The sequence below is a fragment of the Oncorhynchus kisutch genome, linkage group LG8, assembly GCF_002021735.2.
Source record: "Oncorhynchus kisutch isolate 150728-3 linkage group LG8, Okis_V2, whole genome shotgun sequence".
Lineage (NCBI taxonomy): Eukaryota > Metazoa > Chordata > Actinopteri > Salmoniformes > Salmonidae > Oncorhynchus > Oncorhynchus kisutch.
The window spans coordinates 23,467,177-23,733,673 of NC_034181.2; the positions used below are offsets into that span (position 1 = coordinate 23,467,177).

The 266,497-nt window shown below is 42.2% G+C and overlaps 2 protein-coding genes across 2 annotated transcripts; both read left to right on the top strand.

Annotated features, from left to right (window-relative positions):
* Positions 1-19,194: 19,194 nt before the first annotated feature.
* LOC109895137 (polypeptide N-acetylgalactosaminyltransferase 9-like) lies at positions 19,195-150,124 on the top strand. The gene is made up of 11 exons (XM_020488796.2): positions 19,195-20,281; positions 36,949-37,132; positions 58,672-58,838; positions 64,262-64,436; positions 73,097-73,294; positions 92,741-92,858; positions 137,050-137,235; positions 140,561-140,698; positions 143,893-143,988; positions 147,055-147,222; positions 147,690-150,124. Exons 1-11 carry the CDS (start codon positions 20,041-20,043, stop codon positions 147,834-147,836), a joined length of 1,818 nt encoding a protein of 605 aa, XP_020344385.1. The 5' UTR covers positions 19,195-20,040; the 3' UTR covers positions 147,837-150,124.
* Positions 150,125-213,276: 63,152 nt separating this feature from the next.
* On the top strand, positions 213,277-219,091 carry atad1a (ATPase family AAA domain containing 1a). Its single transcript, XM_020490263.2, has 10 exons — positions 213,277-213,406; positions 214,047-214,294; positions 214,415-214,513; positions 214,687-214,807; positions 214,935-215,135; positions 215,318-215,424; positions 215,549-215,638; positions 215,733-215,783; positions 215,991-216,163; positions 217,676-219,091. The coding sequence occupies exons 2-10, from the start codon at positions 214,121-214,123 to the stop codon at positions 217,803-217,805; spliced, it is 1,146 nt and encodes a 381-aa protein (XP_020345852.1). The 5' UTR covers positions 213,277-213,406; positions 214,047-214,120; the 3' UTR covers positions 217,806-219,091.
* The last annotated feature ends 47,406 nt before the right edge of the window (positions 219,092-266,497 follow it).

Consider the following 266,497-nt stretch of genomic DNA (forward strand, 5'->3'; position numbering starts at 1 on the left):
ATTGTAATTTATAGGAATCCACGAATTACAATTTTATGCTCCATTCGAATAAATCAGGATGAGCATATGGTAGCTAGGCTGCTTAAAAGTGAACTATCACGTTGTAGGCCTACACAAGCCACAAGAGATTATCTGTTGATGACCACATACTGTATGGTAACTGATTGGTTGGCAGTGTCGCACCATTATTACTTACCTTGATCAACATTGTTATCATGTTCATGTTACTTGAAACGTTTTCTGTTCCTTTCTGTTCCTCTCATTTCAAACCACATCCATTCACTTTATGAAATGTGAAATCTTTCAGCTCCAAGCTCTAGTCTAGAGGTCACTAAAATGTGAATGGAGATTTCTTCAAACACAGAATTTTAGGAAAGCTTCCTTTCAGAGACAAATATTTCTTTATGGGAAATAGATATAATATAACTTCCACACAGCGAGACATTTCTCTCACAAGGCCAACTGACAAAAGGGCTGTACTTCAAAGAATACATAATTTAACATCCTGCTTTTAAAGTGTATTATTTGCCAGAGGCGGAAGGAATTTTGCACAATCATCATCAAAATGCTCTGGGAGTCATGAAAACGTAATTTTACACAGACAACAAAGCATTGGCTGTGATTTCCTTCTGTTGTTCCATCTCAGGAGCTTTTATGTTATTTAAGGATGTTATGATGTCTTATTCTGTAGACATAGAGGATTGGATTCACTCTCATGTCATTATTGATGGAAAAGCACATGGACAATGGGTGCAATATCTGCTGTCCATCCAAGAGCAGCCAAACTATTCCACTGACAAACAAGCAGCCAAACTGTTACCATACATAATTATTGTGAAATGCTAGACCCAATTACATTGTGCAGTACATTATTGAACTCCAAACATACAATATTGGCTTAGCCTATCACACCAATTCACCACCAGCGTTTTAGAAAAATGCCTTAAATCAAAACAACTCGAAACAGAGGGGCGAAAGGTGGAACACCGACATTTACTCTGGGAGAGTTCTCTGAATAATTACCTGTGTGTGTGTGTGTGTGTGTGTGTGTGAGTTTGGTTTCAAATGAAACAGTTGAATAGTGCACAGATTAAAGGAGTTCATCCTCCAGCAACCATTAATCAAACACATTGGAATTAACTTTCAATTGACTTTCTTACCCTTGGGGATAAAATAGATGCCACACTGAAAAATGGGGTAAGCAAGCAATCTGTAGTTCAAACTTGGTTTGTTTCTGTGGTCGGTCTGCTGGTAAGCCATAACAAAAAAAAGTAACCTTTCATTTTCATTAGAGGCAGAGAAATGCATTATCTAAAAGCCTGATGGCTATTATATGCCAAGTAGTTAGCATAATAGACTATAAGGACAAGCTGCTCTGTTTTTCTTGCCAATATTTGTATTTATGCAGGCATTTTCAATTTAAAAAAATAACTCCATAATGGGTAGATTGCTGATAGCAATGTTAATAATGAAATCACTGTACCGGGGGATATGCTAATAATTCAAACCTGTTAACTAAAAGACCTTTTGGCAACACATGGTAACACATTACATTACGTTGCTCCTACTGTATGTACCTGTTTAGTAGCACTATGCTATAGGTACTACGATAAGATACCTTTATTGGTCAATTCGAAACAAGGTCCAACTGAAATTTGACTTAAATTTTTATCCCATCCCCTCCAAAAGACACAAGTACTGTACATACACATATACAGGTTTTGGAGAGATGTGGGGGGAAGCCCCACTGGACGCCCGGGGAAGTACTGTACTACAGTAATAGCATTATGAATATAGAGTGGTACTTATGCATTGACCTTAGCTATCTACATAGCACTTGTATTGTATAGTATGCTTTACAATTGGCTCATTAATCCCCCTCCTCTCCCCTGTAACTATTCCCCAGGTCGTTGCTGCAAATGAGAACGTGTTCTCAGTCAACTTACCTGGTAAAATAAATATGCAGTTGGCTCCAAAATTGGCTCCAAAATTACTGGCACTGGCAATACACAAACAAAACTTTAAAAAATATAAACAATAGAATTATAGAGATAGACCCAAAATACGAACGTGAGAAATACTGTACTGTAAATCAAGGTTTCACAATTAATGGCACATTTAAAGATTATTGTAAATAACATTTACCAAAATTAAACCAGAAATTAATTTCCACTTACTTAAGTTTATATAAGCCTTAAGGAACTATGTTGAGCCAGTGTCACGGATCCCTCCAGAACTTTCATCACGCACACCTGTCCCCTATTCCCACTGATTAGTATTTGTATATATGTGCCCTTTGGTTTCCATTGGGGGGTCGATTATTTTTACAATGTGCGTTGGTGCGTGTGAGTACCTGTGCTGTGTGTTTTGGGCTTTCGTGCTCTTGTGGATTGAGCAGATGATTACAGGTCTGTGTTAATCATTGTGCGCGTGTTATTTCTTCGAGGTACTCCTCGTTCTTTTGTTTGGGTTTCAACCCTGTGTTTTGTTACGCGTTTGTTTGATCTTCGTCCCCGTGCCCTTACACGGCACGCCGTAATTTGAGGGATGTATAAACCCATATTACGCATTCCTGCGTCTGTCTCCCGAATCATTCATACCAACGTGACAGCCAGTACATCACTTCCTGTTTCACGAGGGTATAAAAAATGAGGTAACACGCATGTAATATCCCTGAGTCATCAAACACCATGAAGAAAACAAAAGAACTAGCAGTTCAAAAGAGACAGATGGTCGTAGACCTTCATAATCCTGATAATAGCTACAGGAAGATCCACAAACGATTGAATATACCACTGAGCACTGTCAGGGCAATTATTAAAACATTAAAAAGATATGGAACAGTTGAAATCCTCACAGGTAGAGGGACGTGAGGATAGGGAGGAGGATGGTGAGAGAAGCAACAAAATCCCCAAGAATCACTGTGAAAGAATTGCAGACCTTGGTGGCATCTTGAGGTCGCCAGGTTTCAAAAAGCACCATCAGACGCCACCTCCACAACCACAGGCTCTTTGGGAGGGTTGCCAGAAGAAAGCCCTTTCTCACGCCTAGACACAAACGCAAGAGCATTGGAGTTTGCCAAGCGTCATTTAAATTATGACTGGAAGAAGGTGCTCTGGTCAGATGAGACCAAAATTGAACGTTTTCTTCAGATACAGCTTCGGCATGTTTGGCGTCGAAACAGAGATGCATGCAAGGCAAGGTACCTCATACCCATGATGAAATATGGTGGTGGGTCAGTGATGTGTTGGGTCTGTTTTAATTGCAGAGGTCCAGGGGCACTGGTTAAGATTGATGGCATAATGAATTCCATCAAGTATCAGGCAATTTTGGCTGACTATCTGGTTGCCTCTGCCAGAAGTCTGGGACTTGGCCGTAGTTGGACTTTCCAACAAGACAATGACCCAAAACATACCTCAAGATCCACATGTTCTCACATGTTAGTATTTTGAGTTAATCTCTATAATTATATTGTTTATAATGTGGCAATCATTTCTGAGCCCACTGTATTTATTTTGCTGCCACACTTTTTTATTCTCATTCCAACCTTCCAGACATGACAGTGTCACCAGGAATACGACATTCCCGAAGCGGATCCTCTGTTCGGACTACCACCCAGGACAATGTAGCTATTTCCTGTAGGAGATCCAAAACAACAACGGCGCAGAAGGGGCAGACTTAGCGTCCACCTGGCCAGGCTCTGTAGACCTGCACATCACACACGAGACGAAATTCGAGCAAGGGTTGCCTTTCCATAGAGACATCAAAGGTCGTAAGATTCTCTGTTTCACGGAAACATGGCTCTCTCGGGATATATTGTCGGAATCGGTTCAGCCACCGGGCTTCTCCATGCATCGCGCCGACATAGATAAAAACCTCTCTGGGAAAAGGAAGGGCGAGGGTGCACGCTTTATGATTAACAATGGTGTAATCACAACAGCATACAGGAACTCAACTCCTTCTGCTCACCCGATCTAGAATTCTTTACAATCAAGTGCCGACCAAGAGAATTCTCGTCAGTTATATTCACAGCTGTGTACATTCCCCCTCAAGCAGACACCAAGACAGCCATCAAGGAACTTCACTGGACTATATGCAAACTGGAAACCATACATCCTGAGGCTGCATTTCTTGTAGCTGGGGATTTTAACAAAGCAAATTTGAGAACAAGTCTACCAAAATTCTTCCAGCATATTGATTGCGTTAAGCGCAACAACCTCGACCACTGATACTCTAATTTTTGCGATGCATACAAAGCCCTCCCCGACCCTCCCTTCGGCAATTCCAACCACGATGCCATCTTTCTCCTTCCGTCTTATTGGCAAAAACTCAAACCAGTGACGAGAACCATTCAACGCTGGTCTGACCAATTGGAAGCCATGCTTCAAGATTGTTTTGATCACGTGACTGGAATATGTTCCGGTCAGCCTCAGAGAACAACATCGACCTATTCGCTGACTCGGTGAGTGGGTTTATAAAGAAGTGCATTGGAGATATTGTACCCACTGTGACTATATAAACCTACCCTAACCAGAAACCGTGGATGGATGGCGGCATTCACGCAAAACTGAAAACCTGATCCACCGCACTTAACCATGGAAAGAGGTCTGGGAATATGTCTGAATATAAACAGTGTAGCTATTCCCTCCGCAAGGCAATCAAACAAGTGAAATGCCAGTACAGGGACAAGGTGGAGTCACAATTCAACGGTTCAGACACGAGACGTGGCAGGGTCTACAAGAAATCACAGACTACAAAAAGAAATCCAGCCACGTCACGGACACCGACGTCACGCTTCCAGACAAACTAAACACCTTCTTTGCCCGCTGTGCCCGACAGTGCCACCATCGCGGCCCCCCCCCCTCCTCTCCTTCTCAGTGGCTGATGTCAGTAAAACATTTAAATGTGTTAACCATCGCAAGGCTGCTGGCCCCCAGATGGCATCCCTAGCCGCGTTCCTTAAAGCATGTGCAGACCAGCTGGCTGGTGTGTTTACGGACATATTCAATTGCTCCCTATCCCAGTCTGTTGTCCCCACATGCTTTAAGATGGCCACCATTGTTCCTGTACCCAAGAAGGCAAAGATAACTGAACTAAATGACTACCGCTCCGTAGCATTCACTTCATCATGAAGTGCTTCGAGAGACTAGACAAGGATCATATCAGCTCCACCTTACCGGCCAACCTAGACCCACTTCAGTTTCCATACCGCCACCAACAGGTCCACAGATGATGCAACCACCATCAATCACACTGCACACTGCCCTATCCCATCTGGACAAAAGGAATACCTATGTAAGAATGCTGTTCATTGACTACAGCTCAGCATTTAACACCATAGTACCCTCCAAGCTCATCATCAAGCTGGAGGTCCTGGGTCACAACCCCGCCCTGTGTAATTGGGTCCTGGACTTTCTGAAGGGCCGCCCCCAGGTGATGAAGGTAGGAAACAACATCTCCACTTCGCTGACCCTCAACACTGGTGTCCCACAAGGGTGCGTGCTCACCCCACTCCTGTACTCCCTGTTTACCCACGACTGCGTGGCCATGCATGCTTCCAACTCAATCATCAAGTTTGCAGACAACACAACAGTAGTGGGCTTGATTACCAACCATGAGGAGACAGCCTAACGGGAGAGGGTGAGGGCACTCGGAGTGTGGTGTCAGGAAAACAACCTCTCACTCAACGTCAACAAAACAAAGGAGATGATCGTGGACTTCAGGGAACAGCAGAGGGAGTACCCCCCTATCCACATCGAAGGGACAGAAGTGGAGAAGGTGGAAAGTTTTAAGTTCCTTGGCATACACATCACAGACAAACTGAAATGGTCCACTCACACAGACAGCGAGGTGAAGTACCTCAGAAGGCTGAAGAAATTTGGCTTGCCACCGAAAACCCTGACGTAAACGTATATAGATGCACAATCGAGAGCATCCTGTCGGGCTGTATCACAGCCGGGTACGGCAACTGCACCACCATCAACCACAAAGCTCTCCAGAGGGTGGTGAGGTCTGCACAAAGCATCACCTGGGGCAAACTACCTGCCCTCCATGACACCTACAGCACCCGATGTCACAGGAAGGCCAAAAAGATCATCAAGGACATCAACCACCCGAGCCACTGCCTGTTCACACCTCTATCCAGAAGGCGAGGTCAATACAGATGCATCAAAGCAGATGCATCAAAGCTGTGACCGAGAGACTGAAAAACAGCTTCTACCTCGTGGCCATCAGACTGCTAAACAGCAATCACTAACTTAGAGAGGCTGCTGCCTACATTGAGACCCAATCGCTGGCCACTTTAATACATGGATCACTAGTCACTTTATACAATGCACTCTAAATAATGCCACTTTAATAAAGGCCTGATTTACATATCTTACATTACTCATATTACATGTATATACTGTATTTTATACCATCTATTGCACCTTGCCTATGCCGCTAGGCCATCGCTCATCCATATACTTACATGTACATATTCACCCCTTTACATTCATTCATATTCACCCCTTTAGATTTGTGTGTATTAGGTAGTTGTTGGGGAATTGTTAGATTACTTGTTGATATTACTGCACTGTCGGAACTATGTGACAAAAAAACATTTTATTTTATTTGAGTGTCCTCCCAGCAGGGGAGCTGGTCAAATGTCCATTCTCTGTCTGTCTGCCTGCCTGCCTGCCTGCCTGCCTGCCTGTCTGTCTGTCTGTCTTTCTGTCTGCCACTCTCTCTCTGTCTTTCTGTCTGCCTGTCTTTCTGTCGCTCTTTCTGTCTGTCTATCTCTCTCACTGTCTTTCTGTTGCTCTCTCTTGCTCTCAATCTCAATCTCTCTCTTCTGTCTGTCTGTCTGTCTGTCTGTCTGTCTGTCTGTCTGTCTGTCTGTCTGTCTGTCTGTCTGTCTGTCTGTCTGTCTCTCTATCTGTCTGTTGCTCTCTCTCTCTTTCTTTCTGTCTGTCTGTCTGTCTGTCTGTCTGTCTGTCTGTCTGTCTGTCTGTCTGTCTGTCTGTCTGTCTGTCTGTCTGTCTGTCTGTCTGTCTGTCTGTCTGTCTGTCTGTCTGTCTGTCTGTCTGTCTGTCTGTCTGTCTGTCTGTCTGTCTGTCTCTCTCTCTCTCTCTCTCTCTGTCTGTCTGTTGCTCTCTCTCGCTCTCGCTCTCTCTGTCTGTATGTAACTCTCTGTCTGTCTGTAACTGTCTGTCTGTCTGTCTGTAACTGTCTAACTGTTTGTGTCTGTCTGTCTGTCTGTCGCTCTCTCTCTCGCTCGCTCTTTCTCTCTCTCCATCGCCACATAATTATCTTCTCTGGAAGAACTGCACACGCCTCTATCTTTAATTACAATCACACAGATGGGGGCTTTAGCAAGGGGTGAAAGAGAGGGCTGTAGGCTGGCTCCTGTGCTGTGCCTCCAGTTTATTTTCATTTTTTTCTCTCCAAATGGCATGAATGTTGTCGGACTAACTCCCACAGCATACAGTTGATTCTCTGTTAAGTAAAGAAGAACACATTCTTGCTATTGCAGAAGTAGTTTACAAAGGCTTTTGATAGGAGAAATGGGGATGTGTTTTGACCTGACACAGTGGCTCCCCAATGTAATGCTCTAAATGTGGATTTCAGTCTGACCATCTGGGCTGCTCTGATCCCTGCTGCCAATACACACTTTGCAGCACAGGATTGTGGGTTTGATTCCCATGGGGGGGCATTGCTAAAAAGTATGAAAAATGTATGCACTCACAACTGTAATTCATTCTGGATAAGAGCGTCTTCTGAATGACTCAAATGTAAATGTAAAAATGTGTTTACATGCTTGTGTGCATACATACATAATGTGTGTGTTAACATCATTTACGCTAAACATATGAGAGACAATGGCAGCTGGCATGGTCTTTGGTCCTTGAACATCAACCAACCTGAGCCTGCCACCCCTGTTTGAATGGGGTCATTGATCATATACCGCACATGTTCTCAGCTTTCACTATTTGTTATTTACTGTAACATTCATCCCCTGAAGCAAACAACATAGGCAGGCAGCATGGCAGTACATCACCTTCCTCCTGGCATCATATAGCAGTACCCCTATACAGTACATCACCTTCCGCCTGGCATCATATAGTAGTACCACTATACAGTACATCGCCTGACATCATACAGGAGTACCACTATACAGTACATCACCTTCCGCCTGGCATCATAGTACCACTATACAGTACATCAGGCCTCTGTAGAGCATCTGTTTGTGTGCATCGGATTCCACATGACAGTAGTTCTATGTTATCTTTTAAATTAAAGATGTAAAGACCTTATCCATAAGCACACACTCCCCCGAACATGTACACACACACACACAAACACACGCGCACGGGCACCCGCACCCGCACATGCGCCCGCACACAGACACACACACACACACTCACAAAGGTAAACACTGTACAATAGGCCTACATGTGGAATGCTCACAGGTCATATGATATGACTGTACATTCCAGCAGCCTGGCTAGGATGTCTACAGTAAATTGTAAAGAAACAATGATCTTCCTATTTTAGCATTCAGCCAGTAAATCACAAACCATAAGCTTTGGGAACGTTTTCTGTCTCCAGCGACGAACCTACGGAACCTATGGAACCCAATCATCCAGCATACATACAGGAACAGAGCCAGCACATCCATATAGAATAATAACTAGTGCATAGAGATCCTATTAAATTACAATTCTAATTCCTAATTCTATGGACAAGTATTTGACAGTTCACAGACAGTGCACACAGGGATTTAAAACAACAATATAACTGGCATAATGATGAGGTAATATGGATAGTCCATTTGTCTTTGATTAGATTTTTGATGCAGTGATTCATTCCCTTGGCTAGCTATTTCATTATTCTTTCTAATTACCTGTACCGATTCACCCATCAACGCTCGCTACACTGGCAAAACATAATTGCTTCTGCCATAAATCAAGAAACATTTCAGGGTAGTCTGGAGAGTTCCCACCCTGGTCCATTAATATATACGATACACACTGAAAAAATCTGGTTTATGTTCGTATTGATAAACCCACTCATTAATTTTGATATTAATTCCGATTTGTTCAATTACAAACAACAATCACACTCGCTGTCATCTTCTCCGGATGGAATATCAGATCAGCAGTGCTTGTTAATTCAGTCAATTCAGTTTTACATCGTGTCCATACATTTGAGCAGCTGTCCGTACAGTTTTACATCGTGTCCATACATTTGAGCAGCTGTCCGTACAGTTTTACATCGTGTCCATACATTTGAGCAGCCGTCCGTACAGTTTTACATCGTGTCCATACATTTGAGCAGCCGTCTGTACAGTTTTACATTGTGTGCCATACATTTGAGCAGCCGATCCTTACAGCCAGCTCAACTCAGGGCCAATGTGTTGGGTTGATGTTCAACAGACAAACTCCTTCAAGAGTGTCTGTTTGGTCCAACTTGCTTCTGAGACCAGAGTGGTTCAGAATGATGAATTATAGGGAGAGAAAGACTTGTGTATGAAGGTCAGGAAGCACATGGTCTTTTAATGAGGCTTGTTGCTAATAAACACTCCATTCCATCGGCTGGCTTAGCTGCCTCCCTTCAGCGAGACTGTTTTAGTCTGGGAAAACAAAACAAAAACGCCAACAAGCCATTTGAAACTTAACAGCATAGATTCCAGTCCACTGGGTTATTAATATTGCAATTGACTTCAAGGCATTAGGCAAATCAACGGCCCCGGTTGTACTGCAGGAGAAGTGAGCGAATCAAAATGAGCTAAGGTAGACAGCACTGGGTCTTAGTTGTTTGACTGAGGTAAAAAGTGATAATGTATGAACTTACTGGCACATTCTCAGGGCAGGCAGCACTGTATTAGAAGTCAGTATAATATGTTGCTGCTACCGTCTCTTATGACCAAAAAGAGCTTCTGGACATCAGAACTGGGACTACTCACCTCAAATTGGACGAGTTCTTCCTCAATGAGTCAGATGCGAGGGATATACTACGACACCCGACCAGGCCCAGATCCTCGTGATTCGCTGGAAAAGGAAACGTAGGTTTCGCAGAAAGAGATCAGGATGCCTTGTGAGGATCAAGCGACGAGTGGCTAATCTGCCCTTGCCTTCCCTTCTGCTAGTTAACGTTCAATCGCTGGAAAATAAATGGGATGAACTGAAAGCACGTATATCCTACCAACGGGACATTAAAAACTGTAATATCTTATGTTTCACCGAGTCGGGGCTGAACGATGACATGAAAGACATACAGCTGGCGGATTATACACTCTATCGGCAGGACAGAACAGCAGCCTCTGCTAAGACACGGGGCGGGGGCCTATGCATATTTGTAAATAATAGCTGGTGCACGATATCTAAGGAAGTCTCAGGGTTTTGCTCACCCGAGGAAGAGTATCTCATGATAACCGTAGACCACTCTCCCTAGAAAGTTTTCATCTGTATTTTTCGTAGCTTTCTACATACCACCACAGACAGAGGCTGGCACTAAAACCGCACTCAATGAGCTGTATTCTGCCATAAGCAAACAGGAAAATGCTCATCCAGAGGCGGCGCTCCTAGTGACCGGGGACTTTAATGCAGGGAAACTAAAATCAGTTATATCTCATTTCTATCAGCATGTTAAATGTGCAACCAGAGGGGAAAACATTCTAGACCAACTTTACTCCACACACAAAGATGTGTACAAAGCTCTACATCGCCCTCCATTTGGCAAATCTGACCTTAACTCTATCCTCCTGATTCCTGCTTACAAGCTAAAATTAAAGCAGGGAGCACCAGTGACTCGGTCTATAAAAAAGTGGTCAGAAGAAGCAGACGCTAAACTACAGGACTGTTTTTCTAGCACAGACTGGGATATTTTTCCATGATTCTTCCGATGGCATTGAGGAGTACACCAAACCAGTCACTGGCTTTATCAATAAGTGCATCGAGGACGTCGTCCCCACAGTGACTGTACGTACATACCCCCAACCAGAAGCCATGGATTTCAGGCAACATTCGCACTGGGCTAAAGGGTAGAGCTGCCGCTTCAAGGAGCGGGACTCTAACCTTGAAGCTTATAAGAAATCTGCCCTCCTTGATGAACCATCAAACAGGCAAAGCATCTATACAGGACTAAGATCAAAATTGTACTACACCGGGTCCAACGCTCGTCAGATGTGGCAGTGCTTGCAAACTTTTACAGACTACAAAGGGAAGCACATCCGAGAGCTGCCCAGTGACACGAGCCTACCAGATGAGCTAAATAACTTATATGCTGAAAAGATTTGGCATGGGTCCTCAGATCCTCAAAAGGTTTTACAGCTGCACCATCGAGAGCATCCTGGCAGGTTGCATCACTGCCAGGTATGGCTCGGCCTCAGACCGCAAGGCACTACAGAGGATAGCGCGTACGGCCCAGTACATCACCGGGGCCAAGCTTCCTTCCATCTAGGACCTCTATACCAGAGGAAGGCCCTAAAAATGGTCAAAGACTCCAGTCATCTTAGTCATAGACTGTTCTCTCTGCTACGGCACAGCAAGCGTTACTGGAGCGCCAAGTCGAGATACAAGAGACTACTAAACGGCTTGTACCCCCAAGCCATAACACTCCTGAACAGCTAATAAAATGGCTACCCCCCCCCCTCCCACGCTGCTGCTACTCTCTGTTGTTATCTATGCATAGCCACTTTAAAAACTCTACCTACATGTACATAATTACGTAATTTACCTCGACACCGGTGCTCCCCGCACATTGACACATTGACTCTGTACCAGTACCCTCTGTATATAGCCCTGCTATTGTTATTTACTGCTGCTCTTTAAAACTTCTTAGGGATAGGAGTCCAGCTCACTTCCAGTGAAACTGTAGGGCATGCAATTCAAATCAATAATCATAAGTATTATGGATTTTAAACATTTTAAACATGTACATATAATTGTCTTATATCGGCTCAAAGCTTAAATTCTTGTTAATCTAACTGCACTGTCCGATTTACAGTAGCTATTACAGCGAAAACATGCCATGCGTTTGTTTGAGAATGGCGCCCAACATCAAAATATTTTTCCACCGGCACAGGTTTCATAAATTCACATATAACGATTAAATATTCATGCACTTTTTGAAACTCTTCCCCTGATTTGTCATTTAAAGGCTCCCAGCTATAACATGTAGTTTTGTTTTGTTAAATAAAATCCTTCTTTATATCCCAAAACGTCTGTTTAGTTGGCACCATCGATTTGAGTAATCCACCTTCAACTTGCAGAGAAAGGAATCCGAAAATCTACCACTAAACTTTGTTTTAACAAGTCAAAATATGTTTCTATTTACTCCTCAGATACCCTAAAATGTAATCAAACTATAATATTTATTACAGAAAGAAGTATGTTCAATGGGAAACCGATTTGAGCAGGTGTGTAATGTCTTCATCTAAAATGGATATTTCTTATTCGTTAAGTCTGAAACCTTGAAGTCTGAAACCTTGAACCTTTAAGTCTGAAACCTTGAACATAGACTGCTGACACCCTGTGGAAGCCATAGGAATTGCATACAGGGAGCTAATTTTCAATATGACCTTTGTTCTTGCATTTCTAAGAGGACGGTCTTTCCAAAAAAAACATTCTGGTTGTTTTTTCTTTGCATTTTCTCCTACCATATATATTGTGTTATATTCTCCTACATTATTTTAACATTTATACAACCCTCAAAGTGTTTTCCTTCCAATGGTACCAATTATATGCATATCCTGGCTTCAGGGTCTGAGCTACAGGTAGTTTACTTTGGGCACATCATTCAGACAGGAAGTGTAGAAAAAAGGGTCCTAGCCCTAAGAACTTAACCATATGCTAAAAACTACTGTAGGCACAACATTGCCTAGTGCAGGTATTCCAAAACTGGGGTATGCTTATCATGCCGTTGGGGGTACTCCAAATAATTGGAGTACCCCCATTTTCGAACAGTCCATTTATATTTTCCAACGGGGCTATACATTCGGGCGAGTTTTTTTTCTCAGCCTGAGTAGCCTCGTTTCACTGCATAAAACAAAATTAAACCATTTAGTGTACAGAGAAATAACAACACAAATGTCAAGTACAGGTAGCCTAGTCAAAGAATTAACATCCAATCACATTAACCATTACTCTCTCTCGGGAATTCAACGAACAGTCCGTATGTAGCCAAAAGTATCTGCTGCTCATATTGGTAGTACTGGCGCAAAAGCCATTACAGGAAGACATAGTGGAGTGGTAACGCGCACAAGCAGTTGCTCCCGACACATTTGGGTGCACTGCAGCATCCACTGGGAGGCTCTTGCTGCCAAGGGAATGCCTGACAGCTTGAAAGACATTTTGGACACTACAGTGAAAATGGTTAACTTTGTTAAAGCAAACCCCTGAACTTTTGTGTATTTTCTGCATTATGCAATGATATGGGCAGCGACCATGTAACGCTTTTACAACATACAGAAGTGCGCTGGTTATGAAGGGGCAAAGTATTGACGTGTGAGAGTTTCTCACACGACTGACCTATCTGGGTGATGTTTTTTCTCGCCTGAATGATCTGAATCTACGATTACAGGGACTCTCCGCAACTATATTCAATGTGCGGGACAGAATTGAGGCTATGATTAAGAAGTTGGAGTTCTTCTCTGTCTACATTAATAAACAAGGACAACACACAGGTCTTTCCATCATTGTATGAATGTTTGTGTGCAAATGAACTCAAGTTTACAGACAATGTCAAATGTGATATAGCAAAGCACCTGAGTGAGTTTGGTGCGCAATTATGCAGGTACTTTTCTGAAACGGATGACACAAACAACTGGATTCGTTATCCCTTTCATGCCCTGCCTCTAGTCCACGTACCGATATCTGAACAAGAGAGCGTCGTCGAAATTGCAAGGTTCTGTGGTTCTGTGAAAATTGTATTTAATCAGAAGCCACTGCCAGATTTTTGGACTGGGCTGCTCTCAGATTATCCTGCCTTGGAAAATCACGCTTTTAAGACACTGATGCCCTTTGCAACCACGCACCTATATGAGAGTGGATTCTCACAATACAGGCACAGACTGTGTGTGGAAAATGATTTAAGACTGAGACTCTTCAATACAACCCAACATTGCAGAGTTATGAACATCCTTTCAAGCACACCCTTCTCATTAACCTGTGGTGAGTTATTCACAATTTTCGATTAAAAAATAGGGTTAATATGTAAGATGGTTAAATAAAGAGCAAAATTATTGATTATTACTATATGATTATTTGTGCCCTGGTCCTATAAGAGCTCTTTGTCACTTTCCACGAGCCAGGTTGTGACAAAAACTCACACTAATTCTTATGTTTAATAAATGTATCGTTTTGTGTTTGTGTGGCAGGCTTACAAAATTTGAGAGTGCGCTGTACCCTGATGCTAGAGGGGGTACGCAGCTGGAGGTTGAATGTTTGAAGGAGTACAGGACTATAAAAGTTTGGGAACCACTGGCCTAGTGGATGAGAAAAAGTAAGATCAGGACTACCTGGATCAGGACTACCTGGCCTGGTGACTCCTTGTTGTCCCCAGTCCACCTGGTCATGCTGCTGCTCCAGTTTCAACTGTCCCCCCCCCCCCCCTTGGGTTGTGCCGTGGCGGAGATCTTTGTGGGCTATACTCAGCCTTGTCTCAGGATGGTAAGTTGGTGGTTGAAGATATCCCTCTAGTGGTGTGGGGGCTGTGCTTTGGCAAAGTGGGTGGGGTTATATCCTTCCTGTTTGGCCCTGTCCGGGGGTGTCCTCGGATGGGGCCACAGTGTTTCCTGACCCCTCCTGTCTCAGCCTCCAGTATTTATGCTGCAGTAGTTTATGTGTCGGGGGGCTAGGGTCAGTTTGTTATATCTGGAGCACTTCTCCTGTCCTATTCGGTGTCCTGTGTGAATTTAAGTGTGCTCTCTCTAATTCTCTCTTTCTCTCTTTCTTTCTCTCTCTCGGAGGACCTGAGCCCTAGGACCATGCCTCAGGACTACCTGACATGATGACTCCTTGCTGTCCCCAGTCCACCTGGCCGTGCTGCTGCTCCAGTTTCAACTGTTCTGCCTTATTATTATTGGACCATGCTGGTCATTTATGAACATTTGAACATCTTGGCCATGTTCTGTTATAATCTCCACCCGGCACAGCCAGAAGATGACTGGCCACCCCACATAGCCTGGTTCCTCTCTAGGTTTCTTCCTAGGTTTTGGCCTTTCTAGGGAGTTTTTCCTAGCCACCGTGCTTCTACACCTGCATTGCTTGCTGTTTGGGGTTTTAGGCTGGGTTTCTGTACAGCACTTTGAGATATCAGCTGATGTACGAAGGGCTATAGAAATACATTTGATTTGATTTGAACATCTTGGCCATGTTCTGTTATAATCTCCACCCGGCACAGCCAGAAGAGGACTGGCCACCCCACATAGCCTGGTTTCTCTCTAGGTTTCTTCCTAGGTTCTGGCCTTTCTAGGGAGTTTTTCCTAGCCACCATGCTTCTACATCTGCATTGCTTGCTGTTTGGGTTTCTGTACAGCACTTTGTGACATCAGCTAATGTAAGAAGGGCTTTAAAAATACATTTGATTGATTTGATTGAAGATATCATGAAAGAACCTCCATTATAAGTGGACACAAGGCTGAACAGATAAAACCCCAGACCTTCTCTAACACCTCCTACCTGCTCAAATAGCGCAGTGAACTCTACATTTGGCCCCTGGCGACTGCTGCCTTGGAGTGGGTGTCTATTTGCACTCTCTCTACCATTTCCTTTGGTCTGGGTATTTTTACAGTAGATACACCGCCATTGATGTCCATGATCTGTCTGACCTCTGGGTTTTCTTGCGTAATAGCGTCTCTTCTGACCGCAGTACATCTCTAAAGGACTCAGCAGACCATGTCTGTGCCACAAATGACACCCTATTCCTTACATGGTGCACGACTTTTGATCAGGGCAGATGGGGCTCTGGTCTAAAGGAGTGCACTATGCAGGGAATAGGGTGCCATTTGGGAGGCAGTCCATGGCTGACTCCTGTGAACCACATCCAGCCTGAGAGCAGCTTCAGAGGATGAGAATGTTCTGTACACTCATCTAAAAGCTTCCGTTCAAGGGTGGGAAAACAGGTGGTGGAGATTCAATGGCTCATGTGTTTTGCTGTTCAGACTAGGCACCACATGTGCTATGGGTAACACAGTTCAGGAGCTTTTCCTGACTATGTGACTGAGCCGTCACTTGAAAAACTCCAGTCCCATGTTTTCTACTGTTTTATTAAGTTCTTAACATTGTAGGTGTCCACTGAATAAGGTAAATCCGCTTTTAGTTTTCACCCTCCACATTTTTGGAATCACTTACAAAATTCATTACATTTGGATTCCCTGGTGCCACTAGGGCATTTTAAAACCCTGATGATGAGTTCACAGAAGTGTGCAATTGTTTTGAGTGATTGATTTAGTAACTTGTTTATAAAGGCTGTGATGTTAGTGATGTTCTGATGTAGTGTACTTCTTATTTGATCTTGTTAGATTTTTTTATGCATTGCTTTGTGGTCTCAGGGCACCATTGAAAAAGAGACCATGGTCTCAATTGGGCTCCTCTGATTAAATAAAAGTTAATAAAAGGATATCGCACACAGTACGGTGTACATTTATGTAGCATACTGGACAATGGGATGAATGCTCAATTACAGTCTGTTAAAAACATCCAACTTGTGGCATTTCTTGTCAAATGTCAATTTGATTTGGTGCTCAACATGGAAAACGAAGCTTATTAGTCGCTCCTCTCCATCCGGTCACTTTCACAGGTTTGAGAGAGTCATGCAGAGACACTGTGAGCTGGATGTGTACGGTGTGTCTGGCAGCCTGCCAGGCTAATACGACTAAAAGGCCTCAGAGCTAGATTGTGTCTGGCTTAGCTGTCCTCATTCTGAATACACAAAACAGGAACAGGTCACAGGGAATGTTTGGTAGAGGAGGAGAAAGAAGGCAGAGAAATGGAGGTAATACAATGATATACCATACACATTTTATACAGATATGTTTTTTCGCTGCTGTAATATTAGGAGCTGTATTAGTAATAGTAATATTCGTAGTTGTAGGAGTTGCAGTATTCCTAGTAGCTGCAGCAGCAGTAGCAGCAGCAGTAATAGTAGTAGTAGTAGTAATAGTAGTTGTAGTAGTAGTAGTTGTAGTGGTTTCATAGTTGTAGTCATAATAGTAGTAGTAATAGTAGAAGTATTGGTATCATAGTTGTTGTTATAATGGTAGTAGTAGTAGTAGTAGTAGTAGTAGTAGTAGTAGTAGTAGTAGTAGTAGTAGTATGAACAGCAATGGGTCACCAGAGGTGGCTACTGAATAATTTCCTAAGCCTGTCTGTTTCAGCAGCAGACTTCTCTCTCCACAAACCAAATCAGCACCTTTTGTAATGTGATTCATATTCAGCAGGAAACCTCATTACGTTCCGCAGATAAAGCCAATTATTTCAAAGCTGCTTGTCATGCAGATCATGAGAACAAAAGGGATAGATTCAAGTGTATGAATAACAACCGAGGAGCCAATGTGTTACCTAGCGTGTTACCTACTCTGAGCCTAGCAGGATAGACACATGGCCTATTATCATGCAGTTGTGAAGTTCAATAGAGCAATGTGTTTGTTTCTCATTCATTAACATTGCATGTTAAACAGTAGTCCACGTGTCTTGTTTTATCTCATCTTACATTTGAATGAAATGGAAAATTCATTTAGATTTCTCATTTACACGTTCCCATTCTGTTGGAATGGTTTGAATTAGAATGGCTTCAATTAAGATCCTTCACTAAAACATCTGATTGGTTCTGGGGGAAAGGCTCCATGTACAAAGGATGTTGCCATTTTTGATTTGGAGATTTGAGGAAGTCATGGTGGGACTAATGAGTGCTACAATCAATGTAGAAATGTGTTTTGTGGGTATTACCAATGGGGATAACAGCATTAAAATATCGTTACCAATGTGGGCAAGTTTGAAACGAGAGTGATGCCCCTGATAAATAAATGTAAAGCTGGTGACTAGGTAATCTCACCCCTGCCAGCTCGTAGCAATTTAGCCTGACGAGGTTAGCGACCTCACTGGCCTGATAAAGCACATAAACCATATATGTAAAATGAAGAATGCACTATGCTACTACTTGAAGGCCTTGGTTTCAGAACAGTTGCCTGAAGAAATAACATGGATTGAAAAATGAAAAGGTGTACTGGGACTATCAACCTCTATCTGTAAAATATATATCTGACTCAGCCTTAAAATATCTCATCAAGGAATTGACTTTAGTGCCAGAAAACATTTACAAGCCTTTTGCTCTTCATACCCCTACCATTTTCCAAGCGAGAATTTTGCAGTCAATAAATATTTGACAGTTTTAGCCCACATCTGATTGTATTGGAAAGTCAAACAAATAAAAGAGTATAAATCTGCGCTTGGCTCCTCTGAGGAGAGAGACCAGGGATTTTTTTTTTTTGGAAGGCCTAATTCTGGGTTACTCTAATCAAGAGAAAGTGCTCAGGGATTGGCTCTGTTTGGCTGTAATTTACTAGAATCGTGATTTATTTGGAATCACTGATCAGGCAGCATTTGGTCTCTAGTAGGAAGGGCTGAAAAGTTTGCCATTGCTCTTTTATATTGTAAAGGGTACAACATTATTACAATATATACACAATATTTGCATAGGCAGGTACAGTACATACACATTTAACATAGTAGGCTACGTACACCTGTGATACCGGTTTGCATTTTGTGTAATTACACTGAGGTTAGTCTAAGACATCTCTGAGGAGGTTGGACATGAAATCAATTGGCACTCAATCAAGTCATATGCCAATAATAATTGATAAACCCTTTTCTGGCTGTTGTTGTGATTAGTAGAGGGAAGTGTATCGGTTATTTCAATTTCAATAAATGCTTATTGGGAGTATGGTAGCTCAACCAACATGACTATTTATTCTATGTATGATTTATTCTGTTGGGATTAGGATAATACAATCAATCTAGAATCTGACCAGATGCAGTGCACCATATGAATTCAAATAACATTATTTTTATATTCATGTTTATTTTATCCCTGAGACAGATCATGAATATGCCTCTAAACGTCACAACACAGTAGCACTCTTGCTTTGAGAGAGAGGCTGAAAGAGAGAGGGAGAGGGTGGGATGCAAGACAGCATGCGAGAGCTAGCAAAAGAGAAGGGTTGGCTCACTCACCATGCAGTCAGACAGCGCGAGCATCGGAACCGTTTGGCAGCATTTGATGACAAAACCCGTTCTGAACTTCTATCTATCGGCACCTCAACGTTCTATTGCGACCAATCGTGGATTGATGGGAGAAACTCGCTGCATATTTGAGGGTGGCATATGCACATTTCAAGACACATGCAAATCTATTTCAGGATCAGGACGAATCCAGTGACCACAACGCCTTTGAAAGAGGAAATGTCAAAGCAGTAATAGAGTATGCTGCTTCGCAAATACGGAATAATGCACTGTTCAGGGTGGACGAGCTGATGTTGTCCTCGTGTCTGAGATTTTGACGACTTTCCACGTTGCAGTGCACGCATAGATGTTTTTCTACAGTAAATACTCGCTCCTATTTAAGACTATGGTTCGTGTCTGACGTTATTTATTTCTAGTTGACACGACAGAATACGTTCTATGTATCTTCAACAGCAGCGCTTCTGTAAAGGTACAGGCGTGCGGCGTTGCATATGATCCAAAGAGAAAGCATTGTTTTGTCCAGCGTCCTTACCAACCTTGAACTTCCTCAATACAGCATCTGCATACCACAGTCTGGGAGACTCGACGCTTGGATGTCAACAGTAGCCCCCCCACATCAGCGCTAGAGAAGCGTTCCTCCGGCATCTCAGTGGTGCTGAAAGGACAGCTCCTTGTTTCAGGGCTCCCAAAGTTGACTTCCACTGAAAGCATCTGCTTTTCACTGCAATACAGCCGACAGCCGAAGTAGCTAAAGTACTCCAAATGCATTATTATTTGGCTTAACGGCTTCTGCCCAACTGCTCTATTAGGGTTCATGGCTGTGGCACGCAAAATAAAAACTTTGCTCACGGTTAACATTTTTGTTTTTGTGGGGATCATATTGTTCTCGGTATATTGTAGAATACAGGACCGTTCTGAGGAACTCATTCAGATCGGCAGGATATCAGACCAGAGACTGAGGGCCAGGAATGGCAAAGTTTCCAACTTGGTGGACAGGCAGTCCATACTTCAGAGACTGGAGCGGCTGGAGGACGTTGTCTACAACCAATTAAATGGTATGTATTATTATAACTTTAACAACATATTCAGCATATAACTTTTACTCAAGTATGAGTTATTTCTCATTTTCAGCATTGTTAACTGTGGAGTCATATCTCTGTATAGTTATATACATCCTGAATTACTGTCATTTTACTACAGAACAACTATAAACAGCCCATTTAAAACTATAAACAGCCTAATTTTCCAAATACATTGAATTTGATCAGACAATGGACAATAAGATAAATATGCAACTGGTATATCAGCCATTCAGACAGTATCAGTCATTATGGTACAGTTATTATGTTCAGAGTGAGTCATCCAGTGATGAATGCTGGCTCTTCATGGAGCCACAAATTATTGCCAACAAGTGAATAGGTTTTACTCAAGTAAAATCAATGCAACTGTTCCTAATCTGTGCACTTAACCTGGTCTAATCCCCATCAAAAACACCAGCCAATGGTAGTTAGTATTGGACTCATGGAAGTGAATATGATTGAGAGTCCCATAGGGGTGAAAACCCTGGCTCTGGCTACAGAGTTCTGCTTTGTCATTCCCTTGGCCCAAATACAATAGTTCTGTCTGAAATGTTTTTAAAAAATGGTCAATTTAAATGGTTCTCTAATCGAATGAAAAAACAGACTTATTTCTTTATGTTACCTTTAGTCATTGAAATGTGTTGCAGGATGTTTAGTCTGTCTGGCAAAACAGCATCCTTTAAATCTGGTTAATGTTATCTCATCTCTCATTATGCTCCATGGTCCCACTCTTTCATGAAACATGAGACATTCAGACACTGAAAAGTCCAACATTTATTTTGAGACAGTTAATGCATGCATCACTATTTAGCATTCAGTCAATTCCACAATTACATTAAGAATCATCCATATGTTTACATTTTAACATTTTATGTTATCAATAGTATATAGAAATCCTATACAAATTGTGAGACAAGCAGCAGCTTGTGCCATCACTGATTTGTTTGAAATAGTGTATGCATCTAATGACAAAGTATAATTCCCTCAATCTCCTTGTTTAGTCGATGTCAACAAAAGCCAGCTTCTGCCGCTGACAACTCGGTAAACCTCAAGGTAAAAAGGTTAACATAAAATCCTTTCCATAGAGGCAGGTTCAAAAAGGATAAGTCTTGTATCCACTGTATTTGTGCTTGGTGCTCAGCAAACTGCCTGTTCATGTCAGAACAATTGTATTATAAACAGGATTTTGGTGAAAGTGTTGTGAAGTCAGTTTCAAGGATAGTCTCAAATCAAATCAAATCAAATCAAATCAAATTGTATTTGTGACATACACATGGTTAGCAGATGTTAATGCGAGTGTAGCGAAATGCTTGTGCTTCTAGTTCCGACAATGCAGTAATAACCAGCAAGTAATCTAACTAACAATTCCAAAACTACTGTCTTATACACAGTGTAAGGGGATAAAGAATATGTACATAAGGATATATGAATGAGTGATGGTACAGAGCAGCATAGGCAAGATACAGTAGATGGTATCGAGTACAGTATATACATATGAGATGAGTATGTAAACAAAGTGGCATAGTTAAAGTGGCTAGTGATACATGTATTACATAAGGATGCAGTCGATGATATAGAGTACAGTATATACATATGAGATGAGTATGTAAACAAAGTGGCATAGTTGAAGTGGCTAGTGATACATGTATTACATAAGGATGCAGTCGATGATATAGAGTACAGTATATACGTATGCATATGAGATGAATAATGTAGGGTAAGTAACATTATATAAGGTAGCATTGTTTAAAGTGGCTAGTGATATATTTACATAATTTCCCATCAATTCCCATTATTAAAGTGGCTGGAGTTGAGTCAGTGTCAGTGTCAGTGTGTTGGCAGCAGCCACTCAATGTTAGTGGTGGCTGTTTAACAGTCTGATGGCCTTGAGATAGAAGCTGTTTTTCAGTCTCTCGGTCCCAGCTTTGATGCACCTGTACTGACCTCGCCTTCTGGATGATAGCGGGGTGAACAGGCAGTGGCTCGGGTGGTTGATGTCCTTGATGATCTTTATGGCCTTCCTGTAACATCGGGTGGTGTAGGTGTCCTGGAGGGTAGGTAGTTTGCCCCCGGTGATGCGTTGTGCAGACCTCACTACCCTCTGGAGAGCCTTACGGTTGAGGGCGGAGCAGTTGCCGTACCAGGCAGTGATACAGCCCGCCAGGATGCTCTCGATTGTGCATCTGTAGAAGTTTGTGAGTGCTTTTGGTGACAAGCCGAATTTCTTCAGCCTCCTGAGGTTGAAGAGGCGCTGCTGCGCCTTCTTCACGATGCTGTCTGTGTGAGTGGACCAATTCAGTTTGTCTGTGATGTGTATGCCGAGGAACTTAAAACTTGCTACCCTCTCCACTACTGTTCCATCGATGTGGATAGGGGGGTGTTCCCTCTGCTGTTTCCTGAAGTCCACAATCATCTCCTTAGTTTTGTTGACGTTGAGTGTGAGGTTATTTTCCTGACACCACACTCCGAGGGCCCTCACCTCCTCCCTGTAGGCCGTCTCGTCGTTGTTGGTAATCAAGCCTACCACTGTTGTGTCGTCCGCAAACTTGATGATTGAGTTGGAGGCGTGCGTGGCCACGCAGTCGTGGGTGAACAGGGAGTACAGGAGAGGGCTCAGAACGCACCCTTGTGGGGCCCCAGTGTTGAGGATCAGCGGGGAGGAGATGTTGTTGCCTACCCTCACCACCTGGGGGCGGCCCGTCAGGAAGTGCAGTACCCAGTTGGACAGGGCGGGGTCGAGACCCAGGGTCTCGAGCTTGATGACGAGCTTGGAGGGTACTATGGTGTTGAATGCCGAGCTGTAGTCGATGAACAGCATTCTCACATAGGTATTCCTCTTGTCCAGATGGGTTAGGGCAGTGTGCAGTGTGGTTGAGATTGCATCGTCTGTGGACCTATTTGGGCGGTAAGCAAATTGGAGTGGGTCTAGGGTGTCAGGTAGGGTGGAGGTGATATGGTCCTTGACTAGTCCCTCAAAGCACTTCATGATGACGGAAGTGAGTGCTACGGGGCGGTAGTCGTTTAGCTCAGTTACCTTAGCTTTCTTGGGAACAGGAACAATGGTGGCCCTCTTGAAGCATGTGGGAACAGCAGACTGGTATAGGGATTGATTGAATATATCCGTAAACACACCGGCCAGCTGGTCTGCGCATGCTCTGAGGGCGCGGCTGGGGATGCCGTCTGGGCCTGCAGCCTTGCGAGGGTTAACACGTTTAAATGTCTTACTCACCTCGGCTGCAGTGAAGGAGAGACCTAACAGTAGTCTGTATCTACTTTTAATGCTATATAGCATGGCCACAAAACACTCCTAGTTTGAGGGTTTTTATTTGATCTTATTACTATGCTTTGGTGGTGGCTGGCATCATTTTTGTACAAAAGAGGTCCCTCTGTCAGTTTGAGTTATGCTTTGCCTTTGGAGCCAGGAGGCACTGGCTCACCAAAAGTATAATGCATCCTCTCATTCAGGGGACTTTGTCTGGAGCGAGGGGCCGGGGAGCCACCATGTATTTGCCCTGGAGTGTACAGAGTCAGACAGAGTCAAACAGAGAGACAGAGTCAGACAGAGTCAGGAGGAATCCTTCCCTTCTGTCAGCATCTCTTCATGTTTAGCATCCAGATATTTATTGACACATTTAATCATACATTTATATCCTGATTTATTTCTCGATTTTTAAATGGGGAACAGATCACTGATTGTATTCTATTGCCATTGGGATTGGCGTTACAGAGTGAGAACCTTGTGTGCCAATAACCATTACCATGTCCGACAGTGATTTGAAGTAATAGCCCATTTTTCAGTTGTTTATTGTCCAACAATGACATACCAAGGGATTAAGGCTTAGATTAGATTTAGAAGACATTTACAAACTCTTCATCCATTACATGGCTTTGTAAAGTGATGCCGCTCCTGTGCATTGTGCAAGCATTTATTCCAGTACTCCTCAGTCAGTGATTTGGACGATGTTATCAAATTTTTTCTTTGACTCGGTGTGTGATATTGGTGATATTTAGGTTCCATGTAGAAGTCTTTTGGTTCCAGGGAGAACCCTTTGGGTTCCAGGTTGAACCCTCTTTGGAAAAGGTTCTACATGGAACCCAAAAGGGTTCTACCTGAAACCAAAAAGGGATCTTCTATGGGGACAGCTGAAGAACCCATTGGAACCCCTTTTCTAGTGTATACAGTATAGAGAATAGTGTGTCATTTCGGAAGCAACTACAGGAGCAATCTAATCCAATACTATCTAATATTTCCATGAGGTCATTCCTCACCAGAACACCAGTAAAGTGTGCTATCTGTAACTTTGCAATTCACTATGGAAATAACTGACAAGAGGCTAGGGTCATCAGCAGTTCTCCTCTCCTCTGCTGAAGAGGCACTATCCTCTACTGGATAATCATCTATCTGGGTTTAAGCTTCTTGTTAACAGGCTTATAGGACAGTGTTGTGACCTAAGCAGTGCATTAAAAGTGCCAGATCTCTACTTCCTTTCAGTGCAACTTAAGATTCACCGACAGATCCTCTCTGATCTGTGTATTTATGTTTTAGGCTACAATTTTAAAAACAAGTATGTGTGTTAAACAAGAATCATCAAGACATTCATATGTTATACCTAATTTACATGTTTCAACTTATGTTGCATTAATATGATAAGGTCCCTGTTGTATCTAGATGTAATTAAAATCCTGGATCACGAAGGATTATTATAAAGTTGCCCCAAGACACTGGCCTAAGGTCAGCTCGGAGTCTCACAATGAAGTTAAGCAAAAAATATCATGCAGTTGATACTTTACTTTCTCCCAAGATGAATGCCCTGTCATTCATGCACTGTTCTCCCCAGCTCACCTCTCTGTCCTCTGACTGAGTGACCCTGCAGTGTGTCACAGCCTCTGGCTCATTGTTGTCCTTAAATAGACAGGCTGAGCTGAGCAGGGCTGAGTGTTTGTCATCAGTGATGCATGTCACTGAGTCCTGCTTTCATCCTGAGTGAGCGGAGGTGATTAGATGGCATGGCAGCAGCCTCTGAGGATGGTCCAGCTGCAGCAGTAGATATGACTCGTATTTATAATTTCCAATTATGCTGCAGAAAGACATTTTGTTTATATGTTAAAGTATGGAAAGAGAGAACTCCTGACGAGGAATTCGAAATGAAATGATGTTTCATCACCTCATACCCCATACACACTTGATGCTTCAACCCGTACCTTAATGGTATTCATCACAGTGTGAGTATCATTTTATATTGGAGAGCCACAGACACCTCCCCAGCAGATTGGAGTGGGGGAATGGGGCCTGTGATGGAATATATTTTCCAGTAATGATATGTAGATGAGGAATCATCAACCAAACATTTTCAGTAACTGATGAGAATCTATTCAGTTCCAGCTTTTAGGAATCTGAATCTCTGTAATGTATTCAACGCCTCATCTGACAATCTACATTTGAGCTACAAGATAATTGCACTTTGTGAAGAGCTAGAGATTTCATATGGTGGTCAAAAACTCCAGCAATTTCATTCCTGTGATTATTTAAAGACTTTAATTTCATGATTCCCTACAAAGCGCTGACATTAGTTGTCCTCGCTCTCCTAAATGAGGGGTCAGATCCATGTGAAAATATTTAATTTGCGTTAGGAAACTGGCATATTTCCTGACTTATAGACAGATCTACTGTACTGTATGTTGACTGTATAGTATTTTTGCTAAATGGTGCTGTTTGTGCACTTCTTTTGATACAGTACTTTCTTCTTTCAGTCCTTTGCATATGTTACCATGCAAGCTTGGATTGTTATGATGATTCATTGGGTCTCGAGATACAGTATCATAATGACAATTTACAAATACAAGTAAGCCCTCTAAATCCTGATGACCCATTAGCTTGCCCTTTTCCCATCATGAGCAGCAAATCAAGGCTTTATGCATTATCCTTTATGCGTTATGCATTTCCCTTGTTGCCAATGTTTTATGGATCGCCCACATTTTAGCTTTTAAAACCAACTACTGGTAGTTATTTTCCTCTATTTGAACAACAGATCACTCAACCACATCCAAGACATCAATATTTATCACATCTCAGCATCACTTTTGACACGCATAACTCCACTCTCCCTTTAAATCATTCACAGAATGGAGGTGTCTTTCAGTTTGAAAATCTATCTCATCAGCCCAAATCAAACATTTTTTGAAGGTTGTTACATAATTTATCACTGTTATGACGCTATAATGTATCCTGTTGTGGGCACCTCTATAAAAATGGATTCTGAGGTGAGCGACTGAGCATCGAGATGGATATGCACTTGGACATAGTGCACCCAGATTGATGTTTGATGGTAGCCAGCCTTTCTTGTCCCCATATCCGCACAGAAACAAATCTGTCCATCTCAGGGTGTTGGAACAGTACATACATCATTATGCGTCCCAAATGACAACCTATTTCCTATAAAGTTCACTACTTTTGACAAGGGCCCATAACACTCTGGTCAAAAGTAGTGCACTATAGGGATAGTGTACCATTTGGCACACACCCTTCATCTCCCCATAGTGTGCTGCTAACCTCTTCATACTGGAAATAGTGCCTGTGTGTTTGCAGTGGAACAACCAGATGTTTCCCTGTAATTAATTCATTGTGGGATAATGAAGGTGTTTTGCTAATCTGCAGTTTGAAGAATGAAACTAGAGGAAGTAGAGGATAATGTGTTGAGGATGTATCAGTGATACAACATGAATCATCACAACAGCATAGTACCAAAGACATCTCTAGAGAGGCTTCTGGTTAAGCTAAGAAGCTTGAAGCTCTTTTAGCTGACTTTGCCATAGTGAATAAGCAGTAGCAAAGTAACCTAAAAAGTGTCTTACTGCCGATAAATTACCGGTCAATCTAACAAGTCTGTCGTCAGTGTCCTGGAAAAACCTTCTATCCTTGATTTCTTTCACCCCAGATGTATTGTGATTAATAGTCGCATAACTCGCATAACAATATGTTAGGCCTGTTGTGTGCCTTGACTAAACAAGTGAATGTTTAAGCTCATTACATACAGGTCCAACCCAATGACCCACGGAGTCTGGCCAACATCACAGTACAGTAACATGATGTGGCTTAGAGGCACACTGACATTCAGAGGACTGGCAGAATACTCTGATAGCTGGAGCATTTGCCATTGCCATTTGCCTCAATAGTTTTCCTCGCCTGTGTCACAATTGTCTCTCATTGTTGTAGAAAATGACTTGGCCTACTCATGGGTTTTAGTGAATGCAATCATTCTATGTTAGATTGTGCCTAGAATGTGAATGATATTAAATGGCTTGAGGTATGTCTAATTAAATATTTCAAGTCACTTTAAACACTTAACAATATCTACTTTACCGATCCAGAGTGGTTTGTAATAAAACACAGTTGAATTTAATATTTAAATGTCAATATCTACGAAGCTAACATATGAAATTGTTTTAGTATGGTCATAAGATGGACCATTTAGAAATTTGATTTAAACTTTTAGGACCCCTGTCGATATCCCCCCCAAAAATATTATTTAATGAAACATTGAGTTTGGCCTGCTATTAGCCCATAGAAATGCATTGAATAAAGCGTTCATACATGGCAAGAAATATAGTCCAAAAATAAATCAAAAGGATTATGGTTTGTGGTGTCTGAAATATTGGAAAGCATCAGGAACCAAAATAAAAAATAAATAAAAGGTACATGTGTAACCCTAGTCCCAAAAATACCTTTTTACATCACAGTCACGGGAGACATTCTCACGAGTCACGTGAAGCTTGTGGGCGTTGTAGAGCGAAACGGAGAACACGTTTGTGTTTGTGAGAGTCACATCTTTCCATAGTGGGGTCATATTAGTCCAAACTGTTTGGACTCTACAGACGTTTTCATGAGAAGACCGAAATCTCAGAATGTCTCATGGTCTGACAAACTGTAGCTCTGCCATCTTCCACCGTAGATGCAGAAGGCCGATATCGACGTGGTGGATTGAGACGCAGCCCTTGCAAAAACCCAGAAGTCTCTAGCTTAAAAACACACAGATTTTGATGGCTATTTTTTTACTATACTAATTGGATTTCCCAACGGGTACGTGTATTGAATCTAGGGGGTCAAGAAAGTATACATCAGGCCTCCCAAGTGGTGCCGTGGTCTAAGGCACTGCAACGCAGTGCTAGCTGTGCCACTAGAGATTCTGGGTTCGAGTCCAGGCTTTGTCGCAGCCGAACGCGACAGGGAGACCCATGGGACGGTGCACAATTGGTGCACAATTGGCCCAGCATCATCTGAGTTAGGGGAGGGTTTGGCCTGCAGGGATATCCTTGACACATCGCACACTAGTGACTCCTGTAGCGGACCAGTCACAGTGCACGCTGACACTGTCGCCAGGTGTACGGTGTTTCCTCCAACACGTTGGTGCGGCTGGCTTCCAGGTTAAGTGGGCATTGTGTTAAGAAGCAGCGTTGGGTTGTGTTTCAGAGGACACACGGCTCTCGACCTTCGCCTCTCCTGAGTCCGTACGGGAGTTGCAACGATGAGACTAGACTGTAACTACCAATTGGATACCATGAAATTGGGGAGAAAAAGGGCTAAAAAAATCTTTGTGGTGGAGTTGTTGGTTTTCAGCAAAATCTTAACAACAAAAATGAAAGCTTTCTTTCCCCCATCTATTTTCATTATTAAGTTGTAGCAATGTAAGGATTTCTTGCTTTGCTCCAAGCAACAGAATATTCAGCCTCCATAAAAAGAACATGAGAAACATGAAAAGATGAATCAGCAGCAGACTGAGAAATGGTAGCTACAACAAATTATCCTCTGAGGTATTACCAAAGCACAACTTTATCGGCAGCAGCACAACAAAGGCAGCTCCAAAACCACATAAACTGTCCACTCACCACTTCTATAAATCCCTGAGCTGGTTCTGTTTGCTGTTGCTGCTCAATAAAGTGTCAAAACAATACAGGGTCAAACCAGTCCTCTGAACCGCACTCACACGATGAGTCACATTGCTTGAGGCATAGAGTAGCATTGGGTCCCCGGGCCACTACCTAGGCTTTAGCTTAGTGGGCTAATGTGTTCTTCTGACGTGTAAGAGACCCAGGTTTAAACCTTGTCAGTCGCACAAGGCCTATTTTAAAATACCTCTCCTCCACTCTGTCAGCTGTAGACAGCAGACATCAGCAGTAGCAGACAGACTTCTGTGAGTGCATCCGCTTCTCCTGTAATGGAATTTGCTTCAGCCAGCCAGAAGAAGCGGGGAGTGCGGGGAGCAAAATAACCAGGACCGCGGAAAACAAAACTGCAGGGATGCTAGGCTGTTTCCGAGTCTCACGCAGAGAGAGTGGCACTCCAGATTTCACTTTCAGTTGCTTCTTAGATTGCCTCAATGTCATGAGAGCGTGCAATTGGGATTCAGACTGGGTCCATAATGCTAGTGAGCCCCACCCGGGGTGTCAGATGACACCACTGCATTGCCCCTGATGGGATCCCTCTTGTGGGAGGTGACAGTTTGCAACTGCCAACTGTTCAGCTCCAATGGCAAATCTCCCAGAACCTCCCCAAAAAACATTTCTTGCAATGGCTTGTTGGGGAATGTGTGACCCTAGATCTTCATTAGTATGCGCTGTTAACTTGCTGTTTCTGTCCATCTGTTGAGAAGAGGCAACATGGTTTTCCTGTGGAGACCACTCTAGAAGTCTGACAGGAATATCAAATTAAGTAAGCCCCTACAATGTCACTGTGCAGCAGAGTTTAAAATATCCAATCCATAAAAGCTATGAGACATCATACCTAGGCAACGTGCAGCACAGGCTAAAATATCCAGATGGGAGAAAAAGCAATAAGACTCACTCCATACTTAAACAGACAAGGGGAGCCGAGTTAGGGAAACCCTGACCTAGTGAACGGCTATCGAAATGTAGTGGAAAGGCTGTATTTGTTTGTTGATAGATTTTGTATTATTTACCCAGTTGACCCCTTCCTCTGCAGGGAATTATAGCAGTCTAGAGAACCACTTTAGTGGCCAGTAGTATCCCTGTCAGTTCCAGTTCAAATCAAATCAAATTTGAATCGTCACATGCGCCTTATACAACAGGTGTAGATTACAGTAAAAGGCTTACTTACAAGCCCATTTCCAACAATGCAGAGTTAAAAAGTAAGACAGAGATTTGCTAAATATAAAAGGAATTAGTAACACAATAAAAACAATAACGAGGCTATATACAATGAGTATCAGTACCCAATCAATGTGCTGTAGCTCCATTCAGTTCATTTTTTATCCTGAAAATCTCCCCAGTCCTTAATGATTACAAGCATACCCATGGCATGATGTAGCCACCACTATGCTTGAAAACATAAAGAGTTGTACTCAGTAATGTGTTGTATTGGATTTACACTATATATACAAAATTATGTGGACAGCCATTTAAATGAGTGGATTTGGCTATTTCAGCCACACCCATTGCTGACAGATGTATAAAATCGAGCACACAATCGAGATAGACAAACTTTAGCAGTAGAATGTCTTTACTGAGCTCAGTGACTTTCAAAATGGCACCGTAGTAGGACGGCACCAAATTTCTGCCCTGCTAGAGCTTCCCCGTTCAACTGTAATTGCTGTTATTGTGAAGTGAAAAAATCTTGGAGCAACAACTGCTCAGCCGCGAACTGGTAGGCAACACAATCTCACAGAAAGGGACCGCCGAGTGCTGAAGCGCATAAGAATCATCTGTCCTCGGCTGCAACACTCCCTAACAAGTTCCAAACTGCCTCTGGAAGCAACATCAGTACAAGAACTGTTCGTCGGGAGCTTCGTGAAATGGGTTTCCATGGCCAAGCAGTGGCACACAAGCCTAATATCACCTGTGCAATGCCAATCGTCCCTGGAGTGGTGTAAAGCTCGCCGCCATTGGACTCTGGAGCAGTGGAAACAGATTTTCTGGAGTGATGAGTCCCGCTTCATTATCTGGCAGTCCGACAAACAAATCTCTGTTTGGCAGATGCCAGGAGAACGCTACCTGCCAACTGTAAAGTTTGGTGGAAGAGCAATAATGGTCTGGGCTGTTTTTCATGATTCAGGCTAGGCCCCTTAGTTCCAGTGACCTGAAATGTTAACGCTACAGCATACAATTACATGCAACAACAGTTTGGGGAAGTCCCTTTCCTGTTTCATGCACAAAGCGAGGTCCATTCCGAAATGGTTTGTCGAGATTGGTGTGGAAGAACTGGCCTGCACAGAGCCCTGACCTCAACCCCATCAAACACCTCTGAGATTAATTGGAACGCCGACTGCGAGCCAGGACTAATCGCCCAACATCAGTGGCCAAACTCACTAATGCTCTTGTGGCTGAGTGGAGCAAGTCCCCACAGCAATGTTCCAACATCTAGTGAAAAGCCTTCCCAGAAGAGTGGAGGCTGTTATAGCAGCAAAGGGGGGAGAAACTCCTTATTAATGCCCATGATTTTGGAATGAGATGTTCGATGAGCAGGTGTCCTCATACTTTTGATCATGTAGTTTAACACTTTGTATTCAGGACAAAAAGTTATCAGGGAGGTTTTCCAGTGCAACATTTCTTGCAGTATTACTTTTGTGTCTTGTTGCAAACAGGATGCATGTTTTGGAATATTTTTATTATGTACAGGCTTCATTCTTCATTCTTTTCACTCTGTCAGTTAGGTTAGTATTGTGGAGTAACTACAATGTTGTTGATCCATCCTCAGTTTTCTCCTATCACAGCCATTAACTATTTTAAAGTCACCATTGGCCTCAAGGTGAAATCCCTGAGCGGTTTCCGTCCACTCCAGCAACTGAGTTAGGAAGGACGCATGTATCTCTATAGGGACTGGATGTAATGATACAACATCCAAAGTGTAATTGATAACTTCACCATTCTCAAAGAGATATGCAATGTCTGCTTTTTTATTTTTACTAATAGATGCCCTTCTTTGAGAGGCACTGGAAAACCTCCCTGATCTTTGTGGTTGAATCTGTGTTTGAAATTCACTGCTCGACTGAGTGACCTTACAGATTATTTTATGTGTGGGGTACAGAGATGTTGTAGTCAATCAAAAATCATGTTAAACACTATTATTGCACACAGAGTGAGTCCATGCAACTTATTATGTGAGTTGGTAAGACAATGTTAAATCCTGAACTTATTTAGGCTCGCTGTCATGCCCTGTGATTTGGGTGGGCATTCTATGTTTTCTATTTCTTTGTTTTTGGCCACCTGTGGTTCCCAATCAGAGGCAGCTGTCTATCGTTGTCTCTGATTGGGAATCATACTTAGGAGCCTTTTTCCCACCTAATGTTGTGGGTAATTATTCATTTTCTCTGTGTGTGTGTGTGTGTGTGTGTGTGTGTGTGTGTGTGTGTGTGTGTGTGTGTGTGTGTGTGTGTGTGTGTGTGTGTGTGTGTGTGTGTGTGTGTGTGTGTGTGTGTGTGTGTGTGTGTGCGCGCGCCACGGTTGCATCACGGTCGGTTTCTGTTTACCTGTTTCTTTTGTGAAGGTTTCACTTTATTAAAAGATGTGGAATTACATGCACGCTGCGCCTTGGCTCATTTATGACAGGGAGTTTGAAGACCGTGAATGTGACACTCGCCATAAAAAAATTGTTAAATACATATTGACTCAAGACTTTCAGCTTTTCATTTTTAATTCATTTGTAAACATTTTGGAAAAGATAATTCCTCTGACATTATGGATTATTTTGTGTAGCCCAGTGACAAAAACGGTAAATGTAATCACTTTTAAATTCAGGCTGTAACACAACAAAAGTATGAAAAGTCAAGGGGTGTGAATACTTTCTAGTCACTGTATAATAAACAGAGTAGCGGCGTCAATATGCATGTGTATGTTTTTGTGTGTGAGTGAGTGTATGTAGTATTGTGTGTGTGTGTGTATGTTGGAGTGAGAGTGTAGTATGCGTGTGTGGGTAGAGTCTAGTGAGAGCCAGTGCAAGTGAGTCAGTGCAAAACAATTAAGATCAATAAATAATTACGGGGGTTAATGTAAATTGTCTGGTTAGCCATTTGATTAACTGTTCAGTAGTCTCATGGCTTCTGGGTCGAAGCTGTTCAGGTGCCATTTTGTCCCAGACCTGATTCTCCGGTACCGCTTGGGTGGCTGGAGTCGTTGAACATTTTTAGGGCCTTCCTCTGACACCACCTGGTATAAAGGTCCTCAATGGCGGGGAATTCGCCTCCAGTGATGTACTGGGCTGTACACACTACTCTCTGTAGAGTCTTGCAGTCAGATGCTGAGCAGTTTCCATACAAAGCGGTGATTCAGCCAGTCAAGATGTTCTCAATGGTACAGCTGCAGAACTTTTTGAGGATCTGAGGGCTCATGCCAAATCTTTTCAGCCTCCTAAGAGGGAAGAGGCGTTGCCATGCCCTCTTCATGACTGTGTTTGTGTGTATGGACCATGATAGGTCCTTAGTGATGTGGACACAGAGGAACTTGAAGTTCTCGACCCGCTCCACTACAGCCCCGTAGATGTGAATGGGGGCATGTTCAACCTTGCGTTTCCTGTAGTCCACGATCAGCTCCTTTGTCTTGCTCACGTTGAGGGAGGGGTTGTTGTCCTGGCACCACACTGCCAGGTGTTTGACCTACTCCCTATAGACTGTCTCCTCGTCATCGGTGACCAGGCTTACTGCCGTTGTGTCATCCACAAACTTAATGATGGTGTCGGAGTCGTGCATGGCCATGTAGTTGTGGGTGAACAGAGTGTAGAGGAGGGGACTGAACACGCACTCCTGAGGGACCCCCGTGTTTGCGGACGTGTTGTTGCCTACCCTCACCACGTTCTGATCTGTTGCGTCAACCACATTATGTAAAAAATGTTTTGCTGATGCTAGTGGTTGTATTAATCTGGGATCTATCTATGGGATATTGACATAGGCTAGTGCTTTTGCTGTACGTTAGGCCTTCTCATCTTGTTGGCTGACAAAAATAAACGTGGACAGTTCTTCCAACATCTTCAATATGCACCTCGGAATTGGATAAGGACCCGCACAGTTGCGTCCCCGATGTGTCTGTCTTCACTTGTAGCCTGTGAGAAAGCCCTGATCATGTGATGGAGAGCCATGTGAGTGAGAGCTGATTCGGGGTGCTCAGCACTCAGGGAGAGTGGCTGCAAAAAGCATGGATTTTTTTAGGGTGCATTACGGCCACACAAAGGGTATGTCACCGTGAAATTCTAGGAGTTATCAAGTGCTTGTCAAATTGGGAATGAGGTACTGATGTAGTGTGTACAGCCTGCACAAAAAACTAAGCAGATTTCATGCCTTTCAAACAACTTTTTTCAAATCTTCATAAGATTCGCATCATGCAGCCTTACAATGTATTAAAAATCAAAACATGTAGCCCAACGTTTGTAGAACAATTAAAGTTACATGAATATCTCTAAATTAAGCATATAGAAATACCTATTTCTTTGTTAAACGCTCAACACAGAATAGCCGTATGTGTGCACCCCCTCAAATCGTTTGGAGAAAATGTTGTTTCTATTTGATTCAGCTTTGTTCAGTTGTATTCTTCATACTATAAAATGCCACGGAATTCTAAGCAAACTGGTTGGCTAAATGAACTAGTGTAGTCCACAGCCATTTGGCATAGCCAGATCAGGCTTTTAGGCTATGTGTGGAAGCCAGGAGATGCTAAATGTGTTGATGTTAATTAACTTTTAATTACTGAGAGACCGACAGTTATTTGCTTGACAATCACCAGCTGACAAAATTTTGTGACCGCCACAGCCCTACCAAAAGGACTCTCAGACCATGAGAAACAAGATTCTCTGGTCTGATGAAACCAAGAATGAACTATTTAGCCTGAATGCCAAGTGTCAAGTTTGGAGGAAACCTGGAACCATTCCTATGGTGAAGCATGGTCATGGCAGCATCATGTTGTGGAGATGTTTTTCGGCGGCAGGGACTGGGAGACTGCTCAGGATCGACGCAAAGATGAACGGAGCAAAGTACAGAGAGATCCTTGATGAAAACCTGCACTCAGGACCTCAGATTGGGGCGAATTTTCACCTTCCAACAGGACAACAACCCTAAGCACACAGCCAAGACAACGCAGGAGTGGCTTCGGGACAAGTCTCAATGTCCTTGATTGGCCCCCCACATATAGGTGTGCCAAGCTTGTAGTGTCATACCCAAGAAGACTCAAAGCTGTAATTGCTGCCAAAGGTGCTTGAACACAGTACCGAGGAAAGTGTCTGAATACTCATGTAAATTTGATATATCCGTTTTTTATTCAAAATAAATGTGCAAAAATTTCTAAAAAACAGATTTGCTCTGTCATTACAGGGTATTGTGTGTTGATTGATGAGGGAAACAACTATTTAATCCATTTTAGAATAATGCTGTAACATAACAAAATGTTGAAAAAGTCAAGGGGTCTGAATAGTTTTCGAATGCACTGTTGTAATGTGTACGCTGGGAGTCGGGAAGCAAGTACAGGAGGTGCAATTTTTATCACGATTGTCTAATTAGTTGACAGACCGAGGCCCAGCGTACGTAGAGTTCCACATGTTTATTAAATGAAACTCACAAAAACAATAAAGAGCAACGAAACATGACGTTCTGTAGAGCTCACAGGCATCAACACAAAAACAAGATCCCACAAAAACCAGTGGGGAAATGGCTGCCTAAATATGATCCCCAATCAGAGATAAACAGCTGCCTCTGATTGGGAACCATACCAGGCCAACATAGAAATAAATTCACTAGATCACCCACCCTAGTCACACCCCGACCTAACCAAAATAGAGAATAAAATGGCCCTCTATGGTCAGGGCGTGACAGGAGGAGAGCTTTGTATGCATCTCTGTGTGTTGAGCAAAGGTGATCTAGAGTTTTTTTCCCCTCTTGTTGCACAGGTGACATGCTGGTAGAAATGAGGTAAAATGGATTTCAATTTTCCTGCACTAAAATCACTGGCAGCTAGTTTTAATTGTAATTAGGTTAACCGAAAGATTATCTTCTGTTCTTCTCTAAATAAGGATAGTTCCAACAGTGGTTTTAGTCCTGATATCCTGTAAAATGAACAATACCATGGCAATGTACACATCTGTAATTTAATACTTGTGCCATAAAAATGTTTATCGAAACATTATGCTGTATGTATCTCTGTCTTGCAATACCACTGCTTCTTCTCTGTTCCTTGCTCTGCTCTGTCATCTTGAGAAATCCATGTCCAGGTTGGTATTTGCAGCACCTCCATAGACAGACAGAGTAATGATGTCCTACAGAAGAGCCTTGCCGAATCTAAGGGCTGTCACCCTCTATGATCCTCACAGCCCATGAATGTCAATCAGCTGTCCCTCTACATGGCCTCTTCTCTCACCTATCATTGTCTCTTTCTCTCTCTCTCTCTCTCTCTCTCTCTCTCTCTCTCTCTCTCTCTCTCTCTCTCTCTCTCTCTCTCGCTCTGTCTCTGTCTCCCTGTGTGTGTGTGTGTGTGTGTGTGTGTGTGTGTGTGTGTGTGTGTGTGTGTGTGTGTGTGTGTGTGTGTGTGTGTGTGTGTGTGTGTGTGTGTGTGTGTGTGTGTGTGTGTGTGTGTGTGTGTGTGCGTGTGTATGTGTGTTTGTCTGCATGCGTGTGTGCCTGCATGTGCCTTTGTGTGTGTGTGTGTGTGTTCTGCAGGTTTGGCTAAGCCCATGGGGCTGGTGGAGGGGCCTGGAGGTCTGGGCCAGGGAGGAGCAGCTGCTACTCTGGGGGACGACAGCCATGTTGACGGGGAGGGGAAGTACGAGGACTATGGCTACAACGCCCAGCTCAGTGACCGCATCTCCCTGGACCGCAGCATCCCTGACTACAGACCCAAAAAGTAGGATTCATTTTATTTATTAATCTATGTATTATTTATTTATTTGTGCTAAGAAAAAATAATACTGTTGCTACGTCTCTCTCTAACTAAGGTGCGTGAATAGAGGAGAAAACTGAGTCTATTTATTATTTATTATTTCAGAGAAGTACAAGTGAAACAGACAACAGAGTTTCAATAAAGTAAATAGTGCAGGTTAGGTTTGTCTCCCTAGCTAGGCCACTGCAGGCTGCATCAGCATCCAGGGCAGCTCAAAGCACAAACAGGACCGGCGGCATACAAAGGAAATTGCATAAAACACGAGTAAGCCTTACATGAAATACATTGTGCCAGACAGCAAGAGATGATGTTGATAGTGGGGCGGCAGGCTAGTTCATAATGCAGTAAAAGAAAGAAGTCCAGCAGTATTTCTTATAAAAGAGACCGTGGATACCCCATTCGGAATATTAATGGTCTTTTTCAAATTAATTTCATATTTAGAATGTAGGACTACATCTCCGATACAATGACTGAGAGCGCATAATAAGGCCTGCCACTGGCATTTAGATCAGCCTGTGTCAAAGAACAAAAACAGACAGAGAGAGACTCAGGGAGGATATCTGACAGCCAGAGTCTTCTTTGGGCTTTGCCAGCGATAACAATTCATTCAAATCCACCCCGCTTTGTTCTACCCTATCCCTTTCTTTCACGCTGAAAAATCAACGTAAGTAGAGAGAGAGTAAAAAGAAAAGTTACTCATTAATAATACCAGCTGAAAACTGCTTGGTGGAAAATAGGATTTTAGGAAATGGTTCTTTTTGAAGAGGATAATGTCTACAGGAAGTCAGTGTTAGCGGTTTGATAATGTTTACAAGAAGTCAGTGTTAGCGGTTTGATGTCTACAGAAATTCAGTGTTAGTGGTTTGGCTAAACCGGTTATCTCCATGTTGTTGTTTACTCTCTAGTGATAGATGCAGTCAGTCCTGTGTTTTGACACTCGGCTCTACGTTATGTATACCCTGTGGAAATAATGATACATGCAGGTCCATGCTGTGTGTCTGTGTGTGTGTGTGTGTGTGTGTGTGTGTGTGTGTGTGTGTGTGTGTGCGTGTGCGTGTGCGTGTGTGCGTGTGTGTGTGTGTGTGTGTGCGTGCGTGTGTGTGTGTGTGTGTGTGTGTGTGTGTGTGTATGTGTGTGTGCGTGTGCATGTTTGTGTGTATCTGTCCTGGCATTAGTACTGAACAACCTGCCTCTATTTTAAATTAACACAATTGTTCACTCTTCCGTTAACAAACCTATGCTCAGAAAGGTAGCCCATATTGAGATGTAAACAGATCATTCCAGAATGTGAAACCCTCCCCAAAGCAAAGCAGTTCATAATAGCCATACTGTAGACGCACTGTTTGATGAAGATACAGTGAGCCTCATATGCATAAAGGAAATCAATATGTTTAGCTTAAAGTATTCTTGTCTTATGGTGCTGCATAACATTGGTACAAAAGCTGAAGAACATACGCACATCCAGGTACTTTCTGCAGGAGCTGGAGTTGTAGGAAAACTCATGGAAAACAGAAAGGAAAATGCCGCACACTGCTGCTCATGCTCCCAGGTGATATTTATTGACAATGTTTCGACCCTTAGGTCTTCATCAGGCATCCATATCCCAGGTGGGAGTGGAAGGTCCTATACATAGGGTCATTACTCAGTGACATCACTTCCTGAAACAGGGGGTTAAAAAAATTGTATTGGACCACGGCTGGAATTAAATTAAAACAAATATTGTCCCTGCACCTTGAATGACCTTGTTGGGGTAGTTAATTAGACAAGTAGCAAGATGTCTACTGAGCGAAACAAGACAAGTACTTTAATTGTAATCAAAACCTGGGTTAGGGCTATTTTCATATTATGTGAGTTTATGGCATTGCAGATGGTATTGATTTGAGCTGTGCAGAAACAATGTAAGACACACCTTCAATACACTGACACCATTTCCACCCTACTGATCCAAGCCAAGCTCATCTCTACAGCATTGGCCTGCTTATGCATTCCCCTTGGTTTCTGAAATATTGCTAGAAAGAACAATGGTGAAAAAATACCCCAGCCAACACAGTGTAGGATTGGGGTCGGTAGGATAGTGTGGAAAGGCTAACATAAGACACCTCTGATCTAGTACCGTAATTGCACAGGAGTCATTGAGCAGAGAGGTGTTTGATGACCACAGGGAGGCTGGGTGGGATGATTGAATGATCTCTACATCCTCACTCCTCATCCCCTCTGTCTCTGTATCCATTGGATGTGATCTAGATCTTCTCCTTTTGTAGGATTTTAAGACCTACCAGCCGATCCATTCATATTAATTACATCCCACTAACAGCTCATGGTCAAATTAGGATTTATCAAGAGCGACCATTTCCAGGGACAAACTCTATTATCCCTATTCAGTGGTCTGAGCTTTATGATGGCAATCCTTCCAGCTGTGACATTTTCTAATGGTGATCCAGAGGAAGTTAACTAGAGGCTTTATTATCCCAACCAGGAGCTGCTGGGTGGCCTGCAGACCAATGCTTCAATATTAAGTCTTAAAGAAGGATGGTGAATAATATTTACATCATTTAGTAGACACTCTTATCCAGTGTGACAGTAGTGAGTGCATACATTTTCATCCGTACTGGTCTCCTCGTGGGAATCAAACCCACATCCCTGGCGTTGCAAGTGCCATGCTCTACCAATTGAGTCACAGGGGACCACAATGTACTAGCTAGCACCTGAGCTTTACAGAGGGCAGAAAAGAATAGCGTCTGAATGAGAAGGAAAATTAAAAACATTTCTAGCCTATACCTCACAGTCAATATGAAAATGCAATTTCCTTGCTGTTAGCTCTCTGTTGCTCTCTAGTTTCCCTCTTTACCCCCTGATCATTCCAAATGAGACATTATACAATATTTTCTATTTCAATGAATCTGTATCATTTGTAATCAAGACATGTCACGATATTGATTTTCATACCTGGATTGGGCAATAATGGCGCCGGAGGAGATGGCTGCCGTTTTACGGTCCCTTAACCAATTTTGCTATTGTGTGTGTTTTTTTCACGTTATTTGTAACTTATTTCGTACATAATGTTTCTGCCACCGTCTCTTATGACCAAAAAGAGCTTCTAGATATCAGGACAGCGATTACTCACCCCGTACCGAATAATATTTTTTCTTTAACGTGTCGGACGCTAAGGATTTACTTTAGACCTCTGACAATGCCCTCATCCTAGGCATTTGCTGGAGAAAGAGACGGCGATATCGGCGATGTAGGTCTGGGTGCCTTGTAAGGATCCGAAGGCGAGTGGCTAATCTGCCTTTACTATCGGTCCTATTAGCCAACGTACAATCTTTGGACAATAAAATAGACAAACTTCGAGCACGTACAGTATATCCTACCAACGGGACATTAAAAACTGTTATATCTTATGTTTCACCGAGTCGTGGCTGAACGTCGTCATGAATAACATACAGCTGGCAGGTTTTACACGTTTTTTGGTAGGATAGAACAGCTGCCTCCTAAGACAAGGGGTGGTGGTCTGTGTATATTTGTAAACAACAGCTGGTCTCAAGGTTTTGCTCGCCTGAGGCTTTGTATCTCAAGATAAGCCTAGACCACACTATTTCTCAGGAGAGCTTTTATCTATATTCTTCGTAGCTGTCTATTTACCACCACAAACCGATGATTGCACTAGGACCGCATTCAATGAGCTGTGTATGGCCATAAGCTGACAGGAAAATGCTCATCCAGAGCCGACGTGCCTAGTGCCCGGGGACTTTAATGCAGGGAAGCTTAAATCTGTTTTACTTAATTTCTACCAGCATGTTAAATGTGCAACCAGAGGGGAAAAAAACTCTAGACCAAATCAAATCAAATCAAATCAAATTTATTTATATAGCCCTTCGTACATCAGCTGATATCTCAAAGTGCTGTACAGAAACCCAGCCTAAAACCCCAAACAGCAAGCAATGCAGGTGGAGAAGCACGGTGGCTAGGAAAAACTCCCTAGAAAGGTCAATACCTAGGAAGAAACCTAGAGAGGAACCAGGCTATGTGGGGTGGCCAGTCCTCTTCTGGCTGTGCCGGGTGGAGATTATAACAGAACATGGTCAAGATGTTCAATGTTCATAAATGACCAGCATGGTCGAATAATAATAAGGCAGAACAGTTGAAACTAGAGCAGCAGCACAGTCAGGTGGAAGTTGAAACTGGAGCAGCAGCATGGCCAGGTAGACTGGGGACAGCAAGGAGTCATCATGTCAGGTAGTCCTGGGGCATGGTCCTAGGGCTCAGGTCAGTTGAAACTGGAACAGCAGCATGGCCAGGTGGACTGGGGACAGCAAGGAGTCATCATGTCAGGTAGTCCTGGGGCATGGTCCTAGGGCTCAGGTCCTCCGAGAGAGAGAAAGAAAGAGAGAAGGAGAGAATTAGAGAACGCACACTTAGATTCACACAGGACACCGAATAGGACAGGAGAAGTACTCCAGATATAACAAACTGACCCCAGCCCCCCGACACATAAACTACTGCAGCATAAATACTGGAGGCTGAGACAGGAGGGGTCAGGAGACACTGTGGCCCCATCCGAGGACACCCCCGGACAGGGCCAAACAGGAAGGATATAACCCCACCCACTTTGCCAAAGCACAGCCCCCACACCACTAGAGGGATATCTTCAACCACCAACTTACCATCCTGAGACAAGGCTGAGTATAGCCCACAAAGATCTCCGCCACGGCACAACCCAAGGGGGGGGGGGGGGGGGGGGCGCCAACCCAGACAGGATGACCACAACAGTGAATCAACCCACTCAGGTGACGCACCCCCTCCAGGGACGGCATGAGAGAGCCCCAGCAAGCCAGTGACTCAGCCCCTGTAATAGGGTTAGAGGCAGAGAATCCCAGTGGAAAGAGGGGAACCGGCCAGGCAGAGACAGCAAGGGCGGTTCGTTGCTCCAGAGCCTTTCCGTTCACCTTCCCACTCCTGGGCCAGACTACACTCAATCATATGACCCACTGAAGAGATGAGTCTTCAGTAAAGACTTAAAGGTTGAGACCGAGTTTGCGTCTCTGACATGGGTAGGCAGACCGTTCCATAAAAATGGAGCTCTATAGGAGAAAGCCCTGCCTCCAGCTGTTTGCCTAGAAATTCTAGGGACAATTAGGAGGCCTGCGTCTTGTGACCGTAGCGTACGTATAGGTATGTACGGCAGGACCAAATCAGAGAGATAGGTAGGAGCAAGCCCATGTAATGCTTTGTAGGTTAGCAGTAAAACCTTGAAATCAGCCCTTGCTTTGACAAGAAGCCAGTGTAGAGAGGCTAGCACTGGAGTAATATGATAAAAAAATTTGGTTCTAGTCAGGATTCTAGCAGCCGTATTTAGCACTAACTGAAGTTTATTTAGTGCTTTATCCGGGTAGCCGGAAAATAGAGCATTGCAGTAGTCTAACCTAGAAGTGACAAAAGCATGGATTAATTTTTCTGCATCATTTTTGGACAGAAAGTTTCTGATTTTTGCAATGTTACGTAGATGGAAAAAAGCTGTCCTCGAAATGGTCTTGATATGTTCTTCAAAAGAGAGATCAGGGTCCAGAGTAACGCCGAGGTCCTTCACAGTTTTATTTGAGACGACTGTACGACCATTAAGATTAATTGTCAGATTCAACAGAAGATCTCTTTGTTTCTTGGGACCTAGAACAAGCATCTCTGTTTTGTCCGAGTTTAATAGTAGAAAGTTTGCAGCCATCCACTTCCTTATGTCTGAAACACATGCTTCTAGCGAGGGCAATTTTGTGGCTTCACCATGTTTCATTGAAATGTACAGCTGTGTGTCATCCGCATAGCAGTGAAAGTTTACATTATGTTTTCGAATAACATCCCCAAGAGGTAAAATATATAGTGAAAACAATAGTGGTCCTAAAACGGAACCTTGAGGAACACCGAAATTTACAGTTGATTTGTCAGAGGACAAACCATTCACAGAGACAAACTGATATCTTTCCGACAGATAAGATCTAAACCAGGCCAGAACATGTCCGTGTAGACCAATTTGGGTTTCTAATCTCTCCAAAAGAATGTGGTGATCGATGGTATCAAAAGCAGCACTAAGGTCTAGGAGCACGAGGACAGATGCAGAGCCTCGGTCCGATGCCATTAAAATGTCATTTACCACCTTCACAAGTGCCGTCTCAGTGCTATGATGGGGTCTAAAACCAGACTGAAGCATTTCGTATACATTGTTTGTCTTCAGGAAGGCAGTGAGTTGCTGCGCAACAGCCTTCTCTAACATTTTTGAGAGGAATGGAAGATTCGATATAGGCCGATAGTTTTTTATATTTTCTGGGTCAAGGTTTGGCTTTTTCAAGAGAGGCTTTATTACTGCCACTTTTAGTGAGTTTGGTACACATCCAGTGGATAGAGAGCCGTTTATTATGTTCAACATAGGAGGGCCAAGCACAGGAAGCAGCTCTTTTAGTAGTTTAGTTGGAATAGGGTCCAGTATGCAGCTTGAAGGTTTAGAGGCCATGATTATTTTCATCATTGTGTCAAGAGATATAGTACTAAAACACTTGAGCGTCTCTCTTGATCCTAGGTCCTGGCAGAGTTGTGCAGACTCAGGACAACTGAGGTTTGGAGGAATACGCAGGTTTAAAGAGGAGTCCGTAATTTGCTTTCTAATAATCATAATCTTTTCCTCAAAGAAGTTCATGAATTTATCACTGCTAAAGTGAAAGTCATCCTCTCTTGGGGAATGCTGCTTTTTAGTTAGCTTTGCGACAGTATTAAAAAGGAATTTCAGATTGTTCTTATTTTCCTCAATTAAGTTAGAAAAATAGGATGATCGAGCAGCAGTAAGGGCTCTACGGTACTGCACGGTACCGTCCTTCCAAGCTAGTCGGAAGACTTCCAGTTTGGTGTGGCGCCATTTCCGTTCCAATTTTCTGGAAGCTTGCTTCAGAGCTCGGGTATTTTCTGTGTACCAGGGAGCTAGTTTCTTATGAGACATTTTTTTAGTTTTTAGGGGTGCAACTGCATCTAGGGTATTGCGCAAGGTTAGATTGAGATCCTCAGTTAGGTGGTTAACTGATTTTTGTCCTCTGGCGTCCTTGGGTAGGCAGAGGGAGTCTGGAAGGGCATCAAGGAATCTTTGTGTTGTCTGTGAATTTATAGCACGACTTTTGATGTTCCTTGGTTGGGGTCTAAGCAGATTATTTGTTGCAATTGCAAACGTAATAAAATGGTGGTCTGATAGTCCAAGATTATGAGGAAAAACATTAAGATCCACCACATTTATTCCATGACCACCTTTACCACACACGCAGAGACACGTACAAAGCTTTCCCTCGCCCTCCATTTGGCAGATCTGACCATAATTCTATCCTCTTCCTTCCTGCAAAAACTAAAGCAGGAAGGACCAGTGACTCGGTCTATAAAAAATTGGTCAGATGAAGCAGATGCTAAGCTAAAGGACTGTTTTGCTAGCACAGACTGGAATATGTTCTGGAATTCTTCCGATGGCCTTGAGAAGTACACCACATCACTTCACTCCGAAGATTATATAAGCTTATATAAGAGCGGGACTCGGAAGCTTATAACCCGGAAGCTTATAAGAAATCCCGCAATTCCCCCGACGAACCATCAAACAGGCAAAGCATCAATACAGGACTAAGATTGAATACTACACTGGCTCCAACACTTGTCGGATGTAGCAGGGCTTGCAAACTATTACAGACTACAAAGGGAAGCACAGCCATGAGCTGCCCAGTGACACAAGCCTACCAGACGAGCTAAATATTTCTATGCTCGCTTCAGGGCAAGTAACACTGAAACATGCATGAGCGCATCAGCTGTTCTGGACGACTGTGTGATCACGCTCTCCGTAGTCGATGTGATTGAATGATCTTTACATCCTCACTCCTCATCCCCTCTGTCTCCGTCCGACGTTTAAACAGGTCAACATTCAACAGATTACCAGGACGTGTACTCCGAGCATGTGCTGACCAACTGGCAAGTGTCTTCACTGACATTTTCAACCTGTCTGTGACTGAGTCTGTAATACCAACATGTTTCAAGCAGACCACCATAGCCCCTGTTCCCAAGAACATTAAGGCAACCTGCCTAAATGGCTACCAACCCTTAGTACTCACGTCTGTACCATTATCCCAGAAACCCTAGACCCACTCCAATTTGCATACCAATCCAACAGATCCACAGATGATGCAATCTCTATTGCACTCTACACTGCCCTTTCCCACCTGGACAAAAGGATGCCTATGTGAGAATGCTATTCATTGACTACAGCTCAGCGTTCAACACCATAGGCCCCTTAAAGATCATCTAATGACCCTGGGACTAAACACCTCCATCTGCAACTGGATCCTGGACTTTCTGACATGCCGCTTCCAGGTGGTAAGGGTAGATTTTGCCATGCTGATCCTCAACACGGGGGCCCCTCAGGGGTGTGTGCTCTGTCCCCTCCTGTACTCCCTGTTCACTCATGACTGCATGGCCAGGCACGACTGCAACACCATCATTCAGTTTGCCGATGACACAACAGTGGTAGGCCTGATCACCGACAACGATGAGACAGCCTATAGGGAGGAGGTCAAAGACTTGGCCGTGTGGTGACAGGACAACAACCTCTCCCTCAATGTGATCAAGACAAAGGAGATGATTGTGAACTACGGGGTAATGAGAACCGAGCACACCTGCATTAACATCGACGGGGCTGTAGTGGAGCAGGTTGAGAGATCACCAACAAACTATCATGGCCCAAACACCCTAAGACAGTTGGAAGAGGTCACGTCAAAGCCTATTTAGGAGACTGAAAAGATTTGGCATGGGTCCTCAGATCCTCAAAACGTTCTACAGCTGCACCATCGAGAGCATGTTATGGCAACTGCTTGGCCTCCGATTGCGAAGGCACTGCAGAGGGTAGTGCGTACGGCACAGTACATCACTGGGGCCAAGCTTCCTGCCACCCAGGACCTCTATACCAGGCGGTGTCAGAGGAAGGCCCTAGAAATTGTCAAAGACTCCAGCCACCCTGGTCATAGACTGTTTTCTCTGCAACCGCACGGCAAGCAGTACCAGAGCGCCAAGTCTAAGTCCAAGAGGCTTCTAAACAGCTTCTACCCCCAAGCCACAAGACTGCTGAACAGCTGATCAAATGACTACCCAGACTTTTTGCATTGCCCCTCCCCCTTATTTTACGCTGCTACTACTTTCTGTTTATTGTCTATGCATAGTGACTTTAACTCTACCAACATGTACATATTACCTCAATTACCTCAACTAACCGGTGCCCCCGCACATTGACTCTCTACCGGTACCCCTTGTATATTGTTACTTTAATTTTTTTAAATGTACTTATCTATTTTTTACTTAACACTTATTTTTCTTAAAACTGCATTGTTGGTTAAAGGCTTGTAAGTAAGCATTTCACTGTAACACCTGTTGTATTCAGCGCATGTGACAAATACAATTTGATTTGATTGCTCCAGTATTCATTCAGATCAATGTTGGTACATTTATCAAAGCAATGCAACAGATGTGGTTGATTCCCCAAAGGCATGTCCTTCTTCAGTATCTGTGACTAGGAGACTATAACTAGACTATAAATCAACAGGAAGGGCACGTGGATATGCGCTACCTCATTTCTTAAGCCTCTGATACCTGGGGATGGGATCGCAAGTTCACCGCGGTGGTCAATGGGAAGTAAAAATGCTTTCAGCTATGTTTCTCCCCCGAAAGCTGAGTTTATCTCCTCAACAGGGAAGCGAAATGACAAGGTAAACAATTGTCTTTCTGAGAACAGACTTTCTATAGGGGGAGAGTTGCTTTCACATTTCCTGTGCATCACAGGTTATCTCAGGTTAATGTGAAATTTCATAGCGAATAACATGGCAGTGAAAACCAGACGGACCGGCCGACCGGCACAGTGTCGCAGGCCGAGGAGGGAGTGTGATGGGAATAAGTCTTAATCTGCCGCTCTGTTTCTGTCACAGCTCGTTCCAGGTCAAATTATGAGAGCCTGCAAGTGAGTTTGGTTTCATTACAAACAGATGAGTCGATCGCTCATCCTGTTATGGACCTACAAGCCTCCCCGTTGCTGCAGACAGGTACACATTTAAGGTTGAACGATGGCAGAAATTGGACTCAGTAACTAGGGCATTGGAACTACAATATCACTTAACAACCTCGACACTGAATTTGGCCATAGACACAACTCAATTGAAGTGATCTGGTGCATTGCCCCATTTCCTTCTGTCTGTCATTATTATGGAAACAATTAAACATATGCTTTCAAACAACTAGCCATGAAAAATCAAACTAAGCCCATATAAAACATAACTCATTTCATTTGGTATGGTTGTCAGCTTGTGGTTGTGTCCCCACTAAAGAAAAACCATTGCACAAAGATTCACCTCTATGCATTGCCAGATATGACTTGTGTTTATAATGCCTGTATGGCTGATTGAAAGAGGCAGTAGAAAAGCTGTCACAGAGAATAAAATAAACTTGAAGAGAGAGAAAAGGAAGGACCCCTGATGGGTCGCCTGATTTTAAAAAGGGGTCGCGAGAGAAGCTCTTAAATACATTTTAAAAAATGTGCTTGGTTTATAGAACCGGGGTTAGGTCATTAACCTCCGGCAGCCACTAGATCCAGTTGTAAAAACAGAGGTCTCTGTTTTCTTCCTACAAATGTCGCTCTATCTTTTTAACGTTTTAAGCTACAAAATATTATGACCCCCTCACTGAAAGATAAGACTCTCAAGAGCATGTATGTCTTCTGTTTCCCTCTACAATACCCACAAGCCTCATTAGAACAGAGTGGACAAGACCAGGCACTAAATCAGACTGGGGGAATAAGAACATCATCGATGATGAAGTTCTTTTCTACACAGAAGATCATACAACATTATTGCCTGATGATCTTCTAAACTTCCCAATACCTTCCTGATGCATTTCAGCCACTTCAAACCATACTTACTTCAGATTGAAATACTGTCAACACTACTGTCAGACTGATTTGTAATAGACTGTTATAGCCCCAATTAAAACATTGGCCTTTGATTACATCACTTTTATACATGGTCGGGTCACGCATTTTTTAAAATCAAAATGGGGTCGCCGGGCCAAAAAAGTTTGGAACCCCTGATTTATAGTATGACCTATTTAGACAACAGCTTCAGATTCTAATTTAACGCTATAATATAATGTGATATATCGGATCATTTAATGGTATAATTTACCATGTATTAACACCCTGACAGTCTATCCTCTCCATATCATTGTCAACTTCACTCCAGTCAAACACACACACACACACACACACACACACACACACACACACACACACACACACACACACACACACACACACACACACACACACACACACACACACACACACACACACACACACACACACACACACACACATACACAGGACTCTGGTGCATTGAGACGTCATTGGTAGCACTGACTGACTGCACAATCCCCACAAGCTTCAATCGGTAGAGAGGACAGAACGCAGCCATGCTGAGTTCCATCTGGTGCACACACGCAGCCACACACATACACACATTCCCTCCCGGACAACCCCACTGTCACTAGGCACACAACCCTGACTCAGTGCGCACGGCGCTTTTATGTGTCACTACACCTGAACTCATGATTTTCAACGTCAGCACTTCAAATGCCAGAATGCACAGAGCCAGGATGCCCTGTTAACTCACCAGATAAGCTAACCTGGTCTCAGGGCAATTTGTTGGATTTTATACATATATTGTTCCCTCCATTTTGAATGATATATTATGTTACGTTAGTCGTGCAATAGCATACTGGTCAGACTCAGTAGGCGAGCACACCATCCACCGATTCCAAGCATATTACTCGCCAATGTCCAATCTCTAGATAACAATGTGAATGAAATTAGGGCACGAGTTGCCTTCCCGAGAGACATCAGAGAATGTAACATCTATTTTTCATGGAAACATGGCATGCTTGGGATATATTGTCAGAGTCGGTACAGCCACCTGGTTTCTTCACGCATTTCGCTGACAGAAACAAACATCTCTCTGGTTAAAAGAAGGGTGGAGGTGTATGCCTTATGATTAATGACTCATGGTGTAATCACAACAACATAGAGGAACTCAAGCCCTTTTGTTCACTCGACCCGGAATTCCTTACAATCAAATGCCGACCGCATTATCTTCCAAGAGAATTCTCTTCGATTATAGTCACAGCCGTGTATATCCCCCCCCCCCCCAAGCCGATCCCTCGTCGGCCCTGAAAGAACTTCACGGGACTCTATGTAACCTGGAAACCATACATCCTGAGGCTGCATTTATTATAGCTGGGGATTTTAACAAAGCTAACCTAAGAACCATACTTCCTAAATTCTATCAGCATATCTAATGCGCGATAAGAGCTGGTAGCTTTCTGGATCAATGCTACTCAAACTTCCGCAATGCATATAAAGCCCTCCCCCGGCCTGCATTCCGCAAATCTGACCATGACTCCATTTTGTTGCTCCCAGCCTATAGACAGAAACTAAAACAGGAAACGGCCGCGTCAATACAACGCTGGTCTCACCAATCAGATTCCACACTTCAAGATTGCTTCGATCACATGGACGCGTGGATATGTTCCGGATAGCCTCAGACAATAACATTGACGTATACGCTGACTCGGTGAGCGAGTTTATTAGCAAGTGCATCGGAAATGTCTTTCCCCAGAAATCGTGGATTGATGGCAGCATTCGCGCAAAACTGAAAGCGCGAACCACCACTTTTGATCATGGCAACATGACCGGAAACACGACCGAATATAAACTGTGCAGCTGTTCCCTCCGCAAGGCAATCAAACAAGCAAAGCGTCAGTATAGAGACAATGTAGAGTCACTGACGATGCAATCGCCATCACACTGCCCTATCCCATCTGGACAAGAAGAATACCTATGTAAGAATGCTGATCATTGACTACTTCTCAACATTTAACAACATAGTGCCCTCCGAACTCGTCATTATGCACTGGGTCTCGATAACGCCCTCTGTAACTGGGTCTTGGATTTTCTGACGGGCCGCCCTCAGGTGGTGAAGGTAGGAAACAACATCTCCACCCCGCTGATCCTCAACACTGGGTCCCAACGATTATGCTTTCACAGCCCTCTCCTGTACTCCCTGTTCACCCATGACTGTGTGGCCATGCACGCTTCCAAATCAATCATCAAGTTTGCAGACTAAACTATAGTGGTAGGCCTGATTACCAACAACGACGAGACGGCCTAAAGGGAGGAGGTGAGGGCCCTCGGAGTGTGGTGTCAGGAAAATAATCTCTCACTCAACGTCAACAAAACTAAGGAGATGATTGTGGACTTCAGGAAACAGCCGAGGGAGCAGCCCCCTATCCACATCGACGGGACAGTAGTGGAGAAGGTGGAAAGTTTTAAGTTCATTGGCGTACACATCACAGACAAACTGTAATGGTCCTCTCACACAGACAGTGATGTGAAGAAGGCGCAGGAGGCTGAAGAAATTTGGGTTGGCATCTAAAACACTCCTAAACTTTTACAGACGCACAATCGAGAGCATCCTGTCACGCTGTATCACCGCCTGGCATGGCAATTGTACCACGGTCTGCACAACCCATCACCAGTGGCAAACTACCTGCCCTTCAGGACACCTACAGTACCCGATGTCACAGGAAGGTCAAAAAGATCATCAAGTAGAGTATTATACGTATGTCTCTGAGACCAGGCTGCTTGTTGCGTTGTAACAACAAAGGAGAATTTACAGGGTGAATTTTCATTGGTGGTTAGGAGAACTAACAACAAAGGTTAGGATCAAATCAGAGTGCTTTTGGTGAAAAGCCGAATTTCTTCAGCCTCCTGAATTTATTTATGAATTTATGAATTGATGATTTACATTAAATGTTAGGAGAACTAAAACAACAAAGTTTGGCATAACAGAATTGATGAAAAGTTAGAATAAGGGTTAGGGGTAGAGTTAGCTATAATGTTACAGTTGTCTCTGGCGCGACTCGAACACGTAACCTTTGGATTGCTAGGGAGTCGTGGTATATGCACATCCATCCTCCCCGACCAACATCACTGCTTTTGCTTCTGTCTAAAGTATCTAGACCATTAGTACATATTATATGTCTTGGAGGTGCAGATAAATATGCGTAGTATGCTTCGTATGGCTCTGAGGCCAGGCTGAATGAGCATAATGTGTAGATTGCAGAGTACATGTTATTAAAGGAATATTGTTCTTTGCGAGAGCAAGAGAGAGTGAACATGAAGAAGCCCATTAGAGGGAAAGTATTTAGTAGTCAATTTAAGTTTGGATCAATTTGTTGTGATGCAGTTCTGCCTACACCGCCTCATAAACATTTAATTTCAACTAAACATGAGAAATTTTCAAAAATGTAAACATCTCATTATGGCTAGTACCCTCATTATCACCAGATTACACCAGAAAACACAGCACTGTTGAGCCTAACAAGCATGGGAAGCGTAAAGAGGTTTGCAGTTGAAATATAATTAGGATGCTGGTGGGGGATGGTTTACAAGATGATCATGTGTACCAGTGGTTGCCATAGGAATCAGTTTCAGTGTGACCCGCTTTACCTCTAGATGCCTGGAAAGTATTACGCTACTGTGAAACCCCTAGGTAAATGCAATGGGAGGAGTCCAACCGGCTATGATAATGAACAGCATCTATAATGAAAGTGCTCCTGTCTGGTGCCTGTTTGTGTGCTTGTGTACAGCAGCAACCATGACTGTGGTTGTGTGCTATTCATTTCATTAACTGGGTCATTTAAAACGGCAACATGAAATCGGATTCCAATCACTAGAATCACTGCTCCACAGTTCCAGTTACTATGATGTTGGTGTGAGGCCTAATCAGTGGGAGCAATTGAGCTCCTGGTCTGTAGAGAGAGCGTGGGGAGGAGAGGGAGGGAGTTAGAGAGGAGGGATAGGGAGAGACAGAGAGAGAGAGAGCAAGAGAGAATGAGGGACACTGGAGAGAGTGAGGCAGACTGGAGAGAGAGAGAGAGAGAGAGAGACTGATGGCTGTGGAGACTGGAGGGAGAGAGAATCCACTGCATTATTATTAACAACAGATTCGTACATTTACTCAGTGAAAATGTACTTAGCAAATTACCGTAGAACAGACCAAGTATTCACCCAGCACACCCTAATTGACAAACAATCAAACCAAAACAAAGGCAAAGTCTTCTCACACTTTGTTGATTTAAAAAAAGCTTTTGACTCAATTTGGTATGAGGGTCTGCTATACAAATTGGGAAAAAAGTGGTGTTGGAGTAAAAACAAACAACATTATAGAATCCATGTACACAGACAAGTGTGCGGTTAAAATTGGCAAAAAACACAAACATTTCTTTCCACAGGGCTGTGTGGTAGGACAGGGATGCAGCTTGAGCCCACCCTCATCAACATATGCAGTGCATTCGGAAAGTATTCAGACCCCTTGACTTTTTCCACATTTTGTTACATTACAGCCTTATTCTAAAATGGATCAAATAATTTGTTCAATTGATTGGACATAATTTGGAAAGGCACACACCTGTCTATATAAGGTCCCACAGTTGACAGTGCATGTCAGAGCAAAAACCAAGCCATGAGGTTGAAGGAATTGTCCGTAGAGCTGCGAGACAGGATTGTGTCGAGGCACGGATCTGGGGAAGGGTACCAAAAAATGTCTGCAGCATTTAAGGGCCCCAAGAATACAGTGCCTCCGATATTCTTAAATGGAAGAAGTTTGGAACCACCAAGACTCTTCTAGAGCTGGCCACCTGACCAAACTGAGGGGCTGGAGTCAGGGAGGTGACCAACAACCCAATGGTCACTTTGATAGAGGTCCAGAGTCCCTCTGTGTAGATGGGAAAATCTTCCAGAAGGACAACCATCTCTGCAGCACTCCACCAAACAGGCCTTTATGGTAGAGTGGCCAGACAGAAGCCATTCCTCAGTAAAAAGCACTTGACAGTGCACTTGGAGTTTGCCAAAACGCATCTAAAGGACTCTCAGACCATGAAAAACAAGATTGTCTGGTTTTATGAAACCAAGATTGAACTCTTTGGCCTGAATGCCAAGCGTCACGTCCAGAGGAAACCAGGCACCATCCCTACGGTGAAGCATGGTGGTGGCAGCGTCATGTTGTGGGGATGTTTTTCAGTGGCAGGGACTGGGAGACTAGTCAAGATTGAGGGAAAGATTAATGGAGTACAGAGAGATCCTTGATGAAAACCTGCTCCAGGGCGCTCATGACCTCAGACTGGGGCGTAGGTTCACCTTCCAACAGGACAACGACCCTATGCTCACAGCCTAAGACATCACCTACCCGATCAACAGCCCTCCACCCCCCACAGCAACTCGCCCAAGCCTCCCCCATTTCTCCTTCACCCAAATCCAGATAGTTGATGTTCTGAAAGAGCTGCAAAATCTGGACCCCTACAAATCAGCCTCGCTAAACAATCTGGACCCTCTCTTTCTAAAATTATCTGGTTGCAACCCCTATTACTATCCTGTTCAATCTCTCTTTCGTATCGTCTGAGATTCCCAAAGATTGGAAAGCTGCCGCGGTCATCCCCCTCTTCAAAGGTGGAGACACTCTAGACCAAAACTGCTACACACCTATATCTATCATATCCTGCCTTTCTAAGGTCTTTGAAAGCCAAGTTAACAAACAGATTACCGACCTTTTCGAATCCCACCGTACCATCTCCGCTATGCAATCTGTTTTCAGAGCTGTTCATGGGTGCACCTCAGCCACACAGTAACTTCCATCGACGTTACTGTGCAGCCATATTCATAGACCTGGGCAAGGCTTTCAACTCTGTCAATCACCACATTCTTATTGGCAGACTCAACAGCCTTGGTTTCTCAAATGATTGCCTCGTCTGGTTCACCAACTACTTCTCTGATAGAGTTCAGTGTGTCAAATCGGAGGGCCTGTTGTCCGACCTCTGGTAGTCTCTATGGGGGTGCCACAGGGTTCAATTCTCGGGCCGACTCTTCTCTGTATACATCAATGACGTCGCTCTTGCTGCGGGTGATTCTCTGATCCACCTCTACGCAGACGACACCATTCTGTATACCTCTGGCCCTTCTTTGGACACTGTGTTAAATTACCTCCAGACGAGATTCAATGCCATACAACTCTCCTTCCATGGCCTCCAACTGCTCTTAAATGCAAGTAAAACTAAATGCATGCTCTTCAACCGATCGCTGCCTGCACCTGCCCGCCCGTCCAGCATCACTACTCTGGATGGTTCTGACTTAGAATATGTGGACAATTACAAATACCTAGGTGTCTGGTTAGACTGTACACTCTCCTTCCAGACTCACATTAAGCATCTCTAATCCAAAATTAAATCTAGAATCGTCTTCCTATTTCGCAACAATTATCCTTCACTCATGCTGCCAAACATACCCTTGTAAAACTGACCATCCTACCAATCCTCGACTTCGGCGACGTAATTTACAAAATAGATTCCAGCACAGTGCCATCTGTTTTGTCACCAAAGCCCCATATACAACCCACCACTGTGACCTGTACGCTCTCGTTGGCTGGCCCTCGCTTCAAACTCGTCGCCAAATCCACTGGCTCCAGGTCATCTACAAGTCTCTGCTAGGTCAAGCACCGCCTTATCTCAGCTCACTGGTCACCATAGCAGCACCCACCCGTAGCACACGCTCTAGCAGGTATATCTCACTGGTCACCCCCAAAGCCAATTCTTCCTTTGTCCGCCTTTCCTTCCAGTTCTCTGTTGCCAATGACTGGAATGAACTGCAAAAACCCTGAGGCTGGAGACTCATATCTCCCTCACTAGCTTTAAGCACCAGCTTTCAGAGCAGCTCACAGATCACTGCACCTGTAAATAGCCCACCCAACTACCTCATCCCCATACTGTATTTATTAATTAATCTTGCTCCTTTGCACCCCAGTATCTCTACTCACACATTCATCTTCTGCACATCTACCATTCCAGTGTTTAATTGCTATATTGTAATTACTTCGCCACCATGGCCTATTTATTGCCTTGCCTCCCTTATCCTACCTCATTTGCACATACTGTATATAGACTTTTTCTACTGTATTATTGACTGTATGTTTGTTTATTCCATGTGTAACTCTGTGTTGTTGTATGTGTCGAACTGCTTTGCTTTATCTTGGCCAGGTCGCAGTTGCAAATGAGAACTTGTTCTCAACTAGCCAACCTGGTTAAATAAAGGTGAAATAAAAAAAAAGAATAATAAATAAATAAATCAACATCGCAGGAGTGGCTTCGGGACAAGTCTCTGAATGTCCTTGAGTGGCCCAGCCAGAGCCTTGATTTGAACTCAATCAAACATCTCTGGAGAGACCTGAAAATAGCTGTACAGCGAAGCTTCCCATCCAACCTGACAGAACTTGAGAGGATCTTCAAAGAAGAATGAGAGAAACTCCCCAAATACTGGTGTGCCAAGCTTGTAGCGTCATACTCGAGAAGACTCGAGGCTGTAATCACTGCCAAAGATGTTTCAACAATGTACAGAGTAAAGGGTCTGAATCGATATTTCAGTATTTATTTCTTTATACATTTGCAAAAATTCCTAAAAACCTGTTTTTACTTTGTCATTATGGGGTATTGTGTGTTGATTGATGAGAAGAAAAAAATGGAATCCATTTTAGAATAAGGCTACAACGTAACAAAATGTGGAAAAAATCTATGGTTCTGAATACTTTTCAAATGCACTTTATATGAACGAATTGGCGAGGGCACTGGAACAGTCTGCAGCACCCGGCCTCACCCTACTAGAGTCTGAAGTCAAATGTCTCCTGTTTACTGTTTACTGCACTTCCTAACCTCCTGCCAAACGTATGACCATGTTATATTGGGTGAAATACTGCAGTGTGCCATCCCAGCAGCAAGATCTGTGACCTGTTTCCACAAGAAAAGGGTATCCAGTGAATAACAAACACCATTGTAAATACAACCCATATTTATGTTTATTTATTTTCCTTTTTGTACATTAACTATTTCCACAATGTTTCAACACTGTAACAGAGAGACAGAGAAAGTGAGAGACAGAGAGAGAGACAGAGAGAGAGACAGAGAGAGAGACAGAGAGAGAGACAGAGAGAGAAAGACAGAGAGAGAGAGTGAGAGAGAGAGAGAGCGAGGAAGAGAGAGAGAGAGAGAGAGAGAGAGAGAGAGAGAGAGAGAGAGAGAGAGGGGAAGAGAGAGAGAGAGAGAGAGAGAGAGAGAGAGAGAGAGAGAGAGAGAGAGAGAGAGAGGAAGAGAGAGAGAGAGAGAGAGAGAGAGAGAGAGAGAGAGAGAGAGAGAGAGAGACTGTGTTGGCTGTGGAGACTGGTAGAAAGAGAGAGAGAGGGACTGTTGGCTGTGGAGACTGGAGACAGAGGGAGCAAGAGAGTGAGAGAAAGAGAGAGAGAGGGACTGTTGGCTGTGGAGACTGGAGACAGAGAGAGGAAGAGAGAGAGAGAGAGAGAGAGAGAGAGAGAGAGAGAGAGAGAGAGAGAGAGAGAGAGAGAGTGAGAGAAAGAGAGAGAGAGGGACTGTTGGCTGTGGAGGTTTGAGACAGAGAGAGGAAGAGAGAGAGAGAGTGAGAAAGAGAGAGAGGGGGACTGTTGGCTGTGGAGACTGGAAACAGAGAGAAAGAGCGAGAGAGAGGGAGAGAGAGCGAGAGAAAGAGAGAGAGAGGGACTGTTGGCTGTGGAGACTGGAGACAGAGAGAGCAAGAGAGTGAGAGAAAGAGAGAGAGAGGGACTGTTGGCTGTGGAGACTGGAAAGAGAGAAAGAGACACCAAATAATGCATGCAGAGCCGAATTAGGATGATTCCCGATAATGATCAAAATCCAGAAAAGAGCAATTAAATTCTACAACCAAGTAAAAGGAAGCGATTCTCAAGCCATGAGAAAACAAAAAGATAATAACTTTACACATTGTAATGAATCAACAAAAAAATAGCAAACTAGAATGTTATTTTGCAGTAAACCGAGAATACACTGTAGCAGAATACCTGACCACTGTAACTGACCCAAAATTGAATTAAGAAAAGCTTTGACTATGTACAGACTCATTGAGCATGGCCTTGCTATCGAGAGAGGCTCTGTCATAGGCAGACCTGGCTCTCAAGAGAAGATAGGCTACAGTATGTGCCCACTGCCCACAAAATGAGGTGGAAACTGAGCTGCACTTTCTAACCTCCTGCCAAATGTGTGATCATGTTAGAGACACATATTTCCCTCAGATTACACAGACCCACAAAGAATTTGAAAAAAAAATCCAATCTTGATGGAGTCCTATATCTTTTGGGTGAAACAACACAAACACTACAGTGTGCCATCACAGCAGCAAGATTTGTGACATGTTGTGATGAGAAAAGGGCAACCAGTGGAGCACAAACACCATTATAAATACAACCTATATTTATCTGTTTATTTATTTTTCCTTTCGTATTTCAACTATTGTTACAACACTGTACATAGCCAATAATATAACCTTTGAAATGTCTATATTATTATTTTACTTTTGTGAGTGTAATGTATACTCTTAATTTCTGAAATGGGAGAGAGAGAGGGAGAGGGAGAGAGAGAGAGAGAGAGAGAGAGAGAGAGAGAGAGAGAGAGAGAGAGAGAGAGAGAGAGAGAGAGAGAGAGAGAGAGGGAGAGAGAGAGAGAGAGAGAGAGAGAGAGGGAGAGGGAGAGAGAGAGAGAGAGAGAGAGAGAGGGAGAGAGAGAGAGAGAGAGAGAGAGAGAGAGAGAGAGAGAGAGAGGGAGAGAGAGAGAGAGAGAGAGAGGGAGAGAGAGAGAGAGAGAGAGAGAGAGAGAGAGAGAGAGGGAGAGGGAGAGAGAGAGAGAGAGAGAGAGAGAGAGATATGTTTATTTATTTTCCCTTTTGTACTTTAACTATTTGCACATAATGAAGTATCTTTATTCTTTTGGAACTGTTGTGAGTGTAATGCTTTCTGTTCATTTTTATTGTTTATTTCCCTTTTGATTATTATCTACTTCACTTGCTTTGGCAATGTTTACATATGTTTCCCATGCCAATAAAGCCATTGAATTGAATTGAGACACAGAGAGAGAGACAGAGAGAGTGAGCTAGCCAGGACAGCGCTGCTTCTTCCATTTACAGCCAGGCTGCAGCTTTCCCTTGCCACAACCCTCACAAGAAAGATATGTGTTCCTATTTCCCCTACTTTGCTTTGTCAGAAAATGGTTTGGGACCGTGTTACGCTTCTGGGGACAACAATATAAAACAACATTCATTCACTGAGCATACAGTACCTACACAACTCTTCATACATTTTGCATTTCAACATATTCTGTCTCATACAATTAATGTTTAGAACATCCAAACAAAACTTGGTTTATTCAAATGAAAGAAGGCAGCTCACTTTGACCTTTTCACTCTCCAAATCCTGAATTGTGTTCCATAATAATAATAATAATTCCATAATTCTAAAACAGTCTGATTTGTTTCATTACAGGTGCAAGCAGTTGACCTACCCAGAGGACCTCCCTCAGATCTCAGTGGTGTTCATCTTTGTGAACGAGGCCTTGTCGGTCATCTTGCGGTCCGTCCACAGCGTGGTCAACCACACCCCTGCACACCTTCTCAAGGAGATCATCCTGGTGGACGACAACAGCGACAGTGGTAAGACTTCTAGTCTCGATGCTTCTTCAGTATAACCATCTAACTGTTCATTCCTTGTGGCTGTACTCAATCAATCAATCAATTGAATTTATATAGCCCTTTTATCATCAGCATTTGTCACAGTGCTGCTACTGTCTGCTGACCTAGATCTTAAAGAGCAAGCAAAACCAGAAGATTCTACTAGATTGTTTCCAACATTTCATTAGAAGAACCACAATCCCTGTGTTACTGCATTTTGTTTTGGATTATTCCTCCACAAACATTACTTCTCCAATTCATGTTTGTCTCTTTAAAAGTGGAGGGTGGTGTCACAAACAAAGAATTGCATCTGTTTGTGTGTGGGAAAAGTGCCAGCGGTGTCAATTCCCTTATAAAACAAACTAGTCAAGGTTTCTTAACAATAAATACATGTCCAATTTAAGTGGGATTCTGTCTGTCTGTCTGTCTGTCTGTCTGTCTGTCTGTCTGTCTGCCTGCCTGCCTGCCTGCCTGCCTGCCTGCCTGCCTGCCTGCCTGCCTGCCTGCCTGCCTGCCTGCCTGCCTGCCTGCCTGCCTGCCTGCCTGCCTGCCTGCCTGCCTGCCTGCCTGCCTGCCTGCCTGCCTGCCTGCCTGCCTGCCTGCCTGCCTGCCTGCCTGCCTGCCTGCCTGCCTGCCTGCCTGCCTGCCTGCCTGCCTGCCTGCCTGCCTGCCTGTCTGTCTGTCTGTCTGTCTGTCTGTGTGTTCAGAGAAGAGAGGAGAATGAACGAGGGAAAAGTATAGAGCGGGTGAGAGAGGGATGAAGAACCCTCGGGGGTGTGCTATTGAACACTGTTAGTGAGTTTAAAAATAACCAGAAAAAAATCTCCATTGTGATTTGGTCTGCGTGAGGCTTTGGTTGCTTCCACACACCTGCACGCCCCATGGCAGCCAGCCCCGCACAGCCCCGACTCCCAGAAGCCTGCCTGTTTCAGTGGACAGAGACAATGAACTAGATTCCAACCGACACTTGGCCCTCCATCACTTGGCATGGAGATGGGCTTAGTCCCAGCATCCCCCAGGCTGGCGCAGAGAGGAGGCGCATAAATAACATCTTGATAGAGGACCAAGAGTCAACATTGGCACATGCCTAGTGTCCCCATAGAGGCAATAGGCAACCATTTAAACCAAACGAGGTAGGTACAAATGGCAGCCACTGCGTCAAAATACCAACCCACTTACTCCCCCCTCTCTGAATACCCCATTGTTTAATGGTTGTGATTGGTGAAGGTTATGTGTGTGTGCACATGTAGAAGCTGTTCTCTCCAGTGACATTAGAATATTAACATGCAGGCTTGGCTACTTGAGGCACAGCACAGTGGCATAATGAGTCACACACAGGGAACATGTTTTTCTTGTCTCTCTGACACATATCCTTTAGCTGGGACATTCATTGGTTGCTGAGAGGTTTCTTTTCAGGGTTGCTCCTTAGCCATAGCTGAGCTAAATGCATGTTCTACCTGATCAGGGTTTAGTCTAGCTGTGTATACCATACAGCAACAGTCCCAACCATTCATTCATTGTTCCAGCTCACATAGTATTAGAAGTAAACGGTTTAATGAGCCTGTTGGAATTCAAATCTATAGGAAAGAAAGGGGATACCTAGTCAGTTGCATAACTGAATGCATTCAACCAAAATGTGTCTTCTGCATTTAACCCAACCCCTCTGAATCAGAGAGGTGCAGGGGGCTTCATTAATCAACATCATTGACACTTGGGGAGCAGTTCATGTTGTGTGTTAACTGCCTTGCTCAAGGGCAGAATGGCAGATTTTTCCACCTTGCCAGCTCGGAGATTCAAACCAGTGACCTTTCGGTTACTGGTCCATCACTCTTAACCGCTAGGCTACCTGCCTAACACTAGGCATGTTCTCACTACCTTAACATTACCACCCTGAAATCCTATGGCTACCTGTACGGTACAATATGTGTGGATTTCATGCTTCAAATATTAGATTTTTTATTTCACCTTTATTTAACCAGGTAAGCTAGTTGAGAACAAGTTCTCATTTACAACTGCAACCTGGCCAAGATAAAGCAAAGCAGTGCGAGACAAACAAAACACAGTGTTACACATGGAATAAACAAGCGTACAGTCAATAACACAATAGAATTTTAAAAAGTCAATATACAGTGTGTGCAAATGGCGTGAGGAGGTAGGCAATAAATAGGCCATAGTAGCGAAGTAATTACAATTTTGCAGATTAACACTGGAGTGATAAATGAGCAGATGATGATGTTCAAGTAGAGATACTGGTGTGCAAAAGAGCAGAAAAGTAAATAAAAAACAATATGGGGATGAGGTAGGTAGATTGGGTGGGCTATTTACAGATGGACTATGTAAAGCTGCAGCGATCAGTTAGCTGCTCAGATAGCTGATGTTTAAAGTTAGTGAGGGAAAAAGTCTCCAGCTTCAGTGATTTTTGCAATTCATTCCAGTCACTGGCAGCAGAGAACTGGAAGGAAAGGTGGCTTTGGAGATGACCAGTGAGATATACCTGCTGGAGCGCGTGCTACGGGTGGTTGTTGTTATCGTGACCAGTGAGCTGAGATAAGGCGGAGCTTTACCTAGCATAGACTTATAGATGACCTGGAGCCAGTGGGTCTGGCAACGAATATGTAGCGAGGGCCAGCCAACGAGAACATACAGGTCAGTGGTGGGTGGTATAAGGGGCTTTGGTAAAGAAACGGATGGCACTGTGATAGACTGCATCCAGTTTGCTGAGTAGAGTATTAGAATCTATTTTGTAGATGACATCGACAAAGTTGAGGATCGGTAGGATAGTCAGTTTTACTAGGATAAGTTTGGCGGCGTGAGTGAAGGATGCTTTATTGCGAAATAGAAAGCAGATTCTAGATTTAATTTTGGTTGGAGATGTTTAATATAAGACTGGAAGGAGAGTTTACAGTCTAGCCAGACACCTAGGTATTTGTAGTTGTCCACATATTCTAGGTCAGAACCGTCCAGGGTAGTGATGCTAGTCGGGCAGGCAGGCGGGTGCGGGCAGCGAACGGTTGAAAAGTATGCATTTGGTTTTACTAGCGTTTAAGAGCAGTTGGAGGCCATGGAAGGAGTGTTGTATGGCATCAAAGCTCATTTGGAGGTTGGTTAACACAGTGTCCAAAGAAGGGCCATATGTATACAGAATGGTGTCGTCTGCATAGAGGTGGATCAGGGAATCACCAACAGCAAGAGCGACATCATTGATATATACAGAGAAGAGAGTCAGCCTGAGAATTGAACCCTGTGGTACCTCCATAGAGACTGCCAGAGGTCCGGACAACAGGCCCTCCGATTTGACACACTGGACTCTGTCTTCGAAGTAGTTGGTGAACCAGGCGAGGCAGTCATTTGAGAAACCAAGGCTATTGAGTCTACCGATAAGAATATGGTGATTGACAGAGTCGAAAGCCTTGGCCAGGTCAATGAAGACGGCTGCACAGTACTGTCTTTTATCGATGGCGGTTATGATATCGTTTAGTACCTTCAGCACGGCTGAGGTGCACCCGTGACCAGCTCGGAAACCAGGTTGCACAGCAGAGAAGGCACGGTGGGATTCGAAATGGTCAGTGATCTGTTTATTAATTTGGCTTTTGAAGACTTTAGAGAGGCAGGGCAGGATGGATAGAGGTCTATAACAGTTTGGGTCTAGAGTGTCACCCCCTTTGAAGAGGGGGATGACAGCGGCAGCTTTCCAATCTTTTTTTCCAATCTCGGACGATACGAAAGAGAGGCTGAACAGGCTGGTAATAGGGGTTGCAACAATGGTGGTGGATAATTTTAGAAAGAGAGGGTCCAGATTGTCTAGCCTAGCTGATTTGTTGGGTGAAGGAGAAGCTGGGGAGGCTCGGGCAAGTAGCTGCGGGAGGGGGGGAGGGGTTGGCAGCCGTAGAGAAATGCTTATTGAAATTTTCGATTATCATGGATTTATCAGTGGTGACCGTGTTACCTAGCCTCAGTACACTGGGCAGCTGGGAGGAGGTGCTCTTGTTCTCCATGCACTTTACAGTGTCCCAAAACTTTTTGGAGTTAGCACTACAGGATGCAAATTTCTGTTTGAAAAAGCTAGCCTTTGCTTTCCTGACTGACTACGTGTATTGGTTCTTGACTTCCCTGAACAGTTGCATGTCGCGGGGGCTATTACATTAAAACTCATATTTTCTGTTTTGCACTGTCAATCCCTTTAAAACCTATTCCTTGGTCCATAATTCTCCGGTGCTGCCGATGCATTCCAACTTTCTATTTATTTGCTGTGCACCAGAGGGGATCCTTTAACATTTCTCCCTCCCACCAAAACAGCCATGCAATTATTGCACTCTGTTGGGTTTCATCATCTTTTAGCTGCATCCGTGTAGCCACAGTTTGCACATAGGTCACAAACCATTATAGTAAACAAACATAAATGCGTCCACACACTCACATAAGCCAACATGCAGGCACAGAGACACAGAGACATGCACCACACTCTCACGGTTAGTAACCTTAACCCCTACCATTAACCAAACCATAACCCTGACCTAACCTTAACCCTATTCTTAACCTTAACCAATTTAAATGTCAACTTCAAATCAAATTTTATTTGTCACATACAGATTAGCCCTGGTGTTCATTCAGAGGTTGATTTATGTGCGGAGCAGGCGACAGCTCCAGGCGTCTGCCCCAGGCGTCAGTCCCAGGCGTCTGCCCCAGGCGTCAGTCCCAGGCGTCAGCCCCAGGCGTCTGCCCCAGGCGTCTGCCCCAGGCGTCAGTCCCAGGCGTCAGTCCCAGGCGTTTGCTCCATGCATCAGTTCTAGGCGTCAGCTCCGTTATAAAACTGTCCACGCCAATTGCCCTTATTATTCTTTCTCTCCCTCCCATAGAAAGTCGAGTACTTACCAACCTGATGGGAGAACCTCAAACACTTGTTAATCCTCCACAAACATTACATTGGGCTCATTCATTCAGTTAGTCTGCCATTTGTAGAATTGCTTGTTTACCTCACAGCCTTTTTTCCAGGGATGACAGTGACACAGAAAGAAAGCTAGCCTCATCCCTTGGAGTAGAGTAAGAGGGAGAGAAAGTTTTTACAGTACAGAAAGAATCTGTGTTGTGCTGGGTCGCTCTAGTTTTACTTACTCTATGTAACTCATGATGCTGAGCTTTGTTGTGTGTTGTTCCTGGGGCAATTCATATCCCCATTCATTTCAGAATAACAAATGTATTGTTGTATACCAGATTCAACATTTTCTGCAAGCTATTAATTTCAAATAAAATTTAAAAATAAAATGTTATTTGTCACATACGCAGAATAGAACAGGTGAAGACCTGACCATGAAGTTCTTACTCACAGGCCCATTTGCAGTGAAGTCAATACTTGTCAGTGTTTCTGTTATCCAAAATAACTGATTCTCTTTCTCTTGTTTTTCCAGTGGAGCTGAAGTTCAATCTGGACCAGTATGTGAACAAGCGTTACCCAGGTCTGGTGAAGATCGTCCGCAACAGTAAGAGGGAAGGCCTGATCCGAGCCAGGATACACGGTTGGAATGCTGCAACCGCCCCGGTTGTAGGTTTCTTTGATGCCCATGTAGAGTTCAACACTGCCTGGTAAGAACTGTGCTTCATCTTCATACAGTATCTCCTCATTGTCCTTTTTACTCTTGGGGTTCATGTTAGAGTGCAATGGTTGTAGTCCTACATAATCGTAGATTAAATATGCGGGTCGCCCCTCAAGCATTTTGATTAAGCGTCAGCTAAACTGTGCTTACGCTATGAGGAATTGTTACTGAGGCAGCACATTCAGGGAACATGACCTCCATTTTGAATTAGTTAGAACAGTTAATAAGCTTTTCCTCAGGTTCAAACTCATCACTTCTGAACTGTGACTAATGGCCAATAAAAAATACACTGAGTTTCAATTATGTTACCTGTACTGTACTGTAGTGTAAGTCGCTGAAATAAGCCTACGCCTTGTTTTTACGGTGGTGGGACAATGAAATAAGAGATAACAGATTAAATGTTGTTATTGCCACATTGTTTCATCCTCCCCCAGCCTTAGGCTTTAGTGTTATAAGCATGATGGAAATGACTTAAGGGGGTCTCAACCCAATGTCTGGCTGGCACCTATGCTTACCACCAAACAAGTCACTCAAGCGCCTTGTAATTGGCACCTAATTTGAGCCTGTCATCCTGTCAGGCTTTTCAAGACTTAGAGTGTGTGGTGTGTTCCTGGGGAAGCTGGTGGGAAGCTGGGGGAGGGCTGGAACCAAAGGTTAGGGTAATAAATTGTTTGTCTGCCTCCCTGGCTGTAGCTCAGGCACTTCACCTAACAACATACCACCGCTGCTTCATAACTGAAACATCAGCCAGAAAGGGAAGTGAGACGACAAATATTTGCAGAATATATTTACATATCGCTTCAATAAAATTGTGGTTAAATATCTTGTTCAAGAGTATTGCATTCTATCGTGTTATGAATAAAGCATAGAGTTTGACTGTAACATGAAAATCTAGGGCCTAGATTTACCATGTCAGGTCACGTGGTCTGACTAGATTTACCAAGTCAGGTCACGTGGTCTGACTAGATTTACCAAGTCAGGTCACGTGGTCAGGAAAAAGTCCTGGTCTCCTCGTTCCTACTTATGAATAAACAACTGTATGATTCCAACACAGATTTGACTATAATAAACAGCATCAAAGCTGAAAAAGCCATACACAAATATGAGCACAGATAGTATCATACAAAATCAAACCAAATCACATATTGCCACAGACAGTCCATCTACTGCGATCTGACCCGCCAATCATTCATCACTGTCATCCTTTTGACCTCTGGGCAGAGGAGGATCTCATGTACCTCGATTTTCACCCAGGAGTGCTTTTAGTGAGAACGTAATGGACACTCCAAACCCACAGGGTGTCTCTGCCAGTCAGCCAGCTACATCGGGGAGTTGGTTGGTTTCATCAGGAGTTGGAGTGGGTGATGATAATTGATACCCTGGTGGTTCCCTCATCTGTTTCCCCATCTGCTCCTGTTAAAAAATGGATGTGCTTTTCCGCCCCCTCACCATCCTTTCACCTCCACGGGTCCACCCTCATTGTTTCTGATGTTCGCTCCCCTGTTTTACATGCAGGGATCTATCAAAATGATCCTTTGAGTTAGCTCACTTGCTGCCTTCATGACTCACGCCGCACGCACGCACGCATACCCTCACACTCACACTCTACATTTAAAGCATGGCTTCTGTTCGATACGGCAGCCGTGCATTTGCTTTGCATGAGTCTCTATTTCTGAAAAGTACAGCTGTGCACTTGGACCCCAGTGATTCTATCGAATAACCTGTGATATGTTAAAAAACATAGAGATAATGTATATGAGATGAAAAGCATCAGCCACTACATTCTTGTAAGAAACAGGTTTTGTGTTGCATACAGTCCATTTTTCCCCACTTCAACTGTGAGTGTACTTATACAGTATGTGTGCACAGAGCTGAGCATAATATAATCTATTTCAGTGGGAATAGGGGGAAAAAACATGACACATTTGTTGAATGTATGTGGTGTATTGTTCTGCTAGCCCGCAACCTTAGATGTGTCCAAGCCCCTGTATTCATCATCATATGACTATGCAATATGGCACATACTACAGTAATAAGTGAGATGGATTGTTCCCCTGCCTTTTTGTCATGAGACACAGTGAATGACCTTGTAAAAACTACTAGTGCATACCCAGGCATCCAGTTTGCTGAGCCAAGTGAACCTGCTGGCATTCTGAAGCCAAGAAGCTGTCTAGTTGATATTGTTTACCCTTTGTATTTTAAAATTTTATTTAACTAGGCAAGTCAGTTAAGAACAAATTCTTATTTACAACGACGGCCTACCAAAAGGGAAAAGGCCTACTGCGGGGACAGGGGCCTGGGATAAAAAAAATAAAAAAAATATAGGACAAAACACACATCACGACGAGACAACACAACACTACAAAGACACACAACACACCTAAGACAACAACATAGCAAGGCAGCAACACATGACAACAACATGGTATCAACACAACATGGCAGCAGCACAACATGGTAGCAGCACAAAACATGGTACAAACATTATTGGGCACAGACAACAGCACAAAGGTAGAGACAACAATACATCACGCAAAGCAGCTCCAACTGTCAGTAAGAGTGTCCATGATTGTGTCTAGTATGCAATTGATTACACACATTTTTGGATTTATAGGATAGTTAGATATAATTGCATCATACTTGGTTTATTTAAGTGTGGATAGTTCTCATGTGAATAGTTTTCACAAATGGAATGGATGGTACACATTCAGTTTTACAGGATGTTGTATCATTGCATTATTTTGTGTCATCTAAACATGTGCACAATCCATTTCCTCCCTCTGAAGCCATTCCAGTACAACTATATATCCAAGGCTGAGAAACAGGGTCATTCATTCCGAGGCGAACATTCTAATCCCACTAAGCTAAATTTTTCTGTTCAGTAAATACAATTAATGTGGTGGAAATACAGCAGGGTTGTAATAAGCATCTACGCCTCTTGAACTCTGAACTCACAGGGAGAGCCTCAGATAAATTGATATTGTTTCTTTTTTTATTCTGCACCATTGCAATCTCAGGTTATTAATGAATAGTTCATGCGAGCGCTATGTGTGTATGTGTGCCTGCTGAGTGTGTGGGGGAGATTAGAGGTTGTGGGTGTTGGATGTTGGCTGCATAGCTGTAATGAAATGCACGGCTCACAACCCCACGCTTTGATGGTGTTGTGACGCTGCTGCACCTTGTGATCCCACCGTTTCCCAGGATTCAGATTGAGGTCAGGGAATGGAAAATAGGACCAATAAAAGAGAAAAGAGCAATATGACTGTTCCAACCTCTTCCAACCTCTCAACTGGTTTGGATTGTGTGCTTTGCATTCGTTGGATTCGTAGTTCAGAAATGTTTTATATATTTAAACAGAATTCAATTAGGTGCTTATCTTAGACATATTTGTTACCCACAGACCTTATCCCATGTAGTTAAATGTGCGAAACAATTAAAAAGTAATCTGACATATTTCTCAAAGCTTGGAAATGAATCACTTTTAATCAGTGGCATAGGCAGAAATCTTTTGATGGCAAAGCCAGCAAAAATGTTTGTGGGACAAAATGTAGGCACTCAAATCATTAAATGATCATAAAAGCATTACCTACCCTATACCTTAATGTAATCGATCGCACACAACAAACCATCTAACATGTGATGTTACATTACAGATCAAACACTCTTGTAGGCCTATGTAAATCCATGACTCACAGACCTACACATAATAAACTAGAGGCCTATAGCTTAATTAATAGACTATGAGACTAGAATATAATGCCCTGATATAACAGTAATAATCCTAATAGGCTTGGCAATCTCTCAGATCACTGTCTCAGAGACCAGGAGATAGTAGGGTAGGTAGCCACAAATGTAACAATTTAGTTTTTATTTAACTAGGCAAGTCAGTTAAGAACAAATTCTTATTTACAATAACAGCCTACACTGGCCAAACCCGGACAATGCTGGGCCAATTGTGCGCCGTCCTATGGGACTCCCAATCACGGCCGGTTGTGATACAGACTGGATTCGAATCAGGGTGTCTGGAGTGATGCCTCAAGCACTGAGATGTAGTGCCTTAGACCGCTGCGCAACTCGGGAGCAGGCCAATCAAAGTAGATCAGGTTTAGATTAGGTTACACACTGTATATTAAACACCATCAAAGGAAAGGTCAATTATAACAGTATTCTAATACACATAATAATATTCCATAACCTATATAGACTAGAACAGTGGTCACCAACATTTTCTTAGTCGAGATCACATTGAGTCACAATGCAATTCTCTGCTGGGTGCAGGAGATCAAGTGCTCCTACAATGTATTGTGCGAGATCAATAGGGCCTCCCTATAGTGCATGGGTGGAGAAGCACAGAGCTAAGTTCTATTTCCAATTAAATTACATACCTAAAAATGATAGGCCGTTGACTGGAAATGTTTCATTGATTTGCCTAATTTCATATAAGAGAGGTCTGATTTTCTCCATGTAGGCCTTCCCCTTAATATAAATAACCCTTATGTTTCAAAACTGGAGTGTCAAGCTAGGCTATATGATGACACTGGTAATAGGTCAGTTGTTGTAGCCTACAACTTGCGAGGCACATCAGAGCATAAATTGAAATAACCTTTATCTCACTGGACTGATGGTCAATCGGATGGAGGGAGAGAGTGGGATTTCTACAAGTGTTGAAAAAAACACTGTTGTAGTCCTAAAACAAATAAAACTCCCTAATTTTCTGTACTCTTTGACAATCTCTCTCTAGGCATGGTTTTTAACTCTTACAGTAGCCTTTTCTACAGTCAGTATCAACTTTGCTGTGGGCTCATGGAAGCTGCTGTAGACACAGTGATCTAAGTTATCCAAATAGCCAGCGGTATGACTACAGGTGCACCTGATTTAGCTCTCTATCTTCACACTAATAAAATGGTTTAAAATGGGAATTCAGGGAAGTCAGGGCAGGAGAATCAAGTGGACCATATATTGCATTATTGGTGAATAGGCTACAAAGAAAATATATAAAAACAATAATAGCCACCCTGATTGGCTGGGCCTGGATTCACACTGCCAGTTCCGGTACTCCTGATTTTAATGGATATAATGAAAACAGTGTTGCTGCGCTGTGCAGGTCTATTACTACAAGTATTATTTTGAATTCTGAGCTAAAGTGAAACATGCCTTTTCTTTCCCCCTCGCTCTGACTGACTGGTCTTGGTTCAGTGTTTATCCATCTTGAAAACAGAAGGATGGTATAAACGCTTACACAGTGAGTGCTTCACAGACCACATACCAGGCAGGCATCCAAAAATACAGAATAGACAGAGATTTATACTGCTAATACAACATCGCTATCAAATCAGCCTGAATGAACCCCCAAGCCTATACTGTATACCTACCAGGTAAAATGAAAACGTACAAAGTAATCTCAAGAATCTATCGGGATATTGGCAAAATCTATTTCATTGTAAATTTTAATTCATTGTGAATTACCTTCCCTAACTTTCATCTGGAGCAGTCATTTATACAGGATTAGTATATAATTTTGATATTTATGCTACAGATTCAAGCATTATTTATCCAAAGAAACAACTCTGAAGACTGGATAGTCTAAGATCTGTGCAAGGTGTACAGTCTTAATGTGCTAGGACAGGGATGGACAACTGGCGGCCCGCGGACCCCCTTTTATAGGCCTGCGGACCAATTTCACCCTACATTTTTTTAGGAACTCAGTCGGGATCTCAATTGACTTTTGAGAGTTAGAATAATAGAATATACAAGGTGCAATTTCTAAATCCGATTGCATCGGCAGTCACTCAATTAGCACATGTTTAGATTGGTAAATGAGACTAGTGGCCAGCTATCTAAACTTGCAGCAAGCATGGTCGAATTACTGACCGGGGTGGGGGCCATTGATCATCAGATGTAGATACACAGACCCACGAGCCACTGTGGCTCCTCATGATGAGTTCAGCTTTTTTGTGGCCCCCTCCCCCATCAAAGTTGCCCATCTCTGTGCTAGAACATGACCGGAAGCGATGAAGTCTGAGATCCCCGCACACACACTCTCTTTCTCTCTCTCTCACACACAAACAAACACACACAGAAATGTGAATGCACACACAGCGTTAATGTTCTCATAAATGGAAGCTACCGTATGTCACAATGAAATTGCCTCTACTTTCTGCACAGGCAATTTACATGTTCTGCTGCATTTGGCCTGCAAACAAATTAAACTGATCCTATTTTAGGCACTTGGCGCCTGCAGTTCTGTGGGTGTATGGTTGTGAATGAAGCTAGATCCCATTATCTGATAAATCCGTGCTTGAGAAACTTTTCAAACAGGAATTCCATTAATCTGGAAAAATTTAGTTGTAATCTCACACGGCCTGCGTTCTGGGCTCTGTACAGAGGACAAAGGTAGGACAGATAGGGAGAGGAGCCATCCTCAGAAGGTGGCATGTAGACTCAAGTACACACAGATAGAGATTGAGAAGATTTTTATCCTGCCATATGACGCTCCACGACCCCAGGTATGTGTGACTTTGCTTAGGTTGTGAAAATCAGTGTTGATCGTACTATTAGACAATCTTTTAATTGGTTTTGAGTGTGTTAAAAACACACGCAAGGCTGTTTATTTTGGAGCATGTAGACATTCAATAAATCAAATCATGAAAATAAACAACGGATACAATCATCCGTTTTTCCAAAACGTCTGTACATTTTTTTTTAAAGTCTTGAAACCAGGCAAGGTAGGAATAAAATGAGAGAAGCTCTAGAATAACAACTAATGGCAAGACCTATTGCCACAATGTATTCACAATATTACATGAGTCATCGCTGAGGGAAAAAACACTATTTGAATATGAAACCAGATTGAATCTGGACAGATGTCGGTGAATAACCCTTCCGGTGATGGTGCATATGAAAAGAGAGGAAGAGCAGAGGGGGAAAATGACAAGCATCATCAGTCAAACCTGATCCCTCATTGTTTCTACGCCTTGTCTTCTCCCTCATCAACACTGGGATCCCTGAGGTACCTATTGAGGTAGCTAGTGTTGAGCATGCTGCTAACTACCTCTGGGGTGCTACTGTACCCTAGACTCTGAAGGACAAGGGAAGATGAATGGCTGATGGAGTGTACTGGAAAAGGGGGCTCTGGGTCCTCAAGGCTAGAGAGTGCATACAGGATCTACCATCAGCAACATCTCAGCATGTCAGATTGTATTCATCCTTGCCTATCCATGTTAGGCACATGGCAATGCGAAGATTACAGAAGGTTGTTTATGAAATTAAAACACAGTCTACTCATTCTAAGCAGAATTAAATCTATATTTGGTGGCTAAGGAATGACATATCAATAGATAGCTCAGAAATAACTGGGGGGTTGGGGGGGGGGGCTATACACAAATCCTGGAGTTAATGAATCTTTATGCAGTCATTTTCAATTAATTTCAAAGTGTTCATTGACAATATTAAGTAGCATTGCAATATTCTTTATCACCCTTCAATTATTATGTTTTCATCATTCCAGTTTGACTTCAAAGCACATATGGTAAATAATGTTTGTCAGACAATTTGGTTCATCAACACCTTTCTTTACCTGGATACAAACCAACTTTCCAACAGCAGATGGTGAACTCAACCCCTCTCCCACACAGACTTTTATCATTGCCATTATGACTTAAAGTAAGTAGCGACCCAGGTCTCTCATATGCCAATCTTTCTCAATGAGATGGGAAGCTTTTTACAATCACTCCACTGTTATTAAATGATTGCTTTTACTAAGTAGTGCCTCTGTCAGTCATTTTTACTGGCAAACCCACTTATAGCTCCATTTGGATCCATTCCTCTGCACTCTTTCCACTACCTTGATGTGATGAAGAATAATTCTGCTTTTGGAAGATAAATGGGCTTGGTTTTAAAGAAATGGAGAGAAAGGGGAGGAAGCGAGAGAGAAGAGGAAAGAGAGTTTAAGAAAAGGTGGTGAGAGAGATAGAGGATTAGAATGGAGAGAGATAAGGGAGAGGGTATTTTTAAGAGGTACCTTAAATATGAGTCGTAATTGCAGCCTCCTGTCAGATTGAGAATAATGCTTGTCAGGAATGGATATTTGCTCTAAAACTGTACTGAACCGTCCGACATTAGACAGATGATCAAAATATAGCCAGGGCTGACAGTATGGCTAAATAATTGACAGCGACCCTGGATTATTCCCTTACCATCTATCTAACGCTATCAGCATGCATGCCTTAGGCCAAAGGAGTAGGAAAGAAAGGAAACAAACACATCAACTCTGTAGCCAGCCACTTCAATGACCTGGGGACACCAACACCAAGACTGCTTCTCACTGCTTGATGTACTCTGACACAATGTGCCAAACAACACCCTAGAGCACGACCCATTGTTGAAGACTGGCAGGCTTTTGGAGAAAGGATTTTTATTGAGGATCACTGGCAACCCTGTACATGGGAAATAGTAGCTAAAGATCTCAAGGGAGCCAACACTGCTTTTTATTGCTGGGCATATGTATTCAATTTATTTCCTTACTGTTTTACCCACCTAAAAGGTATGTTGATGGATGTTTGTTTGATGGTTGTGCTTGAGAAAACTATTCTATGACAGTGTCACAGTACAGTAGCTCATCCCTGATGTCTGTCTCTTCTCTTAACTAAGGGCGGAGCCTATCCTGACCAGGGTGAAGGAGGACCACACCCGGATCATCCTCCCGGCCATCGACAACATCAAGTTCAACACATTCGAGGTGCAGCAGTACGCCAATGCGGCCCACGGCTACAACTGGGGCCTCTGGTGCATGTACATCATCCCCCCTCAGGAGTGGCTGGACAAGGGCGATGAGACAGCTCCCATCAGGTAACACCCCTCACCATAGCTGAGCACCCCCTCCATTATAGATGAGGATCTTTGATGAAATACGGATAGCTAGGTCCCGGATACAACTATAGTACATTGTACATCAACTATATTTATTTTTTATTTATTTTACCTTTATTTAACCAGGTAGGCAAGTTGAGAACAAGTTCTCATTTACAATTGTGACCTGGCCAAGATAAAGCAAAGCAGTTCGACAGATAAAACGACAGAGTTACACATGGAGTAAAAACAAACATACAGTCAATAATGCAGTATAAACAAGTCTATATACAATGTGAGCAAATGAGGTGAGAAGGGAGGTAAAGGCAAAAAAGGCCATGATGGCAAAGTAAATACAATATAGCAAGTAAAATACTGGAATGGTAGTTTTGCAATGGAAGAATGTGCAAAGTAGAAATAAAAAAATAATGGGGTGCAAAGGAGCAAAATAAATAAATAAATTAAAATTAAATACAGTTGGGAAAGAGGTAGTTGTTTGGGCTAAATTATAGGTGGGCTATGTACAGGTGCAGTAATCTGTGAGCTGCTCTGACAGTTGGTGCTTAAAGCTAGTGAGGGAGATAAGTGTTTCCAGTTTCAGAGATTTTTGTAGTTCGTTCCAGTCATTGGCAGCAGAGAACTGGAAGGAGAGGCGGCCAAAGAAAGAATTGGTTTTGGGGGTGACTAGAGAGATATACCTGCTGGAGCGTGTGCTACAGGTGGGAGATGCTATGGTGACCAGCGAGCTGAGATAAGGGGGGACTTTACCTAGCAGGGTCTTGTAGATGACATGGAGCCAGTGGGTTTGGCGACGAGTATGAAGCGAGGGCCAGCCAACGAGAGCGTACAGGTCGCAATGGTGGGTAGTATATGGGGCTTTGGTGATAAAACGGATTGCACTGTGATAGACTGCATCCAATTTGTTGAGTAGGGTATTGGAGGCTATTTTGTAAATGACATCGCCAAAGTCGAGGATTGGTAGGATGGTCAGTTTTACAAGGGTATGTTTGGCAGCATGAGTGAAGGATGCTTTGTTGCGAAATAGGAAGCCAATTCTAGATTTAACTTTGGATTGGAGATGTTTGATATGGGCCTGGAAGGAGAGTTTACAGTCTAACCAGACACCTAAGTATTTGTAGTTGTCCACGTATTCTAAGTCAGAGCCGTCCAGAGTAGTGATGTTGGACAGGCGGGTAGGTGCAGGTAGCGATCGGTTGAAGAGCATGCATTTAGTTTTACTTGTATTTAAGAGCAATTGGAGGCCACGGAAGGAGAGTTGTATGGCATTGAAGCTTGCCTGGAGGGTTGTTAACACAGTGTCCAAAGAAGGGCCGGAAGTATACAGAATGGTGTCGTCTGCGTAGAGGTGGATCAGTGACTCACCAGCAGCAAGAGCGACCTCATTGATGTATACAGAGAAGAGAGTCGGTCCAAGAATTGAACCCTGTGGCACCCCCGGACAGCAGACCCTCCGATTTGACACACTGAACTCTATCAGAGAAGTAGTTGGTGAACCAGGCGAGGCAATCATTTGAGAAACCAAGGCTGTCGAGTCTGCCGATGAGGATATGGTGATTGACAGAGTCGAAAGCCTTGGCCAGATCAATGAATACGGCTGCACAGTAATGTTTCTTATCGATGGCGGTTAAGATATCGTTTAGGACCTTGAGCGTGGCTGAGGTGCACCCATGACCAGCTCTGAAACCGGATTGCATAGCAGAGAAGGTATGGTGAGATTCGAAATGGTCGGTAATCTGTTTGTTGACTTGGCTTTCGAAGACCTTAGAAAGGCACGGTAGGATAGATATAGGTCTGTAGCAGTTTGGGTCAAGAGTGTCCCCCCCTTTGAAGAGGGGGATGACCGCAGCTGCTTTCCAATCTTTGGGAATCTCAGACGACACGAAAGAGAGGTTGAACAGGCTAGTAATAGGGGTGGCAACAATTTCGGCAGATAATTTTAGAAAGAAAGGGTCCAGATTGTCTAGCCCGGCTGATTTGTAGGGATCCAGATTTTGCAGCTCTTTCAGAACATCAGCTGAATGGATTTGGGAGAAGGAGAAATGGGGAAGGCTTGGGCGAGTTGCTGTTGGGGGTGCAGTGCTGTTGTCCGGGGTAGGAGTAGCCAGGTGGAAAGCATGGCCAGCCGTAGAAAAATGCTTATTGAAATTCTCAATTATGGTGGATTTATCAGTGGTGACAGTGTTTCCTATCTTCAGTGCAGTGGGCAGCTGGGAGGAGGTGTTCTTATTCTCCATGGACTTTACAGTGTCCCAGAACTTTTTTGAGTTAGTGTTGCAGGAAGCAAATTTCTGCTTGAAAAAGCTAGCCTTGGCTTTTCTAACTGCCTGTGTATAATGATTTCTAGCTTCCCTGAACAGCTGCATATCACGGGGGCTGTTCGATGCTAATGCAGAACGCCATAGGATGTTTTTGTGTTGGTTAAGGGCAGTCAGGTCTGGGGAGAACCAAGGGCTATATCTGTTCCTGGTTCTAAATTTCTTAAATGGGGCATGTTTATTTAAGATGGTTAGGAAGGCATTTAAAAAAAATATCCAGGCATCCTCTACTGACGGGATGAGATCAATATCCTTCCAGGATACCCCGGCCAGGTCGATTAGAAAGGCCTGCTCGCAGAAGTGTTTCAGGGAGCGTTTTACAGTGATGAGTGGAGGTCGTTTGACCGCTGACCCATTACGGATGCAGGCAATGAGGCAGTGATCGCTGAGATCTTGGTTGAAGACAGCAGAGGTGTATTTAGAGGGGAAGTTGGTTAGGATGATATCTATGAGGGTGCCCGTGTTTAAGGTTTTGGGGAGGTACCTGGTAGGTTCATTGATTATTTGTGTGAGATTGAGGGCATCAAGTTTAGATTGTAGGATGGCTGGGGTGTTAAGCATGTTCCAGTTTAGGTCGCCTAGCAGCACGAACTCTGAAGATAGATGGGGGGCAATCAGTTCACATATGGTGTCCAGAGCACAGCTGGGGGCAGAGGGTGGTCTATAGCAGGCGGCAACGGTGAGAGACTTGTTTTTAGAGAGGTGGATTTTTAAAAGTAGAAGTTCAAATTGTTTGGGTACAGACCTGGATAGTAGGACAGAACTCTGCAGGCTATCTTTGCAGTAGATTGCAACACCGCCCCCTTTGGCAGTTCTATCTTGTCTGAAAATGTTGTAGTTTGGAATTAAAATGTCTGAGTTTTTGGTGGTCTTCCTAAGCCAGGATTCAGACACAGCTAGAACATCCGGGTTGGCAGAGTGTGCTAAAGCAGTGAATAGAACAAACTTAGGGAGGAGGCTTCTAATGTTAACATGCATGAAACCAAGGCTATTACGGTTACAGAAGTCGTCAAAAGAGAGCGCCTGGGGAATAGGAGTGGAGCTAGGCACTGCAGGGCCTGGATTCACCTCTACATCGCCAGAGGAACATAGGAGGAGTAGAATAAGGGTACGGCTAAAAGCTATGAGAATTGGTCGTCTAGAACGTCTGGAACATAGAGTAAAAGGAGGTTTCTGGGGGCGATAAAATAGCATCAAGGTATAATGTACAGACAAATGTATGGTAGGATGTGAATACAGTGGAGGTAAACCTAGGTATTGAGTGATGAAGAGAGAGATATTGTCTCTAGAAACATCGTTGAAACCAGGAGATGTCATTGCATGTGTGGGTGGTGGAACTAATAGGTTGGATAAGGTATAGTGAGCAGGACTAGAGGCTCTACAGTGAAATAAGCCAATAAACACTAACCAGAACAGAAATGGACAAGACATATTGACATTAAGGAGAGGCATGCTTAGTCGAGTGATCAAAAGGGTCCGGTGAGTGGAGAGGTTGGTTGGTGATTTAGACAGCTAGCCAGGGCATCGGTAGCAAGCTAGCATAGGATGGAGGTCTGTTGTTAGCCACCTCCTGCGCTCCGTCAGTAGATTAGTGGGGTTCCGTGTGGTAGAGGGGATCAATCCAAATCACACAACAACAACAAAGAAGAAGAAGAAAACATAATAATAATAATAAAAAATAATAATAAAAAATAATAATAATTTTAAAAAAAATTGTCCGATTGTCTATTCAGATAGCAGCCGGTAAGACAGCTAACGGTTAGCAGCCCAGGTGCGATTGATGGAACTCAGGAGTGATTGACGGAGCTTGCTAGCTCCGGAACAATTGATGTTTGCTCCGGAATCGACGAAGGCCGATAGTCACACGGATAGCAGCTAGCTAGCTGTGAGATCCGGGCATGAATGTCCAGAGAGCAGTCGAAATCCAGGGACATGGAGAGAAAAATTGGTCCGGTATGCTCCGCTCCGAGCCGCGCTGCACCGTACAGAACTGGCGATAGACTTTCGAGCCAAAGGATAGCCGATGACCACAAACCGTGGTTAGCTGAACACCAACGACTTGCCAGTAAAGGAGCCAACTAGCTTCTGAACTAGCTTCTGGATTAGCTTCTGGCTAGTTTCAGGCCAGCCTCCTGGAGTTTCTGGCTATCTTCTTGGAGGATTACAGATCTGAGGTAAATAATACTTTTTTATAAATATACATTGGTGAGGCGGGTTGCAGGAGAGTGTTTTGAAGATGAGTTGATGGAAAATAAAAATAAAATGTATGTGAAAAAGTTGTAAATATATATATATATATATATATATACAGGACACGACAAGACGAGGACAAAAGACGTCTGAACTGCTATGCCACCTTGGAGATATCGTGATATGGCTCTATAGGTCTTTGGTACAAGTGTACAGGCCAAACAACCAACAATTAACCTCTCTATTGAAAAAAGTATCTAATAAAAATTATAAATATCTTAATATTGATGTGTGCAGTGCACGAGAGGAAGCCTTGAATATTGGGTCATATGTGTTTTTACATACGGTGGGTGAGCTTTGTACATTACTCTAGTTTACACAACTGTGTTTATTGGGTTAGTTCTCTACTGTATGGAAGCAATAGTTACTGTAATCATAGAATGTATGATTATTACCATAATTATTCACCTAGGGTCCTCAGGTAAATCATGTCTTAGGTATTTTTATACAACGGGTGATTTGGAATTCCCATTGTTAGAGCCTTTTCTGCTCATGATATACTACAGCATTTTAGCAACATGAAATCTTATTAAAATCTGTTCACATACACCCCTAGAAAGAATATGACACCTTTTTTTATTTACATTTTTTACAAAATGACCATACACTTGGATATGGTCATTTTCACATTTTCATAAATTCTCAGAATGTTTGGGAATGACGTATAGTAAGTCATTTGTGAAAATTCTTTAGCAATATAGTGGGAAAGTGGACGTGCATTTGGACAATTAATAGACACTGCAGCAAATAAAACCTAATTAAAACATGTGTCCTGACCAGGACCAGAGTCTACGGAGACCGGTGTGCCATAGCCAATCAGACCTACAGTAGATCTATATGCAAAGAAGCCATGTGCCACATGGGCCTGCCATCACACTGAACTGGACTGTGTGTATACAGGCAGTAGCAACAGTTTGACTTTAGATCATTAGAACACATTTGCCAAAGCCACAAAATACACCTGAATGGTTTTCTGTAAATATGTACACTGAACAAAAATATAAACACAACATAACGTAAAGTGTTGCTCCTATGTTTCATGAGCTGAAATAAAAGATACCCAACATTTTCCATACACACAAAAAGCTTATTTATATCAAATTTTGTGCACAGATTTGTTGGCATCTATGATTGTGAGTATTTCTCGTTTGCCAAGATAATCCACCCACCAGACAGGTGTGGCATATCAAGAAACGGATTAAACAGCATGATCATTACACAGGTGCACCTTGTGCATAGGGACAATACAAGGCCACTAAAATGTGCAGTTTTGTCACACAACACAATGCTACAGATGTCTCAAGTTTTGAAGGAGTGTGCAATTGGGATGACGACTGCCAGAATGTCAACCAGAGCTGTTGCCAGAGAATTGAAAGTTAATTTCTCTACCATAAGCCGGTTCCAATGTCATTTTAGAGAATTTGGCAGTAGGTCGTCACAACCTCAGACCACGTACAGTGGGGCAAAAAAGTATTTAGTCAGCCACCAATTGTGCAAGTTCTCCCACTTAAAAAGATGAGAGAGGCCTGTAATTGTCATCATAGGCACACTTTAACTATGACAGACAAAATTAGAAAAAAAATCCAGAAAATCACATTGTAGGATTTTTAATGAATTTATTTTCAAATTATGGTGGAAAATAAGTATTTGGTCACCTACGAACAAGCAAGATTTCTGGCTCTCACAGACCTGTAAATTCTTCTTTAAGAGGCTCCTCTGTCCTCCACTCGTTACCTGTATTAATGGCACCTGTTTGAACTTGTTATCAGTATAAAAGACACCTGTCCACAACCTCAAACAGTCACACTCCAAACTCCACTATGGCCAAGACCAAAGAGCTGTCAAAGGACACCAGAAACAAAATTGTAGACCTGCACCAGGCTGGGAAGACTGAATCTGCAATAGGTAAGCAGCTTGGTTTGAAGAAGTCAACTGTGGGAGCAATTATTAGGAAATGGAAGACATACAAGACCACTGAAAATCTCCCTCGATCTGGGGCTCCACGCAAGATCTCAACCCGTGGGGTCAAAATGATCACAAGAACAGTGAGCAAAAATCCCAGAACCACACGGGGGGACCTAGTGAATGACCTGCAGAGAGCTGGGACCAAAGTAACAAAGCCTACCATCAGTAACACACTACGCCGCCAGGGACTCAATTCCTGCAGTGCCAGACGTGTCCCCCTGCTTAAGCCCGTACATGTCCAGGCCCGTCTGAAGTTTGCTAGAGAGCATTTGGATGATCCAGAAGAAGATTGGGAGAATGTCATGTGGTCAGATGAAACCAAAATATAACTTTTTGGTAAAAACTCAACTCGTTGTGTTTGGAGGACAAAGAATGCTGAGTTGCATCCAAAGAACACCATACCTACTGTGAAGCATGGGGGTGGAAACATCATGCTTTGGGGCTGTTTTTCTGCAAAGGAACCAGGACAACTGATCCGTGTAAAGGAAATAATGAATGGGGCCATGTATCGTGAGATTTTGAGTGAAAACCTCCATCAATTAGCAAGGGCATTGAAGATGAAACGTGGCTGGGTCTTTCAGCATGACAATGATCCCAAACACACCGCCCGGGCAACGAAGGAGTGGCTTCGTAAGAAGCATTTCAAGGTCCTGGAGTGGCCTAGCCAGTCTCCAGATCTCAACCCCATAGAAAATCTTTGGAGGGAATTGAAAGTCCGTGTTGCCCAGCAACAGCCCTAAAACATCACTGCTCTAGAGGAGATCTGCATGGAGGAATGGGCCAAAATACCAGCAACAGTGTGTGAAAACCTTGTGAGGACTTACAGAAAACGTTTGACATCTGTCATTGCAAACAAAGGGTATATAACAAAGTATTGAGATAAACTTTTGTTATTGACCAACTACTTATTTCCCACCATAATTTGCAAATAAATTCATTAAAAATCCTACAATGTGATTTTCTGGATTTTTTTCTTCTCATTTTGTCTGTCATAGTTGAAGTGTACCTATGATGAAAATTACAGGCCTCTCATCTTTTTAAGTGGGAGAACTTGCACAATTCGTGGCTGACTAAATACTTTTTTGCCCCACTGTATATGGCGTTGTGTGGGCGAGCGGTTTGGTGATGTCAACTTTGTGACCAGAGTGCCCCATGGTGGCGGTGGGGTTATGGTATGGGCAGGCATAAGCGAAGACAATGAAGACAATTGCATTTAATCGATGGCTAGGTAACGTTAGGCTCTGTCTTTTTATCTTGTTAAATAAATAGCTAGCAACTGCGACCCAAACTGGCCATTGTTTTATTAGAAAAAATATGTCTCTTTATAATGTCCACTTACAGTTGAAGTCAGAAGTTTACATACACTTAGGTTGGAGTCATTAAAACTTGTTTTTTAACCACTACACAAATTTCTTGTTAACAAACTATAGTTTTGGCAAGTCGGTTAGGACATCTACTTTGTGCATGTGTAACAGTATAACTTTAGTCCGTCCCCTCGCCCATACCCGGGCGCGAACCAGGGACCCTCTGCACATAGACAACAGTCACCCACAAAGCATCATTACACATCGCTCCACAAAAGCTGAGGCCCTTGCAGTACAAGGGGAACCACTACTTCAAGGTCTCAAAGCGAGTGACGTCACCGATTGAAATGCTATTAGCGCGCACCACCGCTAACTAGTTAGCCATTTCACATCCATTACACATGACACAAGTCATTTTTTAAACAATTGTTCACAGACAGGTTATTTCACTTATAATTCCCTGTATCACAATTCCAGTGGGTCAGAAGTTTACATACACTAAGTTGACGGTGCCTTTAAACAGCTTGGAAAATTCCATGGCTTTAGAAGCTTCTGATAAATGATGTCAATTAGCCTGAGTCAATTGGAGGTGTACCTGTGGATGTATTTTAAGGCCTACCTTCAAACTCAGTGCCTCTTTGCTTGACAACATGGGAAAATCAAAAGAATTCAGCCAAGACCTCAGAAAAAAAATTGTGGACCTCCACAAGTATGGTTCATCCTTGGGAGCAATTTCCAAATGCCTGAAGGTACCACGTTCCTCTGTACAAACAATAGTATGCAAGTGTAAACACCATGGGACCAGGCACCCGTCATACCGCTCAGGAAGGAGATGTGTTCTGTCTGCTAGAAATGAATGTACCTTGGTGTGAAAAGTGCAAATCAATCCCAGAACAACAGCAAAGGACCTTGTGAAGCTGCTGGAGGAAACAGGTACAAAAGTATTTATATCCACAGAAAAACACGTGCTATATCGACATAACCTGAAAGGCCACTTAGCAAGGAAGAAGCCACTGCTCCAAAACCGCCATAAAAAAAGCCAGACTACGGTTTCCAACTGCACATGTGGACAAAGATCGTACTTTTGGAGAAATGTCCTCTGGTCTGATGAAACAAAAATAGAACTGTTTGGCCATAATGACCATCATTATGTTTGGAGGGAAAGGGGAGGCTTGCAAGCCGAAGAACACCATCCCAACCGTGAAGCACGGGGGTGGCAGCATCATGTTGTGGGGGTGCTTTGCTGCAGGAGGGACTGGTGCACTTCACAAAATAGATGGTCTCATGAGGATGGAAAAGTATGTGGATATATTGAAGCAACATCTCAAGACATCAGGCAGGAAGTTAAAGCTTGGAAATGGGTCTTCCAAATGGACAATGACCACAAGTATACTTCCAAAGTTGTGGTAAAATCACTTAAGGCCATCAAAGTCAAGGTATTGGATTGGCCATCACAAAGCCCTCAATCCTATAGAAATGTGTGGGCAGAACTGAAAACGTGTGTGCAAGCAAAGAGGCCTACAAACCTGACTCCGTTACACCAGCTCTGTCAGGAGGAATGGGCAAAAATTCACCCAACTTATAGTTGGAAGCTTGTGGAAGGCTACCCAAAACGTTTGACCCAAGTTAAACAATTTAAAGGCAATGCTACCAAATACTAATTGAGTGTATGTAAACTTCTGACCCACTGGGAATGTGATGAAAGAAAGAAAAGCTGAAATAAATCATTCTCTCTACTATTATTCTGACATTTCACATTCTTAAAATAAAGTGGTGATCCTAACTGACCTAATACAGATAATTTTTTCTAGGATTAAATGTCAGGAATTGTGAAAAACTGAGTTTAAATGTATTTGGCTAGGTGTATGTAAACTTCCGACTTCAATTTAGTATTTTAACATATTAAAACAAAAAGAGAGAAATAATATTTGACCAGCCTTTGCTGCTATACTTGCAGATGTGCATAATATGCTGCCGACCCTAGTCAAAAAGTATTTAATAACTCTAAATAACAAAAACATAGCAACATTTAAACCTCAAACATGTTTTTCTTTTTTTCTTTTTTTTGTTGCACTGCATGGATCACTGGTACGGTTGAATGCAGCATTGCTGTTTGGCGCACTCAAAACATTTTACTAGCTTAGCTAGGACTGTGGCATGTGTCTATACACTTTCCCTCCACTGCACGCTTAAACGGGACCCACGAAATCAGCGCAATTTAAATTGAATTCACTGATGCGAGTGCTGTAATTTTGTGGGTCCCATTGGTGACTCAACTGTTGACTTTATACTCGCGATTGTGTCCTATTTGGCCCACGAGCCCTGTGTTTGACACGTGCGCTAGCCTATTAGCCACGTTATGACTGATCATTGCCCTTGCTGGTTTAATTGTATTGACATTCCCAGCCTTAGTTGGTTGTCCGTTTTTGTTCAAAATATTGAGAAATTGAAACAATGCATCTTGAATGGGTTGTGGCAGCAAACAACGTACCAGGCCAGCTGTGATTTGCAACCTGATCGCAAGAAATGCATTGGTGAATTACATTAATCGTGCATTGAACTGCATTTATCCATTGTGCAAACAATGCATTACTGTACTGTATGTCATGGAATTTTCAGTCAAATATAACCTATTTTTAAAACATCGTATAAAGTTGATTTTGAAGTATAAACTGGGAATTTGATATCTGGGCTGATATGTCTGTTTGTTTCATATCTGCAAAGTAGTTAAAACGCTGTCAGATCCACTTTAAGCAATAAGACACAAGAGGCAGTGGCCATTTACCTGTGACTGTATACATGATATAGCACTGTCTAGTGTGCTTTATTGCTTTTCTGAAACTGTTAACATGTTAAAATGACAATGATTTACATTTTCATTAAAATGTTATTTTGATAAGTCAATTCATACAATGTCATTCATTCACCAGAAGATATCTACCTCATTTTCAAACGCTTTTAAAACACGGGAGACAAACTCGGAAACTATGGATACAACCTCGTCCATGCTCGGTATTATCATAATTTATATGCGAGCCACTAGAAATCTCTACATAGCATGTTTTTGTTAACCCGAAACATCCTGACAAAATACAACATGTTACTACTGGCCTTACACAGTACCCAAACCCCCCCCCCCCCCCACCACCAAACGCAATCACGACATGCAGGTTAAAATATAAAAACAAACTCTGAACCAATTATATTAATTTGGGGACAGGTCGAAAAGCATTAAACATTTGTGGCAATTTAGCTAGCTAGCTTGCAGTTGGTAGCTAATTTGTCCTATTTAGCTAGCTTGCAGTTGGTAGCTAATTTGTCCTATTTAGCTAGTTCGCTGTTGCTAGCTAATTTGTCCTGGGATATAAATGTTGAGTTGTTATTTTACCTAAAATGCACAAGGTCCTCTACTCCGACAATTAATCAACACATAAAACGGTCACCGGAATCGTTTCTAGTCATCTCTCCTCCTTCCAGGCGTTTTCTTCTTTGGCCTTTATATGGCAATTGGCATCTAACTTTCATAGTTGCCACAACACACCGAACTCAGTTCATCTTTCAATCACCCACGTGGGCATAACCAATGAGGAGATGGCATGTGGGTATCTGCTTCTATAAACCAATGAGGACATGGGAGAGGCAGGACTTGCACCATGATCAGCGTCACAAATAGAACTGACTTCTATTTTAGCCCTTGGCAACGCAGAGCAATGTGGGAGCAATAATTGAATAACATGTATGTTTACATTTATTTTGCAAAACTGGCGCATGCGACTGGAGCGGTCTGGACCTAAACTAAACTGCCGAGAAAAAACACGATTCAAATGGTTGCCCAATCAGGCAGGCTACAGTAGATGCAAGGCATTTGAGCGGTTATTCAAATAGCCTACACAGCCAATCGCCAAATGATGCTTTTGGGAACGGGTAGAAAAAGTCAACGTCAATCTAGAGGCAAAAAGGACATTGTGGTGGTTTAATTCCAAATGCCAAAAAGTGCAAAAGGAAAGTTGAAAATATAGAGAAGTGAGGGCCAGAAAAGTAATGTTCGGAAAATATTTGGTGAAGTGGTAAAAAGAGGATGATAGCAGTGCTGGCCATGTTATGTGTGATGATTGTGAGGCTTGATACAAATTCGACAGTCTCAAGATGGGACTTCAAATAGGTCTGTGGCATGTCAAGTGAACTGTAGCCTACTGTTTGCATGGGTTAAATGGAATCTGAAATCTGGACATTGACTAACCAGAATAACCTACTGTTTTTTTGGCAAACTCCAATGTCCTCTGAAAATACTGGTCCCGTGCGAATCAACGTCCCTGTGTTTTGAGTTTGACAGGTGTTCAGCAATAAAAAAGATTTGATTGATAAATTTAACAAAGTGTTGCGCATAGCCTATCGCCAAATACATCATTAAAATATTTTGCGCCTCTGGAATGACGGACATTCTGGGGTAATACAGTACATACCTAACCAACGTTCTCTAGTAATACTAGTCCCGTGCAAATTGAGCTATAACCTTAATAATAACTCCTGCAGAATTAATAATTTCTTGCAGAAAAATTAGACACCAAATGTAGGCTAAATTTGGACTTGGGAACAGGAGTGGAGAAATATGATTTCTTTCTTTCTGCATCTTGAGAGAATGCAATGTTCAGTTAGATACCATCGGTAGAGGTGTTGTCTTCATCATAAAAGCTGATAGTATTTTAACCAAATAAAATATGCATCGAAACCGAACTGAAATCTTATCAGAAACGCATTCGGGTTGTTTTCACAGCTTTCTTTTTCCTTGCAACTGGTCAAACTGATGTAATTTGGACATTTTGTACAGAAAATCGTGTTTTTGTTGTTGCTTTATTATATTTTCTCCCCAGCCCCTAAACGTCTTTGCACCGCGAAAGATGACAGAACACTTCACCGATGTCAACTATTTATTTATTTTTATTTAACCTTTATTTAACTAGGCAAGTCAGTTTAAGAACAAATTCTTATTTACGACGGCCTACCAAAACGTAAAAGGCCTACTGCGGGGACATGGGCCTGGGATAAAAAAATAAATACAATAAAATATACGACAAAATACACATCACAACTTGAGAGACAACACAACACATAAATATAGACCTAAGACAACATAGCAAGGCAGCAACACAATGACAACACAGCATGGTAGCAATACAACATAACAACAACATGGTAGCAACACAACAACTAGACTGAAGCATTCATTTTATAGATATATTACATTGTATCTAATCGATAATCTATCGATACAAACTACATGTATATAATTACAGACAACTCGACTAACATATAGTCTACGAAAATCTCGGAAATTATAAGCAGAAACATATCTAAATCAGGCAACAACAAAAAAACAAACTCATTCTGCAGTCTTTGACTGTAGCCTATAGCGCATTTTCTATATTTGCAGGTTAGGGCTGGGTGCCGGACTCAGATTTTCACTTTATCACATACAGTAAGTGGTTGTGGATGGGTTTTTAGCAATTGTGGACGGGTGCGTGTGAACAAAAAGCTGACCCTTGCACCACTATTACATAGGCTATTCCCTGCACTTTACAGCATAGACTAGAGTTTTGTACCCATTTGAAAACAATAATATCATTCTTCATTATACTGTGTTGTTGTAGACTAAGTAGGATACATTTCTTGTTCCTAGAAACATGGGAGCTTTTCCGGCGCAGCCTCGAGAGCGCACGTACTGTAACTACCTATGATTTCGTTGTCTGATAAACTTCTTTTTTTCTTTCGTTGTGTAAATGTACTGAATATATTCACTGCAGTATTACGCCTATCATTGAGCTTATAAATTATTGTCTAATATGCTTATGCTTTTACTTAGGCTATAGGTTAAATCTCAAGCCGGTCTATGTTCTGTTGCACAATTAAGCACCTGACTTCTCCACTGCCACGGTTATTCCTCTTTAATCTTGTGGAGTCCCAGGAAAAGCCAGATTACAAAAGCTTGTTGGACACTTAATTCAAACTTTTTTCTTTAGCCTACTAAAAGCCTATTGGAGGAGAGATGCACGCTTGCTCTTGCTTGCTGAATGTAATATAGGCTACAGTACTAAGAACGGGAGAAGCCCACATTTTCCTATAGTAGACCTATCTTAACACTGGGATACATCCTGACGAAATAAACCATAAGAATGGCCTGCTAAGGTATCTTGCTTGTTCTTATAAACTGTTGAGAATAAACCCAAACTGATCCAAATGGTTGCATAGTCAGGCCTAGGCTGTAGGTCTATGCAGTTTTTTCGGCATGAAACTAAATAGGACATTTGAGCGGTTAAAATGCGCCTACTTCACTGTAGTTTACAACCTATGGACAATTGTGTATTCCCTTGATAACAATAATACATTCCTTGTTGCACTGTGTTGCGTAGTCCAGGTATAATAATTGTCTGGTTTAAAAACGTAGACCTATGCCTAATCAAAAGTGGAACTTTGCGTGCCCGGGGACCACAGAGCGCAGCCTGGAGGAACGCAGTACAGATTTGCCATTTCTTCATCTGTTCACTTTATTTTCTTGCACTTTGACGGGTAAATATTTACCTTATAGTTCTAATATTTAGCGAATAGCCTAATATCTAGCTTCTTACCTCGGCTACACATCACAAGCCTCTCTCTTCCAGCGGTTCCTGTGCAGTTGTTCCTGTGCACAACAGGAACAACTGCAACAGGCTACAGAGGCTACAAACCCTCTCCGCAATAGGCCATTCCTCTTATTGTGAAATCCCAGGAAAGCTATAGGCTGCAAAAGGTAGAGTCCATTTATTTTTATACTAAGCCTAATAGTCTATTCGGGGAAAGAACCAAGCTTGTTTTTACTAATTGCCGAATGTAAAACAGGCCTACAACATAGAAAATCAATTTCGGGGAGTTCATTGGTGTGATCACTTTTACCGGTTATGATAACATTGATGCACTGATGCATCACAAATAGTTGCACAGGACATAGCCTAGATGAGCACAGTGAAAAATACCCAAAGGAATAGACAACCAGTGGAAAAATGGAAATCACTTGTAAACCACTTGAGCAATGAGGCAATGACATGCCGTAAAACATGTGCAGGCTAAAGGGCGTTTGTTGTTGAATTGCTACATTTAAATACAAGTTACTACATAATTTTTCATTAGGGCTACATGTACATTGAATTATTATTTGCAGCTGTCACTATGACAATGAACACACCCTGAAAACACTGAATGGTCTGAACCAGTATATGTGCCTTAGTGACATCATAAATTGTCTTGTGGTACCACCTTATTTATTAATAGGCAGCGTGCAATAGGATATGTTGATCAGTTGATTGATAGGTGCAGGACTGTAGAACGACAAACTTTCCTGTGGATGCTCAACGTTTTATAGTTATGTAGCCTACTTGATCATTATAGTTATCGTTATAGGCTTGGTGGATGGCCCTTATCTCTTACACAACACAACTAACGTAATTATCACAACATAACTACCTGTTGTAACGAATACTCATGGATAAAAAGGTGTAGATTCACACGCAGAGCGAGGCAGGTGTTAATTTCGCCTTCGCAGAAGGCAGGCAATAGTCATACACAGGTAGGCAAACAGGCAGGTGAATCAAAACTAGGACTGAAGGCTATAACTGGTTCTCACAAACGAGCTAGGAAAATGCTTAGTAGAGTCAAAACTAACAATACCTCACAAAGGCACAAACAGAAAGAACTGAACTAAATAAGGAGCTGATGAGACCAGGCAAGTAACTAACACAGGTGAAATCAATGAACAAAAATGAAAGACAAGGCGTCGTTGAAGAACACAACGAAACAGAACACAAGGTTGACTTAGGAAATGAATACAGAACCTTATACTTGTAGGTCTAGCACCTTTATCGAACTTGAATTAAATACATATACAATTACACTTACACCTTTTTACTTCACTTTTACACTCTATAAATGGAATCGTTCAAATAATTTACTCCAGCAAATTTACCACGTGTGTACTGCAGTACGTAAGTAAAGCGGAAGTCGAATCCATTACATCACACCGTTGTTTTGCTTTGCCCATAGCAGCATTCGAAAATGAGGTGGATAGTCCAGACAAATTTGGTTGTTAGTGATTTTGTTCATGTTGCTACAGACACGACCCTGGGCATTAATTATGTTGGCATAGTTGCTATGCAAAAGGACTGGTCTTCAGATCTAAACAAAATGGTTGCTATGCAAGGCTGGAAAACATGTCTTGTTATTTGCTAGCTAGCTAGGCAACTGCAGCTAACTCATTCACTCACGTCAAACTTTTAACCTGGAATGACATTACACTTGCTGCATTTTCGTTTGTTTGAGCTTCTTTTCTGTTGGTATTTACTTGGATTTGATTTCGACTGGCTCAGAAAAAAAAGTTGTCTGGTCTGGGCACGATTCACTCTATGTATAGTACTCGCTACAGAAATCGAAATTCAAAAGTGAAACATTATTTCCGAGGCAGGCAGACAGCTAGGCTTATATTAACCATGCTGTATCAAACCAAATGCTAAGCTGGAAGCAAGGGGAAATCATGTGAGTGTTGAGATAAATACAAGAGATGATTCGGACAGTAAAATTACCATGATATTTTTTATGGAGGCGCAGTGTTCATTTTCAGATGGAACTGTTAGCAAGCATAGGAGTGTCTGTGGTGATGACCTATACAGCACGCCTTGGAACGCTGATCGTCCAATTCATCCAGGATCCAAACAAGCAGTTTTATAATAGACAATTTACACATGGCTGCTCATTCATAAAACTTGCCATCCTTTAGGTCGTTATCTATCAACGCGCTACTACTACTACTTTTACAAATGCACTGTCCAGTCATGCAATTTATGAACTTGATCTCCACTGTAAAACGCATCTAGACATTATCTCTGACATTTGCAACATTGTTCAAAAGTGAAACATTGTTGGAAGTCGGGAGGAGACAGAGAGCCAGCTTTTCACAGTCAGTCGAAATCGTGAATCAGCATACTTTTTATGGATATATATACAAAGACATTTCAGTAGAAAAAAAGTCCAAACGAAACAAAATGCAGCTAGTTTGCTGTCTTTCCAGCTTTAGTCTGAAGTGATTGTGTTAGCTGTGTTGTTGGCTAGCTAACAGGGGGGAAGTTCATAGCAATCATTTTTTGTTTACCATAGCAACCTGCAAAGTTCTGGAACTATCAACCAGCCTTGGTTAGTTTTGCTTTACATGGCATTCAATATGAATAGAACTAACGACCAGAGAATTACCTACGATTGCACTGGACAACAAGTGTTAGTGAATGTAGAATCACGTTTTGTTGAAAAATGTATCGTTTGAGAAAGAATCTAGCTTTTTAAAGCTGGTAGCCTGTTGTGATAAAAATGCCATAACACATGTCCTCTCATGTATTATTGCTTAATTAATATGTTCACGATTTAAGTGTTATATCATATATTCTACATCACACAGAAACAGTCATATTTCTCCAGACGTGTTTGGCTGGGCAAGGTCGAAACACACACTTGGTAAATCAGGTCATACAGAGATTAAATTCATTATTCATATAACCCCAAATGCTGTGTCTGAACACTGGAGGTGACTGCTGAACTTATGGGCCATTTGTCTTCTTGTTGAGGCATTAAAGCATATTATCATATGATTGTAATTTCACACAATGTCAGGAGCCAACCAAGAGCGACAGCAGAGACAAGATAAGAATCAGCCTTACCCTCTTAAGGAAGATTTCAAACAGGCCGATCTGACAATACGGCTATGCTATTTTGCTTATCACTATTTGAATTGCCTAAAACCAAACTATGCATTGCCAGTTAGACATAAATTGTCTTTCCAAAATGTGCCTTGCAAATGTACCAGCAAAAATTGCAGGTGCTGTTTGCTATTTGTGGTCCTGTTATTGATACTTTGCTATGAATGGACAGTGTGCCTAAAGGGGCAGGTAGTGTGTCAGCCATGTGGATCCATATTGGAAATAATTTCTTTACTTGTTTCCTCAAGCTTTCTGCCCACCAACAATAGACCTATGGCTATTCAGAGCTGAGACCGATTGCCTTCGCACTCATGTATTTGGGCACATTCAATATAAAAGCAAGCATGTCTCTTTTATAAATGTTGTCAGGTTACTAAGAGTGTCTGAAAATGTAATAAGAATTGAAGGTGAAAACCCTACAGAGGATGAGTGTGTAAGCAGTGTGTACATTGGAAAAGTGAGCTTTTTTGCCAGATATCTATAGAGAACTGACTGTGCAGTAGGAAGTGGAGACAAAGCATTTTTGATGTGAGAATTAGACATGCTTAGGTTGTTTTTTGAGTGTGTGTGTGTCTTTCTTTCTTCCACCACAATAATTCCAAAAAGCACACTCCAAGCAGATTATTTTGTGTAAAAGAAACTACTGCAGTTATCATCTAAACACAACTATATGCAAACAAATATATACATGCACAGCATCCTTGATAGCTCTAAAACAACATTATTTTGAATATTATCAATGAAATCATAGTCTCCTCTTCATCCTTCCTCTCCAATAACCTCCTTCCACTACTTTACTGTAGGCCCAGTCGTAGTGGACTGCACTCTCCACTGTGCATGTTCATGTATGGTGTACTAACTGCAGACACAATGTTGCAGTAAATAACGGCTAAACGCTGATCAGATTGATAAGAAGCCTTTTAACGATGCGTGCCATCACACAACATGGACAGCTATATTTCTATATAACGTATGACATCTTTGTCACAGAGCACTTTAAAGTTCCATGGATAAAGCCAGTAAAAGCATGCCTATGGTGACAGTAGTCCCGGAAATAAAACTACTTTAGAGACCTTGAGAGGGAGAGCAGGGTGGAGTGGAAAAGAGTGACCCATTCTATCCTCAGGCCATCACAGACAGCTACCTCATGGCATGTGTGTGTTCCAAGGGGAAACTTCCTGACATTTCTGACAGTGTCATCTATATTTACTAGAGGACATTGTCCCATCATAGCTTCCCCCTCATACCCCTCAAATGTCCCTAAAGCAATCTTTCTTGAAAAGCTTTATTGTATACTTAGTTACATTGTATTATGAGGAGGTCTCTGGAAGTTGGTCCTTTTGATGTTTTAACAGTGACACCCATGGAGAAATGCATATCTAAAGACATGCCAAACCCTGAGCCTGTGCTATTTTTACAGAATGTAGATTTATCAAAACACATTCATGTCTGAGTACACTTGTACCTCACATGCAAATATAAAATTAAGAGAAAACAATGGTGTCCTCTGTTATTTATTTTTATAGCAACACATATAATATGCATTGTTATTCAAAGGGCTTTCCAAGGTTAATTCTGCATAGATTTGGAAACTAAATAAATTCATGTAAATCGTGTATCGGCCTGCAATGTAGCCCGGGGTGCATACTGTCTTGTGTGCAGTGATTATAAACATTATTATGAATCCTGTTGTTTTAGTAAAGGCTCTAATCAACAGAATGCACAGTGGGTGTATAAAGGTTTGTCACTGAAGCTGATCAAGACAATGACAGGGGAATGAACACAGTTTTTGAAAGCCTTTCCCTCTCTCTTTTCATCTAGGACGCCAGCTATGATCGGCTGCTCCTTTGTGGTGGACAGAGAATACTTTAGTGAGATCGGCCTCCTTGATCCTGGCATGGAAGTCTATGGAGGCGAGAACATTGAGCTTGGCATGCGGGTGAGTACAACAACACATTCCTTTCCTATTCTCAAATGGAGACATTTATTTTTGAGAAGTTACAACATGAAGGTATTACATCATAACCACACAAAAAAAGTAGTTAGAAATGCCATTAGAAAAGTTGGGGTTGTTTATGAGTCTATTCTGCTAAAGCTAGTGGGTTTGGGTTCTGATTGCTGGGTGGAAAGGAAAGGCTAGTGTGCTGGAACACAATAGCAGTCATTACAAATCCAATATTAGGTACAGTAGCGCCAGATCACTTAAGTCACTGGTGAAAATATTTATGAAATATATTTTCCCGTCTTTGGAATGGCTCATGATTAAGTTTCCTTATTTTTTTTAGGCTTAAGGGTTACAGCTTAAGATTCAATACCCAGAGGCATCAACAGAGAGATGTTTAAACTCTGCAAAGTCAGAAAGTTTCTCAGATGGGAGGGAAAACCCTTAATGCAAATAAATATTCAGTCAACCCAAAGGCCTTAAAGCCCTATACTGAAAATGTAGAAATCTTTGCAGCTGATTTTAGTTGAATTTAATGCTTCATGTGAGCGGCGGCTTGGTTGAAGAATTGGTAGCGTTTAAATTCAGAAAATGTTTCTCCTCAGCCAAGTGGAAGCACTCTGAATCTAAACTCACTCTCTGCTTATTGAAATGAGAAATGCTTGAAAGATCCTTCTTCGTTTAATGTCATCACTTCCATTTCAAAATCTTCAGAATGCTTGAATGGTGCTTCAGAAGGGTATCTGTAGCATTTGAAAACTGACTCCAGAGGCGAGAGGATAGATCCTGGTTGGTTTATTGATAACTCAACCCCTCAGATGAACCTGAAGGCAATGTTATAGTAGCTAATGACCGTCTCAGAGTCCTCATCATTCCAAGTGGACTAGCATAACATATCCTCATCAATAGCAAGGTTTCCCCCCCAAATAGTAAGACGCATTCAGACAATAATATGTTCTCCATGTCTCATTATGCAGTAACTGTTTGTTTTAGGTTAAATTCCAGTGAACAGTCACCTTCCTCATTGCTCCTAATGGTTATTTCAGTATTCGGTGTGCCATCCCGAATTTCAGTCTTCAAGGTTAACTATGTTGTGTTATTCACCGGACCTGTCTTTACGCAGCAATCCATGCCACTGGGTGGGTTCATAGGGTAGGAGATTCATTCAGACAAGGCCACTAAGTAGAGTGTTATAACAAACCCACTAGAGTGTGTGTTCTATACTGATGTACCCCACTTTCTTATTCTGCTCAGTTGGATGACTTGTGTCAGGTCTGACATTTGCACTGTGCTAACATAAAGTAATTGCACTCTCCTTGAGTCATGTAATAATAACTTAACACCAATGTCACAAACATCGGCATAACAGTCTCTCTTTGTCTTTCACCATAAAACTTACACAAACAGTATTTTTATTTCAAACCTTTCCTTTAGTTCTGGTATTGTGTGAAGAAAAGAAAATACATTATCATTAAACAAACATGATATTGAGATAATATACAGTTGACGTCAGAAGATTACATATACCTTAGCCAAATACATTTAAACTCAGCTTTTCACAATTCCTGACATTTAATCCAAGTAAAAAGACCCTGTTTTAGGTCAGTTAGGATCACCACTTTATTTTAAGAATGTGAAATGTCAGAATAATAGTAGAGAGAATGATTTATTTAAGCTTTTATTTCTTACATCACATTCCCAGTGGGTCAGAAGTTTACATACACTCAATTAGTATTTGGTAGCATTGCCTTTAAATTGTTTAACTTGGGACAAACGTTTTGGGTAGCCTTCCACAGCCTTTCCACAATAAGTTGGGTGAATTTTGGCCCATTACACCTGACAGAGCTGGTGTAACTGAGTCAGGTTTGTAGGCCTCCTTGCTCGCACATGCTTTTCAGTTCTGCCCACAAATGTTCTATAAGATTGAGGTCAGGGCTTTGTGGTGGTCATTAAAATACCTTGACTTTGTTGTCTTTAAGACATTTTGCCACAACTTTGGAAGTATGCTTGGGGTCATTGTCCATTTGGAAGACCCATTTGCGACCAAGCTTTAACTTCCTGCCTGATGTCTAGAAATGTTGCTTCAATATATCCACATAACTCTCCTTCCTCATGATGCCATCTGTTTTGTGAAGTGCACCAGTCCCTCCTGCAGCAAAACATCCCCACAACATAAGCCTGCTACCCCCGTGCTTCATGGTTGGGATGGTGTTCTTCAGCTTGCAAGCCTCCCCCTTTTTCCTCCAAACATAACAATGGTCATTATGACCAAACAGTTCTATTTTTGTTTCATCAGACCAGAGGACTTTTCTCCAAAAAGTACGATCTTTGTCCCCATATGCAGTTGCAAACCGTAGTCTGGCTTTTTTATGGCGGTTTTGGAGCAGTGGCTTCTTCCTTGCTGAGCGGCCTTTCAGATTATGTCAATATAGGACTTGATTTACTGTGGATATAGATACTTTTGTACCGGTTTCCTCCAGCATCTTCACAAGGTCCTTTGCTGTTGTTCTGGGAAGGATTTGCACTTTTCGCACCAAAGTACGTTCATCTCTAGGAGACAGAGGGTCTCCATCCTGAACAGTATGATGGCTACGTGGTCCCATGGTGTTTATACTTGCGTACTATTGTTTGTACAGATGAACGTGGTACCCTCAGGCGTTTGGAAATTGCTCCCAAGGATGAAACAGACTTGTGGAGGTCTACAATTCTTTTCCTGAGGTCTTGGCTGATTGCTTTTGATTTTCCCCATGATGTCAAGCAAAGAGGCACTGAGTTTGAAGGTAGGCCTTGAAATATATCCACAGGTACACCTCCAATTGACTCAGATGATGTCAATTAGCTTATCAGAAGCTTCTAAAGCCATGACATAATTTTCTGTAAATTTCGAAAGCTGTTTAAAGGCACAGTCAATTTAGTGTATGTCAACATCTGACCTACTGGAATTGTGATACAGTGAATTGTAAGTGAAATAATCTGTCTGTAAACAATTGTTGGAAAAGTTACTTGTGTCATGCACAAAGTATCTTTCCTAACCGACTTGCCAAAACTTTAGTATGTTAACAAGAAATTTGTGGAGTTGTTGAAAAACAAGTTTTAATAACCTTTAGTGGGATCATTTTCGTCTACATCCGGTGATTTGCAGAGCACCAAATTCAAATTAAATGACTAAAAATATTTAATTTTCATGAAATCACAAGTGCAATACACCAAAACACAGCTTAACTTGTTGTTAATCCAGTTGGCATGTCAGATTTTAAAAAAGCTTTACGGTGAAAGCAAACCATGTGATTATGTGAGGACAGCTCTCAGCAGACAAAACATTAAAACAGCTAGCAGCAAAGTAGATTGCTTTTCTGACTTTCGTGACCAATCAAATTAATCACTTACCTTTGATGATCTTCATATGTTTGCACTCACGAGACTCCCAGTTACACAATAAATGTTTGTTTTGTTCGATAAAGATTCTCTTTATATCCAAAAACCTCCATTTGGTTGGCGCGTTTTGTTCAGTAATCCACAGGCTCGTGCGGTCACGACAGGCAGACGAAAACTCCAAATAGTATCAGTAAAGTTCGTAGAAACATGTCAAACGTTTTATATAATTAATCCTCAGATTGTTTTTACAATAAATAATCGATAATATTTCAACTGGACGGTAGCCTTTTCAATAGAAGATAGAAAGGAAAGGTCTCGCTCCCGTGCGCGAGCGTACAAATGTGAGGACATCTGGCTATCCACTGACGCAATGTGATCATTCTCGCTCATTTTTCAGAATAAAAGCCTGAAACTATTTCTAAAGACTGTTCACACCTTGTGGAAGCCATAGGGAAAGGAATCTGGTTGATATCCCTTTAAATGGAGGATAGGCTTGCAATGGAAAAGAGTAGTTTCAGAAAAACAGCACTTCCTGGATGAATTTTCCTCAGGTTTTCGTCTGCCATATCAGTTGTTATACTCACAGACAATATTTTGTGTTTTCTATCCTAATCTGCCAATTATATGCATATTCTAGTTACTGGGCCTGAAAAATAGGCAGTTTACTTTGGGCACGTTTTTCATCCAAACATCAAAATACTGCCCCCTAGCCTAAAGAGGTTTTAATGACTCCAACCTAAGTGTATTTTTAGTAGTAACATTTTTAGTAAACTTCCGACTTCAACTGTATACCTGCATGTACAGTTTCTTTATTTTTACTATTTTCTACATTGTATAATAATATTGAAGAGGTCAAAACTATGAAATGACACATGGAATCATGTAGTACCCCAAAAAGTGTTAAACAAATACATATGAGATTTTTCAAAGTAGCCACGCTTTGCCTTGATGACAGCTTTGCATGCACTTGGTATTCCCTCAACCAGTTTCATGAGGTAGTCACATGGAATGCATTTCAATTAACAGGGGTGCCTTGTTAAAGGTTAATTTGTGGAATTTCTTTCCTCATTAATGCGTTTGCGCCAATCTGTTGTGTTGCGACAAGGTATGGGTGGTGTACAGAAGATAGCCCTATTTGGTAAAAGACCAAGTTCATATTATGGCAAGAACAGCTCAAATAATCAGTCAATATGGAACATTTAAATAACTTTGCAGTCGCAAGAACCATCAAGCGCTTTGATGAAACTGGCTCTCATGAGGACCGCAACAGGAAAGGAAGACCCAGAGTTACCTTTGCTGCAGAAGATAAGTTCAGTAGACTTAACTGCACCTCAGATTGCAGCCTAAATAAATGCTTCACAGAGTTCAAGTAATAGACACATCAACTGTTCAGAGGAGATTGCATGAATCAGGCCTTCATGGTTGAATTTCTGCAAAGAAACCACTACTTAAAGAAACCAATAACAAGAAGAGACTTGCTTGGGCCAAGAAACACGAGCAATGGACATTAGACCAGTGGAAATCTGTCCATTGGTCTGATGAGTCCAAATTTGAGATTTTTGGTTCCAACCGCCATGTCTTTGTGAGACGCAGAGTAGGATGGTGTGGGGGTGCTTTGCTGGTGACACTGTGATTTATTTGGAATTCAAGGCACACTTAACCGGCATGGCTACCACAGCATTCTGCAGCGATACACCATCCCATATGATTTGCACTTAGTGGGACTATCATTTGTTTTTCAAATGGACAATGACCCCAAAAATATCTCCAGGCTGTGTTAGGGCTATTTGACCAAGAAGGAGAGTGATGGAGTGCTGCACCAGATGATCTGGCCTCCACAATCAACCAACTTCAGCCCAATTGAGATGGTTTGGGATGAGTTTGACCATAGAGTGTAGGAAAAGCAGCCAACAAGTGTTCAGCATATGTGGAAACTCCTTCAAGACTGTTGGAAAAGCATTCCTCATGAAGCTGGTTGAGAGAATGCCAAGAGTGTGCAAAGCTGTCATCAAGGCAAAGGGTGGCTACTTCGAAGGATCTCAAATGTATATTATATTTTGATTTGTTTAACACTTTTTTGGGTTACTACGTGATTCTATATGTTTTATTTCATAGTTTTGATGTCTTCCCTATTATTCTACAATGTAGAACATAGTACAAATATAGAAAAACTCTTGAATGAGAAGGTGTGTCCAAACTTTTGACTGGTACTGTATATGAATGGCTGAATAACATTCAGCTTTGCTTCACCGCCATACATATTGTATATTCCTTTAATGGAATGGAGATCGGGAGCAATTATGTCTCCAAGGCCTACTCATTGAAACTGGTGAGTGAGAGAGACAGAGAGAGATGGATGGATGGATGAATGAATGAATGGATATAGAGACAATGAGAGAGAGAAAGGGAGGGAGAGTTGCCATTTGGAATAGGCGTGATTGACAGGAACATGTTTAACAATTAGCCAGGGCAGCTCTCAGTAGCTGCCTGCTGCCCAGGACCATTTCACCACGGGTGTGTATGTAAGGCCAAGTTCACAGCCAAAGGTTGTGTAGTATTGTAATTTACTGTGCTTTCTACACTCCGTATAAAAGGGTTTTCTGGGCTGGCACCTAGGCGCTGGCCTCTTTAACAGAAGAGAAAGGTTAAGTTAAGATAGATCGAGAAAGAGATATGTTGAGATGAGCTGGTGCTGGGTTCATAGGCCACAGTGGTGTTTTGTGTGATTATGGAGACCTTGAGATAGCAGTAGATGAATAAAACAAGGGCATTGGAGGGAATCAAGATCAGAAGTATAAGATCTTGTTGGATTTTTTTTCCATGTACGGTATAGAGATGTATTTACACGAGAGAGAAGAGGAGGAAAAGACCGATACAAGAGAGGTAGTAATGATGTTGATTATCGATGCCATTGCAGCACTTCCAATAAAATATTAGTATTAAAGTAGTTTATTTTTGATGCAGTTTACATTGACTTACAAATGAGTGTAATTTGAAACCCATACCCAGGTGTCAGACATTAAAATATTGTTTACCTTGAGGCTGAGTTTGCAAAGAGAAAACAATGTCAAGAAGGAATAGAAATGATGAATTCTGCCAGAGGTGTCAATACACATTTATTGCGTCATGGTTTTTCCATCTCTCACTTACTGTTTGCTGATAAAGCATCTCATGAGACCACAACATCGCTCTTCATGTCCCCTCAGGTATATGTAGCTACAGTATACATACAGTACCAGTCATAAGTTTGGACACGCCCTACTCATTCAAGGGTTTTTATTTATTTTTTACCATTTTCTACATTGTAGAATAATAGTGAAGACATCAACACTATGAAATAACACATAAAGGATTCATGTAGTAACCAAAAAAGTGTTAAACAAATAAAAATATGTTTTAGATTTTATATTATTCAAAAGTGGCCACCCTTTGCCTTGATGACAGCTTTGCACATTCTTGGCATTCTCTCAACCAGCTTCATCTGGAAAGCTTTTCCAACATTCTTGAAGGAGTTCCCACATATGCTGAAAACTTGTTGGCTGCTTTTCCTTCACTCTGCGGTCCGATTCATCCCAAACCATCTCAATTGGGTTGAGGTTGGGTGATTGTGGAGACCGGGTCATCTGATGCAGCACTCCATAACTCTCCTTCTTGGTCAAATAGCTCTTACACAGCCTGGAGGTGTGTTGGATCATTGTCCTGTTGAAAAACAAATGATTGTCCCACTAAGCGCAAACCAGATGGGATGGCGCATTGCTGCAGAATGTTGTGGTAACCATGCTGGTTAAGTGTGTCTTGAATTCTAAATAAAACACTGACAGTGTTACCAGCAAAGCACCCCCACACCATCACAACTGCAGTTGAAGAAACTTCTACAATGTGGAAAATAGTGAAAATAAAGAAAATGAGTAGGTGTGTCCAAACTGACTGGTACTGTACATACATACAGAAAATATATCTCGGGGTCAAGAGTGACACTGCACGTGTTTGTAAAGGGTTTATCAAGAGTTACAGGGAGTATAAATACCTACTTATGAATTTGTAGATACAAATCATATGTCTGTCTGGAAGACGTTTGTTAGTCTGTTACATTAGAAATAAATGATAAACAGACATTCTTTATAGGTTAGATCCCACCTAAATGGTCTTATTGGTGTATATAGGCACTATGCGCTCTGCAGGGTTTTCTTCAAGAATTCAGGTTTTACTCAGCCCCAATTTAACTAAACCTTCTGTGAGTGATCCCACCAGGGCACTTCTCTTGGGACAATCCAATTAATTCAACCAACCCAAGCCATTTCACATGTATTTAACAAAAAACTTAAACAATAATTTCCTGAAAGCCCCTCTACCGTATCCACACGGGCTCTGGTTCATCCCTGGCATATGGTCATAATCTCACTTCAGTTTGAGAGGGAATTTGCTTAATTAAAACTCCAGAAACATCCATACAAATTTGGAGAGGAGACGGACATCGCTCAACTCAGCTGGGTCCTCTCCTACCCAAAAGATAGGATACCCTCCTTTTTCAGGGTTTGTTGTTTGGCAGGATATTTTCAGGTACTTGTAGAAAAGGGAGGAAAGGGAATCCAGACAGTAGAAAAGGGAATCCAGACAGTAGAAAAGGGAATCCACACAGTAGAAAAGGGAATCCACACAACTTGAAAAGGGAATCCAGACAGTAGAAAAGGGAATCCAGACAGTAGAAAAGGGAATCCAGACAGTAGAAAAGGGAATCCAGACAGTAGAAAAGGGAATCCAGACAGTAGAAAAGGGAATCCAGACAGTAGAAAAGGGAATCCAGACAGTAGAAAAGGGAATCCAGACAGTAGAAAAGGGAATCCACACAGTTGAAAAGGGAATCCAGACAGTAGAAAAGGGAATCTACACAGTAGAAAAGGGAATCCACACAGTAGAAAAGGGAATCCACACAACTTGAAAAGGGAATCCAGACAGTAGAAAAGGGAATCCAGACAGTAGAAAAGGGAATCCAGACAGTAGAAAAGGGAATCCAGACAGTAGAAAAGGGAATCCAGACAGTAGAAAAGGGAATCCAGACAGTAGAAAAGGGAATCCAGACAGTAGAAAAGGGAATCCAGACAGTAGAAAAGGGAATCCAGACAGTAGAAAAGGGAATCCAGACAGTAGAAAAGGGAATCCACACAGTAGAAAAGGGAATCCACACAGTAGAAAAGGGAATCCAGACAGTAGAAAAGGGAATCCACACAGTAGAAAAGGGAATCCAGACAGTAGAAAAGGGAATCCACACAGTAGAAAAGGGAATCCAGACAGTAGAAAAGGGAATCCACACAGTTGAAAAGGGAATCCACACAGTAGAAAAGGGAATCCACACAGTTGAAAAGGGAATTCACACAGTAGAAAAGGGAATCCACACAGTTGAAAAGGGAATTCACACAGTAGAAAAGGGAATCCACACAGTTGAAAAGGGAATCCACACAGTAGAAAAGGGAATCCACACAGTAGAAAAGGGAATCCACACAGTAGAAAAGGGAATCCAGACAGTAGAAAAGGGAATCCACACAGTAGAAAAGGGAATCCACACAGTTGAAAAGGGAATTCACACAGTTGAAAAGGGAATCCACACAGTTGAAAAGGGAATTCACACAGTAGAAAAGGGAATCCACACAGTTGAAAAGGGAATCCACACAGTTGAAAAGGGAATCCACACAGTTGAAAAGGGAATCCACACAGTAGAAAAGGGAATCCACACAGTAGAAAAGGGAATCCACACAGTTGAAAAGGGAATCCACACAGTTGAAAAGGGAATTCACACAGTAGAAAAGGGAATCCACACAGTTGAAAAGGGAATCCACACAGTAGAAAAGGGAATCCAGACAGTAGAAAAGGGAATCCAGACAGTAGAAAAGGGAATCCACACAGTTGAAAAGGGAATCCAGACAGTAGAAAAGGGAATCCAGACAGTTGAAAAGGGAATTCACACAGTAGAAAAGGGAATCCAGACAGTAGAAAAGGGAATCCAGACAGTAGAAAAGGGAATCCAGACAGTAGAAAAGGGAATCCACACAGTTGAAAAGGGAATCCACACAGTTGAAAAGGGAATCCACACAGTTGAAAAGGGAATCCACACAGTAGAAAAGGGAATCCACACAGTTGAAAAGGGAATCCACACAGTTGAAAAGGGAATTCACACAGTAGAAAAGGGAATCCACACAGTTGAAAAGGGAATCCACACAGTAGAAAAGGGAATCCAGACAGTAGAAAAGGGAATCCAGACAGTAGAAAAGGGAATCCACACAGTAGAAAAGGGAATCCAGACAGTAGAAAAGGGAATCCAGACAGTTGAAAAGGGAATTCACACAGTAGAAAAGGGAATCCAGACAGTAGAAAAGGGAATCCAGACAGTAGAAAAGGGAATCCAGACAGTAGAAAAGGGAATCCACACAGTTGAAAAGGGAATCCACACAGTAGAAAAGGGAATTCACACAGTTGAAAAGGGAATTCACACAGTTGAAAAGGGAATTCACACAGTTGAAAAGGGAATTCACACAGTAGAAAAGGGAATCCAGACAGTAGAAAAGGGAATTCACACAGTAGAAAAGGGAATCCAGACAGTTGAAAAGGGAATTCACACAGTTGAAAAGGGAATTCACACAGTTGAAAAGGGAATTCACACAGTAGAAAAGGGAATCCAGACAGTAGAAAAGGGAATCCACACAGTAGAAAAGGGAATTCACACAGTTGAAAAGGGAATTCACACAGTAGAAAAGGGAATCCAGACAGTAGAAAAGGGAATTCACACAGTAGAAAAGGGAATCCACACAGTAGAAAAGGGAATTCACACAGTTGAAAAGGGAATTCACACAGTAGAAAAGGGAATCCAGACAGTAGAAAAGGGAATCCACACAGTAGAAAAGGGAATCCACACAGTTGAAAAGGGAATCCACACAGTAGAAAAGGGAATTCACAGGCCTTTAACTAGATTTGTGTTATTTTTTTGTTTCTTTTTTTACAGTTGAACATAATTGGAGGGAGTTTGTCTTAAAACTTCAAACATTTCTATAGTTAAAGAAAACCAGACAAAGATTGGTACACTATTGAACTTGGGTAATGCCAAAGCTTTCAGGTAAAACACTCACCGATTTGAATTGTTGTTTTCAGATGCTGTGGCTAGTTTGTCCACTGTTTGTTCCTTTTACAGCAAATGTTCCTTTTATGCTCGGGAGACCGACACTGCCAAATGGATTGTTAGAGGATAGTTCCTTTTATCAAAAACACAAGTCTTTTTGCAATGGTGGTGGTGGTACCTAGTTGTTAGCTACACATTTCAAGATGTCCTCACACTACACTTACCACAGTTCATGTTGACCACAGAATTAAATAGTGTTTAAGCTCTATGATGTTTGCAAAATCACAATAGAGTTCATACTGGGAAGAGGGTACACAATCATAATATCGAAGAGTACAGGAGATCTCTCTGTAGTGGTGTTTGCTTTGCTTTCCTCTGTATCCTCACATCCACAACAAGGAGAGAGAGAGAGAGAGTCACCTTGAAAAGTTCAGCCCTGTCATTATGAGCCCACATTAAGCCTCAGCCATCTGTGGTAACCAGCCATTCCAGTTCCAGCCGCTGCTAAAGCTAAATCACCTGGAGGCCCACGTCCATCAGGCAGCAAATGACGAAGTGGCTGACCATATGTGGGCCCACTAAAACAAACAGACCACTTTTAAAAAATAGGACTGATTTGAGCCAATTGCTGAGGGAATTTGATCATTTGGCTATACTACGTCATGGTTTGAAGGTAGACATGATGAGCCTTGGGAGAAGAAAGTGATAGATGAGAAATATTTACATTAGTGTGAGAGATCACTGCAACAGGAGACCTGATCTGTGTCGTATATCAAATATCGACTACAGATATACTGTATCCCTTCCTCTCCTCCACTGACTCATCTCTCCATTACATGAATGATTCATTCTCACATAATACAGTCCTTTAACCGAGAGGACATGGGAGGAAAGATCCGTTTTTCATCAATAGGCACAGTGCAAAGGTAACAATGGGGGAGACCATACCATATTGATCAAGCATTTGTCCTTTTCAATACATGCATTATTTAGAGGGCATGAATCAATCTGCTAGGGCTTAATGGACAGAGATATTTACTCTATGCTTCATTACAGTAGGTTGTGCCTCACTACTTGTCACAGGAGGGAGGACAGAGAGGAGAATAGGAACTACAGTGATATATATATAGCTTTCTTATTCTTATAATGCCATATCGGGACTCTTAATGCTCCATTCATTCAATGGTGTGAGTTTACAAAATGTGGCTGTCCCAGTTCTTAAAGTTAATATTGAAGTAAATACGGTATAGATATGGGCAGCTTTTGTGTACTCTGTCAAAGTGATTAGCTATGACATTACATGTATTTACATAAGCAGTAATTATGATGCAAAGTTGTTTTAATGCACATGCGTTTAATTTAAAACCAGATAGCATTAAAACACGTTTAGAATTTGCATTTTAGTGTCTGTGGGCACAGATAATTGGACTGAGTTTATATTGTTTTATAGGGTATAGTGCTGTAACAGTAATCTGCCAGTAATTTATGGTGAAACAGGTTTTGAAAAGCAAACTTATCCCCTAACAGCCCATGCAGCTTATTTTCAAGACTTTAAAATTCTTGAATCCGACAGCCTTTTTGAAGATTGCCATGGTTATGTGGGTATCAAAAACATAATGTAGCACTCAGACAGACATGCCCCGAAAAAGTTAAGCTTATTAACCACCCAACTCTGTCTGAAGTTACCATACTTACCTTTACCTGGTGTTAGAGAGAGAGAGAGAGAGAGAGAGAGAGAGAGAGAGAGAGAGAGAGAGAGAGAGAGAGAGAGAGAGAGAGAGAGAGAGAGAGAGAGAGAGAGAGAGAGAGAGAGAGACGGTCTGACTGATTCTGTTAACCATGGTGTTGCATGAGTATAACATACAGTACCAGTCATAAGTTTGGACACACCTACTCATTCCATTTATTTAAAAAATGTTTACTATTTTGTAGAATAATAGTGAAGACGTCAACACTATGAAATAACACATATCAATCATGTAGTAACCAAAAAAGTGTTAAACAAATCCAAATATATTTGAGATTATTCAAAGTAGCCACCCTTTGCCTTGCTGACAGCTTTGCACACTCTTGGTATTCTCTCAACCAACTTCATGAGGTAGTCACATGGAATGCATTTCAATTAACAGGTGTGCCTTGTTAAAAGTTAATTTGTGGAATTTCTTTCCTTAATGCATTTGAGCCAAACAGTTGTGTTGTGACAAGGTAGCGGTGGTATACAGAAGATAGCCCTATTTGATAAAAGAACAAGTCCATATTATGGCAAGAACAGCTCAAATAAGCAAAGGGAAATGACAGTCCATCATTGCTTTAAGACATGAAGGTCAATCAATCTGGAAAATGTCAAGTAGATTCTTCAAGTGCAGTCGCAAAAAACATCAAGTGCTATGATGAAACTGGCTCTCATGAAGACCGCCACAGGAAAGGAAGACCCAGAGTTACCTTTGCTGCAGAGGATTTCAGTAGAGTTAACTGCACCTCAGATTGGAGCCCAAATAAATGCTTCACAGAGTTCAAGTAACAGACACATCTCAACATCAACTGTTCAGAGGAGACTGCGTGAATCAGGCCTTCATGGCCGAATTGCTGCAAAGAAACCACTACTAAAGGACACCAAAAATAAGAAGAGACTTGCTTGGGCCAAGAAACATGAGCAATGGACATTAGACCGGTGGAAATCTGTCCTTTGGTCTGATGAGTCCAAATTTGAGATTTTTGGTTCCAACTGTCTTTGTGAGACGGATAATCACTGAATGTGTAGTTGCCATCGTGAAGCATGAAGGAGGAGGTATGATGGTGCTTTGCTGGTGACACTGATTTTATTTGGAATTCAAGGCACACTTAACCAGCATGGCTACCACAGCATTCTGCAGTGATACACCATCCCATATGATTTGCACTTAGTGGGACTATTATTTGTTTTTCAACAGGACAATGACCCAACACACCTCCAGGCTGTGTAAGGGCTATTTGACCAAGAAGGAGAGCGATTGAGTGCTGCATGAAATGGCCTCCACAATCACCCAACCTCAACACAATCGACATTGTTTGGGATGAGTCGGACTGCGGAGTGAAGGAAAAGCAGCCAACAAGTGCTCAGCATATCAGGAAAACAAATTCACACTCAACAAAACAAAGGAGATGATCGTGGACTTCAGGAAACAGCAGAGGGTGCACCCCCCTATCCACATCGACGGGACAGTAGTGGAGAAGGTGGAAAGTTCCTCGGCGTACACATCACGGACAAACTGAAATGGTCCACCCACACAGACAGCGTGGTGAAGTAGGCGCAACAGCGCCTCTTCAACCTCAGTAGACTGAATAAATTCAGCTTGTCACCAAAAACACTCACAAACTTTTACAGATGCACAATCGAGAGCATCCTGTCTGCACAACGCATTACTGGGGACAAACTACCTGCTCTCCAGGACACCTAAACCACCCGATGTCACAGGAAGGCCAAAAAGATCATCAAGGACAACAACCACCCGAGCCACTGCCTGTTCACCTTGTTGTCATCCAGAAGGCGAGGTCAGTACAGGTGCATCAAAGCTGGGACAGAGAGACTGAAAAACAGCTTCTATCTCAAGGCCATCAGACTGTTAAACAGCCACCACTAACATTGAGTGGCTGCTGCCAACATACTGACTCAACTCTAGCCACTTTAATAATGAAAAATTGGATGTAATAAATGTATCACTAGTCACTTTAAACAATGCCACTTTATATAATGTTTACATACCCTACACTACTCTTCTCAAATGTATATACTGTACACTATACCATCTACTGCATCTTGCCTATGCCGTTCGGCCATCGGTCTTCCATATATTTATATATACATATTCTTATTCAATCCTTTACACTTGTGTGTATAAGGTAGTTGTTGTGAAATTGTTTGATTATGTCACGTTCGTTGTATGGATGAGACCAAGGATTTGAATACATCTTGTTTAATGAAGGATGAACACTGAATGAACTATAAAAAAAAATTAAAGCTATATAGAATAAGTGCAGACACAGGCAACTAATACATAGACAATCACCCACAAATTACCCAAGGAATATGGCTGACTAAATATGGTACCCAATCAGAGACAACGAAAAACAGCTGCCTCTAATTGAGAACCAATCTAGGCAACCATAGACATACAAAAGACCTAGACTAGTCAACAACCCCATAAACATACAAAAACCCTAGACAGGACTAAAACGCAACAAACCACCCCTCGTCACACCCTGACCTAACCAAAATAATAAAGAAAACAAAGATAACTAAGGTCAGGGCGTGACAGATTACTTGTTAGATATTACTGCATGGTTGGAACTAGAAGCACAAGCATTTCGCTATACTCTCATTAACATCAGCTAACCATTTGTATGTGACAAATCAAATTTGATTAGTAAAAATAAAGAAAAACCCTTGAATGAGTAGGTTTGACAACTTTTGACTGGTACTGTAAATAGTGACAAAAACACCAGTGGGGGGGGGGGGGGGGGGGGGGGGGGGGGGTGTAGGCCAAATGAATTATGCTAAAACCAAGGTGTAGCAATTATTATTTTTTATAATGGCCCATCTCTCTGTTATAGAGGACATGTTTAATTATTCTACTATTCGTACTGAACATTTGAGGGAAAGATTTTAAGTTCCTTTTCAAATGTTTTGTTCTTCATGTCCACATACTGAATCAATACATGTACAGTATATGTGATTTGCATGGAGGAGTGATTACAACCGTGCTTTGAATGCTAGGTGTCCACACTGCACAGTGGGGTTCTCAAATTGAATTAGTCTTCAAAGTCACACTGTCTGTCAGAAAAGCATACAAGAAACGGATGTGAGGGATATTTATTTTTCTTTACAAAGCAAAACAGCTTCATGGGAGAATATATCACTTTGTGGTCAGGATTTCCCGCTATGTCTTTGAAATGGGCAAATCTTTCATATTTTATGTTAAAAGGAGGAGATCTCTCCTGGGTCTAGAAGCCAGTGAGCATAATTTCAATTAAGACCAGAGACAGACACAAATTCCTAAAACACAACTGAGCATACACACAGCTTATTAAGTCAAGTGGTAAAACAAGCCCACAAATGCAAGTGTTTCTTCTTATAGTTGTGAATATTTCCGCTCTGCGTTGTAGTGTAAATCTCTGTAAGGCTCTGACAGTAAAGCTGTTGAGGGATTCACTGGGCTTTGTTAAAAAGCAATAAGATATCCCAATCCCCTTTAATCCTCCCTCATCCATTTGTTGCTTGACTCTAATTTAACGCAACATTTTTCACAGAATTGCAGCTCCGTGGCAGAAATGGAAATAAGGACCTTTAGGGCAGTCTCCCTCCCAACGATGAGTCAGGAATCACTGGTGGCTCGTGGCTAGTCCCATTCTGTGTCATGAAGTTAAACTGGGTTAAGGGTATAATAATTAGTTTCATTTTAGTTGGTTTCATTGGTTTCAAAAGATTATTCACATTTGTCTAGGTACTGTTGTAGTTGGTACTGTATATTACAAGACAAAAAGGGATTAGGAGCCGCTGTGTTAGAAACTTGACTGTTACCAGATATTTGTATGTGCTAATCAGAGAAATGTACTCTATGCTATATAGGGGAGATCTGTATAGACTTTTGAATGTTTCAAGTGCTATAACTCAGAAATGTCAATTTTGTGATTTGTGGGATTGTCAATGGGAGAAGTCCATTATCTAAGTCTAAGATATAGATTTTCATAACCATATGGTTGATTGCAAACCTCCCTTTGTGGAACATAGACACTTAGTGGTATATACCCACATTTATAAAGTATTTATAAATTGTTACCAATTTCAAAAGGTGTGCATTTTACAAGAGGGGCATTTTACAGTACATTTACAGTTGACTATCAGTGAAGTAGTTATGGAAAATGTATGTTTTCTTTTGGCTATAAAAGTTTAGTAACCGGAGGTCTCCTTGGGTCATACCTCGGTACATTGCCTTTGTCTCAGCCATCCATGCTAACAACATGACTAGTAAATATTAGAGCTTAATTCTCTGTGACCCCCCAGGCAGCTTCTACAGTCACTGGAAAGGACTGAAAAGGACTGACCTTGTCCAGTATTAGTTACTAATACAATTTCCCACACTGTCTGTCAAATCAGTCAGCTGCCTATCAAGTAAGATGAGGCAGAAAATTAAGTCTGCAGGACCTCAGCCAAACTTCTGAAGATCTCAGACTGACACCATGGCTACATGTGAGCATGCGAATATGCGTGTTGATTTTGTCGATTCCCACTAGACGGGATCATGACACGCAGGTTAAAATACTAAAACCATATACATTTTGGGACAGGTCGAAACACACATGAAATATTAATGTACATTAAGCTAGATAGGTGTTGCATATCGATTGCGCAACCAGGGGTGGAAAGACCTTGGATCATTGTTACTCTAACTTCCGCGACGCATATAAGGCCCTGCCCCGCCCCCCTTTCGGAAAAGCTGACCACGACTCCATTTTGTTGATCCCTGCCTACAGACAGAAACTAAAACAAGAGGCTCCCACGCTGAGGTCTGTTCAACGCTGGTCCGACCAAGCTGACTCCACACTCCAAGACTGCTTCCATCACGTGGACTGGGATATGTTTCGTATTTCGTCAGATAACAATATTGACGAATACGCTGATTCGGTGTGCGAGTTCATTAGAACGTGCGTTGAAGATGTCGTTCCCATAGCAACGATTAAAACATTCCCTAACCAGAAACCGTGGATTGATGGCAGCATTTGCGTGAAACTGAAAGCGCGAACCACTGCTTTTAATCAGGGCAAGGTGTCTGGTAACATGACCGAATACAAACAGTGCAGCTATTCCCTCCGCAAGGCTATCAAACAAGCTAAGCGTCAGTAGAGACAAAGTAGAATCTCAATTCAACGGCTCAGACACAAGAGGCATGTGGCAGGGTCTACAGTCAATCACGGACTACAGGAAGAAATCCAGCCAAGTCACGGACCAGGATGTCTTGCTCCCAGGCAGACTAAATAACTTTTTTGCCCGCTTTGAGGACAATACAGTGCCACTGACACGGCCTGCAACGAAAACATGCGGTCTCTCCTTCACTGCAGCTGAGGTGAGTAAGACATTTAAACGTGTTAACCCTCGCAAGGCTGCAGGCCCAGACGGCATCCCCAGCCGCGCCCTCAGAGCATGCGCAGACCAGCTGGCCGGTGTGTTTACGGACATATTCAATCAATCCCTATACCAGTCTGCTGTTCCCACATGCTTCAAGAGGGCCACCATTGTTCCTGTTCCCAAGAAAGCTAAGGTAACTGAGCTAAACGACTACTGCCCCGTAGCACTCACTTCCGTCATCATGAAGTGCTTTGAGAGACTAGTCAAGGACCATATCACCTCCACCCTACCTGACACCCTAGACCCACTCCAATTTGCTTACCGCCCAAATAGGTCCACAGACGATGCAATCTCAAACACACTGTCTCACACCCCAGGTGGTGAGGGTAGGAAACAACATCTCCACCCCGCTGATCCTCAACACTGGGGCCCCACAAGGGTGCGTTCTGAGCCCTCTCCTGTACTCCCTGTTCACCCATGACTGCGTGGCCACGCACGCCTCCAACTCAATCATCAAGTTTGCGGACGACACAACAGTGGTAGGCTTGATTACCAACAACGACGAGACGGCCTACAGGGAAGAGGTGAGGGCCCTCGGAGTGTGGTGTCAAGAAAATAACCTCACACTCAACGTCAACAAAACTAAGGAGATGATTGTGGACTTCAGGAAACAGCAGAGGGAACACCCCCCTATCCACATCGATGGAACAGTAGTGGAGAGGGTAGCAAGTTTTAAGTTCCTCGGCATACACATCACAGACAAACTGAATTGGTCCACTCACACAGACAGCATCGTGAAGAAGGCGCAGCAGCGCCTCTTCAACCTCAGGAGGCTGAAGAAATTCGGCTTGTCACCAAAAGCACACAAACTTCTACAGATGCACAATCGAGAGCATCCTGGCGGGCTGTATCACCGCCTGGTACGGCAACTACTCCGCCCTCAACCGTAAGGCTCTCCAGAGGGTAGTGAGGTCTGCACAACACATCACCGGGGGCAAACTACCTGCCCTCCAGGACACCTACACCACCCGATGTTACAGGAAGGCCATAAAGATCATCAAGGACATCAACCACCCGAGCCACTGCCTGTTCACCCCGCTATCATCCAGAAGGCGAGGTCAGTACAGGTGCATCAAAGCTGGGACCGAGAGACTGAAAAACAGCTTCTATCTCAAGGCCATCAGACTGTTAAACAGCCACCACTAACATTGAGTGGCTGCTGCCAACACACTGACACTGACTCAACTCCAGCCACTTTAATAATGGGAATTGATGGGAAATTATGTAAATATATCACTAGCCACTTTAAACAATGCTACCTTATATAATGTTACTTACCCTACATTATTCATCTCATATGCATACGTATATACTGTACTCTATATCATCGACTGTATCCTTATGTAATACATGTATCACTAGCCACTTTAACTATGCCACTTTGTTTACATACTCATCTCATAGGTATATACTGTACTCGATACCATCTACTGTATCTTGCCTATGCTGCTCTGTACCATCACTCATTCATATATCCTTATGTACATATTCTTATCCCCTTACACTGTGTATAAGACAGTAGTTTTGGAATTGTTAGTTAGATTACTTGTTGGTTATTACTGCATTGTCGGAACTAGAAGCACAAGCATTTCGCTACACTCGCATTAACATCTGCTAACCATGTGTATGTGACAAATAAAATTTGATTTGATTTGATTTGCTAGCAGTTTGTCCTGGGAGACATTGGGTTGTTATTTTACCTGATCATGCATATGGTCCCCTTTCTAGATCATTAAAAAAAAATTGTGTTTCGTTACTCCGACAATTAATCCACAGATAAAAAGGGAAACCTAAGCTATGTTTGAATACCCATACTAACATACTACATACTTAATGAGTATATGCTACATACTATTAGTTCATTTTAGTATAGTGTAAACGAATGGCATCCTTTCAGTTGAGTGTACTAGCGCTTCACCTATCTACCGGAAGTTGATGCTGTTGATATGCAACTTCTTCCTATCTTGTTAGCATAGCTAACAAATTACTAGCTAAACATCTTACGACTTCATTTAACAATGTCCATTGATTACTTATTATTTGAAAAGGCATTACTTTATTACATTGCTCAATATTTTCTAAACATTTGTCATAATTAGTTAAAACAATGAATTTGAATCCTTTCTCAGACTTTGTCTGCATATTTTCCACCATTTTCTTCGAAAATGTTGTGAAGTCACGCTCATTTTCTGAAGAATTGTTTTTATTTTTTTATTTCACCTTTATTTAACCAGGTAGGCCAGTGGAGAACAAGTTCTCATTTACAACTGTGACCTGGCCAGGATAAAGCAAAGTGACAAAAACACATAGTTACATATGGTATAAACAAACGTACAGTCAATAACACAATAGAAAAAGTTATGTACAGTGTGTGCAAATGTAGTAAGATTAGGGAGGTAAGGCAATAAATAGGCCACAGAGGCAAAATAATTACAATTTGGCATTAACACTGAAGTGATAGATGTGCAGATGATGATGTGCATGTAGAGATACTGGTGTGCAAAATAGCAAAAAAAAACATAGAACAATATGGGGATGAGGTAGTTGGGTGTGCTATTTACAGACGGACAGATTTGCATTATAGATTTGCATTATGGGCCCAAAAAGCACAGAAATAGTGTCCACTGCTTGGACACTTCGTATTTTAACGAATGTAGTACGACATCCGGGAACTTTTGGCATACTAACTATATCCATACTATAACGAATAAGCATACTACATACTCAAATTACATCACAAATAGTAAGGTTAGTGTGGTTAGTATGAGTATCCTCGTTCATCTTTGAAGCAAACGCATGGGTTTGTATGTTCCTGATATACAGTTAGGAGGGGATTTGCATCATTTGGACCATCTCAGATAGAACCAAGTTCTATTTTAGCGATTGGCTACGCAGACACTCGCTCACGCTAGCGGTGTGGGTGTAACTTGGTCTCAGAGCATTTCGTATTATTCTGTACGTAAATCTGAGACACTCCATTTAGAATATGTTATGTTCCGTATGATATGTATTAATTTGTTGATGTCCATCAATCATTTCGTATGATATGTTACAAATTACAACTTGTGTTATAAACCATAGAACAACTTACAAATTTGGCAAATTAACAATATGTTACAAATTGTATGATATGGTACAAATCCTAACTAGGTGCCTAAAGATATTAAGCTAGGGATTAGGGGTTAGAAGGGATAGCTAAAAGGGTATGGTTAGGGTTAGGGGAAGGGTTAAGGTTAGGGTTAGGGGAAGGGTTTGCTAACATGCAAACTAGCTAAAAAGTAGTAAGTAGTTGAAAAGTTGTTAATTAGCTAAAATGCTAAAGTTGTCTATGATGAGATTCAAACTTACAACCTTTGGGTTGCTAGACATTCATGTTATACAAAATGGACAGTTTTTGTGTTTTAGGAACATATCTTTTGTATTGTCCCCACATTGTTCTCACCAGATTGTTCCCACAACCTAACGAAACATACTGGGAACCTTTTAAAGAACAAATTAAATGTGTTATGGGAATGTTCCTTTAACGACAGGCAAATGTTTCATATATATTATGAGAACATTGTCCGTGCCCAAACAAATGTTCTGGGAACTTTCACATAACTAATTACTGGTTATTACCTGAAAACCTGATGAGATCTTTGGGAGAATGTTCTGTGGTGGTTGTTACAGATGTTGTATACAACATTTTAGTGAATGTGGACTGAACATCCCAAGGATATTTAGTTTTGTTTGAATTGAAAAATACAAATATTTTGTCATCAAATGAGATATTAAGTCTTTCAAACTAGATACTAAGTCGTTCAAACAAGATAATTGTTATTTTGTCCAATTACACCGGCTCCGACGCTCCTGATGTTTTTTAAATTTAACCTTTGTTTAACTAGGCAAGTCAGTTAAGAACAAATTCTTAATTTCAATGATGGCCTAGATACAGTGGGTTAACTTTCTTGTTCAGGGGGACAACAGATTTTAACCTTATCAGCTCGGGGATTCGATCTTGCAACCTTTCGGTTACTAGTCCAACGCTTTAACCAATACGCTACTTGCCGCCCCAGATGTGGCAGGGCTTGCAAACTATTACAAACTACAAAGGGAAGCACAGCTAAGAGCTGCCCAGTGACATGAGCCTACCAGACGAGCTAAATAACTTCTATGCTTGCTTCGAGGCAAGTAACACTGAAACATGCTTGAGAGCATCAGCTGTTCCAGACGACTATGTGATCACGCTCTCCGCAGCTGATGTAAGACCTTTAAACAGGTTAACATTCACAAGGCCACAGGGCCAGACGGATTACCTGGACGTGTACTCCGAGCATGCGCTGACCAACTGGCAAGTGGCTTCACTGACATTTTCAACCTCTCCCTGTCTGAGTCTAATACCAACATGTTTCAAGCAGACCACCATAGTCCCTGTGCCCAGGAACACTAAAGTAACCTGCCTAAATAACTACCGACCCGTAGCACTCACATCTGTAGCCATGAAGTGCTTTGAAAGGCTGGTCATGGCTCACAACACCACTATCCTAGAAACCCTAGACCCACTCCAATTTGCATACCGCCCCAACAGATCCACAGAGGATGCAATATTTATTACACTCCACACTGCCCTTTCACACCTGGACAAAAGGAACACCTATGTGAGAATGATATCATTGATAGCGTTCAACACCATATTGCTCTCAAAGCTCATCACTAAGCTAAGGACCCTGGGACTAAACACCTCCCTCTAACTGGATCCTGGACTTTCTGACTGGCCACCCCCAGATGGTAAAGGTAGGTAAAAACACATTCGCCACGCTGATCCTTAACACGGGGGCCCCTCAGGGGTACGTGCTCAGTCCCCTCCTGTACTCCCTGTTCACTCATGACTGCACAGCTAGGCACGTCTCCAACACCATCAAGTTTCCCGATGACACAACAGTGGTAGGCCTGATCACCAACAACAACGAGACAGCACATAGGGAGGTCAGAGACCTGGTGCCAGGACAACAACCTCTCCCTCAACGTGATAAAGACTAAGGAGATGATTATGGACTACAGGAAAGGAAGACTGACCATGCCCCCATTCTCATAGATGGGGCTGTAGTGAAGCAGGTTGAGAGCTTCAAGTTTCTTTGTGTCCACATCACCAACAAACTAACATGGTCCAAGCACACCAAGACAGTTGTGAAGAGGGCACAACAAAGCCTATTCCCCTTCAGAAGGCTGAAAAGATTTGTATGGGGTCCTCAGATCCTCAAAAGGTTCTATAGCTGCACCATCTATAGTATCCTGACTAGTTGCATCACTGCCTGATATGGCAACTGCTTGGCCTCCGACCACAAGGCACAACAGAGGGTAGTGTGTACGCAACATTACATCACTGGGGCCAAGCTTCCTGCCATCCAGGACCTCTATACCAGGCGGTGTCAGAGGAGGGCCCAAAACCCTGTCAAATACTCCAGCCACCCTAGTCATAGACTGTTCTCTCTGCTACTGTACGCCAAGCGGTACCGGAGTGCCAAGTCTAGGTCCAAGAGGCTTCTAAAACGCTTCTAGCCCCAAGCCATAAGACTACTGAACATCTAATCAAATGGCTAGCCAGACTACCTGCAATTCCCGCCCCCCCCTCCCCTCCCCCCTTTTACACTGCTGCTACTCTGTTATTATCTATACATAAGTCAATTTAATAACTCTACCCACATGTATATATTATCTCAATTACCTTGATTAACTAGTGCCCCCGCACATTGACTCTGTACCGGTACCCCTTGTATATAGCCTCGCTATTGTTATTTTACTGCTGCTCATGAATTATTTGTTACTTTATTTTTTTGGTATATTTCTTAACTGCGTTGTTGGTTAAGGCTTGTAAATAAGCATTTCACTGCAAGGTTGTATTCGGCGCATGTGACATTTGATTTGATTAATTAGGCCTAATTTATTATGCAGCTTGTCAGACCATTTAAATGGTTGCTGCAGCCATTCAGTCACTGATTCCATCCATTGATATGATTGACAGTTCTTTGTTAGCCTAAAGCATGGCTGCTTTTGAATGCCAGAGAATGTAAGTGTGCAAGTGTGGAGGGAGGCGCATAGCATAATTGAGCAGTTTAAAAAATAATGTTGGCCTTCTCTCCGGCTCCAATTTCGCTATGGTACTGCTCAGCAACAAGCTTTGGGCATGCTTTGCCTTGAATATTTAGTTTCCATTATCATTATTCTTTTAATTAAGCTTATTCCATTTAAATGATTTAGCCTACCCCAGCCACAGTAGCCTATATCTAGTTTATATTGTGCTTTCTAACATTAGGATATGTAGTTCCTAAAGAAAGTTAACATCTTCCCCAATAATAAACCGTGTGTAACTCAGGAATTAAAAGAGCTTCTCAACCAGAACAAAATAGTGTTTAAATCAGGTGGCAGTAAAGAGGAAAGGAAAAATATTCAGTGGCATCTTAAAAGCTAAATTAAGGAGTGCAAGATACCATACAAAGACAAATTACAAAACCTTTTCAAGGAGAAAGACAGTAGGAAAGCCTGGCAAGGGCTACAAACCATCACAGTCTACAAACCAGAGACATTTTATGATCGTGTATGACCTTTGCTTTTGCGAATGATTTGAACAGTTTCTATTGTAGGTTTGACATGTGTGATTTTACATCACAGCAGAAGGTGGCCAGTATAGATGGCATACCAGCTGTTGATATAAAGATCTCTGTGAATAACGTCAAGCAATACTTTCAATGTGTAAGCCCACGAAAATCATATGGTCCAGATGGCGTCAGCAGCAAGGCACTTCACGCATGCACAGACGAGCTCGCATTTCCATTCTAGAAGGTGTTCTAGCTGTCACTGAACAGTGGGATAATTCCAGACTCATGGGAGAAGTCACTGATTGTCCCAATACCTAAAAACAACAGGCCAAAAGAATATAACGATTATGCCCTGTAGCCCTTGAAATCTGTACCTATGAATCATTTTGAATAAATAATTAAACTAATTTTCTCTGGTCTCTCATCCCAAATAGCCTCAAACCAATTTTCCTACCATGACTCCAAGGGTGTTGATGATGCGTTTGTCAGAGTCGCGTGTATCGTGGCAGGGAAGTCAAACGGAGTGTAAATGGAGTCTTTTAATATAAGTCCACTTAACATCAGACAGACGGACAGACGGACGGACGGACGGACAGACGGACGAGGACCCGTCGCGCACCTATAAAACAACACCTGACATAAAACAATCTCTGACAAAGACATGAGGGGAAACAGAGGGTTAAATACACAACAGGTAATGATTGGGATTGAAAACAGGTGTGTGGGAAGACAAGACAAAACCAATGGAAAATGAAAAATGGATCAAGGATGGCTAGAAGGCCGGTGACGTCGACCGCCGAGCACCGCCCGAACAAGGAGGGGCAACGACTTTGGCAGAAGTCGTGACAGCGTTACTGGTCATGCTGAACAATATTTACGAACATTTAGAAAAGGCAATTAGCCTAGTGAAAATTGTATTCATTGACTTCAGTAGTGTGTTTAACACCATCCAACCCCACCTACTTATGGATAAGCTGGTGAATTTAGGTGTCAACTCTCTACCGATCAAGTAGATAAATAGTTTCCTTGTGAACCGTACTCAGCAAGTGAAGTTAAACTCCACCATTTCTACTACAACGGTGAATATGGGAACCCCTCAAGGTTGCGTACTTTCACCTATACATACACACTGTACACAAACAATTGTCAAGCCTCTGATGCAACCCACAAATTTTTTTATATGCAGATGACACCGCTGTTGTGGATTTCCTCCACCCAGACTGTCATGACTTCCACCGAAGTTGGTCCCTCTCCTTGTTCGGGAGGCTTTCGGCAGTCGAAGTCACCAACCTTCTAGCCATCGCTGATCCTCTTTTCATTTTCCTTTGGTTTTGTCTTGTCTTCCATCACACCTGGTTCCAATCCCATCAATTACATGTTGTGTATTTAACCCTCTGTTCCCTCTCATGTCCTTGTCGGTGATTGTTTATTGTAAGTGCTTGTGCACGGCTGTCCTGGTGTGTGTTGGGTTATGGACCTATTTATTTTAATATTCTGTTTTCCCGTGGGGTTTTGTTAATAAACTGCGCCGTTGGAAACACTTATTTCTCTCCTGCGTCTGACTTCTCTGCCACCAGTTCGCACCCTCTACACAGACCAAGCCTCTCTTCAAGATTCTGACAGAAAAACAGCTACATTTGTCCTGTGGTATGCAGATAACTTTCTTGAAATAAACGTTAAGAAAACAAAAGAGATGTAAATTGATTTCAGAAGGAACAAAACTCCACAACCCCCTTTTAAGATCAATGGGGAATCAGTCGATAGAGTGACCACATATAAGTACCTGGGAATCAAAATAGAAAATAAACTGAAATTCAATGACGGTGCCTTTGCAAAGATAAAGAAATTGCAGTTAATCTAACTGAACCATCTTAAAGTCGACCGCCATGTCTTACAAATGTTCTATAAATCTGCCCTGCAGAGTGTGCTGTCCTTTGGCTTCACTCAAAACTCAGTCACAGCAGCCGGACAAGGGGAAAGAGACATCTCCAAAATAAAATAAAAACATAACGGGACTCTATTATTCCAAAAGACATTAGGCTGTATAATAAATAGTCTATTGGTCCCATATTTTGTGTAGTTTCTGTGTTTTCATGTTTTATGTACTGCCTTTTAAAGCATATGACCAAATTAATTTCCCCCTGGTGGGATAATAAAGTTGATCTGAATCTGGATGCCATTTGGGTGGTGGATCATTTCTTGATACACACGGGAAGCTGTTGAGTGTGAAAAACCCAGCAGCGTTGCAGTTCTTGACACACTCAAACCGGTGTGCCTGCCACCTACTACAATACCCCGTTCAAAGGCACTTAAATATTTTGTCTTGCCCATTCACCCTCTGAATGGCACAAATGCACAATCCAGGTTCAATTGTCTCAAGGCTAAAAAATCCTTCTTTAACCGGTCTCCTCCCCTTCTGTCACACCCTGATCTGTTTCACCTGTCCTTGTGATTGTCTCCACCCCCTAGAGGTGTCGCTTATTACCCTCTGTGTATATATCCTTTTGTTTCTCTCTGTGCCAGTTCGTCTTGTCTGTCAAGTCAACCAGCGGTTTTCATTGCTCCTAGTTTTTTCCCAGTCTCCTTTTGGTTCTAGTTCTCCTGGTTTCGACCCTTGCCTGTCCTGACTCCGAACCCACCTGCCTGATCTCTCTGCCCGTTCTGTCTTCTAGCCTGCCTATCCCCTTGTACTGTTTTGACTCGGATCTGGTTACTGAACCCCTGCCTGGCCTGACATCGAGACTGCCCTTTGTCTGGTACTGTTTTGGACTGTGACCCAGTTTATGAACTTTCGCCTGTCCCCGACCTACCTTTTGCCAACCCCTTGGATTAATAAATATCGGAGCTCAACCATCTGCTTCCTGTGTCTGCATTTGGGTCTCGCCTTGTGTCCTTATACCTTCATCCAAACGGATCGAAGTGGATTCACCAGGTCAATCTATGTCATGGAAAGAGCCAGTGTTCGTAATGTTTTGTACACTCAGCGTATACAGTATTCCTATGAAACCATAGAAGGATACTTAAAGACATCCTCCAGTAATTTTTTAAATGTTACGGTTAGTATAAATACAGTAAAGTACACACAATTCTTTAATATTTTTTTTTTATATTTTTTTTTAGAAACAACTGTAAACATCAATTAGTTGGGCATTCAAGGAGTTAGTCTGATGGGGGTTAATGATGTCATTGGCTTCCCCCTTGCTTGATTTACAATAGAGGAGCAATAGAGAACAAAAGAGGAAAGGCCCACTCGCCATGCCATGAGAATACCTGGAGCACCTATTGAGCTGTGCCTTTTGTTAACTAAATCAGCTGATAAATAAGATGAAAAGGAGACTGGTGTAGGACTTTACATATGTTTATTTCCTGATCTATTCAGAGGTGAAAAGGTCATGTGTGGATGATGCTTTTATGTAAGTTACCAACTGACCGTGATACATGACTGTTGACTCCATAGAATGCCATAGGAGTCCTATAAAGGCACAAACGTCAACACTCATAGACCAGGGTAAAACACCAAACTTTGAGATAAATGTTGTTTTACCTTGGTAATAATGTGTATTACTGCTGGTAAAAAAAAACACTTCTTAATGTGACTTGACAGGCCAGATGATGCACCTGCAGATCAATTATTGCCTATTTGAGGAGATCAGGCGAGAGCTGTGCTACATGCAAGGCTCTCTCAGCATGGCGTAAATGTGTTTTCCATGCAGCCCTGGCACAATCATCACATCATCATTATGCCTTTTGTGTCCAGGGAAAAGAAGGCATTTGGTCTGATTTGTTTTGCTAATGCCCTAGCTGACACCTCCAAAGATACGAGAGCGAGACCGCGGTGTGAGAAGACATCCTGGAACAGACGTGACATACATGAGAAGCCAGCAGTCTGCTCCTTCTTCTGCCTGGTACTGGTCTGCTGCATGCCACCTGTTCTCGCTCTGATTGGCTAACACTGGGATGCTCTCTCTCGCTGTCTCATCATGCTGCAAAGGTCACATCATCACTGATGATTTTGCGTTTTAACCTCTAGTGACACCCCATCCCGTGAAGGGGACCGTTGTCATCATCTGACACTAATTAGCATAACGCAACGGACATAAATCTTCCTAGAAAATATTCCTATTCATGAAAATCACAAGTGAAATATATTGGAACACAGCTTAGCCTTTTGTTAATCACCCTGTCATCTCAGACTTTCAAAATATGCTTTACAGCCAACGCTAGACAAGCATTTGTGTAAGTTTATCATAGCCTAGCATAGCATTATGCCTTGCTAGCAGCAGGCAACCTTGTCACGGAAATCAGAAATGCAATCAAATTAAATCGTTTACCTTTGAACTTCGGATGTTTTCACTCACGAGACTCATAGGTAGACAGCCAAAGCTCATTTTTTCCCAAAATATTATTTTTGTAGGTGAAATAGCTCAGTTTGTTCTTCACTTTTGGCTGAGAAATCGCCCGGAAATTGCGGTCACCACAACTTCGAAAAATATTCCAAATTAGCTCCATAATATCGACAGAAACATGGCAAACGTTGTTTAGAATCCATCCTCAAGGTGTTTTTCTAATATCTATTCGATAATATATCCGTAGGGACAATTCGTTTTTCACTATGACCGATTGGAGTAATGGCTACCTCTGTATTTTACTCGAGAATCTCTCTCGGAGCCACCATGTGACCACTTACGCAATGTGGCCGCCTACGGCTATTCTTCAACAGAAATACGTAAAACTAGTCACAATGCTGTAGACACCTTGGGGAATACGTAGAAAGCGTAAGCTCGTTGATGGTACATTCACAGCTGAATAGGGAGTCATTGGAACGCAGCGCTTTCAAAACCTGGGACACTTCCGAATTTGATTTTTCTCAGGCTTTCGCCTACAACATCAGTTCTGTTATACTCACAGACAATATCTTTACAGTTTTGGAAACGTTAGAGTGTTTTCTATCCAATGCTGTCAATTATATGCATATTCTAGCATCCTTTCCTTACAAAATATCCCGTTTAAAACGGGAACGTTTTTTTTTCTTCCAAAAATGAAAATACTGCCCCCTAGCATCTTAACACTAGAACCACCAATGGTCATTGATGTTTGATTTTGTACATTTAAAAAATCTGCCAAAAGAAGCGACATCCTGCTCCTTCCCTGATCTTTCCTTAATATTTGTTTTTTACATTGCACAGTTGTCAGAAAACCACAAACATAGGCTTTTTACCTGTTTTTTTTTGTTACACCTTTTAATATCTTAAGGGGCCATGACAAATGTTCTGTAGGACATTGGTATCTAAATCTGCCTCTCTCCTCACTGAATAAATGGATGAATGGGCGATAGAAATTGATATTTGTGCATGTAACTTCCCAATTTAATTTCAATTAACTGAATGATGAGGATGCTGAAGAGGGTGAAGAGGGTGATTGAATTTAGAACAATACTGTAATGATAAACAATTGTGGCCGTTTTGAGCGGTCTAATTATTTTATTTACGAAAGGCTAGAAATTGTATGTAATCTTCCCTCTGCGAGATTATAATCAGACACTGACTACAGCATATGATGTGTGTAGTTCACAATTGCAAGCCGAACCAAATGAATGGATGCTGACAGTATTGCAGATGTTACAGAATTTGGATGAGCTGGAGTCGGATGGACTGGATATGGAGCCGCCTGAAATTGACCATGCTGATAATATTGTGGGTTCTTCACCTGAAAGCCCCCCCCCCCCCCCCCCCCCCCCGGGACAGATTATTTGTTTTAATATCTGTTTATGGATATATTTCCACAAATATTCCTTCCTTGTTTTTGCACTATTTAACACATGTTGGTGCTTACGACAAATCGCTAACTGTTTTATCAATTCTCTCTGATGTACGACTACCCACTACATGTCCAAACATGTCATATCCAAGTATTACACTCTATTTGAGCAGTGGCAGTCAAGCATACTGTGCTTCATCTCAATGTGCTTCTTCTTCTCTCTCGTAACTAAGAGACTACAGGAAGTCTATATGTTGTTGTAATTCACAAGTCTGACACTTAGGAAATCACGACTGAAAGATATTGATCTTCAATTGACTTTTAGTGAAAGGAAGGGTATATTCTAGTAGCCAAGCACTGCAATCACACACACACACAACCCTGGTTGTTAATCCATTCTGAACAGCATACCGTATACAAAGAAAACAAGCTGTATTCAAATGTTACAATAGATATGTTACAATAGGCATGTGGTTCTGCTACAGATTAAAAGGAAGAGAAGTTTCAATAGTGCAATTAGTGTGTGTTTGTTGTTTGAAACCTAATCATTGATCAATAAAAAAAAAGTCATCCATTAGTGAATGCATTAAAACGACATCCACAGACTCACAATGAAAGCAAGTAGTTGGTATGTTGTATATTTGTCTTAGTCCATTGTCACTCCACGGTTCTCTGCTGTTTAATCTAAGAGAGGGTTTACAGCCAATCGGGGTCATTATGTAGGTTGGTTGAGTGAAATGAAACCATTGAGGGTGGGAGATGGAGGAGGTGAAAGGTTTTTCACAACTATGAAATGGGTCAAAAAGCATCCATATTAATTCAGTGAATGAAACATTAAATTAAACACACTCATATAAACACATGGTAACAACAACTTGATTAATATTTGATGTCTGTAATTTCCATGAACATGTCACACTGTACCATATGGCTCGGGGGCTCAGCGGCTCCAACATATTACCTCAATGAATTTCACAGACCCAATTATCAGCAAGAATGTGTTTGGCTTATTTGAATATTTACACGGCATTATATTAGTCTAGTGCTTGTTACACTATCGCTCAAATACCTCTGTGCATAATGTGTGGTGAATTACAACAAGTTCAAACATAAGCTGCCACAAACTGCTAGGGAAAAGATGGAAGAGTATATGCTCTGCATAGCAGCAGTCCTTTTGGGGTCATACACTTACAGCATACACTATATGTCCCCTCTGGGCCAAATTATGACACGGAGTACAACGTTTATCTGGCAAATCCCTGCAATGATCCAGCTATTACTCTTGTGTCCACAGTGACTGAGAATGGAGAAGGGGGAGAGAAAACCATGACAAACAACACCAGCCATTACATACCAGATACAGTACAGGCAATTTCAGAAGGACAGATAAAACGTCAAAGTTAATGGTGGAGAGTGAAGTGAAATTGTGCAGCTAATTGAAGTCCCTGACTGTGCTATTCCTCTGCTAGCTAACTGTTTTATCAATTCTCTCTGATGTACGACTACCCACTACATGTCCAAACATGTCATATCCAAGTATTACGCTCTATTTGAGCAGTGGCAGTCAAGCATACTGTGCTTCATCTCAATGTGCTTCTTCTTCTCTCTCGTCACTAAGAGACTACAGGAAGTCTATATGTTGTTGTAATTCACAAGACTGGGTCCAGATTGCAGTTAGGGTAACATTTTTTTATTACAGTGTAATTACATATGTAATTACACTGTAAGTGTTGTAATTAATTGTGATAATTCATAGTTACCTTGTAATAACAACATGTAACTGGTGGTAATTGCAGTCTGTAATTAGAGGGGTGTAACAACAAATGCTTGTTACCATGCTTGTTGCAAATTTTAAAGTTTCCAATCGCATCCCAACGCACCATATTGCAGCCTGCACAAACCAGGTGATAAGTGTTAGCCAATTGAAAATCGACCGCCTCATTGACACAACTCTGTAATAAAGCAACAGCCGTCAATAAAAAGTTAAAATATTATAAAAATATAAATGCACTTAAAATGGTCATATGACAAACTCTTATTCCATCATGTAACCTAGCAAGAGTTTTACTGTTGAGGAACATTCTCACTTTTGGATGGGATTCCATGGTGCAATTATTTACTTAAGACATCATGCCAAGATCTCAATGATTTTTATATAGACTAGTTGACTGATAGGGGGTGCTGGTAAAACCACCGTGCCTCTACTTGACACTCCCCCAACATTATAAAGAATCTATATTTTGGAAGCTATAGAAATGCATTTATTATTAACGTCTACATTCGTTTTTGACACATTTATTCTATTACAAACACCTGGATATATATTTTTAAATATTATGTGAGAAAAAAAACATAAAATGAAACAAAAATGGAAGTAGAATTTTTAGAGATTACTAATGCTACTGTCCCCATTACAACAATAAAAATACTTAAATACATGTTATTTTGTCCTTGAAACAATTGATTGAAATACTGCAGAAATCCAATCATTCCTATGGAGGACTGCTCCTACTGTTGGCTTCTAAGCCTCTCAATGTACAATACATAGCATCAGCAATCCAGGGTTTCTATACACATTTCAAGAACCTGCCCATCTGCGCAACATGCTCGGAATAACAAAGACCTCGGAACGTGACCTCGAACGTGCCCACGTGTTGACACTGACGTCATACAACAGTACGCAAAGAACAGGGTTGAGAAGAAGGCCAGTGTGCAAAATCCAGACATGGAAGATAGGGTTGGGCGGTATTCATATTTTCATACCTTCATACCGTTCCTGTACTATATAGTACTGCCAACATAAGGGCCATTAGTCCTTTTCAAATGTAATTTTATTCAATTTTATCTACACACAGAACAAATTAAGGAACTGGGGGGGATTGATTGTCTTTAAGGTTTTAACCAAGAAGCGTTATCTTGCAAGTAGCCATTTAGCTAGCAAGTTAGTAAACCAAATGAATAGCTCGAGCAGATGTAAGTGCCTTTGAATGGGGTATGGTAGTAGGTGCCAAGCGCACAGGTTTAAGTGTGTCAAGAACTGCAACACTGCTGGGTTTTTCAAGCTCGACTGTTTCCCGTATGTATCAAGAATGGTCCACCACCCAAAGGGAATCCAGCCAACTTGACACATCTGTGGGAAGCATTGGAGACATGGGCCAGTATCCCTGTGGAACGCTTTCGACACCTTGCACAGTCCATGCCCCGATGAATTGATGCTGTTTCTAGGGCAGATGGGGGTGCAACTCAATATTAGGAAGGTGTTCCTTATATTTTGTGCACTCAGTGTGTGTGCCTATGTTAGCAAATGTTGTAAACAAAAACACAGGTTAAAGTCACACACAATGTATTAACCTATTACAACTGGAGCAGGACAACCCTGCTGGGTGTGCAGGTTTCTGTTCCAGCCCAGCACTAACACCTGATTCAATTTAGCAAATTAGTTGATAGTCATGTGTGCTATTGCTGGGCTGAATAGAAATCTGCTGCCCAAGTAGATCAGGGACCCGTGGAGTGAGGTTGGCCTCCTCTGGTATTGACTTTTTTTTGTTCACCTGAAATTATGCTTTAGTAATAATAGCTAACTTGTTACTAACCTTTATATTTGAGTTAGCTTACTTATACACTTTGAAATTCTATTACATAAATTGTTGATTCTTTGAAGTGAAGTGTTTAAACTTGTTTTAATTGTTAATTTAAAACTATTATTCAATGTTGATTAATCACAGATCACAATCCTGCAATAAAGAGGGGAAGGGAATCTGTCTCTTATTTGTATGTGTTTCTGTGTTGTATTCTAAAATGAACATTATCTTTTTGTTCAGTTGTAATCTCTGGATATCAACCATGTGAACCCATTTTGCATTTGATGATAATGGCATGTAATGCCTTTGAAGCCATAGGCCTACAGGATGATAGTATTAGCCTTTAGGGCCTTTGTAATTCACCACTGGAAAGTGCATCTGTAGCAGAGAATAGCTTAACTCACACATTGTTTACATATTGTTGAGCTATATGTTCTCAATTTAAAAACCAGTACCATACCAGTAGACAATGTAAATTAGGCTAATTATTATACCAGATGTTGTACATGCCATGTGATGACATGAAATTGTTTAGTGCGAATCCAACCCTTGTAATCTAGGTAGATGAAAAGCAGGAGATGATGGGTCCTAGCTTAAAACGTACTACTACCAAGTTCAATGCCAGATACTTTTTTAGCACTAGGAAGTACCACTATGATAATGAAGATGGTTTCTCTAAGACTACTACAACAATTACATGTTCTATGCTAAATGTGTTTCAATTGTAAAAGAAAGAACAGTTAGGCTTTAAGAAATACATTTTATTCAATGAGGCAAGCCAATGCAGAGATGGCACACAAAATACTTGACATTTCACAACAATATAGTCTATTATTAAAGTTCAGTATGTTTACAGTATCATAAACAATATTTGTTTACATGTGGTTCCAAATTACATTTGATATATTCATACAAGTGTACGGAAATAGATTACTATGAAACTGTGTTTCTGTTTAAGGGGCACTTCCTTCAGTTTAAGGGGCACTTTTGTCATGACGACAAGGTGACGTTGCTCTCTACTCAAATGGCACAACAGAATCATTCAGATTGACCAAGGCACAGCATATGACAATCATTTTGTCTAACTGAGGGATGTCTCCTTTCATGTCTGGAAAAGGAGGAGGTAGTAGAGGTAGAAATGGATTCTGCTGCAGCATTGCTCATCTCCACAGTGGGAATCCGGTCCTTGATAGGTCAGCTGGTGAACCTACAGTCATAAACAAATACAAAGCACACCCGATGTTAGAATATAACTTCTTCAGGTCACTTTGTCACGCCGGCTGCCGCTCCCCCTCTCTGGCGCTCGAGGGTGCCAGGCTGCCCATTATTATGCATACATGTCACCATCATTATGCGCATAACCGCAAAGAGAAGTTTCAATAGTGCATTACCACAGAATGTTCATCTGTGAAGTGCCTGTGCTTTAATAGAGGCAACATTGAAGATTAGTGTGTGTTTGTTTGATAAGTCTGTGTTTGTTGTTTGAAACCTAATCATTGATCAGTAAAACGAGAAGTCATCCATTAGTAAATGTATTACAAGGACATCCACAGACTCACAATTAAAGCAAGTAGTTGGTACATCCATCCACAGACTCATAATGAAAGCAAGTAGTTGGTACATCCATCCACAGACTCACAATGAAAGCAAGTAGTTGGTACGTTGTAGCCATGCAGGTGCATACTGGGTAAGTAATGGTAATGGGGCTGATTGATTTCTTAGTCCATTGTCACTCCACGGTTCTCTGCTGTTTAATCTAAGAGAGGGTTTACAGCCAATCTGGGTCATTATGCAGGTTGGTTGAGTGAAATGAAACCATTGAGGGTGGGAGATGGCGGAGGTGAAAGGTTTTTCACAACTATGAAATGGGTCAAAAAGCATCCATATTAATTCAGTGAATTAAACATTAATTAAACACACTCACATAAACACACTTGAGTGTTACTGTAAATGTAAATTATGGTAACAACAATTAATACAATTAATTAATGATTAATATTTGATGTCTGTAATTTCCATGAACATGTCACACTGTACCATATGGCTCAGGGGCTCAGCGGCTCCAACATATTACCTCAAAGAATTTCACAGACCCACTTATCAGCAAGAATTTGTTTGGCTTATTTGAATATTTGCACAGCATACTACACTGCTCAAAAAAATTAAGGGAACACTTAAACAACACAATGTAACTCCAAGTCAATCACACTTCTGTGAAATCAAACTGTCCACTTAGGAAGCAACACTGATTGACAATACATTTGGAATAGACAACAGGTGGAAATTATAGCCAATTAGCAAGACACCCCCACTAAAGGAGTGGTTCTGCAGGTGGTGTCCACAGACCACTTCTCAGGTCCTATGCTTCCTGGCTGATGTTTTGGTCACTTTTGAATGCTGGCAGTGCTTTCACTCTAGTGGTAGCATGAGACGGAGTCTACAACCCACACAAGTGGCTCAGGTAGTGCAGCTCATCTAGGATGGCACATCAATGCGAGCTGTGGCAAGAAGGTTTGCTGTGTCTGTCAGCGTAGTGTCCAGAGCATGGAGGCGCTACCAGGAGACAGGCCAGTACATCAGGAGATGTGGAGGAGGCCGTAGGAGGGCAACAACCCAGCAGCAGGACCGCTACCTCCTCCTTTGTGCAAGGAGGAGCAGGAGGAGCACTGCAAGAGCCCTGCAAAATGACCTAGTGCAGGCCACAAATGTGCATGTGTCTGCTCAAACAGTCAGAAACAGACTCCATGAGGGTGGCATGAGGGCCCGACGTCCACAGGTGGGGGTTGTGCTTACAGCCCAACACCGTGCAGGACGTTTGGCATTTGCCAGAGAACACCAAGATTGGCAAATTCGCCACTGGCGCCCTGTGCTCTTCACAGATGAAAGCAGGTTCACACTGAGCACATGTGACAGACTTGACAGAGTCTGGAGACGCAGTGGGTCAGTCATAGTGTGGGTGAGGTAGCCTGACTGCCATTAGGTACCGAGATGAGATCCTCAGACCCCTTGTGAGACCATATGCTGGTGCGGTTGGCCCTGGGTTCCTCCCAATGCAAGACAATGCTAGACCTCATGTGGCTGGAGTGTGTCAGCAGTTCCTGCAAGAGGAAGGCATTGATGCTATGGACTGGCCCGCCCGTTCCCCAGACCTGAATCCAATTGAGCACATCTGGGACATCATGTCTCACTCCATCCACCAACGCCACGTTGCACCACAGACTGTCCAGGAGTTGGCGGATGCTTTAGTCCAGGTCTGGGAGGAGATCCCTCAGGAGACCATCCGCCACCTCATCAGGAGCATGCCCAGGTGTTGTAGGGAGGTCATACAGGCACGTGGAGGCCACACACACTACTGAGCCTTATTTTGACTTGTTTTAAGGACATTACATCAAAGTTGGATCAGCCTGTAGTGTGGTTTTCCACATTAATTTTGAGTGTGACTCCAAATCCAGACCTCCATGGGTTGATACATTTGATTTCCATTGATAAGTTTTGTGTGATTTTGTTGTCAGCACATTCAACTATGTAAAGAAAAAAGTATTTAATAAGAATATTTCATTCATTCAGATCTAGGATGTGTTATTTTAGTGTTTCCTTTATTTTTTGAGCAGTGTATATTAGTATAGTGCTTGTCACACTATCTCTCAAATACCTCTGCATAATGTGTGGTGAATTACAACAAATTAAAACATAAGCTGCCACAAACTGCTAGGGAAAAGATGGAAGAGTATATGCTCTGCATAGCAGCAGGCTTCTTGGGGTCATACACTTACAGCATACACTATATGTCCCCTCTGGGCACAAATGATGCGTCAGAAACGCAGCCAAACCAAAATTTTCTAATGAGAGCATTCTCAATGTGTCAGTGGAAGTCCCAAGTGAATGCAATGGGTTACATTTATGCAACCCTGTCCAACAGAAAGGTTTGAGATAGAACTTTTGACGCAATTCATCCTGACTAGGGATCCATCTATCAATCGAATTTGAGCAATGACCTTTATCCTCCTGCCTCAATTCTCTCTGCTATGCCTTATACCCACATGCACTCAGTGCATGTGGTTTGGTATGAAACTACCTTATGTTTGACATAAAGCACAGTGTAAGTCCATGCTAGCACAAATTTATGCAACTGTCGTGTCTTTGGCTTTGCCGGATTAAGTGATATGACATGCTATTCTATAAAATAATTTATCTGTAATTAATATTACCTGATTGAGCTAATCATGTAAATGTAATTAACTAGAGAGTTGGGGCACCACAAAATAATATTTATAGACCTGTTATCTTCCGAATAAACTCTTAAAGACCTAGTAATATTTTACATCAATAGCAGTCAATATTAATCGTCATTTTAATTCAGTCTCATCTGAAAGTTGTAAATTCTTGGTTATCTGCACGAACCCTGGCTAACAAGTTGAACCAGCATTACAAAATTGGGTTTAATTATTTATTTACTAAATACCAAATCACACAGAATTACACATACACATAATTAAATCATAACTTGATTACAAATTACGTCATAAAGGAAAACGTCCCTAGCGGGCGGAAACAGATATGACAGCTTGTTACACAAAAGAAAAGGGTCTGGGTTTGAGTGAAAGAGCGGGAAGACTGAGGAACAAAGGGCGAAGCTGTGCTATCGTAAATACAGTATCTTATGCATTCTAAATTACCGCCCATTTGGAAAAGGAAAATGCAATAAATATTTACTCTGCGCTTCGGTAGGTTGGTGGTAGATGGAAGACCGTGTTGCCCAACCGCGTCCTTCGTCCTTTGAAGAATGTCTCTGCTGGTAAATTGAATACGTTGTAGTTAAGCCTTTGTGTGGTAGACGGGATACTCTGTCTGTTCCTTCCTAACCCTCGTTTGCAGCTGCTGTTGCTAACTCAACGGCTAGGAGGTATCACTTCTGTAGTGAATAAGAGTTCAAAGTTCATACCATTCGCAACCAAAGCTCACACTGATGTTGGCTTCGTTCTGTAGTTATTATCTGAACCATTCTGACATCGGACCGTCGTCCTCACGTCCTCGGAACAGGAGATTATATTGTCGTCAAGGGCTTATATAGGAAGGGAGAGGAGGGCGTGTTCTGAAAAGTTTTATAGCCCATGTCCCTTCACAGGGGCGGGCACTGATTGAGCAGAGCCCTATCTTATGAAAACCCAAATATCACATTTTAGAAGCTAAAACCACATTTCATCCCATTCATGAATAATTTCATATTCAAACATTTAAATTGAACGACAATTCCATGTGAATCCGATAACTCTGGTGTAGACTTTCCACTGTAGAGTTTTGTCATCCTATCATTGATGAGAATGTCTCAGATGACAACCGAACTGACATCATATTCATTAAGTTCCACCGCATATGTTCAATTGGTCGGATTACCAGAATATAGTTAATTTCCACCCACCTTCTGATGTTCCCAGAATCTCTATGTTAACCAAGGGTTTTGCAAATGTAACATCAGTAGGGTAGAGAGAGGAAAAAGGGGGGAAGAGGTATTTATGACTGTCATAAACCTACACCCAGGCCAACGTCATGACACAACATTAGCGGTACACCTACAGTATAAAGCCCCCATCATGTCAACTATTCCTTACTAACCCCTCCAAAACAATGGTGACGTCACTGCTAGTCAAAAACAAAATTCTCCCTTAGGGAGCTGAATCATTAGTATGTCATTCAAATGCACTGAACAAAAATATAAACACAACATGTAACAATTTCAAAGATTTTACTGAGTTACAGTTCATATAAGGAAATCAGTCAATTGAAATGAATTAATTTGGCTCTTATCTATGGATTTCACAGGACTGGGAATACAGATATGAATCTGTTGGTCACAGATACCTTACAAAAAACGGGTAGGGGCGTGGATCAGAAAATCAGTCAATATCTGGTGTGACCACCATTTGCCTCATGCGGCGCAACACATCTCCTTCGCATAGAGTTGATCAGGTTGTTGATTGTGGCCTGTGGAATGTTGTCCCACTCCTCTTTAATGGCTGTGCGAAGTTTCTGGATATTGGCGGGATCTGGAACAGACTGTCGTACACGTCGATCCAGAGCATCACAAACGTGCTCAATGGGTGACATGTCTGGTGAGTATGCAGGCCATGGAAGAACTGGGACATTTTAGCTTCCAGGAATTGTGTACAGATCCATGCGACATCATGCTGAAACACGAGGTGATGGCGGCAGATGAATGGCACAACAATGGGCCATAGGATCTCGTCACGGTATTTCTGTGCCTTCAAATTGCCATTGATGAAATGCAGTTGTGTTCGTTGTCTGTAGCTTATTCCTGCTCATACCATAACCCCACAGCCACCATGGGGCACTCTGTTCACAACGTTGACATCAGCAAACTGCTCGCCCACATGACATCTGCCCAGTACAGTTGAAACAAGGATTTATCCATGGAGAGCCTACTTCTCCAGCGTGCCATTGGCCATCGAAGGTGAGCATTTGCCCACAGAGGTCAGTTACGATGCCAATTTGAAGTCAGGTCAAGACCCTGGTGAGGATGACAAGCATGCAGATGAGCTTCCCTGAGATGGTTTCTGACCGTTTGTGCAAGCATTCTTCGCTTGTGCAATCCCACAGTTTCATCAGCTGTCCGGGTGGCTGGTCTAACTTGATCCCGCAGGTGAAGAAACCAGATGTGGAGGTGCAAATCTAACTGTGGTTACACGTGGTCTGCGTTTGTGAGGCTGGTTGGACGTACTGCAAAATTCTCTAAAATGACGTTGGAGGCAGCTAATGGTAAAGAAATTAACATTCAGTTCTCTGGCAACAGCTCTGGTGGACATACCTGTATTCAGCATGCCAATTGCACGCTGCCTCAAAACTCTAGACATCTGTGGCAGTGAGTTGTGTGACAGAACTACGCATTTTAGAGTGGCCTTTGTCCCTGTCACAAGGTGCACCTGTCCACTGATCATGCTGTTTATTCAGCTTCTTGATATGCCTCACCTGAGAAATTCTCGTTAACAGGGAAAAAATAAATTTGTGCACCAAATTTGAGAGAAATAAGCTTTTTGTGCATATGGAACATTTCTGACATCTTGTATTTCAGCTCATGAAACAGGGGACCAACACTTTACATGTTGCGTTCATATTTTTGTTCAGTATACAGTTTGTATTTCGGTACGATAGCTTTCTCTGGTGGAGCTCCATGATTTCTTCAGGGTATTTTTCTGCGGCATGCAGGCAGTTGTCTGTCTGCTTGATTTCTGAGAATGATGTAAATGTTGGGTTCAGTGGAATGTTAATGGTTTGGAACATCTGTTATGTTGTGATGATCGTTATTAAGAGACTCTCATGGTGCCGGTGGCTCTGCAGTTTAAAAGACAGGAGAAGTTCATTACCATATGCTGTCCTCTCTAATGTCTTTCTGCTCTGGACAGAGTTTTCATTTAAGCTATTTCTTTCTCTCTCAAGTTGTGACTTCACTTTCCTTTTTATGCTGTCATTTTGTGTCTGGACAATAGTTTTTTTCAGGCTGTATTCAATCAATACTTTCAGCAGTGATGGATGTTTTTCTCCAGGATGACATGCATTTACTGTTTAGTTGTATGTATTACCCCTTATGCACAGGCAGACACTATTCAGGAGTAATCCAGTGTCAGGGTTTATATGTGTCACAGGAAATTTTCCAGGGACACTCATATTTATGGGCCATTCCAACACACACCCATTTATTAGGCCCCTTTTCACCTACTTCAGCAGAAAATAATGGCCCATGCAACCTAATTGCTGCATCAAGGAAAAGCACTCCTTTGTAAAAAGATAAACAAGGAGGAAGCTATAACAACAAACAGGAAATCCTGCAGATACAAATGTTTTCTCTGTCAGAGCCATTTACCATTTACCATTGTGGAAGATCAGTGATGTTGCTTTCCCTGTAACTGGCTTTGGTCTAGGGTAGATAGATATATTTATTTGACCATTTGAAACGTCTTACAGATCCGTCCCTTTTTGACAATTTTCGCCTAAAATGACATACAAAAATCTAACTGCCTGTACCTCAGGACCTGAAGCAAGAATATGCATATTCTTGATACCATTTCAAAGGAAACACTTTGAAGTTTGTGTAAATGTGTAATTAATGTAGGAGATTATAACACATTAGATCTGGTAAAAGATAATAGAAAGAAAAAAAACATGCTTTTTTATTAGATTTTTTTACCATCAACATTGAAATGCAAGAGAAAGGTGTCACAACTTCAGCCGAAGTCGGTCCCTCTCCTAGTTCGGCGGCGTTCGGCGGTCGATGTCACCGGCCTTCTAGCCATCGCCGATCCACCTTTCATTTTCCATTGGTTTTGTCTTGTCTTCCCTCACACCTGGTTTCAATTCCATCAATTACATGTTGTGTATTTAACTGTCTGTTTCCCCCATGTCCTTGTCCGGAATTGTTTCTTGTAGTGCTTGTGTATGTTATGCTAGTGGATACCGGGTTTTGTTTGACCCATTCATTTATTGTTCTGTTTACGGTGGTTTTATGTTTATTAAACGACACCGTTATAAATCAGTTTTTGCTCTCCTGCGCCTGACTTCTCTGCCGCCAGTACGCACCCTGTTACAAAAGGCCAAAATGTATTATTCCAGCTCAGGCACAATTTATATTTTGGCCACTAGATGGCATCAGTTTTGGACTGATCCAATGAACCATTGCATATATGTTCAAAATGTTGTATCAAGCCTGCCCAAATGTGCCTAATTGGTTTATTAATACATTTTCAAGTTCATAATTGTGCACTCTCCTAAAACAATAGCATGGTATTCTTTCACTTTAATAGTTACTGTAAATTATACAGTGCAGTTAGATTAACAAGAATGTAAGCTTTCTGCCTATATCAGATATGTCTATGTCCTGGGAAATGTTAATGTTTACTTACAACCTCATGCTAATCGCATTAGGCTACTATGTTAGCTTAACTGTCCCGTCAGGGTTGGGGGGGACCGATCTTGTAGAGGTTAAAACATAATACGACAACACGTGGATAATGCATTTGAAATCATCGAGGATGACACAAAAAGTTTGAAAATGTATTTCCATTGTGGTCCTTTTAAAATGGCGACTGCACTTCCTGATTTGGCCTCGTTTTGAAGATTGCTCATTAAGAATGCTAGCGGCAATGACTGAAGCTATTTGAGAGTTATCTTGGGGGTGTGATTTGATGTGGGTGTGTTATGTTCGCATATTGTGTCCTAAGGTACGGTTGTTTGTCCCTCCTGAGTCACCGTAGCAACAACATAGCCATTTCCTCAAAATAGTCACTTTCTTAAAATAGTCAGAATGATATCTAAGATAAATCAAGAAAGCTGTAATTAATTTAGACGTTTTTGCCAAGGACGTCCTAGTAACGCAATTTTACATCTAGCAAAGTGTTTGGTGCAGTATTTTTTAAGTAAAAAAATGTGCTAAAAAACTACTCATTGTGTCTGTGCACTCAGGACTGATTTCTGAGATCAATAACATGTCTGCAAGCTGTTAAACTATCGTAAATAAAGCAAAAGCTACACACTGTTTATCAGTGCCCAAAATCACTTGCTAGCTAGCAAAGTTCCAACTCTGTGTTTGTCAAGCAGCCAGGCCACAATCAGCTTATCAAGTCATTGGTGAGTGGCGACGTTTGTGCTTCACTGCCGTTTAGGTTTTTACAACTTTCTCACTTACCAGAGTGTGAGTCTGTCAGGCAGTGTTTCATAGGGAATCATGTTACAAAACAGGTCGTGGGAGGACCAAAGGCTCGCGAATGGGAAGTTACAGTTGTGATCGTCTCAATTCTCATTTTGCCCAACAAATGGGCAGACTAGAGCGATTGACACTATCAAACACATAAGGAAGTGGCCACTCCGTAAAAGGCTTAGTGCCAAGGGTCATTTCAACGTAACATTGGTGACGTGTTGTCTTATGTAAACTAAACAAGTCTGAGGCACTGTGTAATGGGCAGGTCTGTCTCACTGTCTGGAGGTTCTGGCTGCTATTTTGGGATAAAGCGCACAGCTGATTGAGCGCAATGAGCACAGCTGCTTCTCTCGTGTTAGTGGGCATTGGGCAAGTGGGCGTGATCATAGTTCATACCCAACCCTCCAGTAAGTTTTGACAAACTCACAAAACTCAGTTTTGGACGAGACTGACTTCATTACCAAAATTATCCTATTTACACTTTGTAGTAAATTCTGACACTAGATTGAATGTTTCTGACTCATACCGATGCCAGACAGGCTGTTTAAAACTAAAGAAGATGGTTTAAAAAATGTACAAACATAAACATAGAAGTCCTAGGCTACACAGTAGAGCTAGCCTACTAGGCATACTTGGGTTACACAAATAACACACAACAAAATAAAGGACAAGACGACATTGTCATAGACACAGAGCAGGATTCCCTCAGAAGATCAGTGATCACAGGCTCCTAATCTGAGTTCGATGATGGCTTGATGATGGTGATGCCAGGTGATGATGCTTGATGCAATTGGTGGGTGATTCCGTTTGCCTTCCAGCTCTGATGTTATCCTCTGCCTCTGTCTAGCCTTTGATGCCTTGTGATGGTGATGGAGTTGGTATACTGCAGGGTCACTGTCTTCTCTCTGCTGTTCTCTCCTCTAGGTGTGGCAGTGTGGGGGGAGCATGGAGGTGCTTCCCTGCGCCAGAGTGGCGCACATCGAGCGGACCAAGAAGCCATACAACAACGACATTGACTACTACGCCAAGAGGAACGCCCTGCGGGCCGCCGAGGTCTGGATGGATGAGTACAGGTCCCACGTCTACATGGCCTGGAACATCCCCATGAATGTGAGTGTAACCATAGTCTCACAGCACCTGACCTATGAAGAAACCTAGAATGGCTAGAGTCGTGGTTTTTGTATCCATAGGAAAATAATTACATTATATGACACAACAGGCATTCTATTGCTAATCTAAAGGAACCTTGCTTGAGACCTGAAGACTTGTGGTTCACAACGCAGCTGGTCACAAGAGCCTGGCTGGTCTTTCACCCCACCCATCCATGCATCCCATCCTCACCACTTGTTCATTCAGACCAGCAGCCTGTTCTGTGCCGAGCGGGGTGGGCCCCTCTAGACAGACTGCTAGGCCTCAATGGATATTCAGATTTCATTCCACTCGACCTTCAGAGCAGCTCAGTGAGATCTGAACGACGACGTCAGGCTCTGAGTGGTGGAGCGGAGTGAAGAGCTGAAACCAAATGAATGACTAATTTAATCAGTGCCACTTTCATACACATCAGTTAAGACGTAATTGCTTTCAAGGGCCTTTGAAATAGGCATGGAAAATAATAAACAGCCATTTTCAATAATAAATAAAAAGGGATTAATGGAGAATACTAATTGCCATGTCTAGTAAAGGAGTACTGCAATGATCTGAGTGGCACAGTGGGCGGTGACAATGCTTTAAAACATAGCCTGGTAGTAATTGTAATGTTTTCAGGACATTATTGTCATTAGAAACAAACTTTGGATTGTGTTTCACTCAAACAAGGCCTCCTGCACAGGGGCACATTACGGTAATGATCCCAGGGAGGCCAATTCTTCTGTTAATATGGCAGAACGGTCATTCAAAACACAGGGAGAGGCACAATGGATACAGGCAAGAGGACAGTAACTAAGACAGCACCCTATTAAACAAACTGCCTCTTCGCCCAACATTCTTCGTCCAGTGTAATTACGAACACAGTGGTACAGTGCTCTATTAACCCTCTGTCCCATGGTGCAGACTTGTTTTGTACATAATGCTATAACTAATATATCTCCCATTCCCAACACCACACACACAGGATCACATAGTCTTGTTATTGGTTAGAGAGGCTGGAGGAGAACGCAATTACTCCGGTAGGAGGGCAGGGTCTGATTCACTGTGATTACCACCATCATGTAGTCCAAACAACATCTCTCATGGAATGCATCTGTTATAGCTAATAAAAATAACAGAGGACAATGCCAGTGCTCATTATTCACAGATATTAAAATATGGCTGATACCTGTGGCTCAATGTAGTGAAGTATGCTTAAAGGTCCAGTGCAATCAAAACATGAATTGCCTGTGTTTTGTATACACTGAGAGTACAAAACACAAGAAACACCTTCCTAATATTAAGTTGCAACACCCTTTGCCCTCAGAACAGCCTTAATTTGACGGGCATGGACTACAAGGTGTCGAAAGCGTTCCACAGGGATGCTGGCCCATGTTGACTCCAATGCTTCCCACAGTTGTGTCAAGTTGGCTGAAAGTTCTTTGGGTGGTGGACCATTCTTGATACGCATGGGAAATTGTTGAGCGTGAAAAGCCCAGCAGTGTTGCAGTTCTTGACACACTCAAACCGGTGCGACTGGCAGCTACTACCAAACCTTTTCAAAGGCACCAAAAATATTCTGTCTTGCACATTCACCCTCTGAATTGCACACATACACAATCCATGTCTCAATTGACTCCAGGCTTAAAAATCCTTCTTTAACCTGTCTCCTCCCCTTCATCTACACTGATTGAAGTGGATTTAGGTGACATCAATAAGGGATCATAGCTTTCATCTGCATTCACCTGGTCAGTTTATATTATAGAAAGAACAATGTTTTGTACACTCAGTGTATATTTCCACACTATGAAGTTGGAATAATACTCAGAAATTGTGAAAATTATGATAATCCTTTTTTATTGTCAGAGATGTTTGAAAATACCTCCTGAAATTTCAGCCTGTTTTGGTGGAATGGAGTTTTGGCCTGCCTTGTTACATCACAAGACCAATAAGAAAGAGAGTTCTAAACCTCTCTGCCAATAACAGCTAGTTTTCTGTTTCCCCCTCCCCACTTAAGAAATGGCTCTTTGCTAAGAAGCTATTTATGTTTTATTTTTGGCAATTTTAATAAAACAATCACAGTAAGGTACTTAATTGTTACCCAAAAATTATTTGATATTTAAGGTTTAGAAACAGCTGCGGTCCAAACAGAAACAGGCTGCAGTACAAACACTTAAAAGACACACCCTCGTCCACTTACCTTATTCCCTTGGGGGAATCCCCGTCGCCATCTTGGAAGACGGTCCAAATGATTGGCCAAGCAAAGCCGCTTGCTTGTGTACAATTATGTTCTCTCCGGGGCCTGAAACTCCCCATAATTCAATTTGCGACGATTGTACATCCACTAAGAAAAGTCTGCAAAAATGTAAAAACAACATCAATGGAGAAGTCAACGTACAAGTGGAAGTAAAAACGAATGCAAATCATTTTGAAATTGTGCTACCTTTGCACATGACGGCACAAACACGTCTCGTAAAAAGTTGTTTTTGTTTGGTCTTCTTCTGGAAATTGTAGAAATACAACATTTTTCTTCTTCAGAAGTTCCAGCTAGGCAGGCTAACGTCAGTTAGCTAATACATTTGCTAGCTATCACACGGTAGGCATATATTAATAATTCTATGTAATATAAGTAGACATGCAATCATAATTGACTGTAGCGCATATAAAGTACCCACAAGCTACCGGTGGCTGAGGACACAATCATCGTGGGTTGAACGAGTGACAAATTTCCAGCCAAGGGTGGTCCATTTCAAAATCATTCCTTCCTCCCTCGCCACTTGCCCTGCAAGTGTATACTCGTCAGATGTCATCAGAAGTGTCCACTTCATTTGAGGGCTGAGGAGATAGGGTGTGTCTTTTCATTGTTTGGACCGCCGGCATTGAGTCTTTCTCTTAATGAGGCAGTGCATGTCTGCTGTGGAGGCCAGGGCACAGTGCAAACCTCAGAGCAGAGCAGTTATTAAGCATTCCCCACATCAATTTGGGAAGCCACCTCCATGCACAACGCTGCTCGGCGTGGCAGGGCCATGAACACTCATAATTAAGCAGCTGATTAGAATTTGCACAGCATACTGTCATGTCTAATGAAAGAACAATGATTGTCCCACATGACAGCCTCCATCCATCCATCTCTTAACCAAATACACTCTTCTTCTCTCAGGCTCCTTAACTTTTTTCTTTTTCCACCCTTCCTCCTTCCAGAAATCTTTTGAGGCCTCCATTTTTCTAATTACATGAAGAGTAGCCATATATTGCTTAGCTTAAGTCATTGTGGCCTGGTTTAATGTAATTTCTCTGTGTTTGCTGCCAGAACCCTGGGGTTGACTATGGGGACGTGTCTGAGCGGGTGGCCTTGAGGAAGAGGCTGCAGTGTCGGAGCTTCCGCTGGTACCTGGAGAATGTCTACCCAGAGATGCGCATCTACAACAACACCATCACATATGGGGAGGTGAGACATTCCCTATTCACTATCACTACTGGGTGTAGTGGAAGACCTGTACTAGGTGTAGTGGAAGACCTGTACTGGAAGACCTGTACTGGGTGTAGTGGAAGATCTGTACTGGAAGACCTGTACTGGGTGTAGTGGAAGACCTGTACTGGAAGACCTGTACTGGGTGTAGTGGAAGACCTGTACTGGAAGACCTGTACTGGGTGTAGTGGAAGACCTGTACTGGAAGACCTGTACTGGGTGTAGTGGAAGACCTGTACTGGAAGACCTGTACTGGGTGTAGTGGAAGACCTGTACTGGGTGTAGTGGAAGACCTGTACTGGGTGTAGTGGAAGACCTGCACTGGGTGTAGTGGAAGACCTGTACTGGAAGACCTGTACTGGGTGTAGTGGAAGACCGGTACTGGAAGACCTGTACTGGGTGTAGTGGAAGACCTGTACTGGAAGACCTGTACTGGGTGTAGTGGAAGACCTGTACTGGGTCTAGTGGAAGACCTGTACTGGGTGTAGTGGAAGACCTGTACTGGGTGTAGTGGAAGACCTGTACTGGAAGACCTGTACTGGGCGTAGTGGAAGACCTGTACTGGAAGACCTGTACTGGGTGTAGTGGAAGACCTGTACTGGAAGACCTGTACTGGGTGTAGTGGAAGACCTGTACTGGAAGACCTGTACTGGGTGTAGTGGAAGACCTGTACTGGGTGTAGTGGAAGACCTGTACTGGAAGACCTGTACTGGGTATAGTGGAAGACCTGTACTGGAAGACCTGTACTGGGTGTAGTGGAAGACCTGTACTGGAAGACCTGTACTGGGTGTAGTGGAAGACCTGTACTGGGTGTAGTGGAAGACCTGTACTGGGTGTAGTGGAAGACCTGTACTGGAAGACCTGTACTGGGTATAGTGGAAGACCTGTAGTGGAAGACCTGTACTGGGTGTAGTGGAAGACCTGTACTGGAAGACCTGTACTGAGTGTAGTGGAAGACCTGTACTGGAAGACCTGTACTGGGTGTAGTGGAAGACCTGTACTGGGTGTAGTGGAAGACCTGTACTGGGTGTAGTGGAAGACCTGTACTGGAAGACCTGTACTGGGTGTAGTGGAAGACCTGTACTGGAAGACCTGTACTGAGTGTAGTTTAAGACCTGTACTGGAAGACCTGTACTGGGTGTAGTGGAAGACCTGTACTGGAAGACCTGTACTGGAAGACCTGTACTGGAAGACCTGTACTGGGTATAGTGGAAGACCTGTACTGGAAGACCTGTACTGGGTATAGTGGAAGACCTGTACTGGAAGACCTGTACTGGGTATAGTGGAAGACCTGTACTGGGTGTAGTGGAAGACCTGTACTGGGTGTAGTGGAAGACCTGTACTGGAAGACCTGTACTGGGTGTACTGGAAGACCTGTACTGGAAGACCTGTACTGGGTGTAGTGGAAGACCTGTACTGGAAGACCTGTACTGGGTGTAGTGGAAGACCTGTACTGGGTGTAGTGGAAGACCTGTACTGGAAGACCTGTACTGGAAGACCTGTACTGGAAGACCTGTACTGGGTGTAGTGGAAGACCTGCACTTGGTGTAGTGGAAGACCTGTACTGGAAGACCTGTACTGGGTGTAGTGGAAGACCTGCACTTGGTGTAGTGGAAGACCTGTACTGGAAGACCTGTACTGGGTGTAGTGGAAGACCTGTACTGGGTGTAGTGGAAGACCTGCACTTGGTATAGTGGAAGACCTGTACTGGAAGACCTGTACTGGGTGTAGTGGAAGACCTGTACTGGGTGTAGTGGAAGACCTGTACTGGATTCAATTTTCACGACACAATACAAAAACAGAAGGAATGTGTGCAGCCTACTGTGTGTTTGAAGAAAGCTGACAATAACATTCTACAAAGAATAAAAACATCACATTAGTTTGCCAAGAGATCCTTAATTCATCAACCCACACATTCTTGAAATCTCCTCTTCAGTCTTCTGTTGAATTATCTTGTCTCTTGCAGTGATTGCAGAGTGTGCTTTGTTGTAAGGAATGCTTCAGTATAATAAGTAGTGTTTGTTTTAATATCACATACAGTGTTAGGCAAGATATGTTTAAATACTGTATGCACAAGCAATCTATCGTCAACAGTGTATTTCATCCCGTCTGCGCTTCAAAGATTACATGTTGAAGGGAAATTAATTCATTCACAGGGAGTCATCGAAAGGTAAAGGTATCATGTTTCCATAGCAACACGGCACAGCTACAAGATTCAATGCAATTTCCCCGTAATGAGATTTAATTAAACAGTTATTAGCTTTCGATGCCTACTTGATTGTTTTGAGCTCAACTGCACAACCCTGCACAGCAAAAAAGATTCTGACAGGATGAGAAATTGAATGCAAGAAGTCAGTCAATTCGTAATCATTGTAAAATAAAAGTCAAGCCTTTTACTTATTGATTTCAAATTCAGAGAAGGGGAAGGAAATCAGCCTTTTCAAATATATGGTTGACATATATCCGAAGTAAACTACAGATTCATCAAGCAGCACAGTTTTGGTGGCCCTGGTTCTTCTACAGTCTTGATATGAATGCTCTCTACGCCGGCGTCTTGCAAATGGATTCCTGAAAGCAGCTCCCATTTAGGTGGCACTATTTCAAATCTGCGACAAGCCACGGAACAGTTACCTTGTGTTGCCACAGCACAGCAGCTGAAGCTCATCTGTCATTGGAACTTCAGCTGCACCCCCTGCACTGACCAGACCAGCAGAGCGGAGCCTATCTGACAACACAACATGATAGATATCTTCACAGGGTGGAAATAAAGTGATACACATTCAAATCACATACCTCCACCAACACATAACTCCACTAACACACACTACCATCTGGACTAGGAGTGTAGAACATTGACGAGGTTTTCGTTGCTTACATGATCCCCTATGTTAGAATAAAATGAAATCTGTCATTACTATAGTGTGTAGATGATTTGTTTATGAGACATGGTGAGATGACAAAGTGACATTGCATTTACCAAGGGACAGATTTATTAAGAGTTACCTTTTACAGTGTTTTCTAGACAAGAGGTTCTAAAACATTATAGAAAAAGTGTTAGATAAGACTGTTATAACAACCGTTTTGAGTTTCTACCTTTTTATTTCTTTCTCGAAATAACAAATGCAAACTTTAATCTGAATCGGGAACAATAAGGTCTGTCTGTTGTGTTGCAGGTCAGAAACAGTAAGGCCAGTGGCTACTGTCTGGACCAGGGATCAGAGGACGATGACAAAGCCATCCTCTATCCCTGCCACGGGATGTCCTCACAGGTTAGCATATTTCACTCCTATTAGCTTTGATAGTTTTACAAATAATAAAGACTCTGTTCATATTTTCAAAGGTGGTTGAACGTGAATGTACCTTTTTTCTTCAACAAATAAGTGTTTAAGCATTATTCTTACATTATACCGTGTAATGCCATGGTATCTCATTATTGACAGCCAAGCAAAATAACTTCATTTTGGGGGAAAAGCTCAGACTTGTGAATATATTCTGCTAAATGTGGTTTTAAGAAGTCTAGGCACTACAAAGTCCTCCTGAAGTGGAAGTAATTCATCAGCCAGTAGATTTTTGCTTTCTTATTTGTTTGTTGTAATATTCTAATGCAGGGCCTCTAGAGCCCCCTGGAAGTTTCATTACAGAATGTTCACTAGGTGCTGACCTGTGAGTGCCAGGGCAAAAGGGGCTTTGACTATTTTTGTTGTGCACATGCAGCAAAACTAAAGCTCATGCCTGAGAAACAATCATGCAAATATTATTCATGGCTGATTTTTATTTATTTTTTTCCCCCTCCAGATGCGGAGTGACATGTTTATTATCAGTCGCATGCTGAATGTAAATAAATAGTTGAGCACTGGGTGGCTCTTTCCTCCTTCCTTCCTTCTGAGAGAGCTCAGTGCAGTCCAGTAATGTAAAGCTACATCAAGTCTTTAATCCTAACCTCAGGGGAAATAAACAAATGGAAATGAATTTTATGCCATTGTATCATTAGATTACAACGATGACTGGCACTATGCTACTACACAGGACCCAATTCAATTTTTGGAGCCGTTTAGATTTTACTGAACCTTTCCAATTCTGTATGAAAAATGTAATTGTGCTGAATCAATCTTTATTGTGCCTCTTAAAAGTCTGTCTCTGTTTCTACCATGCCTCCTGTAAGGAGATTTAAAACCAGGAGGACAATGGCACACCTTGTCCATTTGACTAATCCTAATATAGGGCATGGCAGAGGATGGAGGTTCCAGGCCCAGGGTCTCCCCACTCAACCCCCTGGCTCACCCCAGCAGGAATCTCAGCTATGTATGGTGTACATGGAGCACTGGATGTTGCTCCTTGTTTTCTATTTTCACCACTTATGTTAAGAGGCCTCTTAAGTCCCCAGCCAGGAGCTCTGTAGTAGTCATGGCCTGCATACCAAATCACACCCTTCCCCCTATATAGTACCCTAATTTTGACCAGGGCCATAGGGAATATGGTGCCATTTGGGACACAAACAGGGTGTTTCACATCAAACACAGGTATCCTGCTGTGGCTCAGCCCCCATAGGGAGAGGACATGTCCTGTCAACTGTCCAGGCTAATATACACTGAGCCTGCCTGCCTGGGCCATACATGTAACATAAGCCTGCATGGCCCCTCACAAATTACAGTAATCTCAGTGGGACATTGCAGTGCTGTCACTCCATGGTAGAGCGAGGGGCGGAGGAGGGATTACTGTAGCACGTAGTCTCCCTCAAATACTTCCTCCTATACAATAAAACATAATTTAATGTGCTCTACCCTACTGTGTTAATGAGCCAATTAGTGAACACATGATTAGCCTGACCCAAAGAGGCTCCCCCCAAACCTTACGGCGTCAAGAAAGTAATTGAGCATCAGCTTCTAATATAATGCTTTGAGAACAGGTTGATTGGCTTGGCAGAATCATTTTGTAATGTTGGCTAAGTATTTGTAATAGTAACATTTTAACTGCATTAGGAAATAAAGGCATCCACTCCGTAACGCTGTCAACACATTTTAACAGGGATTATGTCTTTGGCCTGTGCCCAGTTCTCGTTTACACTACTGATAAATCATCTTGTGATGCCATTTACTACACATTTCACGACCCGTAAACACTAGGATAGAAAATCTGTTTGAGGTATTTTGAAGGAAGAAAAAGAAGAGTGAAATGAATGAATTACAAAATAAATCACTTAATCCTTTATGATCTATTAGCCTTGCTGCCAGGCAGGAACCCACTTCCAAACAGAATTTTGCAGCAGACAGCATATAGTTTTAAAAACCTTTATTGGTATTTGAAACACTTTCTCTTGGTATTTCAATAGAAATAGTGAAAAGGCAATCAGCTACAGGATATTAACCAGGCCAAAGGTAGTAAAAGTTTATATTTTTTACTCAAACCATAGCCTCCTTCAAACAAGTGTACCTTGAAAAGTCTGGACAAGTACGTTGCAATATATTTTTCATATGTTCCAAATTGGTGTCTCTTAATCGTTAAGGTTTTTATGAGTGCAGTACTCTGCTAAAAGGGCACCCAGTCAGCTTCAGTCATAGCGACAGTACAGCCTGTTAGCCCCACATGAGCTGGCTGGTATATAGTTTTATCCAGCTCAGAGTATTTGGTTTAAGAGAGTGGTAACAGAAAATATAAACCGGCAGCTATCAGCAGCCATTCATTCAGCTGCAAGGCTCACATATTCTCCATCTAAGCCTAGTCCTCAACAGCATGGGTTCAAAAGCATTCTGTTACATTGATCACCCTCCTCTTGTTCTGGTTCATACAGTTACGTGTAGCTCCGTTACAATACCCACTCTTAGCTGGATGACTGGGAACAATGGAGAAGAGCAGCATTTCACAGTGCGTGTCAAGTGGGTTGTATTGAAGACCCCCTTATCTTTGGCATCTAATTTCTGTGAGAGGATCAGTGTAATGAATAATATATGTTAACTCTACTGTATCCTTATGTAAAAGATATGAGGCACAGACATACACTATTTCATGTACTGGATTAAACGTCTAGGGATAATATTTGGTTGCGAAAATCTTTAGCATTAATTAACTATATACTTTCTATCTGTATATAATGCCCTAGGAAAGTCACATAATAGACTTAGCTCCAAAAATATTAAGATAATTGATGTCCGCATACGGTTAATGAATTTGCTCATTGAATCAGAGTTGGATGATAAAAATACCTTCCAGTGCACTGCAATATCTATGAACTACTTGCCAATTTTGTTTTCAGCATTTACACAAATGTACAGTATTTTGGATCCATGCTTATTTTTGCTACAATCAAATGAACTGCCTGATGTTCATCTCTGTTTCAGCTTGCCCGTTACTCAACAGAGGGGCTTCTACAACTAGGACCCCTAGGGTCGACCACCTTTCTGCCTGACACCAAATGTCTCATCGACGACGGAAGAGGGCGCACGCCCAGCTTGAAAAAATGTGACTCTGTTTCGCGGGTTTCCCAGAGGCTGTGGGATTTTACACAGGTAAAAACAAAACACAAATGGATTAAAATCTAATAATTGATCAATGTTTCTTGCTTCTTTGGAATAACTGAGTCATGTAATGCATACATATAGAGGCATTGAGGTAAAATAAATGGTTCTGTATAATACGATGAGCCATGTGTTAAATGTTAGATTAAATGTGGTTGCTGCTGGTAAGGTACCTCCATTGCAGAAGACTATGCAAAATCCCACTGAGTCATAGCAAAACACATTTCCCACTTTCATTCAGTGCATTTGCATTCACAACTGGCTCATAGAAGGATAATAGCAACGTGGATTCTACTTTGAAGTGTGCCAGTACTGAGTATAATAACACTATTTGAACCATAATATCTACCATCAGGATTATAGAGAGTGATTTGAGGTTATGCAAAGTTATTTGGAAGAATGTGTTCTTTTTCAATCTCAGTGTTACTGATATGATCTTTTCCCATCTTGTTTTGCAGAATGGTCCAATCATCAGCAGGGACACTGGACGGTGCATGGAGGTGGAGATGTCCAAAGATGCCAACTTCGGCCTTCGATTGGTGGTGCAGAGGTGTTCTGGTCAAAAGTGGATGATACGGAACTGGATAAAACATCCGAAGCATTGAGGCAAGACATTTCCTCAGAGAAAAGAATACCATTTCAGTCTTGGAGGGCAAACCCATGGACAGACAGTCTGAGAGCATTCCATATGAGATAGCTATAGGCCCTGGGACTGATGAGATGAGTAGTTCACAGTTTGTGGACTCTTCTATGGACTGTGTGCACTGTGCCCTCCCCTTAGGGCATAGAGCTTTCAATTGCTGAATCTTTAGAAGAAGATGTGTTTTCAGCTGAGCTGGGGGTCAAACATGGAGAGCATACCATAGGCCTACAGCGAGCTATACAGTACTGTTTGAAATGCTTTTTTACAGAACATCCACCTATGTAGAAAATTAATAATAAGACAATGGAATGCAACTCCTAAGGGGGTTCAACACTGACAATGACAAGCAATGTGTATTTGGTATAAAGCCAATCCCAGGAATCTTTGCAGATCAAAATATGAAATTGCTTATTAGTCACCATATCAACTTGTAATTACTTCAGGCTATCATTTGGAGAATTTCTTTGGACATTTCGCTATCCTGTTAAGATATTTAATATGCTTCAAAAAGCTGTTCATCCTCCCGATGAACTGATCAGAATGCAAAGCAACTACTGTTCTCACAAATACAAAAGGATATTCATTTCCTTTTTTCTTTTTGACTGTATTGCTCGCCACTGATTATCAGAGCAATAACGTGCCTTTTCCCATCCTTATGAGTCATCTGACCAGGGAATGTCAATTCCACAAGCATGTACAAATTAGTTTAAAGTAATTCATATATAAACCAACATAAAAATGGCTAAATAATAGTAATGTTGTAAAATTGATATTAGTCCTCCAAGAACAGTTAAGATAATAAAAATGTTTGATGACCCAGGAGTACATTTTGTAAAACTGGATTCATTCAAGAATTCTAGATTATTCACAGAGCAAGGTAGTGTATATAAATGGAACATTCCAAGATTTTTAAAGATGTTCCTTACTCACAATGCTGTTCACTGCATGTCACATGGAAGCCCGGGCCTATTTTTACAGATGTAAAGACAGATGCTGGTGGTTGTTTTACACTGACAGCGAGCACAATTATCTGCCTTTGTTGTGTTTCCACTTAGTCTCCTACTGGATACTGGCCTCAACTCTCTAATCGCTAAAACCCACCCACAGGATAGCATGTCTTCAAAGTACTGAAAGCTTTCCAATTTATTATGCTCAGAAGAAAAGAAACTCTTTCCCCACTGTATTTTCTGATGCCCGGCCAACTTTGAAGATAAATAATTCTCTAAACCTTTTTGGTACCATATTTTGTGCCTCATTTCATTCTAATGAATGGTCAAAATGTAGAAGTGCAAATTACATTTTCTTGACAAGTGAATTATATTTTTTAAATCTGTTGTCACATTTGCTAGACTAAATGTCGGACCAAGGCGCAGCGGATGTTGAGTTCCAAATCATTTTAATGAAAGTGAAACTTAAGACAAAAACAAATAAACAGCAAACCGTGTCTACAGAGGTGCTAAGTGCACTAACTCAAAACAATATCCCATAAACAAAAGTGGGAAAAACAGCTACTTAACCCATTTAATCCTGAATTTTTCCCAGACATGAAAATATCCAAATCAAGTGTCATTAGTAACCCTTTGAAGTAATCAAATCATTATTTTTTGAAATTTTAATTGAAAAATAGGTGAAAAGGTGTGTTTTATGGTCAGTCACAATTGTGACCAGTGGGATAATGTCACATATGCTAAATTAACATATTTCTCCTATGCTGTTATCAAAGTTCGTATAAATCCCAACCCAGTTATTAACACATTTAAAACTCTGTCACTGGCAGTCCCAAGCATTGCTACTAGAATGGCCGGTCACATTCTAGTGTGACTATTTTACACATCAAAAACTCTTATACAACACGATATGAATACTGAGAGCAAAGACAAAAAAAACAACCATCAACATATTTCAATATTGTAACATACATTGTAACTTTAGTACAATATTAATTGAAACATTAATATTGTAACATTTGAACATGCACTTTAGTGTAACATTGTCATTGACATTTTAGTGCAACATTCACTAACAACTGAATAGCAGTCCTGTGATTCATTCCCACTGAACATAAAGGTAACATTTAGGAGAGGTAGCCTGTAGAATATGCATTCAAGTAGAGGCCTACACTAAACAAAATACAATTACACATGTATATAAAAAACACCACTGCACAATGAGTGCTTTATATATATATATATACACACATACATACACACACACACACACAGTGGGAAGAACAAGTATTTGATACTTACAAAGCATGTAGAGGTCTGTAATTTTTATCGTAGGTACACAAACTGTGAGACGGAATCTAAAACAAAAATCCAGATGATTCTTAAGTAATTCATTTGCATTTTATTGCATGACATAAGTATTTGATACATCAGAAAAGCAGAACTTAATATTTGGTACAGAAACCTTTGTTTGCAATTCAATTCAGATCATACGTTTCCTGTAGTTCTTGACCAGGTTTGCACACACTGCAGCAGGGATTTTGGCCCACTCCTCCATACAGACCTTCTCCAGATCCTTCAGGTTTCGGGGCTGTCGCTGGGAAATACGGACTTTCAGCTCCCTCCAAAGATTTTCTATTGGGTTCAGGTCTGGAGACTGGCTAGGCCACTCCAGGACCTTGAGATGCTTCTTACGGAGCCACTTCTTAGTTGCCCTGGCTGTGTGTTTCAGGTCGTTGTCAGGCTGGAAGACCCATCCACGACCCATCTTCAATGCTCTTACTGAGGGAAGGTTCTTGGCCAAGATCTCGCGATACATGGCCCCATCCATCGTCCCCTCAATACGGTGCAGTCGTCCTGTCCCCTTTGCAGAAAAGCATATCCAAAGAATGATGTTTCCACCTCCATGTTTCACGGTTGGGATGGTGTTCTTGGGGTTGTACTCATACTTCTTCTTCCTCCAAACATGGCGAGTGGAGTTTAGACCAAAAAGCTATTTTTGTCTCATCAGACCACATGACCTTCTCCCATTCCTCCTCTGGATCATCCAGATGGTCATTGACAAATGACCATCTTGAGCAGGGGAACCTTGCGTGCGCTGCAGGATTTTAATCCATGACAGCGTAGTGTGTTACTAATGGTTTTCTTTGAAACTGTGGTCCCAGCTCTCTTCAGGTCATTGACCAGGTCCTGCCGTGTAGTTCTGGGCATATCCCTCACCTTCCTCATGATCATTGATGCCCCACGAGGTGAGATCTTGCATGGAGCCCCAGACCGAGGGTGATTGACCGTCATCTTGAACTTCTTCCATTTTCTAATAATTGCACCAACAGTTGTTGCCTTCTCACCAAGCTGCTTGCCTATTGTCCTGTAGCCCATCCCAGCCTTGTGCAGGTCTACAATTGTATCCCTGATGTCCTTACACAGCTCTCTGGTCTTGGCCATTGTGGAGAGGTTGGAGTCTGTTTGAATGAGTGTGTGGACAAGTGTATTTTATACAGGTAACGAGTTCAAACAGGTGCAGTTAATCCAGGTAATGAGTGGAGAACAGGAGGGCTTCTTAAAGAAAAATGAACAGGTCTGTGAGAGCCGGAATTCTTACTGGTTGGTAGGTGATCAAATACTTATGTCATGCAATAAAATGCAAATTAATGACTTAAAAATCATACAATGGGATTTTCTGGATTTTTGTTTTCGATTCCGTCTCTCACAGTTGAAGTGTACCTATGATAAAAAATTACAGACCTCTACATGCTTTAAGTAGGAAAATCTGCAAAATCAGCAGTGTATCAAATACTTGTTCTCCCCATTGTATATGTATGTATGTATGTATGTATGTATGTATGTATGTATGTATATATATATATATATATATATCTCTCAGAGTTAGGCTTCAGACCGAAGTGCAAGATTAGTTTGTGCATCACCATTTTAAACTGTGATCAGTCAGACCTACTGTCATACAGTATGTCTTGAATCAATTGACCTTTTCCAAAAGCATTTTAGTCATTTTGTTTGTCTTTTTCGTCGACTTTTCTTTTCTCTCCTCACCCTTTATCGACTTTTCTATTTTTCTTGTCTTTTTCAGACCTTTTTCACTCGCTCTTATCTCCTTTTCTACTGTCCATGGTATATCTTGAAGCACTCAAAGTGCAGTGGCGCTTTGCATTTCTCACATGCATAGGTAGTACGTTTGTCACCATGACGACTTCTCTAGAACCGGTGCATAGTGTTGATTGGCCAGTGAGAAGCTTTATCATATCTTGCCTGATTTTCAACAGTAGCAGCCAGTAAAGATCTCCTTCCGTGGCTTCGTGCCAAACTTTTGCATATTTGGGCTGTATACTATGTGTTTTGGAATCACATCGGTGGCAGGCCTCTTCGATCGTTTGAACACTCAATCTTTATTTTTGACCACCTGTGTCACGCCCTGACCGTAGAGAGCTCTCTATTTTGGTTTGGTCGGGGTGTGATTTCTATGTTCTTTTTCTATGTGTTTGTATTTCTTTGTGTTGGCCGGGTATGGTTCTCAATAAGGGACAGCTGTCTATCATTGTCTCTGATTGGGAACCCTACTTAGGTAGCTTTTTCCCCACAGGGTTTTTGTGGGTAGTTGTTTTCCGTATCAGTGTTTGCACCTTACGGGACTGTTTCGGTTTCATTTATTCTCGTTATTTTTGTATTTAGTGTTCAGTTCAATAAATAAATATGAACACTTACCACGCTGTGCTTTGTTCCGACTACTCTTCCTCATCCGACGACGAAAGCCGTGACAACCTGCAGCTTTACCCTTGGCTCTTCTAGCTGACCCCTATGCGCTGTAGAGGCCCTTGGCTCTTCTGACTGGACCTTCTGGCGGGTAGAGGCCCTTGGCTCTTCATTATCCACCTGTTTGCATAGGTTCCGCATATGCATTCAACAGCCTGGCTGGCAAATGAACTGTCCATAGTCCATATCTGACCCATCGCTATCACAATCACTCAGGACAGCATCTTTCTCATTTTGAGGGATAACTGCAATGTTGCATGCCTTGTCTGGGCAGTCACCTAGATCCAACATATCCAGAACTTGACTCAAAGTGAAACTAAAAGAACAGAGTAGAAAGTTAGGTAAAACAAGAACTATGTATGTGTATATCTATGTCCATACCTAGATGCACTGTGTTATCCTGCCGGTCACTATTGTTGCCGTCAACATGTTTACACATTCTATGACCACACTGAACAAAGTTGAGTAATTGCAAATGCATATATCAATACTAGACACCTTAAAGATGATATGTACCAAAAATCTTTGTCCTATCTTAATGTTAACATACTTTACTAACCATTTGTTTGGGGGCTTTGATGCAGCCATCGTCTTTTCATGGTGCAACCAGGAAGTAAACAGCTCTGGTCATGTGACAATTTACACTAAACATGTGACACTGCACATCTTTCATTGAGACCCTTTATCATTTCAATATTTGCTGGAAATGCATTGATAGATCATTCAGTAACATTTTTAGAGCCTTATAACGGAAAATGTTTTTTTACGGTCACTATTGTGACCGATGGGATTAAATAGTTTAAATATGATCCCCAATTAGAGACAACGATACCAGCTGCCTCTAATTGGGAATCATACACATCACCAACATAGAAAACCACATAGAAATAAACAAACTAGATCACCCCCAGTCACGCCCTGACCCCCTTCACCATAGAGAAACAATAGCTCTCTATGGTCAGGGCATGACAGCTGTTGAATGCTGTTATTACTTGCAAGAGATGTCCTTGAATGTCATCTATCCTCGAAACCCAGGGCCAGATATCGTGCGCAGCACCAGGCAGGCAGACGTTCCTCCTCCAATAAGCATGGCCATTATATCCACCTGTGTGCTCCTGAGGCCAGTTTTAATTTGGTTTCCAGCTGGTTCACCACCAGAGATGGCTGGAGCTCTCGTGTCACGCCACGCTACCTCTCCTCTAATCATTTCATAAAAGCAATGCATCATTTCTGTCCTCTAAAAATGTCAAGCGCATCATAAGGCTTGGGGTTTCCACTGCAATGTCTTATTCAAACACCAGCAAGATTTACAAACAGCACTGATGAGCCAAATCAGTTTCATAGTGTTTGTAAATACAGAGGAAATGATTATTTTGTCAATTATGCGTTGTTTGAACACACACAGACAGAGTAAGCATGTTCTACTTGGGAGAATTGATAGCAGGCCAACTACTGTGCCGTGAAATAGGCTAGTGTTCTTGATATTTTACATTCCCCACCTTGGGGGAAATACAGTACACAGATACAGTACACAAATACAGTACACATGGCAGCTATTGGCTTACTGGCAGCTAGCTGAGAACTAGAGGAGGCTGAGGCTCCCCTGAGGCTCTTACCTTCATGTACACTCACTGATTGTGTAAATGCGTGTGTATGTGTTTGTGTGTGCATGTGCCAGGGTTTCCATTAAATCAAATCAAATCAAATTTATTTATATAGCCCTTCGTACATCAGCTGATATCTCAAAGTGCTGTACAGAAACCCAGCCTAAAACCCCAAACAGCAAGCAATGCAGGTGTAGAAGCACGGTGGCTAGGAAAAACTCCCTAGAAAGGCCAATACCTAGGAAGAAACCTAGAGAGGAACCAGGCTATGTGGGGTGGCCAGTCCTCTTCTGGCTGTGCCGGGTGGAGATTATAACAGAACATGGCCAAGATGTTTAAATGTTCATAAATGACCAGCATGGTCGAATAATAATAAGGCAGAACAGTTGAAACTAGAGCAGCAGCACAGTCAGGTGGAAGTTGAAACTGGAGCAGCAGCATGGCCAGGTGGACTGGGGACAGCAAGGAGTCATCATGTCAGGTAGTCCTGGGGCATGGTCCTAGGGCTCAGGTCCTCCGAGAGAGAGAAAGAAAGAGAGAAGGAGAGAATTAGAGAACGCACACTTAGATTCACACAGGACACCGAATAGGACAGGAGAAGTACTCCAGATATAACAAACTGACCCCAGCCCCCCGACACATAAACTACTGCAGCATAAATACTGGAGGCTGAGACAGGAGGGGTCAGGAGACACTGTGGCCCCATCCGAGGACACCCCCGGACAGGGCCAAACAGGAAGGATATTAGCCGGTAATAGCCGGCTTTTGGGGCAAAAAATTGGAAAACACAGTAAATAAAATTGGCTCCAGCCAATTGTCCCCCTCAAAATATCCCATTGTGAAATAAGGCTTTTTAGCCTATTCATTGGAAATACCCATTGACGTAAATACATTTGACCTGTCATGCTTATTGGTCTATGGGTTAATTTGCATAAGTTTGTGGAATTAAATTGGTGCATGTGTACATTCCTTATGTATCTTATTTATCATCTGCACACAGCATATAGATACAGAGCCTTTGAGCGGAAAATCTGTCAGACAGCACTTTTATGAGCCCAGTCATTGCGCAACCATTCTAAATGCAATCGTTTGTTAAAATATATATTTTTTAGTGTCTGAGTTGCAAAGAAAAAGCCATATCTCAGACTGGCCAATAAAACAAATAGATTAAGGTGGGCAAAAGAACACAGACACTGGATAGAGGAACTCTACCTAGAAGGCCAGCATCCCGGCGTCACCTCTTCACTGTTGACGTTGAGACTGGTGTTTTGTGGGTACTATTTAATTAAGCTGCCAGTTGAGGACTTGTGAAGCGTCTGTTTCTCAAACTAGACACTCTAATGTACTTGTCCTCTTGCTCAGTTGTGCAGTCTCCCACTCCTCTTTCTATTCTGGTTATTGCCGGTTTGTGCTGTTCTGTGAAGGGAGCAGTACACAGCGTTGTACGAGATCTTCAGTTTCTTGTCAATTTCTCACATGGAATAGCCTTCATTTCTCAGAACAAGAATAGACTGATGAGTTTCAGAAGAAAGTTCTTTGTTTCTGGCTATTTTGAGCCTGTAGTTAAACCCACACAGGAAGATGCTCCAGATACTCAACTTGTCTAAAGAAGGCCAGTGTTATTGCTTCTTTAATCAGAAAAAGCTGTGCTAACATAATTTCTAATGATCAATTAGCATTTTAAAATGATCAACTTGAATTAGCTAACATGACGTGCCATTGGAACACAGCCTGTGCACATATTAGATTTAAAAAATCAGCCGTTTCCAGCCACAATAGTCCTTTACAACATTAACATTATTTCTGATCAATTTGATGTTATTTTAATGGATACAAAATTAGATTTTTTTTCAAAAACAAGGACATTTCTACGTGACCTCAAAGTCAATTATTGTATACAGACTTACATATACCATTGAAATCTGTAGCCTATGTTCTATTGGTTTTCAACTTTATTTAATTTTCCGATAGCCAAATGCACTTTCGCGCGTAGCTACTGCCTTGAGAGCATTGCTGTGCAATAATGTTCAGAAATAATAGTTTATCAACATGTTAAGCTAAACATTCTAATCTGTTGTATCAGACTCATTGATTTTCTATGTTTTTTTTTAATGTAGCCTAGGCCTACTGGTTGTATGAATTTGGGATCTATCGTCCCACAACTGTCCCAGAGTCTGTTTGGGCTATTTCTTTCTTGGCAAGCTGACCAATAGAACAGATAAACCTTTCTACTATGGGGGAAAGTAGATTGACATAGGCTCATTGGCAGCTCGTCCTGAGTGTGCCCTGTGCATATTCACTCTTTATAATTGTTGGGCCAGTACCACTTAAAAGTTTGTTTTTGGACAATCATTTCCTCCTCCAGTTTGGACGTTATATTATATTTGTGTCTCCTCTTCTCGTAGGTATATTATGTGGACAACATTGTTTTTATTGATCTGTTTGTCAGTGTCAGTAGAGTAGACTATAATTTGTTGTATTAAAACAGATTCTACTAATGTCTCCAGTCATATAAAGTGTAGTATAATTGCATGAAATGTGTTTTTCCCATGCAAAGAAAGAAGAAACATATCTGATATAGCCTATAGCCTGGCCTCTACACTATACATGCTCAGCCATGCATTGAACTGTATTTTTTTGCGAACAGTGATTGAGTTATATTATTAGCCTAAATTATGACTATCCAAACTACTCATCACATTACGAATAGTAGGCTATCTTACATAAATCTGCAAATGTGATGATGCATGAAATGCTTTATGACAATATGCTTCCCCAAAGTTGAAACTCACGTGCCACCTAATCATAGGCTAGTGATTTTACTGTTAGTTACTGGTCTTGCTGGCTGAGGAAAAGTACATGTGGACAGTTATTCTAACATCTTCAAAGTGTGCGGTCAGGACACACGTCATTGCATCCTCGACATGCATGTTCTGTTCAGACTAATTACCATAATCTAAATGTAATTTCTGTAATTCTGAGCACCGTGAGTGGACGCCCTAATCAGGATACACACCCATTGCATATTGGTAGAGAAATGTACCGGTAAATTAAAATGCTGCAGGTCAAATGTCTGGCTCCACATTTTCACAACAAAAACCCTGTGTGTGAGTGGATTAGCATTACACGGATAATTCCACAATAGCTATTGCGCACCTCCTAGCGGAGACTGGAGCAGATCATCCGACAGAGAATGCATTACAAATTTCATTCTTGATTACGTGCTGCATAGACAGATAGTGTGACAGTGAGTGATGGGCTGGGTTGGCAGGAGGGTGGTAGAGGAGGGAGTGATGGGGGAGCAGTCTGTGGGCAAGAGTTGCAGGTGGACAAGGACACACAGCTGTCATGAGCAGGGGACCAGGTAGTTTCTCATTGGCATGCTGACAATAGTATTTTTATGCCTGGGGCCCAACCAACAGGGAGAGGTGACTTCATTACTCAGACAGATGGAGGGAGCAATCACTGACAAATGAAGGGGGAAGGGTGCATCACACAGAATCTTATAGGACTCTGTGTTCCGTTGTCTGATTGCATATACAGTACGTAGGCAGCTCGTCACTGCAATCTGAGAATTATTCTACAGAAACATTGACAGCAATTATTAGAATGTACAGTACCAGAAAGAGTATAGCTTTCCAGCACTGGAGCTAGTCAGCAACTGAGACAGAGCATTGTGTGGATATTCATAAGCATAGTTCAATGGGGGGTGGGAAAAGCCTGAAACTATGTCTAAAGACTGTTGACACCTTGAGGAAGCCATAGGAAAAGGAATCTGGTTGATATCCCTTTAAATGGAGCGAAGGCAGGCTATGGAACATGGAGCTTTCAAAATAGAAGCCACTTCCTGGTTTGATTTTCCTCAGGTTTTCACCTGCAATATCAGTTCTGTTATACTCACAGACAATATTTTGACTGTTTTGGAAACTTTAGAGTGTTTCCTATCCTAATCTGACAATTATATGCATATTCTAGTTTCTGGGCCTGAGAAATAGGCAGTTTCAAATGGGTACGTTTGTTTTGCCAAAAATGAGAATCCTGCCCCCTACACTCAAGAAGTTAAAGCTTACTGTTAGCTAACTAGCTAAAGTTACCTGGCTGGCTCGCTAGCTAACGTTACATGTATGATCTGTGTAGTAATATTATTTGTATATCAGAACCATTTGCATTGCTAGTTATAGCCTAATGTTAGCTAGCTAACTAACATTGAATCTAGTTAGTTAGCTACCTGCAGATTCATGTAGGGTTGTAACGTTATGAGTTTATGAGTTATGGGATTATGGTTAATTGTTTAGCTAGCTAGCTAGCTACAGTACATGTCCAAAGAAAAGACTCCACTATGCAAGGTACCATTTCACTGTACCATTTACACCTCCTGTATCCTATGCATGTCACAAATAAACATTGACTTTATTTGATATGTGTTTTCACCAGACGATATAACTTTAGGCCAACAAGACAATCTCTGGTAGAATCTCCTGCTTTTATTTCATTACACTCACAACTGTAAGATATTTTCTGTAATTAGCTTGCCATTAATTTGTAAATAAAATAATTATATTGTTGTTTATTTTCCTGTAATAATGAATACAAATTAGCTAAAGATAAGACTTTGTCAGCTATATGATGTGGTCATTATTTGAACTGGCTAGCTAGCTAGCTAACTTTTTTAGCTAACAAGCTAGAAACCAACCAAAACATTGTTTAGAAAGTTAGTTGCCTGGTTTGCTAGATTGACATATACTACGTTTCTTTAAAAACTGATAGGTTTATTGGCGTTAAAATACACCAGTTATGCTATTTTGGACCCCCAGGCTGCTGATGTCATGCATATGAATCCTTAAAGAGATGGGTTGGGCTAAGGCTTAAGAGGTTGTGAACGATGCTGAATGGGTGTAGACAAAGAAGAGCTCTCCAGTATGTGCACCAAAACATTCAAGAGCCATTTTCTCAAAAGTGGAGTAACAAGTTTATCAACTTTCAAAGCAGAATTAGAGGCAGTAGAGACAACCGCGGTGTGGGTATAGAGATGTGTAGAGGCAGTAGAGATAACAGCGGTGTGGGTATAGAGATGTGTAGAGGCAGTAGAGATAACAGTGGTGTGGGTGTAGAGGCAGTAGAAACAACAGCGGTGTGGGCATAGAGATGTGTAGAGACAACAGCAGTGTGGGTGTAGAGATGTGTAGAGACAACAGCAGTGTGGGTGTAGAGATGTGTAGAGACAATAGCAGTGTGGTTGTAGAGATGTGTAGAGACAACCACGATGTGGGTGTAGAGATGTGCAAACTGTCATCTTGGGAACAGGTGTTTAATACAGTACAAGTTGTACCCTGTGTACCCTGCTTACCCTGCTATAATTTGTGTTTCTAGCTCTACAAATTGATGACAATGTAAGACAGCCCTGTTAGGCTACAAAGGGACAAATGGGCCGTGGTTAAGTTACTAGTCTCATAGAGCCGAATGGCTGTCAAATATCCAACTTACAACATCAAACTAATTCTACCACAGTCCAAAATTTTTCGAGCTGGCTACAGACTTGCATCTTGACAGGGATCAATCATCCAGTGCAAGGTGGAGACTGGAATCGGAAGTCAAATGTCTACTGTTCGCTGATGATCTGGTGCTTCTGTCTCCAACCAAGGAGGGCCTACAGCAGCACCTAGATCTTCTGCACAGATTCTGCCAGACCTGGGCCCTGACGGTAAATCTCAGTAAGACAAAAATAATGATGTTCAAAAAAAGGTCCAGTGGCCAGGACCACAAGTACAAATTCCTTATACACACTGTTGCCCTAGAGCACACAAAAAACTATACATACCCCGGCCTAAACATCAGCGCCACAGGTAACTTCCACAAAGCTGTGAATGAGCTGAGAGACAAGGCAAGAAAGGCCTTCTATGCCATCAAAAGGAACATAAAATTTGACATACCAATTAGGATCTGGCTAAAAATACTTGGATCAGTTATTGAACCCATTTCCCTTTATGGTTGTGAGGTCTAGGGTCCGCTCACCAACCAAGAATTCACAAAATGGGGCAAACAACAAATTGAGACTCTGCATGCAGAATTGTGCAAAAATATACTCTGTGTACAACGTAAAACACCAAATAATGTATGCCGAGCAGAATTAGGCTGATACTCACGAATTATCAAAATCCATAAAAGAGCGGTTAAATTCTACAACCACCTAAAAGGAAGCAATTTCCAAACCTTCCATAACAAAGCCATCACCAACAGAGAGATGAACCTGGAGAAGAGTCCCCTAAGCGAGCTGGTCCTGGGGCTCTGTTCACAAACAAAAACAGACCCCACAGAGCCATCACCTACAGAGAGATGAACCTGGAGAAGAGTCCCCTAAGCAAGCTGGTCCTTGGGCTCTGTTCACAAACACAGCCCACAGAGCCATCACCTACAGAGAGATGAACCTGGAGAAGAGTCCCCTAAGCAAGCTGGTCCTGGGGCTCTGTTCACAAACACAAACAGACCCCACAGAGCCATCTCCTACAGAGAGATTAACCTGGAGAAGAGTCCCCTAAGCAAGCTGGCCCTGGGGCTCAGTTCACAAACAAAAACAGACCCCACAGAGCCCCCGGACAGCCACACAATTAGACCCAACCAAATCATGAGAAAAAGATGATTACTTGACACTTTGGAAATAACTCACCAACAAATAGAGCAAACTAGAATGTTTGGCCCTAACAGAGCCTCTATGCTCACACACAGTGGCAGAATATCTGACTACTGTGACTGACCTAAAATTAAGGAAATCTATGTACAGTCTCAGTGAGCATTGCCTTGCTATTGAGAGAGGCCGTCGTAGGCAGACCTGGCTCAAGAGAAGACAGGATATGTGCACACTGCCCACAAAATAAGGTGGAAACTGAGCTGCACTTCCTAACCTCCTTTCAAACGTATGACAATATTTGAGAGACATATTTCACTCAGATTACACAAAAAAACTATTTTGAAAAACTCCCATATCTGCTGGGTGAAATACCACAGTGTGCCATCACAGCAGCAAGATTTGTGAAGAACAAACAAGTGAAGAACAAACACCATTGTAAATTCAACCCATATTTATGTTTATTTATTTTCCCTTTTGTACTATTTTGCCTTTTGTAACTATTTGCACATTACAACACTGTATATAGACATAATATGACACTTGAAATGTCTTTATTCTTTTGGAACTTCTGTGAGTGTAATGTTTACTGTTCATTTTTATTGTTTATTTTACTTTTGTTTATTATCTACTTCACTTGCTTTGACAATGTTAACATATGTTTCCCATGCCAATAAAGTCTTGAATTGAATTGACAGAGATGATGAATTAACACACATGAACTCTCTATGGTAGAGAAGAGATACTGTGGAATTCCACTAGAGCGGCACATGCATAACCTACAGTACCTGTAATTACAGTTTTTTGACCTGGCATTTAATAGAGACCGGCTTTTCTTTGCTTTAATGTGAAGCATAACCGGCCATTAAAAGAAACCAGCGTTTGTTGGAGGCTTGGCACTTAATGGAAGTTTTACGATAGTTCAGTTCCATTAAGACGAATGTGGAACGCAACCCTTACAACACCATGTGCAATTCCTGACTATTTGGCAACTTCATGGTGAATTTAAATGGGTCATGTCTTAGCATATTAATGTTATCTAGTTTATGAGCTCCCTGAGATTAAATATAATTTACTTGACCAATATTTAACCTATTTTAATATCTCAATCCAGGGTGGCAAAAAAACATCCAAAGAAATGTTTTTCTTTAAACATAAATATAAAGTATTGATCATTATGAATTACAGAATAAAAAAAGTTTCAATAAACCCAGTATGTAAAGGAAAATCAAAAAAAAAAGTGAGCCTCCAACCCCAACCTCCCGTCCCATTCCTCCAACCACCCATATTCGGTCCCACTTTAAATGACGTTCAGCTTTAAAAGGCTTCATAAAGCCTTCACAATGCCTTCATTACTGTAAGCACTACATAAATATGTTACAAAGCATCTATAACTGAATGTCATGCTTTATAAAGGGTTGATAAATGTGGCATAAATGTGTGACATAATCACCAATGTCAAATGTGACATAACGCACAATGTCGAATATGGTATAAACATGTGCTTTATAAAGGGTGACATGTTGGGTCGAAGGATGGCAAATGCTCTAAAGCGATTTTAGTCATATTACACCTAATCTTGTTCCCAGACACTTCTGCATGGTGTGCCCGCCTCCTGAGTCGGACTAGAAGTCCACTCCGAATACCTCTTCTCCATCGGCAGCGTTTTGGAGCAGCCTCTGGGATAAGTTCAATTGCTCTGGGACGTGCGAACAAAGGATCCAATTCGTGAAAGTCGTATTCCTGGTAGTAATGTTGGTGAGTTACCCCAGCTCTGATTTCCAAAAGTTATCTACGGCTGTATGCAATAACACAAAAACGTTCTGGGCTAATAATGTAAGAAATGACACACCAAAAAACGAAATACTGCAAAGTTGCTTAGGGGCTAGAAGCAAAGCTGCCATGTCTGTCGTCGCCATCTAACAGCTAAAACAAATAAACGTTAAATATATGTTTAAACCACACATTTCCTTTTATTTGTACATTTTTAAACAATACAAGTCCCACATGTAATAGTAGAAAAGTGTAGAAAAGGGTCAATAACCATTCATGATATTCTGTATGAAAAAGAACTGTCTAAACATGAACAATGATTCATATTTCTTCATATTTAAATGACATTTGCATTACATTTTAAAAGGTCAAATAAATGCACCCAATGTGAATAACTATATCGAATAGATATTGGTTTTACAGCCAGAACTATTCTGGGTGCAGCAGTAAAAGGACTGTAGGTAATACTCAGTAGGGTCAGTAGAATGTCCTGTATAGATAGTGTCACTTCATGAGGCTCTGAATAAGAGTGTTTCTGGCCTTTTACTCCACCCATTCCATTGGCGGCTGAATCACATCACATGTGCGCTTACTGCACTACAGAAAACCCTCTAACCGAACAACAATGCAGGGTATGCTCACTGAATTAAAGAGCAACAACACTCAAAAATCAAATATACTTAGATTTTTCCCAGACCTCAAAATCATCCTCTACTGTGGTTTAAGCATTGTTGTGAACTCTAATTGAGTTGTTTTTATATTTTTTAAGTATCAAAAAATGGGGTAAAATAAAAATTATGTGGGAAACCCAAAACCAGGAAAAACAAAACCAAGAAAACATAATTTGGGGAAAAAATATTTTAAAATGCCCTATCAATGTTTTTGGGAGAAGTTGAGGTCAGGTCCAATATTGACTTTGTACCCAAGAGGAAAAGAGGTGTGGCCTTCCTGAAAAATAATATAACATATAACATTTAGCAGACACTTTTATCCAAAGCAACTTACATGAATACATTTTTACGTGTGGGTGGTCCCGGGAATCGAACCCAATATCCTGGTATTGCAATTCTCTTACAAGATACATGACATGAAATTCGTAAGGACTGAAATCTGCATAGCTACAGTATAGAAAGGTATTATAAATCACATTTGTGTTCTCCTTTTACAAATCAATGGAAGAGAGAATGTTCTTTCTTAAACTTCTCCACAATGAGTTACTATACAATACTGTCAGCAGTCATCAACTACAGAGAGGAATTTGGCAGTAAGCTACTACAGCTACATCCTCAACAATGACCAAACTTTGCTAACATTCAGGGAACTGACATCCCATCGTTAGCTCGAGAGAAGAAAATAGACATGTCAGATCTGGATGGATGGTAGGCAGTAAGCAAGGGAGACCTAACTTGAGGAACCATCTATTTGAATTTCTTTCTGTGTCTGTTTTATTTCTCGATGCTTTCATGCACACTTTCATCATCAACAATAACTGATGTAGGTATGACGTCAATGCAATGCAGTGCCATAGAGATCTTATCTGAGTGAGTTGTACTGTACATTAACTATGGGTTAATGTGCTGAGAGAGTGAAGGGGGGTTGTACGTGCCTCAACAGCTTGTGGATCCTGTAATGAGATCTCCAGAGATGACAAGAGTAGCTTCAAGACACAATTAGACCAGCATAGCTCTACCTCCAAGTTAGAGTAGTACAGAATAGTACAGAGGTGCAGTGTGTGTCCTTCGAGTGTGTGTGTGTGTTTGTATGTGTGTGTTTGCTTGTGGTTGCGTGCGTGCATGCACGCTTGTGTACCATCGACCGTTAAAGAATGGTGTGTACAGTATATAAGCCAGTGGGAGGTGATGAATAATAAAGAGTTATATTACAGATGCTGTCTGTGTGAAGCATGACCAGCCATTAAAAGAAACCAGTGTTTGTTGGAGGCTTGGCGTTTAATGGAAGTTGAAATATTTATTCTTATCTAAATCAGCTGGTTGAGATATAATAATAGGTGCGTAGTGTAACAGTACACTATAAGTATGTCTCTAAGTTTGACAAATAGACATAAACAATTTTGCCTGTGGATTTTAATTGTATTCTCTCAATTGCAAGCTCCAATTTGCGTACTTATAGTCTTTAAACCCTTTCCTGTGGCTTTCTAATGCCCTCTCCTGGCTGCTTCTCAGGACATACAGTATGTGTAAAGAATTTGACATGTTTTTACTGACATTGTATGGAGAGGCATCTGACCTCCACACAGCTTAGATGGAAGAGAAATTAATTTAATGAGCAATTAATTTACAGCACGGAAGTTATTGTACTTAAGAATATACAACAAGAGGGTACATTATGGGTTACTCTCTTATATCCAGTGCTGCTCTGCTCTGAACTTATCAACAAGGCTGTCAGTCAGAGCTACTTCAAACATAAAGGGAATAACTACACTAACTATAAGAACAATCCCAACAGCACGCATATGTCTATATCCAGCTCCCAGCATGAGTGCTATAAACAAAGACATTGATTAGACAGCGGAGCAGGAGACAAGAAAACATTTCAGCTCATTACACTCAGGTATGGGTCAATATGTGTTCCTGTTCAACTCCTCAGCAGTATAGTCAAAGAAAGTAAAATCTATAGAGAAACATATAGCGGCACAGCAGGAATATATCATGAGATGTAATTAAGATGGCGGCGCTGAGGAGGGTGCTCGTCTTGCAGGTTCCTACTCGACTTGGCTTTTTTTGTTGTTAATTGTTACTTTGTTTGCTCAGAATGTTTGTGCAATAATTTCCCTATGACCGACAAACACTTCTGGATCATGAATCAGAATCTATACACTGACTGTATCTCTCAGCCTCCCAGATCTGGAATAATACGTTAACTCTTTTGTTCCCCTCACAGTGGGCTTCTTGTTGCTTCTGACCAAGATGACCAAAGGCAACGCTGGTGATGAAGAAGAGGAAGGAAGGGGGACTCCAAGCTAGGCTGAAAAGACTGGCTACACAGCCTCCTCTTACTAGTATTTTGATGGCTAATGGCCAATCGCTGTAAAATAAACGTTGAACTCAGAGAAAGGCTTCAATCGCAGAGGAACATCAGGGAAGGCTGTGTCTTTGTTTTTACAGAGACATGGCTTACGGACAATACACTCACCACCTCTGCTATTCAACCAGATGGCTTTTCCATTTTCCTTATAGATCTGGTGGCTTCAGGTAAGAGTAGGGGGAAGGGGTGTTTTCTCAGCAACAATTCCTGGTGTACCGAACTTAAAAACATCTCGAGCTCCTATTCACCAGACTTTCTGATGCTAAAATGCAGACCCCAGACCCCAGACTATATGCAGAGGTAATTCACGTGTGTTATTATCACAGCTGTTTACATTCCGCCACAAGCAAACACCAAATCGTCACTCATCGAACTGTACAAGATCATTAGTCAGCAAGAATCCTCTCATCCAGAAGCAGTCTTTATTGTCGCTGGTAATTTTAACCAAGCACATTTAAAACACATTTTTCCAAAATATCATCAACATGTATCCTGCCCCACAAGAAAAAAACAAGGACCATGTATACACAACATTTATAACACGTACAAATCAGACTCTCAACACATGTGGCAAGGACTACACACTATCACAGGCTACAAAAGCTAATTCAGCTGTGTGGTGCCCACTGAAGCCTCCCTCCCAGATGAGCTTAACACATTTTATGTTTGCTTTGATGCAGAAAATACCAAGCCATCCAGGAAGACTTTTGCTGCTCTGGATGAACAGGTGCTTTCACTCTCCGAGGCTGACGTGAGGAAAACTCTCAAAAGAGTGAATACTCTCAAAGCCACCGGCCCAGATGGCATCCCTGGCCGTGTCCTCAGAGTGTGTGCTGACCAGCTGGGGGGTGTCTTCTCGAATATCTTCAACCTGTTCCAATCCCAGGCTATAGTGCCCACCTGCTTCCCAGTGCCCAAGAAAAACAAGGTGACATGCTCAAATGACGCCCCGTCGCACTCGCCCCGTTCATCATGAAGTGCTTAGAGAAGCTGATCATGGCCTACATCAAGGCCAGCATGCCAGGCACACTGGACCCACTAATTTACCTACCCTCTAACAGATCCACGGAAGATGCCATTTCCATCATTATTCACATGACTGTAACACATCTGGACAAGAGGAACACCTATGTGAGAATGCTGTTCATTGACTACAGTATAGTATTCAACACTATTGTTCCCTCCAAGCTTGACACCAAGCTCACATCCCTGGGTCTGGATACCAACTGGATCCTGGACTTTCTGACGGCCAGACCATAGGCTGTGAGGATTTGCAACAACACCTCCTCTAAACTGATTCTTAACCCAGGGGGCCCCCAGGAGTGTGTACTCAGCCCTCTGCTGTACTCCCTGTTCATCCACGACTGTGTGGCTTTGCACGACTTCATCAAATCAAATTTTATTTGTCACATACACATGGTTAGCAGATGTTAATGCGAGTGTAGTGAAATGCTTGTGCTTCTAGTTCCGACAATGCAGTAATAACCAACAAGTAATCTAACTAACAATTCCAAAACTACTGTCTTATACACAGTGTAAGGGGATAAGAATATGTACATAAGGATATATGAATGAGTGATGGTACAGAGCAGCATAGGCAAGATACAGTAGATGGTATCGAGTACAGTATATACATATGAGATGAGTATGTAAACAAAGTGGCATAGTTAAAGTGGCTAGTGATACATGTATTACGTAGGGATGCAGTCGATGATATAGAGTACAGTATATACGTATGCATATGAGATGAATAATGTAGGGTAAGTAACATTATATAAGGTAGCATTGTTTAAAGTGGCTAGTGATATATTTACATCATTTCCCATCAATTCCCATTATTAAAGTGGCTGGAGTTGAGTCAGTGTCAGTGTCAGTGTGTTGGCAGCAGCCACTCAATGTTAGTGTTTGCTGTTTAACAGTCTGATGGTCTTGAGATAGAAGCTGTTTTTCAGTCTCTCGGTCCCAGCTTTGATGCACCTGTACTGACCTCGCCTTCTGGATGATAGCGGGGTGAACAGGCAGTGGCTCGGGTGGTTGTTGTCCTTGATGATCTTTATGGCCTTCCTGTAACATCGGGTGGTGTAGGTGTCCTGGAGGGCAGGTAGTTTGCCCCCGGTGATGCGTTGTGCAGACCTCACTACCCTCTGGAGAGCCTTACGGTTGAGGGCGGAGCAGTTGCCGTACCAGGCGGTGATACATCCCGCCAGGATGCTCTCGATTGTGCATCTGTAGAAGTTTGTGAGTGCTTTTGGTGACAAGCCGAATTTCTTCAGCCTCCTGAGGTTGAAGAGGCTCTGCTGCGCCTTCTTCACGATGCTGTCTGTGTGAGTGGACCAATTCAGTTTGTCTGTGATGTGTATGCCGAGGAACTTAAAACTTGCTACCCTCTCCACTACTGTTCCATCGATGTGGATAGGGGGGTGTTCCCTCTGCTGTTTCCTGAAGTCCACAATCATCTCCTTAGTTTTGTTGACGTTGAGTGTGAGGTTATTTTCCTGACACCACACTCCGAGGGCCCTCACCTCCTCCCTGTAGGCCGTCTCGTCGTTGTTGGTAATCAAGCCTACCACTGTTGTGTCGTCCGCAAACTTGATATATTGAGTTGGAGGCGTGCGTGGCCACGCAGTCGTGGGTGAACAGGGAGTACAGGAGAGGGCTCAGAACGCACCCTTGTGGGGCCCCAGTGTTGAGGATCAGCGGGGAGGAGATGTTGCTGCCTACCCTCACCACCTGGGGGCGGCCCGTCAGGAAGTCCAGGCCCAGTTGCACAGGGTGGGGTCGAGACCCAGGGTCTCGAGCTTGATGACGAGCTTGGAGGGTACTATGGTGTTGAATGCCGAGCTGTAGTCGATGAACAGCATTCTCACATAGGTATTCCTCTTGGGTTAGGGCAGTGTGCAGTGTGGTTGAGATTGCATCGTCTGTGGACCTATTTGGGCGGTAAGCAAATTGGAGTGGGTCTAGGGTGTCAGGTAGGGTGGAGGTGATATGGTCCTTGACTAGTCTCTCAAAGCACTTCATGATGACGGAAGTGAGTGCTACGGGGCGGTAGTCGTTTAGCTCAGTTACCTTAGCTTTCTTGGGAACAGGAACAATGGTGGCCCTCTTGAAGCATGTGGGAACAGCAGACTGGTATAGGGATTGATTGAATATGTCCGTAAACACACCGGCCAGCTGGTCTGCGCATGCTCTGAGGGCGCGGCTGGGGATGCCGTCTGGGCCTGCAGCCTTGCAAGGGTTAACACGTTTAAATGTCTTACTCACCTCGGCTGCAGTGAAGGAGAGACCGCATGTTTTCGTTGCAGGCCGTGTCAGTGGCACTGTATTGTCCTCAAAGCGGGCAAAAAAGTTATTTAGTCTGCCTGGGAGCAAGACATCCTGGTCCGTGACTCATCATCAAATTTGCTGACGACACCACGGTTGTAGGTATGATAACCAACAATGAAAAGTCAGCCTATAGGGTGTTGGTAAGTGAACTGGCATTCTGTTGCCAGGACAACAACCTCTCCCTCAACGTCAGCAAAACAAAAGAGTTGTTTGTTGACTTTAGGAAGCAGAGGAGGTGATTTGCATAAATGGGAATGTGGTAGAGAGAGTCAGCAGTTTCAAGTTCCTCGGCGTCTACATCGCTGAGGACTTGACATGGACCAACAACATCACCACTCTTGTCAAGAGGGCACAACAGTGTCACTACTTCCTAAGGAGGCTGGTAAAATACTACCGCTGCACTGTTGAAAGTGTCCTGGTTGGTCCTGGTACGGGAAGTGCTCCTTTCACGACCACAAGACCCTCCAGCCGGTGGTGGGATCGTACTCCCACTACTCAGAACGGTGCCTGAGGAAGACCTGCAGCAGCATCAAGGACCCCACACACCCCAGCCACACGTTGTTCACTCCCTTACTGTCAGGCAGAAGGTATCAGAGCACAAGGTCTGATACCAACAGGCTCAGAGACAGTTTCTATCTACACTACATAACCAAAAGTACTTGGACCCCTGCTCGTCAAACATTTCATTCCAAAATCATGGGCATTAATATGGAGTTGGTCCACCCTTTGCTGCTATAACAGCCTCCACGCTTCTGGGAATGTTTTCCACTAGATGTTGGAACATTGCTGCAGGGACTTGCTTCCACTCGGCAACAAGAGCATTAGTGAGGTCGGGCCCTGATGTTGGGCGATTACGCCTGGCTTGCAATCAATGTTCCAATTCATCCCAAAGGTGTTCGATAGGGTGGAAGTCATGGCTCTGTGCAGGCCAGTCAAGTTCTTCCATACCGATCTCGACAAACCATTTCTGTTTGGACCTCACTTTGTGTATGAGGGCATTGTCATGCTGAAACAGGAAAGGGCCTTACTGTCACAACTTCCGCCGAATTCGGTTCCTCTCCTTGTTCGGGGGGTCGGTGTCGCCAGTCTTCTACCCATCATCGATCCACTTTTCATTTTCCTTGTCTTCCCACACACCTGGTTTCAATTCCCTCATCACATGTTGTGTATTTAACCCTCTGTTCCCCCCCATGTCCTTGTCCAGAATTGTTTATTGTAAGTGCATGTGCACGTTTATCTGGTGTGTGACGGGTTTTGTACCCATTGATTGTTTGTTCTGGATGCGGCTGGTTTTATGTATTAAACTGCTCTGTTGTAAACCCAGTTTTTGCTCTCCTGCGCCTGACTTCCCTGCCACCAGTACGCACCCCTTACACTTCCCCAAACTGTTGCCACAAAGTTGGAAGCACAGAATCGTCTAGAATGTAATTGTATGCTGTAGCATTAAGATTTCCCTTCACTGGAACTAAAGGGCCTAGCCCGAACCATGAAAAACAGCCCCAGACCATTATTCCTCCTCCACCAAACTTTACAATTGGCACGATGCATTCATCCATCAGACTGCCAGATAGTGAAGCGTGATTCATCACTCCAGAGAATGCATTTCCACTGCTCCAGTGTCCAATGACAGCAAGGTTTACACCACTCCAGCCGAAGCTTGGCATTGCGCATGGTGATCTTAGGCTTGTGTGTGGCTGCTCGGCCATGGAAACCCATTTCATGAAGCTCCTGACAAACAGTTATTGTGCTGACGTTGCTTCCAGAGGCAGTTTGGGACCGCCGAGAGCTTCAGGACTCGGCGGTCCCGTTCTGTGAGCTTGAGTGCCCTACCACTTCGCGGCTGAGCCGTTGTTGCTCCTAGACATTTTCACTTTACAATAACAGCACTTACAGTTGACCGGGGAAGCTCTAGCAGAGCAAATATTTTACAAACTGACTTGTTGCAAAGGTGGCATCCTATGACAGTGCCACGTTGAAAGTCACTGAGCTCTTCAGTAAGGCCATTCTACTGACAATGTTTGTCACTGGAGATTGCATGGCTGTGTGCTCGATTTTATACACCTGTCAGCAACGGGTGTGGCTGAAATTGCCGTATCCACTAATTTGAAGAGGATACCATACCCCGTTCAAAGGCACTTCAATATTTTGTCTTGCCCATTCACCCTCTGAATGGCACACATACACAATCCATGTCTCAATTGTCTTAAAGCTTCAAATCCTTCACCTCTTAAGGATCGGACCCTTTTTTTCAATTTCTGCCTAAAATGACTGCTTGTAGCTCAGAACCTGAAGCAAGGATATGCATATTCTTGATACCATTTGAACGGAAACAGTTTGAAGTTTGTGGAAATGTGAATGTAGGATAATATAACTCATTAGATCTGGTAGAAGATAATATGAACAAAAAACATCTTTTTTTTTCATCATGTTTGAAATGCAAGAGAAAGGTCATACATTGAGAAAGGACTACACAATATTTTTATCAAGTCTGCCAGGAGTTTGCCCAAATGTGCTGAATTGGTCAATTTATACATTTTCAAGTATACAACTATAGAGAACAATCAAAAATGTAAGTTTACACACTCCCAGGAATGTCATACATGATGGATCATTAGCTTCCCTACAGAAAATACACTAACCTTCACACATCTAGATGGTCAGGTGAGGTGGGTGTGGAGCCAGAGGCAGCAGTTGGGTCAAACTGTAGAACCCAGTTCCTATATTTGATTATACAAATTTATTTTATCAAACAAAACTATGCTACATTTTATCTCTGGGATCCGCAGGATGACAAATCACAGCAAGATGACTGAATGTAGGTACATTATTTACCTTCAGAGGTGAATGTATCAAACCAGTTGCCATGATAAAAGTGTTTTGTTGTTGTGCACTGTCCTCAAACAATAGCATGGTATTTTATTGCTGTAATAGCTACTGTAAATTGGACACCGCAGTTAGACTAACAACAATTTAAGCTTTCTGCCCATATAAGACGTCTATCTCCCGGAAAGTTGGCTGTTGTTTCCACATCATTCTAGTCACACTATCGCTTATTGAGCAACAACTGTCCCAGTTTAGGGACACCGATCCCATAGAGGTTTTAACCGGTCTCCTCCCTTCATCTACACTGATTGAAGTGGATTTAACAAGTGACATTAATAAGGGATCATGCATAGCTTTCACCTGGTCAATCTCTTTCATGGAAAGGAGGATACCTACAGAAGTCAGTTGTACAACTGAAATGTGTCTTCCGCATTTAACCCAACCCCGTTGAATCAGAGAAGTGCGGGGGGGCTGCCATAATCGCCATCCACGTCTTCGGCGCCCGGGGAAGAACGGGTTAACTGCCTTGCTCAGGGGCAGTGAGACAGATGTTTAGCTTGTCAGCTCAATGATTTGATCCAGCAACCTTTCAGTTACTGGCCCAATTCTCTGACCACTAGGCTACCTGCCAGAGCAGGTGTTCTTAATGTTTTGTATACTCAGTGTACATTAATGCTACACGCATTATGATTGCTAAATGCAGTATCATTTCAAGACTTGCTCCCCAATACCCCTTCCAAAAATATATGTAAATATTGGACTATAAATTATTTCCTTTGTTATACTTATGCTAAAATGTTTATTCTATTCTACTGAGCCATTTATGTTCGTATTCTTATCTTTATTATTTCTTATTGTTGTAGCACTGTCGAGAAGGAACCTGCAAGTAAGCATTTCGTTGGACAGTGTTGATCATGTGTATCCTGCTCATACGACTAATAAAACTTGAAACTTGAAGCAGGCTCATTGTGAGATCATTTTCGATAGTCTCAGGGTAGATTCAGAGTGTATTTGTGTTGTGTGGTGTGCCAGTGAAGTGAAAATGAATGCGATTTATATCGAGAATCATGTATAGAGAGCACAGGCAACACAATAATAATATCATTGTGAAGCAGGTTCATCAGATCATTGCATTTCCATAGACTCAGAGTGGATTCATTGGTTTGGTGTAGTGTGGCAGGAAACAGCTTGCTGACTCTGAGTGTTATACAGGCAGCAGAATGTTGTCGGACTGGAGTGTTCTTTTATGCAAATACGTACCGTCAAGTCTACTTTGCGCTCATTTTGCATCATGAAAAGTGACAGTTAATGGTTCCGCTTCCAAAATGCCAACAAAACAATGTAATGACCTGAGGGAGAATATTAACAATACATTATTTATTACATTTCTAAAGTGCTTTTCACTATATAGAATAATCTCAAAGTGCATAAAATAAAAATAAATAAAACCAAATTGACACAAGTGTAATGGTTTTCTTCCGCAGAAGGAGAGGAGGACCAAAATGCAGCGTGGTTAGTGTTCAACATCTTTAATATAGACGATAACCAAGAACACTACAAAATAACAAATGTGAAAACCGAAACAGTCATATCTGGTGCAATGACACAAAGACAGAAGACAATCACCCACAAAATACCCAAAGAACATGGCTGCCTAAATATGGTTCCCAATCAGAGACAATGACAGACAGCTGCCTCTAATTGAGAACCAATCTAGGCAACCATAGACATACAAAACTACCTAGAAAGGAAACAGCCCCATAAACATACAAACCCCCTAGACCCGACAAAACACATAAATCCCCCATGTCACACCCTGACCTAACCAAAATAATAAAGAAAACAAAGATAACTAAGGCCAGGGCGTGACAACAAGACAGTGCAACTGACACAATTAACCCAGATAATGCTACAAGGGACAAGGACACCAAGGAGCACAGCTATCAACAGAAAGCCTTCCTAAAGAGAAAGGTCTTTAGGGCCATTTTAAAGGAGCCCAGAGTCTGTGGTTCCTTCAGGTAGTCATGGAGAGCATTCCAGAGGCTCGGGGTGGTCAAGCTGAAAGCCCGATCCCCTAAGGAGTTGCGCATGATCCTGGGGCCGTGGAGGAGAATGTATTACCCATATCATAACAGGGAGTGCGTGTCAGGTCACTCTCCAAAGGAAGGCTTTTCTAACCCTCTGAACTCTTTCTGGGGCTTTATCACACCAAAGGAAGATTATACTGTGAAATTAAAACTGTGCTGTACCACTTCTGGGTATTGGTTCATTTTTGCTGCATATGTAGCTATATTTTATATGTGACCATGTATACTGCTGCTGGTACATTTCCCCTGAATAATTTGGGTTCTAAGCAGATATCACATCTACCATTAGATTAAAATATGTGTGGCTGAGAAATGATGCAGACCTTCCTTGCTATGACTGAAAGGGGGTTCCTAGTCTTCACAGTCAATGTAATGCAGTCAGACTATCAGAGGAGCCCTGCATCTAATCGTCTTTGATATTTCAAAGAGGCTGCTTACAGGAATACCTAATGGGGGTGTAGACACATAATGTACTGGAGTGATGTATTCGATAGCAGTGATTGTATGAGGAGATTAGCCTATACAATCCATTTAACAAACCAGTATAGAAAGAGGAAAATAGCTACATCTCTGTTCTACACAGAACCCAAGGACTAGAGGAAACAATTACTAAACACATTGCTAAAGCACAAAGGTCCAATTGTTGAGAGTTAAGTTGTGACTGTATCAACTAAATGTATCAATCAATCCCTAAAAGTAGAATATGCTAAAACGTAGAATATGCTACTCTGAGCAATTATCAGAATACCTTCTACGAAATAATATAGACACAGGAACCGGCAAAGAAAGCCTTGTCATGTTCATACTAGAGGTCGAACAATCGGACAATCGGAAATTGGTATTTTTGGACACAGATTTGTCTGTTTTTTTTATTTTTATTTTTTATTACACCTTTATTTAATCTTTATTTAACTAGGCAAGTCAGTTAAGAACACATTCTTATTTTCAATGACGGCCTAGGCACGGTGGGTTCACTGCCTCATTCAGGGGCAGAATGACAGATTTTTACCTTGTCAGCTCGGGGGATTCAATCTTGCAACCTTACAGTTAACTAGTCCAATGCTCTAACCACCTGATTACATTGCTCTCCACGAGGAGACTGCCTGTTATGCAAATGCAGTAAGCCAAGGTAAGTTGCTAGCTAGCATTAAACGTATCTTATAAAAAACAAACAATCAATCAATCATAATCACTTGTTAACTACACATGGTTGATGGTATTACTAGTTTATCTAGCGTGTCCTGCGTTGCAGATAATCGTTGTGCTGCGTATCGTTTCTCCAATGTGTACCTAATCATAAACATCAATGCCTTTCTTAAAATCAATACACAGAAGTATATCTTTTTAATCCTGCATATTTAGCTAAAAGAAATCCAGGTTAGCAGGCAATATTAACCAGGTGAAATTGTGTCACTTCTCTTGCATTCATTGCACGTAGAGTCAGTGTATATGCAACAGTTTGGGCCACCTAATTTGCCAGAATTTTACGTAATTATGACATAACATTGAAGGTTGTGCAATGTAACAGGAATATTTAGACTTATGGATGCCACCCGTTAGATAAAATACGGAACGGTTCAGTATTTCAATGAAAGAATAAACGTCTTGTTTTCGAGATGATAGTTTCCGGATTCGACCATATTAATGACCTAAGGCTCGTATTTCTGTGTGTTATTATGTTATAACTAAGTCTATGATTTGATAGACCAGTCTGACTGAGCGGTGCAGGCAGCAGCAGGCTCATAAGCATTCATTCAAACAGCACTTTCGTGCATTTTTACAGCAGCTCTGCTGTTTATGACTTCAAGCCTATCAACTCCTGAGATTAGGCTGGTGTAACCGATGTGAAATGGCTAGCTAGTTAGCGGGGCACGCGCTAATAGCGTTTCAAACGTCACTCGCTCTGAGACTTGGAGTGGTTGTTCCCCTTGCTCTGCATGGGTAACGCTGCTTCGAGGGTGGCTGTTGTCATTGTGTTCCTGGTTCGAGCCCAGGTAGGAGCGAGGAGAGAGACGGAAGCTATAATGTTACTCTGGCAATACGAAAGTGCCTATAAGAACATCCAATAGTCAAAGGCTAATGAAATACAAATGGTATAGAGAGAAATAATCACCACATCCTCATCGACAGACTCGATAGCCTTGGTTTCTCAAATGATTGCCTCACCTGGTTCACCAACTACTACTCTGATAGAGTTCAGTGTGTCAAATCGGAGGGCCTGTTGTCCTGGCCTCTGGTAGTCTTTGTGGGGGTGCCACAGGGTTAAATTCTTGGACTGACTCTCATCTCTGAATACATCAATGATGTCGCTCTTGCTGCTGGTGAGTCTCTGATCCACCTCTATGCAGACGACACCATTCTGTATACTTCTGGCCCTTCTTTGGACACTGTGTTAAAACCCTCCAGACGAGCTTCAATGCCATACAACTCTCCTTCCGTGGCCTCCAATTGCTCTTAAATACAAGTAAAACTAAATGCTCTTCAACCGATCGCTGCCTGCACCTGCCCGCCCGTCCAAACATCACTACTCTGGACAGTTCTGACTTAGAATATGTGGACAACTACAAATACCTAGGTGTCTGGTTAGACTGTAAACTCTCCTTCCAGACTCACATCAAACATCTCCAATCCAAAGTTAAATCTAGAATTGGCGTCCAATTTCGCAACAAAGTATCCTTCACTCATGCTGCCAAACATACCCTTGTAAAACTGACCATCCTACTGATCCTCTATTTCGGCGATGTCATTTACAAAATAGCCTCCAATACCCTACTCAATAAATAGGATGCAGTCTATCACAGTGCCATCCGTTTTGTCACCAAAGCCCCACATACTACCCACCACTGCGACCTGTACGCTCTCGTTGGCTGGCCGTCGCTTCATACTATTCGCCAAACCCACTGGCTCCATCTTCATCTACAATTTTCCCCCCTTGCCACCCATTATTTATATCTCTACTTTGCACATTCTTCCACTGCAAATCTACTATTCCAGTGTTTTACTTGCTATATTGTATTTACTTCGCCACCATGGCCTTTTTTTTTTCTTTGCCTTTACCTCCCTTATCTCACCTCATTTGCTCACATCGTTTATAGACTTATTTTCTACCTTATTATTGACTGTATGTTTGTTTTACTCCATGTGTAAATCTGTGTTGTTGTATGTGTCGAACTGCTTTGCTTTATCTTGGCCAGGTCGCAATTGTAAATGAGAACTTGTTCTCAACTTGCCTACCTGGTTAAATAAAATAAATAAATAGTCCTATAATTTCTATAATAACTACAACCTCAAACTTCTTACCTGGGAATATTGAAGACTCATGTTAAAAAGGAACCACCAGCTTTCATATGTTCTCATGTTCTGAGCAAGGAACTTAAACGTTAGCTTTCTTACATGGCACATATTGCACTTTTTCTTTCTTCTCCAACACTTTATTTTTGCATTATTTAAACCAAATTGAACATGTTTCATTATTTATTTGAGGCTAAATTGATTTTATTGATGTATTATATTCAGTTAAAATAAGTGTTAATTCAGTATTGTTGTAATTGTCATTATTACAAATACATTTTTAAAAATCGTCCGATTAATCGGTATCGGCTTTTTTGGTCCTCCAATAATCAGTATCTGCGTTGAAAAAAATCATAAATCGGTCGACCTCTAGTTCATACCATTTCATTAATTGTAGTCAACATTGGATGAACGTAAGGAACTGTACAATACCCTGCCAAATGATGCCATTTGTTTCAGGCAGATCATCAGCGTGAACTACTGTAGAAGGCAGGTCAACTGGCAATGGCACAAGGATGGAGCCATCTAATTGAATTGTCAAAGACAACCCCTGCACTGCACTGCCTGTCCATTGGCTCTCCTCCAAGTCTCTAATAACACGGCTGAATGAAATCAATCTCCCCTAGCATTGATGTGGTAATGCGACATTCATACTTTTATGTGTGCAGTGGAGTGGAATCAAGTACTGCAGTGGAGTGGACACAGTTGACTAGGTGATCTGTGCTGATCTGCTCAATGTCACTTATACCTTAGAGACGCATTGGACATTAGCGCTATATGCCTGTGCATGCATGACTGCCTTTTTATTTCCATCAATGTGAGTTTCATTTGCTCTTTCATTTGCTGGGAGTTACATTTGCTGGGAGTTACATTTGCTCTTTCATTTGCTGGGAGTTACATTTGCTCTTTCATTTGCTGGGAGTTACATTTGCTCTTTCATTTGCTGGGAGTTACATTTGCTCTTTCATTTGCTGAGTGTTGCATTTGCTCTTTCATTTGCTGGGTGTTGCATTTGCTCTTTCATTTGCTGGGTGTTGCATTTGCTCTTTCATTTGCTGGGTGTTGCATTTGCTCTTTCATTCACTGGGTGTTGCATTTGCTGTTTCTCTAACAATGTTCATTACAGCAGTTGCAAGACTTTGGCTCAAAACGCTCTTCAACTCAATAGTCTCAGTCAAACGTCCCTTGATTTCTCCTGAAGGTCACTGAAGAGTCCTGCTGAAAATATAATATGCCTCTGCAGATCATCTGATAAAGTACCAGCAATTACCTATTTGATGGAGGCTGGTGTTCAAGTGTTCACTTGAAACCAAAAGTAGTGACTTTAAAAACAAAAATAAGTGACTTTCAAAACACAACAAAGAGTGGTATCACTTCATTTGAAGGGTACCTATATGAAGAATTCATAACACATTTGTATAAGTAGTAGGTAAGCATTTCATAGCTGCTAATATCAACTGCAAGTTGATGTCCACCTTATCCACTGTGAAGATGATTGTTTATTGAAAACAACCAAAGTTAGTTGTTTTCAATAAACAGACAAAACTGCAGACAGCCTGCTCCCGCAGACCACAGTGTACAGTTAGCAGTAAGTGCTTAGTTACCATTAAGATTATGCCTCACTGTTGGAGCACACTCTCTCATTAGCATGTTAATGTGCCGCTCTTACCTCAATTAAGACTTCCATTAGCTATGGTGCTCTTCTTAATAAAACTCTTAGGTTCTTTTCCAATATCCATACAAGTCAGAACCATATACAGAGTTTGGAAAACCCACTATTCACAACAATAAAGGATGCCATAATAGTACCGGCAGTTATTATGTAACTTTCAATATGTTCTCAAAATAAAATGTTAAAGCAGGTGACTATGGTAGTTTCATGAAGGTAGTTTGTTAAATTATTACAAGTATGATTGTGCAGGGATAGATACAGAGACCAGAACAGACAAAGCCCTGCGTCTTCAGAGCAAATGTCAATCCATTCTAGGACACTCTAATCCTTGTTTAAATGCCAATCGGAGATCAGACTGAGAGAAAGTGAAAATGAAAGATTCGGGGTCCAGTCTCAACAGCTGTGGCTCATATTAGGATGAGGAGAGAGCAGACATTGATTTGTATAATTGTTCGAGAAACTAGAAGTATTTATTATTTTGTCAGAACATTTCTGCACAACTATTGTTGGAATGTCTTTGTAAAAGCCATACATGTATGCCACTGCATCTTGGCTCTACTAAAGATGTATTCGCCACCAGGCTTTGGGCATAACCTGAGAATGTTTTCCCTAACACAAGCCTTGCTCCTATTGTACAGTACATGGCTTTCATACTAGTATAATGCTGCCAATGAAAGCTAGCTATAAGGACATGAATTTCAAGTCAGCGACTAATTTCTGCTGCTACTGTGTATTACCATCATTGTCGCAGTGTCAGTTTGACCAAGGGTGTCACTTATAGGCTATTTTCATTTGCAATAATGATGTCCGCCATGACTTGAGGCCACAATGTACTCTCAACGGCCATGTGAATGAAGATGAGTCTCTCTTTATCTTACTCAATAATCAACCATGTCTGTTCAAATGTATGCAGTCACCCATGCCCTTGATTCAGTTTCTAGAAGGGAAATTTGCACAGCACATGTACGTGATATAGTCAGCCATTACAGAATCATAGCCTTCTTCTACTACTCAGGGACAAAGCAGATCCATCAAGGTCATTCCTGGGGGGAGGGAGAGAGAGATATTTTCTTGCTCCTAGATAACCTCTGCAATCAGCCCTTAGAGGACAACTGAGTGTGATAAAATACATCACCCGCACCTTCTCTCCGATGGAAAATCAACATTTAATCACCATTTCTGTGCCGCACCAGGAGATGATTATCATTAGGGGAAAGTAGCTCATCATAAAAAAGTGACTATGTGGACTAATGCATACCAATTTCTTACCTCCTATTTCCAGGAAACATTGCAGAGGACACACAGATAATAGGGGGGAATATGTAAACTCAGCAAAAAAAGAAACACCCCTTTTTCAGGACCCTGTCTTTCAAAGATAATTCGAAAAATCAAAATAACTTCACAGATATATTCATTGTAAAGGGTTTAAACACTGCTTCCCATGCTTGTTCAATGAACCATAAACAATTAATGAACATACACCTGTGGAACGGTCGTTAACGCCTAAGACAGCGCTACAGGGAGACAGGACGGACAGCTGATCATCTTAGCAGTGGCAGACCACGTGTAACAATGCCTGCACAGGATCGGTACATCCGAACGTCACACCTGCGGGACAGGTACAGGATGGCAACAACAACTGCCCGAGTTACACCATGAATGCACAATCCCTCCATAATTGCTCAGACTGTCTGCAATAGGCTGAGAGAGGCTGGACTGAGGGCTTGTAGGCTTGTTGTAAGGCAGGTCCTCACCAGACATCACCGGCAACAACATTGCCTTTGGTCACAAACCCACCGTCGCTGGAACAGACAGGACTGGCAAAAAATGCACTGCACTGACGAGTCACGGTTTTGTCTCACCAGGGGTGATGGTCGGATTCGCGTTTATCGTTGAAGGAATGAGCGTTACACCGAGGCCTGTACTCTGGAGCGGGATCGATTTGGAGGTGGAGGGTCCGTCATTGTCTGGGGCGGTGTGTCACAGCATCATCGGACTGAGCTTGTTGTCATTGCAGGCAATCTCAATGTTGTGCGTTACAGGGAAGACATCCTCCTCCCGCATGTGGTACCCTTCCTGCAGCCTCATCCTGACATGACCCTCCAGCATGACAATGCCACCAGCCATACTGCTCGTTCTGTGAGTGATTTCCTGCAAGACAGGAATGTCAGTGTTCTGCCATGGCCAACGAAGAGCCTGGATCTCAATCCCATTGAGCAAGTCTGGGACCTGTTGGATCGGAGGGTGAGGGCTAGGGCCATTCCCCCCCAGAAATGTCTGGGAACTAACAGGTGCCTTGGTGGAAGAGTGGGGAAACATCTCACAGCAAGAACTGGCAAATCTGATGCAGTCCATGAGGAGTAGATGCACTGCAATACTTAATGCAGCTGGTGGCCACACCAGATACTGGCTGTTACTTTTGATTTTGACCCCCCCTTCCATCCCCTTTGTTCAGGGACACATTATTCCATTTCTGTTAGTCACATGTCTGTGGAACTTGTTCAGTTTATGTCTCAGTTGTTGAATCGTGTTATGTTCATACAAATATTTACACATGTTACGATTGCTGAAAATAAACGCAGTTGACAGTAAGAGGACGTTTCTTTTTTTTTGCTGAGTTTAGTAACACAAAGGACAGCCTGTCCACATAATCAAGAAATAACCCGTATCAGACACACACATTTTTTTTATGTCTTAGAATCTTTTAATTTGTCAGTACACCTCAGTAAGAGTATTGACATATTGCGGGGTTACACTGGATTATTATCCCTGGTTTTGTTGAAGACAACCCCAGTGACATGTTCATTTTGAAATCATGCTCCCCTGGGCTCCTTCTTAACCCCCAAAGAGAACAAAATGACAAAGTTTTTATCAGACTCAAGTTAGACCACTGAAATTAGTTTTGCTTGCTTGTATCAGCGGTGGCGATGCGGCTATTACTGCAAGGCCCTTGCGAGAGTAAAGCTACACTGTCCAATCACCAATGATTTATGGTCTGTTTGTTTCATGAGATGGAAAGGTTAGCCTTTGATACCCACAAACAATTGTGGCACCAGTGCTCTTCCCTCTGAATTGATTCTCTTCTCTATCTGCTTTCGAAAATGCACTTACTCAACCTCAAGATCAATTGCTTTTCACCATTTATGGTCTTCAGAAGGGGGGGGGGTGGGGGGGGGCGGGGGAGAGAATTGAAATTATTACAACAAAGGTAAATGTCATGCATGAAAAAAATATATATATTTCAGGTGTACCCATGTAATTTATTTTGTCTGAACAGTGTCTACAAAATAGTAAGAAATTAATAGCCCAAACAAATCATCATCAGCAAGCCAATTATGTGTGGTGATGTGGAAATAAATTGATATCTATCATTGATATGCAGAATTTGTGTTGAATGGCTCCCTGCATGAAACTCACCAATGCCTTATATTGTAGTCTATGAACAGTATGCTATCCCTTCACTATAAGCTGTGCCATGGGACTAGTTGGAAAATAGCCGTTTATAATTGTTCACCTTCTACCCATTTGCAGTAATCTGAAATGCCACATGCCTTTCTGCTTTTACATAACACATTACACAACTGTGCATTAGTTATTGGAAGGAGCCTGCCACCTGCAATACGTTTCCTTGTCTCCTCTTTTAAAAAGGGCAAATCTAAGTTTGGAGGAGAAATAATGCAGCATTAATGATATTGTGGCATGCCACTGTCCTGTTTTACAGATGATGAAAATGTCACCAACCTAAGACGACGTTACATAACCTCTCTTTGTTCTCTCATTCTTAAATAAAGAGGCAATGGCTGTGTACCTAATGGCACCTTATTACCTATTTAATGGACCACTTTTGACCAGAGCCCTATGGGCCCTGGTCAAAAGTAGTACACTGTATAGGCAATAGGGTGTATTTTGGGACAAAGTCAATGTATTCCAGTTCCACTCAGATTGTAAATCAGCGCATTGATTCAGGTCAGAGTGTATTTTACAGGTTGGTCTGGGATTCTTCTGCCTCAATTTGTTTCCCATCTTGCCAAAGACCTCTCAATAACATACAAGGTGCCATCCTATATCGACTTTAAATGTTTTTAGTGTTTGATTGATGATGAGATGAAGCAGTAACCATCCTCCATGCTTTCTGGGGCTGGGGCTGTATCTCTACTGTGAGATGGGCCATCATTTATTGAGTCTCGTTGACTTAGGTGGCAAACCAACCCAAACCTAATTTTCTCATAGTTGTTTTCTGTTTATAGTATCTCCTGTTGGGTACTTGTACTGTGCTTCCACTGCTTGAAAGTCACTATGCATTTTCCTTCATTAGTATAAGGATGTAGCAGGGCATATTGTGACTTCTAGTTCATTTCCCCTTGCATCACATTTTTGTGGCTTTCCCATGAAGTCTTCAATCAGAGTTAGGAGATTATCGTCCCTAAGAACAATACATCTAAATTCTGAAATTTTACCCATGTAGTAAACACAATATTTTTGAAAACAGTTGTATGCACTGCGGCTGGTAATTAATTATGTCTTGTCAAAGGACTGTGTACAACAACAGTGTTGTCAATTGGGATCCTCAGGAACGGTCATTAATCTTTCCAGTTTATCGTAAATTATCTACCTTATTGTTTTTTTATTCACTCCCACCTGTATATGCCCACACATATTTTTGTATTATCTTTATTAATTTATATTCTGGCAGAGGCCATCTTATCCCCAGAGCATTATTCAGAACATCAGAGTTGGTGAAATATGAGAGAGGTGGCATAGCAAGTCTGCAATAGATTTGACCATCCTCTTAGGACTCGTGGTAAATAGAATAAAATGTTATTTGTCACATGCCCGAATACAACAGGTGTAGACCTTACCGTGAAATGCTTACTTACAGGTAAGTAACTAGGACAGTGCAATGCTTCTAAAACATGTACTGTCAAATCACACTATAACCAACTTGAGTACAAGTTAATAGAGTCCAGTTATTCTCCATGTCATACTCATAAACACTATCATTACTCTGAGTCAGTCCTTTTAAGTTTCAAAGAGACGAGAGCTGTTTTGACAGCTCTGTCACACAGTGTTTGATCCACAGTATTTCTGAGACAGGTTAGGACCTCCAGGGTCTGACAAGAGTCAATGTTGCCGTGGTGCCCCGAGGGATGGAATATCAGCCATGGTCTCTCAGATCAGAGCTGAGGGATCCCTCTTGCTTGCCGTTCCAGGCAGCTAAGCATCCCCGACATGACATGACATGGTTAGGAAAAATAAATCAAAATTAAGACCTGAGACATAAAAAACATGTAAGTCACAGACTTCAGATATTACTTTTTTTTGTCACAACAACTCTGTATTACTATCAAAGCAAATACATTTTTGTTTGGCATCAAAGCAAAAAACATATTCCCTGTCTGGATTGACATTTATTGTACAGTATGTATCCTGTCTACCACACATCTTTTCTATGTCTCACTGGTAGGTATGAATGAATGGGGCCTGTATATGGATTTAAGACCATTGCATTATCTTGACAGAAGAAAAATGACCATGCCTTCGGCTACACTTCACTGTCAATTTCCTGTCACATATCCAAAACACATGGAACATGGAGGATGCATTTAGTATGGTGCAGGAAATGGAGATGAGAAGGAGAGGAGAAGGAGGATGAGAGGAGGAGTGGAGGAGAGAGGAGATACGCCAACACTGCTACAGGGCTCCTATCCCTGGCTGTCAGGGTAGTTCCTGCTCTATTCTCTCCATCCAAAAGAAAAGTACACGAGGTCCGATTTAGATCTGACATTCAACTGGAAAGCCCTCTCTGTGATGGCACAATATGAGACAAATCCTCAGTTATAGTACATATTACTGAAAACAGAAATTGCTGACTAATAACAGTTTCTGGTAACATTATGTTTCATTTAGGAGAATCTTGCTGAAAATTAAGAAGAATTTGTCAACCAAGTTCAGAGAATATTTGGAGAACAATAAGTTTATCAGAGATACTGTACCCTTTCTTACTAAATTCTACATGAACTGAGAGTAAACAGAACCTGCTGCCTCATTTGACTGGTCACTCAATGTTTAATTCTCAATTTTCTGCGTGATAAGGGTAACAACTTTGGATGTCTAAATTAACCAAAACATTTGGTGAATAAATAGATTATAAATGAAATTAATGTGATATTTACAATGCACTAGATATGGCTGGTTGCTCTCATCAGTTTGATCCTTACACCACACTGATAGGGTCACTTACTCCTCCTATTGCTGGTCTGGATTCCTTAATTGGAAAACAAATAATGCATTACCTTCCCATGCTTTTAGAGAAGTATTGTTGGGCTATTAAAATGCATTTTATTGGAAGCAACATCTGGTCATTTCTGTCCTGTAAAATAAAGCACCATCATGTTTTTCTGACATTATTGCAGTGCTCCTTCAGCTTAGCTGGAACATGGAGAGTGAGCTCACCACGAACTCCATGAAACATCCATGGGGAGTTGGAGTGTACTTTTGTCTTCCATGTGCTGGCGGGGTAAATACCTGCCTTTAAAAACCATACAGTTGATTGACAAAGTACACTCCACTCAAAAGGAGTACGAGTAGCATTCCCTGGCTGACGGTTGAGAGCCAGATGGAAAGAAAAATCTCCCATCTCACCACTCAAAACCTTTCAACACAGTTCATCTATGGTTAATAGAGAGGAGGAAAAACATTGTGACTTTAGGTGAGCAACATACAGTATGTATCTCAGAACCAGACAAATAAAATGAGCTTATTGGAGCTGTGAGCAGTGGTAAGGGGAGTTTTGGTTTAGTTAGGCAGTATAGGGTTTTGAGTAAAATTACTAAATCTACAGTACACTGTGAGCCTAGGAGATCCTTTATTCATACATACGTTTTCAGGACATAATCCATCCATGCAAGAGTGTGAGAACGAACATACAGTGCATTCAGAAAGTACTCAGACCCATTCACTTTTTCCATAATTTGTTGCGTTACAGCCTGATTCTAAAATGGATTACATTGTTTTTCCCCTGAACAATATACCCACAATAATGACGAAGGAAAAGTAAAATTAAACAGAAATATGACATTTACACAAGTATTCAGACCCTTTACTCAGTACTTTGTTGATGCACCTTTGGTAGCGATAAGAGCCTTGAGTCTTCATGGGTATGATGCTACAGTACAAGCATGGCACACCTGTATTTGAACAGATATAGAACAGATATAGCCATAGGTTCACTCCAGACCTGACTGCCCGCAACCAGCACAAAAACATACTGTGGCGTACTGCATTAGCATCGAATAGCCCCCGCAATATGCAACTTTTCCAGGAAGTTAGGAACTAATATACACAGGCAGTTAGGAAAGCAAAGGCTAGCTTTTTCAAACAGAAATTTGCATCCTGTAGCACAAACAACCCAGCAACCCAGCAACCCACTGCACTAAGGCTAGGAAACATTGTCACCACCAATAAATGTATGATAATCAAGAACTTCAATAAGCATTTTTCTACAGCTGGCCATGCTTTCCACCTGGCTACCGCTACCCCGGTCAACAGCACTGCATCCCCCACAGCAACTCGCCCAAGTCTCCCCCATTTCTCCTTCACCCAAATAGCTGATGTTCTGAAAGAGCTGCAAAATCTGGACCCCTACAAATCAGCTGGGCTAGACAATCTGGACCCTCTCTTACTAAAATTATCCGACGCAATTGTTGCAACCCATTTTACTAGCCTGTTCAACCTCTCTTTCGTATCATCTGAGAAACCCAAAGATTGGAAAGCTGCCACGGTCATCCTCCTCTACAAAAGGGGAGACACTCTAGACCCAAACTGTTACAGGCCTATATCTATCCTACCCTGCCTTTCCAAGGTCTTCAAAAGCCAAGGAAAACAAACAGATCACCGACCATTTCGAATCCCACTGTACCTTCTCCGCTATGCAATCTGGTTTCCGAGCTGGTCATGGGTGCACGTCAGCCACGCTCAAGGTCCTAAACGATATCATAACCGCCATCAATAAAAGACAATACCCTGCAGCCATATTCATCGACCTAGGCTTTCGACTCTGTCAATCACTGCATTCTTATCAGCAGACTCAACAGCCTTGGTTTCTCAAATGACTGCCTAGCCTGGTTCACCAACTACTTATCTGACAGAGTTCAGTGTGTCAAATTGGAAGGCCTGTTGTACAGGCCGTTGCGGGTCTCTATGGATAGTGCCTCAAGGGTTCAATTCTTGGGCCGACTCTTTTCTCTGTGTACATCAATGATGTTGTTCTTGCTGCTGGTGATTCTCTGATCTACCTCTATGCAGACGACACCATTCGGTATACTTCTGGCCCTTCATTGGACACTGTGTTAACTTCTATTGGCTGCAGGGGCAGTATTGAGTAGCTTGGATGAAAGGTGCCCAGAGGTTCCCAGAGTAAATGGCCTGCTCCTCAGTCCCAGTTGCTAATATATGCATATTATTAATAGTATCGGATAGAAAACACCCTGAAGTTTCTAAAACTGTTTGAATTATGAAGAAATCCAAACAGGAAGTGGGAAATCTGAGTCGATTTTCATCCCAGACCCTATTGAATACACAGTGGGATATTGGTTATGTTGCACTTCCTAAGGCCTCCACTAGATGTCAACCATCTTTAGAAACTTGAATGAGGCTTCTACTGTATTTTGGGGCCGGATGAGAGCTCTTTGAGTCAGTGGTCTGGCAGATAGCCAGGTCCTTGTCACGTGCATTTCACATGATATCGACCTGCGTTCCATAGTATTTCTACAGACAATGGAATTCTCCTGTTGGAATGTTATTGATGATTTATGATAACAACATCCTAAAGATTGATTCTATACTTAGTTTCTTCGACCTGTAATATAACTTTTTGAAGTTTTCATCCGACGTTCGCCTGGACCTTCACGAGAGTTTGGATTTGTGTACTAAACGCGCAAACAAAAGTAGCTACTTGGACATAAATAATGGACATTATCGAACAAAACAAACATTTATTGTGGAACTAGGATTCCTGGGAATGCATTCTGATGAGGATCATCAAAGGTAAGGGAATATTTATAATGTTATAATGATTTCTGTTGACTTCAACATGGCGGATAAAAACACAATTCTGAGCGCCGTCTCATATTATTGCATGGTTTGCTTTTTCCGTAAAGTAAAAAAAAAATCTGACACAGCGGTTGCATTAACGAGAGGTATATCTATATTTCCATGACTAACAATTGTATTTATTGACATTTATAATGAGTATTTCTGTAAAATGATGTGGCTCTCTGCAATATCACCGGACGTTTTTGGAACTAGTGACAGCCACCAATTGTGCAAGTTCTCCCACTGAAAAAGATGAGAGAGGCCTGTAATTTTCATCATAGGTACACTTCAACTATGACAGACAAGATGAGGGAAAAAAAATCCAGAAAATCACATTGTAGAACTTGTTCTCAACTGGCCTTCCTGGTTAAATAAAGGTGAAACACAATTTTACATTTGGGGGGGGGGGGGCGATTCTCCCATTCTTCTCTGCAGATCCTCTCAAGCTCTGTCAGGTTAGCTGGGGAGCGTCGCAGCGCAGCTATTTTCAGGTCTCTCCAGAGATGTTTGATTGGGTTCAAGTCCGGGCTCTGGCTGATCCACTCAAGGACATTCAGAGTCTTGTCCCGAAGCCACTCCTGCATTGTCTTGGCTGAGTGCTTAGGGTCATTGTTCAGTTGGAAGGTGAACCTTTCTCCCAGTCGGAGGTCCTAAGCGCTCTAGAGCAGGTTTTCATCAAGGAACTCTGTACTTTGCTCCATTCATCTTTCCCTCAATCCAGACTAGTCTCCCAGTCCCTGCCACTGAAAAACATCCCCACAGCATGATGCTGCCACCACCATGCTTCACCATAGGGATGGTGGGAGGTTTCCTCCAGACGTGACACTTGGCATTCAGGCCAAAGAGCAATCTTGGTTTCATCAGACCAGAGATTCTTGTTTCTCATGGTCTGAGAGTCTTTTAGGTGACTTTGGCAAACTCCAATTGGGCTGTCATGTGCCTTTTGCTGAGGAGTGGCTTCCGTCTGGCCACTCTATCATAAAGGATTGAAGGAGTGCTGCAGAGATGGTTGTCCTTCTGGAAGGTTCTTCCATCTCCACAGAGGAACTCTGCTACTCTGTGAGAGTGACCATCGGGTTCTTGTTCACCTCCCTGACCAAGGCCCTTCTCCCCAGTTTGCTCAGTTTGGCCGGACGGTCAGCTCTAGGACGAGTCTTGGTGGTTCCAAACTTCTTCCATTTAAGAATGATGGAGGCCACTGTGTTCTTGGGGACCTTCAATGCTGCAGAAATATTTTGGTACCCTTCCCCAAATCTGTGCCTTCGACCTCAATTCCTCCGACCTCATGGCTTGGTTTTTGATCTGAAGTGCACTGTCAACTGTGGGACCTTATATAGACAGGTGTGTGCTATTCCAAATCATGTCAATCAATTGAATTGACCACATGTGGACTCCAATCAAGTTGTTGAAACATCAAGGATAATCAGTGGAAACAGGATGCACCTGAGCACAATTTCAAGTCTCATAGGAAAGGCTCTGAATACTTATGTAAATAAGGTATTTCTGTTTTTTGTTTGTGTTAAATTTGCAAAAATGTCTAAAACCTGTTTTTGCTTTGTCATTATGGGGTATTGTGTGTATTCTAGGTTGATGAGGATTATTTGTACATTATAGAATACGCCTGTAAAGAATCAAAATGTAGAAAAAGTGAAGGGGTCTGAAAACTTTCCAAATGCACTGTATTTATGAGTACACCGTGTGTCACGTCCTGTCCTTAGAGATCCTTTTTATTCTCTATTTTGGTTAGGTCAGGGTGTGACTAGGGTGGGTAGTCTAGTTTTCTAATTTCTATGTTGGCCTGGTATGGTTCCCAATCAGAGGCAGCTGTCTATCATTGTCTCTGATTGGGGATCCTATTTAGGCAGCCTTTTCCCACAGTTTTTTTTGTGGGATCTTTTTTTTTTTTCAGAACGTCACGTTTCGTTTTCTTCTGTATTGTTTTTAGTGAGTTTCATATTTATTAAACGTGTGGAACTCTAAGTACACTGAGCCTTGGTCCATTCATTCAGACGAACGTGACACAGTGAGCTCTTTCATCATTCAACTTTTATCATGAGGAATTGAATAGGTTGTTCTTTTCAAACAATTACTGTGCTGTACTGTTTGCAAATTGGATGAGGAAGTATGGGTTACTGGTTGATTTAATGGAGTGTTGGCATTGAAAGGCTGTGTGGAATGGACAGGGCTGAGGGAGGGAGGGAGAAGTGGCTGCTGGCAGCTGGTCGCTGGCTGCTTTGGTTGTATATCACCACTGTCTGCAATGCCCTTCACAGCCCTATAAACTCCAAGCTGTGCTTTTATAGGGGTGCACAATGTTTTAATGGAGGATGATATAAAGCTTAGCCTTCCTTTTACAGGATGACTTACACTTCATGATCAGCTGGTGGTTTGCCATAAAGCAAGACTAAGCCCGGTCATTTGACTGTCTATTTACTTATGAATTTGAGCTCCTGAGTGGCACATTGTTCTAAATCACTGCATCTCAGTACCAGAGGCATCACTACAGACACTGTTTCAATCCTGGGCTGTATCATAACCAGCCATGATCGGGAGTCCCATAGGGTGGTGCACAATTGGCCCAGCGTCATCCGGGTTAGGGGAGGGTTTGGCGAGGGTCAGCCGTCATTGTTAAATATGAATTTGTTGTTAACTGACTTGCCAAGTTAAATAAAAGTTCAATAAAAAAATGAAACAAAAATTTATCATCGAAAGAGGGACCAGAATTTAATCTACTTAACGATTTGTAAATACTATTATACTTTGATGAATACACAGACTGAACTAAATAGAATCATATCAAGTATACAGAAAACAAAATATCACAGTTAAATAATCATCCAAATGAAACTATAATTCCATTTGGACTTGACAACACTTGTTTCAGCCCAAACCATTCCTCTACCTACTCCAGCAAAATAATGTATAGTACAGGTGGAGCAATAAGGATAGTTTTTATTTTATTTTTATTTTTTACCTCAAGGAGATCTGAGGCATCAGACGTTTCTCTGAAATAACATCATGCTGTAAAACACCAGAGGAGAGAGATCCTTACCTGGTGGATGGAACGGAGGTCCTTGCTTGCTCAGTCTGCCTCAGCAGAGGGAGGAGAGGCAGCTCATTTGAGCTGCCCGCTGGTGTGCCACAGGACACATGAAACACTGATGGACTTGATAGATTGGTGACAGCACCAGGGGGCTTTGGGAGAGCGGAGGCCAAGGGCTGACAGGATATAAATCCAGCAAGCACACGTCATCTGTATCAGGTATGAGAAAGGCTCCATACAAATACCTCTCAGAAGAGCCAGAGCTTTATAATGAGAGGATACTCAGTGGAAAGGGGAGATCGGTTTTAAGAATAAACCCATGGTGTGTGGCCACAGTCAGATTTGCGTCAGCAGTAAGATTACTGTTCAAGCATGTTATGGTCTTCAGAGATTTTGCTTTGTTTTGTTGTTCTGTATTTCTTGTCAAGTGTCCAACAAATATATTATGATTTGTCATTTGAAACATTTCTTTAACATTTATGATTACATGTTTTGGTCGCACCTCATTGGTTGAGCCCCCTCCACGTCCTTCCTAATTGGAACAATTCACAAATGTGTAATTTGTAAATTGATCAATGTTTTCTTTACAATATTTAATGTTCATGTAAATATATCCCCATTCATACTTCCCTCAGCACAGTATATTTAGCAATACATTTTTACCATATCTCACACAAAAGTTTTAAAATCAGGCATTGATTTTCTTTGGTATCAGTAATTTAAAAAATTCCCTGACATGTCGGAACCAACCACGAGAAGCTCCAAGAACACAAACATCACCGCCATTAAAGGGGTTCTGGTCCCCACCAAAATAAAAAAGGAGTAATGTTATTTTGCAGCAGTTTTAATCAGCCAAAGTAAATGCTGTTTGTGGAATCCTCAGGGGAAGCAAGGCAGTGACAGTGAGCTGCCACCTTCTATTAGCCAGTGTTGTGGTGAGGGACACAAAGCCCTTTACCTGGTGGAATCTCTCCTGTAGCACAGATAGGACTCTCCTACAGACCCTCCCATCATCTGTCTCTCTGAACGAATTGTAATGGAGAAAATGGCAATTGGTTAATGGAGATTGATTCAAAAGAAACATCAGAGGCAATCAATAAGGTTCACAGCTAGATGGAGCGACATGCATCTCAACCGCTGGTTATAGCCTACTTGCCACAAAGTTGGGCAACATCAAGCTGCCTGCTGCTGTGTCATTTATGATGAAGGCGTCACTCTTAGACTGATACTCTATGGGATGACAGCGTTAGGTTCTGACAAACAGAGTGAAAAACGAATGGAAAACTAGTCAAAGCTCAAACCAAATTTATTCACCCACTGGGTCAAACAGCTGAAAGACAAAGACATGTTTACACAAGTACATGTATTTATACACTCTACTGGGCTAAGTCTACTCCTTGCACAACTAGCAGCCAATACACCTCTGTTGCTAGGCAGGAACTAACGTGGTTCCTCTCATTGGTGTAGTCATGGCCCTGCCTCCCATATGTGTATGTCATAGGGCTGTTCCTTCTCACATCATCTGGCCTGACCTCCGTCCACATTCCTCACTCCTTCCTAATCCACGGCTATACAACCTTATCAGTGACTGAAACCAGACTGTTACTCTTTGCCTCTCTCCATAGGATATACGAGAGTTGATAATAACATGTTCTGACAGAATGACAACTTTCTGCACTCCAGTTTCTCACTCAGTAGATTTCCAAAAACCCAGTTCTAATATGGTAACATGAATAAGGAATTGTCAATATTTCAAGTTAGAACCCCACAACAGCTTCCATACCAGAATTAAAATTAAAATTCCTCAGAAAAAGTTGCTAGCCCTGTGCAATACTGTTTCACTCCAAGATTATGGATTTATCCAACATATCACCTAAAAAATTGGTTTCAAGTGATGAATATTATGTGATTTTGAAGTCAGATGAGACTGAAATACTGTAGTCTAGGTAATATGGAGCTTTTATACATATGTAGACCCTACAGATCTTTGCCTAGAAAAATATGCAGTGAAATAAAACTATACCTTATTAATCCGAATCATATCTACTTTCAGTGTACATTTTAACCAGTGTGACTCACACAGTCACAATATGAAATGTGGTTTCTTCACGCATCTCGCCGACAGAAACAAGCATCTCTCTGGTAAGAAGAAGGGCGGGGGTGTAAGCCTTATGATTAACGAGTCGTGGTGTGATCATAACAACATACAGGAACTCAAGTCCTTTTGTTCACCTGACATAGAATTCCTCACAATCAAATGCCGACCGCATTATCTACCAAGAGAATTCTCTTCGATCATAATCACAGTCGTGTATATTACCCCCCAAGCAGACACATCGACGGCCTCGACGGCCCTGAAAGAACTTAATTCGATTCTATGTAAACTGGGAACCACATATCCTGAGGCTGCATTTATTGTAGCTGGGGATTTTAACAAGGCTAACCTGAAAACAAGGCTCCCTAAATTCTATCAGCATATCAATTGCGCAACCCGGGCTGGCAAAACCCTGGATCATTGTTATTCTAACTTCCGCTACGCATATAAGGTTCTCCCCCGCCCTCATTTCGGAAAAGCTGACCACGACTCCATTTTTCCTAGAGACAGAAACTAAAACAGGAAGAACCCGCTCTTAGGTCGGTTCAACGCTGGTCCGACCAATCGGATTCCACGCTTCAAGATTGCTTCGATCACGTGGACTGGGATATGTTCCGCATCGCGTCGAAAAACAACATTGATGAATACGCTGATTCGGTGAGTGAGTTTATTAGTGTCACGCCTTGGTCATAGTGTTTTGTGTTTTCATTATATATTTTGGTCAGGCCAGGGTGTGACAGGGGTTTATGTTATTGTATTTCGTATTGGGGTTTGTAGTATTTTGGATCGCGGCTGATTAGGGGTGTTGTTTAGGCTTGGCTGCCTGAGGCGGTTCTCAATCAGCAGTCAGGTGATTCTCGTTGCCTCTGATTGGGAACCGTATTTAGGTAGCCTGAGTTTCGCTTTGTCTTTCGTGGGTGATTGTTCCTGTCTCTGTGTAGTATCACCAGATAGGCTGTAATTAGGTTTCACGTTCCGTTTGTTGTTTTTGTATTTATTATAAGTTATTTCATGTATCGTCACTTTTCTTCATTAAAGACATGAGTAACCACCACGCTGCATTTCGGTCCGACTCTCTTTCAACAAACGAAGAACGCCGTTACAATTAGCAAGTGCATCAGTGATGTTATACCCATAGCGTCTATTAAAACATTCCCCAACCAGAAACCGTGAATTGATAGCAGAATTTGCGCAAAACTGAAAGAGCGAACCATTGCTTTTAATCAGGGCAAGGTGACCGGAAACATGGCCGAATACAAACAGTGTAGCCATTCCCTCCGCAAGGCAATCAAACAAGCTAAGCGGCAGGATAGAGACAAAGTAGAGTCTCAATTCAGCGGCTCAGACACGAAACGTATGTGGTAGGGTCTACAGTCAATCACGGACTACAAAAGAAAAACCAGCCCCGTCGCGGACCACGATGTCTTGCTCCCAGACAAATTAAATTGAAGATATCCCTCTAGTGGTGTGGGGGCTGTGCTTTGGCAAAGTGGGTGGGGTTATATCCTTCCTGTTTGGCCCTGTCCGGGGGTGTCCTCGGATGGGGCCACAGTGTCTCCTGACCCCTCCTGTCTCAGCCTCCAGTATTTATGCTGCAGTAGTTTATGTGTCGGGGGGCTGGGGTCAGTTTGTTATATCTGGAGTACTTCTCCTGTCCTATTCGGTGTCCTGTGTGAATCTAAGTGTGCGTTCTCTAATTCTCTCCTTCTCTCTTTCTTTCTCTCTCTCGGAGGACCTGAGCCCTAGGACCATGCCCCAGGACTACCTGACATGATGACTCCTTGCTGTCCCCAGTCCACCTGGCCATGCTGCTGCTCCAGTTTCAACTTCCACCTGACTGTGCTGCTGCTCTAGTTTCAACTGTTCTGCCTTATTATTATTCGACCATGCTGGTCATTTATGAACATTTGAACATCTTGGCCATGTTCTGTTATAATCTCCACCCGGCACAGCCAGAAGAGGACTGGCCACCCCACATAGCCTGGTTCCTCTCTAGGTTTCTTCCTAGGTATTGGCCTTTCTAGGGAGTTTTTCCTAGCCACCGTGCTTCTACACCTGCATTGCTTGCTGTTTGGGGTTTTAGGCTGGGTTTCTGTACAGCACTTTGAGATATCAGCTGATGTACGAAGGGCTATATAAATAAATTTGATTTGATTTGATTAAACAACTTCTTTGTTCGCTTTGAGGACAATACAGTGCCACTGATACGGCCCGCTACCAAAACCTGCAGGCTGTCCTTCACTGCAGCCAACGTGAGTAAAACATTTAAACGTATCTCACCCTCGCAGGGATGCAGGCCCAGACGGCATCCCCAGCCGTGTCCTCAGAGCATGCGCAGACAAGCTGGCTGGTGTGTTTACGGACATCAATTCTTATCCCAGTCTGCTGTTCCCACATGCTTCAAGAGGGCCACCATTGTTCCTGTTCCCAAGAAAGCTAAGGTAACTGATCTAAATGACTGCCGCCCCGTAGCACTCAATTCCGTCATCATAAAGTGCTTTGAGAGACTAGTCAAGGACCATATCACCTCCACCCTACCTGACACCCTAGATAGACCCACTCCAATTTGCTTACCGCCCTAATAGGTCCACAGACGACGCAATCGCAATCACACTGCACACTGCCCTAACCAATCTGGACAAGAGGAATACCTATGTAAGAATGCTGTTCATCGACTACAGCTCAGCATTTAACACCATAGTACCCTCCAAACTCGTCATCAAGATCGAGACACTGGGTCTCGACCCCGCCCTGTGAAACTGGGTCCTGGGCTTCCTGACGGGCAGCTCCCAGGTGGTGAGGGTAGGTAACAACATCTCCACCCCGCTGATCATCAACACTGGGGCCCCACAAGGGTGAGTTCTCAGCCCTCTCCTGTACTCCCTCTTCACACACGATTGCATGGTCATGCACGCCACCAACTCAATCATCAAGTTAGAAGATGACACTACAGTGGTAGGCTTGATTACCAACAACGACGAGACGGCCTATGGGGAGGAGGTGAGGGCCCTCGGAGTGTGGTGTCAGGAAAATAACCTCACACTCAATGTCAACAAAACAAAGGAAATGATAGTGGACTTCAGGAAACAGCAGGGGGAGCAGCCACCTATCCACATCGACGGGACAGTAGTGGAAAGGGTGGAAAGTTCCTCAGCGTACACATCGCGGACAAACTGAAATGGTCCACCCACACAGACAGCGTGGTGAAGAAGGAGCTTTTATCTCAAGGCCATCAAACTGTTAAACAGCCTTCACTAACATTGAGTGGCTGCTGCCAACATACTGACCCAACTCTAGCCACTTTAATAATGGAAAAAGTAATGTAATAAATGTATCACTAGCCACTTTAAACAATGCCACTTAATATAATGTTTACATACCCTACATTACTCATCTCATATGTATATACTGTACTCTATACAGTCTACTGCATCTTGTCTATGCCGTTCGGCCATCACTCATTCATATATTTTTATGTACATATTCTTATTAATTCCTTGTGTGTATATGGTAGTTGTTGGTAGTTGTGAAATTGTTAGGTTAGATTACTTGTTAGATAATACTGCATGGTCGGAACTAGAAGCACAAGCATTTCCCTACACTCGTATTAACATCTGCTAACCATGTATATGTGACAAAAACATTATTATTTGATGTGAGATCGTTTGTGAATCCAACCTCAATTGGAAACGGAGGCTTTGTATTGAAGGCGTTTATTCACTGTTAAACACAACACGGGCCAGAAGGGGACTTTTCGGTCACCATGGATTTCTTCTATAGACAACCAAGATAACTTTTTTAGTCCCGTACCCCTTCAAACATACAACCTCCAGCTGCATACCCCCTCTAGCACCAGGGTCAGCGCACTCTCAAATGTTTTTTTCCCATCATTGTAAGCCTGCCACACACTATACGATACATTTATTAAACATAATAATGAGTGTGAGTTTGTCACAACCCGGCTCGTGGGAAGTGTCGAATAGCTCTTATAGGACAAGGGCACAAATAATAATATAATAATAATCAATCATTTTGCTCTTTATTTAACCATCTTACAAATATAACCTTATTTGTTCATCGGAAATTGTGAATAAGGGTTAATTCACAGGTTAATGAGAAGGGTGTGCTTGAAAGGATGTTCATGACTCTGCAATGTTGGGTTGTATTGGAGAGTCTCAGTCTTAAATCATTTTCCACACACAGTCTGTGCCTGTATTGTGAGAATCCACTCTCATATAGGTACGTGGTTGCAAAGGGCATCAGTGTCTTAACAGCGCGATTTACCAAGGCAGGATTCTCTGAGCACAACCCAATTCAGAAATCTGGCAGTGGCTTCTGATTAAATAAACATTTCACAGAACTGCTTGTTGCAATTTCGGTGAGGCTCTCTTGTTCTGATATTGGTAAGTTGACTGGAGGCAGGGCAGGAGAGGGATAACCAATCCAGTTGTTTGTGTCATCCGTTTCGGGAAAGTACCTGCGTAATTACGCATCAATCTCACTCAGGTGCTTCACTATATCACATTTGACATTGTCTGTAAACTTGAGTTAATTTGCACGCAAAAAATCATACAATGATGGAAAGACCGGTGTGCTGTCCTTGTTATTGCAGACAGAGAAGAGCTACAAATTCTTAATCATAGCCTCATTTTTGTCCTGCACATTGAATATAGTTGTGGAGAGTGCCTGTGATCCTAGGTTCAGATCATTCAGGCGAGAAAAAACATCACCCAGATAGGCCAGTCATGTGAGAAACTCATCATCATGCAAGCAGTCAGACAAGTGAAAATTATGGTCAGTAAAGGAAACTTTAAGCTTGTCTCTCAATTAAAAAAAGTGTCAATACTTTGCCCCTTGATAACCACCGCACTTCTGTATGTTGTAAAAACCTTACATGGTCGCTGCCCATATCATTGCATGGTGCTGAAAATACATGAGAGTTCAGGGGCCTTGCTTTAACAAAGTTAAACATTTGTAGTGTCCAAAACGTCTTTCAAGCTGTCAGGCATTCCATTGGCAGCAAGAGCCTCTCAGTGGACGCTGCAGTGTACCCAAGTGGTGTCGGGAGCAACTGCTTGCACGCTCGTTACCACTCCACTATGTCTCCCTGTCATGGCTTTTGCGCCATCAGTAAAGCTGTCCAGTACTTTAAAAATATCCTCTCCTGTTGTCCTGGTTTCCAGTGGTTTGCAGAAGAGGATGTCTTCCTTAATTGACCCCCCATAAACGTAACGGACATATACCAGGAGCTGTGCCAGGCCCGCCATGTCTGTTGACTAATCAGCTGTAACGCATAGAATTCACTGGATTGTATGCTAAACAGTAATTGTTTCAAAATATCTCCTGCCATGTCACTGATGCGTCATGAAACAGTGTTGTTTGATGGAGGCATTGTCTGAATAGTTTTTTGGGCCTTTTCCCCCAGCATTGTCCCAGTCATGTCCGCGGTAGCAGGAAGAATGAAGTCCTCCACAATAGTATGGGGCTTGTCTGTCTTAGCCACTCGGTAGCTCACCATATAAGACTCTTCTAACCCCTTATTATTAATGGTATCTGTTGCTTTTATGCATGTCTTACTACTCGAAAGTCAACTTTATTCTCCATCAAAAAATTCCTGTGGCTTAATTTTCAAATTGGCATGTTTTGTTTCTAAATGTCTGCACAAGAGTGGTTTCATCAAGTTATGAGATAGTACTTTTGCACATATAACACACTGTGGTTGAGGAAAGGCACTACTCCCAATATAAGTGAACCCCAAATCAATGTAGATCTCATCATATTTGCGCCTCTTCGATGGTCCAACGTCCCTGTCTGTTGTTCGGTTGTTTCCCGGGTAAGGGGGCAGTAGCTCTTCGGCTGCATCAGATTCAGTGTCCATGCTAGCTGGACTAACAACAAATGTAGAATTACTAATGCTATTATTGGATGTACTTGTGGAAGCAGAACAACTTGTGTCGTCGACAGGTGCAGGTGTAGTACTGCTGTTAGTAGCAGCACTACCAGTAGAGCTGGTATGTGTCTCCATTGACATGGGCCACGACGGCATTGCGCGTACCACTTGGGGGTTAAGCTAACATATGCTAATCACATTAGCCTGAGGTTGTAAGAAACAGAAAAAATCCCAGGACATAGACATTTCTGATATGGGAAGAAAGTTTAAATTCTTGTTAATTTAACTGCACTATTCAGTTTACAGTAGCTATTAAAGTTAAATAATACCATGCTATTGTTTGAGAAGAGTGCACAATTATGAACTTGAAAATGTATTAATTAACCAATTAGGCACATTTGGGCAGCCTTGATACAACATTTTGAACAGATACTGTATACAGTGGTTCATTGGATCGGTCTAAAACTTTGCACATACACTGATGCCATCTAGTGGGCAAAATCTAAATTGCACCTGGGCTTGAATAATGCATTATGGCCTTTCTCTTGCATTTCAAAGATGATGGTAAAAAAACAAAAAAATAACATGGTTTTTCTTTGTATTATATTTTTCCAGATCTAATGTGTTATATTCTCCTACATTAATTTCACATTTCCAAACTTCAAAGTGTTTCCTTTCAAATGGTATCAAGAATATGCATATCCTTGCTTCAGGTCCTGAGCTACAGGCAGTTAGATTTGGGTATGTCATTTTAGGCGAATATTGAAAAAAAGGGTTGGATCCTTAAGAGTATATTGAATATGTGACAGGTCATAGCTTAAGTGGAGGGCAGTGAGGGGTGAACACATACAGTACATTCGGGAATGTATTCAGACCCCTATCCCTTTCCCACATTTTGTTACGTTACAGCCTTATATATTTTTTATTAAATCCTAAATCAATCAAAAGTAAAACAATTATTTTTACATATTTTTGCAAATTTATAAAAATTTAAAACAGAAATACCTTAAGTATTCAGACCCTTTGCTATAGACTCGAAATTGAGCTCAGGTCCCCAAGAACACAGTGGCCTCCATTATTCTTAAGTGTTTGGAAGCACGATGTTTGGAAGCACGAAGACTCTTTCGAAATCTGACTGCCCGGCCAAACTGAGCAATTGGGTGACAACGGCCTTGGTCAGGGAGGTGACCAAGAACCCGATGGTCACTCTGACAGAGCTCTAGAGTTTGTCTGTGGAGATAGCAGAACCTTCCAGAAGGAAAAACATCTCTGCAGCACTCCATCAATCAGGCATTTATGGTAGAGTGGCCAGATAGAAGCCACTCCTCAGTAATAGACACATGACAGCCTGCATGGAGTTTGCCAAAAGACACCTAAAAGACTTTCAGACAATGAGAAACAAGCAACGTGGTGGCAGCATCAAGCTGTGAGGATATTTTTTCAGCGGCAGGGACTGGGAGACTAGTCAGGATTGAGGGAAAGATGAACGCAGTTAAGTACAGAGAGATCCTTGATGAAAACCTGCTCCAGAGCGCGCTCAGGACCTCAGACTGGGGCAAAGGTTCACCTTCCAACAGGACAACAAGCACACCGCCAAGAAAACAGAGGAGTGGCTTCAGGACAAGTCTTTGAATGTCCTTGAGTGGCCCAGCCTGAGCCCGGACTTGAACCAGATTGAACACCTCTGGAGAGACCTTAAAAAAAGCTGTGCAGCGACGCTCCCCATCCAACCTGACAGACATTGAGAAGGTCTGCAGAGAAGAATGGGAGAAACTCCCCAAATACAGGCATGCCAAACTTGTAGTGTCATAACCAAGAAGACTCTGTAATCGCTACCAAAGGTGCTACAACAAAGTACTGAGTAAAGGGTCTGAATATTGTAAATGTGATATTTCCATTTTTTTTTATACATTTGCAATGCTTTGCAATGCTTTGTCATTATGAGGTATTTTGAAAAAGGTATTTAATCCATTTTAGAATAAGGCTGTAACGTAACAAAATGTGAAAAAAGTCGAGGGGATCTGAATGCACTGTATTTTTGCATGACCCAAATACTGTACCTATCAATAAACATACCAAGGAATCTTAATGTTTGGGGCTGCATGGTAGCCTAGTGGTTAGAATGTTAGACTAGTAACCAAAAGGTTGCAAGTTCATATCCCCAAGCTGACAAGGTACAAATCTGTCGTTCATCCCCTGAACAGGCAGTTAACCCACTGTTCCTAGGCAACTCACTTGCCTAGTTAAATTAAAAAATTAAAAAATTTTCTTGGCCTGGACTAAACTGCCACAACCAGGTGGGAAAACAAATGTGTTTTTATGGAGACACACAAAAACAATTGCTTCCCTTTCAAAAGGCATTGACGTGTGATTTGTGGGCAACTATGAAAAATAATTTGAATCGTGTAGTGTTAATACAGATGAATGCTCCTCAGACCACAGCGGATGTCATTTGCTGACATGGGCTCAGCCACTACCACTGACAGTCTTCACTTTAGTAGTTCTGGCTGCCTGCTTGCATTACACAGCTGGCTCCACTTCATCTGCACACTGAATGCATTCCCTTTATTTATTCATTCATTTCCATGTGGCGACCGCTGTCACTTTGATGAATGGGAGCAGGAACTGGCCAATTGTTTTCACTCAGCAGACAAGTCTCCCATGCTTTGAACTTAAATGTCCTTTCCTGTAGGAGAGGGGCGAACTGTGTGCTACCCTCCGCCCGCCTTCACCCCCACTGACGTCCCCAGAGGTTTTCCTTATTGGAAGTCACCTGAGGATTCAGCCCTGTACGGTTCTATCCTGGCTCAGTGGTCTGAAATACATAATTCCAGGTGGTTATTATTAAGTCAGCTCTGGCTGTTCTCGTGAGGGTTGATGAAGTAACAATGGTGGATGTTTAGAGCAACGGTGGTGGTGTGGAGGCCTTGGGGTGTTGACACCGCAACACAGCACAAGAAAACACAGAAGACGGTACAACAAGGTACAACATACTTTACAATTGATACACACATAACAAACCCCATTCAGGGGCATTGTACACTTCACAGAAAAACTTCGAAACATTAGCGTACATTAACCAGGACTAGACCTGGTTGGGGTAAGGCGACTGGCTTGGACATAGGGTCATGTGCATTAGGGCATAAAAACCAAAGCAAGCAGAGGTTAAGTCATTACATACTAGAGAGCAGGTTAGCGTTTTTCATCATCAATCTTGTTTTGGAGGCAGCTCTGCAGAGTGGTCACCAGCTGGCAGAGCCACAAAGTCATACAATCTGATTTTAAACCTAACAGTAACACTAACCATAACCACACTGCTAACCCTAATGCCTAACCCTAACTTTAAATTAAGACCCAAAAGCATTTTTACAATATAGCCAATTATGACTTTTCAGCTGGCCTATCTACGGACATAACCTTTAGTTCTATCTCCAGGACAAGACTAATGACAATAAACATCAACCTGCTGCTAGAGACCTACAGCACAGCCATCAAAGGAATATACTCCTAATGTCAGTGAAGAAATAGGTCATGGCCCGGCGATAGAAGATGATTAATGTTACATTTAATCAGATTGTAAATCTGTTTCACCTCTATGTGCTGTAAACCTGTCCACGGTCACCTCTGGACATGATTTTGACAGTAATTGGTATGCAAAAACATTGTTGGATAAAAAAAAGGATTATTAGCTGTGTATGATTCATTTATGCTGACAAATCATCAAACCTTAAAGTGCAAATCTGCAGTTGCTTTTCCCAACAGAAGGCGCCTCACTGCTTGTATAGTGATAGAGAAGAAATATGGAGTTTGAGCGAAAGCATGGGGGTTTGGCCCATCCATAGCCACTGGGCTGACCGTGGTGAAAGGTGTGGCTCAAAAGACCTTCATCGTGCCTCAATCTGGGAGCCAGTGGAAGGAGAGGAGCTGAGACTACTGCCGCCAGACTCAAACACAGCAGACACAGCCAACACACCCTGAATAGTGACAAAGTCACACACAAATGGCCAACATTCTCCTATTCAGGTCAATGTTGGCATTGTTGCCTTTATAAAGTTAGCCTGATTGCTACTTGCTATCTAACGTTAGCTGCTAACCTTTGTGTTCAATAATGTAGCTAAAAGCAAATGTTAGCAAACTAGCTACCTATCTATCTTGTGTCTTGTATTCTGATTGTTTTTTACTTACTAATAAGAAGTCTACTTTAACTAGCTACATTGTCTATTATTTGATAGCTAGCTAAAGCTAGATGTGCAGATTGTTGACATGACAGTATGTATGTTTTTTTATGATAATGCTAGCTAGCTAGGTGGTTGGCAGCATGTTTGCCTCAGATCACCTTTATGATGCGTTATGCATCATACTGTCTGATGCATCAAGGCACGTTTTTGCTCTATTGAAACTGCTTTATTTTGAAAACCTGACTGTTGACATGAAACGTTTTGGGAAATTGTATTCCTAACAGTGGACTAACAGACAAAATATTATTTTAGAGTGTAGTATTCCTTTAAGATCCCTGTAGTGATGGAATCTAATCCTCATTAGCCGCTATTTTTAAAGGGCAAATCAAGGCAACAGAAAAAAACACACTGGACAATGCTCGACCTGCCAATACATTGTGTCAACCAAGAGCTCATGGGGAAATGAGCCATCAATTATCAAAAGACGCATTGAATGAACATTAACCTTTTGATTTATTGTGGACATTGTGACTGCTGCCAATGAAGAGTACATGCTTTATTTTTCACTGCAATACTCTGATGGACTATGGAAAGACAATCTGCAGTGTCACATATGCATACTGGAACGAATCAAAAAATGCATAGGCCTATCCACAATGTGTATGATGGATGACTGTGGTGTTGTTTGTTTGTCATGCAGCAGTCTACAGAGAGCAGATACATGTGTGTGCACATTCTTTTGGCAACTCAGCAGTTATTTTGTCATTCACGATTGATTATATATGTACAATTCGCAATTCTGTGGTTTAAATCAGTGGCTTTACTTGAACAGGCAACGAATCGAAAATGAAGAGGGTTATTTGTATTTGAACATGCCTTTACTAGAATGCACCAAAAGAAAAGGATTTGCTTTCAATTTGTTCAGACCGTATCTACGTACTTTGATTCAATAACAACAAAATGAGATTCAAACCCTAATGGTGTAGTCGAGAAGACGCCTAAAGAATGCCACATATTTCCTTGCAGGGAAATGGGATGCTAAGCCATTAACTCCCCCTCACTCTCTGGCTGTCCACACATCATGGCAGTAGAGGGAATCAATTATCAGCCTTTGTTTTCAGTTGCTTGTTATGTTGACAGTCTCAGTTACCATGGAAATACCAGTGAACACAAAGCAGGGGGGGAAACTGTCATTGTGAAACTACATTTGTAATCTTCTTACTCTGCCGATGTCAGTGGGTCATCTCTGCCTGTCTGTGTTACCTTCTCAGAATTAACAAAGAGCACACATTGCCTGAGGAAGACTTAACACAGTGTGAAATTTCCCTTTGTGAGTCCTATCGTGAGTCCTCGCTCAGACAACAATTCTTTCATGCATCTCCTGTCAGCTCATGACTCATTGGAATTTCATCTTCCTTTGCCAGATAATGATCAGCTTTTTGAATATCTGATAGGCATTAATCATACAGGTTACACTAATGCTTAAAGGGGAAGAATGAGAGGAGAGGTGTTCAGCTACAAGGTACAACCAGGCTTCAGAGAATAGCACTTCTGAAGAAAGACAGAGTAGATGCATAAACGGAATACTAACCATGGAAAGTAATAACACAAGTGATATAGTCACATTGTTCACCCATGACTGCGTGGCCATGCACACTTCCAACTCAATCATCAAGTTTGCAGACGACACTACAGTGGTAGGCCTGATTACCAACAACGACTAGACGACCTACGGGGAGGAGGTGAGGGCCCTCAATGTCAACAAAACAAAGGAGATGATCGTGGACTTCAGGAAACAGCAGAGGGAGCAGCCCCCTATCCACATCGACGGGACGGTAGTGGAGAAGGTAGAAAATGTTAAGTTCCTCGGCGTACACATCACGGACAAACTGAAATGGTCCAGCCACACAGACAGCGTGGTGAAGAAGGAGCAGCAGCTCCTCTTCAATCTCAGGAGGCGGAAGAAATTTGGCTTGTCACCAAAAACACTCAAACTTTTATAGATGCACAATCGAGAGCATCCTGTCGGGCTGTATCACCGCCTGGTACGGCAACTGCTCCGCCCACAACTGTAAGGCTCTCCAGAGGGTAGTGAGGTCTGCACAATGCATCACCGGGGTTAAACTACCTGCCCTTCAGGACACCTACACCACCCGATGTCACAGGAAGGCCAAAAAGATCATCAAGGACAACAACCACCCAAGCCACTGCCTGTTCACCCCGCTATCATCCAGAAGGCGAGTTCAGTACAGGTGCATCAAAGCAGGGACCGAGAGACTGAAAAATAGCTTCTATCTCAAGGCCATCAGACTGTTAAACAGCCATCACTAACATTGAGTGATTGCTGCCAACATACTGACTCATTTCTAGCCACTTTAATAATGAAACAATTTATGTAATAAATACATATCACTAGCCACTTTAAACAATGCCACTTTATATAATGTTTACACACCCTACATTACTCATATGTATATAATGTACTCTATACCATCTACTGCATCTTGCCTATGCCGTTCGGGCCATCGCTCATTCATATATTTTTATGTACATATTCTTATTCATTCCTTTACACTTGTGTGTATAAGGTAGTTGTTGGGAAATTGTTAGGTTAGATTACTTGTTAGATAATACTGCGTGGTCGGTACTAGAAGCACAAGCATTTCGCTACACTCGCATTAACATCTGCTAACCATGTGTATGTGACAAATAATTGTATTATTATTTGAATTGCCTAACGAACAGCTCTGTAAAATACGAGGAGCAAACACATACCATTCGTGTGAGCTCCTACATTAATACAGTGCCTTGCGAAAGTATTCGGCCCCCTTGAACTTTGCGACCTTTTGCCACATTTCAGGCTTCAAACATAAAGATATAAAACTGTATTTTTTTGTGAAGTATCAACAAGTGGGACACAATCATGAAGTGGAACGACATTTATTGGATATTTCAAACTTTTTTAACAAATCAAAAACTGAAAAATTGGGCGTGCAAAATTATTCAGCCCCTTTACTTTCAGTGCAGCAAACTCTCTCCAGAAGTTCAGTGAGGATCTCTGAATGATCCAATGTTGACCTAAATGACTAATGATGATAAATACAATCCACCTGTGTGTAATCAAGTCTCCGTATAAATGCACCTGCACTGTGATAGTCTCAGAGGTCCGTTAAAAGCGCAGAGAGCATCATGAAGAACAAGGAACACACCAGGCAGGTCCGAGATACTGTGGTGAAGAAGTTTAAAGCCGGATTTGGATACAAAAAGATTTCCCAAGCTTTAAACATCCCAAGGAGCACTGTGCAAGCGATAATATTGAAATGGAAGGAGTATCAGACCACTGCAAATCTACCAAGACCTGGCCGTCCCTCTAAACTTTCAGCTCATACAAGGAGAAGACTGATCAGAGATGCAGCCAAGAGGCCCATGATCACTCTGGATGAACTGCAGAGATCTACAGCTGAGGTGGGAGACTCTGTCCATAGGACAACAATCAGTCGTATATTGCATAAATCTGGCCTTTATGAAAGAGTGGCAAGAAGAAAGCCATTTCTTAAAGATATCCATAAAAAGTGTCGTTTAAAGTTTGCCACAAGCCACCTGGGAGACACACCAAACATGTGGAAGAAGGTTGCCAAAAAATTGAACTTTTTGGCAACAATGCAAAACGTTATGTTTGGCGTAAAAGCAACACAGCTCATCACCCTGAACACACCATCCCCACTGTCAAACATGGTGGTGGCAGCATCATGGTTTGGGCCTGCTTTTCTTCAGCAGGGACAGGGAAGATGGTTAAAATTGATGGGAAGATGGATGGAGCCAAATACAGGACCATTCTGGAAGAAAACCTGATGGAGTCTGCAAAAGACCTGAGACTGGGACGGAGATTTGTCTTCCAACAAGACAATGATCCAAAACAAAGCAAAATCTACAATGGAATGGTTCAAAAATAAACATATCCAGGTGTTAGAATGGCCAAGTCAAAATCCAGACCTGAATCCAATCGAGAATCTGTGGAAAGAACTGAAAACTGCTGTTCACAAATGCTCTCCATCCAACCTCACTGAGCTCGAGCTGTTTTGCAAGGAGGAATGGGCAAAAATGTCAGTCTCTCGATGTGCAAAACTGATAGAGACATACCCCAAGCGACTTACAGCTGTAATCGCAGCAAAAGGTGGCGCTACAAAGTATTAACTTAAGGGGGCTGAATAATTTTGCACGCCCAATTCTTCAGTTTTTGATTTGTTAAAAAAGTTTGAAATATCCAATAAATGTCGTTCCACTTCATGATTGTGTCCCACTTGTTGTTGATTCTTCACAAAAAAAATACAGTTTTAGATCTTTATGTTTGAAGCCTGAAATGTGGCAAAAGGTCGCAAAGTTCAAGGGGGCCGAATGCTTTCGCAAGGCACTGTATCTCATGACTGCTTTGAGCGCTTGTTTTGAGTGGTCTGTTTTTGATATGGAAGCACATCGTGCAAACAATAAGATATTTTATAGTGGTACAAAACACCTAATGTTACCATTGAAGAGAAATGTGGCATCTTGCATGGACTTAATTTGGCCAGTATTCACAATCACACAAATACATATTTTGCTCCTCTGGGCAACAGGCAAATAAACAATCCACTCTCACATGTTCTTACCTTGTCAGGTGTAATATCTTTTCACAGGGAGATGTAGTAATTAACTGTGGTGTGTGACCAACATATTAAGGTTTTAAACTATTTTCCTATATATTTATTCTATAGCAGCGTACAGACGGGTATCAACACTGTCCTATTCTATGAAATAAAAATGCACTCTAAACAAAAAACACAAAAACAAATCCAAGTGTCAAATGGGTTTTCGGAGGATTTTTAAAAAAAAAACGTTTTTAAATAACGGTCCATTGGGAAGTGCACAATTTCGCTCCCTGAACTATCTCCATCCTGTTCCCCAGAAGAAAGAGAAAATAACAGAAAATATTTCCCACGGGACTGCAGTTGTTACTTTTAATTCAGGCACAACGTGAGAGGCTGAGACAGAGTCATGAAAGAGAGTCATTAGAAAAAGTAATGAAACAGAGTTGTTAGAGAGCTGAATGTGTTTTTCACCACACCCAGAGAGCTGGCTGTTTCAGGCGAGGTGCAAGGTGTTGTGGGAATACAGAGGCCCAGCTGCACTTTGCAGATACACACCACTGTGCTTTCATGCCCAGACCCGTCAAAATGGCCCTGTCAGCTGCCTTTCTCAAGGGACCTGGTTTTGCACTACAGGGGGATTATAGCTTTTTTTTATGAAACAGCTTCATGACCAAAGGTGTCTGGCAATTCCAGTCGGTTGCTGTTTTACAACAACAAAAGATGGGCTTTACATGGTGGTACATGCTATAGCTAATTGCATGGATTTGAATTTTGCATAAGCAATTTAGAGATGTAATTGAAGTACCCATAGATTCGCACAGTAATGATTACAACTGTTTATTTGAACTTCTTTTCACAACAATGTTGCAATGGATCCCCACCAGTGTTGCTCCCAAAATTTTTTTTTTGTGCCGCATCAGTGGATATCTGCAGAGAATCCTATCCCAAGCTGTGACAACAACTCCAAATGTGAGCTCACAAACAGTGATAATTGTAATCCCTGTGGCCCGGGTGTGCTAAGTGGCGTGCTGGAGAGCCACGTTTGTTACATTCCTATCTGACTGGCTGCTGTTAGAATGACTGACTCATCCACTATCATGGGACTTGAAGATTTTATGAAAATCAAATAAAAAAAAACTTTATTTACATCCATCTCAGGACTCCATGGTGCGCTTGGCGACAGATCAAACACCCATAATCTCAGCCGATTCAGAGGCCTGTCACTAGGGATAAAGTGTGCTCTGTCAGATAAGGTCTAACTCTTCTCTTTTAGTAGTAGCAGCCCTAAAACCTCCATACTCTATTTCTAAGCCAAGGGCTGGCCGTCTCACTGTAGATCACAGACATATACATATACAGGAAATAGTCATTTTAAAGTCAATGCCATAGGCGACCATCAATGCAGATCAGGTAAAAGTGCAGTGCCTTACAGATGTTCCAGATTTGATGATGAAGTGGGAAAATAATGTGTAGTAAGTTGTCTTGATTTCTATAAGTCTCAATATCCTTTTTTAAACTGAACATACTGTAGCCTCCTTCAAGACTATATCATGTGATATATCTGGCCATAGTTTATCCCCTGGTCAGTCTGATGGAGGTTTAATATTGTGTGAGAGTTGATGAGTCAATGATATATAGTACCTTCAGAAAGTATTCACACTTTTTCAACATTTTGTTGTGTTACAGCCTGAATTAAAAAATGATTAAATTGAGTGTCACTGGCCTACACAAATTACCCCATAATGTGAAATAGGAATTTACATTTTTTACAAAGTAATTACAAATGAAAAGCTGAAATGTCTTGAGTCAATAAGTATTCTACCCCTTTGTTCTGTCTAGCCTAAATAAGTTCAGTAAAGATTTGATTAACAAGACACATAATAAAGTTGCATGGACTCACTCTGTGTGCAATAATAGGGTTTACTATGATTTATGAATGACTACCTCATCGCTGTACCCCACACGTACTATTATCTGTAAGGTCCCTCAGTCGAGCAGTGAATTTCAATAACTGATTCAACACAAAGACCAAGGAGGCTTTCCTATGCGTCGCAAAGAAGGGCATCTATTGGTAAACGGGGAAAAAAATAAAAAAGCAGACATTGAATATCCCTTTGAGCATGGTGAAGTTATTAATTACACTTTGGATGGTGTATCAATACAACCAGTCACTACAAAGATACATGTGTCCTTCCAAACTCATTTGCTGGAGGGGAAGGAAACCACTCAGGGATTTCAGCATGAGGCCAATGGTGACTTTAAAACAGTTACAGAGTTTAATGGCTGTGATAGGAGAAAACTGAGGATGGATGAACATCATTGTAATTACTCCACAATACTAACCTAAATGACAGAGTGAAAAGAAGGAAGACTTTACAGAATAAAAACATTCCAAAAGATGCATTGTTTATGCAATAAGGCACTAAAGTAAAACTGCAACAAATGTGGCAATTTTTTTTACTTTATGTCCTGAATATAAAGCATTATGTTTGGGGAAAATCCAACACATCACTGAATACCAATCTTCATATTTTCAAGCATGGTTGTGGCTGCATCATGTTATGGGTATGCTTGTCATCTGCAAGGTCTAGGGAGTTTTTTGGGATAAAACAAAAACAAAATAGGGCTAGGCACAGGCAAAATCTGGTTCAGTCTGCTTTCCAATAGACACTGGACTAACCTAATACACAAGGTCATATATACACCGAGTGTACAAAACATTAGGAACACCTTCCTACTATTGATTTGCACCCCTTTTACCTTCATAACAGTGTCAATTCGTCAAGACATGGACTCTACGAGGTGTTGAAAGCATTCCACAGGGATGCTGGCTCCAATGCTTCCCACAGTTGTGTCAAGTTGGCTGGATGTCCTTTGGGTGGTGGCCCATTCTTGATACACACGGCAAAATGTTGAGCGTGAAATACCCAGCAGTGTTGCAGTTCTTGACACACTCAAATTAGTGCACCTGGCACATACTACCATATCCCGTTCAAAGGGGCTTAAATATTTTGTCTTGCGCATTCACCCTCTGAATGGCACACATACACCATCCATGTCTCAAGGCTTAAAACTCCTTCTTTTAACATGCCTTCTCCCCTTCATCTACACTGATTGAAATGGATTTAACAGGTGACATCAATAAGGGATAATAGATTTCACCTCGATTCCCCTGGTCAGTCTACGTCATGGGAAAGAGCAGATGTTCCTAATGTTGTGTACACTCAGTATAAAACTGGAGTTGCTTACCAAGACGACATTGAATGTTCTTGAGTGGCCTAGTTACAGTTTAGACTTGGCAAAGCTTGAAGAATTGTTTAATGAAAAATTTACAAATATTGTACAATAAAGGTGTGCAAAGTTCTTACCCAGAAAGACTATGAATACTTATTGTCACACCCTGACCTTAGATATCTCTGTTTTCTTTATATTTTGGTTAGGTCAGGGCGTGACTAGGGTGGATATGCTAGTTTTTGTATTGTCTAGGTTTCTTTGTATGTCTAGGGTTTTTGTAGATCTAGGTGATTTGTATGTCTATGGTGGCCTGATATGGTTCCAAATCAGAGGCAGCTGTTTATCGTTGTCTCTGATTGGGGATCATATTTACGTAGCCATTTCCCTTTGGTGTTTGTGGGATCTTGTCTATGTGTAGTTGCCTGTCAGCACTCGTTTGTATAGCGTCATGTTTCGTTTTTTTTTTTTGGTTCAGTGTTTCATTCATTAAATAAATAAGAATGTACGCATACGACGCTGCACCTTGGTCCGATCCTTATGACGAACGTGACACTTATGTAAATGAGATATTTCTGTATTTCCTTCTTTAATACATTTGTATAAACATGTTTTTACTTTGTCGTTATGGGCTATTTTGTGTAGATGGGTGAGAAAATAATATATTTAAAACATTTTGAATTCAGGCTGTAACAACTCAATTTGAAGGCACTGTATAGTGGTATGAATACAGAGTACATGCTTATCGTGCTGCTCTCCATTGTGCTGCACTCTGTTTTATCTAGTGTACTAAGTATGCCACCCAGTGGCTCCTATGTGGAATTAGGATACTGTATCTCGCAGATGACTGCTATTATGTCATTACTTGTTAAATAGACAAATGTATTTGTGATGAACACGGTATCCTGTCAAATTTTTATAATACTATTATTCAGTAGTATTTGTGGTGCATGGTAGTCGGGAGACGGAACAGTGATTTGTCTAGGTTTTGAGAGTGGGGAGACTGAAAAAGATGGCGGAAGCGGTCTAATGGTTGTAGAATCAAGAAGAATTGGAATATTGTCCAAAATAATGGAAAAAGGAGCAAAGTAGGGTACAGTGATGAGAATGTCACTTCGTATCTTGTAGGAGTATGGTTTGTAAATAAGGAGCAGGTGATCGAATTACCAATCTTGAGGAATCCATTTGAGATATCCAAACTGGTGGAGAGAGTGCTAGGTAGAGTGAAGGCTGTAAGGATCACGAGAGGCAGATCAGAAAAAATGTGTGTAGCGTCTCACCCGATTTAATACGTTTGAAGTGTTATGTGTGTCTCTTGGAAACAGGGCACCCCTCAAGGGGGTTATATCTGGCATATCGTGGGAAGTCGATGTTGAAGAGATTCAAAATATTCCTGGAGTGATTGATGCATGTCAAAAGAATCGTGTGGTGAATCAAGAAAAAGTGAAGAGTCTATCTGTTCTTTTGTTTTTTTGATATGGAGTCTCTCCCTACTCAAGTGTAGTTAGGGTATATTAACTACAGAGTCAGAGCATTTATCCCAAGTCCAATGCAGTGTGATCATTGTAAGGCTATTGATCATGTTTCAAGTGTTTGCAGAAGGGAGAAGCTGAGATGTCCAAGTTGTGGAAAAGATCATATAATGTGTTATAAAAGTGATGAAAATGTGACATGTTACAATTGTGGTGGGATCCATGAAGACAGCCCTGACTTTGGCCACGTCGTTCTCTTTCATTCTTGTGGAGCATTCGAAAGACGTGGCCAAAGTCAGGGCTGTCTAGAGCATTTCATATGCAGCAGCTGTTAAAAGGGTTGAGGGTTTGAATGGTGCACCTGAAGAGTCCATGGTGGTGGATAGGCCTTCACTGCAGTCTGCAGGGGTTGCCTTTCACCAGCAGGATCCTGACATTTTAAAGGTTAAGAAGGTGTACTTTGTGGCATTTATAGCTATGGTGATTAATGGCACGGCCAAGGTGGAGAGAAGGTCCAGGAAGATATAAATCATTGTGGATGCGGTGGAGCACTTCCTGGCCCTGAAAGATTTCTCGGTAAAGGAGTTACATGAAATATTGTCACAAGCCGAACCACCCTCTCAGGTCCTAGTGCCTGAAAAGGGAGATAAAGAGATTTGAAAGAAGGAAGAAGTGGGAGTTTTGATTTATCAATGTACTATTTTTATTTGGATGGATTAAGTTCGTTTCTTATTACGTATGGATTTTCTTTGTACCTTGTTTGGCGGCAAAACACCTTTTGTGGTTTTAGTCCGCCATAAAACCTACAGAAGAAGAAGAACGGTAGTTGCGGATACGGAACTAGACCGGAACTATCGAGGATTAAACCTTTGCCTCAGATCGGTGTACAGTGCCAGTAACACTTCAAATAATGCTAGCTAGTTCGCTGTGGGGTTGCCTAAATTTCGTGAGTGTATTTCTATGGTTGTTTCGTTATTTTATGACATCACATACGGTTTTCTAGAGACTGCATATATGTAGTTGCATTTGTTTCTTTTGACGCTTGACTAACGTTACTAGCTAGCGATACATGTAGCTAGCCAGCTATTTAGCTAGCATTCATGATAACGGTAGCTAACTAGCATCCATAGCAATCCATATTAAGCCGAGGGCAGTAGCTAGCTAGCAAGCTTCATCGTGAGTGTTTGTTATATGTCCGATCGTAACTACGAGAGTAAGCAATTAGAATTTGTAACACATGTTTGCAGTCAGATGTGCGGTTGACAGAAGTGAGATGTTGGCTAACGTTAGCGAGATATTTTGTTAGGACTAGCAGCTGACTGTAGCTAGTGTGCAGTAATTGTATTTACTGGAGTGGCGTTCCGTGACAGTGGTTTCATCTCATAGAGAATCACTGTAGAACAGCATGACATTAATCATGAGTCATGTATGTTACAAGATTAAGCTTGACCTTAGCCCAATATGTCCTGTTAAGGAGTGTAGGCTTGCGTCTTTGACTTTGGTGAACGTGAGCTAAACTTGAGCTGAACAGTTACTTCTGCTTCAGTTGCTACAGTACAGCTTGAAACTGTCTTTTGTGCTTCCAGTTTCTCTTTCAGGCAGCTCCCTGTGCACCGCATATTGTCATTCTCTGCCAATGGGCTGACAGCTGGTTGCTGAGATGTTGCTGAAAGACATTCCCCAGGAGGTGTTGATGCGCCCTCTTTCCCGAAATGAAGTAGTGGGAATGATCGTGAGACTGACAATCTTTGGAGCTGCCACCTACTATGGCATCAAATGGGTGGTGGAGGCAATGGACCCTACACATAAACAGAAGATCCAGGCCAAGAAAAGGGTATGTGCACATATTGTTTGTTTAGATCTGATTTAATCTTATAATATATATGTATTTATTATTGTTAGATTAACCATCAATTGTGTTGAGCAGTAGAGTGACATCCATCTCCTCCTCCAGGCAGAGCAGCTGATGAAGCAGATTGGAGTGGAGGGTGTCAAACTCACTGAATATGAGATGAACATTGCTTCTCACCTGGTAGATCCACGCAGCATGAGGGTAAGGGAAATCTATAAAGTGTGACAGTTCTTCTTTAAATTGTATTTTTGTGACTTACCAAGTTTTTGGTGTTACATAATCGGTGCTATGTACAGTAAGTAAGAGGAAGGAGTCATTTTGCACATTGTTTATAAAGTTGTTAGCCTAATGATTTTGCTGCTCTTCATCTGTAGGTCTCCTGGAGGGATATTGCAGGGCTTGATGAGGTCATTTATGAGCTGCAGGACACTGTCATCCTTCCCTTCCAGAAGAGACACCTACTGGCTGGATCCAAACTCTTTCAGCCTCCCAAAGGTGAATGCTTCAGGGCACATCATCTTGTATTTTGCATATTTTTTTCTTCCAAAGTAAAGTATTTTGGTTAACACTTTTGGGCATTAAGTGAATTAATGATTTGATTCTCTCTCTGTCACCACCTCAGGGGTATTGTTGTATGGGCCTCCTGGGTGTGGGAAGACTCTTATTGCCAAGGCAACCGCCAAAGCCTCAGGATGCCAGTTCATCAACCTGCAGCCCTCCACTCTGACGGACAAGTGGTACGGCGAATCACAGAAGCTCACCGCTGCGGTCTTCTCATTGGCTGTCAAGATCCAGCCATGTATCATTTTCATAGATGAAATTGGTGTGTGTCATTACGTATCGCTCTTCTTTTAAAACTAATTTGTGAACCATTAGTGAGAGCCGTTCATTAAATATCCAGTAGTGTAAATGCTCTTGATTGATATCCTTTACTGATTTCTTTAACCTCAACCATTATATAATCATATTTGAGCCTGTGTTCACTTTTTGAGTCTTATTTTTCAGACTCCTTCCTGAGGAATCGCTCCAGTCTGGACCATGAGGCCACAGCCATGATGAAGGCCCAGTTTATGAGCTTGTGGGACGGGCTGGAGACTGGGGCAAGCAGCCAGGTACCACTACCAACTCCCATAGTTAGATTTGGCTTATTTGCTTTTACGTGAGTATTGGCCATTGGTTTAATATCTTGCTTTGCTGGTTGTACAGTTAGTTAATGTTGTGGTATTGTTCTTGCAGGTGATGGTGATGGGGGCCACCAATAGACCACAGGATCTGGACCCAGCCATACTGCGCAGAATGCCCACCACCTTTCACGTGGGCCTACCAGTGAGATATACACACTTGAACATTGTGAATGCACTCTGATAATCAAGCTGTCATGTTAAAAAACGGTCTCTCATTATGTTATGTACTTCTGTAGACTACAAGACAGAGGACAGAGATACTGAAGTTGATCCTGGCAGGAGAAAATGTAAGCTAATACCATCTCCATCCCTTCGTTTCCTCAGATTTCCAAACAGTTTGAGTTGTTTCATACCTATCCACTGTTGATGGATTTCAAGGTTAAATAGTAACAAACATCACAAATTACAATGAAATCTGGAATAGTGATTTACAGTATCATGCCTGAATAAATGTACTGTATACTAAACCAACAATTTGTCCCTCTCTTCCTCAGCTAAGCAATGCCATTAATCTGAAGGAGATAGCAGAGAAGTCGGAGGGTTCATCAGGCAGTGACCTCAGGGAGCTGTGTCGCGATGCTGCCATGTACCGTGTTAGAGACTACGTCCGCAAGCAGCAGATGAAACAGATAGCCCAGCAGATGCAGGAGGAGGACGAGGAAGACAAGTAACAACCATTACTGTTTCTAACTCAAGCATCAAACTGCTGGTCTTTGACCTTTTTACTATGCTGAATGTAGCTGTTACAGTATACTTCATTGTGTTGTGCTTGTGTTTTTTGCTTTCAACAAGAGAAGTCTTCAGCTCTTCAAAGCTGGCGATGGTTGAACATTTTTCATAAAACACATACAGTACCAGTCAAAAGTTTGGACACCTACTCATTCAAGGATTTCTGTTTACTTTGACTATTTCCTACATTGTAGAATAATAGTGAAGACATCACAACTATGAAGTAAAACATATGGAATGCTTTTCCTTCACTCTGCGGTCCAACTCATCCCAAACCATCTGTTGGGTTGAGGTCAGTTGATTGTGGAGGCCAGGTCGTCTGATGCAGCACTCTATCACTCTCCTTCTTGGTCAAACAGCCCTTACACAGCCTGGGGGTGTGTTGGGTCATTGTCCTGTGGAAAAACAAATGATGGTCCCACTAAGCCCAAACCAGATGGGATGGCGTATCGCTGCAGAATGCTGTGGTAGCCATGCTGGTTAAGTGTGCCTTGAATTCAAAATAAATCACAGACAGTGTCACCAGCAAAGCACCATCACACCACCACCATGCTTCACGGTGGGAACCATACATGCGGAGATCATCCATTCACCTACTCTGCGTCTCATAGACGCCGGTTGGAACCAAAAATGTCAAATTTGACACTCATCAGACCAAAGGACAGATTTCCACCGGTCTAATGTCCATTGCTCGTGGTTCTTGGCCCAAGCAAGTCTCTTCTTCTTATTGGTGTCCTTTATTAGTGGTTTCGTTCAGCAATTCGACCATGAAGGCCTGATTCATGCAGTCCCTAAACAGTTGATGCTGAGATGTGTCTGTTACTTGAACTGTGTGAAGCATATATTCGGGCTGCAATTTCTGAGGCTGGTAACTCTGCTGCAGAGGATAAGTTAATTAGAGGTAACTCTGGGGCTTCCTTTCCTGTGGCGGTCCACATGAGAACCAGTTTCATCATGGTGCTTGATGGTTTTTGAGACTACACTTGAAACTTTCAAAGTTCTTGAAATGTTCCAGTTGGACTGACCTTCATGTCTTAAAGTAATGATGGACTGTCGTTTCTCTTTGCTTATTTGAGCTCACCTTTCCATAATATGGACATGGTATTTTACCAAATAGGGCTATCTTCTGTATACCACTCCTACCTTGTTACAACACAACTGATTGGCTCACAACTGATTGGCTCAAATCCATTAAGAAGGAAAGAAATTCCACAAATCAACTTTTAACAAGGCACACCTGTTAATTGAAATGCATTCCAGGTGATGACCACATTACTACATGATGACCATGTGCTTCATATTTTTTTGTCTTTTTATGTCACTATTCTACAGTGTAGAAAATAGTAAAAAAATAAAGAAACCCTCGAATGAGTAGGTGTATCTACTTTTGACTGGTACTGTGTGTCTGCATCTTTGGTTGACCTCTGACCTTTGTCCCATCCGTCTCCAGAGCAGGGGTGGAGGAGCGTCTGCGGCCCATCACCCAGCTGGACCTGCTGTTCGGCCTGGACAAGATGAAGGAGTCCAAAAAGGCCACCATGCCCCAGGAACTCATACCCCGAGAGGTGCCTCTGGACTAAACCTTTCTTTCAGACACCCTTTAGAAATGCATTGTTACTGACCAGTGGCCGACCCAAATGTTTATCCCCCCCCATACACACACACACACACACACACACACACACACACACATCTCCCAGTCCTAGCACAGTGGTCCAAAGCAGTCTGAGAGAGATGTCCCTGGACCACAATCTCTCTGTACTCCTTCTCTTATCCCACACCAATACCCTTCAGTATCCAGTTAATTCCTACTGTCTGTCCACTGTTACAGATTGAATTGACCAACTAATTCCAACCTCCCACACAGTGTCCCAGAACATTCCCATTGCCCGGAGTCATCATAAAATACTAGCCTTAGAAAACGGCCTTTGTACATATAGCTGGGAAGCAGGGCTGTCCAATGTAACGCTGTTGAACAGACAGCACAGGGTGAGAGGGACCGGACAGAGTCTCTCTAAGAACTCTGTCATCAATGTTATTATTATTTATTTGTGTCACACATTTTATGAGAAAATGTGAATCAATATTGGTTTTTAATCATGCTTTAAAAAAGTACTGAATACGGAATATTACTGTATTTGCACTGTCAATGTTCTTTTGGGCAAGCACTAAACTGTCCCAAGTGTCTAGTTGTCTGCATGTCTAAGTAATAGAATGAGAAACATTAGGTACACATGTTACAGTTAACAAAGACCAAGAGTCCCTGGGAGTTGAATCAGTTGGTAAATCTGATATTCTGAATCTACTTTTTATTGAATGTTCATCACTGTATTTAATACTGTACGTCTCCAAATATTGTATTGAAACTACTCCTGACTACATTATTAATCTTTACTGACGAAGGTAGCTGCCTCATGTCTTCTTTTGTTTTATGTCACAGTAATATGCCCTTCATTGGTCTGCTGTCTTACAATCTAATGTTCTTGAAATCATTTTATGCTTTATATACTGTGAAAAAGCAGCTGTGCTTTTGCCAGTTCCATAATCAACAACCTTCAAACATGGGTATTGACCAGCACAGCAGTCTGTCTCAAAATGTCAATCATTCCAGTCTGTCTCCATGGAAACTAGACAGAGTTCTACAGTTAGGCCTTGGTCTCTAGTGTGACCCATTGTCTGCTGTTTTCTGTTCTGTCTTTCAAACAAGAATCTGATTTTGACCTGGGAAACCAGGTTTGTGCACCTTGTGAGAAATCAATTTCCTGGAAAAAGAAAACAGACCTTCTCAGGTCCCTTACTCTCGGAGGACCATTGGTGTCCAACTACAGTCTGGTAGAATTGGACTGTAGTCAGGCACACAGTTCCATTATTTTATTTTGGGCTACGCAGATTGTTCCTTTTCTCAGAATATTACAACATGCAACTCTGGAATGGGCTTTTCTCAGTCTTGCTCATTAGACCTATACTTAACTTACTCTCGGTAATATGAATAGGGAGGCTGCCGCTGACTAAGGATTGGCCAGTCAGAGTTTCCTCTGAAGAGTGACCACAGGCGGGTGCTGTGGCTCCGCTACTCTCAGGTCGGCAGTATGAGTGGCAGGTCTGGGTGTTGAGTCGGACTATTCCCCCAGACAAAACACAGTACAGTACCTTTTGTACTTAACTGTCAGGAGACACATTATACATGGATCTACAAGTTATATGTGGCTCACTGAATACCCCCCCCCCCCCCATTGTGTGGAACTGGGCAGATCCAGATGTTTAGAAATGCTTAAGCAGTCCCATTCCCTGTGTATTTATTTCCCACTGGTTTTCGCTTTCTTTCCCTCTGCATAATCTGGTTTGGTTTTTGATGATGATCCTCACTATGTATAAGCCACGGATGGCTGGATGCTGTCCAAGGTTGCCCACTATCCCTTCACTATTCACCCACTATCCCACTATTATTTCCCTTAATTCACCTAATCTGTGGTGCATCATTGTCTCTAGAGCATATCTCTGATTTAACTCCTCTGCTTCATACCAGGCTTTCAAAAAATGTCCTAGCTTGCATAGCACTTGTGACGGTCATGTTTGCATGCGTTTTCTGTAGGCGCTAACAATAACCATAGTATTTGGATAGGTCAATAGAGGACTGCTGGACCTCTACAAAGCCTGCTAATCTCGTGGGCCCATTTGGGAATGGAAATGATTTGCCTGGATTTGGTCAGATAAACCTGAGTCTATTTTTAAAAGCAAAGGACAGCCCTTCCAAAACGAAATGTTTTGGCTGACTTGGTTTCCCTGAGGGTAGAGGGTGCTACCAAAGATGTTATTGCCAAAGCGTGGATAAATTGATGCTGGCAGTTGAATGATTTTTACATTTCTAACACATCTTGTGATACTGTTGATGTGTATGTGTGCCATCTGGTTTTTGACTCCCAACTAACCCAATTCATCTTCATAAGAAGCATTAAAATGTGGGTCAAAAAGCGAAGCAAGGCTTCCATGTTCCCTCCCAGTTCTTGTCAATTATAGAACTTTATCCATCTCTTGGTAAACAACATGAGTCTCAATGGAAAACTTTCAATTCCATTTGAACATGAATGACTGTAGATCAGAGAGGCCTGCTGAGAGGGATGTCTCTCAGTCAGGCTGTCGGTGGCTTTTATCACACAACCACTTCTTGTCTCAGACTTCAACATTGTTCGGTATCAGCTCTGAGTGGAGACTTTGAAAAGGATCCATACAGACACACCAGCCTGTGCTCCTCATGCTGAGAAAGCAGTATCAGAACATTGTCTTGTCGACCTTAAAGGTCCAGTGCAGTCAAAAACAAGATTTCCATAGTTTTATATTTCCATATTATGAGGTTGGAATAATACTGTGAAATTGGGAAGTTAGGATAATGTAAGAGCCGTTTGAAAAGACTGTTTGAAATTTCAGCGTGTTTCATTGGGATGGAATGTTTCCCTGCCTGGTGACATCACCAGGCGGTAAATTAGTTAACAGACCGATAAGAGAGTTCCAAACCTCTCTGCTAATAACAGTTACTTTTCAGTTTTCACATCCCAAATCAGACCATCCCCAGACAGTCCTAGCTAAATTCGTGCTTGAGAAATTGCTCTTTGCTAAGAAGCATTTTTTTTGTTTATTTTTGACCATTTTCATTGAAAACAATCACAGTATGGTACTTAATTGTTACCCAGAAATTATTTGATACCGAGATAAAAAACTGCTGTATTGGGCCTTTGAACCTTTTTCCATTTTAGCTCTGAGAGGAGACAGTGGAAACGATCCATACTTTACCACCAGATATACTCCGCATCCACTCCCATACCGTGACACTCTGTTCTCTCACGGCATGCCGCCGACTTGATCGACCTGAGCCTTGAGTAATCAGCGTCAGCTGTGGTTCTCGCCACAATTCTCAGTAGGATATCCTGTTGGTTTATCGACTTTGGAATTTTTAATGGAGCAAATGTTTTGTTTACTCACTATCCCGCTGAGTCATGACGGGTCAGTGGGAGTCCTCCAGTAGGGACCACTTTCATCATCATGTATGTGTTTTATTAGAAGGAAAGTATCATGGAGTGCTCCAGAGTGGCGCAGCGGTCTAAGGCACTACATCTCAGCGCTAGAGGTGTCATTACAGACCCCGGTTCAATCCCGGGCTGTATCACAACCGGCCGTGATCGGGAGTCCTATAGGGCAGCGCACAATTGGCCCGGCATCGTTAGGGGAGGCTGGGGTAAGCCGTCATTGTAAAATAAGAATTTGTTCTAAACTGACTTGCCTAGTTAAATAAAGGTTTAAAAAATCCAGCAACAGGGAGAAAGGGAGCCACACACACCTACTTGATTAATAGCAGCATATGAAAATGGTCACAATTCATTTGTATTTGCGTCAGAGGACCCCAATAGAAGACAAACACTATCTGTAAAGCAGCATCTAAAGTGATGAATAGACAATAAAAACGTCAACACAAATCAACTTTGGCTGCGTGGGCTTCTTCAGTACTGGAGGTTTCATGCCCTTTGTGGTTATAATGGAATTCATATGTTCTAGGAACAGACAGTGGATCTGAACATGAATGGAGTTAAAGTTTACTACAGTCGGTGATGAAAATGGATGCCCTCTGGACTCAAATGTAAATGTCTTTCAACTTTACCACTGGACATAAGTGTTGCAAAAGAGCAATATCTTCTGACAGTTCTCAGAATGTTAGAGAAAATACATTTGCTATTCGAGAGGAATTTCCAAAGCTTTTATGAGTTTCAGACCTGTCCAGAGCCTAAAGTGGTTTATCCCTCAGCTCGCTAATAAAAAGTATTGTCCTTAAATAACTTTCCATTCTTCATCAAGCTTTTCTTCTCATTTTTTGTCTCCTCTTCACCGAATGGAAGCTATATGTTAAACAGAGGCCAGGATATTAGGGCTGGTAATTGAGGCCTTCTGTCTGCATCACTGCAGATGAAAGGTAAATTAGGGTGCGTGGAGGGCGACATGGCATGTATCAGAGGTGTTGAAAAAAGGCCATCTCCAGACTTGATGTAGGGTGTCAAAGGTGAGAATTACACTGCTCCTTCGTAGACCTGAAAAGCTCCTCCAAAATTAGAGGCCCAGCATACCATTTTTTTGTGTGTGTCGAGGGGTGTAAATGATATGTATGGCTACCCAAACTCCTTGCACCGGCCAAACGCTACGCCACAGCTGTTTGTTTCTTCTCCGCAGTCTGGATCTGAGTACCTCCCTGACGATTTCTAGAACGCAAACACATTTTAAATGTTCTGATTGGCCCCAGAAACCGATATATTGGGCAAGAGCCAGGACACAAGTGGGTAAAGCGGCATTTTGAAAATGTGTCATTGGAGTTGATACTCTGGTTATGTAGCGAACAATAGAGCAGTGGAATAATTCAGTTTGAGTCGTCAGGCAAGTAAATGATGCCCTTAGAAAGAAGCAAACTTGTCCTCGCCAATGATATGACACCCCCAATGTTGAAGTCAAACTTTCAGGTCTGTCAGTCTGATTTTGTAAAGAATAAGAACAAAAAGAGTGTGATCTCATCTGTTTCTTTCTTATGGTTGCTATCCACCATCCTCCTGTGCTTCCTTCCTTCCTCTCTGTTCCATGTTTACAATGGCCCTAATGAATCCTATCAGTTTATCAAGCTTGCTGCAAAGCCATAGCCAGCCTGTTATGATGCACTGCCATGTTCCTAAATCATGTGCTCAATTGAGAGGCAGCGGGTGTCACGTTGGCGGCTGTGTTAGCTATGTTAATCAGGCAGGACAAAAGCCATGCGCCCACTCAGGGAAGCGGAGATGGGATAATGATCACTAATTAATTGTGCACTGGGGTTCGCAGGCCTCCTCTCTCCACCACCGTCAGGCACACTGAAGACATATGAGCGAATGATTCACCCTGCACAGCACAGCAGGAGAGGAGGCAGAAGGCGTGCGAGGAAGGCGACCGCCCAGAGACGTGTGTAACTCCGTCACCAGGGCTGTATTTAGTGGTGTGAAACGTTATGAACGTTGCAGATAGAAATAGAATGAATAGAGCTGACATGACTCCCATGTTATAGCTGACGGAAAATCAATCAATACATTTCTATTTGAACGTTCTGTAATGTTACATCCTCCGGAACAACTGCCTGGACATCTTTTGCTTACCAACCGTTGCCATCGACATGTCTGAGTGGTTGGGAGGGAACGAATGACAGACGTTTTGGGCTGAGATTGACTTGGCGTGGTTTTGTCTCTACAGTATTGGTTAATGATCAATTAAAGTCGCAATCAATTAAATCCAGACGTTGTAATTAGCTGTCCAACGAGGAGTTGTGCATGTCCAAACCGTTCTACACAAACAAACATTTTAAGGATGCATTATTGTGTACTTTTTTTCACCATATGAAGTCTGAAGTGATTGTTAAGTAGAGCATTCTTAGAACCACTTGACATATGGTGGATCTATTCAATAATAAATATTCAGTAGCTAAGCACTTGAAAGGGATTCATTCAAAGGTGCTTTAAACCCAGCTCAGTTGTTTATGACATCCCCTACAAATGGATGTTGAATATGTATGTGTGGCACCATCATTAGCACATGTTCATATTTTATAGGCATGATGCTAATTACTTTACTATTTAATATAGTGAGATTTGGGGGTAAACAGCTTATTTCCCAGGACAGACACTAATTTCCTTGAAATGCATGTGGTTTTGTGAAGACTGTATGTGTCTAAGCCAGACATCAAGTCATTAATGAATGCAGTCCTGCTGATTTTTCTTTCTCCCTGTAACTTGATTGCCCAGAGTCCACAGACCTGCACGGTGTCCGTATTAGTACAGCCTTAGTCTCAGCGGGAGTAGCCTCAATCAAATGGATGAACAATTTTTTTTTGACATAATGGTCAGAGTTGTGCACCTCTGTTCTAAGCATTGTCTGAGATTGTAAGCAATTGACCATTTCAAAGGATATATACAGTAACAACACTTGGCTATAGGTGGAGCCTTAACCATATAACTCCGAACTCCAACCTTTAGTAGAGTTTGAGCCTTTACTGTAAAACAAGAAAAAGTTCCTCCAGGCACCAAGTAATCATGTTCTTGGTGTAGTGGCAATTTGTGTGACAAAAAAAGCTTAACAAAAAAGCAATTGAATGCTGGAGCCTGTGTTAAGAAGAGTCAGGCCAATTGGATGCTGGAGCCTGTGTTAAGAAGAGTCAGGCCAATTGGATGATGGAGCCTGTGTTAAGAAGAGTCAGGCCAATTGGATGATGGAGCCTGTGTTAAGAAGAGTCAGGCCAATTGGATGATGGAGCCTGTGTTAAGAAGAGTCAGGCCAATTGGATGATGGAGCCTGTGTTAAGAAGAGTCAGGCCAATTGGATGATGGAGCCTGTGTTAAGAAGAGTCAGGCCAATTGGATGATGGAGCCTGTGTTAAGAAGAGTCAGGCCAATTGGATGATGGAGCCTGTGTTAAGAAGAGTCAGGCCAATTGGATGATGGAGCCTGTGTTAAGAAGAGTCAGGCCAATTGGATGATGGAGCCTGTGTTAAGAAGAGTCAGGCCAATTGGATGATGGAGCCTGTGTTAAGAAGAGTCAGGCCAATTGGATGATGGAGCCTGTGTTAAGAAGAGTCAGGCCAATTGGATGATGGAGCCTGTGTTAAGAAGAGTCAGGCCAATTGGATGATGGAGCCTGTGTTAAGAAGAGTCAGGCCAATTGGATGATGGAGCCTGTGTTAAGAAGAGTCAGGCCAATTGGATGATGGAGCCTGTGTTAAGAAGAGTCAGGCCAATTGGATGATGGAGCCTGTGTTAAGAAGAGTCAGGCCAATTGGATGATGGAGCCTGTGTTAAGAAGAGTCAGGCCAATTGGATGATGGAGCCTGTGTTAAGAAGAGTCAGGCCAATTGGATGATGGAGCCTGTGTTAAGAAGAGTCAGGCCAATTGGATGATGGAGCCTGTGTTAAGAAGAGTCAGGCCAATTGGATGATGGAGCCTGTGTTAAGAAGAGTCAGGCCAATTGGATGATGGAGCCTGTGTTAAGAAGAGTCAGGCCAATTGGATGATGGAGCCTGTGTTAAGAAGAGTCAGGCCAATTGGATGATGGAGCCTGTGTTAAGAAGAGTCAGGCCAATTGGATGATGGAGCCTGTGTTAAGAAGAGTCAGGCCAATTGGATGATGGAGCCTGTGTTAAGAAGAGTCAGGCCAATTGGATGATGGAGCCTGTGTTAAGAAGAGTCAGGCCAATTGGATGATGGAGCCTGTGTTAAGAAGAGTCAGGCCAATTGGATGATGGAGCCTGTGTCAAGAAGAGTTAGGCCAATTGGATGATGGAGCCTGTGTCAAGAACCGTCAGGCCAATTGGATGATGGAGACTGCGTCAAGAAGATTCAGGCCAATCGGATGCTGGAGCCTACGTCAAGATGTTTCTGGCCAATTGGATGCTGGAGCCTACGTCAAGACGTTTCTGGCCAATTGGATGCTGGAGCCTACGTCAAGACGTTTCTGGCCAATTGGATGCTGGAGCAGACGTCAAGACAATTCAGGCAAATTGGATTCTGGAACAGACGTCAAGAAGATTCAGGCCAATTGGATTCTGGAGCCTACGTCAAGACGTTTCTGGCCAATTGGATGCTGGAGCCTGCGTCAGGATGATTCAGGCCAATTGGATGCTGGAGCCTACGTCAGGATGATTCAGGCCAATTGGATGCTGGAGCCTACGTCAAGACGATTCAGGCCAATTGGATGCTGGAGCCTGAGTAATGAAGATTCAGGCCAATTGGATGCTGAAGCCTGCGTCAAGAAGATTCAGGCCAATCGGATGCTGGAGCCTACGTCAAGATGTTTCTGGCCAATCGGATGCTGGAGCCTACGTCAAGATGTTTCTGGCCAATTGGATGCTGGAGCAGACGTCAAGACAATTCAGGCAAATTGGATTCTGGAAGAGACGTCAAGAAGATTCAGGCCAATTGGATTCTGGAGCATACGTCAAGACCTTTCTGGCCAATTGGATGCTGGAGCCTGCGTCATGAAGATTCAGGCCAATTGGATGCTGGAGCCTATGTCAAGGTGATTCAGGCCAATTGGATGCTGGAGCCTACGTCAAGATGATTCAGGCCAATTGGATGCTGGAGCCTACGTCAAGACGATTCAGGCCAATTGGATGCTGGAGCCTGAGTCAAGAAGATTCAGGCCAATAAATCACATTTGGATTTCCACGTGAAGGCATCAAACTAAGAGAAAAGGTGATGACTATTAACTTCCGGTCAGTACTTCAACACTCATGAAATTGTGAATTGTAAATAATAACATTTTTATCCCTTTGCCCTTGATGGAGATGTATGAGTCTTAATTAAATATAGCAGCAATATCTTTTTGAGGAAGGACGGTCAATTAATAAGCTAGTCCCTGCTTTGCAGGTACTTCATTTTGTGAAACCTGGGTTTGGATCCTATGGATCAGTGAGAAGGGTCTCAGGGCACAATTCAAGTCAAATATGCTAAGTCTGACGAAGGCATGATGGCCGAACCATGTCCATTGTGACTGCATACAATAAATCTAAGTAATACTTTATTTGCAAAGGAGTTTCCAGGTCAGACTACTCCTTGGCTACAACGCTCAAAGATGTATTTACATCATTTTGTAAGAGTTGAGCACATCAGATTTTGCACAATTGGCGAGCCAGCTCGTGGAGACTAACTGGGGAGATGTGAATGCCTGACAGGGCTCACCCAAAAGTTATCCACCATGAATCTTAACATTGTCTGTCATATGTCAGGTGTCTGAAATGGTATCCTGTTCCCTGTATGCCCAATAGTGCACTAGCGTGCCATTTCAGATGTGCCCTTTGTCAAAGAGGGCAGAGACAAACTTTTATGACAACAAACAAAAACACTTGCGGCATGCAATCCATGGCACCCAGTGCAGCTGTCACAGTAGCATATAGTGGCAGTTTTATGTGTAAGGTGATGGCTGATTGATTAGACACCAACCATGCCTTTAAAGGCAGCTCACATCTGTATCTGCGTCTTCCTGACCAGACTGTCCTGCAGGGCCAGACCTGACCTGTGGAGCTGCTGTGGATAAAGCCTGAAGAGGTGCCACCACATCGGTCTGTGTTCACAGACACATACAACATAGGGAGGCTGTAGTTGCATAGATGGAGCACAACACAAACAAAAAATATATAAGTGCAGCACATGAAATTCCCTATTTTTGGTAAACGAAACATGATCTCCTCTACAGTTGCATCTTTGCCTGTGAGAAGACACAGGCCTATTCCCTGTGACTGGGTATAGTGATGGTACTACTGTATTATCTGACCTTATCCGGTCTTGCTTGTTTCTGTTTTGCGACTGGTGTTTGGTCCACAGAGCCTTGTACGTCGTCTCTTACCGAGCCTGACATTATTTTCACCTCTGTGACTCAGTGCAGGCTGCTGCTGCAGTGCTTGACATTCTGATGTGGAACAAACAGCCGGCGGCCCACTGCCTCGCCCTCATCACCCAGCCCATTTAGATATGTCTATACCTCACTCTCATCTCTTCCTCTCCTTCTTTCTCTCTCAATATCTCTCTCCCTCATCACTCCCCCCCCCCCAACTCTCTCTCTCATTACTGTGATTTGGTTTGTGCTTGCTCTTCATTGTTTTCTGTGGAGGAAATATGTACAGCTCATAGGTAAATCAGCAGCAAGACTAGGCCACCGGGTAGATGCGAGTGACCTGTTTAAAGTATTTGTAATGACTGGGTTGTATTACTGTAGCAAGCAATTGCCATTGCTGGAACTGTATTGTTTGAATTATTATTATTATTATTTTCTTTTGTGCCTCTCTTGAGGTTTCCAAAAAGGCTATCTGAGAGAAGAAAAAACAACCTGTTTCGATCTCAAAATCAATCTCTGGAGCAATGTAAGTCAGAGAAAAAAATCTATCCAAGCTTGTATTAAGGCTCTATTCAATCTGTCTCGTGGAAGTTCAGCGTTACAGCGTGATTGAAATTTCATCGCAATGTTCTCACGTTAGCAGAGACAGCATAGTCAGTAATTATAGGTGTGTGTGTCTATGTGTGTGTGTGCCCATATGTTTACCTGTGTGTGTATGTGCGTGTGCGTTCAGCATTTACATGTGTGTCTGAGTGCCCATAAGTTTACCTGTGTGTGTATGTGCGCATGCGTTCAGCATTTGCATGTGTGTCTGTGTGCAGGTGTGCTTTCCTGTGTGCCTGAAGGATGTGGAGAATGGGATAGCAGCATTGATGATGCCCGAGGCTGAGTCCCATGGTGTATTGAGAGGTGTGGGGGAAGTGAGTGTCTGTGAAGGAGACATTTGGAATAAAAGCCTTCTCCCTGTGAGGTTTCCAGGTGAAGAAACAATTATGCTCTCATAAAAGGAGGCTCAATGCAAAGACCTCCCCTGCCTTCCTCCCAAGTTGCCATGTCTTTGTGAATCCTCTTGATTTCCCCCTAATGGAAACGGACGGTGGGGGGTGTTGCATTTGATTCTTTTGTGTTTTGTTTGGCTTTGTTCATAAAGGAAACGCAGCAGTCGTGAAGGAGACTTTCTAATACAGATACAGCCCACTGGGCAAAAACTAGTTGAATCAATGTTGTTTCCACATCATTTCAACAAAATAATTCAATGTGATGATTTGCAAAAAGTAATCAAAGGGAATTTCGCATTTATTCCACCCAACTTTTAGCCTAAATCCATATAATTTTTATTTAATTTAATGTTGAATTCACATTAGTTGACAACTCAACCAAATGTAAATCAAAACTAGACATTGAACTGACATCTGTACCCAGTGGGAGTGAATCACACATGACAACAAAGGAACACTGTTTGAAGTCCAGAACGGTGAATCAGAATGGTGTGATAACTCATTGTTCCCACTGCTCTGCCTGTCAGACTGTAAAGATGTTCCTACATGTATGCTCAAAAAGATGATTTTATACTAATACCATTGCTCAGAGACATACATTTTGTTTAACGAGTAATACTTGTTTTCTAAAAAAAGAGAGGTCAAAATTGTCACCCCTGTTTTCAATACCTTTCAATAACCTCACCTTGTGAGGTATGGCCAATGCAAAGAGATGGCCAATGCAAAATGTTCATTTTGTGGTCAATTAACCATTTCTTTGTGGATGTTGATGTGTGCTTGGGGTTATTGTCTTGCTGGAAGATCCTGCCAAGTAACAGCCTCCTGGAAGACGCAACCAGGTTTTTATTTAAAATGTTAATATACTGGGTAAAGTTCATGATGCCGTTGACCTTAACAAGGGCCCCAGGACCAGTGGAAGCAAAATAGCCCCATAACATCAAAGATCCACTGCCATTTTTTACAGTAAGTATGGGGTTATTTTCTTCATATGCATCTTTCTTTCGACGGCAAACCCATGTAGCAATCTCCAGGTGTTTATATTTATTGGATGACATGAATATGGAGCACTTTGGCTACGCACACCCGTGGTTGTTTTTCTGTCAAAAGACTTCATTTTGTGTAGATCAATTACAAATAAATCACTATTAAATCTATTTCAATCGCAACAAATGTTGCAAAAATTCAAGGGGGGTGAAAATGTATGATACCCACCGTAGCTGGGACCATGTGTGACAAACAGGTACCAGTAAAATCTATTTATTCTATTTATTTGATTCTATTGCCACCTGTATGACAGATACTTAAATCAGGAAGCCATTTAAACATTTAAAAAATAACAGATGCGTAGGGAATTCTTTATTCCAAATACTAAGTTCAGCTATGCATACAGTATGCTTGATAATGGGTTTCCATTGTTTCAATTATGTATTTTGTGTCTTCATTACGTGGGTGTGGCTTCCTGATAGAGTTGCTGTTGTGCTTGTTCTTCAAGTTAAGTCAATTATCTTTCTCATCCTTTCCTAACAGTGGGACATTCTTATCCTTGGATTTTACCTCAGGGTATGCTAACTGCTGTTGTGACAAAAATGTAATGTCACATTACATAAAGAATGTCTTGTTTGTCTCTGGTGGAACCAAATATTTATTTAGTTATAAGGGGCCTATTTTACCTGAGCCTCTATTGTTGTTGGTAAATAAGAATAAATCTGTGTAGTTCTGACTCATAGATCTACTAACAACCCTAGAATCAGACCTCATCTCACAGGAAATAACATACACTGAGCATACCAAACATTATGAACATCTTCATAACACGCCCTCAGACCAGCCTCAATTCGTTGGGGCATGGACTCTACAAGGTGACGGATTCGTTCCACAGGGATGCTGGATCATGTCGACTCCAATACTTCCCACAGTTGTGTCAAGTTGGCTGGATGTCCTTAGGGTGGTGGGCCACTGTTGATACACACAGGAAACTGTTGAGCTTGTTGAATTCTTGTTGAGTTCTTGACACACTCAAACCGGTGCGCCTGGCACATACTACCACACCCCATTCAAAGGCACTTAAATCTTTTGTCTTGCCATGTCTCAAGGCTTAAAAATACTTATTTCAATCAATCAAATGTACAGTTGTGGCCAAAACGTTTGAGAATGACACAAATATTAATTTCACAAAGTGTTCTGTTCAGTGTCTTTAGATATTTTTGTCAGAGATTACTATGGAATACTGAAGTATAACTACAAACATTTCATAAGTGTCAAAGGCTTTTGACAATTACATGAAGTTGATGCATAGAGTCAACATTTGTAGTGTTGACCCTTCTTTTTCAAGAAGGGTCAATCCACCCTGGAATGCTGTCGATTAACTTCTGGGCCACATCCTGACTGATTGCAGCCCATTCTTGCATAATCAATGCTTGGAGTTTGCCAGAATTTGTGGGTTTTTGTTTCTCCACCCGCCTCTCGAGGGTTGACCACAAGTTCTCAATGGGATTAAGGTCTGGGGAGTTTCCTGGCCATGGACCCAAAATATCAATGTTTTGTTCCCCAAGCCACTTAGTTATCACTTTTGCCTTATGGTAAGGTGCTCCATCATACTGGAAAATGCATTGTTCGTCACCAAACTGTTCCTGGATGGTTGGGAGAAGTTGCTCTCGGAGGATGTGTTGGTACCATTCTTTATTCATGGCTGTGTTCTTAGGCAAAATTGTGAGTGAGCCCACTCCCTTGGCTGAGAAGCAACCCCACACATGAATGGTCTCAGGATGCTTTACTGTTGGCATGACACAGGACTGATGGTAGCGCTCACCTTGTCTTCTCCGGACAAGCTTTTTTCCGGATGCCCCAAACAATCGCAAAGGGGATTCATCAGTAAAAATTACTTTACCCCAGTCCTCAGCAGTCCAATCCCTGTACCTTTTGCAGAATATCAGTCTGTCCCTGATGTTTTTCCTGGAGAAGTGGCTTCTTTGCTGCCCTTCTTGACACCAGGCCATCCTCCAAAAGTCTTCGCCTCACTGTGCATGCAGATAAACTCACTCCTGCCTGCTGCCATTCCTGAGCAAGCTCTGTACTGGTGGTGTCCCGATCCCGCAGCTGAATCTACTTTTGGAGACGGTCCTGGAGCTTGCTGGACTTTCTTGGGCGCCCTGAAGCCTTCTTCACAACAATTGAACTGCTCTTCTTCAAGTTCTTGATGATCTGATAAATGGTTGATTTAGGTGAAATCTTACTGGCAGCAATATCCTTGCCTGTGAAGACCTTTTTGTGCAAAGCAATGATGATGGCACGTGTTTCCTTGCAGGTAACCATGTTTGACAGAGGAAGAACAATGATTCCAAGCACCACCCTCCTTTTGAAGCTTCCAGTCTGTTATTCGAACTCAATCAGAATGACAGAGTGATCTCCAGCCTTGTCCTCGTCAACACGCACAGCTGTGTTAACGAGAGAATCACTGACATGTCAGCTGGTCCTTTTGTGGCAGGGCTGAAATACATTGGAAATATTTTTGGGGGATTCAGGCAAAGAGGATGGCAAAGAGGGACTTTACAATTAAGAGGGACATTACAATTAATTTGCTATTCATCTGATCCCTCTTCATAACATTCTGGAGTATATGCAAATTGCCATCATACAAACTGAGGCAGCTGACATTCTCCAAACTTTTGGCCACGACTGTGTTTATAAAGCCCTTCTTACATCAGCTTATATCACAAAGTGTTGTACAGAAACCCAGCCTAAAACCCCAAACAGCAAGCAATGCAGGTGTAGCAGCCCAGTGGCTAGGAAAAACTCCCTAGAAAGGCCAAAACCTAGGAAGAAACCTAAAGAGGAACCAGGCTATGAGGGGTGGCCAGTCCTCTTCTGGCTGTGCCAGGTGGAGATTATAACAGAACATGGCCAAGATGTTCAAATGTTCATAGATGACCAGCAGGGTCAAATAATAATCACAGTGGTTGTAGAGGGTTCAACAGGTCAGCTCCTCAGGAGTAAATGTCAGTTGGCTTTTCATAGCCAATCTTTAACCTGTCTCCTCCCCTTCATCTACAATGATTGAAGTGTATTTAATAAGTGACATCAATAAAGGATCATAGCATTCACCTGGATTCACCTGGTTAGTTTATATCATGGAAAGAGCATGTGTTCTTAATTTGTTGTATACGCAGTGTATATTATAGCACTGGTCCATGAATAAAATGGACTCAAACAGTTTCGCAATCCCGACCTACACCAGGAGACCTTGACTGAATTTGTCATCAGTGCAGCAGGAGATAAAGGGACAATTGAAATACTGCATGCAGTGTTGATTAGACTATGAAGAATTTCTACAGGCGACTTGATTCTCTAGTTGTCATGCAAGCTTGACTGGGTATCTCATTGACATTTTAGTCATTTAGTAGAAGCTCTTATCCAGACAGACTAACAGTTAGTGAATTCATCTTAAGATAACTAGGTGGGACAACCCACATACTGTATCTCAGTCATAGGAAGTACATTTTTCTTCAATAAAGTAGCTATCAGCAAAGTCAGTGGTAGTAATGGGGGAAAAAGTGTGAGTGTTAGTTTACAAATGGCTTAAAAAAAAATCCTGATATGTTCTAAGAGTTGAGATGAATATTAAAATGTGTCACCAGAATAATAATGTGCTAAGGAGTGACTAAGCTGTAATTTCAAGGGGGATAGATTTGTTTTCTATGGGTGGACAAGCTATTAGGGGAATGTTGTTAAGTGGCTTGTGAACAAAATTACAATATATCTGTTGAAGCACATAGGTTAGTTCTGTGTGTGATGGGTGAGGAGTGGACAGCTCACAGTACCCCCAAAAACAATGAAGAGCGTGGCGTGTTTTTTTCTGCTGGGTTGTGGTCATTGGTTTCAAACCTCAGACATTAGAGCAGCGAAGAGAGCAACACTTCTCATTTTATTGTGTGCAAAAGACATGCCATACTGGAAGGATTTCTGGTTGAAAGTTTCACTGGAGAGAAGTGTGAAAGGGTGTTTGCTTCCACATCATTCATCTACAGGTGTTAAACTCGTGATTTAGCATCACTTCAGCATACTATCCCACATCAGTGTCAGACAGTGACAGCCTGTTTGAATAGTGTTTCAAAAGCACACTTGACCTCACATGCATTCCAATAGTAGATACCAATGGACTGGTAAATTCCCCTCTAAAACATTCATAAACCAAAAAGAATGAGGTATAAATTGATTCAAATGTATAAAATAAAATCACATTAACAATGGATATATATGGTCTGGAATGGACTGTTTGTCAGTGGATTTTTTTGATTGCAGCATGTTGTCTCTGTGCCAGAATTCTCCCCATCTCAGACCACCCACCCATGGCCATCTGAAAAGGCCATTGACATGCTGTTGTTGTCTGAAGGACCATAAGGGATAACTAAGAGTGTCTGTGTCTCAAATGGCACCCTATTCCCTACATACTTTGGGCTCTGGTGAAATGTAGTGCACTAAATAGGGAACCGTGTGCTATTTGGGACGCACCCAAGTACTGAGGTTATAATCTGTAACACAGCGTTATGCATATTTACCACCACAGAATCTGCATCATCATCTTAACTCATCATCACCTTGGTGGGAAGAATATCTCTTAGCCCCCCTCTCAGTAGCTCCGCTCGCCAAAGCCAGAGATGCTTCTTATCCTCAGTATCAAACAGAGACTAAAACAGTCCACATCATCCACACTCACATCTGCTATTTGTCTGTCTGTTGGTGTGGGTATCATACTCATCCTCCAGGCATGGGTCAAAGGAGGGAGGCAGTGGACGCTCCAATGAATATGTTTGGGGACATTCTGTGTTTTGTATATTTATTGTTTTGTATATTTATTGTCACTTTCACAAGGGATTTTAGCCAGATGGCAATGCATGTGTCACCATATTTCATTCTGCTTGCCATGCAAGCTATGCGTGTGCTTGTGTAATGTGTGAATGTGCTGTTGTTTTTTGTTGAGCATTTGAATTTGGAGTGGAGATGTACAATATCAGAAATGTATCTTCATGCACAATGGAGTTTGCTTGACCTGATTTAGTTAAAATGAGCTTGGTGTCCTTTCAAGAGTAAATAATCTGGATTCAGATATCAGCCAAGGAGATCTCGAACACTAAATCTGCACCGACTGACTCTGCTCCCGGGCGCATGAAAACCAGGGGCACAAATAGATATGACTCTGTCCTGAATACATTTTGCCCCAAAAACAAGAGCACTCTCTCCCCTATCTCCCAGAGACAGACTCCTCCCTAATATCCTTGACAAAAATAGCAACCACGGTCACTGGCCAAGGAGCCTTCCTGTTCCATCTGATGCTATCTGAGGAAAATGATTTGGACTCCTGCTGAACATCATACTGTTTATACCTCCATTCTGTGCAATGAGAAGAAATAGAAATCAAAGTACTGTATATAAAATAATGGATTACAAATTACCCACCTGGATGGGCAAAACCTGATTCATTAATCAACAATAATAATATTGTTTATATTATCTAGAACCCTCAAACTCAACTCTGGACCTCGAAGCCAGTTCCACTGCATTTGTTCATTGTTCACCAGGTGTGTGCAATTAATTATCAGGTAGTACAGAAAACCAGCAGGCTCCAGACCTCGGATGATAAGAGTACCCCTGATCTAGAATATCGAGACTCAACAGTGGAATTACTCCACAAATGAATGACATTACCATCTGTTAAACATTTTAGATGACAAGCTGTGTCGGTGTGTGTGTGTGTGTGTCTGTTTTGCTGTTGCTGCATGACCACATAAAGATTTGTGTTTCTTAATCATTTTCAGCCAATATGAGCCATTAAAAACTACTGTCCCGGAAGTTTAAAAAGTCAATCTGAAGTCAAGGCTTATGAGATGGAAATCTGTGTAGAAAAGATGAGGGGAAAAGGAAACTGGTTTGTCTACTGTCTAGGTGATTTTGTTCAGCTCCATGGATTTTGTGTGAGGATCTTCAGAGCTGTAGCTCTGTGCGTCTGAGCTGGTTGTCTTCTCTTCAATATGGCTGGTCAATACGAGGCGAGAAACTCATTTTCTATTGTGGCACCTTGAGCTTGGGTTGTTGCCCCAATATTTACTTTACATGCCAATATACTGTAAGAAGCGATTCCACTAGTCAGTGTCAGCACATGTATAACTCAATGTACTGAGAGTCTCTGTATTTCCAGTCCTAAAAACTAAATAGAGAGGACAGGGTTCTGGCCAGAGCCACATAGGAGAATACTGCATGTGTACTAGCTGGCCCCTTCCTCCACCAACACACAGGTGACTGAGTGATAGACTGAACATTGTGGGAACCCCGAGGAGCAGGCTCAGGTATGGGAGCGTCTGACAGACAGAAAGACAGACAGACAGACAGGGTGTCAGCCATAAAGAAAGAGTCTAACAGCAGCTAAAGTCATGGATCAGAACCAATGTGCTCTGACACCAGGAAGGTCAGGAGTGACCGGCTGTGTAAGTGGCTGAGACAGATATGAGGAGAGCACCTGGCTGTACTATGCACCTTATGCATCAACTTCCGGGGCATTGACACACAGCTGGTAATGTTGTTAAATATACAGTATATTTGTCAACTTTTAAATAACGTGAACAGAAATTAAAATATATGTTAATTTTCTGGTAAGGAAAATAATAGAAAAATGTTAAACATTTGTTTTCACGTATCATAATCACTCAGAAGCCGGCGGTAGCATAATTAGCATTTCCCATATAGTTAACTTGAGGTGTTCGCTAGTTAGTTTCATGGCACAACAGATTGCAAATATCCTAATGTTATCCACATTTACATTTTTGTCATTTAGCAGAAGTTTTTATCCATAGTCACTTACAATTATTGCATTCAGATTTCTGGTTGAGACTACAACACATCACAATCATATCAAGTACATCTGTCAACAAAGTATTTATCAGCTAAATCAGTGCTAGCAGGAAAAGACAAGTGCTTATTTTATTTATTAAATTTTTGGGGTGTTTTAGATTTTTTCGGAAGATGGGCAGGGAGTCTGCTGTCCTGATTTTAGGGGGAAGCTTGTTCCACTTTTGTGGTGCCAGGACAGAGAAGAGCTTTGACTGGGCTGAGCGGGAGCTGCCCTCCCGTAGGGCTGGGAGGGTCAAATCAAATCAAATTGTATTAGTCACAGGCACGGCAAATAGTCTGGGTAGCAATTTGACTAGATTTTCAGGAGACTTATGGCTTGGGGGTAGAAGCTGTTTAGAAGCCTCTTGGACCTAAACTTGGCGAGAGAGAACAGTCTATGACTAGGGTGGCTAGAGTCTTTGACAATGTTTAGGACCTTCCTCTGACACCGCCTGGTATAGAGGTCCTGGTTGGCAGGAAGCTTGGCCCCAGTGGTGTACTGGGCCGTTCACACTACAAATATCCTAATGTTATCCACATTTACATTTTTGTCATTTAGCAGAAGTTCTCGATGGTGCAGCTGTAGAACCTTGTGAGGATTTGAGGACCCATGCCAAATCTTTTCAGTCTCCTGAGGGGGAATAGGTTTTGCCCTGCCCTCTTTACAACTGTCTTGGTGTGCTTGGACTGCAACTTTAACCAGCCTCAGAAATTGATGGTAACTTTAACCAGCCTCAGAAATTGCAGACCAAATGAATGCTTCAAATGCTGAATGCAAATGCTTTCCGTTTGAGTTATATTAGGTTTTATTTTCATCGTTTAAATTAATAAAAAGATGTACAAAATATTACAAACTAAATTCCTGTCACTGTACAATAGTAATATTTACTGCCTCGGAGCACAAAGTAAAATATAACATGTTTTGTTAACCTGATCAAACATATGGATTTGGATTAACACACGTCCAGCGATGGACGTTAGACCGGTGGAAACCTGTCCTTTGGTCTAATGAGTCCAAATTTGAGATTTTTGTTTCCAAACGCCATGTCTTTGTGAAACGCAGAGTAGGTGAACGGATGATCTCCACATGTATAGTTCCTACTGTGAAGCATGGAGGAGGAGGTGTGATGGTGTGGGTGTGCTTTGCTGGTGACACTGTCAGTGATTTATTTAGAATTCAAGGCACACTTAACCAGCATGGCTACCACAGCATTCTGCAGCGATACACCATCCCAACTGGTTTGCGCTTAGTGGATTTGACTTTAATTGTTATTTTCAAATACAATATTTTCTCTACAGCAGAGGTAACTCTGGTTCTTTCTTTCCTGTGGTGGTCCTCATGAGAGCCAGTTTCATCATAGTGCTTGATGGTTTTTGCAACTGCACTTGAAGAATTTTCCAGATTGACTGATCTTCATGTCTTAAAGTAATGATGGACTGTCGTTTCTCCTTGCTTTTTTGAGCTGTTCTTGCCATAATATGGACTTGATCTTTTACCAAATAGGGCTATCTTCTGTATATCACCCCTACCTTGTCACAACACAACTGATTGGCTCAAATGCCCTAAGAAGGAAAGAAATTACACAAATTACACAAATTCACTTTTAACAAGGCACATCTGTTTTTTTTAAATGCATTCCAGGTGACTACCTCATGAAGCTGGTTGAGAGAATGCCAAGAGTGTGCAAAGCTGTCATCAAGACAAAAGGTGGCTACTTTGAAGAATCTCAAATATAAATATATTTTTATAAATGCTGGTCATTTATGAACATTTGAACATCTTGGCCATGTTCTGTTATAATCTCCACCCGGCACAGCCAGAAGAGGACTGGCCACCCCACATAGCCTGGTTCCTCTCTAGGTTTCTTCCTAGGTTTTGGCCTGTCTAGGGAGTTTTTCCTAGCCACCGTGCTTCTACACCTGCATTGCTTGCTGTTTGGGGTTTTAGGCTGGGTTTCTGTACAGCACTTTGAGATATCAGCTGATGTACGAATGGCTATATAAATACATTTGATTTGATTTGATATTGTGGAGTATCTACAATGTTGTTGATCCATCTTCAGTTTTCTCCAATCACAGCCATTCAACTCTGTAACTGTTTTAACATCACCATTTGGCCTCATGGTGAAATCGCTGAGTGGTTTCCTTCCTCTTCAGAAACGGAGTTAAGAAAGGCGCCTGTATCTTTGTAGTGACTGGGTGTATTGATACATCATCCCAGGAATAATTTAGAATTTCACCATGGTCAAAGGGATTTACAGTGTCAGCTTTTTTATTTTGACTCTACTACCAATAGGTGGCCTTCTTTGCGAGGCATTGGAAAACCTTCCAAAGGGACCTTATAGATAATTGTATGTGTGGGGTACAGAAATGGGGTAATCATTCAAGAATCATGTTAACCACTATTATTGCACACAGAGTCCATGCAACTTATTATGTGTCATGTTACTCCTGAACATATTTACGCTTGCCATAACATATGACTTGAATACTTATTGACTCAAGACATTGCAGCTTCACATTTATTATTCATTTGTCAAAAAAAATCTAAAAATGTTGACATTGTGGGTTATTGTGTGTGGATCACTGGCACAACATCTCAATTGAATCCATTGTCAATGTAGGATGGAACACGACAAAATGTGTGTGGGGGGGGGGGGGGGACAAAAAAATCACTCGCCTGTTGCCAACCCAACTCTGACGTTGTCGACAGCATTAAGGAATGATTGAATAACCCGTTAGGGGGGATACGTTTTTGTACATTGAGAGAATATGAAAATATGTAAATTGAATATGGATGCAGCACCTTCCCACACAAGACTCTGGTTGATCTCACATTACTGTATATATATATATATATATATATATATATATATATATATACAGTGCCTTGCGAAAGTATTCGGCCCCCTTGAACTTTGCGACAGTATATACAGTGCCTTGCGAAAGTATTCGGCCCCCTTGAACTTTGCGACCTTTTGCCACATTTCAGGCTTCAAACATAAAGATATAAAACTGTATTTTTTTGTGAAGAATCAACAACAAGTGGGACACAATCATGAAGTGGAACGACATTTATTGGATATTTCAAACTTTTTTAACAAATCAAAAACTGAAAAATTGGGCGTGCAAAATTATTCAGCCCCTTTACTTTCAGTGCAGCAAACTCTCTCCAGAAGTTCAGTGAGGATCTCTGAATGATCCAATGTTGACCTAAATGACTAATGATGATAAATACAATCCACCTGTGTGTAATCAAGTCTCCGTATAAATGCACCTGCACTGTGATAGTCTCAGAGGTCCGTTAAAAGTACAGAGAGCTGTTTTGCAAGGAGGAATGGGAAAAAATGTCAGTCTCTCGATGTGCAAAACTGATAGAGACATACCCCAAGCGACTTACAGCTGTAATCGCAGCAAAAGGTGGCGCTACAAAGTATTAACTTAAGGGGGCTGATTAATTTTGCACGCCCAATTTTTCAGTTTTTGATTTGTTAAAAAAGTTTGAAATATCCGATAAATGTCGTTCCACTTCATGATTGTGTCCCACTTGTTGTTGATTCTTCACAAAAAAATACAGTTTTATATCTTTATGTTTGAAGCCTGAAATGTGGCAAAAGGTCGCAAAGTTCAAGGGGGCCGAATACTTTCGCAAGGCACTGTATATACTGTTCATAGGATTGTATTCTTGGCATTGACCATAATGAACATACTGTATTTCTAATGGAAGATGGTGAGTCAAGACTCAAATATTCTGTGATGCAGGGAAGTAATTACTTACTGTTCCAGAAAAGACAGAGTGATAGGCCTGCATGGTGGGTAAGATTTGCAAAGGGGGGGGGGGAGGCTACATCATGTAGGCTACGGTAGCTACTGCTTTGATGCCATGTTTATGTTTACACGAGTGTAGCTATCTCTCGTGCAGAATTCGGCACAGATTCTAAGTATGTCTGTGGGAGGAACTTGATATTTCAGATCACTCAGTAATTACTCAATAATTGCCGTGTTTACAGCTAGGTCCATTTATAGCTGTGGCTTGAAGGAGGTTGGTGGGAGAGTGGTTGTGAGTGGAAACAAGGTTGCATTTGTAGCCCAATTATATGAGAAAGAGTGTGTGTATAAGTCCTCTTGGCTATGCATGTTTTGGCCTCCTAGCGTTATGGTTCACCAACCACTGCATTAGTCTTAAGAGGACCACCTTAATTCATGCTAACAGAATAGGTGACCTAGACGTACTTCTCAAGTGTTTGGTGATATTTATAATACCAACAACATTTACATAACTTCTCCTTGCTCCATTGCACACATCAAAAACATTTACTACTGTATGCTTTAGGACATGCTTGTGCTGCTCTTGGCTAATCATTCCCTTTATGAATTAGGGCACAGGACACACATTAAAAGGTGTTAACATTTTACAAATTCAGAGCTGTTTCCTTTCATGTTTAATAAAAGCATTCCGCTTAATTTCCAGGCAGGATTAAAAATAGCAGAGTGTATGTGTGTGTGTGTGTGTGTGTGTGTGTGTGTGTGTGTGTGTGTGTGTGTGTGTGTGTGTGTGTGTGTGTGTGTGTGTTTCTCTGTTCAACCAAACAAGATTTTTCTGTTTATCTTCAAGAAGATTTTGTGTTCTGGCCTGGTTTAGATCTTATCTGTCAGAAAGATATCAGTTTGTCTCTGTGAATGGTTTGTCCTCTGACAAATCAACTGTAAATTTCGGTGTTCCTCAAGGTTCCGTTTTAGGACCACTATTGTTTTCACTATATATTTTACCTCTTGGGGATGTCATTCGAAAACATAATGTTAACTTTCACTGCTATGCGGATGACACACAGCTGTACATTTCAATGAAACATGGTGAAGCCCCAAAATTGCCCTCGCTAGAAGCATGTGTTTCAGACATAAGAAAGTGGATGGCTGCAAGCTTTAAACTCGAAACAAAACAGAGATGCTTGTTCTAGGTCCCAAGAAACAAAGAGATCTTCTGTTGAATCTGACAATTAATCTTAATGGTTGTACAGTCGTCTCAAATGAAACTGTGAAGGACCTCGGCGTTACTCTGGACCCTGATCTCTCTTTTGAAGAACATATCAAGACCATTTCAAGGACAGCTTTTTTCCATCTACGTAACATTGCAAAAATCAGAAACTTTCTGTCCAGAAATGATGCAGAAAAATTAATCCATGCTTTTGTCACTTCTAGGTTAGACTACTGCAATGCTCTACTTTCCGGCTACCCGGATAAAGCACTAAATAAACTTCAGTTAGTGCTAAATACGGCTGCTAGAATCCTGACTAGAACCAACCAATTTGATCATATTACTCCAGTGCTAGCCTCCCTACACTGGCTTCCTGTCAAAGCAAGGGCTGATTTCAAGGTTTTACTGCTAACCTACAGAGCATTACATGGGCTTGCTCCTACCTATCTCTCTGATTTGGTCCTGCCGTACATACCTAAACATACGCTACGGTCACAAGACGCAGGCCTCCTAATTGTCCCTAGAATTTCTAAACAAACAGCTGGAGGCAGGGCTTTCTCCTATAGAGCAACATTTTTATGGAACGGTCTGCCTACCCATGTCAGAGACGCAAACTCGGTCTCAACCTTTAAGTCTTTACTGAAGACTCATCTCTTCAGTGGGTCATATGATTGAGTGTAGTCTGGCCCAGGAGTGGGAAGGTGAACGGAAAGGCTCTGGAGCAACGAACCGCCCTTGCTGTCTCTGCCTGGCCGGTTCCCCTCTTTCCACTGGGATTCTCTGCCTCTAACCCTATTACAGGGGCTGAGTCACTGGCTTACTGGGGCTCTCTCATACCGTCCCTGGGGGGGGGGTGCGTCACCTGAGTGGGTTGAGTCACTGATGTGATCATCCTGTCTGGGCTGGCGCCCCCCCCCCCCCCCCCCCTTGGGTTGTGCCATGGCGGAGATCTTTGTGGGCTATACTCAGCCTCGTCTCAGGATGGTAAGTTGGTGGTTGAAGATATCCCTCTAGTGGTGTGGGGGCTGTGCTTTGGCAAAGTGGGTGGGGTTATATCCTTCCTGTTTGGCCCTGTCCGGGGGTGTCCTCGGATGGGGCCGCAGTGTCTCCTGACCCCTCCTGTCTCAGCCTCCAGTATTTATGCTGCAGTAGTTTATGTGTCGGGGGGCTAGGGTCAGTTTGTTATATCTGGAGTACTTCTCCTGTCCTATTCGGTGTCCTGTGTGAATTTAAGTGTGCTCTCTCTAATTCTCTCTTTCTTTCTCTCTCTCGGAGGACCTGAGCCCTAGGACCATGCCTCAGGACTACCTGACATGATGACTCCTTGCTGTCCCCAGTCCACCTGGCCGTGCTGCTGCTCCAGTTTCAACTGTTCTGCCTTATTATTATTGGACCATGCTGGTCATTTATGAACATTTGAACGTCTTGGCCATGTTCTGTTATAATCTCCACCCGGCACAGCCAGAAGAGGACTGGCCACCCCACATAGCCTGGTTCCTCTCTAGGTTTCTTCCTAGGTTTTGGCCTTTCTAGGGAGTTTTTCCTACCCACCGTGCTTCTATACCTGCATTGCTTGCTGTTTGGGGTTTTAGGCTGGGTTTCTGTACAGCACTTTGAGGTATCAGCTGATGTACGAAGGGCTATATAAATAAATGTGATTTGATTTGATTTGTTCCAGAGTGGTGGTCGTTCGACGTCTCAAGCCTGATGACAGTTGTCCACGTATGTTCACCCCTCACCCCTTCACAGGCTGTCATATTGCAGTTGGCAGTGGGCCTTTGGGTAGCATATGTGAAGGAGTCATCTGCTACTGTCTGCTTCCCTTTGATGAACAGACATCACATGTGAACATTTGCCCCCATCTCCCTCCCAGTGGTAATACGCATTTATTCCAGCACAGGGACAGAGACAGTAAGCTAGAGAAGCTGTGTGCTGACATGCAGGGTGGCTTCCTCTCAGGGTGTGCTCTTCTCATTCCTCAGTGTTACCCATGGCTGTTAGGAGATCAGACATCGTCGGTTGGACAGGATGGGGTTGGCAGTTCTGTGGGTCTGACTGCCACAACCAGAATGTCAGCATGCTACAGGAGCAAAGGCTATTTTCTCACTCCCTCGTTTGTTGTGTATGCTCCTTTCTCTCCTCTCAGTCATACTATATACCAGGGATCATCAACTAAATTCAGCCGGCGGAACGATTATTTCCTGAGCGGATTGTCAGGGGGCTGGAACATACTTCCAAATAATTTGCAGATTGCTAATTGACCGGAAGAAGGAAAACATAATCATTTCAAACCTTGCTTACATTTGTATGCAATCATGTGTCTCTCTATTATGCATGAGAATACTTGGGAACTGTCACGCCTTGGTCTTAGTATTTTGTGTTTTCTTTAATTATTTGTTCAGGCCAGGGTGTGACATGGGGTTATTGTATCGTCTTATTGGTTTTTTTTGTAGGCATTGGGATTGTGGTTGATTAGGGGTGTGTCTAGTATAGGCTTGGCTGCCTGAGGCGGTTCTCAATCGGAGTCAGGTGATTCTCGTTGTCTCGGATTGGGAACCGTATTTAGGTAGCCTGAGTTTCACTTAGTATTTCGTGGGTGATTGTTCCTGTCTCTGTGTAGTGTCACCAGATAGGCTGTAATTAGGTTTCACGTTCCGTTTGTTGTTTTCGTATTTGTATAGTTATTTCATGTGTCACTTTGTTCATTAAAGTCATGATTAACCACTACGCTGCATTTCGGTCCGACTCTCTTTCAACAAACGAAGAACGCCGTTACAGAATCACCCACCACACACGGACCGAGCGGCGTGGTAACAGGCAGCGACAGCAGGAAAAGCAAAAGGAGGAATGGACATGGGAAGACGTATTGGATGGCAAAGGTTGTCACACTTGGGAGGAGATACTGGCTGGAAGAGATCGCCTCCCATGGGAACAGGTGGAGGCACTTAGGAGAGCAGAGGCAGCCGGAGATAAGAGCCGACGATACGAGGGAACACGGTTGGCAAGGAAACCCGAAAAGCAGCCCCAAAAATGTATTGGGTGGGGGGGGGGCTCAGGGAGAGAGTGGCAGAGTCAGGAGTCAGACCTGAGCCAACTCTCCCTGTTAATCGTGAGGAGCAGCGATATAAGGACTTCTGGTCTTGGGAGATGATATTAGACGGAAGAGGACCCTGGGCTCAGCCTGGTGAATATCGCCGCCCCAAGGAGGAACTAGAGGCGGAAAGCGGAGAGGCGCTGGTATGAAGAGGCAGCACGGCGACGCGGATGGAAGCCTGAGAGTCGGCCCCAAAAATTTATTGGGGGGGGGCTTACAGGGAGTATGGCTATGCCAGGTAGGAGACCTGCGCAAACTCCCTGTGCTTTACCGGGGGGCTAAAGAGACCGGGCAGGCACCGTGTTATGCTAGTGAGCGCACGGTGTCTCCAGTGCGGGTGCATAGCCCGGTACGGTACATACCAGCTCTTCGTATTAGCCGGGCTAGAGTGGGCATCGAGCCAAGTAAGGTTGGGCAGGCTCGGTGCTCAAGAGCTCCAGTACGCCTGCACAGTCCGGTCTATCCAGTGCCACCTCCACACACCAGTCCTCCGGTAGCAGCTCCCCGCACCAGGCTTCCTGTGCGTGTCCTCGATCCAGTACCACCAGTTCCTGCACCACGCACCAGGCCTTCAGTGCGCCTCGCCTGTTCATTGCTGCCAGAGCCTTTCTCCTCTCCTGCGCTGCTGGAGTTTCCCGCCTGTTTAGCGCAGCCAGAGCCTTTCTCCTCTCCTGCGCTGTCGGAGTCTCCCGCCTCTCCAGCGCTGTCGGAGCCTTTCTCCTCTCCTGCGCTGTCGGAGTCTCCCGCCTGTTCAGCGCTATCAGAGCCTTCCTCCTCTACAGCGCTGCCGGAGCCTCCTGCCTGTTCGGAGCAGCCTGTGCTGTCAGTCTGCAAGGAGCTGCCAGTCTGCAAGGAGCTGCTAGTCTGCAAGGAGCGCCAGTCTGCAAGGTGCTGCCAGCCTGCATGGAGCAATCAGAGCTGTCAGCCTGCATGGAGCAGTCAGAGCTGTCAGTCTGCATGAAGCAGCCTGAGTTTCCAGTCTGCAGGGAGCTGTCAGTATGCATGAAGCAGCCAGAGATGTCAGTCTGCAAAGAGCTGTCAGTCTGCAAGGAGCTGTCAGTCTGCAAGGAGCTGCCAGTCTGCAGGGTGCTGTCAGCCTGCATGGAGCAGTCAGAGCTGTCAGTCTGCATGAAGCAGCCAGAGCTGCCAGTCTGCAAGGAGCTGTCAGTCTGCAAGGAGCTGTCAGCCTGCATGGAGCAGTCAGAGCTGTCAGTCTGCAAGGAGCTGCCAGTCTGCAGGGAGCTGTCAGTCTGCAAGGAGCTGTCAGTCTGCAAGGAGCTGCCAGTCTGCAGGGTGCTGTCAGCCTGCATGGAGCAGTCAGAGCTGTCAGTCTGCATGAAGCAGCCAGAGCTGCCAGTCTGCAAAGAGCTACCAGTCTGCAAGGAGCTGTCAGCCTGCATGGAGCAGTCAGAGCTGTCAGTCTGCATAGAGCAGCTAGATCCGCCAGTCAGCCATGATCTTCTAGATCTGCCAGTCAACCAGATTCTTCCAGATCAGCCTGTCAACCAGAATCTTCCAGATCTGCTAGTCAACCAGAATCTTCCAGATCTGCTAGTCAACCAGAATCTTCCAGATCTGCTAGTCAACCAGAATCTTCCAGATCTGCTAGTCAACCTGAATCTTCCAGATCCGCCAGCCAGCCAGGATCTACCGGAGCCTACTACCTACCTGAGCTTCCTCTCAGTACTGGGCTTCCTCTCAGTACTGGGCTTCCTCTCAGTACTGGGCTTCCCCTCAGTTCCGGGCTGCCCCTCAGTTCCGGGCTGCCCCTCAGTCCCGAGCTGCCCCTCAGTCCCGAGCTGCCTCAGTCCCGAGCTGCCCCTCAGTCCCGAGCTGCCCCTCAGTCCCGAGCTGCCCCTCAGTCCCGAGCTGTCCCTCAGTCCCGAGATGCCCCTCAGTCACGAGCTGCTCCTCAGTTCTGTGGGGTTCTGGGTGAGGACTATTAGGCCATGGTTGGCGGCGAGGGTGGATTATCCCAGGACGCGAAGGGGAGGAACTATGACATTTATGGAGTGGGGTCCACGTCCCGAGCCGGAGCCGCCACCATGGACAGACGCCCACCCAGACCCTCCCTATGGTTTTGAGGTGCGTCCGGGAGTCCGCACCTTGGGGGGGGGGCTTCTGTCACGCCTTGGTCTTAGTATTTTGTGTTTTCTTTAATTATTTGTTCAGGCCAGGGTGTGACATGGGGTTATTGTATCGTCTTATTGTTTTTTTTTGTAGGCATTGGGATTGTGGTTGATTAGGGGTGTGTCTAGTATAGGCTTGGCTGCCTGAGGCGGTTCTCAATCGGAGTCAGGTGATTCTCGTTGTCTCGGATTGGGAACCGTATTTAGGTAGCCTGAGTTTCACTTTGTATTTCGTGGGTGATTGTTCCTGTCTCTGTGTAGTGTCACCAGATAGGCTGTAATTAGGTTTCACGTTCTGTTTGTTGTTTTCGTATTTGTATAGTTATTTCATGTGTCACTTTGTTCATTAAAGTCATGATTAACCACTACACTGCATTTCGGTCCGACTCTCTTTCAACAAACGAAGAACGCCGTTACAGGAACATAGTTCTTGAATTAAAATCACTTGGAGGTGATTTCCTGGTGTTTTTACAGTCTTTTATGTCCAACGATAAAATAAAAAAATACATTTGTTTTATTTTGCTCAGAAAACTTGGGAGAACAAATAAAACAATTTTGGCCTGCAGGCGGCCAGTTCGGGAACATTGCTGTACACCCAGCTAGCAACAAACGTTCACGCAACAAAGAATGTTCCCCTAAAAGTCTCATAAGGTTAGGGGTTCCGAAATGTCTTTGGCCCGCAATTTGATATAAAAATTATTTTGAGGCCCCACACAAAAAACATTTTCATTGGGGCTATAACAATCTATTACAAATCAGTCTGAAAGTAGTTTTGACAGTATTTCAGGCTGAAGTAAATATGGTTTGAAGTGACTGAACATATTGGGAAATTCAGAAGATCATTAGACAATAATTGTGTATGATCTTCTTTGTGGAAAAGAACATCATAATTGATTGTTCTTTTCCCCACAGTCTGATTTAGTGCCTGATCTTATCCACTCTGTTCTAATGAGGCGTGTGGGCATTGTAGCGGGAAACAGAGAGTCTTATCTTTCAGTGATGGGGTCATAATATTTTGTAGCTTAAACAGTTCAAAAGATAGAACCACATTTGTTAGAAGAAAACAGATACCGCTCTGTTTATTACAACCGCATCTATTGGCTACTGGAGGTTACAGATGTAACCCAGTTCTATGAACCAAGCTCAATTTTATTTTATTTTATTTGTGTTTCCCTCGTGACCGCATTTTCAAATCAGGCAATCCAAAATGGGGTTGTGACCCCTATTTTGCAAATGCTGGTTTTATCACGACTCAGGATATTACCCAGATGCAGACATAGGAGGCGGATAGTACAGTTCTCAGATGATTTATTGAAAACACAGGGCAGGCAAACGGCAGGTTGAGGACAGGCTTGGGTTCGTGATCAGGTCAGAGTCAGGCAGGTACAGGACAGCAGGCAGGCTCAGGGTCAGGGCAGCCAGAATAGTCAGAACTGGGAAAACTAGGAAAACAAACTTGAGAAAAAGTAAGACGGGAAAGCACGCTGGTAAGACATGACAAGACGAACTGGCAAAAGACAGAGAACACAGGTATAAATACACAGGGGATAATGGGCAGATGGGCAACACCTGGAGGGGGGTGGAGACAAAGCACAAAGACAGGTGAAATAGATCAAGGTGTGACAGGTTTAGGGTTTTTTTCTGGACAGGGCCTAATACTGGTCCATAAACACATGCCCTATACGTAGATATCCCTTATCGGGAGAGTGGTTAGGATGTTTGTCATTGGTGCTGATGGCCTGGCAATTTATATCAAAAGGGAAGTTCACCCAAAAACACTTCTAGGCCTTTTATAACACTTGGTGGTTCGTCAGTACCCCAGACAGTTTTTAGTTTTTAGGTCCAATGCTTGAGTATTTAGATGTAAGTAATAAGCTGATTCTACCCCCACCTTCCCATAGAAACTCCATGCAACTTTATTCCCAGCCATCTAACCTCAGCTAACATTAGTTAGCTAACAGCAAGCTTTAACTTGGGGTATTTTGTTTAGACATGTCACGTTAACGTTAGCTAGCTAAAAAATGAACTATAATCCCAATCCATAGAGTAACGTTACAAGCAATACAAACCGATTGTCATAGCTAAAGTTAACCAAATAAGTTAGGTTCAATGTTAACGTTAGCTAGCAAGCGAGCCATCGAACTTCTTCCGTGACAACAACACTGTTGATCGCTGTATCTTCGCCATCACCGTCATCAGAAGACTCTACAATGTCTTCTTCAATGAAAATGTTTTTACCTAAATCAGAGATTTCCTCATCGTCTGATTCATTTTCAAAGTCAGAGAGTCAACATGCCACGATCGTCCTCCTTAAAGTAGTCCATCCCAACTTTTCCTACAGACCTTTGTCGATAGCGCCTGATAAATTCAGAGCAGCAATGTTATTGAGAGCAGTAAAAACACATTTGCAGTTCTCCACGGCTAACGTTATATCTTTAGAAAAAACTGCAGTAGAAAGGATTATCTACGCATAATGAGCAGCTAATTTCATAGACACAAGATGCTACACCACAGAACAATCTGAAACAAATCTCTCGGCATGTTCAGCCCACTCATTGAGAAAACTAGACTGCCCACCCCAGTCACACCCTGACCTAACCAAAACAGAGAATAAAAAGGATATCTAAGGTCAGGGCGTGACAAACAGGCTGAGTTCAAACCAAGACATGAATTGAGGGGGTATAAGGGGGTATGCCATAGGCCTACCTTGTATTAAAGGAAATAGCAAAAAGTACAGGCTTTTTAGCTTAAGTTTTTAAAGAAAATGAAATGGATCTGATTATATAAAGTAATCTATAAGAGCGCTTTGGTCCGCAATGCTTTATGCTAGATGGAGTCTGTAAAATACCCGGGAAAGACTCTGATGCATAATGGGCATATCATTGTTTTGTTTCTTTGACATTCAGAGGCTGAATTTGTTTGGGAAGCAGTCCAATTCTGTCACTATCCATTGATTAAGTTATTCACTTTTTGCACATTAGATGTACATTAGATGTTTAAAACCTCTTAAGAATCTCTTGCAGCTGTTGGATGGTTGAGCTAATGTGCGCTAATGCGATTAGCATGAGGTTGTAAGTAACACTAACAATTCCCAGGACATAGACATATCTGATATTGGCAGAAAGCTTAAATTATTGTTAATCTAACTGCACTGTCCAATTTACAGTAGCTATAACAGTGAAAGAATACCATGCTATTGTTTAAGGAGAGTGCACAGTTATGAACTTGAAATGTTTATAATAAACCAATTAAGCACATTTGGGCAGACTTGATACAACATTTTGAACAGAAATGCAATGGTTCATTGGATCAGTCTAAAACTTTGCCCATACATTGCTGCCATCTAGTGGCCAACATTTAAATTGCGCCTGGGCTGCAATAATAAATTATGGCCATTCTCTTGCATTTCAAAGATGATGGTACAAAAAAAATACACAAAAAAATGTTTTTTTTTGTTCTTTATATTATCTTTTACCAGATCTAATGTGTTATATTCTCCTACATTAATTTCCATTTCCACAAACTTCAAAGTGTTTCCTTTCAAATGGTATCAAGAATATGCATATCCTTGCTTCAGGTCCTGAACTACAGGCAGTTAGATTTGGGTGTCATTTTAGGTGAAAATTGAAAAAAGGGTCGGATCCTTTAAACCCAGACAGCTTTTGAGAAACATTTGTGACCATTGTTGGGTTAAGCCTCAGAAGAAGATTAGACAGCAGTTAATGGTTACATTTTTCTGGGTTAGGTTTACAAAATATATATTATTATTTAACCTTTATTTAACCAGGAAGGGCTCATTGAGATTTGAAAGCTCTTTTTCAAGAGTGTCTTGGCCAAGATAGGCAGCACCAAGTCATTAAACAATTAGAGAGAGAGACAACATGAAAAACTACAGGTAATCCAATAAAAAAACATATAATTCACAAGAGTATAACAAGATCATAAAACAGCAAATTAAAAACATTGACAGGTCAGGGAATCAGCCTCAAAATCCTTCATCAATTATTTAAAAAGATTAAAATAATTTTGTAAGGCGTTCCAAGCCAAGGGTGCCCTTTAACCAAATTCAGTTCGGACATTTGAAACAGTTAGCACGATAAAGTCCTGCGAACGAAGAGAGTACCCACCACATTTCTGAACAATAAAAATGTCCAAATAAAATGGTAGTAATCTCAAAATGGCTTTGTAAATAAAAGTATACCAGTGACTGAGCCTACGATTGACTAGAGAAGGCCAGACATCCCTGGTATATAAAGTGCTGTGGTGCGTAAGGGTTTTGCAGTTTAAAATAAATCTCAATGCTCCATGGTAAAGGGTGTCAATTGATCTTAAACACTGAGCGGAAGCATTCATATATAAAATATCCCTATAGTCTAGTAAAGCCATAAATGTAGCTGATACTAGCCTCCTTCTGGCTTCAAAAGAAAAACTGGCTCCTAAAATAAAGTCCCAACTTCAGCTTACATTTTTTTGTAAGTTGTTGAATATGCTTTTTAAAAGAGAGGCCATAATTAATTACAATTCCAAGATATTTATACGAGGTTACAGTCTCAATCTCATTGCCCTCACAGGTAGTAAAAAAAACGTTCATGGGTCTATTTCTTGCTTTAGAAAACACAATTTGTTTAGTTTTGTCAGTATTGGGGATAAGCTTCAATTGACACAAGGTATGTTGAACAGTATTAAAAGCAGTTTGCAAGTTCAGGAGAGCTTTTGTTATCAGCATGAAAGTGAAGTTGTGCATTTTGCACATTTTGTCTAAATTTACATAAAGAGTGAATAAGAGGGGACCAAGTACAAAGCCCTGGAGCACACCATTACAGACAGACAATTTAACAGACATGAGTCCATCAAATTGAGTTAACTGAGTTCTATCAGACAGATAGTTAGCAAACCATGCAAATGCATGCTCCAAAAGACCTACACTCGACAATCTCTGCCTCAGTATAGCATGATCAACTGTATCAAAGGCCTTAGAGAGATCAATAAAAAGTGAGACACAGTGCTGTTTTTAGTCAATGCCTTCAGTGATATTATTTAAAACCTTGATGGCTGCTGTACTTGTGCTATGCTGAAGTGCTTCCTGAAGCCCGATTGGTATATTGATCAAATAGAGTTAGTATGTAAAAACTCTTTTAGCTGTTCACTAACAAGGGTTTCAAGTATTTTCCCCAGGGGTGACAGCTTTGAAATTGGCCTATAATTATTTAAAAGAGTTGGACCCCCCCTCTTTAAAAGTGGTAGGACAAGTGCTGATTTCCAGATCTTTGGAATTTAATTTACATTCCAGGGGTAAATTGAACAGATATGTAAGTGGCTAAGCTATGAAATCAGCTGCCAGTTTTAAAAAGCAGGGATCAAGATGATCAGGACCTGCAGGGTTTCTCTGATCTAGTATTTCAGGGCTTTATGTACCTGGACAGAGTGGACAGAGTGAAAAAGAGAGAGTTCCCGCAGACAAAATGTCTAATGGACGGGAGTGCACATTGTCAGATGTACTCACCCAGCGACAATGTTAGTTTTGTCCAGAGTTCAGTACACAAAACAATACTACGAAAATGGTCATTTTGTGTAAGAAATAGAGGCCAAGGAAAAGTAAGGCGAGAGAGGGACTCTGTGTATGTATGAGTCTGTATGTGAGTGTGTGCACGTGTGAGTAGATTGGGTGTGGAGGTCGATTGAGAGAATAGGTTGGGGATTGTTGTGCTGCCTCTGTGAGCCAGGCGGAGAGCGAAAAGGAGCAGCTTGGATGAGACACTCTGCGGAGGGAAAGCTGAGGATAGAACCCAGGCCAGCCAGAGAGAGGGTAGCTTTGGTAAACTTCAAGTAAATTAGTGCAAATAGCGAAGAAAATAAATCTGAGTTGAGGGAGACCCGCGATATTTACAACATTAAAAGTAAATAGTTTGCACTACACAACAAGGAAATTGTAGATTTTCTTCACCATACATTAATAGGTTATTAGGTTAAAAACTACTAGTCACAGACAAACGACTTCACATGTTGCCATCTTGGATGTACCGCGTTAGGGTTAGGGTTGGAAGGCCTCAGTGGAGGCTCCTCAGAGGAGGAAGGGGAGGACCACCCTCCTAAGTGAATTTCATAAAAATAAAAATGGTAAAACATTGAACTATACTAAACTATACTAAATATATTCACGTCACCAAATAATTGATTGAAACACACGGTTTTGCAATGAAGGTCTACAGTAGCCTCAACGGCACTCTGTAGGGTAGCCCCATGGTGTATCCGGAGGACATCTAGCTTCCGTCCTCCTCTTGGTACATTGACTTCAATACAAAACCTAGGAGGGTCTTGGTTCTCACCCCCTTCCATAGACTTACACAGTAATTATGACAACTTCCGGAGGACATCCTCCAACGTATCAGAGCTTTTGCAACATGAACTGACATGTTGTCCACCCAATCAAAGGATCAGAGAATGAATCTATTACTGAAAGCATAAGTTAATGCTAGCTAGCACTGCAATGCATAAAATGTGGTGAGTCGTTGACTCAAAGAGAGAGAAAGACAATGGGTGAACAGTTTTCAATAAAATGTTTTTTTTAAATGATTGAAAAGCGAGAGAGAGAGAGAGAGAGAGAAAGAGAGAGAAAGAGAGAGTTTGTCATTTTTTCACTTTCAGTTACACTTACTTAGCTAGCAAATGCAGCTGGCTAGTTTAGTTACTAAAACACCCGGCTCAAACAAAGGGATGCTATGTTAGCTAGCTGGCTATGATTTCACTGGCTATGATTACCTTGACTTGAATTCTTCCACGTCAAGGTAAGCGTTTGGTTTTATTAATTTATTGCCACCGGAGTCCGCCGGTGTAACTGCTTACTGACTATACACTTTAACGTTACTGCATGATTGTAGCAGGTTTACTCACACATTAGTTATATTGGCTATGTTGACTAGGACGTTACTTTAGCTAATATGGGGACAACGATGTAGGCTGTGTGTAGCGGTTATGACATGGTTTGGCTTGGAAAAGTTTTTTCACCTGGTCTCATACAGCTTCTGCGTTGTTCATTGAAGTCTACAAAGGAAGGGAAATGTGAGAGGAGGAGAGTGCATAGCGGCTAGAATGAATACAACGTGGCTGCTATGATCAGGGGTGTAATCATTTTGCTGATTATGTTGAAAAACGTTTCTTAAAGCCAAGCAAACGAAAGTGATAAAAATACCTGAATCTATCCAATAGAAGCTCTCATTTGCAACTGTTGGTTTAATGATTACACCATAGATAAGCTAGATGCAGGTAAGAGTGTGTAAGGTGGTATTGAATGTGTCACTGTCTGTCCATGTGCCACTGTCTGTCATCTCACATTTTTCTCTCAACCTGTGTGCACCTACGTTCTAAACTTACATTCATAGGCGATGGTTGCAGCAACGTCATGATGGGTATAGGGAAAATTTGAATATCATATAGTAGCCTAAACCCATCAATGTTACATTGAACTGTGTGAATGGAATATGAATGATAGTCATCCAACATGCTGTAATAGAAATAAGGCCATGCTCATGAACAAAAGAAATCGTCCTCCCTCATCATAAACGGCACTGACCGCCTCTGGTAGGCCTACTCTGTCTGGGATGGAAAGGTAGGCCTAACTTTTGAAAGTACCATGCTCAGATTCCAAATGACATCTCAGATAGAAAAAAAAATGCAAACAGGGACAGTTTCGATGCAAACAAGATATACTGATTTGGCATTGGAGAAATATGATAAGATGAAGACATAGGCCTATCTCTCTATATATTCTTAGCCTGTAATTTAGGTAATTTGTATAGTATTACGTAGAATTGCATGAAATGTTTATGAAATGCAAATTTTTCTAGGAGCTGCAAATAGAATGATATATTCAGGCAATGCTTTTACTAAAAAGGAGAGCTTTTCACCCCTACTCTTGTCCACTGTGGTCTGCTGTCACAACTCCCACCGAAGGTGGCTCCTCTTCCTGTTCAGGCGGCGCTCGGCAGTTGTTGTCACCGGTCTACTAGCTGCCACCGATCCGCTTTTCCCTTTCTGTTAGTTTTTTCTTATTGGTTACACCTGTTTCTTGTTTGGGTTTTGGTTAGGGCTATTTAAACCGGTTATGCACGCCTGCTTTTGTGCGGGCTTGTTCCTCTGTTCGTTTTTGTGGATGTGCATTTTTCTTATTTTCTCCGGACTGGTTGGTTCCTGTTTTTGGGCAGGTCATTTGTATGTGCCTGGTGTTTTGGCGTGACCGTTTCTGTACCGGAATAAATACGATTGTCCTAAGCCAGCTGCTCTCTGCGCCTGACTCCGCACCCACTACTCCTAGAAGTACTGACATCTGCAAACCCACAACCTTCTGGCCCGCTATCAAAATTCCCTCGTTGCCATGCTTAGAGGACAAAGAACAGTTTCTTAAACTGCATATGTAAATCAAATCAAATATATTGGTCACATACACGTGGTTAGCAGATGTTATTGCGAGTGTAGTGAAATGCTTATGCTTATGCTTCTAGATCAGACAGTGTAGCAGTATCTAACAGGTAATATCTAACAATTCCACAACAAAACCTAATATCTAACAAATTCCACAACAAAACCTAATACACACAATCTAGTAAAGGAATGGGATAAGAATATATAAATGTAAAATATATGGATGAGCAGCGACAAAGTGGCTAAGATGCAATAGAATAGGTAGTATAGAGTAAATAGTGTAGTATACAGTATATGTGAGAACTCATGCGAGATATGTAAATATTATTAAAGTGGCATTATTAAAGTGACTAGTATTTAATTTATTAAAGTGGCCAATGATATCAAGTCTGTAGGTAGGCAGCTGCCTCTCTGTGCTAGTGATGGCTCTTTAACAACCTGATGGCCTTGAGATAGAAGCTGTTTTTCAATCTCTCTGTCTCAGCTTTGATGCACCTGTACCGACCTCACCTTCTGGATGAAAGCGGGGTGAACAGGCAGTGGCTCGGGTGGTTATTGTCCTTGATGATCTTTTTTTTCCTTCCTGTGACATCTGGTGTTGTAGGTGTACTGGAGGGCAGGTAGTTTTCCCCCAGTGATGCGTTGTGCAAACAGCTTTGAGGTGGAGACATGCATAGCCACGCAGTCGTGGATGAACAGGGAGTACAGGAGGGGGCTGAGAACACACCCTTGTGGGGCCCCAGTGTTGAGGATAAGCAGAGTTGGGATGTTGTTTCCTACCTTTATCACCCGGGGGCGGCCCGTCAGGAAGTTCAGGACCCAGTTGCACAGTGCGGGGTCATTAATGATAAGTTTGGAGGGTACTATGGGGTTGAATGCTGAGCTGAAGTCAATGAACAGTGTTCTTACATAGGTATTCCTCTTGTCCAGATGGGATTGGGCAGTGTGCAGTGTGAATGTGATTGCATTGTCTGTGGACCTATTGGGGCGGTAAGCAAATTGAAGTGGGTCTAGGGTGACAGGTAGGGTGGAGTTGATATGATCCTTGACTAGTCTCTCAAAGCACTTCATGACAGAAGTGAATGCCTCGGGGCGATAGTCATTTAGTTCAGTTACCTTGGCTTTCTTGGGAACAGGAACAATGATGACCATCTTGAAGCATGAGGGGACAGCAGACTGGTATAGGGATTGATTGAATATGTCCGTAAACACACCAGCCAGCTGGTCTGCGCATGCTCTGAGGACGCGGCTAGGGATACTACCTAGGCCGGCAGCCTTGCGAAGGTTAACACGTTTAAATGTTTTACTCACGTTGGTCATGAAGAAGACGAGCTCACAGTCTTTGGTAGCGGGGCGCATCAGTGGCACTGTATTGTTCTCAAAGCGTGCAAAGGTTTAATTTGTCTGGAAGCAAGACGTTGATGTCCGTGACATGGCTGTTTTTCTTTTTGTAATCCATGATCATCTGTAGACCCTGCCACATACGTCTCGTTTTGAGCCGTTGAATTGCAATTCCACTTTGTCTCTATACTGACACTTTGCTTGTTTGATTGCCTTATGGAGGAAATAACTATACTGTTTGTATTCGGCCATATTCCCAGTTGCCTTGCCATGATTAAATGCGGTTGTACGTGCTTTCAGTTTTGCGCAAATGCTGCCATCAATCCACAGTTTCTGGTTAGGGAAGGTTTTAATAGTCACAGTGGGTACAACATCTCCATAACCCTTCCTTATAAACTAGCTCACCAATGACAGTGCATATGTCAATGTTGTTCGCTGAGACTACCCGGAACATATCCCAGTCCACGTGATCGAAGCAACCTTGAAGCGTGGAATCTGATTGGTCAGACCAGTGTTGGATAGATCTAAGCACGGGCGCTTCCTGTTTTAGTTTCTGCCTATTGGAGGGAGACAACAAGATGGAGTCATGGTCAGATTTGACAAAAGAAGGGCAGGGAAGGGCCTTGTATCCATCGCGGAAGTTAGAGTAGCAATGGTCGAGCGTGTTACTCGCTCGTGTACTGCAATCAATACGCTGATAGAATTTAGGTAGCCTTGTTCTCAAATTATCTTTGTTAAAATCACCAGCTACAATAAATGCAGCCTCAGGATATATGGTTTCCAGTTTGCATAAAGTCCAGTGAAGTTCCTTGATGGCCATCTTGGTATCAGCTGCGGGGGATACACACGACTGTGACAATAACCAAGGAGAGTTCTCTTGGGAGATAATAACGTCGGCATTTGATGCGAGGAATTCTAAGTCAGGTGAACAAAAGGACTTGAGTTCTTGTATGTTGTTACAATTACACCATGAGTCGTTAGTCATGAAACATACACCCCCGCCCTTCTTCTTACCGCAGAGATGCTTATTCATGTGGGCACGATGGACTGAAAAACCTGTTGTCTGGACTGACTCTGACAGCCTGTCCCAAGCTAGCCATGTTTCAATCCCGGATATCTCTTTGGATAGCAACACTTGCGCTGATTTTGTTGACTTTGTTAACTAGGGACTGGACATTAGTGAGTAATATACTCGGAAGCGGTGGGTGGTGTGTGCGCAACCAAAGCCTCACTATAAGACCGCTCCGGCACCCTCTCCTCCAACAGCGTTGTTTTGGGTTGGCCTCTGGAATCAGTTCAAATGCCCCGGGAGATGCAGACAAAGGATCCATTTTGGGAAAGTCATATTCCTTGTCATAGTGCTGGTTGGGCTGATAAGTTGACGTCTCTCTGATATCCAATAGTTTTTCCCGGCTGTATGTAATAACGCTTAATGTTTTCTGGGCAACAATGTAAGAGATAATACATTTAAAAAAACTAAATACGGCCCAGTTTCCTAAGGACTAGAAGCAAAGCTGCCAATCTAGCGGCGCCATCTTACAATGTCTTGTTCTCAAAGGCTCTGGCTCCGGGCTGTCCAATAAGTGAGGGTAAAGGGTAGACATGTTCTCTGCTATCCACTTGTTAAAGTTCATTTGTGGAATTTCTTTCCTTCTTAATGCATTTGAGCCAATCAGTGTTGTTGTGACAAGGGAGGGGTGGTATACAGAAGATAGCCCTATTTGGAAAAAGACCAATTACATATTTAACCTTTATTTAACTAGGCAAATCAGTTAAGAACAAATGCTTATTTACAATGATGGACTACCCTGGCCAAACCCTAACCAAGATGATGCTGGGCCAATTGTGTGCCGCCCTATGGGACTCCCAATCACGGCCGGTTGTGATACAACCTGGAATTGAACCAGGGTCTGTAATGATGCCTGTAACACTGAGATGCAGTGCCTTAGACCGCTGCTCCACTCGGGAGCCCCTATATATTATGACATTTCAAATAAGCAAAGAGAAACGACAGTCCATCATTACTTTAAGACATGAAGGTCAGTCAATCTGGAAAAGTGCAGTTGCAAAAACCATCAAGCGTTATGATAAAACTGGCTCTCATTACGACCACCACAGGAAAGGAAGACCCAGAGTTACCTCTGCGGCAGAGGACAAGTTCATTAGAGTTAACTGCACCTCAGATTGCAGCCCAAATAAATGCTTCAAAGAGTTCAAGTAACAGACACATCTCAACATCAACTGTTCAAAGAAGACTGCGGTGAATCAGGCATTCATGGTCGAATTGCTGCAAAGAAACCATGATATAGACTTGGTCTTTTACCAAATAGGGCTATCTTCTGTATACCACCCCTACCTTGTCACAACACAACTGATTGGCTCAAACGCATTAAGAAGGAAAGAAATTCCACAAAATAACTTTTTACAAGGCACACCTGTTAATTGAAATGCATTCCAGGTGACTACCTCATGAAGCTGGTTGAGAGAATGCCAAGTGTGTGCAAAGCTATCATTAAGGCACAGGTGGCTACTTTGAAGAATCTCAAATATTTAACACTTTTTTGGTTACTACATGATTCCATATGTGTTATTTAATAGTTGTGATGTCTTCGCTAATATTCTACAATGTAGAAAATAGTAAAAATAAAGAAAAATGAGTAGGTGTGTCCAAACTTTGGACTGGTACTGTATATATTTTTAATCCGGTTGGATAAACACTCCAAAAAGCACACCGTTGCCTCGTTTTGTATCATTTACCAATGATAAAACGAAATTTGCGTCCCTGACTACAATACTGTACATAGGTACAATAATGTCAAATACAATACACGACTACAATACAGGTGGAAGTTGTATGATTGCCATCCCCATGAGCGTACCACCCTCCTTCTGGCCGTGGTTGAGGCATACAATGCAAATCAAGGATTGAAACCAAAATTATTTTATATAAATTTTATTCTGAACAAACCATTATTTTCGTTCCGTTCCACTGTTCTGACCACCAAAATAAAGTTATGAACCCTTTTTAAACCTGACATTGACATTAAATTACTTATCCACCAATCAGTGGGGATAGAGCAGCTCGCTGTGGAGCGAGAAGCGATTTAATCTGTATTGGAAATTTGTTAACAGCTAATTATATTTTGCCAAAACAGCATGGTTTAATCATAATGAAAGACAAACATAAACACTCACTCAAGTCTAGGGCGTGAGATGCAACTGAAATTTTGAGGGTAAGGAGAAAGCGAGAGAGGTTGGATGAAGCTTGCCTAGAAGCGCTGGGCATTTTGTTTTGAGAAACCTTTAATGGCTTTGAACTTCTGAGTTGGTTTAACGTTGGACCAGCACAAACATTAGCTAAGTAGCTAGCTAGCTAACAAGCCTGTGTGTGCTGAGCAACACTACAATTAAAACCTTACCTTTTTGTTGTTAGTAAATCCAATGTGAAACGTGATAACTATAGTGTCCTTAACTACACTGAATAAAAATATAAACGCAACCAATCCACCTGTCATTTGTGGCCTATCAAGAAAGAAACAGCATGATCATTACACAGGTGCACCTTGAGCTGGGGACAATAAAAGGCCACTCTAAAATGTGCAGTTTTGTCACACAACACAATGCCACAGAGTGTGCCATTGGCATACTGACTGCAGGACTGTAGAACTGTTGCCAGATCATTTAATGTTCATTTATCCACCATAAGCTGCCTTCAAGATTGTTTTAGAGAATTTGGCAGTATGTCCAACCGGCATTACAACCGCAGACCATGTGTAACCACGCCAGCCCAGGATCTCCACATCTGGCTTCTTCACCTGAGGGAACATCTAAGAAACAGACGACCGGACAGCTGAGCTTTGCACAACTGAAGAATTTCTGCAAAAACTGTCAGAAACAGTCTCAGGGAAGCACATCTGTGTGCTCATCGTCCTTGACAGGGTCTTGACCTGACTGCAGTTCAGCATTGCAACCGACTTCCGTAGGCAAATGCTCACCTTTGATGGCCACTGGCACGCTGGAGAAGTGTGCTCTTCACAGATGAATCCCGGTTTCAAATGTACCGGGCAGATGGTAGACAGCATGTACTGTATGTGTGGGCGAGCGGTTTGCTGATGTCAACATTGTAAACAGAGTGCCCCATGGAGGCGGTGGGGTTATGATATGGTCAGTCATAAGCTACAGACACAAACCCAATTGCATTGATGGCAATTTGAATACACAGAGATACTTTGATGAGATCCTGAGGCCCACTGTCGTGCCATTCATCCTCTGCCATCACCTCATGTTTCAGCATGATAACGCACGGCCCCATGTCGCAAGGATCTGTACACAATTCCTGGAAGCTGAAAATAGCCTGCATACTCACCAGAGATGTCTCCCATTGAGCATGTTTGGGATGCTCTGGATTGATGTGTATGACAGCGTGTTCCAGTTCACATCAATATCCAGCAACTTTGCACAGCCAATAAAGAAGAGTGGGACAACATTCTCCAGCCACAATCAACAACCTGGTATGCGAAAGAGATGTGTCACGCTGCATGAGGCAAATGATGGTCACACCAGATAATGACTGGTTTTCTGATCCACGCCCATACTTTGTTTTTGTATTCCCAGTCATATGGACATAGATTAGGGCCTAATGGATTTATTTCAATTGACTGATTTCCTTATATGAACTGTTACTCAGTAAAATCTTTGAAATTGATGCATTCTGCATTTATTCTTTTGTTGAATGCAGCATTGGAAAAGTCGGGGGGGGGGCAGGTAGCCTACACACACACACCCACTGGCAAAGATTTCCAGCTGGCAGGCAGACGCTGGAATAAGTTTCTGAGTGACAGAGGGAGAGCTTTGTATCGGTGCTTTGCTGTGATTTTTGTGGGACTTGAAAATAAGTGGCCGGAATGTGAAATAACTTTTTCAACTGGTTCCCATGCTTTTAAAATAGCGGTTCCGACCCTTGATGCAAATTAGTGCCTGCTAAACATTATGTTTCTTTCATTTCTTTCATTTGATTACATTGTGAACAGTTAAACTTCCAGTACCAGTCAAAAGTTAGGACACACCTAATCATTCCAGAGTTTTTCTTTCTTTTTACATTGTGGAATAATAGTGAAGACATCAAAACTATGAAATAACACATACAGAATCATGTAGTAACCAAAAAAGTGTCCAACAAATCAAAATATATTTTATATTTGAGATTCTTCAAAGTAGCCACCTTTTGCCTTGATGACAGCTTTGCACACAGTAGAATACTTGATTGGAAGTTTTTCTCTTGTTATGTTAGTCAGTGACAGTCACTCACCCATGGCAGCTAACTTTTTATAGATTGGTAAATTAGTATAGCCAGCTTTCTAAACTAGTAATAAACTAGTAAAAAAATGAAATATCACATTTACATAAGTATTCAGACCCGTTACTCAGTACTTGCTTGATGTCACGCCCTGACCTTAGAGAGACGTTTTATTTCTCCATTTGGTTAGGTCAGGGTATGATGTGGGGTGGGCATTCTATGTTTTGTATTTCTGTGAGTGTGGTTCCCAGTCAGAGGCAGCTGTCTATCGTTGTCTCTGATTGGGAATCATACTTAGGCAGCCTGTTTTGCCACCTTAGTTGTGGGTAGTTGACTTTGTTAGTGGCTGGTATAGCCCTAGTAAGCTTCACGTTCGTTTTTTCTTGTTTTTGTTGGCGACATTCATAATAAAAATAAATGTACGCTCACAACGCTGCACCTTGATCCGGTCATTTCCCTGACGATGTTCGTGACAATTTAAACATCTTTGGCAATGATTACAGCCTCGAGACTTCTTTGGTATGACGCTCCAAGCTTGGCACACCTATATTTGGGGAGTTTCTCCCATTCTTCTCTGCAGATCCTATCAAGCTCTGTCAGGTTGGATTTTGGAGCATCGCTGCACAGCTATTTTCAGGTCTCTCCATAGATGTTTGATAGGGTTCAAGTCCGGGCTCTGGCTGGGCCACTCAAGGATATTCAATGACTTGTCTCAAAGCCACTCCTGCATTGTCTTGTCTGTGTGCTTAGGGTCATTGTCCTGTTGGAAGGTGAACCTTTGCCCCAGTCAAAGGTCCTGAGCGCTCTGGAGCAGGTTTCATCAAGGATCGTTCTGTACTTTGCGCCATTCATCTTTCCCTCGATCCTGACTAGTCTCCAAATCCCTGCTGCTGAAAAACATCTCCACAGCATGATGCTGCCACCACCATGCTTCACCGTGGGGATGGTATCTGGTTTCCTCCAGATACCAAGTTGAATCTTGGTTGCATCAGACCAGAGAATCTTGTTCCTCATGGTATGAGAGTTCTTTAGGTTCCTTTTGGCAAACTCCAATTGGGCTGTCATGTGCCTTTTACTGAGTGGCTTCCGTCTGGCCACTCTACCATAAAGACCTGATTGGTGGAGTGCTGCAGAGATGGTTGTCCATCTGTAAGGTTCTCCCATCTCCACAGAGGAACTCTGGAGCTCTGTCAGAGTGACCATTGGGTTCTTGGTCACCTCCCTGACCAAGGCCCTTCTCCCCCGATTGCTCAGTTTAGCCGGTCAGCCAGCTAAAGAAAGAGTACTGTCAACTGTGGGACCTTATATAGACAAGTGTGTGCCTTTCCAAGTCATGTCCAATCAATTGAATTTACCACAGGAGGACTCCAAACAAGTTGTAGAAACATTTCAAGGATGATCAATGGAAAGGATGCATCCAAGCTCAATTTTGAGTCTCTGTCACGGCCGGCATTGAAGGAAGGCCAAAGTGCAGCGTGGTGAGTGTACATGATCCTTTATTTTGGAATGATGCCAACAAAACAAGAAACAATACAAAATGACCGTGAAGCTTACGAGGGCTAAGTACCACAAACACAAGTCAACTTCCCACACTGAAAGGAGGGAAAATCATACCTAAGTATGATTCCCAATCAGAGACAACGATAGACAGCTGTCCCTGATTGTGAACCCTACCCGGCCAAAACATAGAAATACAAATAATAGAACACAGAATACCCACCCCAAATCACACCCTGACCAAACCAAATAGAGACATAAAAAGGATCTTTAAGGTCAGGGCGTGACAGTCTCATAGCAAATGGTCTGAATACTTATGTAAAGCTATTTCTGTTTTTAGTTTTTATAAATTTGCAAACACTTCTGATTTTAGAATAAGGCTGTAACGTAACATAATGCGTAAAAAGTCAAGTGGTCTGAATACTTTCCGAATAGACTGTTTGCTCTGCTGCCGCACAGCAAGCGGTACCGGAGCGCCAGGTCTAGGACCCCCTGTATATAGCCTCATTACTGTTATTTTATTGTGTTACTTGTTATTCGTTTTTACTTTTGTTTATTTGCTAAATATGTTCTTAAGTCTTCTTGAACTGCACTGTTGGTTAACGGCTTCTAAGTAAGCATTTCACGATGAGGTCTACACTTGTTGTATTCGGCGCATGTGACAATTAAAGTTTGATTTGATGTTTGGTGGAACATTGATGGAATATTCTACTAACCCTCAGAAAAATGGACACATGAATGTTCTTGCAATGTCCAAAAAACACATCTAGAATATTAATGTTCTGAGAACATTGTAACCACATTCTAGATAGATTGCCTTCAGAAAGTATTCTCTGGCCTATACACAATAGTCCATAATGTCAAAGTGAAATTATGTTTTACGAAATGTTTACAAATTAATTAATAAAAAATGAAATGTCTTGAGTCAATAAGTATTCAACCCCTTTGTTATAGCAAGTCAAAATAAGTTCAGCAGGAAAAAATATGTTTAAGAAGTCAAATAAGTTGCATGGACACACGCTGTGTGCAATAATAGTGTCTAACATGATTTTTGAATTACTACCTCATCTCTGTACCTCACACATACAATTATCTCTAAGGTTCCTCAGTCGAGCAAGCACAAATACCAGGGAAATTTTCCAATGCATTGCAAAGAAGGGCACATACATGGTTAAAAATAAAACATGCAGACATTGAAGTTATTAATTACACTTTGGATGGTGTAACAATACACTGATTCATTACAAAGATACAGACGTCCTTCCAATCTCATTGGCCGGAGAGGAAGGAAACCACTTAGGGATTTCACCATGAGGCAAATAACCTAATTGACGGGGTGAAAAGAAGGATACTTTTACAGAATATAAATAGTCCAAAACATGCATCCTGTTTGCAATAAGGCACTCAAGTAAAACTGCAAAACATTTGACAAAGAAATTAACTTTATGTCCTGAATACAAAGTGTTATGTTTGAGGCAAATCCATCTCATCAAATCACTGAGTATCACTCTTCATATTTTCAAGCATGGTGATGGTTGCATCATGTTATGGGTATGCTTGTCATCGGCAAGGACTAGGGAGTTTTTTAGGATTAAAAGAAACGGAATAGAGCTAAGGACAGGCAAAATCCTAGAGCAAAACCTGGTTCAGTCTGCTTTCCAACAGACTCTGGGAGACAAATTCGCCTTTCAACAGGACAATAACCTACAACACAAAGCCATAAATACACTGAAGTTGCTTACCAAAATTACATTAAATGTTCCTGAGTGGCCTAGTTAAAGTTTTGACTTAAATCGGCTTGAAAATCTATGGCCAGACTTGAAAATGTCTGTCTATTAATGATCAACAACCAACTTGACAAAGCTTGAAGAATAAAAAACAAGCTCTTAGAGACTTACCCAGAAAGACTCACAGCTGTAATCGCTGGCAAAGGTGATTCTAACATGCATTGACTCAGGGGGTTAAATACTTACCTAAACAAGATATATTAGTGTTTTATTTTTTATTATTAACATTACAGAGTATTTTGCGTAGATCGTTAACAAAAAATGACAGTGAGATCCATTTGAATCCCACTTTGTAACACAACAAAGTGTTACAGACATGACACGGACACCGATGTCTTCCTTCTGGACAACCTAAAAACCTTCTTCACCCGCTTTGAGGATAACACAGTGCCACTGACGCCACCCTCTACCAAGGACTGTGGGCTCGCCTTCTACGTGACCGACGTCAGTAAAATATTTAAGTGTGTTAACCCCTGCAAGGCAGCCGGCCCAGACGGCATCCCTAGACGCGTCCTCAGAGCATGCACAGACCAGCTGGCTGGAGTGTTTACAGACATATTCAATCTCTCCCAATCCCAGTCTGCTGTCCCCACTTGCCTAAATATATCCACCATTGTTCCTGTACCAAAGAAAGCAAGGGAAACTGAACTAAATAACTATTGCCCCGTAGCACTCACTTCTGTCATCATGAAGTGCTTTGAGAGGCGAGTTAAGGATCACCCTAGACCCACTTCAATTTGCTTACTGCCTCAATAGACCAACAGACGACGCAATCGCCATCGCACTGCACACTGCCCTATCCCATGTGGACAAGAGGAATACCTATGTGAGAACGCTGTTCATTGACCATAGCTGAACATTCAACACCATAGTACCCTCCAAGCTCATCATTAAGTTCAGGGCCCTGGGTCTGAACCCCGCCCTGTGCAACTGGGTCCTGGACCTTCTGACGTGCCGCTACCAGGTGGTGAAAGTAGGAAACAACACCTCCACTTCGCTGATCCTCAACACAGGGGCCCCACAAGGGTGTGTGCTCAGCCCCCTCCTGTACTCCCTGTTCACCCACGACTGCGTGGTCACGCACGCCGCCAACTCAATCATCAAGTTTGCAGACGCCAGAACAGTGATAGGCCTGATTACCAACAATGACGAGACAGCCTACAGGGAGGAGGTGAGGGTACAGTCTGCCCAACGCATCACTGGGGGCAAACTACCTGCCCTCCAGGATACCTACTACACCCAATGTCAAGGACAACAACCACCCAAGCCACTGCCTGTTCACCCCGCTATCATCCAGAAGGCAAGGTCAGTACAGGTGCATCAAAGCTGGGGCCGAAAGACTGAATAACAGCTTCAATCTTAAGGCCATCAGACTGTTAAATAGCCATCACTAGGCAGCTTCCACCCGGTTATGTAACCCTGCACAGAGGCTGCTGCCCTATATACATAGACTTGAAATCACTGGCCACTTTAATA

What these genes read in the sequence shown, in the direction of transcription:
- LOC109895137 (XM_020488796.2), top strand. Translation starts at nt 20,041, where the DNA reads ATGGCTGTGGCACGCAAAATAAAAACTTTGCTCACGGTTAACATTTTT. An exon ending in ACATTGAGCTTGGCATGCGG is followed by an intron (nt 92,859 to 137,049) that starts GTGAGTACAACA and finishes TCTCTCCTCTAG; the next exon opens with GTGTGGCAGTGTGGGGGGAG. An exon ending in GGCTGTGGGATTTTACACAG is followed by an intron (nt 147,223 to 147,689) that starts GTAAAAACAAAA and finishes CTTGTTTTGCAG; the next exon opens with AATGGTCCAATCATCAGCAG.
- atad1a (XM_020490263.2), top strand. Translation starts at nt 214,121, where the DNA reads ATGTTGCTGAAAGACATTCCCCAGGAGGTGTTGATGCGCCCTCTTTCC. An exon ending in AGATCCAGGCCAAGAAAAGG is followed by an intron (nt 214,295 to 214,414) that starts GTATGTGCACAT and finishes CTCCTCCTCCAG; the next exon opens with GCAGAGCAGCTGATGAAGCA. An exon ending in GAGGAGGACGAGGAAGACAA is followed by an intron (nt 216,164 to 217,675) that starts GTAACAACCATT and finishes ATCCGTCTCCAG; the next exon opens with AGCAGGGGTGGAGGAGCGTC.